The sequence below is a fragment of the Erinaceus europaeus genome, chromosome 15 (genome assembly GCF_950295315.1).
Source record: "Erinaceus europaeus chromosome 15, mEriEur2.1, whole genome shotgun sequence".
In the NCBI taxonomy this organism is placed as follows: Eukaryota; Metazoa; Chordata; class Mammalia; order Eulipotyphla; family Erinaceidae; genus Erinaceus; species Erinaceus europaeus.
In genome coordinates, this window is record NC_080176.1 from 89,699,730 (window position 1) to 89,988,087 (window position 288,358).

The window sequence follows — 288,358 nt, forward strand, 5'->3', positions numbered from 1 at the left end:
CAAGTGGTTTTGAATGAACGAATGGCACATTGGATTCACAAAACTGTCTTTCTTTCCCTAAGTCATTCCTCAACTTGACTTTCCCATGCCTATGCTTTCTGTCATTTTCTGAGAAGATTCCATAGGGAGTTGCCAAATGGGACTACAGCTGCATTCTGCTGTGTAGCCACAAGGCGGCAGAAAACCCTGTAGTTCTGTGTAAGCATTTTGTGAAATGAGGGGATCTCAGGCATTGGCACTATGGATGTCAAAGATGGCAAGGTTTGAATTGCACATAAGATTGCTAAAACATTTTTTTCTTCCCTCTCGGGTGTGGTGGTCTCCCATTTTGCTTTACAAGTGGATGAGGTTTCTCTATTATTCTAGGAAGACTCCACTGGGAAAATCTGAATTCCTGTGCTCAGCTGCATTTTGTTGCAGCCCTTAGTAATGGATAAAGTAATACTAAGCAGGAAAATTCTTTTTGTTATTAGTGATGTAATATTGATCTACAAAACTATTTTAGGAGTATAATGAAATACCTTTTCCAACTACAGAGTTCTGGTTCTCCATTTCCTTTATTGGAAAATGCAGTAGTTCTCTATGTCTATATATATACAGATATATATATATTATATACATATATATATTTGCCCATTTATTCCTATTTCTCTAACTTCTCTTCCTTTCTAAGTCACACCTACTACTTCTGAGACTCCCTCTTTTTTTACTTTTTAAAAATATTTATTTATATATTTCCTTTTGTTGCCCTTGTTTTATTGTAGTTATTATTGCCATTGGTGTCATTTTTGTTAGATAGGACAGAGCGAAATGGAGAGAAGAGGGGAAGACAGAGAGGGGGAGAGGAAGATAGACACCTGCGGACATGCTTCACCTGTGAAGCGACTCCCCTGCAGGTGGGGAGCCGGGGGCTTGAAATGGGATCATTGAGCCCATCACTGTGCTTTGCACCATCTGCACTTAACCCGCTGCACTACTGATTGATTCCCCACCTCCCTCTTTTTTTTTTCCAGATGTAGTTAAATCTTGGTCCAGGCATGTGGCCAAGAGCTTATGAAATTGGAATCAGGTAAATATGTGATAATTGTGACTTAAGATCAAATATACTGGTCAACATTTATTAAATTGCAGTCTAATTTTATAAAAACTCAGTGATGGTCAACTTGACTCTTCTCTGTGAACTTTCAGGTTTTATTCCCAGCACTTCTGGACCTGACTGCTACTCTGAGTGTTCTTTATCTCCTTTGATAAATAGATGTATATATACACCTTAATTATAATTTCTTCTTTTAAGAATTAATTTATTTATTCATAATAAAATAGGAAGAGAGAACGAACCAGACATCACTCTGGGACATGTCCTGCTGGGGATTTAACTGGGACCTCATGGTTGAGCCGGTCAGAGTGGACAGAGCAGACAAAAAGAAGGTCGGGGGGGACAGAGAAGGTACAAAAATGTCAAAGCAGACTCAGGGCAGATCAGAGGGTGCAACAGAGCAGGTGCGAGAAAGTCCAGAGAGATAAGAGAGCAGATGCATAGAAGGTCACAGTTACAAAAACAGAGCCTAGAGAGCCCCAAAGAGCAGCACTCCTTGTTTTCCACAAAGCAAGTTTCTTGAAGCATTTGCAGAACTGAGACGTCAGCAACTTCTGAGAGGACTGAGGCCTCAGCTAGGAGGCAGGAAATTGCATTTTCGGGACTTGCACAGAGAGAATCCGAGGAGTGAGCAGGCAGAAATCAAAGAGGTCAGAGAGAGTCAGAGCAGGCACACAGGATAGTTTTTCAGAGCAGGTTCATGGGAGGTCAGAACCTGTCAGATCTGGTGAAAAGAATGTCAGAATGAGTGAGACCAGGGAAAAAGTTTGTCAGAGGTGACAGACTAAGAACAAAGAGGTCAAAGGGGGACAGGGCAAGCATGCAGAATATCGTAGCAGGTGCACAGAAGGTCAAAGCATGTCAGAGCAGGAGCATAGATGGTCAGACGATGTCAGAGCAGGTGCACACCTAAGAGGGGAACAAATCAGGCTCAAGGAAGGCTAGAGGAACAGAGAGCAGGAGCATCAAAGTTCATTTTTACAGAAATCAAGAGCAGAATGACAACTAGATCAGTCCTGTTTCCTCAGAGGCTGTCTCCATCCCACTTCACAAGATGGCAGAAATTCCACATTCTGCTCACCTTCCACAAAGCAAGTTTCCTCAAGCCACAGCAGAAATAAGAGAGACAGGGGTAGAGAAAGACACCTGCAGAACTGCTTCACTACCTGTGAAGGGATGCACCTGCAGGTGGGGAGCTGGGAACTCGAACTGGGATCCTTATGCTGGTCCTAGCTTCGCACCATGTGCGTGTAACCCACTGCACTACCGCCTACTCCACATAGACTATACTTTCAGAGAACATTTATACTGCTCAACTAAATATCACTGTAATCAAAGACATATGTACCATATATACTTTGAAACCCACTGTTTTTATGCAAGAATGAAGGTCTTATGAATATCCTAACTTAGTGTTTTAGTTTTGAGCAGAATATAATTATAATATAATTAATATATTATTAATTAATTAATTAATTATATTAATTATATTAAATAATTATAATTAATTATATAATATATAATATGATTATAATATAATACAATTTGGTCTCCTTCCAGTTAGCAAACAGATTCAGAGCAGAGCACAGGGATAACTCCCAGATGTCAGAGCTCAGCCCAGGTGCATGGTACACAAAGGGTCAGAGTGCATTAGAGAAGGCATACAGAAGGTTACAGAAGGCCAGAGATGTTCAGAGCAGGTGCACAGAAGGTTAACAGGTGCACATGAGGTCAGAGCAGGAGTAAAGAAAATCAGAAGATGCACATAAGGTTAGAGAGGGTCAGAGCAGGCTCAGAGAAAGTAGGATGGAGCACAGAATGTAAGAGAGGGTCAGAGAAGGCACACAGAAGGTCAGAGAGAGTCAGAGTAGGTGCATAGAAACTCAGAGAAGGTCGCAAAAGATGCTCAACACAGAGGGTGACAGCAGGTACACAGAGGTCAGAGAGGTCAGAGAGGGTCAGAGCAGGCTTTCAGAAGGTCAGAGTGAGTAAAAATAGGCAAAAAGATCTTTGGGGGGGAGGATCAGGCAAAAAGAAAGTCTGAGAGCAACAAAGCAGGCACACAGAAGGTCAGAGAGAGTCAGGAGGTGTATATAAAGACAGAGAGGATCCGAGCAGGCACATAGAAGTTCAGAGTGTGTCACAGCAGGCAAACATAGGTCAGAGGAGGAAAGAGCTGGCAGCCAGAAGGTGAGATGGGGACAGAGCAGGCACACATAAAGAGCTGGTCAGAGCAGGTGGAAAGAAGGTGAGAGGGCAACAGAAGAGGCACAATAAGTCAGAGGGGGAAAGAGCAGACACAGAGACGATCAGAGCAGGCACACAGGTCAGAGAAGATGCATAGAAAAATCAGAGAGGTTCAGATCAGGAGGGACAGAGCAGAAAAAAGAAGATAGGAGTGGGACAGAGAAGGAGCATATATGTTCAGAGGGCAATAGATGAGACACAGATCAGTGTAGGACACAGAAAGGACACACAAGGTCAGGAGTACAGAACAAGTGCACGGAGGTTTAGATGAAAAGAAAGCAGGGCCACAGGAGATAAAAGTGGGTCAGAGCAGGTGTGGAGAATGTCAGAGTGACTCCTAACAGGCCAACAGTAGGTCACAGAGGGTGAAAGCAGGCACACAGTAGGTCAGAGCAGGCACAGGAAAGGTCAAAGGGAGACATGACAGGTGCACATAATGTCAGACGGAGGGAGTCAAAGTAGGTGCAAAAATGTATTAGGGGCACATAGCAGTCCCAGGAAATGTTAGAGGAAATCTGAGAATGCCCTGGAAAGGTCATCAGGTATGAGAATAGGCACTATGTAGGAAGGGGTTTAGAGGCAGTCAGTGCATGGAAGGTGAATGGAGATCAGTGAAGGAGCACAGTTCAGAGTGGACAGAGCAGACAAAAATGTCAGAGGGGGAAGCAAGTGCAAAATGGTCAAGTCAAACTGAGGAAAGATCAGAGGGGACTGAACAGGTGCAAGGAAGTTCAGAGGGATAGAGAGCAGAAGCACAAAAGGAAGAAAGTTACAGAAGGAAGAGCAGAGAGACCACCAGAGCAGCCCTACTGACTATGCACAGTGCTAGTTTCCTGAAGTCATAGCAGAACTATCACAATAGCCACTTCTGAGAGAACTGAAACCCCATGTTTGGGACTTGCACAGGGATAATCGGAGGAGTGAGAAGGCAGAAATCAAAGAGGCCAGAGAGGGTCAGAACACGTACACAGATCAAGTGCATCAGAGCAAGCACAGAGAAGGACAGAGTGAGTCAGAACAGGTGAAAAGTTTGTCAGAGAGGATAGAGCAGGTGTACAGAAGGTTGTAGCAGGTGCACAAAAGGTCAGAACATGTGCAGAGGTCAAAGATGATCAGAGCTGGTACACAGAATGTCAGAGACAGAGCAGGTGCACAGAATGTCAAAGATGCTTAGAGCATGCACATAGATGGTCAGAGGATATCACAGCAGGTGTGTACGTCAGAGGGGAACAGATCAGGCTCAAGGAAAGTTAGAGGCGGAGAGAGCAGGAGCACTGAAGATCACTGTAACAGAAACAAGAGTAGACAGGCCACTAGATAAGCCCTGTTTCCTCAGAGGACGCCGCCATCTCACTTGACAAGATGGCAGGACTTCCATTCTGCTCACCACCCACAGAGCAAGTTTCTTCAAGCCACAGCAGAAAGGAGACACCAGCCAATTCTGAACAGATTGAAGTCTCAACTCATAGGCAGGGAAGCACATAGGTGGGACTTAAGCAGAGAGAATTAGAGTAGTGTACAGACAGAAATCACAGAAGGTCAGAGAGTGTCACAGCAGGAGTACAAAAGGTCAGAGGGTGTCAGACCTGGCACACAGAAGGTCAGAGAGGGACAAAGCAGGAAGGTGGAAGGTCAAAGTGAGACACTGCCATCATTCAGTATGTCAGATGAAACAAAGCAGGCACAGCAAAGGTCAGACAGTGATATAACAGGCACACAGAATGCCAGAAGGAGTCAAAGTAGCTGCACAAATGTCTTAGGGTTACAAAGCAGGCCCTGGAAAAGTATTAGATGGAATCAGAGCAAGCCCAAGAAATGTCAGAGGGTGCCAGAGCAGGTACAGTGTTGGTCAGAGAAGTAGAGCCAGCCTGTGCACAGAGGTGAATTGGGATCAGTGCAGATGCTCAGGTAACAGTGGCACATTGCATGCACAAAGAAGGTCAGACAGCTACAGAACAGGTTAAAGAAAGGTCAAAAGGGGTAAGAGCAGACTTTGGGAAGGTCAGAGGGGCACAGAGAAGGCAAAGGAAGATTACAGGGAGACAGTGCAGGAGCATAGAAGGTCATTGTGATAGAAACCAGAGCAGAGAGTCCCCCAAAGCAGACCTGTTTCCTCAGAAGCTGCCTCCATCCTACTTGACAAGATGGCAGAAATTCCACATTCTGCCCAACTTCCACAGAGCAAGTTTCCTCTGCTGAAGCAGAACTGAAACACCAACCACTCATGAGAGAACTGAAGCCTTAACTAGGACCCAGGAAATCACACGGGTGGTACTTGCACAGAAAGAATCAGAAGAGTATGCAGGCAGAAATCACACAGGTCAGAGCACATAGCACAGGTGCACAGAGAGTCTGAGAAGGTGCACAGGTCAGAAACCACCAAATCAGGTCAGAGCCCAGCAGATCACCCACAAAGAAAGTCAGAACAGGTGCACAGAATCTCAGAGAGGGTCAAAGCAGGCAGGTCAGACAGGGTGTTAAAAAATAAACGAGAGGCCAGGTTTGGCATCTAGCTGAAGACTGATCTTACTATGTGCAAGTACCTGTGTTCAACTCCCGGGTGCCCACCTGTGGTGCTGAATGAGGGGTGAGTTTCAGAACCATAAATCAGTGATGCAAGTGAAACAGCTTTTATGGACCCTTTCCAATCAGCTTCTCTCGGTCTCTATCCAACAAATAAGATATATAACACATAAATAAGTAAATATTTATTTTAAAGTAGTGCAAATAGATATATTCATAACATCCTGTGATTCAGACAGACAACCATCATTGAGCAGAGCTTGTCTGCTAACACTGATTTAAACCATCACTCATTCTATCATTGGGCACATACACAAAGGGGTTAAAAATATACATATAGTCAACAAATGCTAAAAAAGATGTGTTGTCCTATATACTTTCCAATGACTTCCCACACGCACTGAAGAATAGACCTCACCCAAGGAGAAAAAAATTTCTCAACCTGGAGAAAAGAGCCTGTCCCTGGAAAAGATGGTTGAGTTAAAGTTAATTGTGTATAAAAGGACATTCCAGAGTACCATGACAGCATCCCTAGAATCTACCTGGATTGTGTGTTCACCAGTACTTGATTACATTTTTAACAAGAACATTATGGCAGAGGAGAACCTAGTAGGGGTTGAACTGTTATGTGGAAAAGTGGGGAATGTTATGCATATACAAACTAGTGTGTTTTGCTATCAAATGTAAACCATTAATCCCCCAATAAAAAAATAAAAAGAAATTTAACTGGGGCTATGTGTAACCCAGACTGCAAAGTCTGTGGTCACAAATGCATCTTGTAGGATTATTACTGTGGCCACCTGCAATCACACATGAGCCATATTAGAACAGATTAACACCTGGGCTGGCCTGTGACGTGATTTACAGACACGTATCATGGAAAGCTGAATAATTTGGCCCATGTGCTAACAACTGAATCATAAGCCACTAGCCTCCTAATAGAAAATATATATAAAGTTAAAGAAAGACTCAGAAAAATATTCTTAGAAGCACAAAATTTAAAGCTCTGTATTTTACATTGGTTTTGAAAGTTATCAAACAAACTTGCATGTGGTTGTATACGGAACATCAAAAAAATAAAGATTTAAAGAACAAAAAAAATACCTCAGTAAATTAATTTTTAAATCACTTTAGATCCATTCCTGTGACAGAACAATGCCCTGTTAACTGCGAAATGTATCTCTTTGACTTATGACCTTTACATATTAGGAATAACATTCTGCTAATAATCCTAGTACAGGATATTCACTACAATTATTACAGATAAATGACTCACATTTGGGGGCTGGGCAGTAGCACAGTGAGTTAAGTGCACATGGTGCAAAGCATAAGGACTAGTGTAAGGATTCTAGTTTGAGGCCCCTTCTTCCCACCTGCAGAAAGGTCCTTTCACAAGCCAGGAAGCAGGTTTGCAGGTGTCTTATCTTTTTCTCCCCATCTTCCCTTCCTCTCTCTCTCAATTTCTCTCTATCCTATCTACCAATGATAGCAAATGACAACAACAATGATAAACAACTAGGGCAATAAAAGGAGAAAAATAGCCTCCAGGAGCAGTGAAGGTACCAAGCCCCAGCAATAACCCTGGAGCCAAAAAGAAAGGATAAATAATACAAATTTATGCTAGGCTTTAATGCACAATCCTTAGCCTGAGAAACTGTAACATCTCTTAATCCCTAGTTAATAATTTAACACTTAGCCAGTAACATGAAAGCCAAGTAGAATTCATTAATACCACAAAGAATATTAGAGTACAGAAAACATAAGATGAAATACTCTTTTTTAAATGTTTTATTACTTTTAATGAGAGAGATACAGAGATAAATAAACAGAAACACCAGAGCATGGTTTAGCTCTGGTTTAAGAAGTTCAATGCTCTTTATAGTCATTATTGTTTCAGAATGAAGTGGTTGGGTTGATTAAACAGTGTATAACACTTTGAAATCTAAAACACAAGGTCCAGCATCCTAAGATTCAGGGTGTCGGTCTGGGCCTCTGCTCATCTCTATCTTAATGAATAATTTTAGAGCTCTGTTATAGCAAAATAGCTATGCAAAAAGACTTCTATGTCTGAAGGTTCAATTCACAGCACCAACAACAACTAGAAATGAGCACTGCTGGCCTAATCTGTTTCTTCTTCTGTATTTATTGCTAAATAAAATTAATTAATTAAATAAATTAAATATTTAAAATTTTACAAATAAAATTTGTAAAATAATAAAATTTAAAATAAATAAATAAAATATTGAAATGCATGAATAAATAAAATATTTAATAGTAAAATCAATAAATATTTGAAAATTAAAATAAATAAATAAAATATTTAAAAAGTAACAAATATTTTAAACTTTATAAAATATCAACATAGTGGTCTGGGAGTAGGCACAGTGGATATTTATTGCAAATACCACAAACACATATTTATCACTGATATTATAAGTTAAACTCAAATATCATATTATCTTCATTAATATTTACTTCACATATTGAGAAAGTTTTATTAGCATATATACTATGAGATCTAAACAGAACTCTCTTCATAGAGCATGACACCTGCTATCACTTCATACTTTCCTAAAACCTGATCCAGAGAAGTGAGGAAATATAACACACACACTGAGAGATAGAGAGAGAAAATATAGCAGTACCTATTCACAGACCATGTCACGCCATTTACATATCCTGCTAAAAATTCAAAGTGATCTGAAGTAGACTAGAGAATTTGTGTAAACATTTAAAATAAAGACAACATTGATTTTAAAACATGTATGTATTATCAAGAATCAAAATTTGTATTTCAGAAGTGCAAAATAAGGCTGCACAACTAAAGCACTTTCCTGGAATATACATACGACTCACATCCTAAAAATTATGAAATAATACCCAAAGGAACCACATGATCCCTAAATAAATGTGAAGGCAATCATGCTCATACAATGGAAAAAAAATGGCCACAGTACATTATTACCATCTGCTGATTTAAGATAATCCCAATTAAAATTTCCAGTTCCCTGGTTAAAAAAGTTAAAGGAGATGTAAACATTCAGACCAAATATTAAGAGTCTAATTAAGAATAAGTCTATCTTGAAAAGCAAAATCAAACCAAGAGATTCCTACTGACAAAAATACAATATTAGCTAGTGAGATGGTGTAATCCCAGGAGATATAGATATCAACAGAAATTAATTATAAAAATAGGCAGGATCCACCCATAGTCAATGGTTTGGATAAGGAAAACAACACCCCGACAGTGTTTTCATGAAATTGCAACAACAGACAACTGAGAAAGTGCAGAGAAGTAAAATCTGAGACAAAAAATGGCAGATGATTGACTCAAAATGGGTTAAATGTGGGCTGACTGGAGAGTTTCTTGGGACAGTGAACTTCCTTTATCATGGGCACAACCCAAATTCAGTCCCAGTCCCCATCATCCCGAGGGAAGATACAGTGTTGTACTGTGTCTCTCTCTGAAAAAAAAAGTCAGCATTATAACCATTTAAGACTTTGAGCTTTAAAACAGGTTTACATTGGATGTGGAAATTATGAAAAAAGAGAAATTTCTCTTTTATATGGCCAACAAAGTTATTACTGGGGCACAGCAAGTACGGATGAACTAGTCCTGGTGGCCATATTTTCATTTTATTTCTTAATATTTCTTTTTTTAAATTCCCCCCTTGTTTTATCGTCATTGTGTCTTATTGATGTTGTTGTTGGATAGGACAGAGAGATATGGAGAGAGGAGGAGAAAACAGCAGGGGAGAGAAAGATATTCAACCCCTGCAGACTTGCTTTACCGCCTGTGAAGGGACTCCCCTGCAGGTGGGAAGCCGGGGGCTCGAACCCGGATCCTTACCCCAGTCCTTGTGCTTTGCGCCACATGGCTTTACCCGCTGCGCTACCACCGACTCCCATTATTTCTCATTTTAATTAGATAGACTATAAAAAATAGAAGGGTTAGGGAGAGAGGACAAAAAGATATACACCTGTGAACAAGCTTCACTTGAATTTGACTCACTGCAGGTGGGGCACGAGGTTACTTGTGGGAAATTTAGCCGTAAGCACAGCCAGCTGAGACTCATCAGGATGGGGGAGGCTGCACAGTGCTGATGCAATTAAGAATCTCATGTCTGAGGTTTCAAAGTCACAGGCTCTATTCCCTTTGCCACAATGAGCTGGAGTGTACCAGTGTTCTAGTAGAAAAATAAATACAGTAGGGGAAGGAGAGTGCTGCACACATGTTATAATGCACTGGGTTAAAGCCTCAGTACTACCAAGCAGGGGGGAAACTTCACAAAAAGTGAAACAGTGCTACAGGTCTCTATCACCACAACTGATCTGTGTCTTCCAAATAAATAACATAGTTTTAAAAGAATAATGCAAAATGTAGACTAAACAATAAACAATTTAATGAGCAGAGAAGGTGGTAAAGCCAGTGAAACCTGCAACTTAAAACTCAAAAGAGGCAGTGCTGTGGTGTTGCTCCCTCTCTCCCCCTTTCTTATCCCCTGTACTATACTAACACTCTTAGGAACATTGAATGTGGGGTGGGAGACAGCATGAAGGCTGGGCAGAGATGACCAGGCCTGAATCCCTGTAGTGTTGCAGGCAGAGTGCAGACCTTGCATGTGGGAGGCTCTAGATTACATACTGAAATCTCACAAAACTGAGGACACAGCTCTATGGCCTGTCCCTCCCCTGCTCTCTCACAACCACAGGACAGGAGACTGGAAGGGGGCCTAATGGTAAAAGCAAGCCAGAGGTTCCTGCTTGAGGCTTCTAGTCCACAGTCAGCAGTGCCGCCTGGACTGAGAAACCATACACTGTCCTTATCACAGGGCGCACCAGTTGGAGGCTGTGACCCCGCCAAGGGGTGGGGCGGGGGGAGCACAATACACAGCCACCACCCAGCACCGGGATGAATTGCAGCATTTAATCGCCAGCTTCAAGCAGCCAGGCGACTGGGGCTTCACCTAGCCAACGGGGTGGCTAGGGGGAGGAGGTGAGGTCACATAAATCTCCCTAATCCCCCCTCGCCTTCCGGAGGCACCTCACAGCCCTCAGCAGAAGCATGGTGGGGCTGCGGGCGGGGCATTGGAGATGGGGGACCTGAGCGCCCATGCCCTGAGGACAGCCTCCCAAACCAGCCTCGGGCAGGGCGGCGTGTGCCCGCGGGGTGCGCCCCTTCCAGTCGCCCCCCACGAAGAGCTGAGCTCAGGGCCCCCCAAGCTCCTGGGGTGATGTGCGGCATCCCAGCCACCTGCTCCTCCAATAGGGGTGGTGCGCTGGAGGCCCCTCTCTCCTCCTGGGACCGGGCTTGGCATGGCCGGAGAGCAACTCCCGGGAGCAGTAGACCTGGTCCTGACCCGCCAGGCCCTTGAGGTGCCGGGACCGGGCTCCATACCTCCTGGAGGTGTTGGAAGCCCCCGACCTCTCTGTCCCCGCAAAGCACAGCCCCCGGCTCACCCCGCGGGCGACCAGGGCCCGGCGCAGGCTTCATGGGGCCCCAAGTTCGGGCCACCACGCCGCCGAGTCACCCTGAAGCCTGGCTGCTCAGAGGACTGACCGCCTGTCTGGCGCCACCTTCCCTCCCACCCCAGCTCTGCCCCGCCATGGACACTCACCTCCAACTCCAGTCTGGGCTCTGCGCTGCCTTCCAGCTCGGGGTGGCGCAGGAGAGGGTGTGGGAACCCAGGGAGAGGCTGTGCTGAGGCCTGGATGGAGCGACCAAGGAAAGTGGTCAAGCAGCAGCACCCGGTGCAAGCAATGGACCAGGTGCGTGAATAATTGCCCAGGGCATGGAGAAAGTGGGCCCCCGGGGAGCCCCGCCCGCCCCCATGCAGCGCCATTGGCCCAGGTGCAGGCTGCATGGGAGGGGCCAGGGCCTGGCCTTGATGATTCACCTTGAATAAGGCCGCTGAGCTGCTCCCAGCCCCGCCTACAGCCCGCAGCTGGCCCATAGGGGTCCAGCCACCTGTCTGCAAGCCTTGTCTCTAGTCCCAGGCTGAGACAGGCCCAGATACCCCCCATCCACCAGCTAGCTGAGGTGCGTGCAGCATGGCGCCCTCCGAAACTGGGGCTAGAGAAAGGAGATGCGTGGGGTGGGAAGGTGATCAGACCCCAGTCCCATTCCAACCCTCATTCCTTCCCTCCATTGCAGTGGAGGCTGCCAGGGGAGGAGCAGGAAAAGCAAATTCTGCTTTGTGTTTTCCTTTCTGGAGTGTGTGTGTGTGTGTGTGTATTCATCATCACTTGGGTTTCATTATTTTAGGCTGAATTTTTCCAGTATATTATACCAATGAGAGACCAGGTGGTGGCACATCTGCTTAAGTATACACACTGAAGTGCACAAGGTGTCAGGCTCAACATCTACAGGGGAAAATCTTCACGTGTTGGAGTAGGGCTGCAGGTGTCTCTGTCTTCCCATCTTCTCCCATTCTGCTCTGTTTCTTTTAAATTATATATAAATAAAGACATTATATTACACCCGTAGACACACATATGCCACGGAAGAAAAGTGAGTGAGCGAGTGAGAGAGAGAAAGAAAGCTAAGTGGACAGAGAACTGAACTCTCAATTATGAGGTTGAGTTTGAATACCAGCATGACATGAACCAGCCTCAGATTGAGGTGCTATACTCAGGACCTCTCCCTGCCTCTTCCCCCATCATCTTTCCCTCTCTACCTCAGAATTTGTCTCTGAAGAACAAATGAAAGAAAAAGATCATCTCCACTATATTTGAGTACTAAACAGGAAAAAAAAATACATATAAAACTGATAAGATTGACCTTTGTTCACCAACTGATGTTTAGTTTTGCACCTAGAGGTCCTCAGAAAATTGAGGGGGGAGGCTGACAATCTATTGCTATAGCTGTCCAAAAGGGATCACTGTATTGGAAATTTGAGCATGAGATCCGAAGCCTGATTCCTGGCATGGCATATGTCAGGTGATGGTGATGCAGGTGAGGCTGATGATCCAGGCTCAAGGACAGGCCATGCCAGCTCTCCTAGCTGCCCACAAACTGGGCCTCACTCATGTGTTGACCTAACAGGAGGGGTTGCACAATATAACCCACTGGCTTGTGCCACGTGGCCCAGGGAGATTAGCCAGGTAAGGGCCCTGCCTGCACCAGGAAGTTTGTCACTGCCCTAAGCCACTCCTGGCTGCTGCTGGCCTCTTAGGCTGGAATCTAGTTCATGGCAGCCAGCCACAGCTCCCACCCCTTCAGACAACAGCCATGCTGGTCCCCCATAGGCAGGACCAAGGTAGAACCCACCAGGCCAGGCTGTGGGTAGGGGACTTGGGCTCCAGCCATGAATGATGATCCAGGTGTGTCCCATCTCTGGGTCAGTCCCTCTGCTGCCATACCCACTGGGAAGAGGCTACTGGGAACCCATTCAGGACCAGGAGCAGATAGAGGATTCCTGTCTATCACTGAGTCCCCCTAGCAGCAAATCCAGTGGATGCTGGAGCAGCTAGGGGGAGAGGACAAGGGCACAGGAAATCTCCCTAATCCTTGAGCAGGTATAAACTCACCCTCCAGCCCTCAGGAGGCACCTCACAGCTCTCAGAAGAAGCATGGCATGAGTTTCTGTTTCTATAAATCTTTCCCCTATCAGGTTTAGATCAAAGCTTGAACCTGGGTCCTTGTGCACTGTGACATGTGAACTTATCCATGTACCATTTCCTGGCATTATTATATATTTGTTTATTGTTTGTTTACTTATTTATATTTCTTTTTTTTAAAGAATTTATTTATTTATTAATGAGAAAGATAGGAAGAGAGAGAGAGAGAAAGAACCAGATATCCCTCTGGTACATGTGCTGCCAGGGATTGAACTCGGGACCTCATGCTCGAGAATCCAATGCTTTATCCACTGCGCCACCTCCTGGACCACTACTTATTTATATTTCAACCAGGATTAAGTTACCTCTGAGGCTTGCTGCCAAAGACTCCCTGAGTTTGAGCCCCAGTATCACACAGTCCAGAAAGAAGCTCTGTTATGCTCCTCCTCTCACTTATAATGTTCTTGCAAATATATATATATATATATATATATATATATATATATATATATATATATATATATATATATATATATATAGCTCAGAAGTATACCTCAGTGTGTTAGGGACTAGGCTTCATCCTTGGTTGTGCCCATGACAATACAAGTTCACTCTGTGATGTGTGTATTTCAATATGTGTGCCACTGCTTGGCCTAGCAAATTCCCTCAGCACAAGTGCTTTTGCATGAATGAATGGCACATTGGACTCACAAAACTGTCTCTTTCCCGAAGTCATTTCTCAACATGGCTCTTCCCATGCCTATGCTTCCTGTCATTTTATAGATGCTATTGGGGAGTCGGGCGGTTAAGCACTGCAGTTAAGCGCAAGCAGTGCAAAGCACAACGGCTGCCTCAAGGATACCCGTTCGAGCCCCCAGCTCCCCACCTGCAAGGGAGTCACTTCACAGGCGGTGAAGCAGGTCTGCAGGTGTCTATCTTTCTCTCCCCTGCTGTCGTCCCCTCCTTTATCCATTTCTCTCTGTCCTATGTAACAATGACAACATCAATAACAACAATAACTACAACAACAATAAAAATACAACAAGGACAACAAAAGGGAAAATGAAGATTAAATATAGATTCCATTGGGAGTTGCCAAATGGGAGCACAGCTACATTCTGCTGTGTGACCACAAGGTGGCAGCAACCCATGTACTTCTGTGTATATGTTTTGTAAAATGAGAGTAGATCAGGTATTGTCGACTATAGATGTCAACGTTTGAATTGCACACACGATTCCCAAAAATCGTTCTTCTAGGGTGTATTGATCCCCCGTTTTGCTTTCTAGGTGGATGGGGTTTCTTTACTGGTCTAGGGAGACTCCATTGGGAGCTTCTGAATTCCTGTGCTCTGCTGAATTCTGTTGTATGTCCACAAGAGGGCAGCACAAAAGCAGAAGAGAGATTCCTTGAAGGTTCCCTAGAGGCACTTGTCAAGGAGATTACTGACAGGGCTTCTGAGCATGGCTGAAGAGCATTGCTTATCAAAGTGCAGGCATCATCTGTAAGGCGGGTCTCAGAAAATAGCCCTCCAATGAGAACCCAGATAGGGGCTATGGGGTGCATGTTTAGAAGAACAAGCCAGTAAGAGTCCAGCAAAGGGGCCTTATAGACCTGATCAGGGAGCGTGAGGGGTGGGCTGGGTAGGCTGTCTTTCAGTCTTCTGATCTATCAAAAACCAAGAGTACTGACCTTCCTAGGGGGTCCCTAAGAACGATCCAATCAGCAAAGGTAGTGGGCCAAGGGTTGGGCTCAGAACAGCTGGCATAAGAGAGCCCAGGTTCCTACACTTGGGGGCATGTATCTGAAAACCAGCCAATCAGAGTCAAGCAGAAGTGCTTCAATGGGTCCTCACAGAGGTATTAACAAGGAACTTCTGGGGGGCACAATGTAGGTGGTTCTGGACATTAAATGCCAATCACTCAGGAAGAGTACTGACCCTTCCAGTCCCTGGGTGGAGCCAGGCATCTCTGGCTAATGAAAGTACAGTAAAGTCAAGCTGGCATGCAGTACCTGAACATTCTGAGGGCTGCCAGGGGTTTAAGAGCTGGCCTTGGGGAATCCAGCCATCTCCTGATAAATGTCGGCAGGCACTATGTTTCTGTTAAGAATTTCAAGGACTGACAGTGCCTGGATCCTGCTAGCAAAGGAAATTTGAAACACCTCTTACAGCTTTGGCCCTGAGGAGATACATAGGAATCCTTCCTGGAGCCTTCAGGATATTGGCCCAGAGATGTGCTCCTAGTTTAGTGGCCTTCTAGCCATAGGTGAGAATATTGCCTAGACAGAAGAAGGAACTTCAAGTTTCAAAACAATTTGACCTCATGAGGCACTTGGAAAAGACATTTCACATCAGAAGACAGGTCAATCAAAGCACCCTCTTTCTAAACCCTGGAAGCTTCAGATTTTGTGTGAAAATCTTGTCACTTGTGTGGTCATCAGTGCCACATATCCTTCAAATTCGACCCACATATGGGGAAAATGTAATGTGCCAGTGGCATGTAGTTTCACATCTCTTGACCTGGCCTCTCATGGGATAAGGAGAAGGACGCTGTGCAGGAGGCAGAGGAGGGCTGGATTTGCAAAGAGCAAATTGTGCAGTGTAAACTACCTTTGACATAGCACAAAATGGTTAATAATACCCTAAGGCAGGAATAAAGAAACAACAGTGATAACCAACACTCTACCACACACACACACACACACACACACACACACACACACACACACACACAATCAATTTTTCCTGAGATAACTTGGATTGGAGTTGCTGTATTGTCGCCGAGTAAAATGTCAAAGTTTCATGGGTGGAGAGGGAAGTGTTAAGTTTCTGGAATATGAAGGAAGAGAAGTGCCTAGAGCCGTTAGATAGTTACATGGTTAATGAAGGGAGCCTGGGTGGAGGGACACCTGGTTAAGTTCACAGAAAACAATGTGTCAGGAACCCATTTTGAGCCCCTTGTCACCACTTACCTGGCTGAGGAAAAGCTGGGCTAGTGGAAAATCAGAGCTGCAGCTGTCTCTCTGTCTCTCTTCCTCTCTTCCTGATTGGTTCCCTGCCCTATCAATTTCTGACCATCTCCTAGTAAATAAGAACATTTAAAATAATGTACATAAATACAGGAAAAGTGAGAAATATTATCCCTGTGCCCACTGTTATATTTAACTGCTGAATGTAAACCATTCACCCCCAGTAAAGAACAGTGAATTATTGAGGTTACAAACATTTTAAGTAAAATAGTGACAATTCTTTAAGCCATGCAATTCAAATCCATTGTGCATTGGATGTCACTAACATGAACTAAGATAATGTATAGAATTTGTGACAGGAATTGTATTGTGCATCAAAAGATCCCTAAAATTACAAAATAAAATATACCAAGCAGAAGAAAATACTCGCCATGAGATACCTGGCTAAATAAATAAATATGCAGATAAATGGGGACGATCTAGGAAAAAATTTGGAAAACACTTAAAAATGAAAAGCTCAAGAAGAACAGATTATGGCAGTATTGTCCAGACAGACTGCTGAGAAACTGATGACTGCTGCAGAAGTTCCCTGACACTTCAGTGTTCAGGGAATTTAAGATTTATGGAGAATGAAAACAAACACATATGTATTGAACCTTAGACTAGAAAATAAAGAGGCGATTTCTGTGCTATGATCATTACAATAAGGATACTGCTAGAAATGCTATTAGAAATGTTATTGGAAAGTTCAATTATTTATAATTGTAGTGAATCCTGCTCTAAGTATGTAGCCACTTATTTATGAAAAATGAGTCTCGTACAAACGTGGTATTTCCACATTGAGATCAAATACATGGGTCATCAATTCTAAAAAATATATATATATATATATATATATATATATATATAGACACATAGATAAATATTCACAAACTCAGTGATAGCATATACCTGTATTGTGAATTTTCAGGTATAATTGCCACCCTCTCTAGTCCTGGCTGCTTCTCTGGGTGATATATATATATATATATATCTTTATTATAAATTCTGAAAATACAGGCATGGATATGAGGAGACAAAATATGGCTTGTGCCAGAGAGACTTCCAAGGCTGAGGCTCCAGTAGCCAAGTTGTAGTCACCAACACAGCAAGCCAGAACTCAGCAGTGCTCTGGTAACTCTCTTTGTATATCTGGGCCTGTCAGTAAAATAAGGATATAAGTAAAATATTAATGAGTGGAGACAGAATGAGTGAGAACATTTGAGAGGTAGAGACAGAAATGTTGGAGAAGAACTAGACCCTGAAAGAAACCATAGCACCAAAACCTCCTGCTCTGCTTTCATTCTTGACAGGTTCAAACCTGGGTTGTAGAGATGGTAAAGCAGCAACTCTCATGCCCACAGACCCCCAGACCTACACTAGGCTTTCCATATAATTTTCTATCAGGCATGGACAAGTGTGAATATGTGTGTGTGCATGTGTGTATGCATGTGTGCCTGTGTGTGTGTGTGTGTGTGTGTGTGTGTGTGCTCAGAGTTCATCTATACTAGTCTCACTGCATGGCTGCTAGGTAGCCACCCTCACCTGCAACCTAACTACAGACACCCCACCTGGTCAGGGACAGGCCAGGTAACCCAGATTCTGCCTAAGTAGGAATGCATATGTAAAGGGACAGTCATGTCTGACTCTCCATAGTTCTCACTTTAATCACCTGCCTCACTATCATCCAGAAACTTTCACCCACAGGGAAAGCTGGGGCACCCCTCAGCATTCAAGGGCATGAGCCTGGCCAGTCCTGTTTGGCTGCCTTCTCAGCCTCCAGACTCTCAGTCCACTTCTCAGGGCATCAGACTACAAGCCAGCAAGCACCCAGGCAGAGCTGTATTTTCAACATGGATGGGAACTCTGCTTGAGCAAACAACAGTGGACGAACCCGGCCCCTTACACCTACCCTTCAGGCTCTGCTAAGGAAATTGCTCCTGTAGCCTCTCACAGCCCTGACAAATGTTGTCCAGGTATCCACACATCACCCTCAGAGAGATTCCCAAAAGAGGGCTTGCATGAGTCTCCCATGCAATGTTGCTCTGTGGGCAAAAACCAGAAGTTGCCCTGGCCAGTACTTTGCTACAGAAAGACAAAAGACAAAAGGAAGATGTGTGCCTCTATTGGCTGAGTCAGGAGCTTCCAGTGGAAATCACAGATGCACCCTCCTGAGTTCTTGGCTGCTTCTAACAAATTCACTTGGAAACACCTGTTAAAGCTTGGTCCCTAAGAAGATACTCAGGAATCCTTCCAGGAGCCTGTGGACTGGCTGACCTCTTGACCCCGGCTCATTGGCCCAGAGTTGTGCTCCGAGTTTGGTGGGCCTTCTGGCCATAGATGAGAATATTGCCTAGACACAAGAAGAAATTTCACAGTTCAAAATGATTGGACCTCATGAGGCACTTGGAATAGACATTTCACATCAGAAGTCAGGTCAATCAAAGCACACTCTTTCTAAACACTTGAAGTTAATTCACCTTTGGCATGGAAATCTGGACACTGGTGTGGTCGTCAGTGCCACATATCCTTCAAATTCGACCCACATATAGGGAAAGCACACTGGGACAGTGGCATATAGTTTCACTTCTCTTGACCTGTGCTATCATGGGATAAGAACAAGAATGCTGTGCAGGAAGGAGAGGAGGACAGGATTTAGGATGAGTGTCAGTCACCAGACCTTGAAGAAGGGGAGTCAAGCACAGAGGGTCTGGGCAACTGCAGCTGGGGAAGGAAAAAGGCCTAGAAACTGCAGCAGGAAAGCTGCCTCCTCAGTTAACCTCAGAACACCCCGATAAAGCATGAGACTGAATAATCATTCATGACAGGTTCAAACCTGCATTGTAGAGATTGTAAGGCAGCATCTATCATGCCCACAGACCCAAGACATCCCAACCTTCACCATATGCTGTACTACCAAACTGACAGTAGTCTATGTGTGTGTGTGTGTGTGTGTGTGTGTGTGTGTGTGTGTGTGTGTGTGTGTGCTCAGAGCTCACCTATAATAGTCTCAGAGCATATGTGGCTAGGTAGCCAACCTCACCTGCAATCTACCTACAATGAACCCAGCTGTCAGGGCAATCAGGTAGCCCAGAATCTGTCTAAGCAAGAATGCATACGCAAAGGGACTCTCATGTCTTGCTTTCCTGAGTTCCCCATTCAATCCCATGCCTCACTGTCATCCAAAAACTGTCACCGGGGGAAGCTGGGGCACCCCCCACAGAATTCAGGGGCATGAGTCTGGCCAGTTGTGTTTGGATGCCTGGTAAGCCTCCAGACTCAGTCCACTGCTCCAGGCAGCAGACTACAAGCCCAGCAAGCACCCAGGCAGAGCTGTGTTTTCAACATGGATGGGAACTCTGTTCAACCCAACAATAGTGGATGAACCCAGCCTCTTACACCTACCCTTTGGGTCCTGCTAAGGGAATTTCTCCTGTGGCCTCTCACAGACCCAAACGCTGGTGTTCAGTTGTCCACACATCACACTCAGATTTCAAGAAGAGGGCATGCATGAGTGTCCAATGCAAAGTCACTCTGCATGCAGGAACAAGAAGCTCCCCAGTGCCCTTGAGACGGAGAAAGAAAAGGAAGATGGGTGCCTCCATTGGCTGAGTCAGGAGCTTCCAGGAGAGATTGCAGCCCCACCACTCACCTGAGTGCATGAATCCTAGTAGCAAAGGCAACTGGAAACACTTGTTACCACTCAGGAATCCCTCTAGGAGCCAGAAGGCAGGCTGACCTCCTGGACCTGGGTTACTGGCCCAGAGCTGTGCTCCTAGATGGGCAGGCTTTCTGGCCATAGGTGAGAATATTGCCTAGACACAAGAAAGAACTTCAGGTTTCAAAATCATTTTAAACCCCATGAGGCATTTGTAAAAGACATTTCACAGCCATCAAAACACCCTCTTTCTGAACCCTGGAAGCTTCAGCTTTGCATCGAATATCTGGACACTGGTGTGTCCATCAGTACCACAGATCCTTTACATTTGGCCCAATAGAGGGAAAGCACAATGTGTGTGCCAGGGGGATAGAGTTTCACTACTCTTGACCTGGGCTCTCATGGAATAAGGACAAGGACGCTGTGCAGGAAGGAGAGGAGGGCTGCATTTAGGCTGAGTGTCAGCCTCAGGGCCCTGGAGAATGGGAGTCAAGCACAGAGGGCCTGGACAGATGCAGCTGGGGATGGACATATGCCTGGAACCTGCAGCAGGAATGCTGTCTCCTCAGTTCCCCTCTGAACTACCCCATATGCATGAGACTAAATAATCCAAAGGGCAAAGAAAGAAAAATTTCAACAGCAGGAAAACTGAGTTCACGATGCATGCACTGACTTCCAGTAAAGGCCCAGTGAAGAAGGCATGTAGACACAGTTCTTCTTCTTCTAGCATTCGCCCTTCTTCCGTAGCCAGTCAACAGCATCAGGTTGAGCCTGATGTAAAGTTTCAAGACCTCCTTTGAATCTGGAGAGGTGGCAGTCGTTGACTATGTGGGTCATAGTCTGTCTGGAGCCGCAGGGGCAGAACAGAGCCCTGGGGGAGGCCACTTGAGACAAGTCTCCATCTGCTAGACTTGTCACCCAGATGTACCCGGAATCTTCTGTTTTGGAGAAGAAATGATATAGTGTTGGCCACCCATGGAGGCAGGCCATGGAGGCAGAATTTCTCTGTAAGATGAGAAATATGTGACACAGTGAGAGAGACAGAATGACAGAGACAGAAAAGGACAAAAATTCTGGCCCTGTGTTGATCAGTGCTGGATCACTGAAGACATACTCTCCATGTCCAATGCATACTTCTTATGAGTGGTATTGTTATTTTGTTTCTGACAAAGGGTAACACTTCAAACATCTAGGTCTCAGCCACTCTGAAAAGCAACACTTGGCATGCAGCCCATTCTCCTAAACTGCCATTGCCTCTCCAAATTAGAAGTAGTATTAGTGATGCTCCAGCCAAGAGATGCAGGCTGGCTGATTGAATCCCCCTGGTCCAGACTCAGCCTGTCCTGTGTGCAGGTAACTATACTCTATTTCTTCTTTTATTTACATTTTCTTGTAGGACTTGGTGCACAAAAAGAGGAAGAGGTGAGTAGATGATTTGTCAAAGGTATCTTGTGTTAAGAGAGTTTTGAAGAGTGATAAGAAGAATACGAAGTGCTCTGTGAGATGAATCTCAAGACTGTGGCTGGGAAGGGCCAGGTCACTCCCTATAACCACTATAATCCAGAGCTGAGCAGTGCTCTAACTAAAAGATACTGTTCAAATATCTGTATGTTATGTATATATATATATATATATATACATATATATACATATATATTACATTACACTGATGTAACCATTTTGTACAGTGCATTCGATATGACATTAAAACAATTGATTGTTAAAACCTGGAGAGAAACTTAACATAAAGAAAAGAATTGTCAAATGGAGTAATATATCCAAATCATTAGGTATATGCAGCTCCTATAGGACCGAGCAAAAAAAAGCTCGAGAAGGAACTCATCCAGGAAAGTCTCTACATGGACATCCACCACAACAAGCTTCCTAGTCTGGGAACACACACAGGGCAGCTGCTAGTTCCCAGTGTAGGTCTCAGGGCAGAAACCTCTCCCTATTCAGTGTATTTACACCTGAAAATAAGTAAAGTGACCAAGGGCCAAGGAGAGCAAGAATGGTGACAATATTCATCTGTAATCCATAATGTGCCAAATGTTATGTACGAAATCACCTGTGTCACAGTGATTCTGTGGTTCTCTCTCTCTTTCCCTCACACACACACACACACACACACACACATGCCCGCATCCACACAGGGATGCCCAATGGACAGCTTTTACAAGGCTGGGCACTGAGGGCACTGAGGGCCCTGAGGGCCATAGGCTGAACTCCACTTCACACTTCCTGGAAGCTCGCCCAGCCTTTTAATGCCAGCTCTGGACTCCCATTGGCGGGCTTCCTTCAGAAGGCCCGCCCATAGGGAGAAACCAGGTTCAGATAGGCCAGAGGCCTAGGAAACGCCCAAAACCACTGCCAACAATCTCATTGGCCAGTGTTCTTGGCCACGCCCAGGAGGCTCAGGGCCCCTAGTCAGTGATTGGCCAGCGGCCTTGAGCACCGCCCACATGGCCCTGCAGTATGCTCATTGGACCGCCACTGGAGGGCCTGTCCACCAGCCACTTTCACTCGACTCTGATTGGCCTGGTGTCCCGGGACACGCCCCCAGCTACCTTCTCTTGGCTCCCATTGGTGGGCTGCTCTCTGAGGGGGTGGCCTCTGATAGGCCAGGCCCTAGGGCATGCCCAGAAAGGTCACTGCCCCTGGCCCGTGATTTTCCAGCCTCCTGGGCTCCACCAACAAGGCCCACCCTAGGTGCACATTGGACAGCCTCCCGAGGGCCTAGCCCCCAGGCACTTCTGCTGGACACTGATTGGCCAACATCCAGAGGCACGCCACCCAGAGCAGGCACCCGGGCTCTCATTGCTGGGATGCTCTCCTAGGCCCACCCTCGCAACTCCTCCTCAATTCTCATTGGCCAGCTCTAGGTTCACGTCCCTGAAGATCATGCTTCTCTTCTATGATTGGTCAGCTGTCTCTATGAATACACACACGGCCTTCCCCTCATGCTCATTGAGCATGGGCTTTAAGGGCCGGCCCTGAGGACTTTCAGCCATCCTCTGAAGGCCCTGTTTCTGGACACACAACCCCCCACAGCTCCTTTCTGGGCCTTTTCTTAGGACACTGTCTGCACTAGGCTGGCCATGATCTTGGGGCACACCCAGAAAGTCTTTTGCCACTCTCCTTGGCCACTGCCTCCAGGGAACTTGCCCCAAGGAGCCTCAGTACTTCACTGGTGCTGCCCTCTTGTGGACACTCAGCAGAATGCAGCTAGCTGAGCACAGGGATTCACAAGCTCCCAGTAGAGTCAATCCAGAGTGAAACCCCATTCACTTGCAAAGACAAATAGGGGGTTCCCCCTACCCCACAGGAGAGAATAGATGTCTAGGGCAGTCTATGTGAATTTCAAACCTTGCTCTGCATGGGACACAAATCCCGGAGTTCTCCTCATTCCACAAAATCATTACACTCAACTACCGGCTTTGATGCCACCTTGTGGACACACAGCAGAAGGCAGCTGAGCTCCCCATGCCACTCCCAATTGAGTCTTCACAGAAAATTATACACAGCATGGGAATAGAAAAGGGAAGAACCAAGGTGAAGATCACCTGGGAGAATGAACAACAGTATCCTGAATCCAATGTGCCATTCATACTTGCAGAAGCACTTGTGCAGTGGAAATTTTCTTTGTCAGAGCACAACCCAGTTCCAAAGACCCCCCCACATGGATCAAGGTTTTGATTCCCTCACAGGTTCCTCCAAAAGTATTGGTGGCAGAGGCTAAGTGGCTGAGTTCCAAGAAGCCAATGGTGCTCTCAGACTCCATCCCTTGTTCCGATCTCATTGATCTAGGGCCAGAACTTCCCCCACCTTATTCCGCAGGTACCAGAGAACAGAACAACCACCCTCCCTGTCAACAGCCAACAGTTCCTCTGCCTCCAGATGAGGGAGATCAGCATGCCTCAGGACCTGCATTTGGCCTCCAGCCCCAGCAGGGGCAGAGGGAGCCCACATTGTCAGAACCCACTTGAGTCCCTAAGGCACTCCCGCTGTAAGCAGTAGGTTCCCCAGATGAGGAAGGGAACCAGACACTCTATTATTGGCCATTCTCTACCTCTGGCGTGTATAATTGGAAAACTCAGAACCCCCCTTCTCTCAAGAACCTAAGACATTGATTAACTTGTTAGATTCTGTTATCTTTACAAATCCAACTACCTGGAATGACTTGCAGCAGCTCTTAGAGGTCTTGTTTACCATGGACGAGAGAGAAAAGATCCAGAATGAGGCGCGGAAAGCCATCCCTGGGCCCAATGGGAAGCCCACCCAAAATCCAGACCTAATTGCAGTGGCTTTCCCATTGACTCGACCCTCCTGGGATTTCAATTCAGCAGAAGGTAGGGAGCGTCTACGTGTCTACCGCCAGACTCTAATGGCCCCGAGCAGCGGCTAGGAAGCCGACCAACCTAGCCAAACTGGGGGACATGAGGCAGGGACTGCAAGAAATTCCTGCAGCATTTCTAGAAAGAATCACAGAGGCTTTTAGGCAGTTCACACCCATGGACCCTGAAGCAGAGGAAAGCAAGGCAGCTGTGATAATGGCATTTGTCAATCAGTCGGCTTTAGACATCGGAAAAAAATTGCAGAAGGTAGATCGACTAGGGGAAAAATCCTTGAGGGACTTGGTAGAGGTGGCAAAGAAAGTTTATAACAACAGAGAAAACCCTGAGGAGAGGGAGGAGCAGCTGAGAGCTGAAGAAGGAAGTACTGGGCTGCTGAAGGGAAGAAGCAGAGTAGGGAATTGACAAAAATCCTGTATGCCGTCACTCAAGGAGACAGACATGTAAGAGAAAGAGATAGGGGGTCAGGACAGAAAAAAAGAAAGAAGAAAAAAGGGGGGAGAGAGAAAAAGGTTAGAGAAAGACCAGTGTGCTTACTGCAAAGAGAAGAGACATTGGGCAAAAGAGTGCCAAAAGAAGACCATGACAAACAAACTTAAGCAGGTCCTGCTGGCAGAGGAAGATAGTGACTAGGGATGTCTCGGTTCAGAGTCCCTCCCTGAGCCGCAGATAACACTAGAAGTGGAGGGCAGCCTGTGAGCTTCCTGGTGGACACTGGGGCCCAACACAGTCCTCACCCAGCCGCTAGGACAATTAGACAATAAACAGAGCTGGGCACAGGGAGCCACAGGGAAGAAGATCTATAACTGGACTACTAAAAGAAGGGTTAACCTAAGCGTAGGCCAGGTCACACATTCTTCTATGGTCATTCCGGAATGTCCAGCACCACTACTAGGATGAGACCTCCTGAACAAGGTCGGGGCTAGGATACATTTTGAAAGGAAAAATTAGAGTAACTGACTGCCAAACTCAGCCCCTATAAGTCTTGACCATGTCATTGGTAGATGAATACCGCCTCTCCCTACTATACGATCCCAAACAGCCAGGCTCTTTTCACAGTGCTAGATGGAATAAAGACTCGTCACCCGACCTGTGCTGGATTAGCACAGTCAACGGCCAAGCCTTTCCCGCTACGAGACAAGTTCTCAAGATCTTCCCACACAGTTATCACCGCCCAGCTATCATCCACATTGGTCTCCAGCTCCCACTGATTCTGTGCTGGGAGAAACTAAGATGGAACTTTCAGAAAGCAAACTGGCGTCTGTTCAGTGATCTTACCAACAAATCTATTCCTGCAATTCCAATTAACTCTATCCCCTCTGCAGACTCCTACAGGTGCTTCAAAGAAGTGGCTCGCTTCATTCCTGTCCCACATCTTGGAATCTGAGTCATGCCTCACTATCATCCAAACACTGTCACCAGGGGAAGCTGGGCACCCCAAAGAATTCAGGGGCATGAGCCTGGCCAGTCACATTTGGCTGCCTGCTCAGCCTCCAGACTCTCAGTCCACTGCTAAGACCAGCAGATTAGAAGCCCAACAAGCACCCAGGCAGAGATGTGTTTTCAACATGGATGGGAACTCTGTTTGATCAAACAATAGTGGATAAACCCAGCCCCTTACACCTACCATTATGGTCCTGCTAAGGGAATTGCTCCAGTAGCCTCTCACAGACCCATCCATTGGTGTTCAGGTGTCCACACATCGCACTCAGATTTCCTGAAGAGAGCATGCATGAGTGTCCCAGGCAAGTCACTCTGCATGCAGGAACCAGAAGCTCCCTGGGCCCTTGCTATGGAGAGACAAAAGGAAGATGGGTGCCTCCATTGGCTGAGTCAGGAGCTTGCAGTGGAGATCACAGCCCCACCCCTCACCTGAGTGCCTGGATCCTGCTAACAAAGGCAACTGGAAACACCTGTTACCACTTGGGTCCTGAGGAATCCCTCCAGGAGCCAGCAGGATGGCTGACTTCCTGATGCCGGGTTATTGGCCCAGAGCTGTGATCCGAGTTGGGCGGGCCTTCTGGCCATAGGTGAGAATATTTCCTAGACACAAGAGAGAACTTCACGTTTCAACATGATTTGAAACCCCATGAGGCACTTGGAAAAGACATTTCACAGCCATCTAAACACCCTCTTTCTGAACCCTGGAAGCTTCAGCTTTGCGTGGTGGAAATCTTCACACTGGTGTGGTCATCAGTGCCACAGATCCTTTACATTCAACCCAATATAGGGAAAGCACAATATGTGTGCCAGTGGCATAGAGTTTCACTTCTCTTGACCTGGGCTCTCCTGGGATAAGGACAAGGATGCTGTGCAGGAAGGAGAGGAGGGCTGCATTTAGGCTGAGATGGCCTCGGGGCCTAGGAGATGGGGAGTCCAGCACAGAGGGCCTGGACAGCAGCAGCTGGGGATGGACATATGCCTGGAACTTGCAGCAGGTAGGCTGTCTCCTCAATTCCCCTCTGAACTACTTGATATGCATGAGACTGAATAATCCAAAAGGCAAAGAAAGGTAAACGTCAATACCAGGAAGACTGACCTCATGATGCAGACACTGACTTCCAGTAAGGGACCAGTAAAGAAGGCAAGTAGAAACAGTGAGAGAGAAACCAAGACAGAGACAGAAGTAGACAAAATTTCTGGCCCTGTGTTGATCAGTGCTGGAGCACTGAAGACATACTCTCCATGTCCATTCATACTTCTTACGAGTGGTATTGTTATTTTATGTTTCTGACGAAGGGGAACACTTCAAACATCTAGGTCTCAGCCACTCTGAAAAGCAACACTTGGCATGCAGCCCATTCTCCTAAACTTCCCTTGCCACTCCAAATTGGAAGTAGTCTTTGTGATACTCCAGCCAAGAGATGCAGGCTGGCTGATTGCATCTCCATGGTCCAGCCTAGCCTGCCCTGTGTGCAGGTAACTATACTATGTCTATTTCTTTTTTTTATTTACATTTTCCGGATAGGACTAGATGAATAAAAAGAGCAAGAGGTAAGCAGATGATTTCTCAGGGGTAGCTTGAGCTAAGGGAGATTTGAAATATGATTAGAGGAATACGGATGGCTCTGTGAGATGCCTCTCATAACTGTGGCTGGCAAATGCAAGAAGAACAAGTGTGGCTGGCAAAAGCCAGGTCAAGCCCTATTTCCAACATAAACCAGAGCTTTGCAGTTCTCTACCTAAAAAATTGTTCAGACATCTGTGTGTTGCATATATATATATATATGTATGTATGAATGTGTATATATATACATATATATGTATATATATAACAGTAATGTAATCACTTTCTACAATGGATTCGAGGTGACATTCAGCTGATTGCTAAAACCTGGGAGAAAATTGTGCAAGAAAATAATTGTCAAATGTAGTAAAATCTCCAAATCATTAGCTATATGCAGCTCCTACAGGACTGAGCAAAAATGGTTCGAGAAGGAACTCATCCAGGAAATTCTCTACATGGACAGGCACCGCAACAAATGTCTTCGTCTGGCAACACACACAGGGCAGCTGCTAATTCCCTGTGCAATCCTCAGGGCAAAATCCTCTCCCTCTCATTGTTTTTACATCTAGAAAGAAGAAAAATGACAGAGGGCCAAGGAGAGCTACAATGGTAAAATATTCAGCTGTAATCCATAATGTGCCAAGTGTTTTGCACAAAATCACCTGTGCCACAGTGATTCTATGGTTCTTTCTCTCTCTCTCTCTCTCTCACACACACAAACACACACACAGACACACACACACGCATCCACACAGGCACAGGCACAAACTGATTTATGCACATGCCCAGTGGACAGCTTCTGCAAGGCCTGGCCAGAGAGTCCTGAGGGCATTGAGGGCCCTGAGGGCCCTGGGCTGAAGACTGAGTCTCTTCAACAAATGGTGTTGGAAACAATGGGTTGAAACATGCAGAAGAATGAAACTGATCCACTGTATTTCAACAAATACAAAAGTAAATTCCAAATGGATCAAGGACTTGGATGTTAGACCACAATCTATCAGATACTTAGAAGAAAATATTGGCATAACTCTTCCGCATAAACTTTAAAGACATCTTCAATGAAACGAATCCAATTACAAAGACTAAGGCAAGTATAAACCTATGGGACTACATCAAATTAAAAAGCTTCTTCACAGCAAAAGAAACCACTACCCAAATCAAGAGACCCCTCACAGAATGTGAGAAGATCTTTACATGCCATACATCAGACAAGAGTTTAATAACCAACATATATAAAGAGCTCGCCAAACTCAACAACAAGACAACAAATAACCCCATCCAAAAATGGGGGGAGGACTTGGACAGAATATTCACCACAGAAGAGATCCAAAAGGATGATAAACACATGAAAAAATGCTCTAAGTCTCTGATAGAGAAATGAAAATAAAGACAACAATGAGATACCACTTCACTCCTATGAGAATATCATACATAAGAAAAGGTAACAACAGCAAATGCTGGAGAGGGTGTGGGGTCAAAGAAACCCTCTTACACTGCTGTTGGGAATTTAAATTGGTCCAACCTCTGTGGAGAACAGTCTGGAGAACTCTCCAAAGGCTAGAAATGGACCTACCCTATGACCCTGCAATTCCTCTCCTGGGGATATATCCTAAAGAACCCAACATATCCATCCAAAAAGATCTGTGTACACATATGTTCTTGGCAGCACAATTTATAATAGCCAAAACCTGGAAGCAACCCAGGTGTCCAACCACAGATGAGTGGCTGAGCAAGTTGTGGTCTATATACACAATGAAATACTACTCAGCTATAAAAAATGATGACTTCACCATTTTCAGCTGATCTTGGATGGACCTTGAAAAAATCATGTTGAGTGAAATAAGTCAGAAACAGAAGGATCATATGGGATGATCTCACTCTCAGGTCGAAGTTGAAAAACAAGATCAGAAAGAAAACACAAGTAGAACCTGAACTGGAATTGGCGTATCGCACCAAAGTAAAAGACTATGAGGTGGATGGGTGGGGAGAATACAGGTCCAAGAAGGATTCAGAGGACCTAGTGGGGGTTGTATTGTTATATGGTAAACTGGGGAATATTATACATGTACAAACTATTGTACTTACTGTTGAATGTAAAACATTAATTCCCCAATTAAAAAAATAATGCTTTGGCAGTGCCTGGTGGGAATGGAGAGTCAGAAGCAACCCCTCTCCCTTACACAGGGGCATATTTGAAAGTTACATTATGAAAGTGGGGAAGGTGGGTGAACATAGACAGACAAAACAAGTCATGTTATGACCTGCCCCTCAAAGGAAGAATGCAGAGATTGAGGCCTCCCTGGTACAAGTTGACATATTGAAACAAAGAAAGATTAATAGTTATACTGTACCAGACCTAGATGAGCAGTGGTCCACTACTAGGCAAAGATCTGTATGCCCCCCATAGAAGATTAATGATAGAAATATCCCTCAGCAAAAGTCAAAAACAATTCTGGCTATTATCTCCCCTGAGAACAGGGTGATACTAAGCATTGTACCATTCTTTACAGTTATAGGGGAGTAACATGTAGCCTGCCAGAGCCATAAGACTAAGCTGGTTGTTTAGGCAACCTGAATGTAATCTGAAAAAAAGTATAAAAACTACTGCAGTTTCAGTATTAAAATGAGTCCAGATTCACCCTCCAATAGAGTGTGGTGTCTATCTTTTCTCCCTCGCGCAGACTCCTGACCCACATGGAAGGTTGCCTTCGAGACCCTTGACCCTCCTTCTGCTCATCCACTGTGGTGGTCCACGGGAAATATGCAAAGAAATGGGGATGATCTAGGAAGTATTTGAAAAAAATAAAAATAAAAACAAAAGACACAAGAAGACCTGATTACAGCAGAAACATAGAAACCATCTGCTGAGAAACAGAGGGATGCTTCAAAAAAGGAAGCTGTTATAAATATGGTTATTCTGAATTAAGATCAAATACATAGGTCAACAATTCTAAAAATGACAGCTATATTTATGTATATGTATATATATATTTATATGTATATCTTTATTATAAACCCTGAGAGATACTGGCATGGATATGAGGAGACAGAATATGGCTTGTGTCAGACAGACTTACAAAGCTGAGGCTCAGTAGCCTAGGTAAAATCGCCAACACAACAAGCCAGAGCTCAGCAGTGCTCTGGGAACTCTCTTTGTATATCTGGGCCTGTCAGTAAAATAAGTATATAAGTAAAATATTAATGAGTGCAGACAGAGTGAGTGAGAGCATGTGAGAGTCAGAGACAGAGAAGGCAAGAAGAGAAATAGAAGAGTTGGAAAGAGACCAGAAGTCAAAAACCCCCAGGCTGTGTTCATTCATGACAGGTTCAAACCTGGCTTGTAGAGATTATAAGGCAGCAGCTCTCATGCCCAAAGACCACATACAGCCCAAGTCTTCACCATATGCTCTACTAACAGACATGACAGTAGTTTGTGTGTGTGTGTGTCTATCTGTGTGTGTGTGTCTGTGTGTGCTCAGAGCTCACCTATAGTAGTCTCAGAGCATGGGTGGAAAGGTAGCTATCCTCACCTACAAACTATGTACAGAGAACCTAGCTGGTCAGGGCAAGCTAGGTAGCCCATATTCTGGCAAATGAAGAAACAACAGTGGTAATCATAACTGAAACACACTTACACAAACACACAAACACACACACTCACAGACACACACAGTTTTCCCTGAAATTACCTGGATTGGAGTTGCTGTTTGCATCCAAGTAAAAGGTTAAAGTTTCATGGGTGGAGGGGAGAATTGTTAAATTTCTGGCATATGAAGGTGAGAAATGCCTAGAGCAGATCGATAGTGACATAGACAACGAAGGGAGCATGGGTTGGAGGGACAGCTGGTGGAGCTGCCAGGGAACTACGTGGAAGGCCAGGACCCCATTTTGAGCCCATTGTCACCACTTACCCAGCTAGGGAAAAGCTGGGCTAGTGGCAAATCAGAGCTACAGCTGTCTCTCTGTCTGTCTTCCTGCTTGGGCCCTGCTGTCTCAATTTATGACTGTTCCCTTCTCCTAAATAAGACAGTTTCAAATGATATACAGAAATACAGGGAAAGTGGGAAAAATTACCCCTGTGCCCACTATTACATGTAACTGCTGACTGTAAACCATTCATGCCCCAATAAAGAACAGAATAAATGTTTGCAAGGTTAAAAACATTGTAGGTAAAATAGTGAACATTCTTAAGAACCATGTAATACTAATCCATTGTGCATTGGACATCACTGTCAAAAACAGTGTAGTAGTAGTAGTGTGTAGTATTTGCGACAGGAAAAGTATTGTGCATCAAAAGTTCCCTTCAGTTATAAGAGAAAATCTATCAAGCAGAAGAAATGACCCCTCATGTAATATCTGACTAAATAAATACATAAATAAATATGCAAATACATGGGGATGATCTAGGAAGGATTTGAAAAAATGAAAAATAAAAGCAAAAAAAAGAAGAACTGATTACAGCAGAAACATAGAAACCATCTGCTGAGAAACAGAGGGCTGCTTCAAAAATTCCCTGACACTTCAGGGTACAGGCAAATTAAGATTTCCAGAGAATGAACACAAAGGCATGTGTATTGAAGCTTACACTAGAAAAAGGATGCAAGTACTGTGCTATGATAATTACAATAAGGATGCTGATAGAAATGCTCTTAGAAATGCTACTGGAAGGTTATATTATTTATAATTGTAGTGAATCCTGCTCCAACTATGTGGTCAATTATTTATGAAAAAGGAGGCTGTTATAACTGTTATAATTCTGCATTAAGATAAAATACATTGGTCAACAATCCTAAAAATGACATGTATATATATACATATATATATATATTTGATAAACTCTGAGAGATACTGGCATGGATATGAGGAGACAGAATATGGCTTGTGCCAGAGAGACTTACAAAGCTGAGGCTCAGTAGCCTAGGTGAAATCGCCAACACAACAAGCCAGAGCTCAGCAGTGCTCTGGTAACTCTCTTTGTATATCTGGGCCTGGCAGTAAAATAAGTATCTATGTAAAATATTAATGTGTGGAGACAGAGTGAATGAGAGCATGTGAGAGTTAGAGACAGAGAAGGCAAGAAGAGAAATAGAAGAGTTGGAAAGAGACCAGAAGTCAGAAACCTCCTACGCTGTGTTCATTCATGACAGATTCAAACTTGGGTTGTAGAGATTGGAAGGCAGCAGCTCTCATGCCCACAGACCCCAGACAACCCCAGCCTTCAGCATATATGTGTAGTATTTGTGACAGGAAATGTATTGTGCGTCAAAAGTTCCCTTCAATTATAAGAGAAAATCTATCAAGCAGAAGAAATGACCCCCTCATGTAATATCTGAATAAATAAATAAGTAAATAAATATGCAAATAAATGGGGATGATCTAGGAAGATTTGAAAAAAAATAAAGAGAAAAACAACAAGAAGACCTGATTACAGTAGAAACATAGAAAACATCTGCTGAGAAACAGAGGGCTGCTTTAAAAATTCCCTGACAGTTCAGGTCCAGGGAAATTAAGATTTCCAGATAATGAAAACAAAAGCATACGTATTGCAGCTTACACTAGAATAAGGAGGCAAGTTCTGTGCTATGATAATTACAATAAGGATACTGATAGAAACACTATTAAAAATGCTACTGGAATGTTCTATTACTTAAAATGTAGTGAATCCTGCTCCAACTATGTGTCCAATTATTTATGAAAAAGGAGGCTGTTATAAAGGTGGTAATTTTGAATTAAGATCAAATACATAGGTCGACAATTCTAAAAATGACACATATATATTTATTTATGAAAAAGGAGGCTGTTGGTGGTTCCCAGAAGATGGCAGACTGAGAAGATTCTAGTGGCTTGATCTCTGTCCACATCTCCTGGAAATGGTAGGATTTTCTGCCTTTAGTAGGCCAGTCAATAAGGGGTCCTAGGGGTGATACCAAGGAGCTGACTATAACTTAATTTGGGTTAAGAAATTGAGTATGAAAAAAGGGAAATTTTTTTCCTTTTAATTATTAAGCATACCTCCTCCCCCTTCCCCCCATAACCAGTCCCTGGGGACAAGCTCCTAGGAGGCTCCCCTGCCAAGCTTCTTTCTTTACCAAATTCCTGTCCCACCAGGGAGTATCATTCATTCTAAGTCTATACCCTTCTGAAACATCTGGCCTTTTTTATTTCTAAGTAGCCAACCCCCCACCTCACCCCGCATAGCTTATTAAATAATTAAAATAAATAAATTTTAAAAAAAACCTTTCCTTTCACCACTGTTTTATGACTGTTCTTTTTCTTATCTTTTTCTTTTTTCTCTCTTTCTTTTTTACTTTTTCTCATTATTGTCATCCTTTCTACCTTAATCCTACAGCTTCCAAAGCCACAGCCCCCAGCACCCACACCACCAGTGTCCTTTTTTAATTCACAGATACACATTTGGGAATTATTCTGGGGAAGAATTCTGACTCAGAGTGGACTCTCACTGCGAGTGTCTCTGTTCAACTTCCCTTCCTCCTTTAGTCACCCCTAGAATATGCAGTGGATAGTAGATGTGCATAACTGTCTATTTCAGCTATTCTTGTCTAGTCCTGAGGTTTTTTTTGTTTTGTTTTTTCTCATTCTTAAAAATATAGCTGAATCTAATCACAAGGTTTGAGGTAATCTAGGATAGGGTTTTTTTACACTGCTCTATTTTATTATTAATAGTATGTAAAGGCATATATCTCCCCCCCTTTAGGTTGATCAGAATGAACTCTTAGGGTATCTTTCATTGCTAGGGTAGTGGGCATCTTATCTATTGTGGGAGGAACTTGTATCCTTAATCCTACCTCCTCTACAGACTCTCCCCTCCCTCCCCCTCCTAGCCAATCAAAAAAATTAAATTAAATTAAAAATAAAGTAATAAAAAACCTTTCCTTTCACTGCTCTTTAATTACAGCTCTTTTTCTTATCTTTTCCCATTTCTCTCTCTTTTTTCTTTTTTTCTTTTTATCTTGTCATACACTTCTTCCTTCCTTCTTCTTTGCCTTTCTGAATTTGTGAATTACTTTGGGGAAAAATCTGACTCAGAGTGGACTCTCTATGTGTGTATCTCTGCTCTAGTTCCCTTTCCCATCTTCTTACCCCTAGAATATACAGTGGATAGTAGATTTGCATAACTGTCTATTCTTGCTATCCCTTCTTTCTTTTTTCTTTCTTCTTCACTGGGATTTGGTTACTATTTTTTCACGGACTGGAAAAATTGTTTGGCTAACTGGTAGTGATTAAACTGCTTTGATACTTGCTTCAGTTGCTACTGTAATTCCTGAGATTGGTGAGTGCAATTGTCATAAAGGTATTTAGTACAGTGTTGCTTGTACTCAAGACACAACTGAGGAACAACAGAGCATAAAAAATAAACACATAAATCAAAAAAGGGTACATAAAAAACAAATAAAACTGCTACCCCAATGAATGAAGACAAGAGCCCAGAAGAAATTACAAATCAGCCAGAAGTAACCATAGATAAGAAAAGTATGCAAGCAATAATAAACTTATTAATCACAAAAATGAAAACAACATTGGAGGAAAGGAATGGCAGTATTAGGGAAACAACAGTTGAGACCCCAAAGGAAAATACTGATTATATTGAGGCAATTAGAGAACTGAAAGCTGAAATAGCTATAATGAAGAAAGAAGCTGAGGCAAGGGAAAGCAGACTCACAGAAGCAAAAAACAGAATTAGTCAGACAGAGGATGAGTTAGAGAAAACTAAGAAAGAGGTGAAAGAGCTTAAAAAGAGATTGAGAGACACTGAAAACAACAACAGAGACATATGGGATGATCTCAAAAGAAGTCACATTCATATAATTGGCCTGCCAGAGAAAGAAAGAGAAGAAGGGGAAGCAAGCACTCTAGAAGAAATAATAGAAGAAAACTTCCAAGGCCTGAAAAACAGAAAGGACATCAAGATTCAAGAGGCCTAGACAGTACCAAACAGAATCAACCCAGACCTGAAGACACCAAGACACATCATAGTCACAATGAGAAGAAGTAAGGATAGAGAAAGGATCCTAAAGGCTGCAAGAGAGAAACAAAAAGTCACATACAAGGGAAAACCCATAAGATTATCTGCAGACTTCTCCACTCAAACTCTAAAAGCCAGAAGAAAATGGCAAGATATCTATCGAGCCCTGAATGAAAAAGGGTTTCAACCAAGGATAATATATCCTGCTAGACTTTCATTCAAACAAGATGGAGTGATCAAAACCTTCTTAGACAAACAACAGTTAAAGGAGGTAACCATAACCAAACTGGCCCTGAAAGAGGATCTAAAAGACCTCTTATAAACAAGAACATCACTATAATACTTGCAATATATCAGAGCAAACAAAAATTTTTTGAACAATGGCACTACAATACATTAAATCCATAATATCAATAAACATCAATGGCTTAAACTCACCAATCAAAAGGCACAGGGTGCAGGGATGGAGCCAGAGCTCAGCAGTGCTCTGGTGACTCGCCTTGTATATCTGGGCCTGTCAGTCAAATAATATATAAGTAAAATATTAATGAGTGCAGACAGAGTGAGTGAGAGCCTGTGAGAGTCAGAGACAGAGAAGGCAAGAAGAGAAATAGAAGAGTTGGAAAGAGACCAGAAGTCCAAAAGCTCCCACTCTGTGTTCATACATGACAGGTTCAAACCTGGGTTGTAGAGATTGTAAGGCAGCAGTCTCCTGTCCACAGACCCCAGACAACCCCAGCCTTCACCATATGTGTGTAGTATTTACGACAGGATATGTATTGTGAGTGTAAACTTCCCTTCAATTATAAGAGAAAAATCTATCAAGCAGAAGAATGGACCCCTCATGTAATATAGAACCAAATAAATAAATAAATAAATAAATAAATATGCAAATAAATGGGGGTTATCTAGGAGGATTTGAAACAAATGAAAAATAAAAACAAAAAGCACAAGAAGACCTGATGGCAGCAGATACATAGAAACCATCTGCTGAGAATCAAGGGCTGCTTCAAAAGTTCCGAGACCCTTCAGAGTCCAGGGAAATTAAGATTTCGGGAGAATGAAAAGAAACTCATATGTATTGAAGCTTACACTAGAGAAAGGAGGCAAGTTCTGTACTATGATAATTAAAATAAGGATGCTGATAGAAATGCTATTAGAAATGCTACTGGAAGGTTCTATTATTTATAATTGTATTGAATCCTGCTACAACTATGTGGCCAATTAGTAGGGAAAAAGGAACCTGTTGTAAATGTGTTAATTCTGATTAAGATCAATTACATAGGTTGACAATTCTAAAATTGACAGATATATATATATATATATATATGTATATTTATATATGGATATGGATGTATATCTTTATTATAAAGTCTGAGAGATACTGCCATGGATATGAGGAGACAGAATATGGCTTAAGTCAGAGAGACTTACAAATCTGAGGCTCCAGTAGCCTAGGTGAAATCACAAACAAAACCAGCCAGAGCTCAGCAGTGCTCTGGCCACTCTCTTTGTATATCTGGGCCTGTCAATAAAATAAGGATATAAGTAAAATATTCCTGAGTTCAGACAGAGTGAGAGAGAGCCTGTGAGAGTCAGAGACAGAGATGGCGAGAAGAGAAATAGAAGAGTTGGAAATAGACCAGAAGTCAAAAACCCCCTAGGCTGTGTTCATTCATGAAAGGTTCAAACCTGGGTTGTAGAGATTGTCACGCAGAAGCTCTAATGCCCACAGACCCCAGACAACCCAAGCCTTCACCATATGTGTGTAGTATTTGCCCCAGGAAATGTATTGTGCATCAAAAGTTCCCTTCAGTTATAAGAGAAAATCTCTCAAGCAGAAGAAATGATGCCACACGTGATACCTGACTAAATAAATAAATATGCAAATAAATAGGGATGATCTAGGAGGACTTGAAACAATAAAAATAAATAAAAACAAAAACCACAAGAAGACCTGATGACAGCAGAAACATAGAAACCATCTGCTGAGAAACAGAGGGCTGCTTCAAAAATTCCCTAACACTTCAGGGTCCAGGGACATTAAGATTTCCGGAGAAAGAGAACAAACACATACGTATTGAAGCTTACACTAGAAAAAGGAGGGAAGATCAGGGCCATGATAATTACAATAAGGATGCTAATAGAAACACGATTAGAAATGCTACTGGAAAGTTCTATTATTTATAATTGTATTGAATCCTGCTCCAACTATATGGCCTATTACTTCAGAAAAACTAGGCTGTTATAAATTCATTAATTCTGAAAGAAGGTCAAATACATAGGTCGAACATTCTAAAAATGACAGATATATAAATATATATGTATATATATATATGTATGTATATCTTTATTATAAACTCTGAGTGATACTGGCATGGAAATGAGGAGACAGAATATGGCTTGTGTCAGAAAGACTTACAAACTGAGGCTCCAGTAGCCTAGGTGAAATCGCCAACACAACAAGCCAGAGCTCAGCAGTGCTCTGGTAACTCTCTTTGTCTATCTGGGCCTGTCAGTAAAATAAGAATCTAAGTAAAATATTAATGAGTGAAGACAGAGTGTGTGAGAGCATGTGAGAGTTAGAGATAGAGAAGGCGAGAAGAGAAATAGATGAGTTGGAAAGAGACCAGAATTCAAAAACCTCCTACACTGTGTTCATTGATGACAGGTTCAAACCTGGCTTGTAGAGATTGTAAGGCAGCAGCTCTCATGCCCACAGACCCCAGACAGCCCCAGCCTTCACCATATGCTCTACTACCAGACCTGACAGTAATGTGTGTGTGTGTGTGTGTCTGTCTGTCTGTCTGTTTGTGTGTGTCTGTGTGTGCTCAGAGATCACCTGTAGTAGTCTCAGAGCATGGGTGGCAAGGGATCCAGCCTCTCCTGCAACTTATGTACAGAGAACCTATCTGGTCAGGGCAAGCCAGCTAGCCCAGATTGTGGCTAAGCAAGAATGCATATGCAAAGGGACTCTCATGTCTCACTCTCCGGAGTTCCGATTCAATGCCATGCCTCACTATGATCCAAACACTGCCAATGGAGGAAGCTGGGGCACCCCTCAGAATTCAGGGGCATGAGCCTGTCCAGTCACCTTTGGCTGCCTACTCAGCCTCCAGGCTCTCAGTCCACTGCTCAGGGCAGCAGATTACAAGCCCAGAAAGTACCCAGAAAGGGCTGTGTTTCCACATAGATGGGAAGTGTGTTGAACCAAACAATAGTGGATGAACCCGGCCCCTTACACCTACCCTTTGGGTCCGGCTAAGGCAATTGCTCCTGAGGCCTCACATCCCTGATCATGGTGTCCCGGTGTCCACACATCACACTCAGAGAGATTCCCAGAAGTAGGCTTGCATGAGTGTCCCATACAATGTCGCTCTGCTTGCAGGAAGCACAAACTCCCCGGGCCCTTGCTATGGACAGACAAAAAAAGATGGATGCCTCCATTGGCCAAATTAGGGGCTTCCAGTCAAGATCACAGCCCCGCCCCTCACCTGAGGGCCTGGCTGCTGCTAATCAAGGCAATTGGAAACACCTTTTACACTTGGGCCCTGAGGACATACTCAGGAATCCCTCCAGGAGCTAGCAGGCTGGAAGACCTCCTGACCCTGGGATAGCTGTGCTCCTAGTTGGGCGGCCCTTCTGGCCAGTGGTGAAAATATTCCCTAGATACAAGAAAGAACTTCAGGTTTCAAAGGGATTTGAAACACCATGAGGCACTTGGAAAAGACATTTCACAGCCATCAAAACACCCTCTTTCTGAACACTGGAAGCTTCCGTTTTGCATGGAAAATCTGGACACTGGTGTGGCCCCATCAGTACCACAGATCCTTTACATTCGGCTTAATAGAGGGAAAGCACAGTGTGTGTGCCAGGGGGATCGAGTTTCACTTCCCTTGTCCTGGGCTCTCATGGAATAAGGACAAGGACGCTGTGCAGGAAGGTGAGGAGGGCTGCATTGAGGCTGAGTGTCAGCCTCAGGGCCCTGGAGAATGGCAGTCAAGCTCAGAGGGCCTGGACAGGTGCAGCTGGAGATGGACATATGCCTGGAACCTGCAACAGCAACGCTGTCTCCGCAGTTCCCCTCTGTACTACACCATGTGCAGGAGACTAAATAATCCAAAGGGCAAAGAAAGGAAAATTTCAACACCAGGAAGGCTGAGTTCACGATGCATGCACTGACTTCCAGTAAGGGCCCAGTGAAGAAGGCACGTAGAGACAGTCAGAGAGACAGAATGACAGAGACAGACAAGGACTGAAATTCTGGCCCTGTGTTGATCAGTGCCAGAGCACTGAAGACAAACCCTCCATGCCCATGCATACTTCTTACAAGTGGCATTGCTATTTTATGTTTGTGAGGAAAGGTAACACTTAGAACATCTAGGTCTTAGCCACTCTGAGAAGCAACCCTTGGCCGGCAGCCCACTCTCCAAAACTGCCCTCGCCTCTCCAAATTCGAAGTAGTCATAGTGATGCTCCAGCCAAGATGCAGGCTGGTGTATTGCATCTCCCTGGTCCAGCCTCAGCCTGTCCTGTGTGCAGGGAACTGCACTATGTCTATTCCTTCTTTGATTTACAGTTTTGGGATAAGACTCGGTGGACAAAAAGAGCAAGAGGGAAGTAGATGATTTGGCAGTGGTAGTTTGTGCCGAGAGAGATTTGTGGAGTGATATACGATATGGCTCTGTGAGATGTCTCTCATGACTGTGGCTCAGAAGGGCCAGGTGTATCCACATTGCTACCCTAATCCAGAGCTGTGCAGGTCTCTAACTAAAAAATATTTTCAGACCTCTACATGTTACATATATATATATATATATATATATAGAGAGAGAGAGAGAGAGAGAGAGAAAGAGAGAGAGAGACACTGATGTAGTCATTTTCTACAATGGATTCGATGTGACATTCACACAATTGATTGCTAAAACCTGGAGAGAAACTTTGCATCAGGAAAAGAATTGTCCAAAGGAATAAAATCTCCAAATCATTAGCTATATTCAGCTCCAACGGGACCGAGCGAAAAAGGTTCGAGAAGGAACTCATCCAGGAGACTCTCCACATGGACAGGCACCACAGGTTTCCTAGTCTGGCAACACAAACAGGGCAGCTGCTAGTTCCCAGTGCAAGCCTCAGGGCAAAAACCTCTCTCTCTTCAGTGTCTTTACATCTGAAAAGAAAAAAAATGACCAAGGGCCAAGGAGAGCTGCCCTGGTGTCAATATTGAGCTGTAAATCAGAATGTGCCAAGTGTTTTGCACAAAATCACCTGTGCCACAGTGATTCTGTTGTTCTCTCTCTCTCTCCCTCCCTCAGACACACACACACACACACACACACACACAAATCCACAGAGGCACAGGCACAAACGGAGTTATACACATGCGCACTGGACAGCTTCTGCAAGGCAGGGCCCTGGGCTGAACCCTGCTTCGCATTTCCTGGAAGCACGCCCAGCCTTTTAAGGCCAGCTCTGAGCTCCCATTGGCGGGATTCCTTCAGAAGGCCCGCCCACAGGGCGCCAGCCAGGCTCTGATAGGCCAGAGGCCTAGGCCACGCCCAGAACCCCACCAGCAATCTCATTGGCCAGTGTGCTTGGACACGCCCAGTAGGGTCCGGGCCTCTAGTCAGTGATTGGCCAGCGGCCTTGAGCACCGCCCACACGGCCCTGCAGCACGCTGATTGGGCAGCCTCCGGAAGGCCCGCCCACCAGCCACTTCCGCTCGACTCTGATTGGCCTGGTGTCCCAGTGACACGCCCCCAGCCAGCCTTCTCTTGGCTCCCATTGGCGGGCTGCTGTCTGAGGGGCGCCCTCTGATAGGCCAGTTCCTAAGGTACGCCCAGGAAGGTCACCGCCCTTGCCCCATGATTGGCCAGCCTCCTGGGCTCCGCCCATGAGGCCCGCCCCAGGCGCTCATTGGACAGCCTCCCGAGGGCCCGCCCCCCAGGCACTTCCGCTGGACCCTGATTGGCTGACCTCCAGGGGTACGCCCACCCAGAGCCAGCACCCAGGCTCTCATTGGTGGGCTGCTCTCTGAGGCCCGCCCACGCAACTCCTTCTCTGTTCTCATTGGCCAGCTCTTGCTTCACGCCCCTGAGGGTGACGTTCCTCCTCTCTGATTGGCCAGCTGTCTCTATGAATACCCACTGGGCCCTCCCCTCAGGCTCATTGGGCACGGGCTCTGAGGCCCGCCCCCGGGGACTTTCTGCCATCCTCTGAAGGCCCTGTTTCTGCAAACACGACCCCCACAGCTCCTGTCTGGGCCCATCCTTAGGACACTGCCTGCCTGCGCTAGGCTGGCCATGCTCTTGGGGCACACCCAGAAACACTGTCGCTACTCTCCTAGCCCAGTGCCTCAGGGCACTTGCCCCATGGAGCCTTAGTCCCGCCCTGGTGCTGCCCTCTTGTGGACACCCAGCAGAATGCAGCTGAGCACAGGGATTCACAAGCTCCCAGTAGAGTCATCCCAGACAAAGAGAGAAACCCCTTCCACTTGCAAAGCCAAATGGGGGATCCCCCCACCCCACAGGAAAGAACAGATGTCTAGGGCACTCTACGTCAATTTCAACCCTGCTGTCCACGGGCCACAATTCCTAGAGTTCTCCTCATCCACAGAATCACTACACTCAACTATGGTCTTTGCTGCCACCTTGTGGACATACAGCAGAATGCAGCTGAGCTCCCCATGCCACTCCTCTTTGAGTCTACCCAGAAAATTACACACAGCATGGGAATAGCAAAGGAAAGAACCCATCTGAGGACCACCTGGGAGAATGCACAACAGAGTCCACAATCCAATGTGCCAATTCATACTTGAAAAACCACTTATGCAATGGAAACTTCCTTTGTCATAACACAACCCAGTTCCTAAGTCCCTGTGTCAGGAATAAAGAAACAACAGCGGTAATCATAACTGAAACACACTTATGCACACTTACACACACACACACACACACACACACACACACACACACACACACACACACCTTCCCACAGAGACGTACACACTTGTCCCGAAAATAACTTGGATTGGAGTTGCTGTTTTGCACCCTAGCAAAAGGTCAAATTTCATGGGTGGAAGGGAGAAGTGTTAAGTTTCTGGCATATGAAGGTGAGAAATGCCTAGAGCAGATCGATAGTTACATGGACAACGAAGGGAGCATGGGTTGGAGGGACAGCTGGTGGAGCTGCCAGGGAACTATGTGGAATCCCAGGACCCTGTGTTGAGCCCCTGGTCACACTTACCCAGCTAGGGAAAAGCTGGGCTAGTGACAAATCAGAGCTGCAGATGTCTCTCTGTCTCTCTTCCTGCTTGGGCCCTGCTCTCTCAATTTATGACTGTTTGCTTCTCCTCAATAAGAAAGTTACAAAGGATGTACAGAAATACAGGGGTAGTGGGAAAAATTACCCCCCCGTGCCCACTATTACATGGAACTGTTGACTGTAAACCATTCATCCCCCAAGAAAGAACAGAATAAATATTTGTGAGGTTAAAAACATTGTAGGTTAAATAGTGAACATTCTCTAGAGCCATGCAATACTAATCCATTGTGCATTGGATGTCACTGTCAAAAACAGTGCAGTAGCAGTTGTAGTAGTGTGTAGTATCTGCAAAAGGAAATGTATTGTGTGTCAAAAGTTCCCTTCAATTATAAGAGAAAATCTATCAGGCAGAAGAAATGACCCCTCATGTGATATCGGACGAAATAAATAAATAAATAAATATGCAAATAAATGGGAATGATCTAAGAGGATTTGAAAAAAATAAAAAATAAAAACAAACACCACAGGAAGACATGATGACAGCAGAAATATAGAAAACATCTGCTGAGAAACAGAGGGCTGCTTCAAAAATTCCCTGACACACAGGGTCCAGTCAAATTACGAATTCCGAGAATGAAAAGAAACGCATACGATTTGAAGCTTACACTAGAAAATGGAGGCAAGTTCTGTGCTATGATAATTACAATAAGGATACTGATAGAAAGGCTATTGGAAATGCTCCTGGAAAGTTTATAATTTATAATTGTAGTGAATCCTGCTCCAACTATGTGACCAATTATTTATGAATAAGGAGGCTATTATAAATGCGGTAATTCTGAATTCAGATTAAATAAAATGGTCAACAATTCTAAAAATGTCTGATAAATATATATATATATATATGTACGTATATGTACATATATGTATGTGTATCTTTATTATCAACTATGAGGGATACTGGCATGGCTATGAGGAGACAGAGTATGGCTTGTGCCAGAGAGACTTACAAAGCTGAGGCTCCAGAAACCTAGGTGAAATCGCCAACAAAACAATCCAGAGCTCAGCCGGGCCCTGGTGACTCGCTTTGTATATCTGGGCCTGTCAGTCAAATAATATATAAGTAAAATATTAATGAGTGCAGACAGAGTGAGTGAGAGCCTGTGAGAGTCAGAGACAGAGAAGGCAAGAAGAGAAATAGAAGAGTTGGAAAGAGACCAGAAGTCCAAAAGCTCCCACTCTGTGTTCATACATGACAGGTTCAAACCTGGGTTGTAGAGATTGTAAGGCAGCAGTCTCCTGTCCACAGACCCCAGACAACCCCAGCCTTCACCATATGTGTGTAGTATTTACGACAGGATATGTATTGTGAGTGTAAACTTCCCTTCAATTATAAGAGAAAAATCTATCAAGCAGAAGAATGGACCCCTCATGTAATATAGAACCAAATAAATAAATAAATAAATAAATATGCAAATAAATGGGGGTTATCTAGGAGGATTTGAAACAAATGAAAAATAAAAACAAAAAGCACAAGAAGACCTGATGGCAGCAGATACATAGAAACCATCTGCTGAGAATCAAGGGCTGCTTCAAAAGTTCCGAGACCCTTCAGAGTCCAGGGAAATTAAGATTTCGGGAGAATGAAAAGAAACTCATATGTATTGAAGCTTACACTAGAGAAAGGAGGCAAGTTCTGTACTATGATAATTAAAATAAGGATGCTGATAGAAATGCTATTAGAAATGCTACTGGAAGGTTCTATTATTTATAATTGTATTGAATCCTGCTACAACTATGTGGCCAATTAGTAGGGAAAAAGGAACCTGTTGTAAATGTGTTAATTCTGATTAAGATCAATTACATAGGTTGACAATTCTAAAATTGACAGATATATATATATATATGTATATTTATATATGGATATGGATGTATATCTTTATTATAAAGTCTGAGAGATACTGCCATGGATATGAGGAGACAGAATATGGCTTAAGTCAGAGAGACTTACAAATCTGAGGCTCCAGTAGCCTAGGTGAAATCACAAACAAAACCAGCCAGAGCTCAGCAGTGCTCTGGCCACTCTCTTTGTATATCTGGGCCTGTCAATAAAATAAGGATATAAGTAAAATATTCCTGAGTTCAGACAGAGTGAGAGAGAGCCTGTGAGAGTCAGAGACAGAGATGGCGAGAAGAGAAATAGAAGAGTTGGAAATAGACCAGAAGTCAAAAACCCCCTAGGCTGTGTTCATTCATGACAGGTTCAAACCTGGGTTGTAGAGATTGTCACGCAGCAGCTCTAATGACCACAGACCCCAGACAACCCAAGCCTTCACCATATGTGTGTAGTATTTGCCCCAGGAAATGTATTGTGCATCAAAAGTTCCCTTCAGTTATAAGAGAAAATCTCTCAAGCAGAAGAAATGATGCCACATGTGATACCTGACTAAATAAATAAATATGCAAATAAATGGGGATGATCTAGGAGGACTTGAAACAATAAAAATAAATAAAAACAAAAACCACAAGAAGACCTGATGACAGCAGAAACATAGAAACCATCTGCTGAGAAACAGAGGGCTGCTTCAAAAATTCCCTAACACTTCAGGGTCCAGGGACATTAAGATTTCCGGAGAAAGAGAAGAAACACATACGTATTGAAGCTTACACTAGAAAAAGGAGGGAAGATCTGGGCCATGATAATTGCAATAAGGATGCTAATAGAAACACGATTAGAAATGCTACTGGAAGGTCTATTATTTATAATTGTATTGAATCCTGCTCCAACTATATGGCCAATTATTTCAGAAAAACTAGGCTGTTATAAATGTGGTAATTCTGAAAGAAGGTCAAATACATAGGTCGAACATTCTAAAAATGACAGATATATAAATATATATGTATATATATATACATGTATGTATATCTTTATTATAAACTCTGAGTGATACTGGCATGGAAATGAGGAGACAGAATATGGCTTGTGTCAGAAAGACTTACAAACTGAGGCTCCAGTAGCCTAGGTGAAATCGCCAACACAACAAGCCAGAGCTCAGCAGTGCTCTGGTAACTCTCTTTGTCTATCTGGGCCTGTCAGTAAAATAAGAATCTAAGTAAAATATTAATGAGTGAAGACAGAGTGTGTGAGAGCATGTGAGAGTTAGAGATAGAGAAGGCGAGAAGAGAAATAGATGAGTTGGAAAGAGACCAGAATTCAAAAACCTCCTACACTGTGTTCATTGATGACAGGTTCAAACCTGGCTTGTAGAGATTGTAAGGCAGCAGCTCTCATGCCCACAGACCCCAGACAGCCCCAGCCTTCACCATATGCTCTACTACCAGACCTGACAGTAATGTGTGTGTGTGTGTGTGTCTGTCTGTCTGTCTGTTTGTGTGTGTCTGTGTGTGCTCAGAGATCACCTGTAGTAGTCTCAGAGCATGGGTGGCAAGGGAGCCAGCCTCTCCTGCAACTTATGTACAGAGAACCTATCTGGTCAGGGCAAGCCAGCTAGCCCAGATTGTGGCTAAGCAAGAATGCATATGCAAAGGGACTCTCATGTCTCACTCTCCGGAGTTCCGATTCAATGCCATGCCTCACTATGATCCAAACACTGCCAATGGGGGAAGCTGGGGCACCCCTCAGAATTCAGGGGCATGAGCCTGTCCAGTCACCTTTGGCTGCCTACTCAGCCTCCAGGCTCTCAGTCCACTGCTCAGGACAGCAGATTACAAGCCCAGAAAGTACCCAGAAAGGGCTGTGTTTCCACATAGATGGGAAGTGTGTTGAACCAAACAATAGTGGATGAACCCGGCCCCTTACACCTACCCTTTGGGTCCGGCTAGGCAATTGCTCCTGAGGCCTCACATCCCTGATCATGGTGTCCTGGTGTCCACACATCACACTCAGAGAGATTCCCAGAAGTAGGCTTGCATGAGTGTCCCATACAATGTCGCTCTGCTTGCAGGAAGCACAAACTCCCCGGGCCCTTGCTATGGACAGACAAAAAAAGATGGATGCCTCCATTGGCCAAATTAGGGGCTTCCAGTCAAGATCACAGCCCCGCCCCTCACCTGAGGGCCTGGCTGCTGCTAATCAAGGCAATTGGAAACACCTTTTACACTTGGGCCCTGAGGACATACTCAGGAATCCCTCCAGGAGCTAGCAGGCTGGAAGACCTCCTGACCCCTGGATAGCTGTGCTCCTAGTTGGGCGGCCCTTCTGGCCAGTGGTGAAAATATTCCCTAGATACAAGAAAGAACTTCAGGTTTCAAAGGGATTTGAAACACCATGAGGCACTTGGAAAAGACATTTCACAGCCATCAAAACACCCTCTTTCTGAACACTGGAAGCTTCCGTTTTGCATGGAAAATCTGGACACTGGTGTGGCCCCATCAGTACCACAGATCCTTTACATTCGGCTTAATAGAGGGAAAGCACAGTGTGTGTGCCAGGGGGATCGAGTTTCACTTCCCTTGACCTGGGCTCTCATGGAATAAGGACAAGGACGCTGTGCAGGAAGGTGAGGAGGGCTGCATTGAGGCTGAGTGTCAGCCTCAGGGCCCTGGAGAATGGCAGTCAAGCACAGAGGGCCTGGACAGGTGCAGCTGGAGATGGACATATGCCTGGATCCTGCAACAGCAACGCTGTCTCCGTAGTTCCCCTCTGTACTACACCATGTGCAGGAGACTAAATAATCCAAAGGGCAAAGAAAGGAAAATTTCAACACCAGGAAGGCTGAGTTCACGATGCATGCACTGACTTCCAGTAAGGGCCCAGTGAAGAAGGCACGTAGAGACAGTCAGAGAGACAGAATGACAGAGACAGACAAGGACTGAAATTCTGGCCCTGTGTTGTTCAGTGCCAGAGCACTGAAGACAAACCCTCCATGCCCATGCATACTTCTTACAAGTGGCATTGCTATTTTATGTTTGTGAGGAAAGGTAACACTTAGAACATCTAGGTCTTAGCCACTCTGAGAAGCAACACTTGGCCGGCAGCCCACTCTCCAAAACTGCCCTCGCCTCTTCAAATTCAAAGTAGTCATAGTGATGCTCCAGCCAAGATGCAGGCTGGCGTATTGCATCTCCCTGGTCCAGCCTCAGCCTGAGTCATAACACAACCCAGTTCCTAAGTCCCTGCGTCAGGAATAAAGAAACAACAGCGGTAATCATAACTGAAACACACTTATGCACACTTACACACACACACACACACACACACACACACCTTCCCACAGAGACGTACACAGTTGTCCCTAAAATAACTTGGATTGGAGTTGCTGTTTTGCACCCTAGCAAAAGGTCAAAGTTTCATGGGTGGAAGGGAGAAGTGTTAAGTTTCTGGCATATGAAGGTGAGAAATGCCTAGAGCAGATCGATAGTTACATGGACAACGAAGGGAGCATGGGTTGGAGGGACAGCTGGTGGAGCTGCCAGGGAACTATGTGGAATCCCAGGACCCTGTTTTGAGCCCCTGGTCACACTTACCCAGCTAGGGAAAAGCTGGGCTAGTGACAAATCAGAGCTGCAGCTGTCTCTCTGTCTCTCTTCCTGCTTGGGCCCTGCTCTCTCAATTTATGACTGTTTGCTTCTCCTCAATAAGAAAGTTGCAAAGGATGTACAGAAATACAGGGGTAGTGGGAAAAATTACCCCCCCGTGCCCACTATTACATGGAACTGTTGACTGTAAACCATTCATCCCCCAAGAAAGAACAGAATAAATATTTGTGAGGTTAAAAACATTGTAGGTTAAATAGTGAACATTCTCTAGAGCCATGCAATACTAATCCATTGTGCATTGGATGTCACTGTCAAAAACAGTGCAGTAGCAGTTGTAGTAGTGTGTAGTATCTGCAAAAGGAAATGTATTGTGTGTCAAAAGTTCCCTTCAATTGTAAGAGAAAATCTATCAGGCAGAAGAAATGACCCCTCATGTGATATCGGACGAAATAAACAAATAAATAAATATGCAAATAAATGGGAATGATCTAGGAGGATTTGAAAAAAATAAAAAAATAAAAACAAAGACCACAGGAAGACCTGATGACAGCAGAAATATAGAAAACGTCTGCTGAGAAACAGAGGGCTGCTTCAAAAATTCCCTGACACACAGGGTCCAGGCAAATTACGAATTCCGAGAATGAAAAGAAACGCATACGATTTGAAGCTTACACTAGAAAATGGAGGCAAGTTCTGTGCTATGATAATTACAATAAGGATACTGATAGAAAGGCTATTGGAAATGCTCCTGGAAAGTTTATAATTTATAATTGTAGTGAATCCTGCTCCAACTATGTGACCAATTATTTATGAATAAGGAGGCTATTATAAATGCGGTAATTCTGAATTCAGATCAAATAAAAAGGTCAACAATTCTAAAAATGTCTGATATATATATATATATATATATATATATATATATGTTTGTATATGTACATATATGTATGTGTATCTTTATTATCAACTATGAGGGATACTGGCATGGCTATGAGGAGACAGAGTATGGCTTGTGCCAGAGAGACTTACAAAGCTGAGGCTCCAGAAACCTAGGTGAAATCGCCAACAAAACAATCCAGAGCTCAGCCGGGCCCTGGTGACTCGCTTTGTATATCTGGGCCTGTCAGTCAAATAATATATAAGTAAAATATTAATGAGTGCAGACAGAGTGAGTGAGAGCCTGTGAGAGTCAGAGACAGAGAAGGCAAGAAGAGAAATAGAAGAGTTGGAAAGAGACCAGAAGTCCAAAAGCTCCCACTCTGTGTTCATACATGACAGGTTCAAACCTGGGTTGTCGAGATTGTAGGGCAGCAGTCTCCTGTCCACAGACCCCAGACAACCCCAGCCTTCACCATATGTGTGTAGTATTTACGACAGGATATGTATTGTGAGTGTAAACTTCCCTTCAATTATAAGAGAAAAATCTATCAAGCAGAAGAATGGACCCCTCATGTAATATAGAACCAAATAAATAAATAAATAAATATGCAAATAAATGGGGGTTATCTAGGAGGATTTGAAACAAATGAAAAATAAAAACAAAAAGCACAAGAAGACCTGATGGCAGCAGAAACATAGAAACCATCTGCTGAGAATCAAGGGCTGCTTCAAAAGTTCCGAGACCCTTCAGAGTCCAGGGAAATTAAGATTTCGGGAGAATGAAAAGAAACTCATATGTATTGAAGCTTACACTAGAGAAAGGAGGCAAGTTCTGTACTATGATAATTAAAATAAGGATGCTGATAGAAATGCTATTAGAAATGCTACTGGAAGGTTCTATTATTTATAATTGTATTGAATCCTGCTACAACTATGTGGCCAATTAGTAGGGAAAAAGGAACCTGTTGTAAATGTGTTAATTCTGATTAAGATCAATTACATAGGTTGACAATTCTAAAATTGACAGATATATATATATATATATATATATATGTATATTTATATATGGATATGGATGTATATCTTTATTATAAAGTCTGAGAGATACTGCCATGGATATGAGGAGACAGAATATGGCTTAAGTCAGAGAGACTTACCAATCTGAGGCTCCAGTCGCCTAGGTGAAATCACAAACAAAACCAGCCAGAGCTCAGCAGTGCTCTGGCCACTCTCTTTGTATATCTGGGCCTGTCAATAAAATAAGGATATAAGTAAAATATTCCTGAGTTCAGACAGAGTGAGAGAGAGCCTGTGAGAGTCAGAGACAGAGATGGCGAGAAGAGAAATAGAAGAGTTGGAAATAGACCAGAAGTCAAAAACTCCCTAGGCTGTGTTCATTCATGACAGGTTCAAACCTGGGTTGTAGAGATTGTCACGCAGCAGCTCTAATGCCCACAGACCCCAGACAACCCAAGCCTTCACCATATGTGTGTAGTATTTGCCCCAGGAAATGTATTGTGCATCAAAAGTTCCCTTCAGTTATAAGAGAAAATCTCTCAAGCAGAAGAAATGATGCCACATGTGATACCTGACTAAATAAATAAATATGCAAATAAATGGGGATGATCTAGGAGGACTTGAAACAATAAAAATAAATAAAAACAAAAACCACAAGAAGACCTGATGACAGCAGAAACATAGAAACCATCTGCTGAGAAACAGAGGGCTGCTTCAAAAATTCCCTAACACTTCAGGGTCCAGGGACATTAAGATTTCCGGAGAAAGAGAAGAAACACATACGTATTGAAGCTTACACTAGAAAAAGGAGGGAAGATCTGGGCCATGATAATTGCAATAAGGATGCTAATAGAAACACGATTAGAAATGCTACTGGAAGGTCTATTATTTATAATTGTATTGAATCCTGCTCCAACTATATGGCCAATTATTTCAGAAAAACTAGGCTGTTATAAATGTGGTAATTCTGAAAGAAGGTCAAATACATAGGTCGAACATTCTAAAAATGACAGATATATAAATATATATGTATATATATATACATGTATGTATATCTTTATTATAAACTCTGAGTGATACAGGCATGGAAATGAGGAGACAGAATATGGCTTGTGTCAGAAAGACTTACAAACTGAGGCTCCAGTAGCCTAGGTGAAATCGCCAACACAACAAGCCAGAGCTCAGCAGTGCTCTGGTAACTCTCTTTGTCTATCTGGGCCTTCAGTAAAATAAGAATCTAAGTAAAATATTAATGAGTGAAGACAGAGTGTGTGAGAGCATGTGAGAGTTAGAGATAGAGAAGGCGAGAAGAGAAATAGATGAGTTGGAAAGAGACCAGAATTCAAAAACCTCCTACACTGTGTTCATTGATGACAGGTTCAAACCTGGCTTGTAGAGATTGTAAGGCAGCAGATCTCATGCCCACAGACCCCAGACAGCCCCAGCCTTCACCATAGGCTCTACTACCAACCTGACAGTAATGTGTGTGTGTGTCTGTCTGTCTGTTTGTGTGTGTCTGTGTGTGCTCAGAGATCACCTGTAGTAGTCTCAGAGCATGGGTGGCAAGGGAGCCAGCCTCTCCTGCAACTTATGTACAGAGAACCTATCTGGTCAGGGCAAGCCAGCTAGCCCAGATTGTGGCTAAGCAAGAATGCATATGCAAAGGGACTCTCATGTCTCACTCTCCTGAGTTCCGAATCAATGCCATGCCTCACTATGATCCAAACACTGCCAATGGGGGAATCTGGGGCACCCCTCAGAATTCAGGGGCTTGAGCCTGTCCAGTCACGTTTGGCTGCCTACTCAGCCTCCAGGCTCTCAGTCCACTGCTCAGGGCAGCAGATTACAAGACCAGAAAGTACCCAGAAAGGGCTGTGTTTCCACATAGATGGGAAGTGTGTTGAACCAAACAATAGTGGATGAACCCGGCCCCTTACACCTACCCTTTGGGTCCGGCTAAGGCAATTGCTCCTGTGGCCTCACATCCCTGATCATGGTGTCCTGGTGTCCACACATCACACTCAGAGAGATTCCCAGAAGTAGGCCTGCATGAGTGTCCCATACAATGTCGCTCTGCTTGCAGGAAGCACAAACTCCCCGGGCCCTTGCTATGGACAGACAAAAAAAGATGGATGCCTCCATTGGCCAAATTAGGGGCTTCCAGTCAAGATCACAGCCCCGCCCCTCACCTGAGGGCCTGGCTGCTGCTAATCAAGGCAATTGGAAACACCTTTTACACTTGGGCCCTGAGGACATACTCAGGAATCCCTCCAGGAGCTAGCAGGCTGGAAGACCTCCTGACCCCTGGATAGCTGTGCTCCTAGTTGGGCGGCCCTTCTGGCCAGTGGTGAAAATATTCCCTAGATACAAGAAAGAACTTCAGGTTTCAAAGGGATTTGAAACACCATGAGGCACTTGGAAAAGACATTTCACAGCCATCAAAACACCCTCTTTCTGAACACTGGAAGCTTCCGTTTTGCATGGAAAATCTGGACACTGGTGTGGCCATCAGTACCACAGATCCTTTCCATTTGGCTTAATAGAGGGAAAGCACAGTGTGTGTGCCAGGGGTTCGAGTTTCACTTCCCTTGACCGGGGCTCTCATGGAATAAGGACAAGGACGCTGTGCAGGAAGGTGAGGAGGGCTGCATTGAGGCTGAGTGTCAGCCTCAGGGCCCTGGAGAATGGCAGTCAAGCACAGAGGGCCTGGACAGCTGCAGCTGGAGATGGACATATGCCTGGAACCTGCAGCAGCAACGCTGTCTCTGCAGTTCCCCTCTGTACTACACCATGTGCAGGAGACTAAATAATCCAAAGGGCAAAGAAAGGAAAATTTCAACACCAGGAAGGCTGAGTTCACGATGCATGCACTGACTTCCAGTAAGGGCCCAGTGAAGAAGGCACGTAGAGACAGTCAGAGAGACAGAATGACAGAGACAGACAAGGACTGAAATTCTGGCCCTGTGTTGATCAGTGCCAGAGCACTGAAGACAAACCCTCCATGCCCATGCATACTTCTTACAAGTGGCATTGCTATTTTATGTTTGTGAGGAAAGGTAACACGTAGAACATCTAGGTCTTAGCCACTCTGAGAAGCAACCCTTGGCCGGCAGCCCACTCTCCAAAACTGCCCTCGCCTCTCCAAATTCGAAGTAGTCATAGTGATGCTCCAGCCAAGATGCAGGCTGGTGTATTGCATCTCCCTGGTCCAGCCTCAGCCTGTCCTGTGTGCAGGGAACTGCACTATGTCTATTCCTTCTTTGATTTACAGTTTTGGGATAAGACTCGGTGGACAAAAAGAGCAAGAGGGAAGTAGATGATTTGGCAGTGGTAGTTTGTGCCGAGAGAGATTTGTGGAGTGATATACGATATGGCTCTGTGAGATGTCTCTCATGACTGTGGCTCAGAAGGGCCAGGTGTATCCACATTGCTACCCTAATCCAGAGCTGTGCAGGTCTCTAACTAAAAAATATTTTCAGACCTCTACATGTTACATACATATATATATATATATATATATATATATATAGAGAGAGAGAGAGAGAGAGAGAGAGAGAAAGAGAGAGAGAGACACTGATGTAGTCATTTTCTACAATGGATTCGATGTGACATTCACACAATTGATTGCTAAAACCTGGAGAGAAACTTTGCATCAGGAAAAGAATTGTCCAAAGGAATAAAATCTCCAAATCATTAGCTATATGCAGCTCCAACGGGACCGAGCGAAAAAGGCTCGAGAAGGAACTCATCCAGGAGACTCTCCACATGGACAGGCACCACAGGTTTCCTAGTCTGGCAACACAAACAGGGCAGCTGCTAGTTCCCAGTGCAAGCCTCAGGGCAAAAACCTCTCCCTCTTCAGTGTCTTTACATCTGAAAAGAAAAAAAGTGACCAAGGGCCAAGGAGAGCTGCCCTGGTGTCAATATTGAGCTGTAAATCAGAATGTGCCAAGTGTTTTGCACAAAATCACCTGTGCCACAGTGATTCTGTTGTTCTCTCTCTCTCTCCCTCCCTCAGACACACACACACACACACACACACACACAAATCCACAGAGGCACAGGCACAAACGGAGTTATACACATGCGCACTGGACAGCTTCTGCAAGGCAGGGCCCTGGGCTGAACCCTGCTTCGCATTTCCTGGAAGCACGCCCAGCCTTTTAAGGCCAGCTCTGAGCTCCCATTGGCGGGATTCCTTCAGAAGGCCCGCCCACAGGGCGCCAGCCAGGCTCTGATAGGCCAGAGGCCTAGGCCACGCCCAGAACCCCACCAGCAATCTCATTGGCCAGTGTGCTTGGACACGCCCAGGAGGGTCTGGGCCTCTAGTCAGTGATTGGCCAGCGGCCTTGAGCACCGCCCACACGGCCCTGCAGCACGCTGATTGGGCAGCCTGCCGAAGGCCCGCCCACCAGCCACTTCCGCTTGACTCTGATTGGCCTGGTGTCCCAGTGACACGCCCCCAGCCAGCCTTCTCTTGGCTCCCATTGGCGGGCTGCTGTCTGAGGGGCGCCCTCTGATAGGCCAGTTCCTAAGGTACGCCCAGGAAGGTCACCGCCCTTGCCCCATGATTGGCCAGCCTCCTGGGCTCCGCCCATGAGGCCCGCCCCAGGCGCTCATTGGACAGCCTCCCGAGGGCCCGCCCCCCAGGCACTTCCGCTGGACCCTGATTGGCTGACCTCCAGGGGTACGCCCACCCAGAGCCAGCACCCAGGCTCTCATTGGTGGGCTGCTCTCTGAGGCCCGCCCACGCAACTCCTTCTCTGTTCTCATTGGCCAGCTCTTGCTTCACGCCCCTGAGGGTGACGTTCCTCCTCTCTGATTGGCCAGCTGTCTCTATGAATACCCACTGGGCCCTCCCCTCAGGCTCATTGGGCACGGGCTCTGAGGCCCGCCCCCGGGGACTTTCTGCCATCCTCTGAAGGCCCTGTTTCTGCAAACACGACCCCCACAGCTCCTGTCTGGGCCCATCCTTAGGACACTGCCTGCCTGCGCTAGGCTGGCCATGCTCTTGGGGCACACCCAGAAACACTGTCGCTACTCTCCTAGCCCAGTGCCTCAGGGCACTTGCCCCATGGAGCCTTAGTCCCGCCCTGGTGCTGCCCTCTTGTGGACACCCAGCAGAATGCAGCTGAGCACAGGGATTCACAAGCTCCCAGTAGAGTCATCCCAGACAAAGAGAGAAACCCCTTCCACTTGCAAAGCCAAATGGGGGATCCCCCCACCCCACAGGAAAGAACAGATGTCTAGGGCACTCTACGTCAATTTCAACCCTGCTGTCCACGGGCCACAATTCCTAGAGTTCTCCTCATCCACAGAATCACTACACTCAACTATGGTCTTTGCTGCCACCTTGTGGACATACAGCAGAATGCAGCTGAGCTCCCCATGCCACTCCTCTTTGAGTCTACCCAGAAAATTACACACAGCATGGGAATAGCAAAGGAAAGAACCCATCTGAGGACCACCTGGGAGAATGCACAACAGAGTCCACAATCCAATGTGCCAATTCATACTTGAAAAACCACTTATGCAATGGAAACTTCCTTTGTCATAACACAACCCAGTTCCTAAGTCCCTGTGTCAGGAATAAAGAAACAACAGCGGTAATCATAACTGAAACACACTTATGCACACTTACACACACACACACACACACACACACACACACCTTCCCACAGAGACGTACACACTTGTCCCGAAAATAACTTGGATTGGAGTTGCTGTTTTGCACCCTAGCAAAAGGTCAAATTTCATGGGTGGAAGGGAGAAGTGTTAAGTTTCTGGCATATGAAGGTGAGAAATGCCTAGAGCAGATCGATAGTTACATGGACAACGAAGGGAGCATGGGTTGGAGGGACAGCTGGTGGAGCTGCCAGGGAACTATGTGGAATCCCAGGACCCTGTGTTGAGCCCCTGGTCACACTTACCCAGCTAGGGAAAAGCTGGGCTAGTGACAAATCAGAGCTGCAGATGTCTCTCTGTCTCTCTTCCTGCTTGGGCCCTGCTCTCTCAATTTATGACTGTTTGCTTCTCCTCAATAAGAAAGTTACAAAGGATGTACAGAAATACAGGGGTAGTGGGAAAAATGACCCCCCCGTGCCCACTATTACATGGAACTGTTGACTGTAAACCATTCATCCCCCAAGAAAGAACAGAATAAATATTTGTGAGGTTAAAAACATTGTAGGTTAAATAGTGAACATTCTCTAAAGCCATGCAATACTAATCAATTGTGCATTGGATGTCACTGTCAAAAACAGTGCAGTAGCAGTTGTAGTAGTGTGTAGTATCTGCAAAAGGAAATGTATTGTGTGTCAAAAGTTCCCTTCAATTATAAGAGAAAATCTATCAGGCAGAAGAAATGACCCCTCATGTGATATCGGACGAAATAAATAAATAAATAAATATGCAAATAAATGGGAATGATCTAAGAGGATTTGAAAAAAATAAAAAATAAAAACAAACACCACAGGAAGACCTGATGACAGCAGAAATATAGAAAACATCTGCTGAGAAACAGAGGGCTGCTTCAAAAATTCCCTGACACACAGGGTCCAGTCAAATTACGAATTCCGAGAATGAAAAGAAACGCATACGATTTGAAGCTTACACTAGAAAATGGAGGCAAGTTCTGTGCTATGATAATTACAATAAGGATACTGATAGAAAGGCTATTGGAAATGCTCCTGGAAAGTTTATAATTTATAATTGTAGTGAATCCTGCTCCAACTATGTGACCAATTATTTATGAATAAGGAGGCTATTATAAATGCGGTAATTCTGAATTCAGATTAAATAAAATGGTCAACAATTCTAAAAATGTCTGATAAATATATATATATATATGTACGTATATGTACATATATGTATGTGTATCTTTATTATCAACTATGAGGGATACTGGCATGGCTATGAGGAGACAGAGTATGGCTTGTGCCAGAGAGACTTACAAAGCTGAGGCTCCAGAAACCTAGGTGAAATCGCCAACAAAACAATCCAGAGCTCAGCCGGGCCCTGGTGACTCGCTTTGTATATCTGGGCCTGTCAGTCAAATAATATATAAGTAAAATATTAATGAGTGCAGACAGAGTGAGTGAGAGCCTGTGAGAGTCAGAGACAGAGAAGGCAAGAAGAGAAATAGAAGAGTTGGAAAGAGACCAGAAGTCCAAAAGCTCCCACTCTGTGTTCATACATGACAGGTTCAAACCTGGGTTGTCGAGATTGTAGGGCAGCAGTCTCCTGTCCACAGACCCCAGACAACCCCAGCCTTCACCATATGTGTGTAGTATTTACGACAGGATATGTATTGTGAGTGTAAACTTCCCTTCAATTATAAGAGAAAAATCTATCAAGCAGAAGAATGGACCCCTCATGTAATATAGAACCAAATAAATAAATAAATAAATAAATATGCAAATAAATGGGGGTTATCTAGGAGGATTTGAAACAAATGAAAAATAAAAACAAAAAGCACAAGAAGACCTGATGGCAGCAGATACATAAACCATCTGCTGAGAATCAAGGGCTGCTTCAAAAGTTCCGAGACCCTTCAGAGTCCAGGGAAATTAAGATTTCGGGAGAATGAAAAGAAACTCATATGTATTGAAGCTTACACTAGAGAAAGGAGGCAAGTTCTGTACTATGATAATTAAAATAAGGATGCTGATAGAAATGCTATTAGAAATGCTACTGGAAGGTTCTATTATTTATAATTGTATTGAATCCTGCTACAACTATGTGGCCAATTAGTAGGGAAAAAGGAACCTGTTGTAAATGTGTTAATTCTGATTAAGATCAATTACATAGGTTGACAATTCTAAAATTGACAGATATATATATATATATGTATATTTATATATGGATATGGATGTATATCTTTATTATAAAGTCTGAGAGATACTGCCATGGATATGAGGAGACAGAATATGGCTTAAGTCAGAGAGACTTACAAATCTGAGGCTCCAGTAGCCTAGGTGAAATCACAAACAAAACCAGCCAGAGCTCAGCAGTGCTCTGGCCACTCTCTTTGTATATCTGGGCCTGTCAATAAAATAAGGATATAAGTAAAATATTCCTGAGTTCAGACAGAGTGAGAGAGAGCCTGTGAGAGTCAGAGACAGAGATGGCGAGAAGAGAAATAGAAGAGTTGGAAATAGACCAGAAGTCAAAAACCCCCTAGGCTGTGTTCATTCATGACAGGTTCAAACCTGGGTTGTAGAGATTGTCACGCAGCAGCTCTAATGACCACAGACCCCAGACAACCCAAGCCTTCACCATATGTGTGTAGTATTTGCCCCAGGAAATGTATTGTGCATCAAAAGTTCCCTTCAGTTATAAGAGAAAATCTCTCAAGCAGAAGAAATGATGCCACATGTGATACCTGACTAAATAAATAAATATGCAAATAAATGGGGATGATCTAGGAGGACTTGAAACAATAAAAATAAATAAAAACAAAAACCACAAGAAGACCTGATGACAGCAGAAACATAGAAACCATCTGCTGAGAAACAGAGGGCTGCTTCAAAAATTCCCTAACACTTCAGGGTCCAGGGACATTAAGATTTCCGGAGAAAGAGAAGAAACACATACGTATTGAAGCTTACACTAGAAAAAGGAGGGAAGATCTGGGCCATGATAATTGCAATAAGGATGCTAATAGAAACACGATTAGAAATGCTACTGGAAGGTCTATTATTTATAATTGTATTGAATCCTGCTCCAACTATATGGCCAATTATTTCAGAAAAACTAGGCTGTTATAAATGTGGTAATTCTGAAAGAAGGTCAAATACATAGGTCGAACATTCTAAAAATGACAGATATATAAATATATATGTATATATATATACATGTATGTATATCTTTATTATAAACTCTGAGTGATACTGGCATGGAAATGAGGAGACAGAATATGGCTTGTGTCAGAAAGACTTACAAACTGAGGCTCCAGTAGCCTAGGTGAAATCGCCAACACAACAAGCCAGAGCTCAGCAGTGCTCTGGTAACTCTCTTTGTCTATCTGGGCCTGTCAGTAAAATAAGAATCTAAGTAAAATATTAATGAGTGAAGACAGAGTGTGTGAGAGCATGTGAGAGTTAGAGATAGAGAAGGCGAGAAGAGAAATAGATGAGTTGGAAAGAGACCAGAATTCAAAAACCTCCTACACTGTGTTCATTGATGACAGGTTCAAACCTGGCTTGTAGAGATTGTAAGGCAGCAGCTCTCATGCCCACAGACCCCAGACAGCCCCAGCCTTCACCATATGCTCTACTACCAGACCTGACAGTAATGTGTGTGTGTGTGTCTGTCTGTCTGTTTGTGTGTGTCTGTGTGTGCTCAGAGATCACCTGTAGTAGTCTCAGAGCATGGGTGGCAAGGGAGCCAGCCTCTCCTTCAACTTATGTACAGAGAACCTATCTGGTCAGGGCAAGCCAGCTAGCCCAGATTGTGGCTAAGGAAGAATGCATATGCAAAGGGACTCTCATGTCTCACTCTCCTGAGTTCCGAATCAATGCCATGCCTCACTATGATCCAAACACTGCCAATGGGGAAAGCTGGGGAACCCCTCAGAATTCAGGGGCTTGAGCCTGTCCAGTCACGTTTGGCTCCCTACTCAGCCTCCAGGCTCTCAGTCCACTGCTCAGGGCAGCAGATTACAAGACCAGAAAGTACCCAGAAAGGGCTGTGTTTCCACATAGATGGGAAGTGTGTTGAACCAAACAATAGTGGATGAACCCGGCCCCTTACACCTACCCTTTGGGTCCGGCTAAGGCAATTGCTCCTGTGGCCTCACATCCCTGATCATGGTGTCCTGGTGTCCACACATCACACTCAGAGAGATTCCCAGAAGTAGGCCTGCATGAGTGTCCCATACAATGTCGCTCTGCTTGCAGGAAGAACAAACTCCCCGGGCCCTTGCTATGGACAGACAAAAAAAGATGGATGCCTCCATTGGCCAAATTAGGGGCTTCCAGTCAAGATCACAGCCCCGCCCCTCACCTGAGGGCCTGGCTGCTGCTAATCAAGGCAATTGGAAACACCTTTTACACTTGGGCCCTGAGGACATACTCAGGAATCCCTCCAGGAGCTAGCAGGCTGGAAGACCTCCTGACCCCTGGATAGCTGTGCTCCTAGTTGGGCGGCCCTTCTGGCCAGTGGTGAAAATATTCCCTAGATACAAGAAAGAACTTCAGGTTTCAAAGGGATTTGAAACACCATGAGGCACTTGGAAAAGACATTTCACAGCCATCAAAACACCCTCTTTCTGAACACTGGAAGCTTCCGTTTTGCATGGAAAATCTGGACACTGGTGTGGCCATCAGTACCACAGATCCTTTCCATTTGGCTTAATAGAGGGAAAGCACAGTGTGTGTGCCAGGGGATCGAGTTTCACTTCCCTTGACCGGGGCTCTCATGGAATAAGTACAAGGACGCTGTGCAGGAAGGTGAGGAGGGCTGCATTGAGGCTGAGTGTCAGCCTCAGGGCCCTGGAGAATGGCAGTCAAGCACAGAGGGCCTGGACAGCTGCAGCTGGAGATGGACATATGCCTGGAACCTGCAGCAGCAATGCTGTCTCTGCAGTTCCCCTCTGTACTACACCATGTGCAGGAGACTAAATAATCCAAAGGGCAAAGAAAGGAAAATTTCAACACCAGGAAGGCTGAGTTCACGATGCATGCACTGACTTCCAGTAAGGGCCCAGTGAAGAAGGCACGTAGAGACAGTCAGAGAGACAGAATGACAGAGACAGACAAGGACTGAAATTCTGGCCCTGTGTTGATCAGTGCCAGAGCACTGAAGACAAACCCTCCATGCCCATGCATACTTCTTACAAGTGGCATTGCTATTTTATGTTTGTGAGGAAAGGTAACACGTAGAACATCTAGGTCTTAGCCACTCTGAGAAGCAACCCTTGGCCGGCAGCCCACTCTCCAAAACTGCCCTCGCCTCTCCAAATTCGAAGTAGTCATAGTGATGCTCCAGCCAAGATGCAGGCTGGCGTATTGCATCTCCCTGGTCCAGCCTCAGCCTGTCCTGTGTGCAGGGAACTGCACTATGTCTATTCCTTCTTTGATTTACAGTTTTGGGATAAGACTCGGTGGACAAAAAGAGCAAGAGGGAAGTAGATGATTTGGCAGTGGTAGTTTGTGCCGAGAGAGATTTGTGGAGTGATATACGATATGGCTCTGTGAGATGTCTCTCATGACTGTGGCTCAGAAGGGCCAGGTGTATCCACATTGCTACCCTAATCCAGAGCTGTGCAGGTCTCTAGCTAAAAAATATTTTCAGACCTCTACATGTTACATACATATATATATATATATATAGAGAGAGAGAGAGAGAGAGAAAGAGAGAGAGAGACACTGATGTAGTCATTTTCTACAATGGATTCGATGTGACATTCACACAATTGATTGCTAAAACCTGGAGAGAAACTTTGCATCAGGAAAAGAATTGTCCAAAGGAATAAAATCTCCAAATCATTAGCTATATGCAGCTCCAACGGGACCGAGCGAAAAAGGCTCGAGAAGGAACTCATCCAGGAGACTCTCCACATGGACAGGCACCACAGGTTTCCTAGTCTGGCAACACAAACAGGGCAGCTGCTAGTTCCCAGTGCAAGCCTCAGGGCAAAAACCTCTCCCTCTTCAGTTTCTTTACATCTGAAAAGAAAAAAAGTGACCAAGGGCCAAGGAGAGCTGCCCTGGTGTCAATATTGAGCTGTAAATCAGAATGTGCCAAGTGTTTTGCACAAAATCACCTGTGCCACAGTGATTCTGTTGTTCTCTCTCTCTCTCCCTCCCTCAGACACACACACACACACACACACACAAATCCACAGAGGCACAGGCACAAACGGAGTTATACACATGCGCACTGGACAGCTTCTGCAAGGCAGGGCCCTGGGCTGAACCCTGCTTCGCATTTCCGGGAAGCACGCCCAGCCTTTTAAGGCCAGCTCTGAGCTCCCATTGGCGGGATTCCTTCAGAAGGCCCGCCCACAGGGCGCCAGCCAGGCTCTGATAGGCCAGAGGCCTAGGCCACGCCCAGAACCCCACCAGCAATCTCATTGGCCAGTGTGCTTGGACACGCCCAGGAGGGTCCGGGCCTCTAGTCAGTGATTGGCCAGCGGCCTTGAGCACCGCCCACACGGCCCTGCAGCACGCTGATTGGGCAGCCTCCGGAAGGCCCGCCCACCAGCCACTTCCGCTCGACTCTGATTGGCCTGGTGTCCCAGGGACACGCCCCCAGCCAGCCTTCTCTTGGCTCCCATTGGCGGGCTGCTGTCTGAGGGGCGCCCTCTGATAGGCCAGTTCCTAAGGTACGCCCAGGAAGGTCACCGCCCTTGCCCCATGATTGGCCAGCCTCCTGGGCTCCGCCCACGAGGCCCGCCCCAGGCGCTCATTGGACAGCCTCCCGAGGGCCCGCCCCCCAGGCACTTCCGCTGGACCCTGATTGGCTGACCTCCAGGGGTACGCCCACCCAGAGCCAGCACCCAGGCTCTCATTGGTGGGCTGCTCTCTGAGGCCCGCCCACGCAACTCCTCCTCTGTTCTCATTGGCCAGCTCTTGCTTCACACCCCTGAGGGTGACGTTCCTCCTCTCTGATTGGCCAGCTGTCTCTATGAATACCCACTGGGCCCTCCCCTCGGGCTCATTGGGCACGGGCTCTGAGGCCCACCCCCGGGGACTTTCTGCCATCCTCTGAAGGCCCTGTTTCTGCAAACACGACCCCCACAGCTCCTGTCTGGGCCCGTCCTTAGGACACTGCCTGCCTGCGCTAGGCTGGCCATGCTCTTGGGGCACACCCAGAAACACTGTCGCCACTCTCCTAGCCCAGTGCCTCAGGGCACTTGCCCCATGGAGCCTTAGTCCCGCCCTGGTGCTGCCCTCTTGTGGACACCCAGCAGAATGCAGCTGAGCACAGGGTTTCACAAGCTCCCAGTAGAGTCATCCCAGGCAAAGAGAGAAACCCCTTCCACTTGCAAAGCCAAATGGGGGATCCCCCCACCCCACAGGAAAGAACAGATGTCTAGGGCACTCTACGTCAATTTCAACCCTGCTGTCCACGGGCCACAATTCCTAGAGTTCTCCTCATTCCACAGAATCACTACACTCAACTATGGTCTTTGCCGCCACCTTGTGGACATACAGCAGAATGCAGCTGAGCTCCCCATGCCACTCCTCTTTGAGTCTACCCAGAAAATTACACACAGCATGGGAATAGCAAAGGAAAGAACCCATCTGAGGACCACCTGGGAGAATGCACAACAGAGTCCACAATCCAATGTGCCAATTCATACTTGAAAAACCACTTGTGCAGTGGAAACTTCCTTTGTCATAACACAACCCAGTTCCTAAGTCCCTGTGACAGGAATAAAGAAACAACAGCGGTAATCTTAACTGAAACACAATTATGCACACTTACACACACACACACACACACACACACACACAGAACCTTCCCACAGAGACGTACACACTTGTCCCGAAAATAACTTGGATTGGAGTTGCTGTTTTGCACCCTAGCAAAAGGTCAAAGTTTCATGGGTGGAAGGGAGAAGTGTTAAGTTTCTGGCATATGAAGGTGAGAAATGCCTAGAGCAGATCGATAGTTACATGGACAACGAAGGGAGCATGGGTTGGAGGAACAGCTGGTGGAGCTGCCAGGGAACTATGTGGAATCCCAGGACCCTGTTTTGAGCCCCTGGTCACACTTACCCAGCTAGGGAAAAGCTGGGCTAGTGACAAATCAGAGCTGCAGATGTCTCTCTGTCTCTCTTCCTGCTTGGGCCCTGCTCTCTCAATTTATGACTGTTTGCTTCTCCTCAATAAGAAAGTTACAAAGGATGTACAGAAATACAGGGGTAGTGGGAAAAATGACCCCCCCGTGCCCACTATTACATGGAACTGTTGACTGAAAACCATTCATCCCCCAAGAAAGAACAGAATAAATATTTGTGAGGTTAAACATTGTAGGTTAAATAGTGAACATTCTCTAGAGCCATGCAATACTAATCCATTGTGCATTGGATGTCACTGTCAAAAACAGTGCAGTAGCAGTTGTAGTAGTGTGTAGTATCTGCAAAATGAAATGTATTGTGTGTCAAAAGTCCCCTTCAATTATAAGAGAAAATCTATCAGGCAGAAGAAATGACCCCTCATGTGATATCGGACGAAATAAATAAATATGCAAATACATGGGAATGATCTAAGAGGATTTGAAAAAAATAAAAAATAAAAACAAACACCACAGGAAGACCTGATGACAGCAGAAATATAGAAAACGTCTGCTGAGAAATAGAGGGCTGCTTCAAAAATTCCCTGACACACTGGGTCCAGGCAAATTACGAATTCCGAGAATGAAAAGAAACGCATACGATTTGAAGCTTACACTAGAAAATGGAGGCAAGTTCTGTGCTTTGATAATTACAATAAGGATACTGATAGAAAGGCTATTGGAAATGCTCCTGGAAAGTTTATAATTTATAACTGTAGTGAATCCTGCTCCAACTATGTGACCAATTATTTATGAATAAGGAGGCTATTATAAATGCGGTAATTCTGCATTCAGATCAAATAAAAAGGTCAACAATTCTAAAAATGTCTGATATATATATATATATATATATATGTATGTATATGTACATATATGTATGTGTATCTTTATTATCAACTATGAGGGATACTGGCATGGCTATGAGGAGACAGAGTATGGCTTGTGCCAGAGAGACTTACAAAGCTGAGGCTCCAGAAACCTAGGTGAAATCGCCAACAAAACAATCCAGAGCTCAGCTGGGCCCTGGTGACTCGCTTTGTATATCTGGGCCTGTCAGTCAAATAATATATAAGTAAAATATTAATGAGTGCAGACAGAGTGAGTGAGAGCCTGTGAGAGTCAGAGACAGAGAAGGCAAGAAGAGAAATAGAAGAGTTGGAAAGAGACCAGAAGTCCAAAAGCTCCCACTCTGTGTTCATACATGACAGGTTCAAACCTGGGTTGTCGAGATTGTAGGGCAGCAGTCTCCTGTCCACAGACCCCAGACAACCCCAGCCTTCACCATATGTGTGTAGTATTTACGACAGGATATGTATTGTGAGTGTAAACTTCCCTTCAATTATAAGAGAAAAATCTATCAAGCAGAAGAATGGACCCCTCATGTAATATAGAACCAAATAAATAAATAAATAAATAAATAAATAAATAAGCAAGTAAATGGGGGTTATCTAGGAGGATTTGAAACAAATGAAAAATAAAAACAAAAAGCACAAGAAGACCTGATGACAGCAGAAACATAGAAACCATCTGCTGAGAATCAAGGGCTGCTTCAAAAGTTCCGAGACCCTTCAGAGTCCAGGGAAATTAAGATTTCGGGAGAATGAAAAGAAACTCATATGTATTGAAGCTTACACTAGAGAAAGGAGGCAAGTTCTGTACTATGATAATTAAAATAAGGATGCTGATAGAAATGCTATTAGAAATGCTACTGGAAGGTTCTATTATTTATAATTGTATTGAATCCTGCTCCAACTATGTGGCCAATTAGTAGGGAAAAAGGAACCTGTTGTAAATGTGTGAATTCTGATTAAGATCAATTACATAGGTTGACAATTCTAAAAATGACAGAGATATATATGTATATTTATATATGTATATGGATGTATATCTTTATTATAAAGTCTGAGAGATACTGCCATGGATATGAGGAGACAGAATATGGCTTAAGTCAGAGAGACTTACCAATCTGCGGCTCCAGTCGCCTAGGTGAAATCACAAACAAAACCAGCCAGAGCTCAGCAGTGCTCTGGCCACTCTCTTTGTATATCTGGGCCTGTCAATAAAATAAGGATATAAGTAAAATATTCCTGAGTTCAGACAGAGTGAGAGAGAGCCTGTGAGAGTCAGAGACAGAGATGGCGAGAAGAGAAATAGAAGAGTTGGAAATAGACCAGAAGTCAAAAACCCCCTAGGCTGTGTTCATTCATGACAGGTTCAAACCTGGGTTGTAGAGATTGTCACGCAGCAGCTCTAATGCCCACAGACCCCAGACAACCCAAGCCTTCACCATATGTGTGTAGTATTTGCCCCAGGAAATGTATTGTGCATCAAAAGTTCCCTTCAGTTATAAGAGAAAATCTCTCAAGCAGAAGAAATGATGCCACATGTGATACCTGACTAAATAAATAAATATGCAAATAAATGGGGATGATCTAGGAGGACTTGAAACAATAAAAATAAATAAAGACAAAAACCACAGGAAGACCTGATGACAGCAGAAACATAGAAACCATCTGCTGAGAAACAGAGGGCTGCTTCAAAAATTCCCTAACACTTCAGGGTCCAGGGACATTAAGATTTCGGGAGAAAGAAAACAAACACATACGTATTGAAGCTTACACTAGAAAAAGGAGGGAAGATCTGGGCCATGATAATTACAATAAGGATGCTAATAGAAACACGATTAGAAATGCTACTGGAAGGTTCTATTATTTATAATTGTATTGAATCCTGCTCCAACTATATGGCCAATTATTTCAGAAAAACTAGGCTGTTATAAATGTGGTAATTCTGAAAGAAGGTCAAATACATAGGTCGAACATTCTAAAAATGACAGATATATAAATCTATATGTATATATATACATGTATGTGTATCTTTATGATAAACTCTGAGTGATACTGGCATGGAAATGAGGAGACAGAATATGGCTTGTGTCAGAAAGACTTACAAACTGAGGCTCCAGTAGCCTAGGTGAAATCGCCAACACAACAAGCCAGAGCTCAACAGTGCTCTGGTAACTCTCTTTGTCTATCTGGGCCTGTCAGTAAAATCAGAATCTAAGTAAAATATTAATGAGTGAAGACAGAGTGTGTGAGAGCATGTGAGAGTTAGAGATAGAGAAGGCGAGAAGAGAAATAGATGAGTTGGAAAGAGACCAGAATTCAAAAACCTCCTACACTGTGTTCATTGATGACAGGTTCAAACCTGGCTTGTAGAGATTGTAAGGCAGCAGCTCTCATGCCCACAGACCCCAGACAGCCCCAGCCTTCACCATAGGCTCTACTACCAACCTGACAGTAATGTGTGTGTGTGTGTGTGTGTCTGTCTGTTTGTGTGTGTCTGTGTGTGCTCAGAGATCACCTGTAGTAGTCTCAGAGCATGGGTGGCAAGGGAGCCAGCCTCTCCTGCAACTTATGTACAGAGAACCTATCTGGTCAGGGCAAGCCAGCTAGCCCAGATTGTGGCTAAGCAAGAATGCATATGCAAAGGGACTCTCATGTCTCACTCTCCTGAGTTCCGAATCAATGCCATGCCTCACTATGATCCAAACACTGCCAATGGGGGAATCTGGGGCACCCCTCAGAATTCAGGGGCTTGAGCCTGTCCAGTCACGTTTGGCTGCCTACTCAGCCTCCAGGCTCTCAGTCCACTGCTCAGGGCAGCAGATTACAAGCCCAGAAAGTACCCAGAAAGGGCTGTGTTTCCACATAGATGGGAAGTGTGTTGAACCAAACAATAGTGGATGAACCCGGCCCCTTACACCTACCCTTTGGGTCCGGCTAAGGCAATTGCTCCTGTGGCCTCACATCCCTGATCATGGTGTCCTGGTGTCCACACATCACACTCAGAGAGATTCCCAGAAGTAGGCCTGCATGAGTGTCCCATACAATGTCGCTCTGCTTGCAGGAAGCACAAACTCCCCAGGCCCTTGCTATGGACAGACAAAAAAAGATGGATGCCTCCATTGGCCAAATTAGGGGCTTCCAGTCAAGATCACAGCCCCGCCCCTCACCTGAGGGCCTGGCTGCTGCTAATCAAGGCAATTGGAAACACCTTTTACACTTGGGCCCTGAGGACATACTCAGGAATCCCTCCAGGAGCTAGCAGGCTGGAAGACCTCCTGACCCCTGGATAGCTGTGCTCCTAGTTGGGCGGCCCTTCTGGCCAGTGTTGAAAATATTCCCTAGATACAAGAAAGAACTTCAGGTTTCAAAGGGATTTGAAACACCATGAGGCACTTGGAAAAGACATTTCACAGCCATCAAAACTCCCTCTTTCTGAACACTGGAAGCTTCCGTTTTGCATGGAAAAATCTGGACACTGGTGTGGCCATCAGTACCACAGATCCTTTCCATTTGGCTTAATAGAGGGAAAGCACAGTGTGTGTGCCAGGGGGATCGAGTTTCACTTCCCTTGACCGGGGCTCTCATGGAATAAGGACAAGGACGCTGTGCAGGAAGGTGAGGAGGGCTGCATTGAGGCTGAGTGTCAGCCTCAGGGCCCTGGAGAATGGCAGTCAAGCACAGAGGGCCTGGACAGCTGCAGCTGGAGATGGACATATGCCTGGAACCTGCAGCAGCAACGCTGTCTCCGCAGTTCCCCTCTGTACTACACCATGTGCAGGAGACTAAATAATCCAAGGGGCAAAGAAAGGAAAATTTCAACACCAGGAAGGCTGAGTTCACGATGCATGCACTGACTTCCAGTAAGGGCCCAGTGAAGAAGGCACGTAGAGACAGTCAGAGAGACAGAATGACAGAGACAGACAAGGACTGAAATTCTGGCCCTGTGTTGATCAGTGCCAGAGCACTGAAGACAAACCCTCCATGCCCATGCATACTTCTTACAAGTGGCATTGCTATTTTATGTTTGTCAGGAAAGGTAACACTTAGAACATCTAGGTCTTAGCCACTCTGAGAAGCAACCCTTGGCCGGCAGCCCACTCTCCAAAACTGCCCTCGCCTCTCCAAATTCGAAGTAGTCATAGTGATGCTCCAGCCAAGATGCAGGCTGGCGTATTGCATCTCCCTGGTCCAGCCTCAGCCTGTCCTGTGTGCAGGGAACTGCACTATGTCTATTTCTTCTTTGATTTACAGTTTTGGGATAAGACTCGGTGGACAAAAAGAGCAAGAGGGAAGTAGATGATTTGGCAGTGGTAGTTTGTGCTGAGAGAGATTTGTAGAGTGATATACGATATGGCTCTGTGAGATGTCTCTCATGACTGTGGCTCAGAAGGGCCAGGTGTATCCACATTGCTACCCTAATCCAGAGCTGTGCAGGTCTCTAGCTAAAAAATATTTTCAGACCTCTACATGTTACATACATATATATATATATAGAGAGAGAGAGAGATAGAGAGAGAGAGAGAAAGAGAGAGAGAGACACTGATGTAGTCATTTTCTACAATGGATTCGATGTGACATTCACACAATTGATTGCTAAAACCTGGAGAGAAACTTTGCATCAGGAAAAGAATTGTCCAAAGGAATAAAATCTCCAAATCATTAGCTATATGCAGCTCCAACGGGACCGAGCGAAAAAGGCTCGAGAAGGAACTCATCCAGGAGACTCTCCACATGGACAGGCACCACAGGTTTCCTAGTCTGGCAACACAAACAGGGCAGCTGCTAGTTCCCAGTGCAAGCCTCAGGGCAAAAACCTCTCCCTCTTCAGTGTCTTTACATCTGAAAAGAAGAAAAGTGACCAAGGGCCAAGGAGAGCTGCCCTGGTGTCAATATTGAGCTGTAAATCAGAATGTGCCAAGTGTTTTGCACAAAATCACCTGTGCCACAGTGATTCTGTTGTTCTCTCTCTCTCTCCCTCCCTCAGACACACACACACACACACACACACACACACACAAATCCACAGAGGCACAGGCACAAACGGAGTTATACACATGCGCACTGGACAGCTTCTGCAAGGCAGGGCCCTGGGCTGAACCCTGCTTCGCATTTCGTGGAAGCACGCCCAGCCTTTTAAGGCCAGCTCTGAGCTCCCTTTGGCGGGATTCCTTCAGAAGGCCCGCCCACAGGGCGCCAGCCAGGCTCTGATAGGCCAGAGGCCTAGGCCACGCCCAGAACCCCACCAGCAATCTCATTGGCCAGTGTGCTTGGACACGCCCAGGAGGGTCCGGGCCCCTAGTCAGTGATTGGCCAGCGGCCTTGAGCACCGCCCACACGGCCCTGCAGCACGCTGATTGGGCAGCCTCCGGAAGGCCCGCCCACCAGCCACTTCCGCTCGACTCTGATTGGCGTGGTGTCCCAGGGACACGCCCCCAGCCAGCCTTCTCTTGGCTCCCATTGGCGGGCTGCTGTCTGAGGGGCGCCCTCTGATAGGCCAGTTCCTAAGGCACGCCCAGGAAGGTCACCGCCCTTGCCCCATGATTGGCCAGCCTCCTGGGCTCCGCCCACGAGGCCCGCCCCAGGCGCTCATTGGACAGCCTCCCGAGGGCCCGCCCCCCAGGCACTTCCGCTGGACCCTGATTGGCTGACCTCCAGGGGTACGCCCACCCAGAGCCAGCACCCAGGCTCTCATTGGTGGGCTGCTCTCTGAGGCCCGCCCACGCAACTCCTCCTCTGTTCTCATTGGCCAGCTCTTGCTTCACACCCCTGAGGGTGACGTTCCTCCTCTCTGATTGGCCAGCTGTCTCTATGAATACCCACTGGGCCCTCCCCTCAGGCTCATTGGGCACGGGCTCTGAGGCCCACCCCCGGGGACTTTCTGCCATCCTCTGAAGGCCCTGTTTCTGCAAACACGACCCCCACAGCTCCTGTCTGGGCCCGTCCTTAGGACACTGCCTGCCTGCGCTAGGCTGGCCATGCTCTTGGGGCACACCCAGAAACACTGTCGCCACTCTCCTAGCCCAGTGCCTCAGGGCACTTGCCCCATGGAGCCTTAGTCCCGCCCTGGTGCTGCCCTCTTGTGGACACCCAGCAGAATGCAGCTGAGCACAGGGTTTCACAAGCTCCCAGTAGAGTCATCCCAGGCAAAGAGAGAAACCCCTTCCACTTGCAAAGCCAAATGGGGGATCCCCCCACCCCACAGGAAAGAACAGATGTCTAGGGCACTCTACGTCAATTTCAACCCTGCTGTCCACGGGCCACAATTCCTAGAGTTCTCATTCCACAGAATCACTACACTCAACTATGGTCTTTGCCGCCACCTTGTGGACATACAGCAGAATGCATCTGAGCTCCCCATGCCACTCCTCTTTGAGTCTACCCAGAAAATTACACACAGCATGGGAATAGCAAAGGAAAGAACCCATCTGAGGACCACCTGGGAGAATGCACAACAGAGTCCACAATCCAATGTGCCAATTCATACTTGAAAAACCACTTGTGCAGTGGAAACTTCCTTTGTCATAACACAACCCAGTTCCTAAGTCCCTGTGTCAGGAATAAAGAAACAACAGCGGTAATCTTAACTGAAACACAATTATGCACACTTACACACACACACACACACACACACACACACAGACACCTTCCCACAGAGACGTACACACTTGTCCCGAAAATAACTTGGATTGGAGTTGCTGTTTTGCACCCTAGCAAAAGGTCAAAGTTTCATGGGTGGAAGGGAGAAGTGTTAAGTTTCTGGCATATGAAGGTGAGAAATGCCTAGAGCAGATCGATAGTTACATGGACAACGAAGGGAGCATGGGTTGGAGGAACAGCTGGTGGAGCTGCCAGGGAACTATGTGGAATCCCAGGACCCTGTTTTGAGCCCCTGGTCACACTTACCCAGCTAGGGAAAAGCTGGGCTAGTGACAAATCAGAGCTGCAGATGTCTCTCTGTCTCTCTTCCTGCTTGGGCCCTGCTCTCTCAATTTATGACTGTTTGCTTCTCCTCAATAAGAAAGTTACAAAGGATGTACAGAAATACAGGGGTAGTGGGAAAAATGACCCCCCCGTGCCCACTATTACATGGAACTGTTGACTGAAAACCATTCATCCCCCAAGAAAGAATAGAATAAATATTTGTGAGGTTAAACATTGTAGGTTAAATAGTGAACATTCTCTAGAGCCATGCAATACTAATCCATTGTGCATTGGATGTCACTGTCAAAAACAGTGCAGTAGCAGTTGTAGTAGTGTGTAGTATCTGCAAAAGGAAATGTATTGTGTGTCAAAAGTCCCCTTCAATTATAAGAGAAAATCTATCAGGCAGAAGAAATGACCCCTCATGTGATATCGGACGAAATAAATAAATATGCAAATAAATGGGAATGATCTAAGAGGATTTGAAAAAAATAAAAAATAAAAACAAACACCACAGGAAGACCTGATGACAGCAGAAATATAGAAAACGTCTGCTGAGAAATAGAGGGCTGCTTCAAAAATTCCCTGACACACTGGGTCCAGGCAAATTACGAATTCCGAGAATGAAAAGAAACGCATACGATTTGAAGCTTACACTAGAAAATGGAGGCAAGTTCTGTGCTTTGATAATTACAATAAGGATACTGATAGAAAGGCTATTGGAAATGCTCCTGGAAAGTTTATAATTTATAACTGTAGTGAATCCTGCTCCAACTATGTGACCAATTATTTATGAATAAGGAGGCTATTATAAATGCGGTAATTCTGCATTCAGATCAAATAAAAAGGTCAACAATTCTAAAAATGTCTGATATATATATATATATATATATATGTATGTATATGTACATATATGTATGTGTATCTTTATTATCAACTATGAGGGATACTGGCATGGCTATGAGGAGACAGAGTATGGCTTGTGCCAGAGAGACTTACAAAGCTGAGGCTCCAGAAACCTAGGTGAAATCGCCAACAAAACAATCCAGAGCTCAGCTGGGCCCTGGTGACTCGCTTTGTATATCTGGGCCTGTCAGTCAAATAATATATAAGTAAAATATTAATGAGTGCAGACAGAGTGAGTGAGAGCCTGTGAGAGTCAGAGACAGAGAAGGCAAGAAGAGAAATAGAAGAGTTGGAAAGAGACCAGAAGTCCAAAAGCTCCCACTCTGTGTTCATACATGACAGGTTCAAACCTGGGTTGTCGAGATTGTAGGGCAGCAGTCTCCTGTCCACAGACCCCAGACAACCCCAGCCTTCACCATATGTGTGTAGTATTTACGACAGGATATGTATTGTGAGTGTAAACTTCCCTTCAATTATAAGAGAAAAATCTATCAAGCAGAAGAATGGACCCCTCATGTAATATAGAACCAAATAAATAAATAAATAAATAAATAAATAAATAAGCAAGTAAATGGGGGTTATCTAGGAGGATTTGAAACAAATGAAAAATAAAAACAAAAAGCACAAGAAGACCTGATGACAGCAGAAACATAGAAACCATCTGCTGAGAATCAAGGGCTGCTTCAAAAGTTCCGAGACCCTTCAGAGTCCAGGGAAATTAAGATTTCGGGAGAATGAAAAGAAACTCATATGTATTGAAGCTTACACTAGAGAAAGGAGGCAAGTTCTGTACTATGATAATTAAAATAAGGATGCTGATAGAAATGCTATTAGAAATGCTACTGGAAGGTTCTATTATTTATAATTGTATTGAATCCTGCTCCAACTATGTGGCCAATTAGTAGGGAAAAAGGAACCTGTTGTAAATGTGTGAATTCTGATTAAGATCAATTACATAGGTTGACAATTCTAAAAATGACAGAGATATATATGTATATTTATATATGTATATGGATGTATATCTTTATTATAAAGTCTGAGAGATACTGCCATGGATATGAGGAGACAGAATATGGCTTAAGTCAGAGAGACTTACCAATCTGAGGCTCCAGTCGCCTAGGTGAAATCACAAACAAAACCAGCCAGAGCTCAGCAGTGCTCTGGCCACTCTCTTTGTATATCTGGGCCTGTCAATAAAATAAGGATATAAGTAAAATATTCCTGAGTTCAGACAGAGTGAGAGAGAGCCTGTGAGAGTCAGAGACAGAGATGGCGAGAAGAGAAATAGAAGAGTTGGAAATAGACCAGAAGTCAAAAACCCCCTAGGCTGTGTTCATTCATGACAGGTTCAAACCTGGGTTGTAGAGATTGTCACGCAGCAGCTCTAATGCCCACAGACCCCAGACAACCCAAGCCTTCACCATATGTGTGTAGTATTTGCCCCAGGAAATGTATTGTGCATCAAAAGTTCCCTTCAGTTATAAGAGAAAATCTCTCAAGCAGAAGAAATGATGCCACATGTGATACCTGACTAAATAAATAAATATGCAAATAAATGGGGATGATCTAGGAGGACTTGAAACAATAAAAATAAATAAAGACAAAAACCACAAGAAGACCTGATGACAGCAGAAACATAGAAACCATCTGCTGAGAAACAGAGGGCTGCTTCAAAAATTCCCTAACACTTCAGGGTCCAGGGACATTAAGATTTCGGGAGAAAGAAAACAAACACATACGTATTGAAGCTTACACTAGAAAAAGGAGGGAAGATCTGGGCCATGATAATTACAATAAGGATGCTAATAGAAACACGATTAGAAATGCTACTGGAAGGTTCTATTATTTATAATTGTATTGAATCCTGCTCCAACTATATGGCCAATTATTTCAGAAAAACTAGGCTGTTATAAATGTGGTAATTCTGAAAGAAGGTCAAATACATAGGTCGAACATTCTAAAAATGACAGATATATAAATCTATATGTATATATATACATGTATGTGTATCTTTATGATAAACTCTGAGTGATACTGGCATGGAAATGAGGAGACAGAATATGGCTTGTGTCAGAAAGACTTACAAACTGAGGCTCCAGTAGCCTAGGTGAAATCGCCAACACAACAAGCCAGAGCTCAACAGTGCTCTGGTAACTCTCTTTGTCTATCTGGGCCTGTCAGTAAAATCAGAATCTAAGTAAAATATTAATGAGTGAAGACAGAGTGTGTGAGAGCATGTGAGAGTTAGAGATAGAGAAGGCGAGAAGAGAAATAGATGAGTTGGAAAGAGACCAGAATTCAAAAACCTCCTACACTGTGTTCATTGATGACAGGTTCAAACCTGGCTTGTAGAGATTGTAAGGCAGCAGCTCTCATGCCCACAGACCCCAGACAGCCCCAGCCTTCACCATAGGCTCTACTACCAACCTGACAGTAATGTGTGTGTGTGTGTGTGTGTCTGTCTGTTTGTGTGTGTCTGGGTGTGCTCAGAGATCACCTGTAGTAGTCTCAGAGCATGGGTGGCAAGGGAGCCAGCCTCTCCTGCAACTTATGTACAGAGAACCTATCTGGTCAGGGCAAGCCAGCTAGCCCAGATTGTGGCTAAGCAAGAATGCATATGCAAAGGGACTCTCATGTCTCACTCTCCTGAGTTCCGAATCAATGCCATGCCTCACTATGATCCAAACACTGCCAATGGGGGAATCTGGGGCACCCCTCAGAATTCAGGGGCTTGAGCCTGTCCAGTCACGTTTGGCTGCCTACTCAGCCTCCAGGCTCTCAGTCCACTGCTCAGGGCAGCAGATTACAAGCCCAGAAAGTACCCAGAAAGGGCTGTGTTTCCACATAGATGGGAAGTGTGTTGAACCAAACAATAGTGGATGAACCCGGCCCCTTACACCTACCCTTTGGGTCCGGCTAAGGCAATTGCTCCTGTGGCCTCACATCCCTGATCATGGTGTCCTGGTGTCCACACATCACACTCAGAGAGATTCCCAGAAGTAGGCCTGCATGAGTGTCCCATACAATGTCGCTCTGCTTGCAGGAAGCACAAACTCCCCAGGCCCTTGCTATGGACAGACAAAAAAAGATGGATGCCTCCATTGGCCAAATTAGGGGCTTCCAGTCAAGATCACAGCCCCGCCCCTCACCTGAGGGCCTGGCTGCTGCTAATCAAGGCAATTGGAAACACCTTTTACACTTGGGCCCTGAGGACATACTCAGGAATCCCTCCAGGAGCTAGCAGGCTGGAAGACCTCCTGACCCCTGGATAGCTGTGCTCCTAGTTGGGCGGCCCTTCTGGCCAGTGTTGAAAATATTCCCTAGATACAAGAAAGAACTTCAGGTTTCAAAGGGATTTGAAACACCATGAGGCACTTGGAAAAGACATTTCACAGCCATCAAAACTCCCTCTTTCTGAACACTGGAAGCTTCCGTTTTGCATGGAAAAATCTGGACACTGGTGTGGCCATCAGTACCACAGATCCTTTCCATTTGGCTTAATAGAGGGAAAGCACAGTGTGTGTGCCAGGGGGATCGAGTTTCACTTCCCTTGACCGGGGCTCTCATGGAATAAGGACAAGGACGCTGTGCAGGAAGGTGAGGAGGGCTGCATTGAGGCTGAGTGTCAGCCTCAGGGCCCTGGAGAATGGCAGTCAAGCACAGAGGGCCTGGACAGCTGCAGCTGGAGATGGACATATGCCTGGAACCTGCAGCAGCAACGCTGTCTCCGCAGTTCCCCTCTGTACTACACCATGTGCAGGAGACTAAATAATCCAAGGGGCAAAGAAAGGAAAATTTCAACACCAGGAAGGCTGAGTTCACGATGCATGCACTGACTTCCAGTAAGGGCCCAGTGAAGAAGGCACGTAGAGACAGTCAGAGAGACAGAATGACAGAGACAGACAAGGACTGAAATTCTGGCCCTGTGTTGATCAGTGCCAGAGCACTGAAGACAAACCCTCCATGCCCATGCATACTTCTTACAAGTGGCATTGCTATTTTATGTTTGTCAGGAAAGGTAACACTTAGAACATCTAGGTCTTAGCCACTCTGAGAAGCAACCCTTGGCCGGCAGCCCACTCTCCAAAACTGCCCTCGCCTCTCCAAATTCGAAGTAGTCATAGTGATGCTCCAGCCAAGATGCAGGCTGGCGTATTGCATCTCCCTGGTCCAGCCTCAGCCTGTCCTGTGTGCAGGGAACTGCACTATGTCTATTTCTTCTTTGATTTACAGTTTTGGGATAAGACTCGGTGGACAAAAAGAGCAAGAGGGAAGTAGATGATTTGGCAGTGGTAGTTTGTGCTGAGAGAGATTTGTAGAGTGATATACGATATGGCTCTGTGAGATGTCTCTCATGACTGTGGCTCAGAAGGGCCAGGTGTATCCACATTGCTACCCTAATCCAGAGCTGTGCAGGTCTCTAGCTAAAAAATATTTTCAGACCTCTACATGTTACATACATATATATATATATATAGAGAGAGAGAGATAGAGAGAGAGAGAGAAAGAGAGAGAGAGACACTGATGTAGTCATTTTCTACAATGGATTCGATGTGACATTCACACAATTGATTGCTAAAACCTGGAGAGAAACTTTGCATCAGGAAAAGAATTGTCCAAAGGAATAAAATCTCCAAATCATTAGCTATATGCAGCTCCAACGGGACCGAGCGAAAAAGGCTCGAGAAGGAACTCATCCAGGAGACTCTCCACATGGACAGGCACCACAGGTTTCCTAGTCTGGCAACACAAACAGGGCAGCTGCTAGTTCCCAGTGCAAGCCTCAGGGCAAAAACCTCTCCCTCTTCAGTGTCTTTACATCTGAAAAGAAGAAAAGTGACCAAGGGCCAAGGAGAGCTGCCCTGGTGTCAATATTGAGCTGTAAATCAGAATGTGCCAAGTGTTTTGCACAAAATCACCTGTGCCACAGTGATTCTGTTGTTCTCTCTCTCTCTCCCTCCCTCAGACACACACACACACACACACACACACACACACAAATCCACAGAGGCACAGGCACAAACGGAGTTATACACATGCACACTGGACAGCTTCTGCAAGGCAGGGCCCTGGGCTGAACCCTGCTTCGCATTTCGTGGAAGCACGCCCAGCCTTTTAAGGCCAGCTCTGAGCTCCCTTTGGCGGGATTCCTTCAGAAGGCCCGCCCACAGGGCGCCAGCCAGGCTCTGATAGGCCAGAGGCCTAGGCCACGCCCAGAACCCCACCAGCAATCTCATTGGCCAGTGTGCTTGGACACGCCCAGGAGGGTCCGGGCCCCTAGTCAGTGATTGGCCAGCGGCCTTGAGCACCGCCCACACGGCCCTGCAGCACGCTGATTGGGCAGCCTCCGGAAGGCCCGCCCACCAGCCACTTCCGCTCGACTCTGATTGGCGTGGTGTCCCAGGGACACGCCCCCAGCCAGCCTTCTCTTGGCTCCCATTGGCGGGCTGCTGTCTGAGGGGCGCCCTCTGATAGGCCAGTTCCTAAGGCACGCCCAGGAAGGTCACCGCCCTTGCCCCATGATTGGCCAGCCTCCTGGGCTCCGCCCACGAGGCCCGCCCCAGGCGCTCATTGGACAGCCTCCCGAGGGCCCGCCCCCCAGGCACTTCCGCTGGACCCTGATTGGCTGACCTCCAGGGGTACGCCCACCCAGAGCCAGCACCCAGGCTCTCATTGGTGGGCTGCTCTCTGAGGCCCGCCCACGCAACTCCTCCTCTGTTCTCATTGGCCAGCTCTTGCTTCACACCCCTGAGGGTGACGTTCCTCCTCTCTGATTGGCCAGCTGTCTCTATGAATACCCACTGGGCCCTCCCCTCAGGCTCATTGGGCACGGGCTCTGAGGCCCACCCCCGGGGACTTTCTGCCATCCTCTGAAGGCCCTGTTTCTGCAAACACGACCCCCACAGCTCCTGTCTGGGCCCGTCCTTAGGACACTGCCTGCCTGCGCTAGGCTGGCCATGCTCTTGGGGCACACCCAGAAACACTGTCGCCACTCTCCTAGCCCAGTGCCTCAGGGCACTTGCCCCATGGAGCCTTAGTCCCGCCCTGGTGCTGCCCTCTTGTGGACACCCAGCAGAATGCAGCTGAGCACAGGGTTTCACAAGCTCCCAGTAGAGTCATCCCAGGCAAAGAGAGAAACCCCTTCCACTTGCAAAGCCAAATGGGGGATCCCCCCACCCCACAGGAAAGAACAGATGTCTAGGGCACTCTACGTCAATTTCAACCCTGCTGTCCACGGGCCACAATTCCTAGAGTTCTCCTCATTCCACAGAATCACTACACTCAACTATGGTCTTTGCCGCCACCTTGTGGACATACAGCAGAATGCAGCTGAGCTCCCCATGCCACTCCTCTTTAAGTCTACCCAGAAAATTACACACAGCATGGGAATAGCAAAGGAAAGAACCCATCTGAGGACCACCTGGGAGAATGCACAACAGAGTCCACAATCCAATGTGCCAATTCATACTTGAAAAACCACTTGTGCAGTGGAAACTTCCTTTGTCATAACACAACCCAGTTCCTAAGTCCCTGTGTCAGGAATAAAGAAACAACAGCGGTAATCTTAACTGAAACACAATTATGCACACTTACACACACACACACACACACACACACACACAGACACCTTCCCACAGAGACGTACACACTTGTCCCGAAAATAACTTGGATTGGAGTTGCTGTTTTGCACCCTAGCAAAAGGTCAAAGTTTCATGGGTGGAAGGGAGAAGTGTTAAGTTTCTGGCATATGAAGGTGAGAAATGCCTAGAGCAGATCGATAGTTACATGGACAACGAAGGGAGCATGGGTTGGAGGAACAGCTGGTGGAGCTGCCAGGGAACTATGTGGAATCCCAGGACCCTGTTTTGAGCCCCTGGTCACACTTACCCAGCTAGGGAAAAGCTGGGCTAGTGACAAATCAGAGCTGCAGATGTCTCTCTGTCTCTCTTCCTGCTTGGGCCCTGCTCTCTCAATTTATGACTGTTTGCTTCTCCTCAATAAGAAAGTTACAAAGGATGTACAGAAATACAGGGGTAGTGGGAAAAATGACCCCCCCGTGCCCACTATTACATGGAACTGTTGACTGAAAACCATTCATCCCCCAAGAAAGAATAGAATAAATATTTGTGAGGTTAAACATTGTAGGTTAAATAGTGAACATTCTCTAGAGCCATGCAATACTAATCCATTGTGCATTGGATGTCACTGTCAAAAACAGTGCAGTAGCAGTTGTAGTAGTGTGTAGTATCTGCAAAAGGAAATGTATTGTGTGTCAAAAGTCCCCTTCAATTATAAGAGAAAATCTATCAGGCAGAAGAAATGACCCCTCATGTGATATCGGACGAAATAAATAAATATGCAAATAAATGGGAATGATCTAAGAGGATTTGAAAAAAATAAAAAATAAAAACAAACACCACAGGAAGACCTGATGACAGCAGAAATATAGAAAACGTCTGCTGAGAAATAGAGGGCTGCTTCAAAAATTCCCTGACACACTGGGTCCAGGCAAATTACGAATTCCGAGAATGAAAAGAAACGCATACGATTTGAAGCTTACACTAGAAAATGGAGGCAAGTTCTGTGCTTTGATAATTACAATAAGGATACTGATAGAAAGGCTATTGGAAATGCTCCTGGAAAGTTTATAATTTATAACTGTAGTGAATCCTGCTCCAACTATGTGACCAATTATTTATGAATAAGGAGGCTATTATAAATGCGGTAATTCTGCATTCAGATCAAATAAAAAGGTCAACAATTCTAAAAATGTCTGATATATATATATATATATATATGTATGTATATGTACATATATGTATGTGTATCTTTATTATCAACTATGAGGGATACTGGCATGGCTATGAGGAGACAGAGTATGGCTTGTGCCAGAGAGACTTACAAAGCTGAGGCTCCAGAAACCTAGGTGAAATCGCCAACAAAACAATCCAGAGCTCAGCTGGGCCCTGGTGACTCGCTTTGTATATCTGGGCCTGTCAGTCAAATAATATATAAGTAAAATATTAATGAGTGCAGACAGAGTGAGTGAGAGCCTGTGAGAGTCAGAGACAGAGAAGGCAAGAAGAGAAATAGAAGAGTTGGAAAGAGACCAGAAGTCCAAAAGCTCCCACTCTGTGTTCATACATGACAGGTTCAAACCTGGGTTGTCGAGATTGTAGGGCAGCAGTCTCCTGTCCACAGACCCCAGACAACCCCAGCCTTCACCATATGTGTGTAGTATTTACGACAGGATATGTATTGTGAGTGTAAACTTCCCTTCAATTATAAGAGAAAAATCTATCAAGCAGAAGAATGGACCCCTCATGTAATATAGAACCAAATAAATAAATAAATAAATAAATAAATAAATAAATAAGCAAGTAAATGGGGGTTATCTAGGAGGATTTGAAACAAATGAAAAATAAAAACAAAAAGCACAAGAAGACCTGATGACAGCAGAAACATAGAAACCATCTGCTGAGAATCAAGGGCTGCTTCAAAAGTTCCGAGACCCTTCAGAGTCCAGGGAAATTAAGATTTCGGGAGAATGAAAAGAAACTCATATGTATTGAAGCTTACACTAGAGAAAGGAGGCAAGTTCTGTACTATGATAATTAAAATAAGGATGCTGATAGAAATGCTATTAGAAATGCTACTGGAAGGTTCTATTATTTATAATTGTATTGAATCCTGCTCCAAGTATGTGGCCAATTAGTAGGGAAAAAGGAACCTGTTGTAAATGTGTGAATTCTGATTAAGATCAATTACATAGGTTGACAATTCTAAAAATGACAGAGATATATATGTATATTTATATATGTATATGGATGTATATCTTTATTATAAAGTCTGAGAGATACTGCCATGGATATGAGGAGACAGAATATGGCTTAAGTCAGAGAGACTTACCAATCTGAGGCTCCAGTCGCCTAGGTGAAATCACAAACAAAACCAGCCAGAGCTCAGCAGTGCTCTGGCCACTCTCTTTGTATATCTGGGCCTGTCAATAAAATAAGGATATAAGTAAAATATTCCTGAGTTCAGACAGAGTGAGAGAGAGCCTGTGAGAGTCAGAGACAGAGATGGCGAGAAGAGAAATAGAAGAGTTGGAAATAGACCAGAAGTCAAAAACCCCCTAGGCTGTGTTCATTCATGAAAGGTTCAAACCTGGGTTGTAGAGATTGTCACGCAGCAGCTCTAATGCCCACAGACCCCAGACAACCCAAGCCTTCACCATATGTGTGTAGTATTTGCCCCAGGAAATGTATTGTGCATCAAAAGTTCCCTTCAGTTATAAGAGAAAATCTCTCAAGCAGAAGAAATGATGCCACATGTGATACCTGACTAAATAAATAAATATGCAAATAAATGGGGATGATCTAGGAGGACTTGAAACAATAAAAATAAATAAAGACAAAAACCACAAGAAGACCTGATGACAGCAGAAACATAGAAACCATCTGCTGAGAAACAGAGGGCTGCTTCAAAAATTCCCTAACACTTCAGGGTCCAGGGACATTAAGATTTCGGGAGAAAGAAAACAAACACATACGTATTGAAGCTTACACTAGAAAAAGGAGGGAAGATCTGGGCCATGATAATTACAATAAGGATGCTAATAGAAACACGATTAGAAATGCTACTGGAAGGTTCTATTATTTATAATTGTATTGAATCCTGCTCCAACTATATGGCCAATTATTTCAGAAAAACTAGGCTGTTATAAATGTGGTAATTCTGAAAGAAGGTCAAATACATAGGTCGAACATTCTAAAAATGACAGATATATAAATCTATATGTATATATATACATGTATGTGTATCTTTATGATAAACTCTGAGTGATACTGGCATGGAAATGAGGAGACAGAATATGGCTTGTGTCAGAAAGACTTACAAACTGAGGCTCCAGTAGCCTAGGTGAAATCGCCAACACAACAAGCCAGAGCTCAGCAGTGCTCTGGTAACTCTCTTTGTCTATCTGGGCCTGTCAGTAAAATCAGAATCTAAGTAAAATATTAATGAGTGAAGACAGAGTGTGTGAGAGCATGTGAGAGTTAGAGATAGAGAAGGCGAGAAGAGAAATAGATGAGTTGGAAAGAGACCAGAATTCAAAAACCTCCTACACTGTGTTCATTGATGACAGGTTCAAACCTGGCTTGTAGAGATTGTAAGGCAGCAGCTCTCATGCCCACAGACCCCAGACAGCCCCAGCCTTCACCATAGGCTCTACTACCAACCTGACAGTAATGTGTGTGTGTGTGTGTGTCTGTCTGTTTGTGTGTGTCTGTGTGTGCTCAGAGATCACCTGTAGTAGTCTCAGAGCATGGGTGGCAAGGGAGCCAGCCTCTCCTGCAACTTATGTACAGAGAACCTATCTGGTCAGGGCAAGCCAGCTAGCCCAGATTGTGGCTAAGCAAGAATGCATATGCAAAGGGACTCTCATGTCTCACTCTCCTGAGTTCCGAATCAATGCCATGCCTCACTATGATCCAAACACTGCCAATGGGGGAATCTGGGGCACCCCTCAGAATTCAGGGGCTTGAGCCTGTCCAGTCACGTTTGGCTGCCTACTCAGCCTCCAGGCTCTCAGTCCACTGCTCAGGGCAGCAGATTACAAGCCCAGAAAGTACCCAGAAAGGGCTGTGTTTCCACATAGATGGGAAGTGTGTTGAACCAAACAATAGTGGATGAACCCGGCCCCTTACACCTACCCTTTGGGTCCGGCTAAGGCAATTGCTCCTGTGGCCTCACATCCCTGATCATGGTGTCCTGGTGTCCACACATCACACTCAGAGAGATTCCCAGAAGTAGGCTTGCATGAGTGTCCCATACAATGTCGCTCTGCTTGCAGGAAGCACAGACTCCCCAGGCCCTTGCTATGGACAGACAAAAAAAGATGGATGCCTCCATTGGCCAAATTAGGGGCTTCCAGTCAAGATCACAGCCCCGCCCCTCACCTGAGGGCCTGGCTGCTGCTAATCAAGGCAATTGGAAACACCTTTTACACTTGGGCCCTGAGGACATACTCAGGAATCCCTCCAGGAGCTAGCAGGCTGGAAGACCTCCTGACCCCTGGATAGCTGTGCTCCTAGTTGGGCGGCCCTTCTGGCCAGTGTTGAAAATATTCCCTAGATACAAGAAAGAACTTCAGGTTTCAAAGGGATTTGAAACACCATGAGGCACTTGGAAAAGACATTTCACAGCCATCAAAACTCCCTCTTTCTGAACACTGGAAGCTTCCGTTTTGCATGGAAAAATCTGGACACTGGTGTGGCCATCAGTACCACAGATCCTTTCCATTTGGCTTAATAGAGGGAAAGCACAGTGTGTGTGCCAGGGGGATCGAGTTTCACTTCCCTTGACCGGGGCTCTCATGGAATAAGGACAAGGACGCTGTGCAGGAAGGTGAGGAGGGCTGCATTGAGGCTGAGTGTCAGCCTCAGGGCCCTGGAGAATGGCAGTCAAGCACAGAGGGCCTGGACAGCTGCAGCTGGAGATGGACATATGCCTGGAACCTGCAGCAGCAACGCTGTCTCCGCAGTTCCCCTCTGTACTACACCATGTGCAGGAGACTAAATAATCCAAGGGGCAAAGAAAGGAAAATTTCAACACCAGGAAGGCTGAGTTCACGATGCATGCACTGACTTCCAGTAAGGGCCCAGTGAAGAAGGCACGTAGAGACAGTCAGAGAGACAGAATGACAGAGACAGACAAGGACTGAAATTCTGGCCCTGTGTTGATCAGTGCCAGAGCACTGAAGACAAACCCTCCATGCCCATGCATACTTCTTACAAGTGGCATTGCTATTTTATGTTTGTGAGGAAAGGTAACACTTAGAACATCTAGGTCTTAGCCACTCTGAGAAGCAACCCTTGGCCGGCAGCCCACTCTCCAAAACTGCCCTCGCCTCTCCAAATTCGAAGTAGTCATAGTGATGCTCCAGCCAAGATGCAGGCTGGCGTATTGCATCTCCCTGGTCCAGCCTCAGCCTGTCCTGTGTGCAGGGAACTGCACTATGTCTATTTCTTCTTTGATTTACAGTTTTGGGATAAGACTCGGTGGACAAAAAGAGCAAGAGGGAAGTAGATGATTTGGCAGTGGTAGTTTGTGCTGAGAGAGATTTGTAGAGTGATATACGATATGGCTCTGTGAGATGTCTCTCATGACTGTGGCTCAGAAGGGCCAGGTGTATCCACATTGCTACCCTAATCCAGAGCTGTGCAGGTCTCTAGCTAAAAAATATTTTCAGACCTCTACATGTTACATACATATATATATAGAGAGAGAGAGAGATAGAGAGAGAGAGAGAAAGAGAGAGAGAGACACTGATGTAGTCATTTTCTACAATGGATTCGATGTGACATTCACACAATTGATTGCTAAAACCTGGAGAGAAACTTTGCATCAGGAAAAGAATTGTCCAAAGGAATAAAATCTCCAAATCATTAGCTATATGCAGCTCCAACGGGACCGAGCGAAAAAGGCTCGAGAAGGAACTCATCCAGGAGACTCTCCACATGGACAGGCACCACAGGTTTCCTAGTCTGGCAACACAAACAGGGCAGCTGCTAGTTCCCAGTGCAAGCCTCAGGGCAAAAACCTCTCCCTCTTCAGTGTCTTTACATCTGAAAAGAAGAAAAGTGACCAAGGGCCAAGGAGAGCTGCCCTGGTGTCAATATTGAGCTGTAAATCAGAATGTGCCAAGTGTTTTGCACAAAATCACCTGTGACACAGTGATTCTGTTGTTCTCTCTCTCTCTCCCTCCCTCAGACACACACACACACACACACACACACACACAAATCCACAGAGGCACAGTCACAAACGGAGTTATACACATGCACACTGGACAGCTTCTGCAAGGCAGGGCCCTGGGCTGAACCCTGCTTCGCATTTCCTGGAAGCACGCCCAGCCTTTTAAGGCCAGCTCTGAGCTCCCATTGGCGGGATTCCTTCAGAAGGCCCGCCCACAGGGCGCCAACCAGGCTCTGATAGGCCAGAGGCCTAGGCCACGCCCAGAACCCCACCAGCAATCTCATTGGCCAGTGTGCTTGGACACGCCCAGGAGGGTCCGGGCCCCTAGTCAGTGATTGGCCAGCGGCCTTGAGCACCGCCCACACGGCCCTGCAGCACGCTGATTGGGCAGCCTCCGGAAGGCCCGCCCACCAGCCACTTCCGCTCGACTCTGATTGGCCTGGTGCCCCAGGGACACGCCCCCAGCCAGCCTTCTCTTGGCTCCCATTGGCGGGCTGCTGTCTGAGGGGCGCCCTCTAATAGGCCAGTTCCTAAGGCACGCCCAGGAAGGTCACCGCCCTTGCCCCATGATTGGCCAGCCTCCTGGGCTCCGCCCACGAGGCCCGCCCCAGGCGCTCATTGGACAGCCTCCCGAGGGCCCGCCCCCCAGGCACTTCCGCTGGACCCTGATTGGCTGACCTCCAGGGGTACGCCCACCCAGAGCCAGCACCCAGGCTCTCATTGGTGGGCTGCTCTCTGAGGCCCGCCCACGCAACTCCTCCTCTGTTCTCATTGGCCAGCTCTTGCTTCACACCCCTGAGGGTGACGTTCCTCCTCTCTGATTGGCCAGCTGTCTCTATGAATACCCACTGGGCCCTCCCCTCAGGCTCATTGGGCACGGGCTCTGAGGCCCACCCCCGGGGACTTTCTGCCATCCTCTGAAGGCCCTGTTTCTGCAAACACGACCCCCACAGCTCCTGTCTGGGCCCGTCCTTAGGACACTGCCTGCCTGCGCTAGGCTGGCCATGCTCTTGGGGCACACCCAGAAACACTGTCGCCACTCTCCTAGCCCAGTGCCTCAGGGCACTTGCCCCATGGAGCCTTAGTCCCGCCCTGGTGCTGCCCTCTTGTGGACACCCAGCAGAATGCAGCTGAGCACAGGGTTTCACAAGCTCCCAGTAGAGTCATCCCAGGCAAAGAGAGAAACCCCTTCCACTTGCAAAGCCAAATGGGGGATCCCCCCACCCCACAGGAAAGAACAGATGTCTAGGGCACTCTACGTCAATTTCAACCCTGCTGTCCACGGGCCACAATTCCTAGAGTTCTCCTCATTCCACAGAACTACACTCAACTATGGTCTTTGCCGCCACCTTGTGGACATACAGCAGAATGCAGCTGAGCTCCCCATGCCACTCCTCTTTGAGTCTACCCAGAAAATTACACACAGCATGGGAATAGCAAAGGAAAGAACCCATCTGAGGACCACCTGGGAGAATGCACAACAGAGTCCACAATCCAATGTGCCAATTCATACTTGAAAAACCACTTGTGCATTGGAAACTTCCTTTGTCATAACACAACCCAGTTCCTAAGTCCCTGTGTCAGGAATAAAGAAACAACAGCGGTAATCTTAACTGAAACACAATTATGCACACTTACACACACACACACACACAGACACCTTCCCACAGAGACGTACACACTTGTCCCGAAAATAACTTGGATTGGAGTTGCTGTTTTGCACCCTAGCAAAAGGTCAAAGTTTCATGGGTGGAAGGGAGAAGTGTTAAGTTTCTGGCATATGAAGGTGAGAAATGCCTAGAGCAGATCGATAGTTACATGGACAACGAAGGGAGCATGGGTTGGAGGAACAGCTGGTGGAGCTGCCAGGGAACTATGTGGAATCCCAGGACCCTGTTTTGAGCCCCTGGTCACACTTACCCAGCTAGGGAAAAGCTGGGCTAGTGACAAATCAGAGCTGCAGATGTCTCTCTGTCTCTCTTCCTGCTTGGGCCCTGCTCTCTCAATTTATGACTGTTTGCTTCTCCTCAATAAGAAAGTTACAAAGGATGTACAGAAATACAGGGGTAGTGGGAAAAATGACCCCCCCGTGCCCACTATTACATGGAACTGTTGACTGAAAACCATTCATCCCCCAAGAAAGAATAGAATAAATATTTGTGAGGTTAAACATTGTAGGTTAAATAGTGAACATTCTCTAGAGCCATGCAATACTAATCCATTGTGCATTGGATGTCACTGTCAAAAACAGTGCAGTAGCAGTTGTAGTAGTGTGTAGTATCTGCAAAAGGAAATGTATTGTGTGTCAAAAGTCCCCTTCAATTATAAGAGAAAATCTATCAGGCAGAAGAAATGACCCCTCATGTGATATCGGACGAAATAAATAAATATGCAAATAAATGGGAATGATCTAAGAGGATTTGAAAAAAATAAAAAATAAAAACAAACACCACAGGAAGACCTGATGACAGCAGAAATATAGAAAACGTCTGCTGAGAAATAGAGGGCTGTTTCAAAAATTCCCTGACACACAGGGTCCAGGCAAATTACGAATTCCGAGAATGAAAAGAAACGCATACGATTTGAAGCTTACACTAGAAAATGGAGGCAAGTTCTGTGCTTTGATAATTACAATAAGGATACTGATAGAAAGGCTATTGGAAATGCTCCTGGAAAGTTTATAATTTATAACTGTAGTGAATCCTGCTCCAACTATGTGACCAATTATTTATGAATAAGGAGGCTATTATAAATGCGGTAATTCTGCATTCAGATCAAATAAAAAGGTCAACAATTCTAAAAATGTCTGATATATATATATATATGTATGTATATGTACATATATGTATGTGTATCTTTATTATCAACTATGAGGGATACTGGCATGGCTATGAGGAGACAGAGTATGGCTTGTGCCAGAGAGACTTACAAAGCTGAGGCTCCAGAAACCTAGGTGAAATCGCCAACAAAACAATCCAGAGCTCAGCTGGGCCCTGGTGACTCGCTTTGTATATCTGGGCCTGTCAGTCAAATAATATATAAGTAAAATATTAATGAGTGCAGACAGAGTGAGTGAGAGCCTGTGAGAGTCAGAGACAGAGAAGGCAAGAAGAGAAATAGAAGAGTTGGAAAGAGACCAGAAGTCCAAAAGCTCCCACTCTGTGTTCATACATGACAGGTTCAAACCTGGGTTGTCGAGATTGTAGGGCAGCAGTCTCCTGTCCACAGATCCCAGACAACCCCAGCCTTCACCATATGTGTGTAGTATTTACGACAGGATATGTATTGTGAGTGTAAACTTCCCTTCAATTATAAGAGAAAAATCTATCAAGCAGAAGAATGGACCCCTCATGTAATATAGAACCAAATAAATAAATAAATAAATAAATAAATAAATATGCAAATAAATGGGGGTTATCTAGGAGGATTTGAAACAAATGAAAAATAAAAACAAAAAGCACAAGAAGACCTGATGACAGCAGAAACATAGAAACCATCTGCTGAGAATCAAGGGCTGCTTCAAAAGTTCCGAGACCCTTCAGAGTCCAGGGAAATTAAGATTTCGGGAGAATGAAAAGAAACTCATATGTATTGAAGCTTACACTAGAGAAAGGAGGCAAGTTCTGTACTATGATAATTAAAATAAGGATGCTGATAGAAATGCTATTAGAAATGCTACTGGAAGGTTCTATTATTTATAATTGTATTGAATCCTGCTCCAAGTATGTGGCCAATTAGTAGGGAAAAAGGAACCTGTTGTAAATGTGTGAATTCTGATTAAGATCAATTACATAGGTTGACAATTCTAAAAATGACAGAGATATATATGTATATTTTATATGTGTATGGATGTATATCTTTATTATAAAGTCTGAGAGATACTGCCATGGATATGAGGAGACAGAATATGGCTTAAGTCAGAGAGACTTACCAATCAGAGGCTCCAGTAGCCTAGGTGAAATCACAAACAAAACCAGCCAGAGCTCAGCAGTGCTCTGGCCACTCTCTTTGTATATCTGGGCCTGTCAATAAAATAAGGATATAAGTAAAATATTCCTGAGTTCAGACAGAGTGAGAGAGAGCCTGTGAGAGTCAGAGACAGAGATGGCGAGAAGAGAAATAGAAGAGTTGGAAATAGACCAGAAGTCAAAAACCCCCTAGGCTGTGTTCATTCATGAAAGGTTCAAACCTGGGTTGTAGAGATTGTCACGCAGCAGCTCTAATGCCCACAGACCCCAGACAACCCAAGCCTTCACCATATGTGTGTAGTATTTGCCCCAGGAAATGTATTGTGCATCAAAAGTTCCCTTCAGTTATAAGAGAAAATCTCTCAAGCAGAAGAAATGATGCCACATGTGATACCTGACTAAATAAATAAATATGCAAATAAATGGGGATGATCTAGGAGGACTTGAAACAATAAAAATAAATAAAGACAAAAACCACAAGAAGACCTGATGACAGCAGAAACATAGAAACCATCTGCTGAGAAACAGAGGGCTGCTTCAAAAATTCCCTAACACTTCAGGGTCCAGGGACATTAAGATTTCGGGAGAAAGAAAACAAACACATACGTATTGAAGCTTACACTAGAAAAAGGAGGGAAGATCTGGGCCATGATAATTACAATAAGGATGCTAATAGAAACACGATTAGAAATGCTACTGGAAGGTTCTATTATTTATAATTGTATTGAATCCTGCTCCAACTATATGGCCAATTATTTCAGAAAAACTAGGCTGTTATAAATGTGGTAATTCTGAAAGAAGGTCAAATACATAGGTCGAACATTCTAAAAATGACAGATATATAAATCTATATGTATATATATACATGTATGTGTATCTTTATGATAAACTCTGAGTGATACTGGCATGGAAATGAGGAGACAGAATATGGCTTGTGTCAGAAAGACTTACAAACTGAGGCTCCAGTAGCCTAGGTGAAATCGCCAACACAACAAGCCAGAGCTCAGCAGTGCTCTGGTAACTCTCTTTGTCTATCTGGGCCTGTCAGTAAAATCAGAATCTAAGTAAAATATTAATGAGTGAAGACAGAGTGTGTGAGAGCATGTGAGAGTTAGAGATAGAGAAGGCGAGAAGAGAAATAGATGAGTTGGAAAGAGACCAGAATTCAAAAACCTCCTACACTGTGTTCATTGATGACAGGTTCAAACCTGGCTTGTAGAGATTGTAAGGCAGCAGCTCTCATGCCCACAGACCCCAGACAGCCCCAGCCTTCACCATAGGCTCTACTACCAACCTGACAGTAATGTGTGTGTGTGTGTGTGTCTGTCTGTTTGTGTGTGTCTGTGTGTGCTCAGAGATCACCTGTAGTAGTCTCAGAGCATGGGTGGCAAGGGAGCCAGCCTCTCCTGCAACTTATGTACAGAGAACCTATCTGGTCAGGGCAAGCCAGCTAGCCCAGATTGTGGCTAAGCAAGAATGCATATGCAAAGGGACTCTCATGTCTCACTCTCCTGAGTTCCGAATCAATGCCATGCCTCACTATGATCCAAACACTGCCAATGGGGGAATCTGGGGCACCCCTCAGAATTCAGGGGCTTGAGCCTGTCCAGTCACGTTTGGCTGCCTACTCAGCCTCCAGGCTCTCAGTCCACTGCTCAGGGCAGCAGATTACAAGCCCAGAAAGTACCCAGAAAGGGCTGTGTTTCCACATAGATGGGAAGTGTGTTGAACCAAACAATAGTGGATGAACCCGGCCCCTTACACCTACCCTTTGGGTCCGGCTAAGGCAATTGCTCCTGTGGCCTCACATCCCTGATCATGGTGTCCTGGTGTCCACACATCACACTCAGAGAGATTCCCAGAAGTAGGCTTGCATGAGTGTCCCATACAATGTCGCTCTGCTTGCAGGAAGCACAGACTCCCCAGGCCCTTGCTATGGACAGACAAAAAAAGATGGATGCCTCCATTGGCCAAATTAGGGGCTTCCAGTCAAGATCACAGCCCCGCCCCTCACCTGAGGGCCTGGCTGCTGCTAATCAAGGCAATTGGAAACACCTTTTACACTTGGGCCCTGAGGACATACTCAGGAATCCCTCCAGGAGCTAGCAGGCTGGAAGACCTCCTGACCCCTGGATAGCTGTGCTCCTAGTTGGGCGGCCCTTCTGGCCAGTGTTGAAAATATTCCCTAGATACAAGAAAGAACTTCAGGTTTCAAAGGGATTTGAAACACCATGAGGCACTTGGAAAAGACATTTCACAGCCATCAAAACTCCCTCTTTCTGAACACTGGAAGCTTCCGTTTTGCATGGAAAAATCTGGACACTGGTGTGGCCATCAGTACCACAGATCCTTTCCATTTGGCTTAATAGAGGGAAAGCACAGTGTGTGTGCCAGGGGGATCGAGTTTCACTTCCCTTGACCGGGGCTCTCATGGAATAAGGACAAGGACGCTGTGCAGGAAGGTGAGGAGGGCTGCATTGAGGCTGAGTGTCAGCCTCAGGGCCCTGGAGAATGGCAGTCAAGCACAGAGGGCCTGGACAGCTGCAGCTGGAGATGGACATATGCCTGGAACCTGCAGCAGCAACGCTGTCTCCGCAGTTCCCCTCTGTACTACACCATGTGCAGGAGACTAAATAATCCAAGGGGCAAAGAAAGGAAAATTTCAACACCAGGAAGGCTGAGTTCACGATGCATGCACTGACTTCCAGTAAGGGCCCAGTGAAGAAGGCACGTAGAGACAGTCAGAGAGACAGAATGACAGAGACAGACAAGGACTGAAATTCTGGCCCTGTGTTGATCAGTGCCAGAGCACTGAAGACAAACCCTCCATGCCCATGCATACTTCTTACAAGTGGCATTGCTATTTTATGTTTGTGAGGAAAGGTAACACTTAGAACATCTAGGTCTTAGCCACTCTGAGAAGCAACCCTTGGCCGGCAGCCCACTCTCCAAAACTGCCCTCGCCTCTCCAAATTCGAAGTAGTCATAGTGATGCTCCAGCCAAGATGCAGGCTGGCGTATTGCATCTCCCTGGTCCAGCCTCAGCCTGTCCTGTGTGCAGGGAACTGCACTATGTCTATTTCTTCTTTGATTTACAGTTTTGGGATAAGACTCGGTGGACAAAAAGAGCAAGAGGGAAGTAGATGATTTGGCAGTGGTAGTTTGTGCTGAGAGAGATTTGTAGAGTGATATACGATATGGCTCTGTGAGATGTCTCTCATGACTGTGGCTCAGAAGGGCCAGGTGTATCCACATTGCTACCCTAATCCAGAGCTGTGCAGGTCTCTAGCTAAAAAATATTTTCAGACCTCTACATGTTACATACATATATATATATAGAGAGAGAGAGATAGAGAGAGAGAGAGAAAGAGAGAGAGAGACACTGATGTAGTCATTTTCTACAATGGATTCGATGTGACATTCACACAATTGATTGCTAAAACCTGGAGAGAAACTTTGCATCAGGAAAAGAATTGTCCAAAGGAATAAAATCTCCAAATCATTAGCTATATGCAGCTCCAACAGGACCGAGCGAAAAAGGCTCGAGAAGGAACTCATCCAGGAGACTCTCCACATGGACAGGCACCACAGGTTTCCTAGTCTGGCAACACAAACAGGGCAGCTGCTAGTTCCCAGTGCAAGCCTCAGGGCAAAAACCTCTCCCTCTTCAGTGTCTTTACATCTGAAAAGAAGAAAAGTGACCAAGGGCCAAGGAGAGCTGCCCTGGTGTCAATATTGAGCTGTAAATCAGAATGTGCCAAGTGTTTTGCACAAAATCACCTGTGACACAGTGATTCTGTTGTTCTCTCTCTCTCTCCCTCCCTCAGACACACACACACACACACACACACACACACAAATCCACAGAGGCACAGTCACAAACGGAGTTATACACATGCACACTGGACAGCTTCTGCAAGGCAGGGCCCTGGGCTGAACCCTGCTTCGCATTTCCTGGAAGCACGCCCAGCCTTTTAAGGCCAGCTCTGAGCTCCCATTGGCGGGATTCCTTCAGAAGGCCCGCCCACAGGGCGCCAACCAGGCTCTGATAGGCCAGAGGCCTAGGCCACGCCCAGAACCCCACCAGCAATCTCATTGGCCAGTGTGCTTGGACACGCCCAGGAGGGTCCGGGCCCCTAGTCAGTGATTGGCCAGCGGCCTTGAGCACCGCCCACACGGCCCTGCAGCACGCTGATTGGGCAGCCTCCGGAAGGCCCGCCCACCAGCCACTTCCGCTCGACTCTGATTGGCCTGGTGCCCCAGGGACACGCCCCCAGCCAGCCTTCTCTTGGCTCCCATTGGCGGGCTGCTGTCTGAGGGGCGCCCTCTAATAGGCCAGTTCCTAAGGCACGCCCAGGAAGGTCACCGCCCTTGCCCCATGATTGGCCAGCCTCCTGGGCTCCGCCCACGAGGCCCGCCCCAGGCGCTCATTGGACAGCCTCCCGAGGGCCCGCCCCCCAGGCACTTCCGCTGGACCCTGATTGGCTGACCTCCAGGGGTACGCCCACCCAGAGCCAGCACCCAGGCTCTCATTGGTGGGCTGCTCTCTGAGGCCCGCCCACGCAACTCCTCCTCTGTTCTCATTGGCCAGCTCTTGCTTCACACCCCTGAGGGTGACGTTCCTCCTCTCTGATTGGCCAGCTGTCTCTATGAATACCCACTGGGCCCTCCCCTCAGGCTCATTGGGCACGGGCTCTGAGGCCCACCCCCGGGGACTTTCTGCCATCCTCTGAAGGCCCTGTTTCTGCAAACACGACCCCCACAGCTCCTGTCTGGGCCCGTCCTTAGGACACTGCCTGCCTGCGCTAGGCTGGCCATGCTCTTGGGGCACACCCAGAAACACTGTCGCCACTCTCCTAGCCCAGTGCCTCAGGGCACTTGCCCCATGGAGCCTTAGTCCCGCCCTGGTGCTGCCCTCTTGTGGACACCCAGCAGAATGCAGCTGAGCACAGGGTTTCACAAGCTCCCAGTAGAGTCATCCCAGGCAAAGAGAGAAACCCCTTCCACTTGCAAAGCCAAATGGGGGATCCCCCCACCCCACAGGAAAGAACAGATGTCTAGGGCACTCTACGTCAATTTCAACCCTGCTGTCCACGGGCCACAATTCCTAGAGTTCTCCTCATTCCACAGAATCACTACACTCAACTATGGTCTTTGCCGCCACCTTGTGGACATACAGCAGAATGCAGCTGAGCTCCCCATGCCACTCCTCTTTGAGTCTACCCAGAAAATTACACACAGCATGGGAATAGCAAAGGAAAGAACCCATCTGAGGACCACCTGGGAGAATGCACAACAGAGTCCACAATCCAATGTGCCAATTCATACTTGAAAAACCACTTGTGCATTGGAAACTTCCTTTGTCATAACACAACCCAGTTCCTAAGTCCCTGTGTCAGGAATAAAGAAACAACAGCGGTAATCTTAACTGAAACACAATTATGCACACTTACACACACACACACACACAGACACCTTCCCACAGAGACGTACACACTTGTGCCGAAAATAACTTGGATTGGAGTTGCTGTTTTGCACCCTAGCAAAAGGTCAAAGTTTCATGGGTGGAAGGGAGAAGTGTTAAGTTTCTGGCATATGAAGGTGAGAAATGCCTAGAGCAGATCGATAGTTACATGGACAACGAAGGGAGCATGGGTTGGAGGAACAGCTGGTGGAGCTGCCAGGGAACTATGTGGAATCCCAGGACCCTGTTTTGAGCCCCTGGTCACACTTACCCAGCTAGGGAAAAGCTGGGCTAGTGACAAATCAGAGCTGCAGATGTCTCTCTGTCTCTCTTCCTGCTTGGGCCCTGCTCTCTCAATTTATGACTGTTTGCTTCTCCTCAATAAGAAAGTTACAAAGGATGTACAGAAATACAGGGGTAGTGGGAAAAATGACCCCCCCGTGCCCACTATTACATGGAACTGTTGACTGAAAACCATTCATCCCCCAAGAAAGAATAGAATAAATATTTGTGAGGTTAAACATTGTAGGTTAAATAGTGAACATTCTCTAGAGCCATGCAATACTAATCCATTGTGCATTGGATGTCACTGTCAAAAACAGTGCAGTAGCAGTTGTAGTAGTGTGTAGTATCTGCAAAAGGAAATGTATTGTGTGTCAAAAGTCCCCTTCAATTATAAGAGAAAATCTATCAGGCAGAAGAAATGACCCCTCATGTGATATCGGACGAAATAAATAAATATGCAAATAAATGGGAATGATCTAAGAGGATTTGAAAAAAATAAAAAATAAAAACAAACACCACAGGAAGACCTGATGACAGCAGAAATATAGAAAACGTCTGCTGAGAAATAGAGGGCTGTTTCAAAAATTCCCTGACACACAGGGTCCAGGCAAATTACGAATTCCGAGAATGAAAAGAAACGCATACGATTTGAAGCTTACACTAGAAAATGGAGGCAAGTTCTGTGCTTTGATAATTACAATAAGGATACTGATAGAAAGGCTATTGGAAATGCTCCTGGAAAGTTTATAATTTATAACTGTAGTGAATCCTGCTCCAACTATGTGACCAATTATTTATGAATAAGGAGGCTATTATAAATGCGGTAATTCTGCATTCAGATCAAATAAAAAGGTCAACAATTCTAAAAATGTCTGATATATATATATATATGTATGTATATGTACATATATGTATGTGTATCTTTATTATCAACTATGAGGGATACTGGCATGGCTATGAGGAGACAGAGTATGGCTTGTGCCAGAGAGACTTACAAAGCTGAGGCTCCAGAAACCTAGGTGAAATCGCCAACAAAACAATCCAGAGCTCAGCTGGGCCCTGGTGACTCGCTTTGTATATCTGGGCCTGTCAGTCAAATAATATATAAGTAAAATATTAATGAGTGCAGACAGAGTGAGTGAGAGCCTGTGAGAGTCAGAGACAGAGAAGGCAATAAGAGAAATAGAAGAGTTGGAAAGAGACCAGAAGTCCAAAAGCTCCCACTCTGTGTTCATACATGACAGGTTCAAACCTGGGTTGTCGAGATTGTAGGGCAGCAGTCTCCTGTCCACAGATCCCAGACAACCCCAGCCTTCACCATATGTGTGTAGTATTTACGACAGGATATGTATTGTGAGTGTAAACTTCCCTTCAATTATAAGAGAAAAATCTATCAAGCAGAAGAATGGACCCCTCATGTAATATAGAACCAAATAAATAAATAAATAAATAAATAAATAAATATGCAAATAAATGGGGGTTATCTAGGAGGATTTGAAACAAATGAAAAATAAAAACAAAAAGCACAAGAAGACCTGATGACAGCAGAAACATAGAAACCATCTGCTGAGAATCAAGGGCTGCTTCAAAAGTTCCGAGACCCTTCAGAGTCCAGGGAAATTAAGATTTCGGGAGAATGAAAAGAAACTCATATGTATTGAAGCTTACACTAGAGAAAGGAGGCAAGTTCTGTACTATGATAATTAAAATAAGGATGCTGATAGAAATGCTATTAGAAATGCTACTGGAAGGTTCTATTATTTATAATTGTATTGAATCCTGCTCCAAGTATGTGGCCAATTAGTAGGGAAAAAGGAACCTGTTGTAAATGTGTGAATTCTGATTAAGATCAATTACATAGGTTGACAATTCTAAAAATGACAGAGATATATATGTATATTTTATATGTGTATGGATGTATATCTTTATTATAAAGTCTGAGAGATACTGCCATGGATATGAGGAGACAGAATATGGCTTAAGTCAGAGAGACTTACCAATCAGAGGCTCCAGTAGCCTAGGTGAAATCACAAACAAAACCAGCCAGAGCTCAGCAGTGCTCTGGCCACTCTCTTTGTATATCTGGGCCTGTCAATAAAATAAGGATATAAGTAAAATATTCCTGAGTTCAGACAGAGTGAGAGAGAGCCTGTGAGAGTCAGAGACAGAGATGGCGAGAAGAGAAATAGAAGAGTTGGAAATAGACCAGAAGTCAAAAACCCCCTAGGCTGTGTTCATTCATGAAAGGTTCAAACCTGGGTTGTAGAGATTGTCACGCAGCAGCTCTAATGCCCACAGACCCCAGACAACCCAAGCCTTCACCATATGTGTGTAGTATTTGCCCCAGGAAATGTATTGTGCATCAAAAGTTCCCTTCAGTTATAAGAGAAAATCTCTCAAGCAGAAGAAATGATGCCACATGTGATACCTGACTAAATAAATAAATATGCAAATAAATGGGGATGATCTAGGAGGACTTGAAACAATAAAAATAAATAAAGACAAAAACCACAAGAAGACCTGATGACAGCAGAAACATAGAAACCATCTGCTGAGAAACAGAGGGCTGCTTCAAAAATTCCCTAACACTTCAGGGTCCAGGGACATTAAGATTTCGGGAGAAAGAAAACAAACACATACGTATTGAAGCTTACACTAGAAAAAGGAGGGAAGATCTGGGCCATGATAATTACAATAAGGATGCTAATAGAAACACGATTAGAAATGCTACTGGAAGGTTCTATTATTTATAATTGTATTGAATCCTGCTCCAACTATATGGCCAATTATTTCAGAAAAACTAGGCTGTTATAAATGTGGTAATTCTGAAAGAAGGTCAAATACATAGGTCGAACATTCTAAAAATGACAGATATATAAATCTATATGTATATATATACATGTATGTGTATCTTTATGATAAACTCTGAGTGATACTGGCATGGAAATGAGGAGACAGAATATGGCTTGTGTCAGAAAGACTTACAAACTGAGGCTCCAGTAGCCTAGGTGAAATCGCCAACACAACAAGCCAGAGCTCAGCAGTGCTCTGGTAACTCTCTTTGTCTATCTGGGCCTGTCAGTAAAATCAGAATCTAAGTAAAATATTAATGAGTGAAGACAGAGTGTGTGAGAGCATGTGAGAGTTAGAGATAGAGAAGGCGAGAAGAGAAATAGATGAGTTGGAAAGAGACCAGAATTCAAAAACCTCCTACACTGTGTTCATTGATGACAGGTTCAAACCTGGCTTGTAGAGATTGTAAGGCAGCAGCTCTCATGCCCACAGACCCCAGACAGCCCCAGCCTTCACCATAGGCTCTACTACCAACCTGACAGTAATGTGTGTGTGTGTGTGTGTCTGTCTGTTTGTGTGTGTCTGTGTGTGCTCAGAGATCACCTGTAGTAGTCTCAGAGCATGGGTGGCAAGGGAGCCAGCCTCTCCTGCAACTTATGTACAGAGAACCTATCTGGTCAGGGCAAGCCAGCTAGCCCAGATTGTGGCTAAGCAAGAATGCATATGCAAAGGGACTCTCATGTCTCACTCTCCTGAGTTCCGAATCAATGCCATGCCTCACTATGATCCAAACACTGCCAATGGGGGAATCTGGGGCACCCCTCAGAATTCAGGGGCTTGAGCCTGTCCAGTCACGTTTGGCTGCCTACTCAGCCTCCAGGCTCTCAGTCCACTGCTCAGGGCAGCAGATTACAAGCCCAGAAAGTACCCAGAAAGGGCTGTGTTTCCACATAGATGGGAAGTGTGTTGAACCAAACAATAGTGGATGAACCCGGCCCCTTACACCTACCCTTTGGGTCCGGCTAAGGCAATTGCTCCTGTGGCCTCACATCCCTGATCATGGTGTCCTGGTGTCCACACATCACACTCAGAGAGATTCCCAGAAGTAGGCTTGCATGAGTGTCCCATACAATGTCGCTCTGCTTGCAGGAAGCACAAACTCCCCAGGCCCTTGCTATGGACAGACAAAAAAAGATGGATGCCTCCATTGGCCAAATTAGGGGCTTCCAGTCAAGATCACAGCCCCGCCCCTCACCTGAGGGCCTGGCTGCTGCTAATCAAGGCAATTGGAAACACCTTTTACACTTGGGCCCTGAGGACATACTCAGGAATCCCTCCAGGAGCTAGCAGGCTGGAAGACCTCCTGACCCCTGGATAGCTGTGCTCCTAGTTGGGCGGCCCTTCTGGCCAGTGTTGAAAATATTCCCTAGATACAAGAAAGAACTTCAGGTTTCAAAGGGATTTGAAACACCATGAGGCACTTGGAAAAGACATTTCACAGCCATCAAAACTCCCTCTTTCTGAACACTGGAAGCTTCCGTTTTGCATGGAAAAATCTGGACACTGGTGTGGCCATCAGTACCACAGATCCTTTCCATTTGGCTTAATAGAGGGAAAGCACAGTGTGTGTGCCAGGGGGATCGAGTTTCACTTCCCTTGACCGGGGCTCTCATGGAATAAGGACAAGGATGCTGTGCAGGAAGGTGAGGAGGGCTGCATTGAGGCTGAGTGTCAGCCTCAGGGCCCTGGAGAATGGCAGTCAAGCACAGAGGGCCTGGACAGCTGCAGCTGGAGATGGACATATGCCTGGAACCTGCAGCAGCAACGCTGTCTCCGCAGTTCCCCTCTGTACTACACCATGTGCAGGAGACTAAATAATCCAAGGGGCAAAGAAAGGAAAATTTCAACACCAGGAAGGCTGAGTTCACGATGCATGCACTGACTTCCAGTAAGGGCCCAGTGAAGAAGGCACGTAGAGACAGTCAGAGAGACAGAATGACAGAGACAGACAAGGACTGAAATTCTGGCCCTGTGTTGATCAGTGCCAGAGCACTGAAGACAAACCCTCCATGCCCATGCATACTTCTTACAAGTGGCATTGCTATTTTATGTTTGTCAGGAAAGGTAACACTTAGAACATCTAGGTCTTAGCCACTCTGAGAAGCAACCCTTGGCCGGCAGCCCACTCTCCAAAACTGCCCTCGCCTCTCCAAATTCGAAGTAGTCATAGTGATGCTCCAGCCAAGATGCAGGCTGGCGTATTGCATCTCCCTGGTCCAGCCTCAGCCTGTCCTGTGTGCAGGGAACTGCACTATGTCTATTTCTTCTTTGATTTACAGTTTTGGGATAAGACTCGGTGGACAAAAAGAGCAAGAGGGAAGTAGATGATTTGGCCGTGGTAGTTTGTGCTGAGAGAGATTTGTAGAGTGATATACGATATGGCTCTGTGAGATGTCTCTCATGACTGTGGCTCAGAAGGGCCAGGTGTATCCACATTGCTACCCTAATCCAGAGCTGTGCAGGTCTCTAGCTAAAAAATATTTTCAGACCTCTACATGTTACATACATATATATATATAGAGAGAGAGAGATAGAGAGAGAGAGAGAAAGAGAGAGAGAGACACTGATGTAGTCATTTTCTACAATGGATTCGATGTGACATTCACACAATTGATTGCTAACACCTGGAGAGAAACTTTGCATCAGGAAAAGAATTGTCCAAAGGAATAAAATCTCCAAATCATTAGCTATATGCAGCTCCAACGGGACCGAGCGAAAAAGGCTCGAGAAGGAACTCATCCAGGAGACTCTCCACATGGACAGGCACCACAGGTTTCCTAGTCTGGCAACACAAACAGGGCAGCTGCTAGTTCCCAGTGCAAGCCTCAGGGCAAAAACCTCTCCCTCTTCAGTGTCTTTACATCTGAAAAGAAGAAAAGTGACCAAGGGCCAAGGAGAGCTGCCCTGGTGTCAATATTGAGCTGTAAATCAGAATGTGCCAAGTGTTTTGCACAAAATCACCTGTGCCACAGTGATTCTGTTGTTCTCTCTCTCTCTCCCTCGCTCAGACACACACACACACACACACACACACACACAAATCCACAGAGGCACAGGCACAAACGGAGTTATACACATGCGCACTGGACAGCTTCTGCAAGGCAGGGCCCTGGGCTGAACCCTGCTTCGCATTTCGTGGAAGCACGCCCAGCCTTTTAAGGCCAGCTCTGAGCTCCCTTTGGCGGGATTCCTTCAGAAGGCCCGCCCACAGGGCGCCAGCCAGGCTCTGATAGGCCAGAGGCCTAGGCCACGCCCAGAACCCCACCAGCAATCTCATTGGCCAGTGTGCTTGGACACGCCCAGGAGGGTCCGGGCCCCTAGTCAGTGATTGGCCCGCGGCCTTGAGCACCGCCCACACGGCCCTGCAGCACGCTGATTGGGCAGCCTCCGGAAGGCCCGCCCACCAGCCACTTCCGCTCGACTCTGATTGGCCTGGTGTCCCAGGGACACGCCCCCAGCCAGCCTTCTCTTGGCTCCCATTGGCGGGCTGCTGTCTGAGGGGCGCCCTCTGATAGGCCAGTTCCTAAGGCACGCCCAGGAAGGTCACCGCCCTTGCCCCATGATTGGCCAGCCTCCTGGGCTCCGCCCACGAGGCCCGCCCCAGGCGCTCATTGGACAGCCTCCCGAGGGCCCGCCCCCCAGGCACTTCCGCTGGACCCTGATTGGCTGACCTCCAGGGGTACGCCCACCCAGAGCCAGCACCCAGGCTCTCATTGGTGGGCTGCTCTCTGAGGCCCGCCCACGCAACTCCTCCTCTGTTCTCATTGGCCAGCTCTTGCTTCACGCCCCTGAGGGTGACGTTCCTCCTCTCTGATTGGCCAGCTGTCTCTATGAATACCAACTGGGCCCTCCCCTCAGGCTCATTGGGCACGGGCTCTGAGGCCCACCCCCGGGGACTTTCTGCCATCCTCTGAAGGCCCTGTTTCTGCAAACACGACCCCCACAGCTCCTGTCTGGGCCCGTCCTTAGGACACTGCCTGCCTGCGCTAGGCTGGCCATGCTCTTGGGGCACACCCAGAAACACTGTCGCCACTCTCCTAGCCCAGTGCCTCAGGGCACTTGCCCCATGGAGCCTTAGTCCCGCCCTGGTGCTGCCCTCTTGTGGACACCCAGCAGAATGCAGCTGAGCACAGGGTTTCACAAGCTCCCAGTAGAGTCATCCCAGGCAAAGAGAGAAACCCCTTCCACTTGCAAAGCCAAATGGGGGATCCCCCCACCCCACAGGAAAGAACAGATGTCTAGGGCACTCTACGTCAATTTCAACCCTGCTGTCCACGGGCCACAATTCCTAGAGTTCTCCTCATTCCACAGAATCACTACACTCAACTATGGTCTTTGCCGCCACCTTGTGGACATACAGCAGAATGCAGCTGAGCTCCCCATGCCACTCCTCTTTGAGTCTACCCAGAAAATTACACATAGCATGGGAATAGCAAAGGAAAGAACCCATCTGAGGACCACCTGGGAGAATGCACAACAGAGTCCACAATCCAATGTGCCAATTCATACTTGAAAAACCACTTGTGCAGTGGAAACTTCCTTTGTCATAACACAACCCAGTTCCTAAGTCCCTGTGTCAGGAATAAAGAAACAACAGCAGTAATCTTAACTGAAACACAATTATGCACACTTACACACACACACACACACACACACACACACAGACACCTTCCCATAGAGACGTACACACTTGTCCCGAAAATAACTTGGATTGGAGTTGCTGTTTTGCACCCTAGCAAAAGGTCAAAGTTTCATGGGTGGAAGGGAGAAGTGTTAAGTTTCTGGCATATGAAGGTGAGAAATGCCTAGAGCAGATCGATAGTTACATGGACAACGAAGGGAGCATGGGTTGGAGGAACAGCTGGTGGAGCTGCCAGGGAACTATGTGGAATCCCAGGACCCTGTTTTGAGCCCCTGGTCACACTTACCCAGCTAGGGAAAAGCTGGGCTAGTGACAAATCAGAGCTGCAGATGTCTCTCTGTCTCTCTTCCTGCTTGGGCCCTGCTCTCTCAATTTATGACTGTTTGCTTCTCCTCAATAAGAAAGTTACAAAGGATGTACAGAAATACAGGGGTAGTGGGAAAAATGACCCCCCCGTGCCCACTATTACATGGAACTGTTGACTGAAAACCATTCATCCCCCAAGAAAGAATAGAATAAATATTTGTGAGGTTAAACATTGTAGGTTAAATAGTGAACATTCTCTAGAGCCATGCAATACTAATCCATTGTGCATTGGATGTCACTGTCAAAAACAGTGCAGTAGCAGTTGTAGTAGTGTGTAGTATCTGCAAAAGGAAATGTATTGTGTGTCAAAAGTCCCCTTCAATTATAAGAGAAAATCTATCAGGCAGAAGAAATGACCCCTCATGTGATATCGGACGAAATAAATAAATATGCAAATAAATGGGAATGATCTAAGAGGATTTGAAAAAAATAAAAAATAAAAACAAACACCACAGGAAGACCTGATGACAGCAGAAATATAGAAAACGTCTGCTGAGAAATAGAGGGCTGTTTCAAAAATTCCCTGACACACAGGGTCCAGGCAAATTACGAATTCCGAGAATGAAAAGAAACGCATACGATTTGAAGCTTACACTAGAAAATGGAGGCAAGTTCTGTGCTTTGATAATTACAATAAGGATACTGATAGAAAGGCTATTGGAAATGCTCCTGGAAAGTTTATAATTTATAACTGTAGTGAATCCTGCTCCAACTATGTGACCAATTATTTATGAATAAGGAGGCTATTATAAATGCGGTAATTCTGCATTCAGATCAAATAAAAAGGTCAACAATTCTAAAAATGTCTGATATATATATATATATATGTATGTATATGTACATATATGTATGTGTATCTTTATTATCAACTATGAGGGATACTGGCATGGCTATGAGGAGACAGAGTATGGCTTGTGCCAGAGAGACTTACAAAGCTGAGGCTCCAGAAACCTAGGTGAAATCGCCAACAAAACAATCCAGAGCTCAGCTGGGCCCTGGTGACTCGCTTTGTATATCTGGGCCTGTCAGTCAAATAATATATAAGTAAAATATTAATGAGTGCAGACAGAGTGAGTGAGAGCCTGTGAGAGTCAGAGACAGAGAAGGCAAGAAGAGAAATAGAAGAGTTGGAAAGAGACCAGAAGTCCAAAAGCTCCCACTCTGTGTTCATACATGACAGGTTCAAACCTGGGTTGTCGAGATTGTAGGGCAGCAGTCTCCTGTCCACAGATCCCAGACAACCCCAGCCTTCACCATATGTGTGTAGTATTTACGACAGGATATGTATTGTGAGTGTAAACTTCCCTTCAATTATAAGAGAAAAATCTATCAAGCAGAAGAATGGACCCCTCATGTAATATAGAACCAAATAAATAAATAAATAAATAAATAAATAAATATGCAAATAAATGGGGGTTATCTAGGAGGATTTGAAACAAATGAAAAATAAAAACAAAAAGCACAAGAAGACCTGATGACAGCAGAAACATAGAAACCATCTGCTGAGAATCAAGGGCTGCTTCAAAAGTTCCGAGACCCTTCAGAGTCCAGGGAAATTAAGATTTCGGGAGAATGAAAAGAAACTCATATGTATTGAAGCTTACACTAGAGAAAGGAGGCAAGTTCTGTACTATGATAATTAAAATAAGGATGCTGATAGAAATGCTATTAGAAATGCTACTGGAAGGTTCTATTATTTATAATTGTATTGAATCCTGCTCCAAGTATGTGGCCAATTAGTAGGGAAAAAGGAACCTGTTGTAAATGTGTGAATTCTGATTAAGATCAATTACATAGGTTGACAATTCTAAAAATGACAGAGATATATATGTATATTTTATATGTGTATGGATGTATATCTTTATTATAAAGTCTGAGAGATACTGCCATGGATATGAGGAGACAGAATATGGCTTAAGTCAGAGAGACTTACCAATCAGAGGCTCCAGTAGCCTAGGTGAAATCACAAACAAAACCAGCCAGAGCTCAGCAGTGCTCTGGCCACTCTCTTTGTATATCTGGGCCTGTCAATAAAATAAGGATATAAGTAAAATATTCCTGAGTTCAGACAGAGTGAGAGAGAGCCTGTGAGAGTCAGAGACAGAGATGGCGAGAAGAGAAATAGAAGAGTTGGAAATAGACCAGAAGTCAAAAACCCCCTAGGCTGTGTTCATTCATGAAAGGTTCAAACCTGGGTTGTAGAGATTGTCACGCAGCAGCTCTAATGCCCACAGACCCCAGACAACCCAAGCCTTCACCATATGTGTGTAGTATTTGCCCCAGGAAATGTATTGTGCATCAAAAGTTCCCTTCAGTTATAAGAGAAAATCTCTCAAGCAGAAGAAATGATGCCACATGTGATACCTGACTAAATAAATAAATATGCAAATAAATGGGGATGATCTAGGAGGACTTGAAACAATAAAAATAAATAAAGACAAAAACCACAAGAAGACCTGATGACAGCAGAAACATAGAAACCATCTGCTGAGAAACAGAGGGCTGCTTCAAAAATTCCCTAACACTTCAGGGTCCAGGGACATTAAGATTTCGGGAGAAAGAAAACAAACACATACGTATTGAAGCTTACACTAGAAAAAGGAGGGAAGATCTGGGCCATGATAATTACAATAAGGATGCTAATAGAAACACGATTAGAAATGCTACTGGAAGGTTCTATTATTTATAATTGTATTGAATCCTGCTCCAACTATATGGCCAATTATTTCAGAAAAACTAGGCTGTTATAAATGTGGTAATTCTGAAAGAAGGTCAAATACATAGGTCGAACATTCTAAAAATGACAGATATATAAATCTATATGTATATATATACATGTATGTGTATCTTTATGATAAACTCTGAGTGATACTGGCATGGAAATGAGGAGACAGAATATGGCTTGTGTCAGAAAGACTTACAAACTGAGGCTCCAGTAGCCTAGGTGAAATCGCCAACACAACAAGCCAGAGCTCAGCAGTGCTCTGGTAACTCTCTTTGTCTATCTGGGCCTGTCAGTAAAATCAGAATCTAAGTAAAATATTAATGAGTGAAGACAGAGTGTGTGAGAGCATGTGAGAGTTAGAGATAGAGAAGGCGAGAAGAGAAATAGATGAGTTGGAAAGAGACCAGAATTCAAAAACCTCCTACACTGTGTTCATTGATGACAGGTTCAAACCTGGCTTGTAGAGATTGTAAGGCAGCAGCTCTCATGCCCACAGACCCCAGACAGCCCCAGCCTTCACCATAGGCTCTACTACCAACCTGACAGTAATGTGTGTGTGTGTGTGTGTCTGTCTGTTTGTGTGTGTCTGTGTGTGCTCAGAGATCACCTGTAGTAGTCTCAGAGCATGGGTGGCAAGGGAGCCAGCCTCTCCTGCAACTTATGTACAGAGAACCTATCTGGTCAGGGCAAGCCAGCTAGCCCAGATTGTGGCTAAGCAAGAATGCATATGCAAAGGGACTCTCATGTCTCACTCTCCTGAGTTCCGAATCAATGCCATGCCTCACTATGATCCAAACACTGCCAATGGGGGAATCTGGGGCACCCCTCAGAATTCAGGGGCTTGAGCCTGTCCAGTCACGTTTGGCTGCCTACTCAGCCTCCAGGCTCTCAGTCCACTGCTCAGGGCAGCAGATTACAAGCCCAGAAAGTACCCAGAAAGGGCTGTGTTTCCACATAGATGGGAAGTGTGTTGAACCAAACAATAGTGGATGAACCCGGCCCCTTACACCTACCCTTTGGGTCCGGCTAAGGCAATTGCTCCTGTGGCCTCACATCCCTGATCATGGTGTCCTGGTGTCCACACATCACACTCAGAGAGATTCCCAGAAGTAGGCTTGCATGAGTGTCCCATACAATGTCGCTCTGCTTGCAGGAAGCACAAACTCCCCAGGCCCTTGCTATGGACAGACAAAAAAAGATGGATGCCTCCATTGGCCAAATTAGGGGCTTCCAGTCAAGATCACAGCCCCGCCCCTCACCTGAGGGCCTGGCTGCTGCTAATCAAGGCAATTGGAAACACCTTTTACACTTGGGCCCTGAGGACATACTCAGGAATCCCTCCAGGAGCTAGCAGGCTGGAAGACCTCCTGACCCCTGGATAGCTGTGCTCCTAGTTGGGCGGCCCTTCTGGCCAGTGTTGAAAATATTCCCTAGATACAAGAAAGAACTTCAGGTTTCAAAGGGATTTGAAACACCATGAGGCACTTGGAAAAGACATTTCACAGCCATCAAAACTCCCTCTTTCTGAACACTGGAAGCTTCCGTTTTGCATGGAAAAATCTGGACACTGGTGTGGCCATCAGTACCACAGATCCTTTCCATTTGGCTTAATAGAGGGAAAGCACAGTGTGTGTGCCAGGGGGATCGAGTTTCACTTCCCTTGACCGGGGCTCTCATGGAATAAGGACAAGGATGCTGTGCAGGAAGGTGAGGAGGGCTGCATTGAGGCTGAGTGTCAGCCTCAGGGCCCTGGAGAATGGCAGTCAAGCACAGAGGGCCTGGACAGCTGCAGCTGGAGATGGACATATGCCTGGAACCTGCAGCAGCAACGCTGTCTCCGCAGTTCCCCTCTGTACTACACCATGTGCAGGAGACTAAATAATCCAAGGGGCAAAGAAAGGAAAATTTCAACACCAGGAAGGCTGAGTTCACGATGCATGCACTGACTTCCAGTAAGGGCCCAGTGAAGAAGGCACGTAGAGACAGTCAGAGAGACAGAATGACAGAGACAGACAAGGACTGAAATTCTGGCCCTGTGTTGATCAGTGCCAGAGCACTGAAGACAAACCCTCCATGCCCATGCATACTTCTTACAAGTGGCATTGCTATTTTATGTTTGTCAGGAAAGGTAACACTTAGAACATCTAGGTCTTAGCCACTCTGAGAAGCAACCCTTGGCCGGCAGCCCACTCTCCAAAACTGCCCTCGCCTCTCCAAATTCGAAGTAGTCATAGTGATGCTCCAGCCAAGATGCAGGCTGGCGTATTGCATCTCCCTGGTCCAGCCTCAGCCTGTCCTGTGTGCAGGGAACTGCACTATGTCTATTTCTTCTTTGATTTACAGTTTTGGGATAAGACTCGGTGGACAAAAAGAGCAAGAGGGAAGTAGATGATTTGGCCGTGGTAGTTTGTGCTGAGAGAGATTTGTAGAGTGATATACGATATGGCTCTGTGAGATGTCTCTCATGACTGTGGCTCAGAAGGGCCAGGTGTATCCACATTGCTACCCTAATCCAGAGCTGTGCAGGTCTCTAGCTAAAAAATATTTTCAGACCTCTACATGTTACATACATATATATATATAGAGAGAGAGAGATAGAGAGAGAGAGAGAAAGAGAGAGAGAGACACTGATGTAGTCATTTTCTACAATGGATTCGATGTGACATTCACACAATTGATTGCTAACACCTGGAGAGAAACTTTGCATCAGGAAAAGAATTGTCCAAAGGAATAAAATCTCCAAATCATTAGCTATATGCAGCTCCAACGGGACCGAGCGAAAAAGGCTCGAGAAGGAACTCATCCAGGAGACTCTCCACATGGACAGGCACCACAGGTTTCCTAGTCTGGCAACACAAACAGGGCAGCTGCTAGTTCCCAGTGCAAGCCTCAGGGCAAAAACCTCTCCCTCTTCAGTGTCTTTACATCTGAAAAGAAGAAAAGTGACCAAGGGCCAAGGAGAGCTGCCCTGGTGTCAATATTGAGCTGTAAATCAGAATGTGCCAAGTGTTTTGCACAAAATCACCTGTGCCACAGTGATTCTGTTGTTCTCTCTCTCTCTCCCTCGCTCAGACACACACACACACACACACACACACACACACAAATCCACAGAGGCACAGGCACAAACGGAGTTATACACATGCGCACTGGACAGCTTCTGCAAGGCAGGGCCCTGGGCTGAACCCTGCTTCGCATTTCGTGGAAGCACGCCCAGCCTTTTAAGGCCAGCTCTGAGCTCCCTTTGGCGGGATTCCTTCAGAAGGCCCGCCCACAGGGCGCCAGCCAGGCTCTGATAGGCCAGAGGCCTAGGCCACGCCCAGAACCCCACCAGCAATCTCATTGGCCAGTGTGCTTGGACACGCCCAGGAGGGTCCGGGCCCCTAGTCAGTGATTGGCCCGCGGCCTTGAGCACCGCCCACACGGCCCTGCAGCACGCTGATTGGGCAGCCTCCGGAAGGCCCGCCCACCAGCCACTTCCGCTCGACTCTGATTGGCCTGGTGTCCCAGGGACACGCCCCCAGCCAGCCTTCTCTTGGCTCCCATTGGCGGGCTGCTGTCTGAGGGGCGCCCTCTGATAGGCCAGTTCCTAAGGCACGCCCAGGAAGGTCACCGCCCTTGCCCCATGATTGGCCAGCCTCCTGGGCTCCGCCCACGAGGCCCGCCCCAGGCGCTCATTGGACAGCCTCCCGAGGGCCCGCCCCCCAGGCACTTCCGCTGGACCCTGATTGGCTGACCTCCAGGGGTACGCCCACCCAGAGCCAGCACCCAGGCTCTCATTGGTGGGCTGCTCTCTGAGGCCCGCCCACGCAACTCCTCCTCTGTTCTCATTGGCCAGCTCTTGCTTCACGCCCCTGAGGGTGACGTTCCTCCTCTCTGATTGGCCAGCTGTCTCTATGAATACCCACTGGGCCCTCCCCTCAGGCTCATTGGGCACGGGCTCTGAGGCCCACCCCCGGGGACTTTCTGCCATCCTCTGAAGGCCCTGTTTCTGCAAACACGACCCCCACAGCTCCTGTCTGGGCCCGTCCTTAGGACACTGCCTGCCTGCGCTAGGCTGGCCATGCTCTTGGGGCACACCCAGAAACACTGTCGCCACTCTCCTAGCCCAGTGCCTCAGGGCACTTGCCCCATGGAGCCTTAGTCCCGCCCTGGTGCTGCCCTCTTGTGGACACCCAGCAGAATGCAGCTGAGCACAGGGTTTCACAAGCTCCCAGTAGAGTCATCCCAGGCAAAGAGAGAAACCCCTTCCACTTGCAAAGCCAAATGGGGGATCCCCCCACCCCACAGGAAAGAACAGATGTCTAGGGCACTCTACGTCAATTTCAACCCTGCTGTCCACGGGCCACAATTCCTAGAGTTCTCCTCATTCCACAGAATCACTACACTCAACTATGGTCTTTGCCGCCACCTTGTGGACATACAGCAGAATGCAGCTGAGCTCCCCATGCCACTCCTCTTTGAGTCTACCCAGAAAATTACACACAGCATGGGAATAGCAAAGGAAAGAACCCATCTGAGGACCACCTGGGAGAATGCACAACAGAGTCCACAATCCAATGTGCCAATTCATACTTGAAAAACCACTTGTGCAGTGGAAACTTCCTTTGTCATAACACAACCCAGTTCCTAAGTCCCTGTGTCAGGAATAAAGAAACAACAGCGGTAATCTTAACTGAAACACAATTATGCACACTTACACACACACACACACACACACACACACACACAGACACCTTCCCATAGAGACGTACACACTTGTCCCGAAAATAACTTGGATTGGAGTTGCTGTTTTGCACCCTAGCAAAAGGTCAAAGTTTCATGGGTGGAAGGGAGAAGTGTTAAGTTTCTGGCATATGAAGGTGAGAAATGCCTAGAGCAGATCGATAGTTACATGGACAACGAAGGGAGCATGGGTTGGAGGAACAGCTGGTGGAGCTGCCAGGGAACTATGTGGAATCCCAGGACCCTGTTTTGAGCCCCTGGTCACACTTACCCAGCTAGGGAAAAGCTGGGCTAGTGACAAATCAGAGCTGCAGATGTCTCTCTGTCTCTCTTCCTGCTTGGGCCCTGCTCTCTCAATTTATGACTGTTTGCTTCTCCTCAATAAGAAAGTTACAAAGGATGTACAGAAATACAGGGGTAGTGGGAAAAATGACCCCCCTGTGCCCACTATTACATGGAACTGTTGACTGAAAACCATTCATCCCCCAAGAAAGAACAGAATAAATATTTGTGAGGTTAAACATTGTAGGTTAAATAGTGAACATTCTCTAGAGCCATGCAATACTAATCCATTGTGCATTGGATGTCACTGTCAAAAACAGTGCAGTAGCAGTTGTAGTAGTGTGTAGTATCTGCAAAAGGAAATGTATTGTGTGTCAAAAGTCCCCTTCAATTATAAGAGAAAATCTATCAGGCAGAAGAAATGACCCCTCATGTGATATCGGACGAAATAAATAAATATGCAAATAAATGGGAATGATCTAAGAGGATTTGAAAAAAATAAAAAATAAAAACAAACACCACAGGAAGACCTGATGACAGCAGAAATATAGAAAACGTCTGCTGAGAAATAGAGGGCTGCTTCAAAAATTCCCTGACACACAGGGTCCAGGCAAATTACGAATTCCGAGAATGAAAAGAAACGCATACGATTTGAAGCTTACACTAGAAAATGGAGGCAAGTTCTGTGCTTTGATAATTACAATAAGGATACTGATAGAAAGGCTATTGGAAATGCTCCTGGAAAGTTTATAATTTATAACTGTAGTGAATCCTGCTCCAACTATGTGACCAATTATTTATGAATAAGGAGGCTATTATAAATGCGGTAATTCTGCATTCAGATCAAATAAAAAGGTCAACAATTCTAAAAATGTCTGATATATATATATATATATGTATGTATATGTACATATATGTATGTGTATCTTTATTATCAACTATGAGGGATACTGGCATGGCTATGAGGAGACAGAGTATGGCTTGTGCCAGAGAGACTTACAAAGCTGAGGCTCCAGAAACCTAGGTGAAATCGCCAACAAAACAATCCAGAGCTCAGCTGGGCCCTGGTGACTCGCTTTGTATATCTGGGCCTGTCAGTCAAATAATATATAAGTAAAATATTAATGAGTGCAGACAGAGTGAGTGAGAGCCTGTGAGAGTCAGAGACAGAGAAGGCAATAAGAGAAATAGAAGAGTTGGAAAGAGACCAGAAGTCCAAAAGCTCCCACTCTGTGTTCATACATGACAGGTTCAAACCTGGGTTGTCGAGATTGTAGGGCAGCAGTCTCCTGTCCACAGATCCCAGACAACCCCAGCCTTCACCATATGTGTGTAGTATTTACGACAGGATATGTATTGTGAGTGTAAACTTCCCTTCAATTATAAGAGAAAAATCTATCAAGCAGAAGAATGGACCCCTCATGTAATATAGAACCAAATAAATAAATAAATAAATAAATAAATAAGCAAGTAAATGGGGGTTATCTAGGAGGATTTGAAACAAATGAAAAATAAAAACAAAAAGCACAAGAAGACCTGATGACAGCAGAAACATAGAAACCATCTGCTGTGAATCAAGGGCTGCTTCAAAAGTTCCGAGACCCTTCAGAGTCCAGGGAAATTAAGATTTCGGGAGAATGAAAAGAAACTCATATTTATTGAAGCTTACAGTAGAGAAAGGAGGCAAGTATTGTACTATGATAATTAAAATAAGGATGCTGATAGAAATGCTATTAGAAATGCTACTGGAAGGTTCTATTATTTATAATTGTATTGAATCCTGCTCCAAGTATGTGGCCAATTAGTAGGGAAAAAGGAACCTGTTGTAAATGTGTGAATTCTGATTAAGATCAATTACATAGGTTGACAATTCTAAAAATGACAGAGATATATATGTATATTTTATATGTGTATGGATGTATATCTTTATTATAAAGTCTGAGAGATACTGCCATGGATATGAGGAGACAGAATATGGCTTAAGTCAGAGAGACTTACCAATCAGAGGCTCCAGTAGCCTAGGTGAAATCACAAACAAAACCAGCCAGAGCTCAGCAGTGCTCTGGCCACTCTCTTTGTATATCTGGGCCTGTCAATAAAATAAGGATATAAGTAAAATATTCCTGAGTTCAGACAGAGTGAGAGAGAGCCTGTGAGAGTCAGAGACAGAGATGGCGAGAAGAGAAATAGAAGAGTTGGAAATAGACCAGAAGTCAAAAACCCCCTAGGCTGTGTTCATTCATGACAGGTTCAAACCTGGGTTGTAGAGATTGTCACGCAGCAGCTCTAATGCCCACAGACCCCAGACAACCCAAGCCTTCACCATATGTGTGTAGTATTTGCCCCAGGAAATGTATTGTGCATCAAAAGTTCCCTTCAGTTATAAGAGAAAATCTCTCAAGCAGAAGAAATGATGCCACATGTGATACCTGACTAAATAAATAAATATGCAAATAAATGGGGATGATCTAGGAGGACTTGAAACAATAAAAATAAATAAAGACAAAAACCACAAGAAGACCTGATGACAGCAGAAACATAGAAACCATCTGCTGAGAAACAGAGGGTGCTTCAAAAATTCCCTAACACTTCAGGGTCCAGGGACATTAAGATTTCGGGAGAAAGAAAACAAACACATACGTATTGAAGCTTACACTAGAAAAAGGAGGGAAGATCTGGGCCATGATAATTACAATAAGGATGCTAATAGAAACACGATTAGAAATGCTACTGGAAGGTTCTATTATTTATAATTGTATTGAATCCTGCTCCAACTATATGGCCAATTATTTCAGAAAAACTAGGCTGTTATAAATGTGGTAATTCTGAAAGAAGGTCAAATACATAGGTCGAACATTCTAAAAATGACAGATATATAAATCTATATGTATATATATACATGTATGTATATCTTTATGATAAACTCTGAGTGATACTGGCATGGAAATGAGGAGACAGAATATGGCTTGTGTCAGAAAGACTTACAAACTGAGGCTCCAGTAGCCTAGGTGAAATCGCCAACACAACAAGCCAGAGCTCAGCAGTGCTCTGGTAACTCTCTTTGTCTATCTGGGCCTGTCAGTAAAATCAGAATCTAAGTAAAATATTAATGAGTGAAGACAGAGAGTGTGAGAGCATGTGAGAGTTAGAGATAGAGAAGGCGAGAAGAGAAATAGATGAGTTGGAAAGAGACCAGAATTCAAAAACCTCCTACACTGTGTTCATTGATGACAGGTTCAAACCTGGCTTGTAGAGATTGTAAGGCAGCAGCTCTCATGCCCACAGACCCCAGACAGCCCCAGCCTTCACCATAGGCTCTACTACCAACCTGACAGTAATGTGTGTGTGTGTGTGTGTCTGTCTGTTTGTGTGTGTCTGTGTGTGCTCAGAGATCACCTGTAGTAGTCTCAGAGCATGGGTGGCAAGGGAGCCAGCCTCTCCTGCAACTTATGTACAGAGAACCTATCTGGTCAGGGCAAGCCAGCTAGCCCAGATTGTGGCTAAGCAAGAATGCATATGCAAAGGGACTCTCATGTCTCACTCTCCTGAGTTCCGAATCAATGCCATGCCTCACTATGATCCAAACACTGCCAATGGGGGAATCTGGGGCACCCCTCAGAATTCAGGGGCTTGAGCCTGTCCAGTCACGTTTGGCTGCCTACTCAGCCTCCAGGCTCTCAGTCCACTGCTCAGGGCAGCAGATTACAAGCCCAGAAAGTACCCAGAAAGGGCTGTGTTTCCACATAGATGGGAAGTGTGTTGAACCAAACAATAGTGGATGAACCCGGCCCCTTACACCTACCCTTTGGGTCCGGCTAAGGCAATTGCTCCTGTGGCCTCACATCCCTGATCATGGTGTCCTGGTGTCCACACATCACACTCAGAGAGATTCCCAGAAGTAGGCTTGCATGAGTGTCCCATACAATGTCGCTCTGCTTGCAGGAAGCACAGACTCCCCAGGCCCTTGCTATGGACAGACAAAAAAAGATGGATGCCTCCATTGGCCAAATTAGGGGCTTCCAGTCAAGATCACAGCCCCGCCCCTCACCTGAGGGCCTGGCTGCTGCTAATCAAGGCAATTGGAAACACCTTTTACACTTGGGCCCTGAGGACATACTCAGGAATCCCTCCAGGAGCTAGCAGGCTGGAAGACCTCCTGACCCCTGGATAGCTGTGCTCCTAGTTGGGCGGCCCTTCTGGCCAGTGTTGAAAATATTCCCTAGATACAAGAAAGAACTTCAGGTTTCAAAGGGATTTGAAACACCATGAGGCACTTGGAAAAGACATTTCACAGCCATCAAAACTCCCTCTTTCTGAACACTGGAAGCTTCCGTTTTGCATGGAAAAATCTGGACACTGGTGTGGCCATCAGTACCACAGATCCTTTCCATTTGGCTTAATAGAGGGAAAGCACAGTGTGTGTGCCAGGGGGATCGAGTTTCACTTCCCTTGACCGGGGCTCTCATGGAATAAGGACAAGGACGCTGTGCAGGAAGGTGAGGAGGGCTGCATTGAGGCTGAGTGTCAGCCTCAGGGCCCTGGAGAATGGCAGTCAAGCACAGAGGGCCTGGACAGCTGCAGCTGGAGATGGACATATGCCTGGAACCTGCAGCAGCAACGCTGTCTCCGCAGTTCCCCTCTGTACTACACCATGTGCAGGAGACTAAATAATCCAAGGGGCAAAGAAAGGAAAATTTCAACACCAGGAAGGCTGAGTTCACGATGCATGCACTGACTTCCAGTAAGGGCCCAGTGAAGAAGGCACGTAGAGACAGTCAGAGAGACAGAATGACAGAGACAGACAAGGACTGAAATTCTGGCCCTGTGTTGATCAGTGCCAGAGCACTGAAGACAAACCCTCCATGCCCATGCATACTTCTTACAAGTGGCATTGCTATTTTATGTTTGTCAGGAAAGGTAACACTTAGAACATCTAGGTCTTAGCCACTCTGAGAAGCAACCCTTGGCCGGCAGCCCACTCTCCAAAACTGTCCTCGCCTCTCCAAATTCGAAGTAGTCATAGTGATGCTCCAGCCAAGATGCAGGCTGGCGTATTGCATCTCCCTGGTCCAGCCTCAGCCTGTCCTGTGTGCAGGGAACTGCACTATGTCTATTTCTTCTTTGATTTACAGTTTTGGGATAAGACTCGGTGGACAAAAAGAGCAAGAGGGAAGTAGATGATTTGGCCGTGGTAGTTTGTGCTGAGAGAGATTTGTAGAGTGATATACGATATGGCTCTGTGAGATGTCTCTCATGACTGTGGCTCAGAAGGGCCAGGTGTATCCACATTGCTACCCTAATCCAGAGCTGTGCAGGTCTCTAGCTAAAAAATATTTTCAGACCTCTACATGTTACATACATATATATATATATATAGAGAGAGAGAGAGAGAGAGAGAGAGAGAAAGAGAGAGAGAGACACTGATGTAGTCATTTTCTACAATGGATTCGATGTGACATTCACACAATTGATTGCTAAAACCTGGAGAGAAACTTTGCATCAGGAAAAGAATTGTCCAAAGGAATAAAATCTCCAAATCATTAGCTATATGCAGCTCCAACGGGACCGAGCGAAAAAGGCTCGAGAAGGAACTCATCCAGGAGACTCTCCACATGGACAGGCACCACAGGTTTCCTAGTCTGGCAACACAAACAGGGCAGCTGCTAGTTCCCAGTGCAAGCCTCAGGGCAAAAACCTCTCCCTCTTCAGTGTCTTTACATCTGAAAAGAAGAAAAGTGACCAAGGGCCAAGGAGAGCTGCCCTGGTGTCAATATTGAGCTGTAAATCAGAATGTGCCAAGTGTTTTGCACAAAATCACCTGTGACACAGTGATTCTGTTGTTCTCTCTCTCTCTCCCTCCCTCAGACACACACACACACACACACACACACACACAAATCCACAGAGGCACAGTCACAAACGGAGTTATACACATGCACACTGGACAGCTTCTGCAAGGCAGGGCCCTGGGCTGAACCCTGCTTCGCATTTCCTGGAAGCACGCCCAGCCTTTTAAGGCCAGCTCTGAGCTCCCATTGGCGGGATTCCTTCAGAAGGCCCGCCCACAGGGCGCCAACCAGGCTCTGATAGGCCAGAGGCCTAGGCCACGCCCAGAACCCCACCAGCAATCTCATTGGCCAGTGTGCTTGGACACGCCCAGGAGGGTCCGGGCCCCTAGTCAGTGATTGGCCAGCGGCCTTGAGCACCGCCCACACGGCCCTGCAGCACGCTGATTGGGCAGCCTCCGGAAGGCCCGCCCACCAGCCACTTCCGCTCGACTCTGATTGGCCTGGTGCCCCAGGGACACGCCCCCAGCCAGCCTTCTCTTGGCTCCCATTGGCAGGCTGCTGTCTGAGGGGCGCCCTCTAATAGGCCAGTTCCTAAGGCACGCCCAGGAAGGTCACCGCCCTTGCCCCATGATTGGCCAGCCTCCTGGGCTCCGCCCACGAGGCCCGCCCCAGGCGCTCATTGGACAGCCTCCCGAGGGCCCGCCCCCCAGGCACTTCCGCTGGACCCTGATTGGCTGACCTCCAGGGGTACGCCCACCCAGAGCCAGCACCCAGGCTCTCATTGGTGGGCTGCTCTCTGAGGCCCGCCCACGCAACTCCTCCTCTGTTCTCATTGGCCAGCTCTTGCTTCACACCCCTGAGGGTGACGTTCCTCCTCTCTGATTGGCCAGCTGTCTCTATGAATACCCACTGGGCCCTCCCCTCAGGCTCATTGGGCACGGGCTCTGAGGCCCACCCCCGGGGACTTTCTGCCATCCTCTGAAGGCCCTGTTTCTGCAAACACGACCCCCACAGCTCCTGTCTGGGCCCGTCCTTAGGACACTGCCTGCCTGCGCTAGGCTGGCCATGCTCTTGGGGCACACCCAGAAACACTGTCGCCACTCTCCTAGCCCAGTGCCTCAGGGCACTTGCCCCATGGAGCCTTAGTCCCGCCCTGGTGCTGCCCTCTTGTGGACACCCAGCAGAATGCAGCTGAGCACAGGGTTTCACAAGCTCCCAGTAGAGTCATCCCAGGCAAAGAGAGAAACCCCTTCCACTTGCAAAGCCAAATGGGGGATCCCCCCACCCCACAGGAAAGAACAGATGTCTAGGGCACTCTACGTCAATTTCAACCCTGCTGTCCACGGGCCACAATTCCTAGAGTTCTCCTCATTCCACAGAATCACTACACTCAACTATGGTCTTTGCCGCCACCTTGTGGACATACAGCAGAATGCAGCTGAGCTCCCCATGCCACTCCTCTTTGAGTCTACCCAGAAAATTACACACAGCATGGGAATAGCAAAGGAAAGAACCCATCTGAGGACCACCTGGGAGAATGCACAACAGAGTCCACAATCCAATGTGCCAATTCATACTTGAAAAACCACTTGTGCATTGGAAACTTCCTTTGTCATAACACAACCCAGTTCCTAAGTCCCTGTGTCAGGAATAAAGAAACAACAGCGGTAATCTTAACTGAAACACAATTATGCACACTTACACACACACACACACACACACACAGACACCTTCCCACAGAGACGTACACACTTGTCCCGAAAATAACTTGGATTGGAGTTGCTGTTTTGCACCCTAGCAAAAGGTCAAAGTTTCATGGGTGGAAGGGAGAAGTGTTAAGTTTCTGGCATATGAAGGTGAGAAATGCCTAGAGCAGATCGATAGTTACATGGACAACGAAGGGAGCATGGGTTGGAGGAACAGCTGGTGGAGCTGCCAGGGAACTATGTGGAATCCCAGGACCCTGTTTTGAGCCCCTGGTCACACTTACCCAGCTAGGGAAAAGCTGGGCTAGTGACAAATCAGAGCTGCAGATGTCTCTCTGTCTCTCTTCCTGCTTGGGCCCTGCTCTCTCAATTTATGACTGTTTGCTTCTCCTCAATAAGAAAGTTACAAAGGATGTACAGAAATACAGGGGTAGTGGGAAAAATGACCCCCCCGTGCCCACTATTACATGGAACTGTTGACTGAAAACCATTCATCCCCCAAGAAAGAATAGAATAAATATTTGTGAGGTTAAACATTGTAGGTTAAATAGTGAACATTCTCTAGAGCCATGCAATACTAATCCATTGTGCATTGGATGTCACTGTCAAAAACAGTGCAGTAGCAGTTGTAGTAGTGTGTAGTATCTGCAAAAGGAAATGTATTGTGTGTCAAAAGTCCCCTTCAATTATAAGAGAAAATCTATCAGGCAGAAGAAATGACCCCTCATGTGATATCGGACGAAATAAATAAATATGCAAATAAATGGGAATGATCTAAGAGGATTTGAAAAAAATAAAAAATAAAAACAAACACCACAGGAAGACCTGATGACAGCAGAAATATAGAAAACGTCTGCTGAGAAATAGAGGGCTGTTTCAAAAATTCCCTGACACACAGGGTCCAGGCAAATTACGAATTCCGAGAATGAAAAGAAACGCATACGATTTGAAGCTTACACTAGAAAATGGAGGCAAGTTCTGTGCTTTGATAATTACAATAAGGATACTGATAGAAAGGCTATTGGAAATGCTCCTGGAAAGTTTATAATTTATAACTGTAGTGAATCCTGCTCCAACTATGTGACCAATTATTTATGAATAAGGAGGCTATTATAAATGCGGTAATTCTGCATTCAGATCAAATAAAAAGGTCAACAATTCTAAAAATGTCTGATATATATATATATATATGTATGTATATGTACATATATGTATGTGTATCTTTATTATCAACTATGAGGGATACTGGCATGGCTATGAGGAGACAGAGTATGGCTTGTGCCAGAGAGACTTACAAAGCTGAGGCTCCAGAAACCTAGGTGAAATCGCCAACAAAACAATCCAGAGCTCAGCTGGGCCCTGGTGACTCGCTTTGTATATCTGGGCCTGTCAGTCAAATAATATATAAGTAAAATATTAATGAGTGCAGACAGAGTGAGTGAGAGCCTGTGAGAGTCAGAGACAGAGAAGGCAAGAAGAGAAATAGAAGAGTTGGAAAGAGACCAGAAGTCCAAAAGCTCCCACTCTGTGTTCATACATGACAGGTTCAAACCTGGGTTGTCGAGATTGTAGGGCAGCAGTCTCCTGTCCACAGATCCCAGACAACCCCAGCCTTCACCATATGTGTGTAGTATTTACGACAGGATATGTATTGTGAGTGTAAACTTCCCTTCAATTATAAGAGAAAAATCTATCAAGCAGAAGAATGGACCCCTCATGTAATATAGAACCAAATAAATAAATAAATAAATAAATAAATAAATAAATATGCAAATAAATGGGGGTTATCTAGGAGGATTTGAAACAAATGAAAAATAAAAACAAAAAGCACAAGAAGACCTGATGACAGCAGAAACATAGAAACCATCTGCTGAGAATCAAGGGCTGCTTCAAAAGTTCCGAGACCCTTCAGAGTCCAGGGAAATTAAGATTTCGGGAGAATGAAAAGAAACTCATATGTATTGAAGCTTACACTAGAGAAAGGAGGCAAGTTCTGTACTATGATAATTAAAATAAGGATGCTGATAGAAATGCTATTAGAAATGCTACTGGAAGGTTCTATTATTTATAATTGTATTGAATCCTGCTCCAACGATGTGGCCAATTAGTAGGGAAAAAGGAACCTGTTGTAAATGTGTGAATTCTGATTAAGATCAATTACATAGGTTGAGAATTCTAAAAATGACAGAGATATATATGTATATTTTATATGTGTATGGATGTATATCTTTATTATAAAGTCTGAGAGATACTGCCATGGATATGAGGAGACAGAATATGGCTTAAGTCAGAGAGACTTACCAATCAGAGGCTCCAGTAGCCTAGGTGAAATCACAAACAAAACCAGCCAGAGCTCAGCAGTGCTCTGGCCACTCTCTTTGTATATCTGGGCCTGTCAATAAAATAAGGATATAAGTAAAATATTCCTGAGTTCAGACAGAGTGAGAGAGAGCCTGTGAGAGTCAGAGACAGAGATGGCGAGAAGAGAAATAGAAGAGTTGGAAATAGACCAGAAGTCAAAAACCCCCTAGGCTGTGTTCATTCATGAAAGGTTCAAACCTGGGTTGTAGAGATTGTCACGCAGCAGCTCTAATGCCCACAGACCCCAGACAACCCAAGCCTTCACCATATGTGTGTAGTATTTGCCCCAGGAAATGTATTGTGCATCAAAAGTTCCCTTCAGTTATAAGAGAAAATCTCTCAAGCAGAAGAAATGATGCCACATGTGATACCTGACTAAATAAATAAATATGCAAATAAATGGGGATGATCTAGGAGGACTTGAAACAATAAAAATAAATAAAGACAAAAACCACAAGAAGACCTGATGACAGCAGAAACATAGAAACCATCTGCTGAGAAACAGAGGGTGCTTCAAAAATTCCCTAACACTTCAGGGTCCAGGGACATTAAGATTTCGGGAGAAAGAAAACAAACACATACGTATTGAAGCTTACACTAGAAAAAGGAGGGAAGATCTGGGCCATGATAATTACAATAAGGATGCTAATAGAAACACGATTAGAAATGCTACTGGAAGGTTCTATTATTTATAATTGTATTGAATCCTGCTCCAACTATATGGCCAATTATTTCAGAAAAACTAGGCTGTTATAAATGTGGTAATTCTGAAAGAAGGTCAAATACATAGGTCGAACATTCTAAAAATGACAGATATATAAATCTATATGTATATATATACATGTATGTATATCTTTATGATAAACTCTGAGTGATACTGGCATGGAAATGAGGAGACAGAATATGGCTTGTGTCAGAAAGACTTACAAACTGAGGCTCCAGTAGCCTAGGTGAAATCGCCAACACAACAAGCCAGAGCTCAGCAGTGCTCTGGTAACTCTCTTTGTCTATCTGGGCCTGTCAGTAAAATCAGAATCTAAGTAAAATATTAATGAGTGAAGACAGAGTGTGTGAGAGCATGTGAGAGTTAGAGATAGAGAAGGCGAGAAGAGAAATAGATGAGTTGGAAAGAGACCAGAATTCAAAAACCTCCTACACTGTGTTCATTGATGACAGGTTCAAACCTGGCTTGTAGAGATTGTAAGGCAGCAGCTCTCATGCCCACAGACCCCAGACAGCCCCAGCCTTCACCATAGGCTCTACTACCAACCTGACAGTAATGTGTGTGTGTGTGTGTGTCTGTCTGTTTGTGTGTGTCTGTGTGTGCTCAGAGATCACCTGTAGTAGTCTCAGAGCATGGGTGGCAAGGGAGCCAGCCTCTCCTGCAACTTATGTACAGAGAACCTATCTGGTCAGGGCAAGCCAGCTAGCCCAGATTGTGGCTAAGCAAGAATGCATATGCAAAGGGACTCTCATGTCTCACTCTCCTGAGTTCCGAATCAATGCCATGCCTCACTATGATCCAAACACTGCCAATGGGGGAATCTGGGGCACCCCTCAGAATTCAGGGGCTTGAGCCTGTCCAGTCACGTTTGGCTGCCTACTCAGCCTCCAGGCTCTCAGTCCACTGCTCAGGGCAGCAGATTACAAGCCCAGAAAGTACCCAGAAAGGGCTGTGTTTCCACATAGATGGGAAGTGTGTTGAACCAAACAATAGTGGATGAACCCGGCCCCTTACACCTACCCTTTGGGTCCGGCTAAGGCAATTGCTCCTGTGGCCTCACATCCCTGATCATGGTGTCCTGGTGTCCACACATCACACTCAGAGAGATTCCCAGAAGTAGGCTTGCATGAGTGTCCCATACAATGTCGCTCTGCTTGCAGGAAGCACAGACTCCCCAGGCCCTTGCTATGGACAGACAAAAAAAGATGGATGCCTCCATTGGCCAAATTAGGGGCTTCCAGTCAAGATCACAGCCCCGCCCCTCACCTGAGGGCCTGGCTGCTGCTAATCAAGGCAATTGGAAACACCTTTTACACTTGGGCCCTGAGGACATACTCAGGAATCCCTCCAGGAGCTAGCAGGCTGGAAGACCTCCTGACCCCTGGATAGCTGTGCTCCTAGTTGGGCGGCCCTTCTGGCCAGTGTTGAAAATATTCCCTAGATACAAGAAAGAACTTCAGGTTTCAAAGGGATTTGAAACACCATGAGGCACTTGGAAAAGACATTTCACAGCCATCAAAACTCCCTCTTTCTGAACACTGGAAGCTTCCGTTTTGCATGGAAAAATCTGGACACTGGTGTGGCCATCAGTACCACAGATCCTTTCCATTTGGCTTAATAGAGGGAAAGCACAGTGTGTGTGCCAGGGGGATCGAGTTTCACTTCCCTTGACCGGGGCTCTCATGGAATAAGGACAAGGATGCTGTGCAGGAAGGTGAGGAGGGCTGCATTGAGGCTGAGTGTCAGCCTCAGGGCCCTGGAGAATGGCAGTCAAGCACAGAGGGCCTGGACAGCTGCAGCTGGAGATGGACATATGCCTGGAACCTGCAGCAGCAACGCTGTCTCCGCAGTTCCCCTCTGTACTACACCATGTGCAGGAGACTAAATAATCCAAGGGGCAAAGAAAGGAAAATTTCAACACCAGGAAGGCTGAGTTCACGATGCATGCACTGACTTCCAGTAAGGGCCCAGTGAAGAAGGCACGTAGAGACAGTCAGAGAGACAGAATGACAGAGACAGACAAGGACTGAAATTCTGGCCCTGTGTTGATCAGTGCCAGAGCACTGAAGACAAACCCTCCATGCCCATGCATACTTCTTACAAGTGGCATTGCTATTTTATGTTTGTCAGGAAAGGTAACACTTAGAACATCTAGGTCTTAGCCACTCTGAGAAGCAACCCTTGGCCGGCAGCCCACTCTCCAAAACTGCCCTCGCCTCTCCAAATTCGAAGTAGTCATAGTGATGCTCCAGCCAAGATGCAGGCTGGCGTATTGCATCTCCCTGGTCCAGCCTCAGCCTGTCCTGTGTGCAGGGAACTGCACTATGTCTATTTCTTCTTTGATTTACAGTTTTGGGATAAGACTCGGTGGACAAAAAGAGCAAGAGGGAAGTAGATGATTTGGCAGTGGTAGTTTGTGCTGAGAGAGATTTGTAGAGTGATATACGATATGGCTCTGTGAGATGTCTCTCATGATTGTGGCTCAGAAGGGCCAGGTGTATCCACATTGCTACCCTAATCCAGAGCTGTGCAGGTCTCTAGCTAAAAAATATTTTCAGACCTCTACATGTTACATACATATATATATATAGAGAGAGAGAGATAGAGAGAGAGAGAGAAAGAGAGAGAGAGACACTGATGTAGTCATTTTCTACAATGGATTCGATGTGACATTCACACAATTGATTGCTAACACCTGGAGAGAAACTTTGCATCAGGAAAAGAATTGTCCAAAGGAATAAAATCTCCAAATCATTAGCTATATGCAGCTCCAACGGGACCGAGCGAAAAAGGCTCGAGAAGGAACTCATCCAGGAGACTCTCCACATGGACAGGCACCACAGGTTTCCTAGTCTGGCAACACAAACAGGGCAGCTGCTAGTTCCCAGTGCAAGCCTCAGGGCAAAAACCTCTCCCTCTTCAGTGTCTTTACATCTGAAAAGAAGAAAAGTGACCAAGGGCCAAGGAGAGCTGCCCTGGTGTCAATATTGAGCTGTAAATCAGAATGTGCCAAGTGTTTTGCACAAAATCACCTGTGCCACAGTGATTCTGTTGTTCTCTCTCTCTCTCCCTCGCTCAGACACACACACACACACACACACACACACACAAATCCACAGAGGCACAGGCACAAACGGAGTTATACACATGCGCACTGGACAGCTTCTGCAAGGCAGGGCCCTGGGCTGAACCCTGCTTCGCATTTCGTGGAAGCACGCCCAGCCTTTTAAGGCCAGCTCTGAGCTCCCTTTGGCGGGATTCCTTCAGAAGGCCCGCCCACAGGGCGCCAGCCAGGCTCTGATAGGCCAGAGGCCTAGGCCACGCCCAGAACCCCACCAGCAATCTCATTGGCCAGTGTGCTTGGACACGCCCAGGAGGGTCCGGGCCCCTAGTCAGTGATTGGCCCGCGGCCTTGAGCACTGCCCACACGGCCCTGCAGCACGCTGATTGGGCAGCCTCCGGAAGGCCCGCCCACCAGCCACTTCCGCTCGACTCTGATTGGCCTGGTGTCCCAGGGACACGCCCCCAGCCAGCCTTCTCTTGGCTCCCATTGGCGGGCTGCTGTCTGAGGGGCGCCCTCTGATAGGCCAGTTCCTAAGGCACGCCCAGGAAGGTCACCGCCCTTGCCCCATGATTGGCCAGCCTCCTGGGCTCCGCCCACGAGGCCCGCCCCAGGCGCTCATTGGACAGCCTCCCGAGGGCCCGCCCCCCAGGCACTTCCGCTGGACCCTGATTGGCTGACCTCCAGGGGTACGCCCACCCAGAGCCAGCACCCAGGCTCTCATTGGTGGGCTGCTCTCTGAGGCCCGCCCACGCAACTCCTCCTCTGTTCTCATTGGCCAGCTCTTGCTTCACACCCCTGAGGGTGACGTTCCTCCTCTCTGATTGGCCAGCTGTCTCTATGAATACCCACTGGGCCCTCCCCTCAGGCTCATTGGGCACGGGCTCTGAGGCCCACCCCCGGGGACTTTCTGCCATCCTCTGAAGGCCCTGTTTCTGCAAACACGACCCCCACAGCTCCTGTCTGGGCCCGTCCTTAGGACACTGCCTGCCTGCGCTAGGCTGGCCATGCTCTTGGGGCACACCCAGAAACACTGTCGCCACTCTCCTAGCCCAGTGCCTCAGGGCACTTGCCCCATGGAGCCTTAGTCCCGCCCTGGTGCTGCCCTCTTGTGGACACCCAGCAGAATGCAGCTGAGCACAGGGTTTCACAAGCTCCCAGTAGAGTCATCCCAGGCAAAGAGAGAAACCCCTTCCACTTGCAAAGCCAAATGGGGGATCCCCCCACCCCACAGGAAAGAACAGATGTCTAGGGCACTCTACGTCAATTTCAACCCTGCTGTCCACGGGCCACAATTCCTAGAGTTCTCCTCATTCCACAGAATCACTACACTCAACTATGGTCTTTGCCGCCACCTTGTGGACATACAGCAGAATGCAGCTGAGCTCCCCATGCCACTCCTCTTTGAGTCTACCCAGAAAATTACACACAGCATGGGAATAGCAAAGGAAAGAACCCATCTGAGGACCACCTGGGAGAATGCACAACAGAGTCCACAATCCAATGTGCCAATTCATACTTGAAAAACCACTTGTGCAGTGGAAACTTCCTTTGTCATAACACAACCCAGTTCCTAAGTCCCTGTGTCAGGAATAAAGAAACAACAGCGGTAATCTTAACTGAAACACAATTATGCACACTTACACACACACACACACACACACACACACACACACAGACACCTTCCCATAGAGACGTACACACTTGTCCCGAAAATAACTTGGATTGGAGTTGCTGTTTTGCACCCTAGCAAAAGGTCAAAGTTTCATGGGTGGAAGGGAGAAGTGTTAAGTTTCTGGCATATGAAGGTGAGAAATGCCTAGAGCAGATCGATAGTTACATGGACAACGAAGGGAGCATGGGTTGGAGGAACAGCTGGTGGAGCTGCCAGGGAACTATGTGGAATCCCAGGACCCTGTTTTGAGCCCCTGGTCACACTTACCCAGCTAGGGAAAAGCTGGGCTAGTGACAAATCAGAGCTGCAGATGTCTCTCTGTCTCTCTTCCTGCTTGGGCCCTGCTCTCTCAATTTATGACTGTTTGCTTCTCCTCAATAAGAAAGTTACAAAGGATGTACAGAAATACAGGGGTAGTGGGAAAAATGACCCCCCCGTGCCCACTATTACATGGAACTGTTGACTGAAAACCATTCATCCCCCAAGAAAGAACAGAATAAATATTTGTGAGGTTAAACATTGTAGGTTAAATAGTGAACATTCTCTAGAGCCATGCAATACTAATCCATTGTGCATTGGATGTCACTGTCAAAAACAGTGCAGTAGCAGTTGTAGTAGTGTGTAGTATCTGCAAAAGGAAATGTATTGTGTGTCAAAAGTCCCCTTCAATTATAAGAGAAAATCTATCAGGCAGAAGAAATGACCCCTCATGTGATATCGGACGAAATAAATAAATATGCAAATAAATGGGAATGATCTAAGAGGATTTGAAAAAAATAAAAAATAAAAACAAACACCACAGGAAGACCTGATGACAGCAGAAATATAGAAAACGTCTGCTGAGAAATAGAGGGCTGCTTCAAAAATTCCCTGACACACAGGGTCCAGGCAAATTACGAATTCCGAGAATGAAAAGAAACGCATACGATTTGAAGCTTACACTAGAAAATGGAGGCAAGTTCTGTGCTTTGATAATTACAATAAGGATACTGATAGAAAGGCTATTGGAAATGCTCCTGGAAAGTTTATAATTTATAACTGTAGTGAATCCTGCTCCAACTATGTGACCAATTATTTATGAATAAGGAGGCTATTATAAATGCGGTAATTCTGCATTCAGATCAAATAAAAAGGTCAACAATTCTAAAAATGTCTGATATATATATATATATATATATGTATGTATATGTACATATATGTATGTGTATCTTTATTATCAACTATGAGGGATACTGGCATGGCTATGAGGAGACAGAGTATGGCTTGTGCCAGAGAGACTTACAAAGCTGAGGCTCCAGAAACCTAGGTGAAATCGCCAACAAAACAATCCAGAGCTCAGCTGGGCCCTGGTGACTCGCTTTGTATATCTGGGCCTGTCAGTCAAATAATATATAAGTAAAATATTAATGAGTGCAGACAGAGTGAGTGAGAGCCTGTGAGAGTCAGAGACAGAGAAGGCAAGAAGAGAAATAGAAGAGTTGGAAAGAGACCAGAAGTCCAAAAGCTCCCACTCTGTGTTCATACATGACAGGTTCAAACCTGGGTTGTCGAGATTGTAGGGCAGCAGTCTCCTGTCCACAGATCCCAGACAACCCCAGCCTTCACCATATGTGTGTAGTATTTACGACAGGATATGTATTGTGAGTGTAAACTTCCCTTCAATTATAAGAGAAAAATCTATCAAGCAGAAGAATGGACCCCTCATGTAATATAGAACCAAATAAATAAATAAATAAATAAATAAATAAACATGCAAATAAATGGGGGTTATCTAGGAGGATTTGAAACAAATGAAAAATAAAAACAAAAAGCACAAGAAGACCTGATGACAGCAGAAACATAGAAACCATCTGCTGAGAATCAAGGGCTGCTTCAAAAGTTCCGAGACCCTTCAGAGTCCAGGGAAATTAAGATTTCGGGAGAATGAAAAGAAACTCATATGTATTGAAGCTTACACTAGAGAAAGGAGGCAAGTTCTGTACTATGATAATTAAAATAAGGATGCTGATAGAAATGCTATTAGAAATGCTACTGGAAGGTTCTATTATTTATAATTGTATTGAATCCTGCTCCAAGTATGTGGCCAATTAGTAGGGAAAAAGGAACCTGTTGTAAATGTGTGAATTCTGATTAAGATCAATTACATAGGTTGAGAATTCTAAAAATGACAGAGATATATATGTATATTTATATATGTATATGGATGTATATCTTTATTATAAAGTCTGAGAGATACTGCCATGGATATGAGGAGACAGAATATGGCTTAAGTCAGAGAGACTTACCAATCTGAGGCTCCAGTCGCCTAGGTGAAATCACAAACAAAACCAGCCAGAGCTCAGCAGTGCTCTGGCCACTCTCTTTGTATATCTGGGCCTGTCAATAAAATAAGGATATAAGTAAAATATTCCTGAGTTCAGACAGAGTGAGAGAGAGCCTGTGAGAGTCAGAGACAGAGATGGCAAGAAGAGAAATAGAAGAGTTGGAAATAGACCAGAAGTCAAAAACCCCCTAGGCTGTGTTCATTCATGACAGGTTCAAACCTGGGTTGTAGAGATTGTCACGCAGCAGCTCTAATGCCCACAGACCCCAGACAACCCAAGCCTTCACCATATGTGTGTAGTATTTGCCCCAGGAAATGTATTGTGCATCAAAAGTTCCCTTCAGTTATAAGAGAAAATCTCTCAAGCAGAAGAAATGATGCCACATGTGATACCTGACTAAATAAATAAATATGCAAATAAATGGGGATGATCTAGGAGGACTTGAAACAATAAAAATAAATAAAGACAAAAACCACAAGAAGACCTGATGACAGCAGAAACATAGAAACCATCTGCTGAGAAACAGAGGGCTGCTTCAAAAATTCCCTAACACTTCAGGGTCCAGGGACATTAAGATTTCGGGAGAAAGAAAACAAACACATACGTATTGAAGCTTACACTAGAAAAAGGAGGGAAGATCTGGGCCATGATAATTACAATAAGGATGCTAATAGAAACACGATTAGAAATGCTACTGGAAGGTTCTATTATTTATAATTGTATTGAATCCTGCTCCAACTATATGGCCAATTATTTCAGAAAAACTAGGCTGTTATAAATGTGGTAATTCTGAAAGAAGGTCAAATACATAGGTCGAACATTCTAAAAATGACAGATATATAAATCTATATGTATATATATACATGTATGTGTATCTTTATGATAAACTCTGAGTGATACTGGCATGGAAATGAGGAGACAGAATATGGCTTGTGTCAGAAAGACTTACAAACTGAGGCTCCAGTAGCCTAGGTGAAATCGCCAACACAACAAGCCAGAGCTCAGCAGTGCTCTGGTAACTCTCTTTGTCTATCTGGGCCTGTCAGTAAAATCAGAATCTAAGTAAAATATTAATGAGTGAAGACAGAGTGTGTGAGAGCATGTGAGAGTTAGAGATAGAGAAGGCGAGAAGAGAAATAGATGAGTTGGAAAGAGACCAGAATTCAAAAACCTCCTACACTGTGTTCATTGATGACAGGTTCAAACCTGGCTTGTAGAGATTGTAAGGCAGCAGCTCTCATGCCCACAGACCCCAGACAGCCCCAGCCTTCACCATAGGCTCTACTACCAACCTGACAGTAATGTGTGTGTGTGTGTGTGTGTGTGTCTGTCTGTTTGTGTGTGTCTGTGTGTGCTCAGAGATCACCTGTAGTAGTCTCAGAGCATGGGTGGCAAGGGAGCCAGCCTCTCCTGCAACTTATGTACAGAGAACCTATCTGGTCAGGGCAAGCCAGCTAGCCCAGATTGTGGCTAAGCAAGAATGCATATGCAAAGGGACTCTCATGTCTCACTCTCCTGAGTTCCGAATCAATGCCATGCCTCACTATGATCCAAACACTGCCAATGGGGGAATCTGGGGCACCCCTCAGAATTCAGGGGCTTGAGCCTGTCCAGTCACGTTTGGCTGCCTACTCAGCCTCCAGGCTCTCAGTCCACTGCTCAGGGCAGCAGATTACAAGCCCAGAAAGTACCCAGAAAGGGCTGTGTTTCCACATAGATGGGAAGTGTGTTGAACCAAACAATAGTGGATGAACCCGGCCCCTTACACCTACCCTTTGGGTCCGGCTAAGGCAATTGCTCCTGTGGCCTCACATCCCTGATCATGGTGTCCTGGTGTCCACACATCACACTCAGAGAGATTCCCAGAAGTAGGCTTGCATGAGTGTCCCATACAATGTCGCTCTGCTTGCAGGAAGCACAAACTCCCCAGACCCTTGCTATGGACAGACAAAAAAAGATGGATGCCTCCATTGGCCAAATTAGGGGCTTCCAGTCAAGATCACAGCCCCGCCCCTCACCTGAGGGCCTGGCTGCTCCTAATCAAGGCAATTGGAAACACCTTTTACACTTGGGCCCTGAGGACATACTCAGGAATCCCTCCAGGAGCTAGCAGGCTGGAAGACCTCCTGACCCCTGGATAGCTGTGCTCCTAGTTGGGCGGCCCTTCTGGCCAGTGTTGAAAATATTCCCTAGATACAAGAAAGAACTTCAGGTTTCAAAGGGATTTGAAACACCATGAGGCACTTGGAAAAGACATTTCACAGCCATCAAAACTCCCTCTTTCTGAACACTGGAAGCTTCCATTTTGCATGGAAAAATCTGGACACTGGTGTGGCCATCAGTACCACAGATCCTTTCCATTTGGCTTAATAGAGGGAAAGCACAGTGTGTGTGCCAGGGGGATCGAGTTTCACTTCCCTTGACCGGGGCTCTCATGGAATAAGGACAAGGATGCTGTGCAGGAAGGTGAGGAGGGCTGCATTGAGGCTGAGTGTCAGCCTCAGGGCCCTGGAGAATGGCAGTCAAGCACAGAGGGCCTGGACAGCTGCAGCTGGAGATGGACATATGCCTGGAACCTGCAGCAGCAACGCTGTCTCCGCAGTTCCCCTCTGTACTACACCATGTGCAGGAGACTAAATAATCCAAGGGGCAAAGAAAGGAAAATTTCAACACCAGGAAGGCTGAGTTCACGATGCATGCACTGACTTCCAGTAAGGGCCCAGTGAAGAAGGCACGTAGAGACAGTCAGAGAGACAGAATGACAGAGACAGACAAGGACTGAAATTCTGGCCCTGTGTTGATCAGTGCCAGAGCACTGAAGACAAACCCTCCATGCCCATGCATACTTCTTACAAGTGGCATTGCTATTTTATGTTTGTCAGGAAAGGTAACACTTAGAACATCTAGGTCTTAGCCACTCTGAGAAGCAACCCTTGGCCGGCAGCCCACTCTCCAAAACTGCCCTCGCCTCTCCAAATTCGAAGTAGTCATAGTGATGCTCCAGCCAAGATGCAGGCTGGCGTATTGCATCTCCCTGGTCCAGCCTCAGCCTGTCCTGTGTGCAGGGAACTGCACTATGTCTATTTCTTCTTTGATTTACAGTTTTGGGATAAGACTCGGTGGACAAAAAGAGCAAGAGGGAAGTAGATGATTTGGCCGTGGTAGTTTGTGCTGAGAGAGATTTGTAGAGTGATATACGATATGGCTCTGTGAGATGTCTCTCATGACTGTGGCTCAGAAGGGCCAGGTGTATCCACATTGCTACCCTAATCCAGAGCTGTGCAGGTCTCTAGCTAAAAAATATTTTCAGACCTCTACATGTTACATACATATATATATATATAGAGAGAGAGATAGAGAGAGAGAGAGAAAGAGAGAGAGAGACACTGATGTAGTCATTTTCTACAATGGATTCGATGTGACATTCACACAATTGATTGCTAACACCTGGAGAGAAACTTTGCATCAGGAAAAGAATTGTCCAAAGGAATAAAATCTCCAAATCATTAGCTATATGCAGCTCCAACGGGACCGAGCGAAAAAGGCTCGAGAAGGAACTCATCCAGGAGACTCTCCACATGGACAGGCACCACAGGTTTCCTAGTCTGGCAACACAAACAGGGCAGCTGCTAGTTCCCAGTGCAAGCCTCAGGGCAAAAACCTCTCCCTCTTCAGTGTCTTTACATCTGAAAAGAAGAAAAGTGACCAAGGGCCAAGGAGAGCTGCCCTGGTGTCAATATTGAGCTGTAAATCAGAATGTGCCAAGTGTTTTGCACAAAATCACCTGTGCCACAGTGATTCTGTTGTTCTCTCTCTCTCTCCCTCGCTCAGACACACACACACACACACACACACACACACAAATCCACAGAGGCACAGGCACAAACGGAGTTATACACATGCACACTGGACAGCTTCTGCAAGGCAGGGCCCTGGGCTGAACCCTGCTTCGCATTTCCTGGAAGCACGCCCAGCCTTTTAAGGCCAGCTCTGAGCTCCCATTGGCGGGATTCCTTCAGAAGGCCCGCCCACAGGGCGCCAGCCAGGCTCTGATAGGCCAGAGGCCTAGGCCACGCCCAGAACCCCACCAGCAATCTCATTGGCCAGTGTGCTTGGACACGCCCAGGAGGGTCCGGGCCCCTAGTCAGTGATTGGCCCGCGGCCTTGAGCACCGCCCACACGGCCCTGCAGCACGCTGATTGGGCAGCCTCCGGAAGGCCCGCCCACCAGCCACTTCCGCTCGACTCTGATTGGCCTGGTGTCCCAGGGACACGCCCCCAGCCAGCCTTCTCTTGGCTCCCATTGGCGGGCTGCTGTCTGAGGGGCGCCCTCTGATAGGCCAGTTCCTAAGGCACGCCCAGGAAGGTCACCGCCCTTGCCCCATGATTGGCCAGCCTCCTGGGCTCCGCCCACGAGGCCCGCCCCAGGCGCTCATTGGACAGACTCCCGAGGGCCCGCCCCCCAGGCACTTCCGCTGGACCCTGATTGGCTGACCTCCAGGGGTACGCCCACCCAGAGCCAGCACCCAGGCTCTCATTGGTGGGCTGCTCTCTGAGGCCCGCCCACGCAACTCCTCCTCTGTTCTCATTGGCCAGCTCTTGCTTCACGCCCCTGAGGGTGACGTTCCTCCTCTCTGATTGGCCAGCTGTCTCTATGAATACCCACTGGGCCCTCCCCTCAGGCTCATTGGGCACGGGCTCTGAGGCCCGCCCCCGGGGAATTTCTGCCATCCTCTGAAGGCCCTGTTTCTGCAAACACGACCCCCACAGCTCCTGTCTGGGCCCGTCCTTAGGACACTGCCTGCCTGCGCTAGACTGGCCATGCTCTTGGGGCACACCCAGAAACACTGTCGCCACTCTCCTAGCCCAGTGCCTCAGGGCACTTGCCCCATGGAGCCTTAGTCCCGCCCTGGTGCTGCCCTCTTGTGGACACCCAGCAGAATGCAGCTGAGCACAGGGTTTCACAAGCTCCCAGTAGAGTCATCCCAGGCAAAGAGAGAAACCCCTTCCACTTGCAAAGCCAAATGGGGGATCCCCCCACCCCACAGGAAAGAACAGATGTCTAGGGCACTCTACGTCAATTTCAACCCTGCTGTCCACGGGCCACAATTCCTAGAGTTCTCCTCATTCCACAGAATCACTACACTCAACTATGGTCTTTGCCGCCACCTTGTGGACATACAGCAGAATGCAGCTGAGCTCCCCATGCCACTCCTCTTTGAGTCTACCCAGAAAATTACACACAGCATGGGAATAGCAAAGGAAAGAACCCATCTGAGGACCACCTGGGAGAATGCACAACAGAGTCCACAATCCAATGTGCCAATTCATACTTGAAAAACCACTTGTGCAGTGGAAACTTCCTTTGTCATAACACAACCCAGTTCCTAAGTCCCTGTGTCAGGAATAAAGAAACAACAGCGGTAATCTTAACTGAAACACAATTATGCACACTTACACACACACACACACACACACACACACAGACACCTTCCCACAGAGACGTACACACTTGTCCCGAAAATAACTTGGATTGGAGTTGCTGTTTTGCACCCTAGCAAAAGGTCAAAGTTTCATGGGTGGAAGGGAGAAGTGTTAAGTTTCTGGCATATGAAGGTGAGAAATGCCTAGAGCAGATCGATAGTTACATGGACAACGAAGGGAGCATGGGTTGGAGGAACAGCTGGTGGAGCTGCCAGGGAACTATGTGGAATCCCAGGACCCTGTTTTGAGCCCCTGGTCACACTTACCCAGCTAGGGAAAAGCTGGGCTAGTGACAAATCAGAGCTGCAGATGTCTCTCTGTCTCTCTTCCTGCTTGGGCCCTGCTCTCTCAATTTATGACTGTTTGCTTCTCCTCAATAAGAAAGTTACAAAGGATGTACAGAAATACAGGGGTAGTGGGAAAAATGACCCCCCCGTGCCCACTATTACATGGAACTGTTGACTGAAAACCATTCATCCCCCAAGAAAGAACAGAATAAATATTTGTGAGGTTAAACATTGTAGGTTAAATAGTGAACATTCTCTAGAGCCATGCAATACTAATCCATTGTGCATTGGATGTCACTGTCAAAAACAGTGCAGTAGCAGTTGTAGTAGTGTGTAGTATCTGCAAAAGGAAATGTATTGTGTGTCAAAAGTCCCCTTCAATTATAAGAGAAAATCTATCAGGCAGAAGAAATGACCCCTCATGTGATATCGGACGAAATAAATAAATATGCAAATAAATGGGAATGATCTAAGAGGATTTGAAAAAAATAAAAAATAAAAACAAACACCACAGGAAGACCTGATGACAGCAGAAATATAGAAAACGTCTGCTGAGAAATAGAGGGCTGTTTCAAAAATTCCCTGACACACAGGGTCCAGGCAAATTACGAATTCCGAGAATGAAAAGAAACGCATACGATTTGAAGCTTACACTAGAAAATGGAGGCAAGTTCTGTGCTTTGATAATTACAATAAGGATACTGATAGAAAGGCTATTGGAAATGCTCCTGGAAAGTTTATAATTTATAACTGTAGTGAATCCTGCTCCAACTATGTGACCAATTATTTATGAATAAGGAGGCTATTATAAATGCGGTAATTCTGCATTCAGATCAAATAAAAAGGTCAACAATTCTAAAAATGTCTGATATATATATATATGTATGTATATGTACATATATGTATGTGTATCTTTATTATCAACTATGAGGGATACTGGCATGGCTATGAGGAGACAGAGTATGGCTTGTGCCAGAGAGACTTACAAAGCTGAGGCTCCAGAAACCTAGGTGAAATCGCCAACAAAACAATCCAGAGCTCAGCTGGGCCCTGGTGACTCGCTTTGTATATCTGGGCCTGTCAGTCAAATAATATATAAGTAAAATATTAATGAGTGCAGACAGAGTGAGTGAGAGCCTGTGAGAGTCAGAGACAGAGAAGGCAAGAAGAGAAATAGAAGAGTTGGAAAGAGACCAGAAGTCCAAAAGCTCCCACTCTGTGTTCATACATGACAGGTTCAAACCTGGGTTGTCGAGATTGTAGGGCAGCAGTCTCCTGTCCACAGATCCCAGACAACCCCAGCCTTCACCATATGTGTGTAGTATTTACGACAGGATATGTATTGTGAGTGTAAACTTCCCTTCAATTATAAGAGAAAAATCTATCAAGCAGAAGAATGGACCCCTCATGTAATATAGAACCAAATAAATAAATAAATAAATAAATAAATAAATATGCAAATAAATGGGGGTTATCTAGGAGGATTTGAAACAAATGAAAAATAAAAACAAAAAGCACAAGAAGACCTGATGACAGCAGAAACATAGAAACCATCTGCTGAGAATCAAGGGCTGCTTCAAAAGTTCCGAGACCCTTCAGAGTCCAGGGAAATTAAGATTTCGGGAGAATGAAAAGAAACTCATATGTATTGAAGCTTACACTAGAGAAAGGAGGCAAGTTCTGTACTATGATAATTAAAATAAGGATGCTGATAGAAATGCTATTAGAAATGCTACTGGAAGGTTCTATTATTTATAATTGTATTGAATCCTGCTCCAAGTATGTGGCCAATTAGTAGGGAAAAAGGAACCTGTTGTAAATGTGTGAATTCTGATTAAGATCAATTACATAGGTTGACAATTCTAAAAATGACAGAGATATATATGTATATTTATATATGTATATGGATGTATATCTTTATTATAAAGTCTGAGAGATACTGCCATGGATATGAGGAGACAGAATATGGCTTAAGTCAGAGAGACTTACCAATCTGAGGCTCCAGTCGCCTAGGTGAAATCACAAACAAAACCAGCCAGAGCTCAGCAGTGCTCTGGCCACTCTCTTTGTATATCTGGGCCTGTCAATAAAATAAGGATATAAGTAAAATATTCCTGAGTTCAGACAGAGTGAGAGAGAGCCTGTGAGAGTCAGAGACAGAGATGGCGAGAAGAGAAATAGAAGAGTTGGAAATAGACCAGAAGTCAAAAACCCCCTAGGCTGTGTTCATTCATGACAGGTTCAAACCTGGGTTGTAGAGATTGTCACGCAGCAGCTCTAATGCCCACAGACCCCAGACAACCCAAGCCTTCACCATATGTGTGTAGTATTTGCCCCAGGAAATGTATTGTGCATCAAAAGTTCCCTTCAGTTATAAGAGAAAATCTCTCAAGCAGAAGAAATGATGCCACATGTGATACCTGACTAAATAAATAAATATGCAAATAAATGGGGATGATCTAGGAGGACTTGAAACAATAAAAATAAATAAAGACAAAAACCACAAGAAGACCTGATGACAGCAGAAACATAGAAACCATCTGCTGAGAAACAGAGGGCTGCTTCAAAAATTCCCTAACACTTCAGGGTCCAGGGACATTAAGATTTCGGGAGAAAGAAAACAAACACATACGTATTGAAGCTTACACTAGAAAAAGGAGGGAAGATCTGGGCCATGATAATTACAATAAGGATGCTAATAGAAACACGATTAGAAATGCTACTGGAAGGTTCTATTATTTATAATTGTATTGAATCCTGCTCCAACTATATGGCCAATTATTTCAGAAAAACTAGGCTGTTATAAATGTGGTAATTCTGAAAGAAGGTCAAATACATAGGTCGAACATTCTAAAAATGACAGATATATAAATCTATATGTATATATATACATGTATGTGTATCTTTATGATAAACTCTGAGTGATACTGGCATGGAAATGAGGAGACAGAATATGGCTTGTGTCAGAAAGACTTACAAACTGAGGCTCCAGTAGCCTAGGTGAAATCGCCAACACAACAAGCCAGAGCTCAGCAGTGCTCTGGTAACTCTCTTTGTCTATCTGGGCCTGTCAGTAAAATCAGAATCTAAGTAAAATATTAATGAGTGAAGACAGAGTGTGTGAGAGCATGTGAGAGTTAGAGATAGAGAAGGCGAGAAGAGAAATAGATGAGTTGGAAAGAGACCAGAATTCAAAAACCTCCTACACTGTGTTCATTGATGACAGGTTCAAACCTGGCTTGTAGAGATTGTAAGGCAGCAGCTCTCATGCCCACAGACCCCAGACAGCCCCAGCCTTCACCATAGGCTCTACTACCAACCTGACAGTAATGTGTGTGTGTGTGTGTGTGTGTGTGTGTGTCTGTCTGTTTGTGTGTGTCTGTGTGTGCTCAGAGATCACCTGTAGTAGTCTCAGAGCATGGGTGGCAAGGGAGCCAGCCTCTCCTGCAACTTATGTACAGAGAACCTATCTGGTCAGGGCAAGCCAGCTAGCCCAGATTGTGGCTAAGCAAGAATGCATATGCAAAGGGACTCTCATGTCTCACTCTCCTGAGTTCCGAATCAATGCCATGCCTCACTATGATCCAAACACTGCCAATGGGGGAATCTGGGGCACCCCTCAGAATTCAGGGGCTTGAGCCTGTCCAGTCACGTTTGGCTGCCTACTCAGCCTCCAGGCTCTCAGTCCACTGCTCAGGGCAGCAGATTACAAGCCCAGAAAGTACCCAGAAAGGGCTGTGTTTCCACATAGATGGGAAGTGTGTTGAACCAAACAATAGTGGATGAACCCGGCCCCTTACACCTACCCTTTGGGTCCGGCTAAGGCAATTGCTCCTGTGGCCTCACATCCCTGATCATGGTGTCCTGGTGTCCACACATCACACTCAGAGAGATTCCCAGAAGTAGGCCTGCATGAGTGTCCCATACAATGTCGCTCTGCTTGCAGGAAGCACAAACTCCCCAGGCCCTTGCTATGGACAGACAAAAAAAGATGGATGCCTCCATTGGCCAAATTAGGGGCTTCCAGTCAAGATCACAGCCCCGCCCCTCACCTGAGGGCCTGGCTGCTGCTAATCAAGGCAATTGGAAACACCTTTTACACTTGGGCCCTGAGGACATACTCAGGAATCCCTCCAGGAGCTAGCAGGCTGGAAGACCTCCTGACCCCTGGATAGCTGTGCTCCTAGTTGGGCGGCCCTTCTGGCCAGTGTTGAAAATATTCCCTAGATACAAGAAAGAACTTCAGGTTTCAAAGGGATTTGAAACACCATGAGGCACTTGGAAAAGACATTTCACAGCCATCAAAACTCCCTCTTTCTGAACACTGGAAGCTTCCGTTTTGCATGGAAAAATCTGGACACTGGTGTGGCCATCAGTACCACAGATCCTTTCCATTTGGCTTAATAGAGGGAAAGCACAGTGTGTGTGCCAGGGGGATCGAGTTTCACTTCCCTTGACCGGGGCTCTCATGGAATAAGGACAAGGATGCTGTGCAGGAAGGTGAGGAGGGCTGCATTGAGGCTGAGTGTCAGCCTCAGGGCCCTGGAGAATGGCAGTCAAGCACAGAGGGCCTGGACAGCTGCAGCTGGAGATGGACATATGCCTGGAACCTGCAGCAGCAACGCTGTCTCCGCAGTTCCCCTCTGTACTACACCATGTGCAGGAGACTAAATAATCCAAGGGGCAAAGAAAGGAAAATTTCAACACCAGGAAGGCTGAGTTCACGATGCATGCACTGACTTCCAGTAAGGGCCCAGTGAAGAAGGCACGTAGAGACAGTCAGAGAGACAGAATGACAGAGACAGACAAGGACTGAAATTCTGGCCCTGTGTTGATCAGTGCCAGAGCACTGAAGACAAACCCTCCATGCCCATGCATACTTCTTACAAGTGGCATTGCTATTTTATGTTTGTCAGGAAAGGTAACACTTAGAACATCTAGGTCTTAGCCACTCTGAGAAGCAACCCTTGGCCGGCAGCCCACTCTCCAAAACTGCCCTCGCCTCTCCAAATTCGAAGTAGTCATAGTGATGCTCCAGCCAAGATGCAGGCTGGCGTATTGCATCTCCCTGGTCCAGCCTCAGCCTGTCCTGTGTGCAGGGAACTGCACTATGTCTATTTCTTCTTTGATTTACAGTTTTGGGATAAGACTCGGTGGACAAAAAGAGCAAGAGGGAAGTAGATGATTTGGCAGTGGTAGTTTGTGCTGAGAGAGATTTGTAGAGTGATATACGATATGGCTCTGTGAGATGTCTCTCATGACTGTGGCTCAGAAGGGCCAGGTGTATCCACATTGCTACCCTAATCCAGAGCTGTGCAGGTCTCTAGCTAAAAAATATTTTCAGACCTCTACATGTTACATACATATATATATATATATAGAGAGAGAGAGAGAGAGAGAGAGAAAGAGAGAGAGAGACACTGATGTAGTCATTTTCTACAATGGATTCGATGTGACATTCACACAATTGATTGCTAACACCTGGAGAGAAACTTTGCATCAGGAAAAGAATTGTCCAAAGGAATAAAATCTCCAAATCATTAGCTATATGCAGCTCCAACGGGACCGAGCGAAAAAGGCTCGAGAAGGAACTCATCCAGGAGACTCTCCACATGGACAGGCACCACAGGTTTCCTAGTCTGGCAACACAAACAGGGCAGCTGCTAGTTCCCAGTGCAAGCCTCAGGGCAAAAACCTCTCCCTCTTCAGTGTCTTTACATCTGAAAAGAAGAAAAGTGACCAAGGGCCAAGGAGAGCTGCCCTGGTGTCAATATTGAGCTGTAAATCAGAATGTGCCAAGTGTTTTGCACAAAATCACCTGTGCCACAGTGATTCTGTTGTTCTCTCTCTCTCTCCCTCCCTCAGACACACACACACACACACACACACACACACACACACACAAATCCACAGAGGCACAGGCACAAACGGAGTTATACACATGCGCACTGGACAGCTTCTGCAAGGCAGGGCCCTGGGCTGAACCCTGCTTCGCATTTCGTGGAAGCACGCCCAGCCTTTTAAGGCCAGCTCTGAGCTCCCTTTGGCGGGATTCCTTCAGAAGGCCCGCCCACAGGGCGCCAGCCAGGCTCTGATAGGCCAGAGGCCTAGGCCACGCCCAGAACCCCACCAGCAATCTCATTGGCCAGTGTGCTTGGACACGCCCAGGAGGGTCCGGGCCCCTAGTCAGTGATTGGCCCGCGGCCTTGAGCACCGCCCACACGGCCCTGCAGCACGCTGATTGGGCAGCCTCCGGAAGGCCCGCCCACCAGCCACTTCCGCTCGACTCTGATTGGCCTGGTGTCCCAGGGACACGCCCCCAGCCAGCCTTCTCTTGGCTCCCATTGGCGGGCTGCTGTCTGAGGGGCGCCCTCTGATAGGCCAGTTCCTAAGGCACGCCCAGGAAGGTCACCGCCCTTGCCCCATGATTGGCCAGCCTCCTGGGCTCCGCCCACGAGGCCCGCCCCAGGCGCTCATTGGACAGCCTCCCGAGGGCCCGCCCCCCAGGCACTTCCGCTGGACCCTGATTGGCTGACCTCCAGGGGTACGCCCACCCAGAGCCAGCACCCAGGCTCTCATTGGTGGGCTGCTCTCTGAGGCCCGCCCACGCAACTCCTCCTCTGTTCTCATTGGCCAGCTCTTGCTTCACACCCCTGAGGGTGACGTTCCTCCTCTCTGATTGGCCAGCTGTCTCTATGAATACCCACTGGGCCCTCCCCTCAGGCTCATTGGGCACGGGCTCTGAGGCCCACCCCCGGGGACTTTCTGCCATCCTCTGAAGGCCCTGTTTCTGCAAACACGACCCCCACAGCTCCTGTCTGGGCCCGTCCTTAGGACACTGCCTGCCTGCGCTAGGCTGGCCATGCTCTTGGGGCACACCCAGAAACACTGTCGCCACTCTCCTAGCCCAGTGCCTCAGGGCACTTGCCCCATGGAGCCTTAGTCCCGCCCTGGTGCTGCCCTCTTGTGGACACCCAGCAGAATGCAGCTGAGCACAGGGTTTCACAAGCTCCCAGTAGAGTCATCCCAGGCAAAGAGAGAAACCCCTTCCACTTGCAAAGCCAAATGGGGGATCCCCCCACCCCACAGGAAAGAACAGATGTCTAGGGCACTCTACGTCAATTTCAACCCTGCTGTCCACGGGCCACAATTCCTAGAGTTCTCCTCATTCCACAGAATCACTACACTCAACTATGGTCTTTGCCGCCACCTTGTGGACATACAGCAGAATGCAGCTGAGCTCCCCATGCCACTCCTCTTTGAGTCTACCCAGAAAATTACACACAGCATGGGAATAGCAAAGGAAAGAACCCATCTGAGGACCACCTGGGAGAATGCACAACAGAGTCCACAATCCAATGTGCCAATTCATACTTGAAAAACCACTTGTGCAGTGGAAACTTCCGTTGTCATAACACAACCCAGTTCCTAAGTCCCTGTGTCAGGAATAAAGAAACAACAGCGGTAATCTTAACTGAAACACAATTATGCACACTTACACACACACACACACACACACACACACAGACACCTTCCCATAGAGACGTACACACTTGTCCCGAAAATAACTTGGATTGGAGTTGCTGTTTTGCACCCTAGCAAAAGGTCAAAGTTTCATGGGTGGAAGGGAGAAGTGTTAAGTTTCTGGCATATGAAGGTGAGAAATGCCTAGAGCAGATCGATAGTTACATGGACAACGAAGGGAGCATGGGTTGGAGGAACAGCTGGTGGAGCTGCCAGGGAACTATGTGGAATCCCAGGACCCTGTTTTGAGCCCCTGGTCACACTTACCCAGCTAGGGAAAAGCTGGGCTAGTGACAAATCAGAGCTGCAGATGTCTCTCTGTCTCTCTTCCTGCTTGGGCCCTGCTCTCTCAATTTATGACTGTTTGCTTCTCCTCAATAAGAAAGTTACAAAGGATGTACAGAAATACAGGGGTAGTGGGAAAAATGACCCCCCCGTGCCCACTATTACATGGAACTGTTGACTGAAAACCATTCATCCCCCAAGAAAGAACAGAATAAATATTTGTGAGGTTAAACATTGTAGGTTAAATAGTGAACATTCTCTAGAGCCATGCAATACTAATCCATTGTGCATTGGATGTCACTGTCAAAAACAGTGCAGTAGCAGTTGTAGTAGTGTGTAGTATCTGCAAAAGGAAATGTATTGTGTGTCAAAAGTCCCCTTCAATTATAAGAGAAAATCTATCAGGCAGAAGAAATGACCCCTCATGTGATATCGGACGAAATAAATAAATATGCAAATAAATGGGAATGATCTAAGAGGATTTGAAAAAAATAAAAAATAAAAACAAACACCACAGGAAGACCTGATGACAGCAGAAATATAGAAAACGTCTGCTGAGAAATAGAGGGCTGTTTCAAAAATTCCCTGACACACAGGGTCCAGGCAAATTACGAATTCCGAGAATGAAAAGAAACGCATACGATTTGAAGCTTACACTAGAAAATGGAGGCAAGTTCTGTGCTTTGATAATTACAATAAGGATACTGATAGAAAGGCTATTGGAAATGCTCCTGGAAAGTTTATAATTTATAACTGTAGTGAATCCTGCTCCAACTATGTGACCAATTATTTATGAATAAGGAGGCTATTATAAATGCGGTAATTCTGCATTCAGATCAAATAAAAAGGTCAACAATTCTAAAAATGTCTGATATATATATATATATGTATGTATACGTACATATATGTATGTGTATCTTTATTATCAACTATGAGGGATACTGGCATGGCTATGAGGAGACAGAGTATGGCTTGTGCCAGAGAGACTTACAAAGCTGAGGCTCCAGAAACCTAGGTGAAATCGCCAACAAAACAATCCAGAGCTCAGCTGGGCCCTGGTGACTCGCTTTGTATATCTGGGCCTGTCAGTCAAATAATATATAAGTAAAATATTAATGAGTGCAGACAGAGTGAGTGAGAGCCTGTGAGAGTCAGAGACAGAGAAGGCAAGAAGAGAAATAGAAGAGTTGGAAAGAGACCAGAAGTCCAAAAGCTCCCACTCTGTGTTCATACATGACAGGTTCAAACCTGGGTTGTCGAGATTGTAGGGCAGCAGTCTCCTGTCCACAGATCCCAGACAACCCCAGCCTTCACCATATGTGTGTAGTATTTACGACAGGATATGTATTGTGAGTGTAAACTTCCCTTCAATTATAAGAGAAAAATCTATCAAGCAGAAGAATGGACCCCTCATGTAATATAGAACCAAATAAATAAATAAATAAATAAATAAATAAGCAAGTAAATGGGGGTTATCTAGGAGGATTTGAAACAAATGAAAAGTAAAAACAAAAAGCACAAGAAGACCTGATGACAGCAGAAACATAGAAACCATCTGCTGTGAATCAAGGGCTGCTTCAAAAGTTCCGAGACCCTTCAGAGTCCAGGGAAATTAAGATTTCGGGAGAATGAAAAGAAACTCATATTTATTGAAGCTTACAGTAGAGAAAGGAGGCAAGTATTGTACTATGATAATTAAAATAAGGATGCTGATAGAAATGCTATTAGAAATGCTACTGGAAGGTTCTATTATTTATAATTGTATTGAATCCTGCTCCAAGTATGTGGCCAATTAGTAGGGAAAAAGGAACCTGTTGTAAATGTGTGAATTCTGATTAAGATCAATTACATAGGTTGACAATTCTAAAAATGACAGAGATATATATGTATATTTTATATGTGTATGGATGTATATCTTTATTATAAAGTCTGAGAGATACTGCCATGGATATGAGGAGACAGAATATGGCTTAAGTCAGAGAGACTTACCAATCAGAGGCTCCAGTAGCCTAGGTGAAATCACAAACAAAACCAGCCAGAGCTCAGCAGTGCTCTGGCCACTCTCTTTGTATATCTGGGCCTGTCAATAAAATAAGGATATAAGTAAAATATTCCTGAGTTCAGACAGAGTGAGAGAGAGCCTGTGAGAGTCAGAGACAGAGATGGCGAGAAGAGAAATAGAAGAGTTGGAAATAGACCAGAAGTCAAAAACCCCCTAGGCTGTGTTCATTCATGACAGGTTCAAACCTGGGTTGTAGAGATTGTCACGCAGCAGCTCTAATGCCCACAGACCCCAGACAACCCAAGCCTTCACCATATGTGTGTAGTATTTGCCCCAGGAAATGTATTGTGCATCAAAAGTTCCCTTCAGTTATAAGAGAAAATCTCTCAAGCAGAAGAAATGATGCCACATGTGATACCTGACTAAATAAATAGATATGCAAATAAATGGGGATGATCTAGGAGGACTTGAAACAATAAAAATAAATAAAGACAAAAACCACAAGAAGACCTGATGACAGCAGAAACATAGAAACCATCTGCTGAGAAACAGAGGGCTGCTTCAAAAATTCCCTAACACTTCAGGGTCCAGGGACATTAAGATTTCGGGAGAAAGAAAACAAACACATACGTATTGAAGCTTACACTAGAAAAAGGAGGGAAGATCTGGGCCATGATAATTACAATAAGGATGCTAATAGAAACACGATTAGAAATGCTACTGGAAGGTTCTATTATTTATAATTGTATTGAATCCTGCTCCAACTATATGGCCAATTATTTCAGAAAAACTAGGCTGTTATAAATGTGGTAATTCTGAAAGAAGGTCAAATACATAGGTCGAACATTCTAAAAATGACAGATATATAAATCTATATGTATATATATACATGTATGTGTATCTTTATGATAAACTCTGAGTGATACTGGCATGGAAATGAGGAGACAGAATATGGCTTGTGTCAGAAAGATTTACAAACTGAGGCTCCAGTAGCCTAGGTGAAATCGCCAACACAACAAGCCAGAGCTCAGCAGTGCTCTGGTAACTCTCTTTGTCTATCTGGGCCTGTCAGTAAAATCAGAATCTAAGTAAAATATTAATGAGTGAAGACAGAGTGTGTGAGAGCATGTGAGAGTTAGAGATAGAGAAGGCGAGAAGAGAAATAGATGAGTTGGAAAGAGACCAGAATTCAAAAACCTCCTACACTGTGTTCATTGATGACAGGTTCAAACCTGGCTTGTAGAGATTGTAAGGCAGCAGCTCTCATGCCCACAGACCCCAGACAGCCCCAGCCTTCACCATAGGCTCTACTACCAACCTGACAGTAATGTGTGTGTGTGTGTGTGTCTGTCTGTTTGTGTGTGTCTGTGTGTGCTCAGAGATCACCTGTAGTAGTCTCAGAGCATGGGTGGCAAGGGAGCCAGCCTCTCCTGCAACTTATGTACAGAGAACCTATCTGGTCAGGGCAAGCCAGCTAGCCCAGATTGTGGCTAAGCAAGAATGCATATGCAAAGGGACTCTCATGTCTCACTCTCCTGAGTTCCGAATCAATGCCATGCCTCACTATGATCCAAACACTGCCAATGGGGGAATCTGGGGCACCCCTCAGAATTCAGGGGCTTGAGCCTGTCCAGTCACGTTTGGCTGCCTACTGCCTCCAGGCTCTCAGTCCACTGCTCAGGGCAGCAGATTACAAGCCCAGAAAGTACCCAGAAAGGGCTGTGTTTCCACATAGATGGGAAGTGTGTTGAACCAAACAATAGTGGATGAACCCGGCCCCTTACACCTACCCTTTGGGTCCGGCTAAGGCAATTGCTCCTGTGGCCTCACATCCCTGATCATGGTGTCCTGGTGTCCACACATCACACTCAGAGAGATTCCCAGAAGTAGGCTTGCATGAGTGTCCCATACAATGTCGCTCTGCTTGCAGGAAGCACAAACTCCCCAGACCCTTGCTATGGACAGACAAAAAAAGATGGATGCCTCCATTGGCCAAATTAGGGGCTTCCAGTCAAGATCACAGCCCCGCCCCTCACCTGAGGGCCTGGCTGCTCCTAATCAAGGCAATTGGAAACACCTTTTACACTTGGGCCCTGAGGACATACTCAGGAATCCCTCCAGGAGCTAGCAGGCTGGAAGACCTCCTGACCCCTGGATAGCTGTGCTCCTAGTTGGGCGGCCCTTCTGGCCAGTGTTGAAAATATTCCCTAGATACAAGAAAGAACTTCAGGTTTCAAAGGGATTTGAAACACCATGAGGCACTTGGAAAAGACATTTCACAGCCATCAAAACTCCCTCTTTCTGAACACTGGAAGCTTCCATTTTGCATGGAAAAATCTGGACACTGGTGTGGCCATCAGTACCACAGATCCTTTCCATTTGGCTTAATAGAGGGAAAGCACAGTGTGTGTGCCAGGGGGATCGAGTTTCACTTCCCTTGACCGGGGCTCTCATGGAATAAGGACAAGGATGCTGTGCAGGAAGGTGAGGAGGGCTGCATTGAGGCTGAGTGTCAGCCTCAGGGCCCTGGAGAATGGCAGTCAAGCACAGAGGGCCTGGACAGCTGCAGCTGGAGATGGACATATGCCTGGAACCTGCAGCAGCAACGCTGTCTCCGCAGTTCCCCTCTGTACTACACCATGTGCAGGAGACTAAATAATCCAAGGGGCAAAGAAAGGAAAATTTCAACACCAGGAAGGCTGAGTTCACGATGCATGCACTGACTTCCAGTAAGGGCCCAGTGAAGAAGGCACGTAGAGACAGTCAGAGAGACAGAATGACAGAGACAGACAAGGACTGAAATTCTGGCCCTGTGTTGATCAGTGCCAGAGCACTGAAGACAAACCCTCCATGCCCATGCATACTTCTTACAAGTGGCATTGCTATTTTATGTTTGTCAGGAAAGGTAACACTTAGAACATCTAGGTCTTAGCCACTCTGAGAAGCAACCCTTGGCCGGCAGCCCACTCTCCAAAACTGCCCTCGCCTCTCCAAATTCGAAGTAGTCATAGTGATGCTCCAGCCAAGATGCAGGCTGGCGTATTGCATCTCCCTGGTCCAGCCTCAGCCTGTCCTGTGTGCAGGGAACTGCACTATGTCTATTTCTTCTTTGATTTACAGTTTTGGGATAAGACTCGGTGGACAAAAAGAGCAAGAGGGAAGTAGATGATTTGGCCGTGGTAGTTTGTGCTGAGAGAGATTTGTAGAGTGATATACGATATGGCTCTGTGAGATGTCTCTCATGACTGTGGCTCAGAAGGGCCAGGTGTATCCACATTGCTACCCTAATCCAGAGCTGTGCAGGTCTCTAGCTAAAAAATATTTTCAGACCTCTACATGTTACATACATATATATATAGAGAGAGAGAGAGATAGAGAGAGAGAGAGAAAGAGAGAGAGAGACACTGATGTAGTCATTTTCTACAATGGATTCGATGTGACATTCACACAATTGATTGCTAACACCTGGAGAGAAACTTTGCATCAGGAAAAGAATTGTCCAAAGGAATAAAATCTCCAAATCATTAGCTATATGCAGCTCCAACGGGACCGAGCGAAAAAGGCTCGAGAAGGAACTCATCCAGGAGACTCTCCACATGGACAGGCACCACAGGTTTCCTAGTCTGGCAACACAAACAGGGCAGCTGCTAGTTCCCAGTGCAAGCCTCAGGGCAAAAACCTCTCCCTCTTCAGTGTCTTTACATCTGAAAAGAAGAAAAGTGACCAAGGGCCAAGGAGAGCTGCCCTGGTGTCAATATTGAGCTGTAAATCAGAATGTGCCAAGTGTTTTGCACAAAATCACCTGTGCCACAGTGATTCTGTTGTTCTCTCTCTCTCTCCCTCCCTCAGACACACACACACACACACACACACACACACACACAAATCCACAGAGGCACAGGCACAAACGGAGTTATACACATGCGCACTGGACAGCTTCTGCAAGGCAGGGCCCTGGGCTGAACCCTGCTTCGCATTTCGTGGAAGCACGCCCAGCCTTTTAAGGCCAGCTCTGAGCTCCCTTTGGCGGGATTCCTTCAGAAGGCCCGCCCACAGGGCGCCAGCCAGGCTCTGATAGGCCAGAGGCCTAGGCCACGCCCAGAACCCCACCAGCAATCTCATTGGCCAGTGTGCTTGGACACGCCCAGGAGGGTCCGGGCCCCTAGTCAGTGATTGGCCCGCGGCCTTGAGCACCGCCCACACGGTCCTGCAGCACGCTGATTGGGCAGCCTCCGGAAGGCCCGCCCACCAGCCACTTCCGCTCGACTCTGATTGGCCTGGTGTCCCAGGGACACGCCCCCAGCCAGCCTTCTCTTGGCTCCCATTGGCGGGCTGCTGTCTGAGGGGCGCCCTCTGATAGGCCAGTTCCTAAGGCACGCCCAGGAAGGTCACCGCCCTTGCCCCATGATTGGCCAGCCTCCTGGGCTCCGCCCACGAGGCCCGCCCCAGGCGCTCATTGGACAGCCTCCCGAGGGCCCGCCCCCCAGGCACTTCCGCTGGACCCTGATTGGCTGACCTCCAGGGGTACGCCCACCCAGAGCCAGCACCCAGGCTCTCATTGGTGGGCTGCTCTCTGAGGCCCGCCCACGCAACTCCTCCTCTGTTCTCATTGGCCAGCTCTTGCTTCACACCCCTGAGGGTGACGTTCCTCCTCTCTGATTGGCCAGCTGTCTCTATGAATACCCACTGGGCCCTCCCCTCAGGCTCATTGGGCACGGGCTCTGAGGCCCACCCCCGGGGACTTTCTGCCATCCTCTGAAGGCCCTGTTTCTGCAAACACGACCCCCACAGCTCCTGTCTGGGCCCGTCCTTAGGACACTGCCTGCCTGCGCTAGGCTGGCCATGCTCTTGGGGCACACCCAGAAACACTGTCGCCACTCTCCTAGCCCAGTGCCTCAGGGCACTTGCCCCATGGAGCCTTAGTCCCGCCCTGGTGCTGCCCTCTTGTGGACACCCAGCAGAATGCAGCTGAGCACAGGGTTTCACAAGCTCCCAGTAGAGTCATCCCAGGCAAAGAGAGAAACCCCTTCCACTTGCAAAGCCAAATGGGGGATCCCCCCACCCCACAGGAAAGAACAGATGTCTAGGGCACTCTACGTCAATTTCAACCCTGCTGTCCACGGGCCACAATTCCTAGAGTTCTCCTCATTCCACAGAATCACTACACTCAACTATGGTCTTTGCCGCCACCTTGTGGACATACAGCAGAATGCAGCTGAGCTCCCCATGCCACTCCTCTTTGAGTCTACCCAGAAAATTACACACAGCATGGGAATAGCAAAGGAAAGAACCCATCTGAGGACCACCTGGGAGAATGCACAACAGAGTCCACAATCCAATGTGCCAATTCATACTTGAAAAACCACTTGTGCAGTGGAAACTTCCTTTGTCATAACACAACCCAGTTCCTAAGTCCCTGTGTCAGGAATAAAGAAACAACAGCGGTAATCTTAACTGAAACACAATTATGCACACTTACACACACACACACACACACACACACACACAGACACCTTCCCATAGAGACGTACACACTTGTCCCGAAAATAACTTGGATTGGAGTTGCTGTTTTGCACCCTAGCAAAAGGTCAAAGTTTCATGGGTGGAAGGGAGAAGTGTTAAGTTTCTGGCATATGAAGGTGAGAAATGCCTAGAGCAGATCGATAGTTACATGGACAACGAAGGGAGCATGGGTTGGAGGAACAGCTGGTGGAGCTGCCAGGGAACTATGTGGAATCCCAGGACCCTGTTTTGAGCCCCTGGTCACACTTACCCAGCTAGGGAAAAGCTGGGCTAGTGACAAATCAGAGCTGCAGATGTCTCTCTGTCTCTCTTCCTGCTTGGGCCCTGCTCTCTCAATTTATGACTGTTTGCTTCTCCTCAATAAGAAAGTTACAAAGGATGTACAGAAATACAGGGGTAGTGGGAAAAATGACCCCCCCGTGCCCACTATTACATGGAACTGTTGACTGAAAACCATTCATCCCCCAAGAAAGAACAGAATAAATATTTGTGAGGTTAAACATTATAGGTTAAATAGTGAACATTCTCTAGAGCCATGCAATACTAATCCATTGTGCATTGGATGTCACTGTCAAAAACAGTGCAGTAGCAGTTGTAGTAGTGTGTAGTATCTGCAAAAGGAAATGTATTGTGTGTCAAAAGTCCCCTTCAATTATAAGAGAAAATCTATCAGGCAGAAGAAATGACCCCTCATGTGATATCGGACGAAATAAATAAATATGCAAATAAATGGGAATGATCTAAGAGGATTTGAAAAAAATAAAAAATAAAAACAAACACCACAGGAAGACCTGATGACAGCAGAAATATAGAAAACGTCTGCTGAGAAATAGAGGGCTGTTTCAAAAATTCCCTGACACACAGGGTCCAGGCAAATTACGAATTCCGAGAATGAAAAGAAACGCATACGATTTGAAGCTTACACTAGAAAATGGAGGCAAGTTCTGTGCTTTGATAATTACAATAAGGATACTGATAGAAAGGCTATTGGAAATGCTCCTGGAAAGTTTATAATTTATAACTGTAGTGAATCCTGCTCCAACTATGTGACCAATTATTTATGAATAAGGAGGCTATTATAAATGCGGTAATTCTGCATTCAGATCAAATAAAAAGGTCAACAATTCTAAAAATGTCTGATATATATATATATATGTATGTATACGTACATATATGTATGTGTATCTTTATTATCAACTATGAGGGATACTGGCATGGCTATGAGGAGACAGAGTATGGCTTGTGCCAGAGAGACTTACAAAGCTGAGGCTCCAGAAACCTAGGTGAAATCGCCAACAAAACAATCCAGAGCTCAGCTGGGCCCTGGTGACTCGCTTTGTATATCTGGGCCTGTCAGTCAAATAATATATAAGTAAAATATTAATGAGTGCAGACAGAGTGAGTGAGAGCCTGTGAGAGTCAGAGACAGAGAAGGCAAGAAGAGAAATAGAAGAGTTGGAAAGAGACCAGAAGTCCAAAAGCTCCCACTCTGTGTTCATACATGACAGGTTCAAACCTGGGTTGTCGAGATTGTAGGGCAGCAGTCTCCTGTCCACAGATCCCAGACAACCCCAGCCTTCACCATATGTGTGTAGTATTTACGACAGGATATGTATTGTGAGTGTAAACTTCCCTTCAATTATAAGAGAAAAATCTATCAAGCAGAAGAATGGACCCCTCATGTAATATAGAACCAAATAAATAAATAAATAAATAAATAAATAAATATGCAAATAAATGGGGGTTATCTAGGAGGATTTGAAACAAATGAAAAATAAAAACAAAAAGCACAAGAAGACCTGATGACAGCAGAAACATAGAAACCATCTGCTGAGAATCAAGGGCTGCTTCAAAAGTTCCGAGACCCTTCAGAGTCCAGGGAAATTAAGATTTCGGGAGAATGAAAAGAAACTCATATGTATTGAAGCTTACACTAGAGAAAGGAGGCAAGTTCTGTACTATGATAATTAAAATAAGGATGCTGATAGAAATGCTATTAGAAATGCTACTGGAAGGTTCTATTATTTATAATTGTATTGAATCCTGCTCCAAGTATGTGGCCAATTAGTAGGGAAAAAGGAACCTGTTGTAAATGTGTGAATTCTGATTAAGATCAATTACATAGGTTGACAATTCTAAAAATGACAGAGATATATATGTATATTTATATATGTATATGGATGTATATCTTTATTATAAAGTCTGAGAGATACTGCCATGGATATGAGGAGACAGAATATGGCTTAAGTCAGAGAGACTTACCAATCTGAGGCTCCAGTCGCCTAGGTGAAATCACAAACAAAACCAGCCAGAGCTCAGCAGTGCTCTGGCCACTCTCTTTGTATATCTGGGCCTGTCAATAAAATAAGGATATAAGTAAAATATTCCTGAGTTCAGACAGAGTGAGAGAGAGCCTGTGAGAGTCAGAGACAGAGATGGCAAGAAGAGAAATAGAAGAGTTGGAAATAGACCAGAAGTCAAAAACCCCCTAGGCTGTGTTCATTCATGACAGGTTCAAACCTGGGTTGTAGAGATTGTCACGCAGCAGCTCTAATGCCCACAGACCCCAGACAACCCAAGCCTTCACCATATGTGTGTAGTATTTGCCTCAGGAAATGTATTGTGCATCAAAAGTTCCCTTCAGTTATAAGAGAAAATCTCTCAAGCAGAAGAAATGATGCCACATGTGATACCTGACTAAATAAATAAATATGCAAATAAATGGGGATGATCTAGGAGGACTTGAAACAATAAAAATAAATAAAGACAAAAACCACAAGAAGACCTGATGACAGCAGAAACATAGAAACCATCTGCTGAGAAACAGAGGGCTGCTTCAAAAATTCCCTAACACTTCAGGGTCCAGGGACATTAAGATTTCCGGAGAAAGAAAACAAACACATACGTATTGAAGCTTACACTAGAAAAAGGAGGGAAGATCTGGGCCATGATAATTACAATAAGGATGCTAATAGAAACACGATTAGAAATGCTACTGGAAGGTTCTATTATTTATAATTGTATTGAATCCTGCTCCAACTATATGGCCAATTATTTCAGAAAAACTAGGCTGTTATAAATGTGGTAATTCTGAAAGAAGGTCAAATACATAGGTCGAACATTCTAAAAATGACAGATATATAAATCTATATGTATATATATACATGTATGTGTATCTTTATGATAAACTCTGAGTGATACTGGCATGGAAATGAGGAGACAGAATATGGCTTGTGTCAGAAAGACTTACAAACTGAGGCTCCAGTAGCCTAGGTGAAATCGCCAACACAACAAGCCAGAGCTCAGCAGTGCTCTGGTAACTCTCTTTGTCTATCTGGGCCTGTCAGTAAAATCAGAATCTAAGTAAAATATTAATGAGTGAAGACAGAGTGTGTGAGAGCATGTGAGAGTTAGAGATAGAGAAGGCGAGAAGAGAAATAGATGAGTTGGAAAGAGACCAGAATTCAAAAACCTCCTACACTGTGTTCATTGATGACAGGTTCAAACCTGGCTTGTAGAGATTGTAAGGCAGCAGCTCTCATGCCCACAGACCCCAGACAGCCCCAGCCTTCACCATAGGCTCTACTACCAACCTGACAGTAATGTGTGTGTGTGTGTGTGTGTCTGTCTGTTTGTGTGTGTCTGTGTGTGCTCAGAGATCACCTGTAGTAGTCTCAGAGCATGGGTGGCAAGGGAGCCAGCCTCTCCTGCAACTTATGTACAGAGAACCTATCTGGTCAGGGCAAGCCAGCTAGCCCAGATTGTGGCTAAGCAAGAATGCATATGCAAAGGGACTCTCATGTCTCACTCTCCTGAGTTCCGAATCAATGCCATGCCTCACTATGATCCAAACACTGCCAATGGGGGAATCTGGGGCACCCCTCAGAATTCAGGGGCTTGAGCCTGTCCAGTCACGTTTGGCTGCCTACTGCCTCCAGGCTCTCAGTCCACTGCTCAGGGCAGCAGATTACAAGCCCAGAAAGTACCCAGAAAGGGCTGTGTTTCCACATAGATGGGAAGTGTGTTGAACCAAACAATAGTGGATGAACCCGGCCCCTTACACCTACCCTTTGGGTCCGGCTAAGGCAATTGCTCCTGTGGCCTCACATCCCTGATCATGGTGTCCTGGTGTCCACACATCACACTCAGAGAGATTCCCAGAAGTAGGCTTGCATGAGTGTCCCATACAATGTCGCTCTGCTTGCAGGAAGCACAAACTCCCCAGACCCTTGCTATGGACAGACAAAAAAAGATGGATGCCTCCATTGGCCAAATTAGGGGCTTCCAGTCAAGATCACAGCCCCGCCCCTCACCTGAGGGCCTGGCTGCTCCTAATCAAGGCAATTGGAAACACCTTTTACACTTGGGCCCTGAGGACATACTCAGGAATCCCTCCAGGAGCTAGCAGGCTGGAAGACCTCCTGACCCCTGGATAGCTGTGCTCCTAGTTGGGCGGCCCTTCTGGCCAGTGTTGAAAATATTCCCTAGATACAAGAAAGAACTTCAGGTTTCAAAGGGATTTGAAACACCATGAGGCACTTGGAAAAGACATTTCACAGCCATCAAAACTCCCTCTTTCTGAACACTGGAAGCTTCCATTTTGCATGGAAAAATCTGGACACTGGTGTGGCCATCAGTACCACAGATCCTTTCCATTTGGCTTAATAGAGGGAAAGCACAGTGTGTGTGCCAGGGGGATCGAGTTTCACTTCCCTTGACCGGGGCTCTCATGGAATAAGGACAAGGATGCTGTGCAGGAAGGTGAGGAGGGCTGCATTGAGGCTGAGTGTCAGCCTCAGGGCCCTGGAGAATGGCAGTCAAGCACAGAGGGCCTGGACAGCTGCAGCTGGAGATGGACATATGCCTGGAACCTGCAGCAGCAACGCTGTCTCCGCAGTTCCCCTCTGTACTACACCATGTGCAGGAGACTAAATAATCCAAGGGGCAAAGAAAGGAAAATTTCAACACCAGGAAGGCTGAGTTCACGATGCATGCACTGACTTCCAGTAAGGGCCCAGTGAAGAAGGCACGTAGAGACAGTCAGAGAGACAGAATGACAGAGACAGACAAGGACTGAAATTCTGGCCCTGTGTTGATCAGTGCCAGAGCACTGAAGACAAACCCTCCATGCCCATGCATACTTCTTACAAGTGGCATTGCTATTTTATGTTTGTCAGGAAAGGTAACACTTAGAACATCTAGGTCTTAGCCACTCTGAGAAGCAACCCTTGGCCGGCAGCCCACTCTCCAAAACTGCCCTCGCCTCTCCAAATTCGAAGTAGTCATAGTGATGCTCCAGCCAAGATGCAGGCTGGCGTATTGCATCTCCCTGGTCCAGCCTCAGCCTGTCCTGTGTGCAGGGAACTGCACTATGTCTATTTCTTCTTTGATTTACAGTTTTGGGATAAGACTCGGTGGACAAAAAGAGCAAGAGGGAAGTAGATGATTTGGCCGTGGTAGTTTGTGCTGAGAGAGATTTGTAGAGTGATATACGATATGGCTCTGTGAGATGTCTCTCATGACTGTGGCTCAGAAGGGCCAGGTGTATCCACATTGCTACCCTAATCCAGAGCTGTGCAGGTCTCTAGCTAAAAAATATTTTCAGACCTCTACATGTTACATACATATATATATAGAGAGAGAGAGAGATAGAGAGAGAGAGAGAAAGAGAGAGAGAGACACTGATGTAGTCATTTTCTACAATGGATTCGATGTGACATTCACACAATTGATTGCTAACACCTGGAGAGAAACTTTGCATCAGGAAAAGAATTGTCCAAAGGAATAAAATCTCCAAATCATTAGCTATATGCAGCTCCAACGGGACCGAGCGAAAAAGGCTCGAGAAGGAACTCATCCAGGAGACTCTCCACATGGACAGGCACCACAGGTTTCCTAGTCTGGCAACACAAACAGGGCAGCTGCTAGTTCCCAGTGCAAGCCTCAGGGCAAAAACCTCTCCCTCTTCAGTGTCTTTACATCTGAAAAGAAGAAAAGTGACCAAGGGCCAAGGAGAGCTGCCCTGGTGTCAATATTGAGCTGTAAATCAGAATGTGCCAAGTGTTTTGCACAAAATCACCTGTGCCACAGTGATTCTGTTGTTCTCTCTCTCTCTCCCTCCCTCAGACACACACACACACACACACACACACACACACACACAAATCCACAGAGGCACAGGCACAAACGGAGTTATACACATGCGCACTGGACAGCTTCTGCAAGGCAGGGCCCTGGGCTGAACCCTGCTTCGCATTTCGTGGAAGCACGCCCAGCCTTTTAAGGCCAGCTCTGAGCTCCCTTTGGCGGGATTCCTTCAGAAGGCCCGCCCACAGGGCGCCAGCCAGGCTCTGATAGGCCAGAGGCCTAGGCCACGCCCAGAACCCCACCAGCAATCTCATTGGCCAGTGTGCTTGGACACGCCCAGGAGGGTCCGGGCCCCTAGTCAGTGATTGGCCCGCGGCCTTGAGCACCGCCCACACGGTCCTGCAGCACGCTGATTGGGCAGCCTCCGGAAGGCCCGCCCACCAGCCACTTCCGCTCGACTCTGATTGGCCTGGTGTCCCAGGGACACGCCCCCAGCCAGCCTTCTCTTGGCTCCCATTGGCGGGCTGCTGTCTGAGGGGCGCCCTCTGATAGGCCAGTTCCTAAGGCACGCCCAGGAAGGTCACCGCCCTTGCCCCATGATTGGCCAGCCTCCTGGGCTCCGCCCACGAGGCCCGCCCCAGGCGCTCATTGGACAGCCTCCCGAGGGCCCGCCCCCCAGGCACTTCCGCTGGACCCTGATTGGCTGACCTCCAGGGGTACGCCCACCCAGAGCCAGCACCCAGGCTCTCATTGGTGGGCTGCTCTCTGAGGCCCGCCCACGCAACTCCTCCTCTGTTCTCATTGGCCAGCTCTTGCTTCACACCCCTGAGGGTGACGTTCCTCCTCTCTGATTGGCCAGCTGTCTCTATGAATACCCACTGGGCCCTCCCCTCAGGCTCATTGGGCACGGGCTCTGAGGCCCACCCCCGGGGACTTTCTGCCATCCTCTGAAGGCCCTGTTTCTGCAAACACGACCCCCACAGCTCCTGTCTGGGCCCGTCCTTAGGACACTGCCTGCCTGCGCTAGGCTGGCCATGCTCTTGGGGCACACCCAGAAACACTGTCGCCACTCTCCTAGCCCAGTGCCTCAGGGCACTTGCCCCATGGAGCCTTAGTCCCGCCCTGGTGCTGCCCTCTTGTGGACACCCAGCAGAATGCAGCTGAGCACAGGGTTTCACAAGCTCCCAGTAGAGTCATCCCAGGCAAAGAGAGAAACCCCTTCCACTTGCAAAGCCAAATGGGGGATCCCCCCACCCCACAGGAAAGAACAGATGTCTAGGGCACTCTACGTCAATTTCAACCCTGCTGTCCACGGGCCACAATTCCTAGAGTTCTCCTCATTCCACAGAATCACTACACTCAACTATGGTCTTTGCCGCCACCTTGTGGACATACAGCAGAATGCAGCTGAGCTCCCCATGCCACTCCTCTTTGAGTCTACCCAGAAAATTACACACAGCATGGGAATAGCAAAGGAAAGAACCCATCTGAGGACCACCTGGGAGAATGCACAACAGAGTCCACAATCCAATGTGCCAATTCATACTTGAAAAACCACTTGTGCAGTGGAAACTTCCTTTGTCATAACACAACCCAGTTCCTAAGTCCCTGTGTCAGGAATAAAGAAACAACAGCGGTAATCTTAACTGAAACACAATTATGCACACTTACACACACACACACACACACACACACACACAGACACCTTCCCATAGAGACGTACACACTTGTCCCGAAAATAACTTGGATTGGAGTTGCTGTTTTGCACCCTAGCAAAAGGTCAAAGTTTCATGGGTGGAAGGGAGAAGTGTTAAGTTTCTGGCATATGAAGGTGAGAAATGCCTAGAGCAGATCGATAGTTACATGGACAACGAAGGGAGCATGGGTTGGAGGAACAGCTGGTGGAGCTGCCAGGGAACTATGTGGAATCCCAGGACCCTGTTTTGAGCCCCTGGTCACACTTACCCAGCTAGGGAAAAGCTGGGCTAGTGACAAATCAGAGCTGCAGATGTCTCTCTGTCTCTCTTCCTGCTTGGGCCCTGCTCTCTCAATTTATGACTGTTTGCTTCTCCTCAATAAGAAAGTTACAAAGGATGTACAGAAATACAGGGGTAGTGGGAAAAATGACCCCCCCGTGCCCACTATTACATGGAACTGTTGACTGAAAACCATTCATCCCCCAAGAAAGAACAGAATAAATATTTGTGAGGTTAAACATTGTAGGTTAAATAGTGAACATTCTCTAGAGCCATGCAATACTAATCCATTGTGCATTGGATGTCACTGTCAAAAACAGTGCAGTAGCAGTTGTAGTAGTGTGTAGTATCTGCAAAAGGAAATGTATTGTGTGTCAAAAGTCCCCTTCAATTATAAGAGAAAATCTATCAGGCAGAAGAAATGACCCCTCATGTGATATCGGACGAAATAAATAAATATGCAAATAAATGGGAATGATCTAAGAGGATTTGAAAAAAATAAAAAATAAAAACAAACACCACAGGAAGACCTGATGACAGCAGAAATATAGAAAACGTCTGCTGAGAAATAGAGGGCTGTTTCAAAAATTCCCTGACACACAGGGTCCAGGCAAATTACGAATTCCGAGAATGAAAAGAAACGCATACGATTTGAAGCTTACACTAGAAAATGGAGGCAAGTTCTGTGCTTTGATAATTACAATAAGGATACTGATAGAAAGGCTATTGGAAATGCTCCTGGAAAGTTTATAATTTATAACTGTAGTGAATCCTGCTCCAACTATGTGACCAATTATTTATGAATAAGGAGGCTATTATAAATGCGGTAATTCTGCATTCAGATCAAATAAAAAGGTCAACAATTCTAAAAATGTCTGATATATATATATATGTATGTATATGTACATATATGTATGTGTATCTTTATTATCAACTATGAGGGATACTGGCATGGCTATGAGGAGACAGAGTATGGCTTGTGCCAGAGAGACTTACAAAGCTGAGGCTCCAGAAACCTAGGTGAAATCGCCAACAAAACAATCCAGAGCTCAGCTGGGCCCTGGTGACTCGCTTTGTATATCTGGGCCTGTCAGTCAAATAATATATAAGTAAAATATTAATGAGTGCAGACAGAGTGAGTGAGAGCCTGTGAGAGTCAGAGACAGAGAAGGCAAGAAGAGAAATAGAAGAGTTGGAAAGAGACCAGAAGTCCAAAAGCTCCCACTCTGTGTTCATACATGACAGGTTCAAACCTGGGTTGTCGAGATTGTAGGGCAGCAGTCTCCTGTCCACAGATCCCAGACAACCCCAGCCTTCACCATATGTGTGTAGTATTTACGACAGGATATGTATTGTGAGTGTAAACTTCCCTTCAATTATAAGAGAAAAATCTATCAAGCAGAAGAATGGACCCCTCATGTAATATAGAACCAAATAAATAAATAAATAAATAAATAAATAAATATGCAAATAAATGGGGGTTATCTAGGAGGATTTGAAACAAATGAAAAATAAAAACAAAAAGCACAAGAAGACCTGATGACAGCAGAAACATAGAAACCATCTGCTGAGAATCAAGGGCTGCTTCAAAAGTTCCGAGACCCTTCAGAGTCCAGGGAAATTAAGATTTCGGGAGAATGAAAAGAAACTCATATGTATTGAAGCTTACACTAGAGAAAGGAGGCAAGTTCTGTACTATGATAATTAAAATAAGGATGCTGATAGAAATGCTATTAGAAATGCTACTGGAAGGTTCTATTATTTATAATTGTATTGAATCCTGCTCCAAGTATGTGGCCAATTAGTAGGGAAAAAGGAACCTGTTGTAAATGTGTGAATTCTGATTAAGATCAATTACATAGGTTGACAATTCTAAAAATGACAGAGATATATATGTATATTTATATATGTATATGGATGTATATCTTTATTATAAAGTCTGAGAGATACTGCCATGGATATGAGGAGACAGAATATGGCTTAAGTCAGAGAGACTTACCAATCTGAGGCTCCAGTCGCCTAGGTGAAATCACAAACAAAACCAGCCAGAGCTCAGCAGTGCTCTGGCCACTCTCTTTGTATATCTGGGCCTGTCAATAAAATAAGGATATAAGTAAAATATTCCTGAGTTCAGACAGAGTGAGAGAGAGCCTGTGAGAGTCAGAGACAGAGATGGCAAGAAGAGAAATAGAAGAGTTGGAAATAGACCAGAAGTCAAAAACCCCCTAGGCTGTGTTCATTCATGACAGGTTCAAACCTGGGTTGTAGAGATTGTCACGCAGCAGCTCTAATGCCCACAGACCCCAGACAACCCAAGCCTTCACCATATGTGTGTAGTATTTGCCCCAGGAAATGTATTGTGCATCAAAAGTTCCCTTCAGTTATAAGAGAAAATCTCTCAAGCAGAAGAAATGATGCCACATGTGATACCTGACTAAATAAATAAATATGCAAATAAATGGGGATGATCTAGGAGGACTTGAAACAATAAAAATAAATAAAGACAAAAACCACAAGAAGACCTGATGACAGCAGAAACATAGAAACCATCTGCTGAGAAACAGAGGGCTGCTTCAAAAATTCCCTAACACTTCAGGGTCCAGGGACATTAAGATTTCGGGAGAAAGAAAACAAACACATACGTATTGAAGCTTACACTAGAAAAAGGAGGGAAGATCTGGGCCATGATAATTACAATAAGGATGCTAATAGAAACACGATTAGAAATGCTACTGGAAGGTTCTATTATTTATAATTGTATTGAATCCTGCTCCAACTATATGGCCAATTATTTCAGAAAAACTAGGCTGTTATAAATGTGGTAATTCTGAAAGAAGGTCAAATACATAGGTCGAACATTCTAAAAATGACAGATATATAAATCTATATGTATATATATACATGTATGTGTATCTTTATGATAAACTCTGAGTGATACTGGCATGGAAATGAGGAGACAGAATATGGCTTGTGTCAGAAAGACTTACAAACTGAGGCTCCAGTAGCCTAGGTGAAATCGCCAACACAACAAGCCAGAGCTCAGCAGTGCTCTGGTAACTCTCTTTGTCTATCTGGGCCTGTCAGTAAAATCAGAATCTAAGTAAAATATTAATGAGTGAAGACAGAGTGTGTGAGAGCATGTGAGAGTTAGAGATAGAGAAGGCGAGAAGAGAAATAGATGAGTTGGAAAGAGACCAGAATTCAAAAACCTCCTACACTGTGTTCATTGATGACAGGTTCAAACCTGGCTTGTAGAGATTGTAAGGCAGCAGCTCTCATGCCCACAGACCCCAGACAGCCCCAGCCTTCACCATAGGCTCTACTACCAACCTGACAGTAATGTGTGTGTGTGTGTGTGTGTGTCTGTCTGTTTGTGTGTGTCTGTGTGTGCTCAGAGATCACCTGTAGTAGTCTCAGAGCATGGGTGGCAAGGGAGCCAGCCTCTCCTGCAACTTATGTACAGAGAACCTATCTGGTCAGGGCAAGCCAGCTAGCCCAGATTGTGGCTAAGCAAGAATGCATATGCAAAGGGACTCTCATGTCTCACTCTCCTGAGTTCCGAATCAATGCCATGCCTCACTATGATCCAAACACTGCCAATGGGGGAATCTGGGGCACCCCTCAGAATTCAGGGGCTTGAGCCTGTCCAGTCACGTTTGGCTGCCTACTCAGCCTCCAGGCTCTCAGTCCACTGCTCAGGGCAGCAGATTACAAGCCCAGAAAGTACCCAGAAAGGGCTGTGTTTCCACATAGATGGGAAGTGTGTTGAACCAAACAATAGTGGATGAACCCGGCCCCTTACACCTACCCTTTGGGTCCGGCTAAGGCAATTGCTCCTGTGGCCTCACATCCCTGATCATGGTGTCCTGGTGTCCACACATCACACTCAGAGAGATTCCCAGAAGTAGGCTTGCATGAGTGTCCCATACAATGTCGCTCTGCTTGCAGGAAGCACAAACTCCCCAGACCCTTGCTATGGACAGACAAAAAAAGATGGATGCCTCCATTGGCCAAATTAGGGGCTTCCAGTCAAGATCACAGCCCCGCCCCTCACCTGAGGGCCTGGCTGCTGCTAATCAAGGCAATTGGAAACACCTTTTACACTTGGGCCCTGAGGACATACTCAGGAATCCCTCCAGGAGCTAGCAGGCTGGAAGACCTCCTGACCCCTGGATAGCTGTGCTCCTAGTTGGGCGGCCCTTCTGGCCAGTGTTGAAAATATTCCCTAGATACAAGAAAGAACTTCAGGTTTCAAAGGGATTTGAAACACCATGAGGCACTTGGAAAAGACATTTCACAGCCATCAAAACTCCCTCTTTCTGAACACTGGAAGCTTCCGTTTTGCATGGAAAAATCTGGACACTGGTGTGGCCATCAGTACCACAGATCCTTTCCATTTGGCTTAATAGAGGGAAAGCACAGTGTGTGTGCCAGGGGGATCGAGTTTCACTTCCCTTGACCGGGGCTCTCATGGAATAAGGACAAGGATGCTGTGCAGGAAGGTGAGGAGGGCTGCATTGAGGCTGAGTGTCAGCCTCAGGGCCCTGGAGAATGGCAGTCAAGCACAGAGGGCCTGGACAGCTGCAGCTGGAGATGGACATATGCCTGGAACCTGCAGCAGCAACGCTGTCTCCGCAGTTCCCCTCTGTACTACACCATGTGCAGGAGACTAAATAATCCAAGGGGCAAAGAAAGGAAAATTTCAACACCAGGAAGGCTGAGTTCACGATGCATGCACTGACTTCCAGTAAGGGCCCAGTGAAGAAGGCACGTAGAGACAGTCAGAGAGACAGAATGACAGAGACAGACAAGGACTGAAATTCTGGCCCTGTGTTGATCAGTGCCAGAGCACTGAAGACAAACCCTCCATGCCCATGCATACTTCTTACAAGTGGCATTGCTATTTTATGTTTGTCAGGAAAGGTAACACTTAGAACATCTAGGTCTTAGCCACTCTGAGAAGCAACCCTTGGCCGGCAGCCCACTCTCCAAAACTGCCCTCGCCTCTCCAAATTCGAAGTAGTCATAGTGATGCTCCAGCCAAGATGCAGGCTGGCGTATTGCATCTCCCTGGTCCAGCCTCAGCCTGTCCTGTGTGCAGGGAACTGCACTATGTCTATTTCTTCTTTGATTTACAGTTTTGGGATAAGACTCGGTGGACAAAAAGAGCAAGAGGGAAGTAGATGATTTGGCCGTGGTAGTTTGTGCTGAGAGAGATTTGTAGAGTGATATACGATATGGCTCTGTGAGATGTCTCTCATGACTGTGGCTCAGAAGGGCCAGGTGTATCCACATTGCTACCCTAATCCAGAGCTGTGCAGGTCTCTAGCTAAAAAATATTTTCAGACCTCTACATGTTACATACATATATATATATATAGAGAGAGAGATAGAGAGAGAGAGATAGAGAGAGAGAGAGAAAGAGAGAGAGAGACACTGATGTAGTCATTTTCTACAATGGATTCGATGTGACATTCACACAATTGATTGCTAACACCTGGAGAGAAACTTTGCATCAGGAAAAGAATTGTCCAAAGGAATAAAATCTCCAAATCATTAGCTATATGCAGCTCCAACGGGACCGAGCGAAAAAGGCTCGAGAAGGAACTCATCCAGGAGACTCTCCACATGGACAGGCACCACAGGTTTCCTAGTCTGGCAACACAAACAGGGCAGCTGCTAGTTCCCAGTGCAAGCCTCAGGGCAAAAACCTCTCCCTCTTCAGTGTCTTTACATCTGAAAAGAAGAAAAGTGACCAAGGGCCAAGGAGAGCTGCCCTGGTGTCAATATTGAGCTGTAAATCAGAATGTGCCAAGTGTTTTGCACAAAATCACCTGTGCCACAGTGATTCTGTTGTTATCTCTCTCTCTCCCTCCCTCAGACACACACACACACACACACACACACACACACACACAAATCCACAGAGGCACAGGCACAAACGGAGTTATACACATGCGCACTGGACAGCTTCTGCAAGGCAGGGCCCTGGGCTGAACCCTGCTTCGCATTTCGTGGAAGCACGCCCAGCCTTTTAAGGCCAGCTCTGAGCTCCCTTTGGCGGGATTCCTTCAGAAGGCCCGCCCACAGGGCGCCAGCCAGGCTCTGATAGGCCAGAGGCCTAGGCCACGCCCAGAACCCCACCAGCAATCTCATTGGCCAGTGTGCTTGGACACGCCCAGGAGGGTCCGGGCCCCTAGTCAGTGATTGGCCCGCGGCCTTGAGCACCGCCCACACGGCCCTGCAGCACGCTGATTGGGCAGCCTCCGGAAGGCCCGCCCACCAGCCACTTCCGCTCGACTCTGATTGGCCTGGTGTCCCAGGGACACGCCCCCAGCCAGCCTTCTCTTGGCTCCCATTGGCGGGCTGCTGTCTGAGGGGCGCCCTCTGATAGGCCAGTTCCTAAGGCACGCCCAGGAAGGTCACCGCCCTTGCCCCATGATTGGCCAGCCTCCTGGGCTCCGCCCACGAGGCCCGCCCCAGGCGCTCATTGGACAGCCTCCCGAGGGCCCGCCCCCCAGGCACTTCCGCTGGACCCTGATTGGCTGACCTCCAGGGGTACGCCCACCCAGAGCCAGCACCCAGGCTCTCATTGGTGGGCTGCTCTCTGAGGCCCGCCCACGCAACTCCTCCTCTGTTCTCATTGGCCAGCTCTTGCTTCCCACCCCTGAGGGTGACGTTCCTCCTCTCTGATTGGCCAGCTGTCTCTATGAATACCCACTGGGCCCTCCCCTCAGGCTCATTGGGCACGGGCTCTGAGGCCCACCCCCGGGGACTTTCTGCCATCCTCTGAAGGCCCTGTTTCTGCAAACACGACCCCCACAGCTCCTGTCTGGGCCCGTCCTTAGGACACTGCCTGCCTGCGCTAGGCTGGCCATGCTCTTGGGGCACACCCAGAAACACTGTCGCCACTCTCCTAGCCCAGTGCCTCAGGGCACTTGCCCCATGGAGCCTTAGTCCCGCCCTGGTGCTGCCCTCTTGTGGACACCCAGCAGAATGCAGCTGAGCACAGGGTTTCACAAGCTCCCAGTAGAGTCATCGCAGGCAAAGAGAGAAACCCCTTCCACTTGCAAAGCCAAATGGGGGATCCCCCCACCCCACAGGAAAGAACAGATGTCTAGGGCACTCTACGTCAATTTCAACCCTGCTGTCCACGGGCCACAATTCCTAGAGTTCTCCTCATTCCACAGAATCACTACACTCAACTATGGTCTTTGCCGCCACCTTGTGGACATACAGCAGAATGCAGCTGAGCTCCCCATGCCACTCCTCTTTGAGTCTACCCAGAAAATTACACACAGCATGGGAATAGCAAAGGAAAGAACCCATCTGAGGACCACCTGGGAGAATGCACAACAGAGTCCACAATCCAATGTGCCAATTCATACTTGAAAAACCACTTGTGCAGTGGAAACTTCCTTTGTCATAACACAACCCAGTTCCTAAGTCCCTGTGTCAGGAATAAAGAAACAACAGCGGTAATCTTAACTGAAACACAATTATGCACACTTACACACACACACACACACACACACACACACAGACACCTTCCCATAGAGACGTACACACTTGTCCCGAAAATAACTTGGATTGGAGTTGCTGTTTTGCACCCTAGCAAAAGGTCAAAGTTTCATGGGTGGAAGGGAGAAGTGTTAAGTTTCTGGCATATGAAGGTGAGAAATGCCTAGAGCAGATCGATAGTTACATGGACAACGAAGGGAGCATGGGTTGGAGGAACAGCTGGTGGAGCTGCCAGGGAACTATGTGGAATCCCAGGACCCTGTTTTGAGCCCCTGGTCACACTTACCCAGCTAGGGAAAAGCTGGGCTAGTGACAAATCAGAGCTGCAGATGTCTCTCTGTCTCTCTTCCTGCTTGGGCCCTGCTCTCTCAATTTATGACTGTTTGCTTCTCCTCAATAAGAAAGTTACAAAGGATGTACAGAAATACAGGGGTAGTGGGAAAAATGACCCCCCCGTGCCCACTATTACATGGAACTGTTGACTGAAAACCATTCATCCCCCAAGAAAGAACAGAATAAATATTTGTGAGGTTAAACATTGTAGGTTAAATAGTGAACATTCTCTAGAGCCATGCAATACTAATCCATTGTGCATTGGATGTCACTGTCAAAAACAGTGCAGTAGCAGTTGTAGTAGTGTGTAGTATCTGCAAAAGGAAATGTATTGTGTGTCAAAAGTCCCCTTCAATTATAAGAGAAAATCTATCAGGCAGAAGAAATGACCCCTCATGTGATATCGGACGAAATATATAAATATGCAAATAAATGGGAATGATCTAAGAGGATTTGAAAAAAATAAAAAATAAAAACAAACACCACAGGAAGACCTGATGACAGCAGAAATATAGAAAACGTCTGCTGAGAAATAGAGGGCTGTTTCAAAAATTCCCTGACACACAGGGTCCAGGCAAATTACGAATTCCGAGAATGAAAAGAAACGCATACGATTTGAAGCTTACACTAGAAAATGGAGGCAAGTTCTGTGCTTTGATAATTACAATAAGGATACTGATAGAAAGGCTATTGGAAATGCTCCTGGAAAGTTTATAATTTATAACTGTAGTGAATCCTGCTCCAACTATGTGACCAATTATTTATGAATAAGGAGGCTATTATAAATGCGGTAATTCTGCATTCAGATCAAATAAAAAGGTCAACAATTCTAAAAATGTCTGATATATATATATATATGTATGTATACGTACATATATGTATGTGTATCTTTATTATCAACTATGAGGGATACTGGCATGGCTATGAGGAGACAGAGTATGGCTTGTGCCAGAGAGACTTACAAAGCTGAGGCTCCAGAAACCTAGGTGAAATCGCCAACAAAACAATCCAGAGCTCAGCTGGGCCCTGGTGACTCGCTTTGTATATCTGGGCCTGTCAGTCAAATAATATATAAGTAAAATATTAATGAGTGCAGACAGAGTGAGTGAGAGCCTGTGAGAGTCAGAGACAGAGAAGGCAAGAAGAGAAATAGAAGAGTTGGAAAGAGACCAGAAGTCCAAAAGCTCCCACTCTGTGTTCATACATGACAGGTTCAAACCTGGGTTGTCGAGATTGTAGGGCAGCAGTCTCCTGTCCACAGACCCCAGACAACCCCAGCCTTCACCATATGTGTGTAGTATTTACGACAGGATATGTATTGTGAGTGTAAACTTCCCTTCAATTATAAGAGAAAAATCTATCAAGCAGAAGAATGGACCCCTCATGTAATATAGAACCAAATAAATAAATAAATAAATAAATAAATAAATATGCAAATAAATGGGGGTTATCTAGGAGGATTTGAAACAAATGAAAAATAAAAACAAAAAGCACAAGAAGACCTGATGACAGCAGAAACATAGAAACCATCTGCTGAGAATCAAGGGCTGCTTCAAAAGTTCCGAGACCCTTCAGAGTCCAGGGAAATTAAGATTTCGGGAGAATGAAAAGAAACTCATATGTATTGAAGCTTACACTAGAGAAAGGAGGCAAGTTCTGTACTATGATAATTAAAATAAGGATGCTGATAGAAATGCTATTAGAAATGCTACTGGAAGGTTCTATTATTTATAATTGTATTGAATCCTGCTCCAAGTATGTGGCCAATTAGTAGGGAAAAAGGAACCTGTTGTAAATGTGTGAATTCTGATTAAGATCAATTACATAGGTTGACAATTCTAAAAATGACAGAGATATATATGTATATTTATATATGTATATGGATGTATATCTTTATTATAAAGTCTGAGAGATACTGCCATGGATATGAGGAGACAGAATATGGCTTAAGTCAGAGAGACTTACCAATCTGAGGCTCCAGTCGCCTAGGTGAAATCACAAACAAAACCAGCCAGAGCTCAGCAGTGCTCTGGCCACTCTCTTTGTATATCTGGGCCTGTCAATAAAATAAGGATATAAGTAAAATATTCCTGAGTTCAGACAGAGTGAGAGAGAGCCTGTGAGAGTCAGAGACAGAGATGGCAAGAAGAGAAATAGAAGAGTTGGAAATAGACCAGAAGTCAAAAACCCCCTAGGCTGTGTTCATTCATGACAGGTTCAAACCTGGGTTGTAGAGATTGTCACGCAGCAGCTCTAATGCCCACAGACCCCAGACAACCCAAGCCTTCACCATATGTGTGTAGTATTTGCCCCAGGAAATGTATTGTGCATCAAAAGTTCCCTTCAGTTATAAGAGAAAATCTCTCAAGCAGAAGAAATGATGCCACATGTGATACCTGACTAAATAAATAAATATGCAAATAAATGGGGATGATCTAGGAGGACTTGAAACAATAAAAATAAATAAAGACAAAAACCACAAGAAGACCTGATGACAGCAGAAACATAGAAACCATCTGCTGAGAAACAGAGGGCTGCTTCAAAAATTCCCTAACACTTCAGGGTCCAGGGACATTAAGATTTCCGGAGAAAGAAAACAAACACATATGTATTGAAGCTTACACTAGAAAAAGGAGGGAAGATCTGGGCCATGATAATTACAATAAGGATGCTAATAGAAACACGATTAGAAATGCTACTGGAAGGTTCTATTATTTATAATTGTATTGAATCCTGCTCCAACTATATGGCCAATTATTTCAGAAAAACTAGGCTGTTATAAATGTGGTAATTCTGAAAGAAGGTCAAATACATAGGTCGAACATTCTAAAAATGACAGATATATAAATCTATATGTATATATATACATGTATGTGTATCTTTATGATAAACTCTGAGTGATACTGGCATGGAAATGAGGAGACAGAATATGGCTTGTGTCAGAAAGACTTACAAACTGAGGCTCCAGTAGCCTAGGTGAAATCGCCAACACAACAAGCCAGAGCTCAGCAGTGCTCTGGTAACTCTCTTTGTCTATCTGGGCCTGTCAGTAAAATCAGAATCTAAGTAAAATATTAATGAGTGAAGACAGAGTGTGTGAGAGCATGTGAGAGTTAGAGATAGAGAAGGCGAGAAGAGAAATAGATGAGTTGGAAAGAGACCAGAATTCAAAAACCTCCTACACTGTGTTCATTGATGACAGGTTCAAACCTGGCTTGTAGAGATTGTAAGGCAGCAGCTCTCATGCCCACAGACCCCAGACAGCCCCAGCCTTCACCATAGGCTCTACTACCAACCTGACAGTAATGTGTGTGTGTGTGTGTGTCTGTCTGTTTGTGTGTGTCTGTGTGTGCTCAGAGATCACCTGTAGTAGTCTCAGAGCATGGGTGGCAAGGGAGCCAGCCTCTCCTGCAACTTATGTACAGAGAACCTATCTGGTCAGGGCAAGCCAGCTAGCCCAGATTGTGGCTAAGCAAGAATGCATATGCAAAGGGACTCTCATGTCTCACTCTCCTGAGTTCCGAATCAATGCCATGCCTCACTATGATCCAAACACTGCCAATGGGGGAATCTGGGGCACCCCTCAGAATTCAGGGGCTTGAGCCTGTCCAGTCACGTTTGGCTGCCTACTCAGCCTCCACGCTCTCAGTCCACTGCTCAGGGCAGCAGATTACAAGCCCAGAAAGTACCCAGAAAGGGCTGTGTTTCCACATAGATGGGAAGTGTGTTGAACCAAACAATAGTGGATGAACCCGGCCCCTTACACCTACCCTTTGGGTCCGGCTAAGGCAATTGCTCCTGTGGCCTCACATCCCTGATCATGGTGTCCTGGTGTCCACACATCACACTCAGAGAGATTCCCAGAAGTAGGCTTGCATGAGTGTCCCATACAATGTCGCTCTGCTTGCAGGAAGCACAAACTCCCCAGACCCTTGCTATGGACAGACAAAAAAAGATGGATGCCTCCATTGGCCAAATTAGGGGCTTCCAGTCAAGATCACAGCCCCGCCCCTCACCTGAGGGCCTGGCTGCTCCTAATCAAGGCAATTGGAAACACCTTTTACACTTGGGCCCTGAGGACATACTCAGGAATCCCTCCAGGAGCTAGCAGGCTGGAAGACCTCCTGACCCCTGGATAGCTGTGCTCCTAGTTGGGCGGCCCTTCTGGCCAGTGTTGAAAATATTCCCTAGATACAAGAAAGAACTTCAGGTTTCAAAGGGATTTGAAACACCATGAGGCACTTGGAAAAGACATTTCACAGCCATCAAAACTCCCTCTTTCTGAACACTGGAAGCTTCCATTTTGAATGGAAAAATCTGGACACTGGTGTGGCCATCAGTACCACAGATCCTTTCCATTTGGCTTAATAGAGGGAAAGCACAGTGTGTGTGCCAGGGGGATCGAGTTTCACTTCCCTTGACCGGGGCTCTCATGGAATAAGGACAAGGATGCTGTGCAGGAAGGTGAGGAGGGCTGCATTGAGGCTGAGTGTCAGCCTCAGGGCCCTGGAGAATGGCAGTCAAGCACAGAGGGCCTGGACAGCTGCAGCTGGAGATGGACATATGCCTGGAACCTGCAGCAGCAACGCTGTCTCCGCAGTTCCCCTCTGTACTACACCATGTGCAGGAGACTAAATAATCCAAGGGGCAAAGAAAGGAAAATTTCAACACCAGGAAGGCTGAGTTCACGATGCATGCACTGACTTCCAGTAAGGGCCCAGTGAAGAAGGCACGTAGAGACAGTCAGAGAGACAGAATGACAGAGACAGACAAGGACTGAAATTCTGGCCCTGTGTTGATCAGTGCCAGAGCACTGAAGACAAACCCTCCATGCCCATGCATACTTCTTACAAGTGGCATTGCTATTTTATGTTTGTCAGGAAAGGTAACACTTAGAACATCTAGGTCTTAGCCACTCTGAGAAGCAACCCTTGGCCGGCAGCCCACTCTCCAAAACTGCCCTCGCCTCTCCAAATTCGAAGTAGTCATAGTGATGCTCCAGCCAAGATGCAGGCTGGCGTATTGCATCTCCCTGGTCCAGCCTCAGCCTGTCCTGTGTGCAGGGAACTGCACTATGTCTATTTCTTCTTTGATTTACAGTTTTGGGATAAGACTCGGTGGACAAAAAGAGCAAGAGGGAAGTAGATGATTTGGCCGTGGTAGTTTGTGCTGAGAGAGATTTGTAGAGTGATATACGATATGGCTCTGTGAGATGTCTCTCATGACTGTGGCTCAGAAGGGCCAGGTGTATCCACATTGCTACCCTAATCCAGAGCTGTGCAGGTCTCTAGCTAAAAAATATTTTCAGACCTCTACATGTTACATACATATATATATATAGAGAGAGAGAGATAGAGAGAGAGAGAGAAAGAGAGAGAGAGACACTGATGTAGTCATTTTCTACAATGGATTCGATGTGACATTCACACAATTGATTGCTAACACCTGGAGAGAAACTTTGCATCAGGAAAAGAATTGTCCAAAGGAATAAAATCTCCAAATCATTAGCTATATGCAGCTCCAACGGGACCGAGCGAAAAAGGCTCGAGAAGGAACTCATCCAGGAGACTCTCCACATGGACAGGCACCACAGGTTTCCTAGTCTGGCAACACAAACAGGGCAGCTGCTAGTTCCCAGTGCAAGCCTCAGGGCAAAAACCTCTCCCTCTTCAGTGTCTTTACATCTGAAAAGAAGAAAAGTGACCAAGGGCCAAGGAGAGCTGCCCTGGTGTCAATATTGAGCTGTAAATCAGAATGTGCCAAGTGTTTTGCACAAAATCACCTGTGCCACAGTGATTCTGTTGTTCTCTCTCTCTCTCCCTCCCTCAGACACACACACACACACACACACACACACAAATCCACAGAGGCACAGGCACAAACGGAGTTATACACATGCGCACTGGACAGCTTCTGCAAGGCAGGGCCCTGGGCTGAACCCTGCTTCGCATTTCGTGGAAGCACGCCCAGCCTTTTAAGGCCAGCTCTGAGCTCCCATTGGCGGGATTCCTTCAGAAGGCCCGCCCACAGGGCGCCAGCCAGGCTCTGATAGGCCAGAGGCCTAGGCCACGCCCAGAACCCCACCAGCAATCTCATTGGCCAGTGTGCTTGGACACGCCCAGGAGGGTCCGGGCCCCTAGTCAGTGATTGGCCCGCGGCCTTGAGCACCGCCCACACGGCCCTGCAGCACGCTGATTGGGCAGCCTCCGGAAGGCCCGCCCACCAGCCACTTCCGCTCGACTCTGATTGGCCTGGTGTCCCAGGGACACGCCCCCAGCCAGCCTTCTCTTGGCTCCCATTGGCGGGCTGCTGTCTGAGGGGCGCCCTCTGATAGGCCAGTTCCTAAGGCACGCCCAGGAAGGTCACCGCCCTTGCCCCATGATTGGCCAGCCTCCTGGGCTCCGCCCACGAGGCCCGCCCCAGGCGCTCATTGGACAGCCTCCCGAGGGCCCGCCCCCCAGGCACTTCCGCTGGACCCTGATTGGCTGACCTCCAGGGGTACGCCCACCCAGAGCCAGCACCCAGGCTCTCATTGGTGGGCTGCTCTCTGAGGCCCGCCCACGCAACTCCTCCTCTGTTCTCATTGGCCAGCTCTTGCTTCACACCCCTGAGGGTGACGTTCCTCCTCTCTGATTGGCCAGCTGTCTCTATGAATACCCACTGGGCCCTCCCCTCAGGCTCATTGGGCACGGGCTCTGAGGCCCACCCCCGGGGACTTTCTGCCATCCTCTGAAGGCCCTGTTTCTGCAAACACGACCCCCACAGCTCCTGTCTGGGCCCGTCCTTAGGACACTGCCTGCCTGCGCTAGGCTGGCCATGCTCTTGGGGCACACCCAGAAACACTGTCGCCACTCTCCTAGCCCAGTGCCTCAGGGCACTTGCCCCATGGAGCCTTAGTCCCGCCCTGGTGCTGCCCTCTTGTGGACACCCAGCAGAATGCAGCTGAGCACAGGGTTTCACAAGCTCCCAGTAGAGTCATCCCAGGCAAAGAGAGAAACCCCTTCCACTTGCAAAGCCAAATGGGGGATCCCCCCACCCCACAGGAAAGAACAGATGTCTAGGGCACTCTACGTCAATTTCAACCCTGCTGTCCACGGGCCACAATTCCTAGAGTTCTCCTCATTCCACAGAATCACTACACTCAACTATGGTCTTTGCCGCCACCTTGTGGACATACAGCAGAATGCAGCTGAGCTCCCCATGCCACTCCTCTTTGAGTCTACCCAGAAAATTACACACAGCATGGGAATAGCAAAGGAAAGAACCCATCTGAGGACCACCTGGGAGAATGCACAACAGAGTCCACAATCCAATGTGCCAATTCATACTTGAAAAACCACTTGTGCAGTGGAAACTTCCTTTGTCATAACACAACCCAGTTCCTAAGTCCCTGTGTCAGGAATAAAGAAACAACAGCGGTAATCTTAACTGAAACACAATTATGCACACTTACACACACACACACACACACACACACACACAGACACCTTCCCACAGAGACGTACACACTTGTCCCGAAAATAACTTGGATTGGAGTTGCTGTTTTGCACCCTAGCAAAAGGTCAAAGTTTCATGGGTGGAAGGGAGAAGTGTTAAGTTTCTGGCATATGAAGGTGAGAAATGCCTAGAGCAGATCGATAGTTACATGGACAACGAAGGGAGCATGGGTTGGAGGAACAGCTGGTGGAGCTGCCAGGGAACTATGTGGAATCCCAGGACCCTGTTTTGAGCCCCTGGTCACACTTACCCAGCTAGGGAAAAGCTGGGCTAGTGACAAATCAGAGCTGCAGATGTCTCTCTGTCTCTCTTCCTGCTTGGGCCCTGCTCTCTCAATTTATGACTGTTTGCTTCTCCTCAATAAGAAAGTTACAAAGGATGTACAGAAATACAGGGGTAGTGGGAAAAATGACCCCCCGTGCCCACTATTACATGGAACTGTTGACTGAAAACCATTCATCCCCCAAGAAAGAACAGAATAAATATTTGTGAGGTTAAACATTGTAGGTTAAATAGTGAACATTCTCTAGAGCCATGCAATACTAATCCATTGTGCATTGGATGTCACTGTCAAAAACAGTGCAGTAGCAGTTGTAGTAGTGTGTAGTATCTGCAAAAGGAAATGTATTGTGTGTCAAAAGTCCCCTTCAATTATAAGAGAAAATCTATCAGGCAGAAGAAATGACCCCTCATGTGATATCGGACGAAATAAATAAATATGCAAATAAATGGGAATGATCTAAGAGGATTTGAAAAAAATAAAAAATAAAAACAAACACCACAGGAAGACCTGATGACAGCAGAAATATAGAAAACGTCTGCTGAGAAATAGAGGGCTGTTTCAAAAATTCCCTGACACACAGGGTCCAGGCAAATTACGAATTCCGAGAATGAAAAGAAACGCATACGATTTGAAGCTTACACTAGAAAATGGAGGCAAGTTCTGTGCTTTGATAATTACAATAAGGATACTGATAGAAAGGCTATTGGAAATGCTCCTGGAAAGTTTATAATTTATAACTGTAGTGAATCCTGCTCCAACTATGTGACCAATTATTTATGAATAAGGAGGCTATTATAAATGCGGTAATTCTGCATTCAGATCAAATAAAAAGGTCAACAATTCTAAAAATGTCTGATATATATATATATATGTATGTATATGTACATATATGTATGTGTATCTTTATTATCAACTATGAGGGATACTGGCATGGCTATGAGGAGACAGAGTATGGCTTGTGCCAGAGAGACTTACAAAGCTGAGGCTCCAGAAACCTAGGTGAAATCGCCAACAAAACAATCCAGAGCTCAGCTGGGCCCTGGTGACTCGCTTTGTATATCTGGGCCTGTCAGTCAAATAATATATAAGTAAAATATTAATGAGTGCAGACAGAGTGAGTGAGAGCCTGTGAGAGTCAGAGACAGAGAAGGCAAGAAGAGAAATAGAAGAGTTGGAAAGAGACCAGAAGTCCAAAAGCTCCCACTCTGTGTTCATACATGACAGGTTCAAACCTGGGTTGTCGAGATTGTAGGGCAGCAGTCTCCTGTCCACAGATCCCAGACAACCCCAGCCTTCACCATATGTGTGTAGTATTTACGACAGGATATGTATTGTGAGTGTAAACTTCCCTTCAATTATAAGAGAAAAATCTATCAAGCAGAAGAATGGACCCCTCATGTAATATAGAACCAAATAAATAAATAAATAAATAAATAAATAAATATGCAAATAAATGGGGGTTATCTAGGAGGATTTGAAACAAATGAAAAATAAAAACAAAAAGCACAAGAAGACCTGATGACAGCAGAAACATAGAAACCATCTGCTGAGAATCAAGGGCTGCTTCAAAAGTTCCGAGACCCTTCAGAGTCCAGGGAAATTAAGATTTCGGGAGAATGAAAAGAAACTCATATGTATTGAAGCTTACACTAGAGAAAGGAGGCAAGTTCTGTACTATGATAATTAAAATAAGGATGCTGATAGAAATGCTATTAGAAATGCTACTGGAAGGTTCTATTATTTATAATTGTATTGAATCCTGCTCCAAGTATGTGGCCAATTAGTAGGGAAAAAGGAACCTGTTGTAAATGTGTGAATTCTGATTAAGATCAATTACATAGGTTGACAATTCTAAAAATGACAGAGATATATATGTATATTTATATATGTATATGGATGTATATCTTTATTATAAAGTCTGAGAGATACTGCCATGGATATGAGGAGACAGAATATGGCTTAAGTCAGAGAGACTTACCAATCTGAGGCTCCAGTCGCCTAGGTGAAATCACAAACAAAACCAGCCAGAGCTCAGCAGTGCTCTGGCCACTCTCTTTGTATATCTGGGCCTGTCAATAAAATAAGGATATAAGTAAAATATTCCTGAGTTCAGACAGAGTGAGAGAGAGCCTGTGAGAGTCAGAGACAGAGATGGCAAGAAGAGAAATAGAAGAGTTGGAAATAGACCAGAAGTCAAAAACCCCCTAGGCTGTGTTCATTCATGACAGGTTCAAACCTGGGTTGTAGAGATTGTCACGCAGCAGCTCTAATGCCCACAGACCCCAGACAACCCAAGCCTTCACCATATGTGTGTAGTATTTGCCCCAGGAAATGTATTGTGCATCAAAAGTTCCCTTCAGTTATAAGAGAAAATCTCTCAAGCAGAAGAAATGATGCCACATGTGATACCTGACTAAATAAATAAATATGCAAATAAATGGGGATGATCTAGGAGGACTTGAAACAATAAAAATAAATAAAGACAAAAACCACAAGAAGACCTGATGACAGCAGAAACATAGAAACCATCTGCTGAGAAACAGAGGGCTGCTTCAAAAATTCCCTAACACTTCAGGGTCCAGGGACATTAAGATTTCGGGAGAAAGAAAACAAACACATATGTATTGAAGCTTGCACTAGAAAAAGGAGGGAAGATCTGGGCCATGATAATTACAATAAGGATGCTAATAGAAACACGATTAGAAATGCTACTGGAAGGTTCTATTATTTATAATTGTATTGAATCCTGCTCCAACTATATGGCCAATTATTTCAGAAAAACTAGGCTGTTATAAATGTGGTAATTCTGAAAGAAGGTCAAATACATAGGTCGAACATTCTAAAAATGACAGATATATAAATCTATATGTATATATATACATGTATGTGTATCTTTATGATAAACTCTGAGTGATACTGGCATGGAAATGAGGAGACAGAATATGGCTTGTGTCAGAAAGACTTACAAACTGAGGCTCCAGTAGCCTAGGTGAAATCGCCAACACAACAAGCCAGAGCTCAGCAGTGCTCTGGTAACTCTCTTTGTCTATCTGGGCCTGTCAGTAAAATCAGAATCTAAGTAAAATATTAATGAGTGAAGACAGAGTGTGTGAGAGCATGTGAGAGTTAGAGATAGAGAAGGCGAGAAGAGAAATAGATGAGTTGGAAAGAGACCAGAATTCAAAAACCTCCTACACTGTGTTCATTGATGACAGGTTCAAACCTGGCTTGTAGAGATTGTAAGGCAGCAGCTCTCATGCCCACAGACCCCAGACAGCCCCAGCCTTCACCATAGGCTCTACTACCAACCTGACAGTAATGTGTGTGTGTGTGTGTGTCTGTCTGTTTGTGTGTGTCTGTGTGTGCTCAGAGATCACCTGTAGTAGTCTCAGAGCATGGGTGGCAAGGGAGCCAGCCTCTCCTGCAACTTATGTACAGAGAACCTATCTGGTCAGGGCAAGCCAGCTAGCCCAGATTGTGGCTAAGCAAGAATGCATATGCAAAGGGACTCTCATGTCTCACTCTCCTGAGTTCCGAATCAATGCCATGCCTCACTATGATCCAAACACTGCCAATGGGGGAATCTGGGGCACCCCTCAGAATTCAGGGGCTTGAGCCTGTCCAGTCACGTTTGGCTGCCTACTCAGCCTCCACGCTCTCAGTCCACTGCTCAGGGCAGCAGATTACAAGCCCAGAAAGTACCCAGAAAGGGCTGTGTTTCCACATAGATGGGAAGTGTGTTGAACCAAACAATAGTGGATGAACCCGGCCCCTTACACCTACCCTTTGGGTCCGGCTAAGGCAATTGCTCCTGTGGCCTCACATCCCTGATCATGGTGTCCTGGTGTCCACACATCACACTCAGAGAGATTCCCAGAAGTAGGCTTGCATGAGTGTCCCATACAATGTCGCTCTGCTTGCAGGAAGCACAAACTCCCCAGACCCTTGCTATGGACAGACAAAAAAAGATGGATGCCTCCATTGGCCAAATTAGGGGCTTCCAGTCAAGATCACAGCCCCGCCCCTCACCTGAGGGCCTGGCTGCTCCTAATCAAGGCAATTGGAAACACCTTTTACACTTGGGCCCTGAGGACATACTCAGGAATCCCTCCAGGAGCTAGCAGGCTGGAAGACCTCCTGACCCCTGGATAGCTGTGCTCCTAGTTGGGCGGCCCTTCTGGCCAGTGTTGAAAATATTCCCTAGATACAAGAAAGAACTTCAGGTTTCAAAGGGATTTGAAATACCATGAGGCACTTGGAAAAGACATTTCACAGCCATCAAAACTCCCTCTTTCTGAACACTGGAAGCTTCCATTTTGAATGGAAAAATCTGGACACTGGTGTGGCCATCAGTACCACAGATCCTTTCCATTTGGCTTAATAGAGGGAAAGCACAGTGTGTGTGCCAGGGGGATCGAGTTTCACTTCCCTTGACCGGGGCTCTCATGGAATAAGGACAAGGATGCTGTGCAGGAAGGTGAGGAGGGCTGCATTGAGGCTGAGTGTCAGCCTCAGGGCCCTGGAGAATGGCAGTCAAGCACAGAGGGCCTGGACAGCTGCAGCTGGAGATGGACATATGCCTGGAACCTGCAGCAGCAACGCTGTCTCCGCAGTTCCCCTCTGTACTACACCATGTGCAGGAGACTAAATAATCCAAGGGGCAAAGAAAGGAAAATTTCAACACCAGGAAGGCTGAGTTCACGATGCATGCACTGACTTCCAGTAAGGGCCCAGTGAAGAAGGCACGTAGAGACAGTCAGAGAGACAGAATGACAGAGACAGACAAGGACTGAAATTCTGGCCCTGTGTTGATCAGTGCCAGAGCACTGAAGACAAACCCTCCATGCCCATGCATACTTCTTACAAGTGGCATTGCTATTTTATGTTTGTCAGGAAAGGTAACACTTAGAACATCTAGGTCTTAGCCACTCTGAGAAGCAACCCTTGGCCGGCAGCCCACTCTCCAAAACTGCCCTCGCCTCTCCAAATTCGAAGTAGTCATAGTGATGCTCCAGCCAAGATGCAGGCTGGCGTATTGCATCTCCCTGGTCCAGCCTCAGCCTGTCCTGTGTGCAGGGAACTGCACTATGTCTATTTCTTCTTTGATTTACAGTTTTGGGATAAGACTCGGTGGACAAAAAGAGCAAGAGGGAAGTAGATGATTTGGCCGTGGTAGTTTGTGCTGAGAGAGATTTGTAGAGTGATATACGATATGGCTCTGTGAGATGTCTCTCATGACTGTGGCTCAGAAGGGCCAGGTGTATCCACATTGCTACCCTAATCCAGAGCTGTGCAGGTCTCTAGCTAAAAAATATTTTCAGACCTCTACATGTTACATACATATATATATATAGAGAGAGAGAGATAGAGAGAGAGAGAGAAAGAGAGAGAGAGACACTGATGTAGTCATTTTCTACAATGGATTCGATGTGACATTCACACAATTGATTGCTAACACCTGGAGAGAAACTTTGCATCAGGAAAAGAATTGTCCAAAGGAATAAAATCTCCAAATCATTAGCTATATGCAGCTCCAACGGGACCGAGCGAAAAAGGCTCGAGAAGGAACTCATCCAGGAGACTCTCCACATGGACAGGCACCACAGGTTTCCTAGTCTGGCAACACAAACAGGGCAGCTGCTAGTTCCCAGTGCAAGCCTCAGGGCAAAAACCTCTCCCTCTTCAGTGTCTTTACATCTGAAAAGAAGAAAAGTGACCAAGGGCCAAGGAGAGCTGCCCTGGTGTCAATATTGAGCTGTAAATCAGAATGTGCCAAGTGTTTTGCACAAAATCACCTGTGCCACAGTGATTCTGTTGTTCTCTCTCTCTCTCCCTCCCTCAGACACACACACACACACACACACACACACAAATCCACAGAGGCACAGGCACAAACGGAGTTATACACATGCGCACTGGACAGCTTCTGCAAGGCAGGGCCCTGGGCTGAACCCTGCTTCGCATTTCGTGGAAGCACGCCCAGCCTTTTAAGGCCAGCTCTGAGCTCCCATTGGCGGGATTCCTTCAGAAGGCCCGCCCACAGGGCGCCAGCCAGGCTCTGATAGGCCAGAGGCCTAGGCCACGCCCAGAACCCCACCAGCAATCTCATTGGCCAGTGTGCTTGGACACGCCCAGGAGGGTCCGGGCCCCTAGTCAGTGATTGGCCCGCGGCCTTGAGCACCGCCCACACGGCCCTGCAGCACGCTGATTGGGCAGCCTCCGGAAGGCCCGCCCACCAGCCACTTCCACTCGACTCTGATTGGCCTGGTGTCCCAGGGACACGCCCCCAGCCAGCCTTCTCTTGGCTCCCATTGGCGGGCTGCTGTCTGAGGGGCGCCCTCTGATAGGCCAGTTCCTAAGGCACGCCCAGGAAGGTCACCGCCCTTGCCCCATGATTGGCCAGCCTCCTGGGCTCCGCCCACGAGGCCCGCCCCAGGCGCTCATTGGACAGCCTCCCGAGGGCCCGCCCCCCAGGCACTTCCGCTGGACCCTGATTGGCTGACCTCCAGGGGTACGCCCACCCAGAGCCAGCACCCAGGCTCTCATTGGTGGGCTGCTCTCTGAGGCCCGCCCACGCAACTCCTCCTCTGTTCTCATTGGCCAGCTCTTGCTTCACACCCCTGAGGGTGACGTTCCTCCTCTCTGATTGGCCAGCTGTCTCTATGAATACCCACTGGGCCCTCCCCTCAGGCTCATTGGGCACGGGCTCTGAGGCCCACCCCCGGGGACTTTCTGCCATCCTCTGAAGGCCCTGTTTCTGCAAACACGACCCCCACAGCTCCTGTCTGGGCCCGTCCTTAGGACACTGCCTGCCTGCGCTAGGCTGGCCATGCTCTTGGGGCACACCCAGAAACACTGTCGCCACTCTCCTAGCCCAGTGCCTCAGGGCACTTGCCCCATGGAGCCTTAGTCCCGCCCTGGTGCTGCCCTCTTGTGGACACCCAGCAGAATGCAGCTGAGCACAGGGTTTCACAAGCTCCCAGTAGAGTCATCCCAGGCAAAGAGAGAAACCCCTTCCACTTGCAAAGCCAAATGGGGGATCCCCCCACCCCACAGGAAAGAACAGATGTCTAGGGCACTCTACGTCAATTTCAACCCTGCTGTCCACGGGCCACAATTCCTAGAGTTCTCCTCATTCCACAGAATCACTACACTCAACTATGGTCTTTGCCGCCACCTTGTGGACATACAGCAGAATGCAGCTGAGCTCCCCATGCCACTCCTCTTTGAGTCTACCCAGAAAATTACACACAGCATGGGAATAGCAAAGGAAAGAACCCATCTGAGGACCACCTGGGAGAATGCACAACAGAGTCCACAATCCAATGTGCCAATTCATACTTGAAAAACCACTTGTGCAGTGGAAACTTCCTTTGTCATAACACAACCCAGTTCCTAAGTCCCTGTGTCAGGAATAAAGAAACAACAGCGGTAATCTTAACTGAAACACAATTATGCACACTTACACACACACACACACACACACACACACACACAGACACCTTCCCATAGAGACGTACACACTTGTCCCGAAAATAACTTGGATTGGAGTTGCTGTTTTGCACCCTAGCAAAAGGTCAAAGTTTCATGGGTGGAAGGGAGAAGTGTTAAGTTTCTGGCATATGAAGGTGAGAAATGCCTAGAGCAGATCGATAGTTACATGGACAACGAAGGGAGCATGGGTTGGAGGAACAGCTGGTGGAGCTGCCAGGGAACTATGTGGAATCCCAGGACCCTGTTTTGAGCCCCTGGTCACACTTACCCAGCTAGGGAAAAGCTGGGCTAGTGACAAATCAGAGCTGCAGATGTCTCTCTGTCTCTCTTCCTGCTTGGGCCCTGCTCTCTCAATTTATGACTGTTTGCTTCTCCTCAATAAGAAAGTTACAAAGGATGTACAGAAATACAGGGGTAGTGGGAAAAATGACCCCCCCGTGCCCACTATTACATGGAACTGTTGACTGAAAACCATTCATCCCCCAAGAAAGAATAGAATAAATATTTGTGAGGTTAAACATTGTAGGTTAAATAGTGAACATTCTCTAGAGCCATGCAATACTAATCCATTGTGCATTGGATGTCACTGTCAAAAACAGTGCAGTAGCAGTTGTAGTAGTGTGTAGTATCTGCAAAAGGAAATGTATTGTGTGTCAAAAGTCCCCTTCAATTATAAGAGAAAATCTATCAGGCAGAAGAAATGACCCCTCATGTGATATCGGACGAAATAAATAAATATGCAAATAAATGGGAATGATCTAAGAGGATTTGAAAAAAATAAAAAATAAAAACAAACACCACAGGAAGACCTGATGACAGCAGAAATATAGAAAACGTCTGCTGAGAAATAGAGGGCTGTTTCAAAAATTCCCTGACACACAGGGTCCAGGCAAATTACGAATTCCGAGAATGAAAAGAAACGCATACGATTTGAAGCTTACACCAGAAAATGGAGGCAAGTTCTGTGCTTTGATAATTACAATAAGGATACTGATAGAAAGGCTATTGGAAATGCTCCTGGAAAGTTTATAATTTATAACTGTAGTGAATCCTGCTCCAACTATGTGACCAATTATTTATGAATAAGGAGGCTATTATAAATGCGGTAATTCTGCATTCAGATCAAATAAAAAGGTCAACAATTCTAAAAATGTCTGATATATATATATATGTATGTATATGTACATATATGTATGTGTATCTTTATTATCAACTATGAGGGATACTGGCATGGCTATGAGGAGACAGAGTATGGCTTGTGCCAGAGAGACTTACAAAGCTGAGGCTCCAGAAACCTAGGTGAAATCGCCAACAAAACAATCCAGAGCTCATCCGGGCCCTGGTGACTCGCTTTGTATATCTGGGCCTGTCAGTCAAATAATATATAAGTAAAATATTAATGAGTGCAGACAGAGTGAGTGAGAGCCTGTGAGAGTCAGAGACAGAGAAGGCAAGAAGAGAAATAGAAGAGTTGGAAAGAGACCAGAAGTCCAAAAGCTCCCACTCTGTGTTCATACATGACAGGTTCAAACCTGGGTTGTCGAGATTGTAGGGCAGCAGTCTCCTGTCCACAGATCCCAGACAACCCCAGCCTTCACCATATGTGTGTAGTATTTACGACAGGATATGTATTGTGAGTGTAAACTTCCCTTCAATTATAAGAGAAAAATCTATCAAGCAGAAGAATGGACCCCTCATGTAATATAGAACCAAATAAATAAATAAATAAATAAATAAATAAATATGCAAATAAATGGGGGTTATCTAGGAGGATTTGAAACAAATGAAAAATAAAAACAAAAAGCACAAGAAGACCTGATGACAGCAGAAACATAGAAACCATCTGCTGAGAATCAAGGGCTGCTTCAAAAGTTCCGAGACCCTTCAGAGTCCAGGGAAATTAAGATTTCGGGAGAATGAAAAGAAACTCATATGTATTGAAGCTTACACTAGAGAAAGGAGGCAAGTTCTGTACTATGATAATTAAAATAAGGATGCTGATAGAAATGCTATTAGAAATGCTACTGGAAGGTTCTATTATTTATAATTGTATTGAATCCTGCTCCAAGTATGTGGCCAATTAGTAGGGAAAAAGGAACCTGTTGTAAATGTGTGAATTCTGATTAAGATCAATTACATAGGTTGACAATTCTAAAAATGACAGAGATATATATGTATATTTATATATGTATATGGATGTATATCTTTATTATAAAGTCTGAGAGATACTGCCATGGATATGAGGAGACAGAATATGGCTTAAGTCAGAGAGACTTACCAATCTGAGGCTCCAGTCGCCTAGGTGAAATCACAAACAAAACCAGCCAGAGCTCAGCAGTGCTCTGGCCACTCTCTTTGTATATCTGGGCCTGTCAATAAAATAAGGATATAAGTAAAATATTCCTGAGTTCAGACAGAGTGAGAGAGAGCCTGTGAGAGTCAGAGACAGAGATGGCAAGAAGAGAAATAGAAGAGTTGGAAATAGACCAGAAGTCAAAAACCCCCTAGGCTGTGTTCATTCATGACAGGTTCAAACCTGGGTTGTAGAGATTGTCACGCAGCAGCTCTAATGCCCACAGACCCCAGACAACCCAAGCCTTCACCATATGTGTGTAGTATTTGCCTCAGGAAATGTATTGTGCATCAAAAGTTCCCTTCAGTTATAAGAGAAAATCTCTCAAGCAGAAGAAATGATGCCACATGTGATACCTGACTAAATAAATAAATATGCAAATAAATGGGGATGATCTAGGAGGACTTGAAACAATAAAAATAAATAAAGACAAAAACCACAAGAAGACCTGATGACAGCAGAAACATAGAAACCATCTGCTGAGAAACAGAGGGCTGCTTCAAAAATTCCCTAACACTTCAGGGTCCAGGGACATTAAGATTTCCGGAGAAAGAAAACAAACACATATGTATTGAAGCTTACACTAGAAAAAGGAGGGAAGATCTGGGCCATGATAATTACAATAAGGATGCTAATAGAAACACGATTAGAAATGCTACTGGAAGGTTCTATTATTTATAATTGTATTGAATCCTGCTCCAACTATATGGCCAATTATTTCAGAAAAACTAGGCTGTTATAAATGTGGTAATTCTGAAAGAAGGTCAAATACATAGGTCGAACATTCTAAAAATGACAGATATATAAATCTATATGTATATATATACATGTATGTGTATCTTTATGATAAACTCTGAGTGATACTGGCATGGAAATGAGGAGACAGAATATGGCTTGTGTCAGAAAGACTTACAAACTGAGGCTCCAGTAGCCTAGGTGAAATCGCCAACACAACAAGCCAGAGCTCAGCAGTGCTCTGGTAACTCTCTTTGTCTATCTGGGCCTGTCAGTAAAATCAGAATCTAAGTAAAATATTAATGAGTGAAGACAGAGTGTGTGAGAGCATGTGAGAGTTAGAGATAGAGAAGGCGAGAAGAGAAATAGATGAGTTGGAAAGAGACCAGAATTCAAAAACCTCCTACACTGTGTTCATTGATGACAGGTTCAAACCTGGCTTGTAGAGATTGTAAGGCAGCAGCTCTCATGCCCACAGACCCCAGACAGCCCCAGCCTTCACCATAGGCTCTACTACCAACCTGACAGTAATGTGTGTGTGTGTGTGTGTCTGTCTGTTTGTGTGTGTCTGTGTGTGCTCAGAGATCACCTGTAGTAGTCTCAGAGCATGGGTGGCAAGGGAGCCAGCCTCTCCTGCAACTTATGTACAGAGAACCTATCTGGTCAGGGCAAGCCAGCTAGCCCAGATTGTGGCTAAGCAAGAATGCATATGCAAAGGGACTCTCATGTCTCACTCTCCTGAGTTCCGAATCAATGCCATGCCTCACTATGATCCAAACACTGCCAATGGGGGAATCTGGGGCACCCCTCAGAATTCAGGGGCTTGAGCCTGTCCAGTCACGTTTGGCTGCCTACTCAGCCTCCACGCTCTCAGTCCACTGCTCAGGGCAGCAGATTACAAGCCCAGAAAGTACCCAGAAAGGGCTGTGTTTCCACATAGATGGGAAGTGTGTTGAACCAAACAATAGTGGATGAACCCGGCCCCTTACACCTACCCTTTGGGTCCGGCTAAGGCAATTGCTCCTGTGGCCTCACATCCCTGATCATGGTGTCCTGGTGTCCACACATCACACTCAGAGAGATTCCCAGAAGTAGGCTTGCATGAGTGTCCCATACAATGTCGCTCTGCTTGCAGGAAGCACAAACTCCCCAGACCCTTGCTATGGACAGACAAAAAAAGATGGATGCCTCCATTGGCCAAATTAGGGGCTTCCAGTCAAGATCACAGCCCCGCCCCTCACCTGAGGGCCTGGCTGCTCCTAATCAAGGCAATTGGAAACACCTTTTACACTTGGGCCCTGAGGACATACTCAGGAATCCCTCCAGGAGCTAGCAGGCTGGAAGACCTCCTGACCCCTGGATAGCTGTGCTCCTAGTTGGGCGGCCCTTCTGGCCAGTGTTGAAAATATTCCCTAGATACAAGAAAGAACTTCAGGTTTCAAAGGGATTTGAAACACCATGAGGCACTTGGAAAAGACATTTCACAGCCATCAAAACTCCCTCTTTCTGAACACTGGAAGCTTCCATTTTGCATGGAAAAATCTGGACACTGGTGTGGCCATCAGTACCACAGATCCTTTCCATTTGGCTTAATAGAGGGAAAGCACAGTGTGTGTGCCAGGGGGATCGAGTTTCACTTCCCTTGACCGGGGCTCTCATGGAATAAGGACAAGGATGCTGTGCAGGAAGGTGAGGAGGGCTGCATTGAGGCTGAGTGTCAGCCTCAGGGCCCTGGAGAATGGCAGTCAAGCACAGAGGGCCTGGACAGCTGCAGCTGGAGATGGACATATGCCTGGAACCTGCAGCAGCAACGCTGTCTCCGCAGTTCCCCTCTGTACTACACCATGTGCAGGAGACTAAATAATCCAAGGGGCAAAGAAAGGAAAATTTCAACACCAGGAAGGCTGAGTTCACGATGCATGCACTGACTTCCAGTAAGGGCCCAGTGAAGAAGGCACGTAGAGACAGTCAGAGAGACAGAATGACAGAGACAGACAAGGACTGAAATTCTGGCCCTGTGTTGATCAGTGCCAGAGCACTGAAGACAAACCCTCCATGCCCATGCATACTTCTTACAAGTGGCATTGCTATTTTATGTTTGTCAGGAAAGGTAACACTTAGAACATCTAGGTCTTAGCCACTCTGAGAAGCAACCCTTGGCCGGCAGCCCACTCTCCAAAACTGCCCTCGCCTCTCCAAATTCGAAGTAGTCATAGTGATGCTCCAGCCAAGATGCAGGCTGGCGTATTGCATCTCCCTGGTCCAGCCTCAGCCTGTCCTGTGTGCAGGGAACTGCACTATGTCTATTTCTTCTTTGATTTACAGTTTTGGGATAAGACTCGGTGGACAAAAAGAGCAAGAGGGAAGTAGATGATTTGGCCGTGGTAGTTTGTGCTGAGAGAGATTTGTAGAGTGATATACGATATGGCTCTGTGAGATGTCTCTCATGACTGTGGCTCAGAAGGGCCAGGTGTATCCACATTGCTACCCTAATCCAGAGCTGTGCAGGTCTCTAGCTAAAAAATATTTTCAGACCTCTACATGTTACATACATATATATATATAGAGAGAGAGAGATAGAGAGAGAGAGAGAAAGAGAGAGAGAGACACTGATGTAGTCATTTTCTACAATGGATTCGATGTGACATTCACACAATTGATTGCTAACACCTGGAGAGAAACTTTGCATCAGGAAAAGAATTGTCCAAAGGAATAAAATCTCCAAATCATTAGCTATATGCAGCTCCAACGGGACCGAGCGAAAAAGGCTCGAGAAGGAACTCATCCAGGAGACTCTCCACATGGACAGGCACCACAGGTTTCCTAGTCTGGCAACACAAACAGGGCAGCTGCTAGTTCCCAGTGCAAGCCTCAGGGCAAAAACCTCTCCCTCTTCAGTGTCTTTACATCTGAAAAGAAGAAAAGTGACCAAGGGCCAAGGAGAGCTGCCCTGGTGTCAATATTGAGCTGTAAATCAGAATGTGCCAAGTGTTTTGCACAAAATCACCTGTGCCACAGTGATTCTGTTGTTCTCTCTCTCTCTCCCTCCCTCAGACACACACACACACACACACACACACACACACAAATCCACAGAGGCACAGGCACAAACGGAGTTATACACATGCGCACTGGACAGCTTCTGCAAGGCAGGGCCCTGGGCTGAACCCTGCTTCGCATTTCGTGGAAGCACGCCCAGCCTTTTAAGGCCAGCTCTGAGCTCCCTTTGGCGGGATTCCTTCAGAAGGCCCGCCCACAGGGCGCCAGCCAGGCTCTGATAGGCCAGAGGCCTAGGCCACGCCCAGAACCCCACCAGCAATCTCATTGGCCAGTGTGCTTGGACACGCCCAGGAGGGTCCGGGCCCCTAGTCAGTGATTGGCCCGCGGCCTTGAGCACCGCCCACACGGCCCTGCAGCACGCTGATTGGGCAGCCTCCGGAAGGCCCGCCCACCAGCCACTTCCACTCGACTCTGATTGGCCTGGTGTCCCAGGGACACGCCCCCAGCCAGCCTTCTCTTGGCTCCCATTGGCGGGCTGCTGTCTGAGGGGCGCCCTCTGATAGGCCAGTTCCTAAGGCACGCCCAGGAAGGTCACCGCCCTTGCCCCATGATTGGCCAGCCTCCTGGGCTCCGCCCACGAGGCCCGCCCCAGGCGCTCATTGGACAGCCTCCCGAGGGCCCGCCCCCCAGGCACTTCCGCTGGACCCTGATTGGCTGACCTCCAGGGGTACGCCCACCCAGAGCCAGCACCCAGGCTCTCATTGGTGGGCTGCTCTCTGAGGCCCGCCCACGCAACTCCTCCTCTGTTCTCATTGGCCAGCTCTTGCTTCACACCCCTGAGGGTGACGTTCCTCCTCTCTGATTGGCCAGCTGTCTCTATGAATACCCACTGGGCCCTCCCCTCAGGCTCATTGGGCACGGGCTCTGAGGCCCACCCCCGGGGACTTTCTGCCATCCTCTGAAGGCCCTGTTTCTGCAAACACGACCCCCACAGCTCCTGTCTGGGCCCGTCCTTAGGACACTGCCTGCCTGCGCTAGGCTGGCCATGCTCTTGGGGCACACCCAGAAACACTGTCGCCACTCTCCTAGCCCAGTGCCTCAGGGCACTTGCCCCATGGAGCCTTAGTCCCGCCCTGGTGCTGCCCTCTTGTGGACACCCAGCAGAATGCAGCTGAGCACAGGGTTTCACAAGCTCCCAGTAGAGTCATCCCAGGCAAAGAGAGAAACCCCTTCCACTTGCAAAGCCAAATGGGGGATCCCCCCACCCCACAGGAAAGAACAGATGTCTAGGGCACTCTACGTCAATTTCAACCCTGCTGTCCACGGGCCACAATTCCTAGAGTTCTCCTCATTCCACAGAATCACTACACTCAACTATGGTCTTTGCCGCCACCTTGTGGACATACAGCAGAATGCAGCTGAGCTCCCCATGCCACTCCTCTTTGAGTCTACCCAGAAAATTACACACAGCATGGGAATAGCAAAGGAAAGAACCCATCTGAGGACCACCTGGGAGAATGCACAACAGAGTCCACAATCCAATGTGCCAATTCATACTTGAAAAACCACTTGTGCAGTGGAAACTTCCTTTGTCATAACACAACCCAGTTCCTAAGTCCCTGTGTCAGGAATAAAGAAACAACAGCGGTAATCTTAACTGAAACACAATTATGCACACTTACACACACACACACACACACACACACACACACACACACACACACACAGACACCTTCCCACAGAGACGTACACACTTGTCCCGAAAATAACTTGGATTGGAGTTGCTGTTTTGCACCCTAGCAAAAGGTCAAAGTTTCATGGGTGGAAGGGAGAAGTGTTAAGTTTCTGGCATATGAAGGTGAGAAATGCCTAGAGCAGATCGATAGTTACATGGACAACGAAGGGAGCATGGGTTGGAGGAACAGCTGGTGGAGCTGCCAGGGAACTATGTGGAATCCCAGGACCCTGTTTTGAGCCCCTGGTCACACTTACCCAGCTAGGGAAAAGCTGGGCTAGTGACAAATCAGAGCTGCAGATGTCTCTCTGTCTCTCTTCCTGCTTGGGCCCTGCTCTCTCAATTTATGACTGTTTGCTTCTCCTCAATAAGAAAGTTACAAAGGATGTACAGAAATACAGGGGTAGTGGGAAAAATGACCCCCCGTGCCCACTATTACATGGAACTGTTGACTGAAAACCATTCATCCCCCAAGAAAGAATAGAATAAATATTTGTGAGGTTAAACATTGTAGGTTAAATAGTGAACATTCTCTAGAGCCATGCAATACTAATCCATTGTGCATTGGATGTCACTGTCAAAAACAGTGCAGTAGCAGTTGTAGTAGTGTGTAGTATCTGCAAAAGGAAATGTATTGTGTGTCAAAAGTCCCCTTCAATTATAAGAGAAAATCTATCAGGCAGAAGAAATGACCCCTCATGTGATATCGGACGAAATAAATAAATATGCAAATAAATGGGAATGATCTAAGAGGATTTGAAAAAAATAAAAAATAAAAACAAACACCACAGGAAGACCTGATGACAGCAGAAATATAGAAAACGTCTGCTGAGAAATAGAGGGCTGTTTCAAAAATTCCCTGACACACAGGGTCCAGGCAAATTACGAATTCCGAGAATGAAAAGAAACGCATACGATTTGAAGCTTACACTAGAAAATGGAGGCAAGTTCTGTGCTTTGATAATTACAATAAGGATACTGATAGAAAGGCTATTGGAAATGCTCCTGGAAAGTTTATAATTTATAACTGTAGTGAATCCTGCTCCAACTATGTGACCAATTATTTATGAATAAGGAGGCTATTATAAATGCGGTAATTCTGCATTCAGATCAAATAAAAAGGTCAACAATTCTAAAAATGTCTGATATATATATATATATATATGTATGTATATGTACATATATGTATGTGTATCTTTATTATCAACTATGAGGGATACTGGCATGGCTATGAGGAGACAGAGTATGGCTTGTGCCAGAGAGACTTACAAAGCTGAGGCTCCAGAAACCTAGGTGAAATCGCCAACAAAACAATCCAGAGCTCAGCTGGGCCCTGGTGACTCGCTTTGTATATCTGGGCCTGTCAGTCAAATAATATATAAGTAAAATATTAATGAGTGCAGACAGAGTGAGTGAGAGCCTGTGAGAGTCAGAGACAGAGAAGGCAAGAAGAGAAATAGAAGAGTTGGAAAGAGACCAGAAGTCCAAAAGCTCCCACTCTGTGTTCATACATGACAGGTTCAAACCTGGGTTGTCGAGATTGTAGGGCAGCAGTCTCCTGTCCACAGATCCCAGACAACCCCAGCCTTCACCATATGTGTGTAGTATTTACGACAGGATATGTATTGTGAGTGTAAACTTCCCTTCAATTATAAGAGAAAAATCTATCAAGCAGAAGAATGGACCCCTCATGTAATATAGAACCAAATAAATAAATAAATAAATAAATAAATAAATATGCAAATAAATGGGGGTTATCTAGGAGGATTTGAAACAAATGAAAAATAAAAACAAAAAGCACAAGAAGACCTGATGACAGCAGAAACATAGAAACCATCTGCTGAGAATCAAGGGCTGCTTCAAAAGTTCCGAGACCCTTCAGAGTCCAGGGAAATTAAGATTTCGGGAGAATGAAAAGAAACTCATATGTATTGAAGCTTACACTAGAGAAAGGAGGCAAGTTCTGTACTATGATAATTAAAATAAGGATGCTGATAGAAATGCTATTAGAAATGCTACTGGAAGGTTCTATTATTTATAATTGTATTGAATCCTGCTCCAAGTATGTGGCCAATTAGTAGGGAAAAAGGAACCTGTTGTAAATGTGTGAATTCTGATTAAGATCAATTACATAGGTTGAGAATTCTAAAAATGACAGAGATATATATGTATATTTATATATGTATATGGATGTATATCTTTATTATAAAGTCTGAGAGATACTGCCATGGATATGAGGAGACAGAATATGGCTTAAGTCAGAGAGACTTACCAATCTGAGGCTCCAGTCGCCTAGGTGAAATCACAAACAAAACCAGCCAGAGCTCAGCAGTGCTCTGGCCACTCTCTTTGTATATCTGGGCCTGTCAATAAAATAAGGATATAAGTAAAATATTCCTGAGTTCAGACAGAGTGAGAGAGAGCCTGTGAGAGTCAGAGACAGAGATGGCAAGAAGAGAAATAGAAGAGTTGGAAATAGACCAGAAGTCAAAAACCCCCTAGGCTGTGTTCATTCATGACAGGTTCAAACCTGGGTTGTAGAGATTGTCACGCAGCAGCTCTAATGCCCACAGACCCCAGACAACCCAAGCCTTCACCATATGTGTGTAGTATTTGCCCCAGGAAATGTATTGTGCATCAAAAGTTCCCTTCAGTTATAAGAGAAAATCTCTCAAGCAGAAGAAATGATGCCACATGTGATACCTGACTAAATAAATAAATATGCAAATAAATGGGGATGATCTAGGAGGACTTGAAACAATAAAAATAAATAAAGACAAAAACCACAAGAAGACCTGATGACAGCAGAAACATAGAAACCATCTGCTGAGAAACAGAGGGCTGCTTCAAAAATTCCCTAACACTTCAGGGTCCAGGGACATTAAGATTTCGGGAGAAAGAAAACAAACACATATGTATTGAAGCTTGCACTAGAAAAAGGAGGGAAGATCTGGGCCATGATAATTACAATAAGGATGCTAATAGAAACACGATTAGAAATGCTACTGGAAGGTTCTATTATTTATAATTGTATTGAATCCTGCTCCAACTATATGGCCAATTATTTCAGAAAAACTAGGCTGTTATAAATGTGGTAATTCTGAAAGAAGGTCAAATACATAGGTCGAACATTCTAAAAATGACAGATATATAAATCTATATGTATATATATACATGTATGTGTATCTTTATGATAAACTCTGAGTGATACTGGCATGGAAATGAGGAGACAGAATATGGCTTGTGTCAGAAAGACTTACAAACTGAGGCTCCAGTAGCCTAGGTGAAATCGCCAACACAACAAGCCAGAGCTCAGCAGTGCTCTGGTAACTCTCTTTGTCTATCTGGGCCTGTCAGTAAAATCAGAATCTAAGTAAAATATTAATGAGTGAAGACAGAGTGTGTGAGAGCATGTGAGAGTTAGAGATAGAGAAGGCGAGAAGAGAAATAGATGAGTTGGAAAGAGACCAGAATTCAAAAACCTCCTACACTGTGTTCATTGATGACAGGTTCAAACCTGGCTTGTAGAGATTGTAAGGCAGCAGCTCTCATGCCCACAGACCCCAGACAGCCCCAGCCTTCACCATAGGCTCTACTACCAACCTGACAGTAATGTGTGTGTGTGTGTGTGTCTGTCTGTTTGTGTGTGTCTGTGTGTGCTCAGAGATCACCTGTAGTAGTCTCAGAGCATGGGTGGCAAGGGAGCCAGCCTCTCCTGCAACTTATGTACAGAGAACCTATCTGGTCAGGGCAAGCCAGCTAGCCCAGATTGTGGCTAAGCAAGAATGCATATGCAAAGGGACTCTCATGTCTCACTCTCCTGAGTTCCGAATCAATGCCATGCCTCACTATGATCCAAACACTGCCAATGGGGGAATCTGGGGCACCCCTCAGAATTCAGGGGCTTGAGCCTGTCCAGTCACGTTTGGCTGCCTACTCAGCCTCCACGCTCTCAGTCCACTGCTCAGGGCAGCAGATTACAAGCCCAGAAAGTACCCAGAAAGGGCTGTGTTTCCACATAGATGGGAAGTGTGTTGAACCAAACAATAGTGGATGAACCCGGCCCCTTACACCTACCCTTTGGGTCCGGCTAAGGCAATTGCTCCTGTGGCCTCACATCCCTGATCATGGTGTCCTGGTGTCCACACATCACACTCAGAGAGATTCCCAGAAGTAGGCTTGCATGAGTGTCCCATACAATGTCGCTCTGCTTGCAGGAAGCACAAACTCCCCAGACCCTTGCTATGGACAGACAAAAAAAGATGGATGCCTCCATTGGCCAAATTAGGGGCTTCCAGTCAAGATCACAGCCCCGCCCCTCACCTGAGGGCCTGGCTGCTCCTAATCAAGGCAATTGGAAACACCTTTTACACTTGGGCCCTGAGGACATACTCAGGAATCCCTCCAGGAGCTAGCAGGCTGGAAGACCTCCTGACCCCTGGATAGCTGTGCTCCTAGTTGGGCGGCCCTTCTGGCCAGTGTTGAAAATATTCCCTAGATACAAGAAAGAACTTCAGGTTTCAAAGGGATTTGAAACACCATGAGGCACTTGGAAAAGACATTTCACAGCCATCAAAACTCCCTCTTTCTGAACACTGGAAGCTTCCATTTTGAATGGAAAAATCTGGACACTGGTGTGGCCATCAGTACCACAGATCCTTTCCATTTGGCTTAATAGAGGGAAAGCACAGTGTGTGTGCCAGGGGGATCGAGTTTCACTTCCCTTGACCGGGGCTCTCATGGAATAAGGACAAGGATGCTGTGCAGGAAGGTGAGGAGGGCTGCATTGAGGCTGAGTGTCAGCCTCAGGGCCCTGGAGAATGGCAGTCAAGCACAGAGGGCCTGGACAGCTGCAGCTGGAGATGGACATATGCCTGGAACCTGCAGCAGCAACGCTGTCTCCGCAGTTCCCCTCTGTACTACACCATGTGCAGGAGACTAAATAATCCAAGGGGCAAAGAAAGGAAAATTTCAACACCAGGAAGGCTGAGTTCACGATGCATGCACTGACTTCCAGTAAGGGCCCAGTGAAGAAGGCACGTAGAGACAGTCAGAGAGACAGAATGACAGAGACAGACAAGGACTGAAATTCTGGCCCTGTGTTGATCAGTGCCAGAGCACTGAAGACAAACCCTCCATGCCCATGCATACTTCTTACAAGTGGCATTGCTATTTTATGTTTGTCAGGAAAGGTAACACTTAGAACATCTAGGTCTTAGCCACTCTGAGAAGCAACCCTTGGCCGGCAGCCCACTCTCCAAAACTGCCCTCGCCTCTCCAAATTCGAAGTAGTCATAGTGATGCTCCAGCCAAGATGCAGGCTGGCGTATTGCATCTCCCTGGTCCAGCCTCAGCCTGTCCTGTGTGCAGGGAACTGCACTATGTCTATTTCTTCTTTGATTTACAGTTTTGGGATAAGACTCGGTGGACAAAAAGAGCAAGAGGGAAGTAGATGATTTGGCCGTGGTAGTTTGTGCTGAGAGAGATTTGTAGAGTGATATACGATATGGCTCTGTGAGATGTCTCTCATGACTGTGGCTCAGAAGGGCCAGGTGTATCCACATTGCTACCCTAATCCAGAGCTGTGCAGGTCTCTAGCTAAAAAATATTTTCAGACCTCTACATGTTACATACATATATATATATAGAGAGAGAGAGATAGAGAGAGAGAGAGAAAGAGAGAGAGAGACACTGATGTAGTCATTTTCTACAATGGATTCGATGTGACATTCACACAATTGATTGCTAACACCTGGAGAGAAACTTTGCATCAGGAAAAGAATTGTCCAAAGGAATAAAATCTCCAAATCATTAGCTATATGCAGCTCCAACGGGACCGAGCGAAAAAGGCTCGAGAAGGAACTCATCCAGGAGACTCTCCACATGGACAGGCACCACAGGTTTCCTAGTCTGGCAACACAAACAGGGCAGCTGCTAGTTCCCAGTGCAAGCCTCAGGGCAAAAACCTCTCCCTCTTCAGTGTCTTTACATCTGAAAAGAAGAAAAGTGACCAAGGGCCAAGGAGAGCTGCCCTGGTGTCAATATTGAGCTGTAAATCAGAATGTGCCAAGTGTTTTGCACAAAATCACCTGTGCCACAGTGATTCTGTTGTTCTCTCTCTCTCTCCCTCCCTCAGACACACACACACACACACACACACACACACACACAAATCCACAGAGGCACAGGCACAAACGGAGTTATACACATGCGCACTGGACAGCTTCTGCAAGGCAGGGCCCTGGGCTGAACCCTGCTTCGCATTTCGTGGAAGCACGCCCAGCCTTTTAAGGCCAGCTCTGAGCTCCCTTTGGCGGGATTCCTTCAGAAGGCCCGCCCACAGGGCGCCAGCCAGGCTCTGATAGGCCAGAGGCCTAGGCCACGCCCAGAACCCCACCAGCAATCTCATTGGCCAGTGTGCTTGGACACGCCCAGGAGGGTCCGGGCCCCTAGTCAGTGATTGGCCCGCGGCCTTGAGCACCGCCCACACGGCCCTGCAGCACGCTGATTGGGCAGCCTCCGGAAGGCCCGCCCACCAGCCACTTCCACTCGACTCTGATTGGCCTGGTGTCCCAGGGACACGCCCCCAGCCAGCCTTCTCTTGGCTCCCATTGGCGGGCTGCTGTCTGAGGGGCGCCCTCTGATAGGCCAGTTCCTAAGGCACGCCCAGGAAGGTCACCGCCCTTGCCCCATGATTGGCCAGCCTCCTGGGCTCCGCCCACGAGGCCCGCCCCAGGCGCTCATTGGACAGCCTCCCGAGGGCCCGCCCCCCAGGCACTTCCGCTGGACCCTGATTGGCTGACCTCCAGGGGTACGCCCACCCAGAGCCAGCACCCAGGCTCTCATTGGTGGGCTGCTCTCTGAGGCCCGCCCACGCAACTCCTCCTCTGTTCTCATTGGCCAGCTCTTGCTTCACACCCCTGAGGGTGACGTTCCTCCTCTCTGATTGGCCAGCTGTCTCTATGAATACCCACTGGGCCCTCCCCTCAGGCTCATTGGGCACGGGCTCTGAGGCCCACCCCCGGGGACTTTCTGCCATCCTCTGAAGGCCCTGTTTCTGCAAACACGACCCCCACAGCTCCTGTCTGGGCCCGTCCTTAGGACACTGCCTGCCTGCGCTAGGCTGGCCATGCTCTTGGGGCACACCCAGAAACACTGTCGCCACTCTCCTAGCCCAGTGCCTCAGGGCACTTGCCCCATGGAGCCTTAGTCCCGCCCTGGTGCTGCCCTCTTGTGGACACCCAGCAGAATGCAGCTGAGCACAGGGTTTCACAAGCTCCCAGTAGAGTCATCCCAGGCAAAGAGAGAAACCCCTTCCACTTGCAAAGCCAAATGGGGGATCCCCCCACCCCACAGGAAAGAACAGATGTCTAGGGCACTCTACGTCAATTTCAACCCTGCTGTCCACGGGCCACAATTCCTAGAGTTCTCATTCCACAGAATCACTACACTCAACTATGGTCTTTGCCGCCACCTTGTGGACATACAGCAGAATGCATCTGAGCTCCCCATGCCACTCCTCTTTGAGTCTACCCAGAAAATTACACACAGCATGGGAATAGCAAAGGAAAGAACCCATCTGAGGACCACCTGGGAGAATGCACAACAGAGTCCACAATCCAATGTGCCAATTCATACTTGAAAAACCACTTGTGCAGTGGAAACTTCCTTTGTCATAACACAACCCAGTTCCTAAGTCCCTGTGTCAGGAATAAAGAAACAACAGCGGTAATCTTAACTGAAACACAATTATGCACACTTACACACACACACACACACACACACACACAGACACCTTCCCACAGAGACGTACACACTTGTCCCGAAAATAACTTGGATTGGAGTTGCTGTTTTGCACCCTAGCAAAAGGTCAAAGTTTCATGGGTGGAAGGGAGAAGTGTTAAGTTTCTGGCATATGAAGGTGAGAAATGCCTAGAGCAGATCGATAGTTACATGGACAACGAAGGGAGCATGGGTTGGAGGAACAGCTGGTGGAGCTGCCAGGGAACTATGTGGAATCCCAGGACCCTGTTTTGAGCCCCTGGTCACACTTACCCAGCTAGGGAAAAGCTGGGCTAGTGACAAATCAGAGCTGCAGATGTCTCTCTGTCTCTCTTCCTGCTTGGGCCCTGCTCTCTCAATTTATGACTGTTTGCTTCTCCTCAATAAGAAAGTTACAAAGGATGTACAGAAATACAGGGGTAGTGGGAAAAATGACCCCCCGTGCCCACTATTACATGGAACTGTTGACTGAAAACCATTCATCCCCCAAGAAAGAATAGAATAAATATTTGTGAGGTTAAACATTGTAGGTTAAATAGTGAACATTCTCTAGAGCCATGCAATACTAATCCATTGTGCATTGGATGTCACTGTCAAAAACAGTGCAGTAGCAGTTGTAGTAGTGTGTAGTATCTGCAAAAGGAAATGTATTGTGTGTCAAAAGTCCCCTTCAATTATAAGAGAAAATCTATCAGGCAGAAGAAATGACCCCTCATGTGATATCGGACGAAATAAATAAATATGCAAATAAATGGGAATGATCTAAGAGGATTTGAAAAAAATAAAAAATAAAAACAAACACCACAGGAAGACCTGATGACAGCAGAAATATAGAAAACGTCTGCTGAGAAATAGAGGGCTGTTTCAAAAATTCCCTGACACACAGGGTCCAGGCAAATTACGAATTCCGAGAATGAAAAGAAACGCATACGATTTGAAGCTTACACTAGAAAATGGAGGCAAGTTCTGTGCTTTGATAATTACAATAAGGATACTGATAGAAAGGCTATTGGAAATGCTCCTGGAAAGTTTATAATTTATAACTGTAGTGAATCCTGCTCCAACTATGTGACCAATTATTTATGAATAAGGAGGCTATTATAAATGCGGTAATTCTGCATTCAGATCAAATAAAAAGGTCAACAATTCTAAAAATGTCTGATATATATATATATATATATGTATGTATATGTACATATATGTATGTGTATCTTTATTATCAACTATGAGGGATACTGGCATGGCTATGAGGAGACAGAGTATGGCTTGTGCCAGAGAGACTTACAAAGCTGAGGCTCCAGAAACCTAGGTGAAATCGCCAACAAAACAATCCAGAGCTCAGCTGGGCCCTGGTGACTCGCTTTGTATATCTGGGCCTGTCAGTCAAATAATATATAAGTAAAATATTAATGAGTGCAGACAGAGTGAGTGAGAGCCTGTGAGAGTCAGAGACAGAGAAGGCAAGAAGAGAAATAGAAGAGTTGGAAAGAGACCAGAAGTCCAAAAGCTCCCACTCTGTGTTCATACATGACAGGTTCAAACCTGGGTTGTCGAGATTGTAGGGCAGCAGTCTCCTGTCCACAGATCCCAGACAACCCCAGCCTTCACCATATGTGTGTAGTATTTACGACAGGATATGTATTGTGAGTGTAAACTTCCCTTCAATTATAAGAGAAAAATCTATCAAGCAGAAGAATGGACCCCTCATGTAATATAGAACCAAATAAATAAATAAATAAATAAATAAATAAATATGCAAATAAATGGGGGTTATCTAGGAGGATTTGAAACAAATGAAAAATAAAAACAAAAAGCACAAGAAGACCTGATGACAGCAGAAACATAGAAACCATCTGCTGAGAATCAAGGGCTGCTTCAAAAGTTCCGAGACCCTTCAGAGTCCAGGGAAATTAAGATTTCGGGAGAATGAAAAGAAACTCATATGTATTGAAGCTTACACTAGAGAAAGGAGGCAAGTTCTGTACTATGATAATTAAAATAAGGATGCTGATAGAAATGCTATTAGAAATGCTACTGGAAGGTTCTATTATTTATAATTGTATTGAATCCTGCTCCAAGTATGTGGCCAATTAGTAGGGAAAAAGGAACCTGTTGTAAATGTGTGAATTCTGATTAAGATCAATTACATAGGTTGAGAATTCTAAAAATGACAGAGATATATATGTATATTTATATATGTATATGGATGTATATCTTTATTATAAAGTCTGAGAGATACTGCCATGGATATGAGGAGACAGAATATGGCTTAAGTCAGAGAGACTTACCAATCTGAGGCTCCAGTCGCCTAGGTGAAATCACAAACAAAACCAGCCAGAGCTCAGCAGTGCTCTGGCCACTCTCTTTGTATATCTGGGCCTGTCAATAAAATAAGGATATAAGTAAAATATTCCTGAGTTCAGACAGAGTGAGAGAGAGCCTGTGAGAGTCAGAGACAGAGATGGCAAGAAGAGAAATAGAAGAGTTGGAAATAGACCAGAAGTCAAAAACCCCCTAGGCTGTGTTCATTCATGACAGGTTCAAACCTGGGTTGTAGAGATTGTCACGCAGCAGCTCTAATGCCCACAGACCCCAGACAACCCAAGCCTTCACCATATGTGTGTAGTATTTGCCCCAGGAAATGTATTGTGCATCAAAAGTTCCCTTCAGTTATAAGAGAAAATCTCTCAAGCAGAAGAAATGATGCCACATGTGATACCTGACTAAATAAATAAATATGCAAATAAATGGGGATGATCTAGGAGGACTTGAAACAATAAAAATAAATAAAGACAAAAACCACAAGAAGACCTGATGACAGCAGAAACATAGAAACCATCTGCTGAGAAACAGAGGGCTGCTTCAAAAATTCCCTAACACTTCAGGGTCCAGGGACATTAAGATTTCGGGAGAAAGAAAACAAACACATATGTATTGAAGCTTGCACTAGAAAAAGGAGGGAAGATCTGGGCCATGATAATTACAATAAGGATGCTAATAGAAACACGATTAGAAATGCTACTGGAAGGTTCTATTATTTATAATTGTATTGAATCCTGCTCCAACTATATGGCCAATTATTTCAGAAAAACTAGGCTGTTATAAATGTGGTAATTCTGAAAGAAGGTCAAATACATAGGTCGAACATTCTAAAAATGACAGATATATAAATCTATATGTATATATATACATGTATGTGTATCTTTATGATAAACTCTGAGTGATACTGGCATGGAAATGAGGAGACAGAATATGGCTTGTGTCAGAAAGACTTACAAACTGAGGCTCCAGTAGCCTAGGTGAAATCGCCAACACAACAAGCCAGAGCTCAGCAGTGCTCTGGTAACTCTCTTTGTCTATCTGGGCCTGTCAGTAAAATCAGAATCTAAGTAAAATATTAATGAGTGAAGACAGAGTGTGTGAGAGCATGTGAGAGTTAGAGATAGAGAAGGCGAGAAGAGAAATAGATGAGTTGGAAAGAGACCAGAATTCAAAAACCTCCTACACTGTGTTCATTGATGACAGGTTCAAACCTGGCTTGTAGAGATTGTAAGGCAGCAGCTCTCATGCCCACAGACCCCAGACAGCCCCAGCCTTCACCATAGGCTCTACTACCAACCTGACAGTAATGTGTGTGTGTGTGTGTGTCTGTCTGTTTGTGTGTGTCTGTGTGTGCTCAGAGATCACCTGTAGTAGTCTCAGAGCATGGGTGGCAAGGGAGCCAGCCTCTCCTGCAACTTATGTACAGAGAACCTATCTGGTCAGGGCAAGCCAGCTAGCCCAGATTGTGGCTAAGCAAGAATGCATATGCAAAGGGACTCTCATGTCTCACTCTCCTGAGTTCCGAATCAATGCCATGCCTCACTATGATCCAAACACTGCCAATGGGGGAATCTGGGGCACCCCTCAGAATTCAGGGGCTTGAGCCTGTCCAGTCACGTTTGGCTGCCTACTCAGCCTCCACGCTCTCAGTCCACTGCTCAGGGCAGCAGATTACAAGCCCAGAAAGTACCCAGAAAGGGCTGTGTTTCCACATAGATGGGAAGTGTGTTGAACCAAACAATAGTGGATGAACCCGGCCCCTTACACCTACCCTTTGGGTCCGGCTAAGGCAATTGCTCCTGTGGCCTCACATCCCTGATCATGGTGTCCTGGTGTCCACACATCACACTCAGAGAGATTCCCAGAAGTAGGCTTGCATGAGTGTCCCATACAATGTCGCTCTGCTTGCAGGAAGCACAAACTCCCCAGACCCTTGCTATGGACAGACAAAAAAAGATGGATGCCTCCATTGGCCAAATTAGGGGCTTCCAGTCAAGATCACAGCCCCGCCCCTCACCTGAGGGCCTGGCTGCTCCTAATCAAGGCAATTGGAAACACCTTTTACACTTGGGCCCTGAGGACATACTCAGGAATCCCTCCAGGAGCTAGCAGGCTGGAAGACCTCCTGACCCCTGGATAGCTGTGCTCCTAGTTGGGCGGCCCTTCTGGCCAGTGTTGAAAATATTCCCTAGATACAAGAAAGAACTTCAGGTTTCAAAGGGATTTGAAACACCATGAGGCACTTGGAAAAGACATTTCACAGCCATCAAAACTCCCTCTTTCTGAACACTGGAAGCTTCCATTTTGAATGGAAAAATCTGGACACTGGTGTGGCCATCAGTACCACAGATCCTTTCCATTTGGCTTAATAGAGGGAAAGCACAGTGTGTGTGCCAGGGGGATCGAGTTTCACTTCCCTTGACCGGGGCTCTCATGGAATAAGGACAAGGATGCTGTGCAGGAAGGTGAGGAGGGCTGCATTGAGGCTGAGTGTCAGCCTCAGGGCCCTGGAGAATGGCAGTCAAGCACAGAGGGCCTGGACAGCTGCAGCTGGAGATGGACATATGCCTGGAACCTGCAGCAGCAACGCTGTCTCCGCAGTTCCCCTCTGTACTACACCATGTGCAGGAGACTAAATAATCCAAGGGGCAAAGAAAGGAAAATTTCAACACCAGGAAGGCTGAGTTCACGATGCATGCACTGACTTCCAGTAAGGGCCCAGTGAAGAAGGCACGTAGAGACAGTCAGAGAGACAGAATGACAGAGACAGACAAGGACTGAAATTCTGGCCCTGTGTTGATCAGTGCCAGAGCACTGAAGACAAACCCTCCATGCCCATGCATACTTCTTACAAGTGGCATTGCTATTTTATGTTTGTCAGGAAAGGTAACACTTAGAACATCTAGGTCTTAGCCACTCTGAGAAGCAACCCTTGGCCGGCAGCCCACTCTCCAAAACTGCCCTCGCCTCTCCAAATTCGAAGTAGTCATAGTGATGCTCCAGCCAAGATGCAGGCTGGCGTATTGCATCTCCCTGGTCCAGCCTCAGCCTGTCCTGTGTGCAGGGAACTGCACTATGTCTATTTCTTCTTTGATTTACAGTTTTGGGATAAGACTCGGTGGACAAAAAGAGCAAGAGGGAAGTAGATGATTTGGCCGTGGTAGTTTGTGCTGAGAGAGATTTGTAGAGTGATATACGATATGGCTCTGTGAGATGTCTCTCATGACTGTGGCTCAGAAGGGCCAGGTGTATCCACATTGCTACCCTAATCCAGAGCTGTGCAGGTCTCTAGCTAAAAAATATTTTCAGACCTCTACATGTTACATACATATATATATATAGAGAGAGAGAGATAGAGAGAGAGAGAGAAAGAGAGAGAGAGACACTGATGTAGTCATTTTCTACAATGGATTCGATGTGACATTCACACAATTGATTGCTAACACCTGGAGAGAAACTTTGCATCAGGAAAAGAATTGTCCAAAGGAATAAAATCTCCAAATCATTAGCTATATGCAGCTCCAACGGGACCGAGCGAAAAAGGCTCGAGAAGGAACTCATCCAGGAGACTCTCCACATGGACAGGCACCACAGGTTTCCTAGTCTGGCAACACAAACAGGGCAGCTGCTAGTTCCCAGTGCAAGCCTCAGGGCAAAAACCTCTCCCTCTTCAGTGTCTTTACATCTGAAAAGAAGAAAAGTGACCAAGGGCCAAGGAGAGCTGCCCTGGTGTCAATATTGAGCTGTAAATCAGAATGTGCCAAGTGTTTTGCACAAAATCACCTGTGCCACAGTGATTCTGTTGTTCTCTCTCTCTCTCCCTCCCTCAGACACACACACACACACACACACACACACACACACAAATCCACAGAGGCACAGGCACAAACGGAGTTATACACATGCGCACTGGACAGCTTCTGCAAGGCAGGGCCCTGGGCTGAACCCTGCTTCGCATTTCGTGGAAGCACGCCCAGCCTTTTAAGGCCAGCTCTGAGCTCCCTTTGGCGGGATTCCTTCAGAAGGCCCGCCCACAGGGCGCCAGCCAGGCTCTGATAGGCCAGAGGCCTAGGCCACGCCCAGAACCCCACCAGCAATCTCATTGGCCAGTGTGCTTGGACACGCCCAGGAGGGTCCGGGCCCCTAGTCAGTGATTGGCCCGCGGCCTTGAGCACCGCCCACACGGCCCTGCAGCACGCTGATTGGGCAGCCTCCGGAAGGCCCGCCCACCAGCCACTTCCACTCGACTCTGATTGGCCTGGTGTCCCAGGGACACGCCCCCAGCCAGCCTTCTCTTGGCTCCCATTGGCGGGCTGCTGTCTGAGGGGCGCCCTCTGATAGGCCAGTTCCTAAGGCACGCCCAGGAAGGTCACCGCCCTTGCCCCATGATTGGCCAGCCTCCTGGGCTCCGCCCACGAGGCCCGCCCCAGGCGCTCATTGGACAGCCTCCCGAGGGCCCGCCCCCCAGGCACTTCCGCTGGACCCTGATTGGCTGACCTCCAGGGGTACGCCCACCCAGAGCCAGCACCCAGGCTCTCATTGGTGGGCTGCTCTCTGAGGCCCGCCCACGCAACTCCTCCTCTGTTCTCATTGGCCAGCTCTTGCTTCACACCCCTGAGGGTGACGTTCCTCCTCTCTGATTGGCCAGCTGTCTCTATGAATACCCACTGGGCCCTCCCCTCAGGCTCATTGGGCACGGGCTCTGAGGCCCACCCCCGGGGACTTTCTGCCATCCTCTGAAGGCCCTGTTTCTGCAAACACGACCCCCACAGCTCCTGTCTGGGCCCGTCCTTAGGACACTGCCTGCCTGCGCTAGGCTGGCCATGCTCTTGGGGCACACCCAGAAACACTGTCGCCACTCTCCTAGCCCAGTGCCTCAGGGCACTTGCCCCATGGAGCCTTAGTCCCGCCCTGGTGCTGCCCTCTTGTGGACACCCAGCAGAATGCAGCTGAGCACAGGGTTTCACAAGCTCCCAGTAGAGTCATCCCAGGCAAAGAGAGAAACCCCTTCCACTTGCAAAGCCAAATGGGGGATCCCCCCACCCCACAGGAAAGAACAGATGTCTAGGGCACTCTACGTCAATTTCAACCCTGCTGTCCACGGGCCACAATTCCTAGAGTTCTCATTCCACAGAATCACTACACTCAACTATGGTCTTTGCCGCCACCTTGTGGACATACAGCAGAATGCATCTGAGCTCCCCATGCCACTCCTCTTTGAGTCTACCCAGAAAATTACACACAGCATGGGAATAGCAAAGGAAAGAACCCATCTGAGGACCACCTGGGAGAATGCACAACAGAGTCCACAATCCAATGTGCCAATTCATACTTGAAAAACCACTTGTGCAGTGGAAACTTCCTTTGTCATAACACAACCCAGTTCCTAAGTCCCTGTGTCAGGAATAAAGAAACAACAGCGGTAATCTTAACTGAAACACAATTATGCACACTTACACACACACACACACACACACACACACACAGACACCTTCCCACAGAGACGTACACACTTGTCCCGAAAATAACTTGGATTGGAGTTGCTGTTTTGCACCCTAGCAAAAGGTCAAAGTTTCATGGGTGGAAGGGAGAAGTGTTAAGTTTCTGGCATATGAAGGTGAGAAATGCCTAGAGCAGATCGATAGTTACATGGACAACGAAGGGAGCATGGGTTGGAGGAACAGCTGGTGGAGCTGCCAGGGAACTATGTGGAATCCCAGGACCCTGTTTTGAGCCCCTGGTCACACTTACCCAGCTAGGGAAAAGCTGGGCTAGTGACAAATCAGAGCTGCAGATGTCTCTCTGTCTCTCTTCCTGCTTGGGCCCTGCTCTCTCAATTTATGACTGTTTGCTTCTCCTCAATAAGAAAGTTACAAAGGATGTACAGAAATACAGGGGTAGTGGGAAAAATGACCCCCCGTGCCCACTATTACATGGAACTGTTGACTGAAAACCATTCATCCCCCAAGAAAGAATAGAATAAATATTTGTGAGGTTAAACATTGTAGGTTAAATAGTGAACATTCTCTAGAGCCATGCAATACTAATCCATTGTGCATTGGATGTCACTGTCAAAAACAGTGCAGTAGCAGTTGTAGTAGTGTGTAGTATCTGCAAAAGGAAATGTATTGTGTGTCAAAAGTCCCCTTCAATTATAAGAGAAAATCTATCAGGCAGAAGAAATGACCCCTCATGTGATATCGGACGAAATAAATAAATATGCAAATAAATGGGAATGATCTAAGAGGATTTGAAAAAAATAAAAAATAAAAACAAACACCACAGGAAGACCTGATGACAGCAGAAATATAGAAAACGTCTGCTGAGAAATAGAGGGCTGTTTCAAAAATTCCCTGACACACAGGGTCCAGGCAAATTACGAATTCCGAGAATGAAAAGAAACGCATACGATTTGAAGCTTACACTAGAAAATGGAGGCAAGTTCTGTGCTTTGATAATTACAATAAGGATACTGATAGAAAGGCTATTGGAAATGCTCCTGGAAAGTTTATAATTTATAACTGTAGTGAATCCTGCTCCAACTATGTGACCAATTATTTATGAATAAGGAGGCTATTATAAATGCGGTAATTCTGCATTCAGATCAAATAAAAAGGTCAACAATTCTAAAAATGTCTGATATATATATATATATATGTATGTATATGTACATATATGTATGTGTATCTTTATTATCAACTATGAGGGATACTGGCATGGCTATGAGGAGACAGAGTATGGCTTGTGCCAGAGAGACTTACAAAGCTGAGGCTCCAGAAACCTAGGTGAAATCGCCAACAAAACAATCCAGAGCTCAGCTGGGCCCTGGTGACTCGCTTTGTATATCTGGGCCTGTCAGTCAAATAATATATAAGTAAAATATTAATGAGTGCAGACAGAGTGAGTGAGAGCCTGTGAGAGTCAGAGACAGAGAAGGCAAGAAGAGAAATAGAAGAGTTGGAAAGAGACCAGAAGTCCAAAAGCTCCCACTCTGTGTTCATACATGACAGGTTCAAACCTGGGTTGTCGAGATTGTAGGGCAGCAGTCTCCTGTCCACAGATCCCAGACAACCCCAGCCTTCACCATATGTGTGTAGTATTTACGACAGGATATGTATTGTGAGTGTAAACTTCCCTTCAATTATAAGAGAAAAATCTATCAAGCAGAAGAATGGACCCCTCATGTAATATAGAACCAAATAAATAAATAAATAAATAAATAAATAAATATGCAAATAAATGGGGGTTATCTAGGAGGATTTGAAACAAATGAAAAATAAAAACAAAAAGCACAAGAAGACCTGATGACAGCAGAAACATAGAAACCATCTGCTGAGAATCAAGGGCTGCTTCAAAAGTTCCGAGACCCTTCAGAGTCCAGGGAAATTAAGATTTCGGGAGAATGAAAAGAAACTCATATGTATTGAAGCTTACACTAGAGAAAGGAGGCAAGTTCTGTACTATGATAATTAAAATAAGGATGCTGATAGAAATGCTATTAGAAATGCTACTGGAAGGTTCTATTATTTATAATTGTATTGAATCCTGCTCCAAGTATGTGGCCAATTAGTAGGGAAAAAGGAACCTGTTGTAAATGTGTGAATTCTGATTAAGATCAATTACATAGGTTGAGAATTCTAAAAATGACAGAGATATATATGTATATTTATATATGTATATGGATGTATATCTTTATTATAAAGTCTGAGAGATACTGCCATGGATATGAGGAGACAGAATATGGCTTAAGTCAGAGAGACTTACCAATCTGAGGCTCCAGTCGCCTAGGTGAAATCACAAACAAAACCAGCCAGAGCTCAGCAGTGCTCTGGCCACTCTCTTTGTATATCTGGGCCTGTCAATAAAATAAGGATATAAGTAAAATATTCCTGAGTTCAGACAGAGTGAGAGAGAGCCTGTGAGAGTCAGAGACAGAGATGGCAAGAAGAGAAATAGAAGAGTTGGAAATAGACCAGAAGTCAAAAACCCCCTAGGCTGTGTTCATTCATGACAGGTTCAAACCTGGGTTGTAGAGATTGTCACGCAGCAGCTCTAATGCCCACAGACCCCAGACAACCCAAGCCTTCACCATATGTGTGTAGTATTTGCCCCAGGAAATGTATTGTGCATCAAAAGTTCCCTTCAGTTATAAGAGAAAATCTCTCAAGCAGAAGAAATGATGCCACATGTGATACCTGACTAAATAAATAAATATGCAAATAAATGGGGATGATCTAGGAGGACTTGAAACAATAAAAATAAATAAAGACAAAAACCACAAGAAGACCTGATGACAGCAGAAACATAGAAACCATCTGCTGAGAAACAGAGGGCTGCTTCAAAAATTCCCTAACACTTCAGGGTCCAGGGACATTAAGATTTCGGGAGAAAGAAAACAAACACATATGTATTGAAGCTTGCACTAGAAAAAGGAGGGAAGATCTGGGCCATGATAATTACAATAAGGATGCTAATAGAAACACGATTAGAAATGCTACTGGAAGGTTCTATTATTTATAATTGTATTGAATCCTGCTCCAACTATATGGCCAATTATTTCAGAAAAACTAGGCTGTTATAAATGTGGTAATTCTGAAAGAAGGTCAAATACATAGGTCGAACATTCTAAAAATGACAGATATATAAATCTATATGTATATATATACATGTATGTGTATCTTTATGATAAACTCTGAGTGATACTGGCATGGAAATGAGGAGACAGAATATGGCTTGTGTCAGAAAGACTTACAAACTGAGGCTCCAGTAGCCTAGGTGAAATCGCCAACACAACAAGCCAGAGCTCAGCAGTGCTCTGGTAACTCTCTTTGTCTATCTGGGCCTGTCAGTAAAATCAGAATCTAAGTAAAATATTAATGAGTGAAGACAGAGTGTGTGAGAGCATGTGAGAGTTAGAGATAGAGAAGGCGAGAAGAGAAATAGATGAGTTGGAAAGAGACCAGAATTCAAAAACCTCCTACACTGTGTTCATTGATGACAGGTTCAAACCTGGCTTGTAGAGATTGTAAGGCAGCAGCTCTCATGCCCACAGACCCCAGACAGCCCCAGCCTTCACCATAGGCTCTACTACCAACCTGACAGTAATGTGTGTGTGTGTGTGTGTCTGTCTGTTTGTGTGTGTCTGTGTGTGCTCAGAGATCACCTGTAGTAGTCTCAGAGCATGGGTGGCAAGGGAGCCAGCCTCTCCTGCAACTTATGTACAGAGAACCTATCTGGTCAGGGCAAGCCAGCTAGCCCAGATTGTGGCTAAGCAAGAATGCATATGCAAAGGGACTCTCATGTCTCACTCTCCTGAGTTCCGAATCAATGCCATGCCTCACTATGATCCAAACACTGCCAATGGGGGAATCTGGGGCACCCCTCAGAATTCAGGGGCTTGAGCCTGTCCAGTCACGTTTGGCTGCCTACTCAGCCTCCACGCTCTCAGTCCACTGCTCAGGGCAGCAGATTACAAGCCCAGAAAGTACCCAGAAAGGGCTGTGTTTCCACATAGATGGGAAGTGTGTTGAACCAAACAATAGTGGATGAACCCGGCCCCTTACACCTACCCTTTGGGTCCGGCTAAGGCAATTGCTCCTGTGGCCTCACATCCCTGATCATGGTGTCCTGGTGTCCACACATCACACTCAGAGAGATTCCCAGAAGTAGGCTTGCATGAGTGTCCCATACAATGTCGCTCTGCTTGCAGGAAGCACAAACTCCCCAGACCCTTGCTATGGACAGACAAAAAAAGATGGATGCCTCCATTGGCCAAATTAGGGGCTTCCAGTCAAGATCACAGCCCCGCCCCTCACCTGAGGGCCTGGCTGCTCCTAATCAAGGCAATTGGAAACACCTTTTACACTTGGGCCCTGAGGACATACTCAGGAATCCCTCCAGGAGCTAGCAGGCTGGAAGACCTCCTGACCCCTGGATAGCTGTGCTCCTAGTTGGGCGGCCCTTCTGGCCAGTGTTGAAAATATTCCCTAGATACAAGAAAGAACTTCAGGTTTCAAAGGGATTTGAAATACCATGAGGCACTTGGAAAAGACATTTCACAGCCATCAAAACTCCCTCTTTCTGAACACTGGAAGCTTCCATTTTGAATGGAAAAATCTGGACACTGGTGTGGCCATCAGTACCACAGATCCTTTCCATTTGGCTTAATAGAGGGAAAGCACAGTGTGTGTGCCAGGGGGATCGAGTTTCACTTCCCTTGACCGGGGCTCTCATGGAATAAGGACAAGGATGCTGTGCAGGAAGGTGAGGAGGGCTGCATTGAGGCTGAGTGTCAGCCTCAGGGCCCTGGAGAATGGCAGTCAAGCACAGAGGGCCTGGACAGCTGCAGCTGGAGATGGACATATGCCTGGAACCTGCAGCAGCAACGCTGTCTCCGCAGTTCCCCTCTGTACTACACCATGTGCAGGAGACTAAATAATCCAAGGGGCAAAGAAAGGAAAATTTCAACACCAGGAAGGCTGAGTTCACGATGCATGCACTGACTTCCAGTAAGGGCCCAGTGAAGAAGGCACGTAGAGACAGTCAGAGAGACAGAATGACAGAGACAGACAAGGACTGAAATTCTGGCCCTGTGTTGATCAGTGCCAGAGCACTGAAGACAAACCCTCCATGCCCATGCATACTTCTTACAAGTGGCATTGCTATTTTATGTTTGTCAGGAAAGGTAACACTTAGAACATCTAGGTCTTAGCCACTCTGAGAAGCAACCCTTGGCCGGCAGCCCACTCTCCAAAACTGCCCTCGCCTCTCCAAATTCGAAGTAGTCATAGTGATGCTCCAGCCAAGATGCAGGCTGGCGTATTGCATCTCCCTGGTCCAGCCTCAGCCTGTCCTGTGTGCAGGGAACTGCACTATGTCTATTTCTTCTTTGATTTACAGTTTTGGGATAAGACTCGGTGGACAAAAAGAGCAAGAGGGAAGTAGATGATTTGGCCGTGGTAGTTTGTGCTGAGAGAGATTTGTAGAGTGATATACGATATGGCTCTGTGAGATGTCTCTCATGACTGTGGCTCAGAAGGGCCAGGTGTATCCACATTGCTACCCTAATCCAGAGCTGTGCAGGTCTCTAGCTAAAAAATATTTTCAGACCTCTACATGTTACATACATATATATATATATAGAGAGAGAGATAGAGAGAGAGAGAGAAAGAGAGAGAGAGACACTGATGTAGTCATTTTCTACAATGGATTCGATGTGACATTCACACAATTGATTGCTAACACCTGGAGAGAAACTTTGCATCAGGAAAAGAATTGTCCAAAGGAATAAAATCTCCAAATCATTAGCTATATGCAGCTCCAACGGGACCGAGCGAAAAAGGCTCGAGAAGGAACTCATCCAGGAGACTCTCCACATGGACAGGCACCACAGGTTTCCTAGTCTGGCAACACAAACAGGGCAGCTGCTAGTTCCCAGTGCAAGCCTCAGGGCAAAAACCTCTCCCTCTTCAGTGTCTTTACATCTGAAAAGAAGAAAAGTGACCAAGGGCCAAGGAGAGCTGCCCTGGTGTCAATATTGAGCTGTAAATCAGAATGTGCCAAGTGTTTTGCACAAAATCACCTGTGCCACAGTGATTCTGTTGTTCTCTCTCTCTCTCCCTCCCTCAGACACACACACACACACACACACACACACACACAAATCCACAGAGGCACAGTCACAAATGGAGTTATACACATGCACACTGGACAGCTTCTGCAAGGCAGGGCCCTGGGCTGAACCCTGCTTCGCATTTCCTGGAAGCACGCCCAGCCTTTTAAGGCCAGCTCTGAGCTCCCATTGGCGGGATTCCTTCAGAAGGCCCGCCCACAGGGCGCCAGCCAGGCTCTGATAGGCCAGAGGCCTAGGCCACGCCCAGAACCCCACCAGCAATCTCATTGGCCAGTGTGCTTGGACACGCCCAGGAGGGTCCGGGCCCCTAGTCAGTGATTGGCCCGCGGCCTTGAGCACCGCCCACACGGCCCTGCAGCACGCTGATTGGGCAGCCTCCGGAAGGCCCGCCCACCAGCCACTTCCGCTCGACTCTGATTGGCCTGGTGTCCCAGGGACACGCCCCCAGCCAGCCTTCTCTTGGCTCCCATTGGCGGGCTGCTGTCTGAGGGGCGCCCTCTGATAGGCCAGTTCCTAAGGCACGCCCAGGAAGGTCACCGCCCTTGCCCCATGATTGGCCAGCCTCCTGGGCTCCGCCCACGAGGCCCGCCCCAGGCGCTCATTGGACAGCCTCCCGAGGGCCCGCCCCCCAGGCACTTCCGCTGGACCCTGATTGGCTGACCTCCAGGGGTACGCCCACCCAGAGCCAGCACCCAGGCTCTCATTGGTGGGCTGCTCTCTGAGGCCCGCCCACGCAACTCCTCCTCTGTTCTCATTGGCCAGCTCTTGCTTCACGCCCCTGAGGGTGACGTTCCTCCTCTCTGATTGGCCAGCTGTCTCTATGAATACCCACTGGGCCCTCCCCTCAGGCTCATTGGGCACGGGCTCTGAGGTCCGCCCCCGGGGACTTTCTGCCATCCTCTGAAGGCCCTGTTTCTGCAAACACGACCCCCACAGCTCCTGTCTGGGCCCGTCCTTAGGACACTGCCTGCCTGCGCTAGACTGGCCATGCTCTTGGGGCACACCCAGAAACACTGTCGCCACTCTCCTAGCCCAGTGCCTCAGGGCACTTGCCCCATGGAGCCTTAGTCCCGCCCTGGTGCTGCCCTCTTGTGGACACCCAGCAGAATGCAGCTGAGCACAGGGTTTCACAAGCTCCCAGTAGAGTCATCCCAGGCAAAGAGAGAAACCCCTTCCACTTGCAAAGCCAAATGGGGGATCCCCCCACCCCACAGGAAAGAACAGATGTCTAGGGCACTCTACGTCAATTTCAACCCTGCTGTCCACGGGCCACAATTCCTAGAGTTCTCCTCATTCCACAGAATCACTACACTCAACTATGGTCTTTGCCGCCACCTTGTGGACATACAGCAGAATGCAGCTGAGCTCCCCATGCCACTCCTCTTTGAGTCTACCCAGAAAATTACACACAGCATGGGAATAGCAAAGGAAAGAACCCATCTGAGGACCACCTGGGAGAATGCACAACAGAGTCCACAATCCAATGTGCCAATTCATACTTGAAAAACCACTTGTGCAGTGGAAACTTCCTTTGTCATAACACAACCCAGTTCCTAAGTCCCTGTGTCAGGAATAAAGAAACAACAGCGGTAATCTTAACTGAAACACAATTATGCACACTTACACACACACACACACACACACACACAGACACCTTCCCACAGAGACGTACACACTTGTCCCGAAAATAACTTGGATTGGAGTTGCTGTTTTGCACCCTAGCAAAAGGTCAAAGTTTCATGGGTGGAAGGGAGAAGTGTTAAGTTTCTGGCATATGAAGGTGAGAAATGCCTAGAGCAGATCGATAGTTACATGGACAACGAAGGGAGCATGGGTTGGAGGAACAGCTGGTGGAGCTGCCAGGGAACTATGTGGAATCCCAGGACCCTGTTTTGAGCCCCTGGTCACACTTACCCAGCTAGGGAAAAGCTGGGCTAGTGACAAATCAGAGCTGCAGATGTCTCTCTGTCTCTCTTCCTGCTTGGGCCCTGCTCTCTCAATTTATGACTGTTTGCTTCTCCTCAATAAGAAAGTTACAAAGGATGTACAGAAATACAGGGGTAGTGGGAAAAATGACCCCCCCGTGCCCACTATTACATGGAACTGTTGACTGAAAACCATTCATCCCCCAAGAAAGAACAGAATAAATATTTGTGAGGTTAAACATTGTAGGTTAAATAGTGAACATTCTCTAGAGCCATGCAATACTAATCCATTGTGCATTGGATGTCACTGTCAAAAACAGTGCAGTAGCAGTTGTAGTAGTGTGTAGTATCTGCAAAAGGAAATGTATTGTGTGTCAAAAGTCCCCTTCAATTATAAGAGAAAATCTATCAGGCAGAAGAAATGACCCCTCATGTGATATCGGACGAAATAAATAAATATGCAAATAAATGGGAATGATCTAAGAGGATTTGAAAAAAATAAAAAATAAAAACAAACACCACAGGAAGACCTGATGACAGCAGAAATATAGAAAACGTCTGCTGAGAAATAGAGGGCTGTTTCAAAAATTCCCTGACACACAGGGTCCAGGCAAATTACGAATTCCGAGAATGAAAAGAAACGCATACGATTTGAAGCTTACACTAGAAAATGGAGGCAAGTTCTGTGCTTTGATAATTACAATAAGGATACTGATAGAAAGGCTATTGGAAATGCTCCTGGAAAGTTTATAATTTATAACTGTAGTGAATCCTGCTCCAACTATGTGACCAATTATTTATGAATAAGGAGGCTATTATAAATGCGGTAATTCTGCATTCAGATCAAATAAAAAGGTCAACAATTCTAAAAATGTCTGATATATATATATATATATATATATATATATATATGTATGTATATGTACATATATGTATGTGTATCTTTATTATCAACTATGAGGGATACTGGCATGGCTATGAGGAGACAGAGTATGGCTTGTGCCAGAGAGACTTACAAAGCTGAGGCTCCAGAAACCTAGGTGAAATCGCCAACAAAACAATCCAGAGCTCAGCTGGGCCCTGGTGACTCGCTTTGTATATCTGGGCCTGTCAGTCAAATAATATATAAGTAAAATATTAATGAGTGCAGACAGAGTGAGTGAGAGCCTGTGAGAGTCAGAGACAGAGAAGGCAAGAAGAGAAATAGAAGAGTTGGAAAGAGACCAGAAGTCCAAAAGCTCCCACTCTGTGTTCACACATGACAGGTTCAAACCTGGGTTGTCGAGATTGTAGGGCAGCAGTCTCCTGTCCACAGATCCCAGACAACCCCAGCCTTCACCATATGTGTGTAGTATTTACGACAGGATATGTATTGTGAGTGTAAACTTCCCTTCAATTATAAGAGAAAAATCTATCAAGCAGAAGAATGGACCCCTCATGTAATATAGAACCAAATAAATAAATAAATAAATAAATAAATAAATAAGCAAGTAAATGGGGGTTATCTAGGAGGATTTGAAACAAATGAAAAATAAAAACAAAAAGCACAAGAAGACCTGATGACAGCAGAAACATAGAAACCATCTGCTGTGAATCAAGGGCTGCTTCAAAAGTTCCGAGACCCCTCAGAGTCCAGGGAAATTAAGATTTCGGGAGAATGAAAAGAAACTCATATTTATTGAAGCTTACAGTAGAGAAAGGAGGCAAGTATTGTACTATGATAATTAAAATAAGGATGCTGATAGAAATGCTATTAGAAATGCTACTGGAAGGTTCTATTATTTATAATTGTATTGAATCCTGCTCCAAGTATGTGGCCAATTAGTAGGGAAAAAGGAACCTGTTGTAAATGTGTGAATTCTGATTAAGATCAATTACATAGGTTGAGAATTCTAAAAATGACAGAGATATATATGTATATTTATATATGTATATGGATGTATATCTTTATTATAAAGTCTGAGAGATACTGCCATGGATATGAGGAGACAGAATATGGCTTAAGTCAGAGAGACTTACCAATCTGAGGCTCCAGTCGCCTAGGTGAAATCACAAACAAAACCAGCCAGAGCTCAGCAGTGCTCTGGCCACTCTCTTTGTATATCTGGGCCTGTCAATAAAATAAGGATATAAGTAAAATATTCCTGAGTTCAGACAGAGTGAGAGAGAGCCTGTGAGAGTCAGAGACAGAGATGGCGAGAAGAGAAATAGAAGAGTTGGAAATAGACCAGAAGTCAAAAACCCCCTAGGCTGTGTTCATTCATGACAGGTTCAAACCTGGGTTGTAGAGATTGTCACGCAGCAGCTCTAATGCCCACAGACCCCAGACAACCCAAGCCTTCACCATATGTGTGTAGTATTTGCCCCAGGAAATGTATTGTGCATCAAAAGTTCCCTTCAGTTATAAGAGAAAATCTCTCAAGCAGAAGAAATGATGCCACATGTGATACCTGACTAAATAAATAAATATGCAAATAAATGGGGATGATCTAGGAGGACTTGAAACAATAAAAATAAATAAAGACAAAAACCACAAGAAGACCTGATGACAGCAGAAACATAGAAACCATCTGCTGAGAAACAGAGGGCTGCTTCAAAAATTCCCTAACACTTCAGGGTCCAGGGACATTAAGATTTCGGGAGAAAGAAAACAAACACATATGTATTGAAGCTTGCACTAGAAAAAGGAGGGAAGATCTGGGCCATGATAATTACAATAAGGATGCTAATAGAAACACGATTAGAAATGCTACTGGAAGGTTCTATTATTTATAATTGTATTGAATCCTGCTCCAACTATATGGCCAATTATTTCAGAAAAACTAGGCTGTTATAAATGTGGTAATTCTGAAAGAAGGTCAAATACATAGGTCGAACATTCTAAAAATGACAGATATATAAATCTATATGTATATATATACATGTATGTGTATCTTTATGATAAACTCTGAGTGATACTGGCATGGAAATGAGGAGACAGAATATGGCTTGTGTCAGAAAGACTTACAAACTGAGGCTCCAGTAGCCTAGGTGAAATCGCCAACACAACAAGCCAGAGCTCAGCAGTGCTCTGGTAACTCTCTTTGTCTATCTGGGCCTGTCAGTAAAATCAGAATCTAAGTAAAATATTAATGAGTGAAGACAGAGTGTGTGAGAGCATGTGAGAGTTAGAGATAGAGAAGGCGAGAAGAGAAATAGATGAGTTGGAAAGAGACCAGAATTCAAAAACCTCCTACACTGTGTTCATTGATGACAGGTTCAAACCTGGCTTGTAGAGATTGTAAGGCAGCAGCTCTCATGCCCACAGACCCCAGACAGCCCCAGCCTTCACCATAGGCTCTACTACCAACCTGACAGTAATGTGTGTGTGTGTGTGTGTCTGTCTGTTTGTGTGTGTCTGTGTGTGCTCAGAGATCACCTGTAGTAGTCTCAGAGCATGGGTGGCAAGGGAGCCAGCCTCTCCTGCAACTTATGTACAGAGAACCTATCTGGTCAGGGCAAGCCAGCTAGCCCAGATTGTGGCTAAGCAAGAATGCATATGCAAAGGGACTCTCATGTCTCACTCTCCTGAGTTCCGAATCAATGCCATGCCTCACTATGATCCAAACACTGCCAATGGGGGAATCTGGGGCACCCCTCAGAATTCAGGGGCTTGAGCCTGTCCAGTCACGTTTGGCTGCCTACTCAGCCTCCAGGCTCTCAGTCCACTGCTCAGGGCAGCAGATTACAAGCCCAGAAAGTACCCAGAAAGGGCTGTGTTTCCACATAGATGGGAAGTGTGTTGAACCAAACAATAGTGGATGAACCCGGCCCCTTACACCTACCCTTTGGGTCCGGCTAAGGCAATTGCTCCTGTGGCCTCACATCCCTGATCATGGTGTCCTGGTGTCCACACATCACACTCAGAGAGATTCCCAGAAGTAGGCTTGCATGAGTGTCCCATACAATGTCGCTCTGCTTGCAGGAAGCACAAACTCCCCAGACCCTTGCTATGGACAGACAAAAAAAGATGGATGCCTCCATTGGCCAAATTAGGGGCTTCCAGTCAAGATCACAGCCCCGCCCCTCACCTGAGGGCCTGGCTGCTCCTAATCAAGGCAATTGGAAACACCTTTTACACTTGGGCCCTGAGGACATACTCAGGAATCCCTCCAGGAGCTAGCAGGCTGGAAGACCTCCTGACCCCTGGATAGCTGTGCTCCTAGTTGGGCGGCCCTTCTGGCCAGTGTTGAAAATATTCCCTAGATACAAGAAAGAACTTCAGGTTTCAAAGGGATTTGAAACACCATGAGGCACTTGGAAAAGACATTTCACAGCCATCAAAACTCCCTCTTTCTGAACACTGGAAGCTTCCATTTTGCATGGAAAAATCTGGACACTGGTGTGGCCATCAGTACCACAGATCCTTTCCATTTGGCTTAATAGAGGGAAAGCACAGTGTGTGTGCCAGGGGGATCGAGTTTCACTTCCCTTGACCGGGGCTCTCATGGAATAAGGACAAGGATGCTGTGCAGGAAGGTGAGGAGGGCTGCATTGAGGCTGAGTGTCAGCCTCAGGGCCCTGGAGAATGGCAGTCAAGCACAGAGGGCCTGGACAGCTGCAGCTGGAGATGGACATATGCCTGGAACCTGCAGCAGCAACGCTGTCTCCGCAGTTCCCCTCTGTACTACACCATGTGCAGGAGACTAAATAATCCAAGGGGCAAAGAAAGGAAAATTTCAACACCAGGAAGGCTGAGTTCACGATGCATGCACTGACTTCCAGTAAGGGCCCAGTGAAGAAGGCACGTAGAGACAGTCAGAGAGACAGAATGACAGAGACAGACAAGGACTGAAATTCTGGCCCTGTGTTGATCAGTGCCAGAGCACTGAAGACAAACCCTCCATGCCCATGCATACTTCTTACAAGTGGCATTGCTATTTTATGTTTGTCAGGAAAGGTAACACTTAGAACATCTAGGTCTTAGCCACTCTGAGAAGCAACCCTTGGCCGGCAGCCCACTCTCCAAAACTGCCCTCGCCTCTCCAAATTCGAAGTAGTCATAGTGATGCTCCAGCCAAGATGCAGGCTGGCGTATTGCATCTCCCTGGTCCAGCCTCAGCCTGTCCTGTGTGCAGGGAACTGCACTATGTCTATTTCTTCTTTGATTTACAGTTTTGGGATAAGACTCGGTGGACAAAAAGAGCAAGAGGGAAGTAGATGATTTGGCCGTGGTAGTTTGTGCTGAGAGAGATTTGTAGAGTGATATACGATATGGCTCTGTGAGATGTCTCTCATGACTGTGGCTCAGAAGGGCCAGGTGTATCCACATTGCTACCCTAATCCAGAGCTGTGCAGGTCTCTAGCTAAAAAATATTTTCAGACCTCTACATGTTACATACATATATATATATAGAGAGAGAGAGATAGAGAGAGAGAGAGAAAGAGAGAGAGAGACACTGATGTAGTCATTTTCTACAATGGATTCGATGTGACATTCACACAATTGATTGCTAACACCTGGAGAGAAACTTTGCATCAGGAAAAGAATTGTCCAAAGGAATAAAATCTCCAAATCATTAGCTATATGCAGCTCCAACGGGACCGAGCGAAAAAGGCTCGAGAAGGAACTCATCCAGGAGACTCTCCACATGGACAGGCACCACAGGTTTCCTAGTCTGGCAACACAAACAGGGCAGCTGCTAGTTCCCAGTGCAAGCCTCAGGGCAAAAACCTCTCCCTCTTCAGTGTCTTTACATCTGAAAAGAAGAAAAGTGACCAAGGGCCAAGGAGAGCTGCCCTGGTGTCAATATTGAGCTGTAAATCAGAATGTGCCAAGTGTTTTGCACAAAATCACCTGTGCCACAGTGATTCTGTTGTTCTCTCTCTCTCTCCCTCCCTCAGACACATACACACACACACACACACACACACACACACACACAAATCCACAGAGGCACAGTCACAAATGGAGTTATACACATGCACACTGGACAGCTTCTGCAAGGCAGGGCCCTGGGCTGAACCCTGCTTCGCATTTCCTGGAAGCACGCCCAGCCTTTTAAGGCCAGCTCTGAGCTCCCATTGGCGGGATTCCTTCAGAAGGCCCGCCCACAGGGCGCCAGCCAGGCTCTGATAGGCCAGAGGCCTAGGCCACGCCCAGAACCCCACCAGCAATCTCATTGGCCAGTGTGCTTGGACACGCCCAGGAGGGTCCGGGCCCCTAGTCAGTGATTGGCCCGCGGCCTTGAGCACCGCCCACACGGCCCTGCAGCACGCTGATTGGGCAGCCTCCGGAAGGCCCGCCCACCAGCCACTTCCGCTCGACTCTGATTGGCCTGGTGTCCCAGGGACACGCCCCCAGCCAGCCTTCTCTTGGCTCCCATTGGCGGGCTGCTGTCTGAGGGGCGCCCTCTGATAGGCCAGTTCCTAAGGCACGCCCAGGAAGGTCACCGCCCTTGCCCCATGATTGGCCAGCCTCCTGGGCTCCGCCCACGAGGCCCGCCCCAGGCGCTCATTGGACAGCCTCCCGAGGGCCCGCCCCCCAGGCACTTCCGCTGGACCCTGATTGGCTGACCTCCAGGGGTACGCCCACCCAGAGCCAGCACCCAGGCTCTCATTGGTGGGCTGCTCTCTGAGGCCCGCCCACGCAACTCCTCCTCTGTTCTCATTGGCCAGCTCTTGCTTCACGCCCCTGAGGGTGACGTTCCTCCTCTCTGATTGGCCAGCTGTCTCTATGAATACCCACTGGGCCCTCCCCTCAGGCTCATTGGGCACGGGCTCTGAGGTCCGCCCCCGGGGACTTTCTGCCATCCTCTGAAGGCCCTGTTTCTGCAAACACGACCCCCACAGCTCCTGTCTGGGCCCGTCCTTAGGACACTGCCTGCCTGCGCTAGACTGGCCATGCTCTTGGGGCACACCCAGAAACACTGTCGCCACTCTCCTAGCCCAGTGCCTCAGGGCACTTGCCCCATGGAGCCTTAGTCCCGCCCTGGTGCTGCCCTCTTGTGGACACCCAGCAGAATGCAGCTGAGCACAGGGTTTCACAAGCTCCCAGTAGAGTCATCCCAGGCAAAGAGAGAAACCCCTTCCACTTGCAAAGCCAAATGGGGGATCCCCCCACCCCACAGGAAAGAACAGATGTCTAGGGCACTCTACGTCAATTTCAACCCTGCTGTCCACGGGCCACAATTCCTAGAGTTCTCCTCATTCCACAGAATCACTACACTCAACTATGGTCTTTGCCGCCACCTTGTGGACATACAGCAGAATGCAGCTGAGCTCCCCATGCCACTCCTCTTTGAGTCTACCCAGAAAATTACACACAGCATGGGAATAGCAAAGGAAAGAACCCATCTGAGGACCACCTGGGAGAATGCACAACAGAGTCCACAATCCAATGTGCCAATTCATACTTGAAAAACCACTTGTGCAGTGGAAACTTCCTTTGTCATAACACAACCCAGTTCCTAAGTCCCTGTGTCAGGAATAAAGAAACAACAGCGGTAATCTTAACTGAAACACAATTATGCACACTTACACACACACACACACACACACACACAGACACCTTCCCACAGAGACGTACACACTTGTCCCGAAAATAACTTGGATTGGAGTTGCTGTTTTGCACCCTAGCAAAAGGTCAAAGTTTCATGGGTGGAAGGGAGAAGTGTTAAGTTTCTGGCATATGAAGGTGAGAAATGCCTAGAGCAGATCGATAGTTACATGGACAACGAAGGGAGCATGGGTTGGAGGAACAGCTGGTGGAGCTGCCAGGGAACTATGTGGAATCCCAGGACCCTGTTTTGAGCCCCTGGTCACACTTACCCAGCTAGGGAAAAGCTGGGCTAGTGACAAATCAGAGCTGCAGATGTCTCTCTGTCTCTCTTCCTGCTTGGGCCCTGCTCTCTCAATTTATGACTGTTTGCTTCTCCTCAATAAGAAAGTTACAAAGGATGTACAGAAATACAGGGGTAGTGGGAAAAATGACCCCCCCGTGCCCACTATTACATGGAACTGTTGACTGAAAACCATTCATCCCCCAAGAAAGAACAGAATAAATATTTGTGAGGTTAAACATTGTAGGTTAAATAGTGAACATTCTCTAGAGCCATGCAATACTAATCCATTGTGCATTGGATGTCACTGTCAAAAACAGTGCAGTAGCAGTTGTAGTAGTGTGTAGTATCTGCAAAAGGAAATGTATTGTGTGTCAAAAGTCCCCTTCAATTATAAGAGAAAATCTATCAGGCAGAAGAAATGACCCCTCATGTGATATCGGACGAAATAAATAAATATGCAAATAAATGGGAATGATCTAAGAGGATTTGAAAAAAATAAAAAATAAAAACAAACACCACAGGAAGACCTGATGACAGCAGAAATATAGAAAACGTCTGCTGAGAAATAGAGGGCTGTTTCAAAAATTCCCTGACACACAGGGTCCAGGCAAATTACGAATTCCGAGAATGAAAAGAAACGCATACGATTTGAAGCTTACACTAGAAAATGGAGGCAAGTTCTGTGCTTTGATAATTACAATAAGGATACTGATAGAAAGGCTATTGGAAATGCTCCTGGAAAGTTTATAATTTATAACTGTAGTGAATCCTGCTCCAACTATGTGACCAATTATTTATGAATAAGGAGGCTATTATAAATGCGGTAATTCTGCATTCAGATCAAATAAAAAGGTCAACAATTCTAAAAATGTCTGATATATATATATATATATATATATATATATATGTATGTATATGTACATATATGTATGTGTATCTTTATTATCAACTATGAGGGATACTGGCATGGCTATGAGGAGACAGAGTATGGCTTGTGCCAGAGAGACTTACAAAGCTGAGGCTCCAGAAACCTAGGTGAAATCGCCAACAAAACAATCCAGAGCTCAGCTGGGCCCTGGTGACTCGCTTTGTATATCTGGGCCTGTCAGTCAAATAATATATAAGTAAAATATTAATGAGTGCAGACAGAGTGAGTGAGAGCCTGTGAGAGTCAGAGACAGAGAAGGCAAGAAGAGAAATAGAAGAGTTGGAAAGAGACCAGAAGTCCAAAAGCTCCCACTCTGTGTTCACACATGACAGGTTCAAACCTGGGTTGTCGAGATTGTAGGGCAGCAGTCTCCTGTCCACAGATCCCAGACAACCCCAGCCTTCACCATATGTGTGTAGTATTTACGACAGGATATGTATTGTGAGTGTAAACTTCCCTTCAATTATAAGAGAAAAATCTATCAAGCAGAAGAATGGACCCCTCATGTAATATAGAACCAAATAAATAAATAAATAAATAAATAAATAAATAAGCAAGTAAATGGGGGTTATCTAGGAGGATTTGAAACAAATGAAAAATAAAAACAAAAAGCACAAGAAGACCTGATGACAGCAGAAACATAGAAACCATCTGCTGTGAATCAAGGGCTGCTTCAAAAGTTCCGAGACCCCTCAGAGTCCAGGGAAATTAAGATTTCGGGAGAATGAAAAGAAACTCATATTTATTGAAGCTTACAGTAGAGAAAGGAGGCAAGTATTGTACTATGATAATTAAAATAAGGATGCTGATAGAAATGCTATTAGAAATGCTACTGGAAGGTTCTATTATTTATAATTGTATTGAATCCTGCTCCAACTATGTGGCCAATTAGTAGGGAAAAAGGAACCTGTTGTAAATGTGTGAATTCTGATTAAGATCAATTACATAGGTTGACAATTCTAAAAATGACAGAGATATATATGTATATTTTATATGTGTATGGATGTATATCTTTATTATAAAGTCTGAGAGATACTGCCATGGATATGAGGAGACAGAATATGGCTTAAGTCAGAGAGACTTACCAATCAGAGGCTCCAGTAGCCTAGGTGAAATCACAAACAAAACCAGCCAGAGCTCAGCAGTGCTCTGGCCACTCTCTTTGTATATCTGGGCCTGTCAATAAAATAAGGATATAAGTAAAATATTCCTGAGTTCAGACAGAGTGAGAGAGAGCCTGTGAGAGTCAGAGACAGAGATGGCGAGAAGAGAAATAGAAGAGTTGGAAATAGACCAGAAGTCAAAAACCCCCTAGGCTGTGTTCATTCATGACAGGTTCAAACCTTGGTTGTAGAGATTGTCACGCAGCAGCTCTAATGCCCACAGACCCCAGACAACCCAAGCCTTCACCATATGTGTGTAGTATTTGCCCCAGGAAATGTATTGTGCATCAAAAGTTCCCTTCAGTTATAAGAGAAAATCTCTCAAGCAGAAGAAATGATGCCACATGTGATACCTGACTAAATAAATAAATATGCAAATAAATGGGGATGATCTAGGAGGACTTGAAACAATAAAAATAAATAAAGACAAAAACCACAAGAAGACCTGATGACAGCAGAAACATAGAAACCATCTGCTGAGAAACAGAGGGCTGCTTCAAAAATTCCCTAACACTTCAGGGTCCAGGGACATTAAGATTTCGGGAGAAAGAAAACAAACACATATGTATTGAAGCTTACACTAGAAAAAGGAGGGAAGATCTGGGCCATGATAATTACAATAAGGATGCTAATAGAAACACGATTAGAAATGCTACTGGAAGGTTCTATTATTTATAATTGTATTGAATCCTGCTCCAACTATATGGCCAATTATTTCAGAAAAACTAGGCTGTTATAAATGTGGTAATTCTGAAAGAAGGTCAAATACATAGGTCGAACATTCTAAAAATGACAGATATATAAATCTATATGTATATATATACATGTATGTGTATCTTTATGATAAACTCTGAGTGATACTGGCATGGAAATGAGGAGACAGAATATGGCTTGTGTCAGAAAGACTTACAAACTGAGGCTCCAGTAGCCTAGGTGAAATCGCCAACACAACAAGCCAGAGCTCAGCAGTGCTCTGGTAACTCTCTTTGTCTATCTGGGCCTGTCAGTAAAATCAGAATCTAAGTAAAATATTAATGAGTGAAGACAGAGTGTGTGAGAGCATGTGAGAGTTAGAGATAGAGAAGGCGAGAAGAGAAATAGATGAGTTGGAAAGAGACCAGAATTCAAAAACCTCCTACACTGTGTTCATTGATGACAGGTTCAAACCTGGCTTGTAGAGATTGTAAGGCAGCAGCTCTCATGCCCACAGACCCCAGACAGCCCCAGCCTTCACCATAGGCTCTACTACCAACCTGACAGTAATGTGTGTGTGTGTGTGTCTGTCTGTTTGTGTGTGTCTGTGTGTGCTCAGAGATCACCTGTAGTAGTCTCAGAGCATGGGTGGCAAGGGAGCCAGCCTCTCCTGCAACTTATGTACAGAGAACCTATCTGGTCAGGGCAAGCCAGCTAGCCCAGATTGTGGCTAAGCAAGAATGCATATGCAAAGGGACTCTCATGTCTCACTCTCCTGAGTTCCGAATCAATGCCATGCCTCACTATGATCCAAACACTGCCAATGGGGGAATCTGGGGCACCCCTCAGAATTCAGGGGCTTGAGCCTGTCCAGTCACGTTTGGCTGCCTACTCAGCCTCCAGGCTCTCAGTCCACTGCTCAGGGCAGCAGATTACAAGCCCAGAAAGTACCCAGAAAGGGCTGTGTTTCCACATAGATGGGAAGTGTGTTGAACCAAACAATAGTGGATGAACCCGGCCCCTTACACCTACCCTTTGGGTCCGGCTAAGGCAATTGCTCCTGTGGCCTCACATCCCTGATCATGGTGTCCTGGTGTCCACACATCACACTCAGAGAGATTCCCAGAAGTAGGCTTGCATGAGTGTCCCATACAATGTCGCTCTGCTTGCAGGAAGCACAAACTCCCCAGACCCTTGCTATGGACAGACAAAAAAAGATGGATGCCTCCATTGGCCAAATTAGGGGCTTCCAGTCAAGATCACAGCCCCGCCCCTCACCTGAGGGCCTGGCTGCTCCTAATCAAGGCAATTGGAAACACCTTTTACACTTGGGCCCTGAGGACATACTCAGGAATCCCTCCAGGAGCTAGCAGGCTGGAAGACCTCCTGACCCCTGGATAGCTGTGCTCCTAGTTGGGCGGCCCTTCTGGCCAGTGTTGAAAATATTCCCTAGATACAAGAAAGAACTTCAGGTTTCAAAGGGATTTGAAACACCATGAGGCACTTGGAAAAGACATTTCACAGCCATCAAAACTCCCTCTTTCTGAACACTGGAAGCTTCCATTTTGCATGGAAAAATCTGGACACTGGTGTGGCCATCAGTACCACAGATCCTTTCCATTTGGCTTAATAGAGGGAAAGCACAGTGTGTGTGCCAGGGGGATCGAGTTTCACTTCCCTTGACCGGGGCTCTCATGGAATAAGGACAAGGATGCTGTGCAGGAAGGTGAGGAGGGCTGCATTGAGGCTGAGTGTCAGCCTCAGGGCCCTGGAGAATGGCAGTCAAGCACAGAGGGCCTGGACAGCTGCAGCTGGAGATGGACATATGCCTGGAACCTGCAGCAGCAACGCTGTCTCCGCAGTTCCCCTCTGTACTACACCATGTGCAGGAGACTAAATAATCCAAGGGGCAAAGAAAGGAAAATTTCAACACCAGGAAGGCTGAGTTCACGATGCATGCACTGACTTCCAGTAAGGGCCCAGTGAAGAAGGCACGTAGAGACAGTCAGAGAGACAGAATGACAGAGACAGACAAGGACTGAAATTCTGGCCCTGTGTTGATCAGTGCCAGAGCACTGAAGACAAACCCTCCATGCCCATGCATACTTCTTACAAGTGGCATTGCTATTTTATGTTTGTCAGGAAAGGTAACACTTAGAACATCTAGGTCTTAGCCACTCTGAGAAGCAACCCTTGGCCGGCAGCCCACTCTCCAAAACTGCCCTCGCCTCTCCAAATTCGAAGTAGTCATAGTGATGCTCCAGCCAAGATGCAGGCTGGCGTATTGCATCTCCCTGGTCCAGCCTCAGCCTGTCCTGTGTGCAGGGAACTGCACTATGTCTATTTCTTCTTTGATTTACAGTTTTGGGATAAGACTCGGTGGACAAAAAGAGCAAGAGGGAAGTAGATGATTTGGCCGTGGTAGTTTGTGCTGAGAGAGATTTGTAGAGTGATATACGATATGGCTCTGTGAGATGTCTCTCATGACTGTGGCTCAGAAGGGCCAGGTGTATCCACATTGCTACCCTAATCCAGAGCTGTGCAGGTCTCTAGCTAAAAAATATTTTCAGACCTCTACATGTTACATACATATATATATATAGAGAGAGAGAGATAGAGAGAGAGAGAGAAAGAGAGAGAGAGACACTGATGTAGTCATTTTCTACAATGGATTCGATGTGACATTCACACAATTGATTGCTAACACCTGGAGAGAAACTTTGCATCAGGAAAAGAATTGTCCAAAGGAATAAAATCTCCAAATCATTAGCTATATGCAGCTCCAACGGGACCGAGCGAAAAAGGCTCGAGAAGGAACTCATCCAGGAGACTCTCCACATGGACAGGCACCACAGGTTTCCTAGTCTGGCAACACAAACAGGGCAGCTGCTAGTTCCCAGTGCAAGCCTCAGGGCAAAAACCTCTCCCTCTTCAGTGTCTTTACATCTGAAAAGAAGAAAAGTGACCAAGGGCCAAGGAGAGCTGCCCTGGTGTCAATATTGAGCTGTAAATCAGAATGTGCCAAGTGTTTTGCACAAAATCACCTGTGCCACAGTGATTCTGTTGTTCTCTCTCTCTCTCCCTCCCTCAGACACATACACACACACACACACACACACACACACACACACACAAATCCACAGAGGCACAGTCACAAATGGAGTTATACACATGCACACTGGACAGCTTCTGCAAGGCAGGGCCCTGGGCTGAACCCTGCTTCGCATTTCCTGGAAGCACGCCCAGCCTTTTAAGGCCAGCTCTGAGCTCCCATTGGCGGGATTCCTTCAGAAGGCCCGCCCACAGGGCGCCAGCCAGGCTCTGATAGGCCAGAGGCCTAGGCCACGCCCAGAACCCCACCAGCAATCTCATTGGCCAGTGTGCTTGGACACGCCCAGGAGGGTCCGGGCCCCTAGTCAGTGATTGGCCCGCGGCCTTGAGCACCGCCCACACGGCCCTGCAGCACGCTGATTGGGCAGCCTCCGGAAGGCCCGCCCACCAGCCACTTCCGCTCGACTCTGATTGGCCTGGTGTCCCAGGGACACGCCCCCAGCCAGCCTTCTCTTGGCTCCCATTGGCGGGCTGCTGTCTGAGGGGCGCCCTCTGATAGGCCAGTTCCTAAGGCACGCCCAGGAAGGTCACCGCCCTTGCCCCATGATTGGCCAGCCTCCTGGGCTCCGCCCACGAGGCCCGCCCCAGGCGCTCATTGGACAGCCTCCCGAGGGCCCGCCCCCCAGGCACTTCCGCTGGACCCTGATTGGCTGACCTCCAGGGGTACGCCCACCCAGAGCCAGCACCCAGGCTCTCATTGGTGGGCTGCTCTCTGAGGCCCGCCCACGCAACTCCTCCTCTGTTCTCATTGGCCAGCTCTTGCTTCACACCCCTGAGGGTGACGTTCCTCCTCTCTGATTGGCCAGCTGTCTCTATGAATACCCACTGGGCCCTCCCCTCAGGCTCATTGGGCACGGGCTCTGAGGTCCGCCCCCGGGGACTTTCTGCCATCCTCTGAAGGCCCTGTTTCTGCAAACACGACCCCCACAGCTCCTGTCTGGGCCCGTCCTTAGGACACTGCCTGCCTGCGCTAGACTGGCCATGCTCTTGGGGCACACCCAGAAACACTGTCACCACTCTCCTAGCCCAGTGCCTCAGGGCACTTGCCCCATGGAGCCTTAGTCCCGCCCTGGTGCTGCCCTCTTGTGGACACCCAGCAGAATGCAGCTGAGCACAGGGTTTCACAAGCTCCCAGTAGAGTCATCCCAGGCAAAGAGAGAAACCCCTTCCACTTGCAAAGCCAAATGGGGGATCCCCCCACCCCACAGGAAAGAACAGATGTCTAGGGCACTCTACGTCAATTTCAACCCTGCTGTCCACGGGCCACAATTCCTAGAGTTCTCCTCATTCCACAGAATCACTACACTCAACTATGGTCTTTGCCGCCACCTTGTGGACATACAGCAGAATGCAGCTGAGCTCCCCATGCCACTCCTCTTTGAGTCTACCCAGAAAATTACACACAGCATGGGAATAGCAAAGGAAAGAACCCATCTGAGGACCACCTGGGAGAATGCACAACAGAGTCCACAATCCAATGTGCCAATTCATACTTGAAAAACCACTTGTGCATTGGAAACTTCCTTTGTCATAACACAACCCAGTTCCTAAGTCCCTGTGTCAGGAATAAAGAAACAACAGCGGTAATCTTAACTGAAACACAATTATGCACACTTACACACACACACACACACAGACACCTTCCCACAGAGACGTACACACTTGTCCCGAAAATAACTTGGATTGGAGTTGCTGTTTTGCACCCTAGCAAAAGGTCAAAGTTTCATGGGTGGAAGGGAGAAGTGTTAAGTTTCTGGCATATGAAGGTGAGAAATGCCTAGAGCAGATCGATAGTTACATGGACAACGAAGGGAGCATGGGTTGGAGGAACAGCTGGTGGAGCTGCCAGGGAACTATGTGGAATCCCAGGACCCTGTTTTGAGCCCCTGGTCACACTTACCCAGCTAGGGAAAAGCTGGGCTAGTGACAAATCAGAGCTGCAGATGTCTCTCTGTCTCTCTTCCTGCTTGGGCCCTGCTCTCTCAATTTATGACTGTTTGCTTCTCCTCAATAAGAAAGTTACAAAGGATGTACAGAAATACAGGGGTAGTGGGAAAAATGACCCCCCCGTGCCCACTATTACATGGAACTGTTGACTGAAAACCATTCATCCCCCAAGAAAGAACAGAATAAATATTTGTGAGGTTAAACATTGTAGGTTAAATAGTGAACATTCTCTAGAGCCATGCAATACTAATCCATTGTGCATTGGATGTCACTGTCAAAAACAGTGCAGTAGCAGTTGTAGTAGTGTGTAGTATCTGCAAAAGGAAATGTATTGTGTGTCAAAAGTCCCCTTCAATTATAAGAGAAAATCTATCAGGCAGAAGAAATGACCCCTCATGTGATATCGGACGAAATAAATAAATATGCAAATAAATGGGAATGATCTAAGAGGATTTGAAAAAAATAAAAAATAAAAACAAACACCACAGGAAGACCTGATGACAGCAGAAATATAGAAAACGTCTGCTGAGAAATAGAGGGCTGTTTCAAAAATTCCCTGACACACAGGGTCCAGGCAAATTACGAATTCCGAGAATGAAAAGAAACGCATACGATTTGAAGCTTACACTAGAAAATGGAGGCAAGTTCTGTGCTTTGATAATTACAATAAGGATACTGATAGAAAGGCTATTGGAAATGCTCCTGGAAAGTTTATAATTTATAACTGTAGTGAATCCTGCTCCAACTATGTGACCAATTATTTATGAATAAGGAGGCTATTATAAATGCGGTAATTCTGCATTCAGATCAAATAAAAAGGTCAACAATTCTAAAAATGTCTGATATATATATATATATATATATATATATATATATGTATGTATATGTACATATATGTATGTGTATCTTTATTATCAACTATGAGGGATACTGGCATGGCTATGAGGAGACAGAGTATGGCTTGTGCCAGAGAGACTTACAAAGCTGAGGCTCCAGAAACCTAGGTGAAATCGCCAACAAAACAATCCAGAGCTCAGCTGGGCCCTGGTGACTCGCTTTGTATATCTGGGCCTGTCAGTCAAATAATATATAAGTAAAATATTAATGAGTGCAGACAGAGTGAGTGAGAGCCTGTGAGAGTCAGAGACAGAGAAGGCAAGAAGAGAAATAGAAGAGTTGGAAAGAGACCAGAAGTCCAAAAGCTCCCACTCTGTGTTCATACATGACAGGTTCAAACCTGGGTTGTCGAGATTGTAGGGCAGCAGTCTCCTGTCCACAGATCCCAGACAACCCCAGCCTTCACCATATGTGTGTAGTATTTACGACAGGATATGTATTGTGAGTGTAAACTTCCCTTCAATTATAAGAGAAAAATCTATCAAGCAGAAGAATGGACCCCTCATGTAATATAGAACCAAATAAATAAATAAATAAATAAATAAATAAATAAGCAAGTAAATGGGGGTTATCTAGGAGGATTTGAAACAAATGAAAAATAAAAACAAAAAGCACAATAAGACCTGATGACAGCAGAAACATAGAAACCATCTGCTGTGAATCAAGGGCTGCTTCAAAAGTTCCGAGACCCCTCAGAGTCCAGGGAAATTAAGATTTCGGGAGAATGAAAAGAAACTCATATTTATTGAAGCTTACAGTAGAGAAAGGAGGCAAGTATTGTACTATGATAATTAAAATAAGGATGCTGATAGAAATGCTATTAGAAATGCTACTGGAAGGTTCTATTATTTATAATTGTATTGAATCCTGCTCCAACTATGTGGCCAATTAGTAGGGAAAAAGGAACCTGTTGTAAATGTGTGAATTCTGATTAAGATCAATTACATAGGTTGACAATTCTAAAAATGACAGAGATATATATGTATATTTTATATGTGTATGGATGTATATCTTTATTATAAAGTCTGAGAGATACTGCCATGGATATGAGGAGACAGAATATGGCTTAAGTCAGAGAGACTTACCAATCAGAGGCTCCAGTAGCCTAGGTGAAATCACAAACAAAACCAGCCAGAGCTCAGCAGTGCTCTGGCCACTCTCTTTGTATATCTGGGCCTGTCAATAAAATAAGGATATAAGTAAAATATTCCTGAGTTCAGACAGAGTGAGAGAGAGCCTGTGAGAGTCAGAGACAGAGATGGCGAGAAGAGAAATAGAAGAGTTGGAAATAGACCAGAAGTCAAAAACCCCCTAGGCTGTGTTCATTCATGACAGGTTCAAACCTTGGTTGTAGAGATTGTCACGCAGCAGCTCTAATGCCCACAGACCCCAGACAACCCAAGCCTTCACCATATGTGTGTAGTATTTGCCCCAGGAAATGTATTGTGCATCAAAAGTTCCCTTCAGTTATAAGAGAAAATCTCTCAAGCAGAAGAAATGATGCCACATGTGATACCTGACTAAATAAATAAATATGCAAATAAATGGGGATGATCTAGGAGGACTTGAAACAATAAAAATAAATAAAGACAAAAACCACAAGAAGACCTGATGACAGCAGAAACATAGAAACCATCTGCTGAGAAACAGAGGGCTGCTTCAAAAATTCCCTAACACTTCAGGGTCCAGGGACATTAAGATTTCGGGAGAAAGAAAACAAACACATACGTATTGAAGCTTACACTAGAAAAAGGAGGGAAGATCTGGGCCATGATAATTACAATAAGGATGCTAATAGAAACACGATTAGAAATGCTACTGGAAGGTTCTATTATTTATAATTGTATTGAATCCTGCTCCAACTATATGGCCAATTATTTCAGAAAAACTAGGCTGTTATAAATGTGGTAATTCTGAAAGAAGGTCAAATACATAGGTCGAACATTCTAAAAATGACAGATATATAAATCTATATGTATATATATACATGTATGTATATCTTTATGATAAACTCTGAGTGATACTGGCATGGAAATGAGGAGACAGAATATGGCTTGTGTCAGAAAGACTTACAAACTGAGGCTCCAGTAGCCTAGGTGAAATCGCCAACACAACAAGCCAGAGCTCAGCAGTGCTCTGGTAACTCTCTTTGTCTATCTGGGCCTGTCAGTAAAATCAGAATCTAAGTAAAATATTAATGAGTGAAGACAGAGTGTGTGAGAGCATGTGAGAGTTAGAGATAGAGAAGGCGAGAAGAGAAATAGATGAGTTGGAAAGAGACCAGAATTCAAAAACCTCCTACACTGTGTTCATTGATGACAGGTTCAAACCTGGCTTGTAGAGATTGTAAGGCAGCAGCTCTCATGCCCACAGACCCCAGACAGCCCCAGCCTTCACCATAGGCTCTACTACCAACCTGACAGTAATGTGTGTGTGTGTGTGTGTCTGTCTGTTTGTGTGTGTCTGTGTGTGCTCAGAGATCACCTGTAGTAGTCTCAGAGCATGGGTGGCAAGGGAGCCAGCCTCTCCTGCAACTTATGTACAGAGAACCTATCTGGTCAGGGCAAGCCAGCTAGCCCAGATTGTGGCTAAGCAAGAATGCATATGCAAAGGGACTCTCATGTCTCACTCTCCTGAGTTCCGAATCAATGCCATGCCTCACTATGATCCAAACACTGCCAATGGGGGAATCTGGGGCACCCCTCAGAATTCAGGGGCTTGAGCCTGTCCAGTCACGTTTGGCTGCCTACTCAGCCTCCAGGCTCTCAGTCCACTGCTCAGGGCAGCAGATTACAAGCCCAGAAAGTACCCAGAAAGGGCTGTGTTTCCACATAGATGGGAAGTGTGTTGAACCAAACAATAGTGGATGAACCCGGCCCCTTACACCTACCCTTTGGGTCCGGCTAAGGCAATTGCTCCTGTGGCCTCACATCCCTGATCATGGTGTCCTGGTGTCCACACATCACACTCAGAGAGATTCCCAGAAGTAGGCTTGCATGAGTGTCCCATACAATGTCGCTCTGCTTGCAGGAAGCACAAACTCCCCAGGCCCTTGCTATGGAAAGACAAAAAAAGATGGATGCCTCCATTGGCCAAATTAGGGGCTTCCAGTCAAGATCACAGCCCCGCCCCTCACCTGAGGGCCTGGCTGCTGCTAATCAAGGCAATTGGAAACACCTTTTACACTTGGGCCCTGAGGACATACTCAGGAATCCCTCCAGGAGCTAGCAGGCTGGAAGACCTCCTGACCCCTGGATAGCTGTGCTCCTAGTTGGGCGGCCCTTCTGGCCAGTGTTGAAAATATTCCCTAGATACAAGAAAGAACTTCAGGTTTCAAAGGGATTTGAAACACCATGAGGCACTTGGAAAAGACATTTCACAGCCATCAAAACTCCCTCTTTCTGAACACTGGAAGCTTCCGTTTTGCATGGAAAAATCTGGACACTGGTGTGGCCATCAGTACCACAGATCCTTTCCATTTGGCTTAATAGAGGGAAAGCACAGTGTGTGTGCCAGGGGGATCGAGTTTCACTTCCCTTGACCGGGGCTCTCATGGAATAAGGACAAGGACGCTGTGCAGGAAGGTGAGGAGGGCTGCATTGAGGCTGAGTGTCAGCCTCAGGGCCCTGGAGAATGGCAGTCAAGCACAGAGGGCCTGGACAGCTGCAGCTGGAGATGGACATATGCCTGGAACCTGCAGCAGCAACGCTGTCTCCGCAGTTCCCCTCTGTACTACACCATGTGCAGGAGACTAAATAATCCAAGGGGCAAAGAAAGGAAAATTTCAACACCAGGAAGGCTGAGTTCACGATGCATGCACTGACTTCCAGTAAGGGCCCAGTGAAGAAGGCACGTAGAGACAGTCAGAGAGACAGAATGACAGAGACAGACAAGGACTGAAATTCTGGCCCTGTGTTGATCAGTGCCAGAGCACTGAAGACAAACCCTCCATGCCCATGCATACTTCTTACAAGTGGCATTGCTATTTTATGTTTGTGAGGAAAGGTAACACTTAGAACATCTAGGTCTTAGCCACTCTGAGAAGCAACCCTTGGCCGGCAGCCCACTCTCCAAAACTGCCCTCGCCTCTCCAAATTCGAAGTAGTCATAGTGATGCTCCAGCCAAGATGCAGGCTGGCGTATTGCATCTCCCTGGTCCAGCCTCAGCCTGTCCTGTGTGCAGGGAACTGCACTATGTCTATTTCTTCTTTGATTTACAGTTTTGGGATAAGACTCGGTGGACAAAAAGAGCAAGAGGGAAGTAGATGATTTGGCAGTGGTAGTTTGTGCTGAGAGAGATTTGTAGAGTGATATACGATATGGCTCTGTGAGATGTCTCTCATGACTGTGGCTCAGAAGGGCCAGGTGTATCCACATTGCTACCCTAATCCAGAGCTGTGCAGGTCTCTAGCTAAAAATATTTTCAGACCTCTACATGTTACATACATATATATATATAGAGAGAGAGATAGAGAGAGAAAGAGAGAGAGAGACACTGATGTAGTCATTTTCTACAATGGATTCGATGTGACATTCACACAATTGATTGCTAAAACCTGGAGAGAAACTTTGCATCAGGAAAAGAATTGTCCAAAGGAATAAAATCTCCAAATCATTAGCTATATGCAGCTCCAACGGGACCGAGCGAAAAAGGCTCGAGAAGGAACTCATCCAGGAGACTCTCCACATGGACAGGCACCACAGGTTTCCTAGTCTGGCAACACAAACAGGGCAGCTGCTAGTTCCCAGTGCAAGCCTCAGGGCAAAAACCTCTCCCTCTTCAGTGTCTTTACATCTGAAAAGAAGAAAAGTGACCAAGGGCCAAGGAGAGCTGCCCTGGTGTCAATATTGAGCTGTAAATCAGAATGTGCCAAGTGTTTTGCACAAAATCACCTGTGCCACAGTGATTCTGTTGTTCTCTCTCTCTCTCCCTCCCTCAGACACACACACACACACACACACACACACATACAAATCCACAGAGGCACAGTCACAAACGGAGTTATACACATGCACACTGGACAGCTTCTGCAAGGCAGGGCCCTGGGCTGAACCCTGCTTCGCATTTCCTGGAAGCACGCCCAGCCTTTTAAGGCCAGCTCTGAGCTCCCATTGGCGGGATTCCTTCAGAAGGCCCGCCCACAGGGCGCCAGCCAGGCTCTGATAGGCCAGAGGCCTAGGCCACGCCCAGAACCCCACCAGCAATCTCATTGGCCAGTGTGCTTGGACACGCCCAGGAGGGTCCGGGCCCCTAGTCAGTGATTGGCCCGCGGCCTTGAGCACCGCCCACACGGCCCTGCAGCACGCTGATAGGGCAGCCTCCGGAAGGCCCGCCCACCAGCCACTTCCGCTCGACTCTGATTGGCCTGGTGTCCCAGGGACACGCCCCCAGCCAGCCTTCTCTTGGCTCCCATTGGCGGGCTGCTGTCTGAGGGGCGCCCTCTGATAGGCCAGTTCCTAAGGCACGCCCAGGAAGTTCACCGCCCTTGCCCCATGATTGGCCAGCCTCCTGGGCTCCGCCCACGAGGCCCGCCCCAGGCGCTCATTGGACAGCCTCCCGAGGGCCCGCCCCCCAGGCACTTCCGCTGGACCCTGATTGGCTGACCTCCAGGGGTACGCCCACCCAGAGCCAGCACCCAGGCTCTCATTGGTGGGCTGCTCTCTGAGGCCCGCCCACGCAACTCCTCCTCTGTTCTCATTGGCCAGCTCTTGCTTCCCACCCCTGAGGGTGACGTTCCTCCTCTCTGATTGGCCAGCTGTCTCTATGAGTACCCACTGGGCCCTCCCCTCAGGCTCATTGGGCACGGGCTCTGAGGCCCACCCCCGGGGACTTTCTGCCATCCTCTGAAGGCCCTGTTTCTGCAAACACGACCCCCACAGCTCCTGTCTGGGCCCGTCCTTAGGACACTGCCTGCCTGCGCTAGGCTGGCCATGCTCTTGGGGCACACCCAGAAACACTGTCGCCACTCTCCTAGCCCAGTGCCTCAGGGCACTTGCCCCATGGAGCCTTAGTCCCGCCCTGGTGCTGCCCTCTTGTGGACACCCAGCAGAATGCAGCTGAGCACAGGGTTTCACAAGCTCCCAGTAGAGTCATCCCAGGCAAAGAGAGAAACCCCTTCCACTTGCAAAGCCAAATGGGGGATCCCCCCACCCCACAGGAAAGAACAGATGTCTAGGGCACTCTACGTCAATTTCAACCCTGCTGTCCACGGGCCACAATTCCTAGAGTTCTCCTCATTCCACAGAATCACTACACTCAACTATGGTCTTTGCCGCCACCTTGTGGACATACAGCAGAATGCAGCTGAGCTCCCCATGCCACTCCTCTTTGAGTCTACCCAGAAAATTACACACAGCATGGGAATAGCAAAGGAAAGAACCCATCTGAGGACCACCTGGGAGAATGCACAACAGAGTCCACAATCCAATGTGCCAATTCATACTTGAAAAACCACTTGTGCAGTGGAAACTTCCTTTGTCATAACACAACCCAGTTCCTAAGTCCCTGTGTCAGGAATAAAGAAACAACAGCGGTAATCTTAACTGAAACACAATTATGCACACTTACACACACACACACACACACACACACAGACACCTTCCCACAGAGACGTACACACTTGTCCCGAAAATAACTTGGATTGGAGTTGCTGTTTTGCACCCTAGCAAAAGGTCAAAGTTTCATGGGTGGAAGGGAGAAGTGTTAAGTTTCTGGCATATGAAGGTGAGAAATGCCTAGAGCAGATCGATAGTTACATGGACAACGAAGGGAGCATGGGTTGGAGGAACAGCTGGTGGAGCTGCCAGGGAACTATGTGGAATCCCAGGACCCTGTTTTGAGCCCCTGGTCACACTTACCCAGCTAGGGAAAAGCTGGGCTAGTGACAAATCAGAGCTGCAGATGTCTCTCTGTCTCTCTTCCTGCTTGGGCCCTGCTCTCTCAATTTATGACTGTTTGCTTCTCCTCAATAAGAAAGTTACAAAGGATGTACAGAAATACAGGGGTAGTGGGAAAAATGACCCCCCCGTGCCCACTATTACATGGAACTGTTGACTGAAAACCATTCATCCCCCAAGAAAGAACAGAATAAATATTTGTGAGGTTAAAAACATTGTAGGTTAAATAGTGAACATTCTCTAGAGCCATGCAATACTAATCCATTGTGCATTGGATGTCACTGTCAAAAACAGTGCAGTAGCAGTTGTAGTAGTGTGTAGTATCTGCAAAAGGAAATGTATTGTGTGTCAAAAGTCCCCTTCAATTATAAGAGAAAATCTATCAGGCAGAAGAAATGACCCCTCATGTGATATCGGACGAAATAAATAAATATGCAAATAAATGGGAATGATCTAAGAGGATTTGAAAAAAATAAAAAATAAAAACAAACACCACAGGAAGACCTGATGACAGCAGAAATATAGAAAACGTCTGCTGAGAAATAGAGGGCTGCTTCAAAAATTCCCTGACACACAGGGTCCAGGCAAATTACGAATTCCGAGAATGAAAAGAAACGCATACGATTTGAAGCTTACACTAGAAAATGGAGGCAAGTTCTGTGCTTTGATAATTACAATAAGGATACTGATAGAAAGGCTATTGGAAATGCTCCTGGAAAGTTTATAATTTATAACTGTAGTGAATCCTGCTCCAACTATGTGACCAATTATTTATGAATAAGGAGGCTATTATAAATGCGGTAATTCTGCATTCAGATCAAATAAAAAGGTCAACAATTCTAAAAATGTCTGATATATATATATATATATGTATGTATATGTACATATATGTATGTGTATCTTTATTATCAACTATGAGGGATACTGGCATGGCTATGAGGAGACAGAGTATGGCTTGTGCCAGAGAGACTTACAAAGCTGAGGCTCCAGAAACCTAGGTGAAATCGCCAACAAAACAATCCAGAGCTCAGCTGGGCCCTGGTGACTCGCTTTGTATATCTGGGCCTGTCAGTCAAATAATATATAAGTAAAATATTAATGAGTGCAGACAGAGTGAGTGAGAGCCTGTGAGAGTCAGAGACAGAGAAGGCAAGAAGAGAAATAGAAGAGTTGGAAAGAGACCAGAAGTCCAAAAGCTCCCACTCTGTGTTCATACATGACAGGTTCAAACCTGGGTTGTCGAGATTGTAGGGCAGCAGTCTCCTGTCCACAGATCCCAGACAACCCCAGCCTTCACCATATGTGTGTAGTATTTACGACAGGATATGTATTGTGAGTGTAAACTTCCCTTCAATTATAAGAGAAAAATCTATCAAGCAGAAGAATGGACCCCTCATGTAATATAGAACCAAATAAATAAATAAATAAATAAATATGCAAATAAATGGGGGTTATCTAGGAGGATTTGAAACAAATGAAAAATAAAAACAAAAAGCACAAGAAGACCTGATGACAGCAGAAACATAGAAACCATCTGCTGAGAATCAAGGGCTGCTTCAAAAGTTCCGAGACCCTTCAGAGTCCAGGGAAATTAAGATTTCGGGAGAATGAAAAGAAACTCATATGTATTGAAGCTTACACTAGAGAAAGGAGGCAAGTTCTGTACTATGATAATTAAAATAAGGATGCTGATAGAAATGCTATTAGAAATGCTACTGGAAGGTTCTATTATTTATAATTGTATTGAATCCTGCTCCAAGTATGTGGCCAATTAGTAGGGAAAAAGGAACCTGTTGTAAATGTGTGAATTCTGATTAAGATCAATTACATAGGTTGACAATTCTAAAAATGACAGAGATATATATGTATATTTATATATGTATATGGATGTATATCTTTATTATAAAGTCTGAGAGATACTGCCATGGATATGAGGAGACAGAATATGGCTTAAGTCAGAGAGACTTACCAATCTGAGGCTCCAGTCGCCTTGGTGAAATCACAAACAAAACCAGCCAGAGCTCAGCAGTGCTCTGGCCACTCTCTTTGTATATCTGGGCCTGTCAATAAAATAAGGATATAAGTAAAATATTCCTGAGTTCAGACAGAGTGAGAGAGAGCCTGTGAGAGTCAGAGACAGAGATGGCAAGAAGAGAAATAGAAGAGTTGGAAATAGACCAGAAGTCAAAAACCCCCTAGGCTGTGTTCATTCATGACAGGTTCAAACCTGGGTTGTAGAGATTGTCACGCAGCAGCTCTAATGCCCACAGACCCCAGACAACCCAAGCCTTCACCATATGTGTGTAGTATTTGCCCCAGGAAATGTATTGTGCATCAAAAGTTCCCTTCAGTTATAAGAGAAAATCTCTCAAGCAGAAGAAATGATGCCACATGTGATACCTGACTAAATAAATAAATATGCAAATAAATGGGGATGATCTAGGAGGACTTGAAACAATAAAAATAAATAAAGACAAAAACCACAAGAAGACCTGATGACAGCAGAAACATAGAAACCATCTGCTGAGAAACAGAGGGCTGCTTCAAAAATTCCCTAACACTTCAGGGTCCAGGGACATTAAGATTTCGGGAGAAAGAAAACAAACACATACGTATTGAAGCTTACACTAGAAAAAGGAGGGAAGATCTGGGCCATGATAATTACAATAAGGATGCTAATAGAAACACGATTAGAAATGCTACTGGAAGGTTCTATTATTTATAATTGTATTGAATCCTGCTCCAACTATATGGCCAATTATTTCAGAAAAACTAGGCTGTTATAAATGTGGTAATTCTGAAAGAAGGTCAAATACATAGGTCGAACATTCTAAAAATGACAGATATATAAATCTATATGTATATATATACATGTATGTGTATCTTTATGATAAACTCTGAGTGATACTGGCATGGAAATGAGGAGACAGAATATGGCTTGTGTCAGAAAGACTTACAAACTGAGGCTCCAGTAGCCTAGGTGAAATCGCCAACACAACAAGCCAGAGCTCAGCAGTGCTCTGGTAACTCTCTTTGTCTATCTGGGCCTGTCAGTAAAATCAGAATCTAAGTAAAATATTAATGAGTGAAGACAGAGTGTGTGAGAGCATGTGAGAGTTAGAGATAGAGAAGGCGAGAAGAGAAATAGATGAGTTGGAAAGAGACCAGAATTCAAAAACCTCCTACACTGTGTTCATTGATGACAGGTTCAAACCTGGCTTGTAGAGATTGTAAGGCAGCAGCTCTCATGCCCACAGACCCCAGACAGCCCCAGCCTTCACCATAGGCTCTACTACCAACCTGACAGTAATGTGTGTGTGTGTGTGTGTGTGTGTCTGTCTGTTTGTGTGTGTCTGTGTGTGCTCAGAGATCACCTGTAGTAGTCTCAGAGCATGGGTGGCAAGGGAGCCAGCCTCTCCTGCAACTTATGTACAGAGAACCTATCTGGTCAGGGCAAGCCAGCTAGCCCAGATTGTGGCTAAGCAAGAATGCATATGCAAAGGGACTCTCATGTCTCACTCTCCTGAGTTCCGAATCAATGCCATGCCTCACTATGATCCAAACACTGCCAATGGGGGAATCTGGGGCACCCCTCAGAATTCAGGGGCTTGAGCCTGTCCAGTCACGTTTGGCTGCCTACTCAGCCTCCAGGCTCTCAGTCCACTGCTCAGGGCAGAAGATTACAAGCCCAGAAAGTACCCAGAAAGGGCTGTGTTTCCACATAGATGGGAAGTGTGTTGAACCAAACAATAGTGGATGAACCCGGCCCCTTACACCTACCCTTTGGGTCCGGCTAAGGCAATTGCTCCTGTGGCCTCACATCCCTGATCATGGTGTCCTGGTGTCCACACATCACACTCAGAGAGATTCCCAGAAGTAGGCTTGCATGAGTGTCCCATACAATGTCGCTCTGCTTGCAGGAAGCACAAACTCCCCAGACCCTTGCTATGGACAGACAAAAAAAGATGGATGCCTCCATTGGCCAAATTAGGGGCTTCCAGTCAAGATCACAGCCCCGCCCCTCACCTGAGGGCCTGGCTGCTCCTAATCAAGGCAATTGGAAACACCTTTTACACTTGGGCCCTGAGGACATACTCAGGAATCCCTCCAGGAGCTAGCAGGCTGGAAGACCTCCTGACCCCTGGATAGCTGTGCTCCTAGTTGGGCGGCCCTTCTGGCCAGTGTTGAAAATATTCCCTAGATACAAGAAAGAACTTCAGGTTTCAAAGGGATTTGAAACACCATGAGGCACTTGGAAAAGACATTTCACAGCCATCAAAACTCCCTCTTTCTGAACACTGGAAGCTTCCATTTTGCATGGAAAAATCTGGACACTGGTGTGGCCATCAGTACCACAGATCCTTTCCATTTGGCTTAATAGAGGGAAAGCACAGTGTGTGTGCCAGGGGGATCGAGTTTCACTTCCCTTGACCGGGGCTCTCATGGAATAAGGACAAGGATGCTGTGCAGGAAGGTGAGGAGGGCTGCATTGAGGCTGAGTGTCAGCCTCAGGGCCCTGGAGAATGGCAGTCAAGCACAGAGGGCCTGGACAGCTGCAGCTGGAGATGGACATATGCCTGGAACCTGCAGCAGCAACGCTGTCTCCGCAGTTCCCCTCTGTAATACACCATGTGCAGGAGACTAAATAATCCAAGGGGCAAAGAAAGGAAAATTTCAACACCAGGAAGGCTGAGTTCACGATGCATGCACTGACTTCCAGTAAGGGCCCAGTGAAGAAGGCACGTAGAGACAGTCAGAGAGACAGAATGACAGAGACAGACAAGGACTGAAATTCTGGCCCTGTGTTGATCAGTGCCAGAGCACTGAAGACAAACCCTCTATGCCCATGCATACTTCTTACAAGTGGCATTGCTATTTTATGTTTGTCAGGAAAGGTAACACTTAGAACATCTAGGTCTTAGCCACTCTGAGAAGCAACCCTTGGCCGGCAGCCCACTCTCCAAAACTGCCCTCGCCTCTCCAAATTCGAAGTAGTCATAGTGATGCTCCAGCCAAGATGCAGGCTGGCGTATTGCATCTCCCTGGTCCAGCCTCAGCCTGTCCTGTGTGCAGGGAACTGCACTATGTCTATTTCTTCTTTGATTTACAGTTTTGGGATAAGACTCGGTGGACAAAAAGAGCAAGAGGGAAGTAGATGATTTGGCCGTGGTAGTTTGTGCTGAGAGAGATTTGTAGAGTGATATACGATATGGCTCTGTGAGATGTCTCTCATGACTGTGGCTCAGAAGGGCCAGGTGTATCCACATTGCTACCCTAATCCAGAGCTGTGCAGGTCTCTAGCTAAAAAATATTTTCAGACCTCTACATGTTACATACATATATATATATATAGAGAGAGAGATAGAGAGAGAGAGAGAAAGAGAGAGAGAGACACTGATGTAGTCATTTTCTACAATGGATTCGATGTGACATTCACACAATTGATTGCTAACACCTGGAGAGAAACTTTGCATCAGGAAAAGAATTGTCCAAAGGAATAAAATCTCCAAATCATTAGCTATATGCAGCTCCAACGGGACCGAGCGAAAAAGGCTCGAGAAGGAACTCATCCAGGAGACTCTCCACATGGACAGGCACCACAGGTTTCCTAGTCTGGCAACACAAACAGGGCAGCTGCTAGTTCCCAGTGCAAGCCTCAGGGCAAAAACCTCTCCCTCTTCAGTGTCTTTACATCTGAAAAGAAGAAAAGTGACCAAGGGCCAAGGAGAGCTGCCCTGGTGTCAATATTGAGCTGTAAATCAGAATGTGCCAAGTGTTTTGCACAAAATCACCTGTGCCACAGTGATTCTGTTGTTCTCTCTCTCTCTCCCTCCCTCAGACACATACACACACACACACACACACACACACACACACACAAATCCACAGAGGCACAGTCACAAACGGAGTTATACACATGCACACTGGACAGCTTCTGCAAGGCAGGGCCCTGGGCTGAACCCTGCTTCGCATTTCCTGGAAGCACGCCCAGCCTTTTAAGGCCAGCTCTGAGCTCCCATTGGCGGGATTCCTTCAGAAGGCCCGCCCACAGGGCGCCAGCCAGGCTCTGATAGGCCAGAGGCCTAGGCCACGCCCAGAACCCCACCAGCAATCTCATTGGCCAGTGTGCTTGGACACGCCCAGGAGGGTCCGGGCCCCTAGTCAGTGATTGGCCCGCGGCCTTGAGCACCGCCCACACGGCCCTGCAGCACGCTGATTGGGCAGCCTCCGGAAGGCCCGCCCACCAGCCACTTCCGCTCGACTCTGATTGGCCTGGTGTCCCAGGGACACGCCCCCAGCCAGCCTTCTCTTGGCTCCCATTGGCGGGCTGCTGTCTGAGGGGCGCCCTCTGATAGGCCAGTTCCTAAGGCACGCCCAGGAAGGTCACCGCCCTTGCCCCATGATTGGCCAGCCTCCTGGGCTCCGCCCACGAGGCCCGCCCCAGGCGCTCATTGGACAGCCTCCCGAGGGCCCGCCCCCCAGGCACTTCCGCTGGACCCTGATTGGCTGACCTCCAGGGGTACGCCCACCCAGAGCCAGCACCCAGGCTCTCATTGGTGGGCTGCTATCTGAGGCCCGCCCACGCAACTCCTCCTCTGTTCTCATTGGCCAGCTCTTGCTTCACGCCCCTGAGGGTGACGTTCCTCCTCTCTGATTGGCCAGCTGTCTCTATGAATACCCACTGGGCCCTCCCCTCAGGCTCATTGGGCACGGGCTCTGAGGCCCGCCCCCGGGGACTTTCTGCCATCCTCTGAAGGCCCTGTTTCTGCAAACACGACCCCCACAGCTCCTGTCTGGGCCCGTCCTTAGGACACTGCCTGCCTGCGCTAGGCTGGCTATGCTCTTGGGGCACACCCAGAAACACTGTCGCCACTCTCCTAGCCCAGTGCCTCAGGGCACTTGCCCCATGGAGCCTTAGTCCCGCCCTGGTGCTGCCCTCTTGTGGACACCCAGCAGAATGCAGCTGAGCACAGGGATTCACAAGCTCCCAGTAGAGTCATCCCAGGCAAAGAGAGAAACCCCTTCCACTTGCAAAGCCAAATGGGGGATCCCCCCACCCCACAGGAAAGAACAGATGTCTAGGGCACTCTACGTCAATTTCAACCCTGCTGTCCACGGGCCACAATTCCTAGAGTTCTCCTCATTCCACAGAATCACTACACTCAACTATGGTCTTTGCCGCCACCTTGTGGACATACAGCAGAATGCAGCTGAGCTCCCCATGCCACTCCTCTTTGAGTCTACCCAGAAAATTACACACAGCATGGGAATAGCAAAGGAAAGAACCCATCTGAGGACCACCTGGGAGAATGCACAACAGAGTCCACAATCCAATGTGCCAATTCATACTTGAAAAACCACTTGTGCAGTGGAAACTTCCTTTGTCATAACACAACCCAGTTCCTAAGTCCCTGTGTCAGGAATAAAGAAACAACAGCGGTAATCTTAACTGAAACACAATTATGCACACTTACACACACACACACACACACACACACAGACACCTTCCCACAGAGACGTACACACTTGTCCCGAAAATAACTTGGATTGGAGTTGCTGTTTTGCACCCTAGCAAAAGGTCAAAGTTTCATGGGTGGAAGGGAGAAGTGTTAAGTTTCTGGCATATGAAGGTGAGAAATGCCTAGAGCAGATCGATAGTTACATGGACAACGAAGGGAGCATGGGTTGGAGGAACAGCTGGTGGAGCTGCCAGGGAACTATGTGGAATCCCAGGACCCTGTTTTGAGCCCCTGGTCACACTTACCCAGCTAGGGAAAAGCTGGGCTAGTGACAAATCAGAGCTGCAGATGTCTCTCTGTCTCTCTTCCTGCTTGGGCCCTGCTCTCTCAATTTATGACTGTTTGCTTCTCCTCAATAAGAAAGTTACAAAGGATGTACAGAAATACAGGGGTAGTGGGAAAAATGACCCCCCCGGGCCCACTATTACATGGAACTGTTGACTGAAAACCATTCATCCCCCAAGAAAGAACAGAATAAATATTTGTGAGGTTAAACATTGTAGGTTAAATAGTGAACATTCTCTAGAGCCATGCAATACTAATCCATTGTGCATTGGATGTCACTGTCAAAAACAGTGCAGTAGCAGTTGTAGTAGTGTGTAGTATCTGCAAAAGGAAATGTATTGTGTGTCAAAAGTCCCCTTCAATTATAAGAGAAAATCTATCAGGCAGAAGAAATGACCCCTCATGTGATATCGGACGAAATAAATAAATATGCAAATAAATGGGAATGATCTAAGAGGATTTGAAAAAAATAAAAAATAAAAACAAACACCACAGGAAGACCTGATGACAGCAGAAATATAGAAAACGTCTGCTGAGAAATAGAGGGCTGCTTCAAAAATTCCCTGACACACAGGGTCCAGGCAAATTACGAATTCCGAGAATGAAAAGAAACGCATACGATTTGAAGCTTACACTAGAAAATGGAGGCAAGTTCTGTGCTTTGATAATTACAATAAGGATACTGATAGAAAGGCTATTGGAAATGCTCCTGGAAAGTTTATAATTTATAACTGTAGTGAATCCTGCTCCAACTATGTGACCAATTATTTATGAATAAGGAGGCTATTATAAATGCGGTAATTCTGCATTCAGATCAAATAAAAAGGTCAACAATTCTAAAAATGTCTGATATATATATATATATATGTATGTATATGTACATATATGTATGTGTATCTTTATTATCAACTATGAGGGATACTGGCATGGCTATGAGGAGACAGAGTATGGCTTGTGCCAGAGAGACTTACAAAGCTGAGGCTCCAGAAACCTAGGTGAAATCGCCAACAAAACAATCCAGAGCTCAGCTGGGCCCTGGTGACTCGCTTTGTATATCTGGGCCTGTCAGTCAAATAATATATAAGTAAAATATTAATGAGTGCAGACAGAGTGAGTGAGAGCCTGTGAGAGTCAGAGACAGAGAAGGCAAGAAGAGAAATAGAAGAGTTGGAAAGAGACCAGAAGTCCAAAAGCTCCCACTCTGTGTTCATACATGACAGGTTCAAACCTGGGTTGTCGAGATTGTAGGGCAGCAGTCTCCTGTCCACAGATCCCAGACAACCCCAGCCTTCACCATATGTGTGTAGTATTTACGACAGGATATGTATTGTGAGTGTAAACTTCCCTTCAATTATAAGAGAAAAATCTATCAAGCAGAAGAATGGACCCCTCATGTAATATAGAACCAAATAAATAAATAAATAAATAAATAAATAAGCAAGTAAATGGGGGTTATCTAGGAGGATTTGAAACAAATGAAAAATAAAAACAAAAAGCACAAGAAGACCTGATGACAGCAGAAACATAGAAACCATCTGCTGTGAATCAAGGGCTGCTTCAAAAGTTCCGAGACCCTTCAGAGTCCAGGGAAATTAAGATTTCGGGAGAATGAAAAGAAACTCATATTTATTGAAGCTTACAGTAGAGAAAGGAGGCAAGTATTGTACTATGATAATTAAAATAAGGATGCTGATAGAAATGCTATTAGAAATGCTACTGGAAGGTTCTATTATTTATAATTGTATTGAATCCTGCTCCAACTATGTGGCCAATTAGTAGGGAAAAAGGAACCTGTTGTAAATGTGTGAATTCTGATTAAGATCAATTACATAGGTTGACAATTCTAAAAATGACAGAGATATATATGTATATTTTATATGTGTATGGATGTATATCTTTATTATAAAGTCTGAGAGATACTGCCATGGATATGAGGAGACAGAATATGGCTTAAGTCAGAGAGACTTACCAATCAGAGGCTCCAGTAGCCTAGGTGAAATCACAAACAAAACCAGCCAGAGCTCAGCAGTGCTCTGGCCACTCTCTTTGTATATCTGGGCCTGTCAATAAAATAAGGATATAAGTAAAATATTCCTGAGTTCAGACAGAGTGAGAGAGAGCCTGTGAGAGTCAGAGACAGAGATGGCGAGAAGAGAAATAGAAGAGTTGGAAATAGACCAGAAGTCAAAAACCCCCTAGGCTGTGTTCATTCATGACAGGTTCAAACCTGGGTTGTAGAGATTGTCACGCAGCAGCTCTAATGCCCACAGACCCCAGACAACCCAAGCCTTCACCATATGTGTGTAGTATTTGCCCCAGGAAATGTATTGTGCATCAAAAGTTCCCTTCAGTTATAAGAGAAAATCTCTCAAGCAGAAGAAATGATGCCACATGTGATACCTGACTAAATAAATAAATATGCAAATAAATGGGGATGATCTAGGAGGACTTGAAACAATAAAAATAAATAAAGACAAAAACCACAAGAAGACCTGATGACAGCAGAAACATAGAAACCATCTGCTGAGAAACAGAGGGCTGCTTCAAAAATTCCCTAACACTTCAGGGTCCAGGGACATTAAGATTTCGGGAGAAAGAAAACAAACACATACGTATTGAAGCTTACACTAGAAAAAGGAGGGAAGATCTGGGCCATGATAATTACAATAAGGATGCTAATAGAAACACGATTAGAAATGCTACTGGAAGGTTCTATTATTTATAATTGTATTGAATCCTGCTCCAACTATATGGCCAATTATTTCAGAAAAACTAGGCTGTTATAAATGTGGTAATTCTGAAAGAAGGTCAAATACATAGGTCGAACATTCTAAAAATGACAGATATATAAATCTATATGTATATATATACATGTATGTATATCTTTATGATAAACTCTGAGTGATACTGGCATGGAAATGAGGAGACAGAATATGGCTTGTGTCAGAAAGACTTACAAACTGAGGCTCCAGTAGCCTAGGTGAAATCGCCAACACAACAAGCCAGAGCTCAGCAGTGCTCTGGTAACTCTCTTTGTCTATCTGGGCCTGTCAGTAAAATCAGAATCTAAGTAAAATATTAATGAGTGAAGACAGAGTGTGTGAGAGCATGTGAGAGTTAGAGATAGAGAAGGCGAGAAGAGAAATAGATGAGTTGGAAAGAGACCAGAATTCAAAAACCTCCTACACTGTGTTCATTGATGACAGGTTCAAACCTGGCTTGTAGAGATTGTAAGGCAGCAGCTCTCATGCCCACAGACCCCAGACAGCCCCAGCCTTCACCATAGGCTCTACTACCAACCTGACAGTAATGTGTGTGTGTGTGTGTGTGTCTGTCTGTTTGTGTGTGTCTGTGTGTGCTCAGAGATCACCTGTACTAGTCTCAGAGCATGGGTGGCAAGGGAGCCAGCCTCTCCTGCAACTTATGTACAGAGAACCTATCTGGTCAGGGCAAGCCAGCTAGCCCAGATTGTGGCTAAGCAAGAATGCATATGCAAAGGGACTCTCATGTCTCACTCTCCTGAGTTCCGAATCAATGCCATGCCTCACTATGATCCAAACACTGCCAATGGGGGAATCTGGGGCACCCCTCAGAATTCAGGGGCTTGAGCCTGTCCAGTCACGTTTGGCTGCCTACTCAGCCTCCAGGCTCTCAGTCCACTGCTCAGGGCAGCAGATTACAAGCCCAGAAAGTACCCAGAAAGGGCTGTGTTTCCACATAGATGGGAAGTGTGTTGAACCAAACAATAGTGGATGAACCCGGCCCCTTACACCTACCCTTTGGGTCCGGCTAAGGCAATTGCTCCTGTGGCCTCACATCCCTGATCATGGTGTCCTGGTGTCCACACATCACACTCAGAGAGATTCCCAGAAGTAGGCTTGCATGAGTGTCCCATACAATGTCGCTCTGCTTGCAGGAAGCACAAACTCCCCAGGCCCTTGCTATGGACAGACAAAAAAGATGGATGCCTCCATTGGCCAAATTAGGGGCTTCAGTCAAGATCACAGCCCCGCCCCTCACCTGAGGGCCTGGCTGCTGCTAATCAAGGCAATTGGAAACACCTTTTACACTTGGGCCCTGAGGACATACTCAGGAATCCCTCCAGGAGCTAGCAGGCTGGAAGACCTCCTGACCCCTGGATAGCTGTGCTCCTAGTTGGGCGGCCCTTCTGGCCAGTGTTGAAAATATTCCCTAGATACAAGAAAGAACTTCAGGTTTCAAAGGGATTTGAAACACCATGAGGCACTTGGAAAAGACATTTCACAGCCATCAAAACTCCCTCTTTCTGAACACTGGAAGCTTCCGTTTTGCATGGAAAAATCTGGACACTGGTGTGGCCATCAGTACCACAGATCCTTTCCATTTGGCTTAATAGAGGGAAAGCACAGTGTGTGTGCCAGGGGGATCGAGTTTCACTTCCCTTGACCGGGGCTCTCATGGAATAAGGACAAGGACGCTGTGCAGGAAGGTGAGGAGGGCTGCATTGAGGCTGAGTGTCAGCCTCAGGGCCCTGGAGAATGGCAGTCAAGCACAGAGGGCCTGGACAGCTGCAGCTGGAGATGGACATATGCCTGGAACCTGCAGCAGCAACGCTGTCTCCGCAGTTCCCCTCTGTACTACACCATGTGCAGGAGACTAAATAATCCAAGGGGCAAAGAAAGGAAAATTTCAACACCAGGAAGGCTGAGTTCACGATGCATGCACTGACTTCCAGTAAGGGCCCAGTGAAGAAGGCACGTAGAGACAGTCAGAGAGACAGAATGACAGAGACAGACAAGGACTGAAATTCTGGCCCTGTGTTGATCAGTGCCAGAGCACTGAAGACAAACCCTCCATGCCCATGCATACTTCTTACAAGTGGCATTGCTATTTTATGTTTGTCAGGAAAGGTAACACTTAGAACATCTAGGTCTTAGCCACTCTGAGAAGCAACCCTTGGCCGGCAGCCCACTCTCCAAAACTGCCCTCGCCTCTCCAAATTCGAAGTAGTCATAGTGATGCTCCAGCCAAGATGCAGGCTGGCGTATTGCATCTCCCTGGTCCAGCCTCAGCCTGTCCTGTGTGCAGGGAACTGCACTATGTCTATTTCTTCTTTGATTTACAGTTTTGGGATAAGACTCGGTGGACAAAAAGAGCAAGAGGGAAGTAGATGATTTGGCAGTGGTAGTTTGTGCTGAGAGAGATTTGTAGAGTGATATACGATATGGCTCTGTGAGATGTCTCTCATGACTGTGGCTCAGAAGGGCCAGGTGTATCCACATTGCTACCCTAATCCAGAGCTGTGCAGGTCTCTAGCTAAAAAATATTTTCAGACCTCTACATGTTACATACATATATATATATAGAGAGAGAGAGATAGAGAGAGAGAGAGAAAGAGAGAGAGAGACACTGATGTAGTCATTTTCTACAATGGATTCGATGTGACATTCACACAATTGATTGCTAACACCTGGAGAGAAACTTTGCATCAGGAAAAGAATTGTCCAAAGGAATAAAATCTCCAAATCATTAGCTATATGCAGCTCCAACGGGACCGAGCGAAAAAGGCTCGAGAAGGAACTCATCCAGGAGACTCTCCACATGGACAGGCACCACAGGTTTCCTAGTCTGGCAACACAAACAGGGCAGCTGCTAGTTCCCAGTGCAAGCCTCAGGGCAAAAACCTCTCCCTCTTCAGTGTCTTTACATCTGAAAAGAAGAAAAGTGACCAAGGGCCAAGGAGAGCTGCCCTGGTGTCAATATTGAGCTGTAAATCAGAATGTGCCAAGTGTTTTGCACAAAATCACCTGTGCCACAGTGATTCTGTTGTTCTCTCTCTCTCTCCCTCCCTCAGACACATACACACACACACACACACACACACACACACACACACACAAATCCACAGAGGCACAGTCACAAACGGAGTTATACACATGCACACTGGACAGCTTCTGCAAGGCAGGGCCCTGGGCTGAACCCTGCTTCGCATTTCCTGGAAGCACGCCCAGCCTTTTAAGGCCAGCTCTGAGCTCCCTTTGGCGGGATTCCTTCAGAAGGCCCGCCCACAGGGCGCCAGCCAGGCTCTGATAGGCCAGAGGCCTAGGCCACGCCCAGAACCCCACCAGCAATCTCATTGGCCAGTGTGCTTGGACACGCCCAGGCGGGTCCAGGCCCCTAGTCAGTGATTGGCCCGCGGCCTTGAGCACCGCCCACACGGCCCTGCAGCACGCTGATTGGGCAGCCTCCAGAAGGCCCGCCCACCAGCCACTTCCGCTCGACTCTGATTGGCCTGGTGTCCCAGGGACACGCCCCCAGCCAGCCTTCTCTTGGCTCCCATTGGCGGGCTGCTGTCTGAGGGGCGCCCTCTAATAGGCCAGTTCCTAAGGCACGCCCAGGAAGGTCACCACCCTTGCCCCATGATAGGCCAGCCTCCTGGGCTCCGCCCACGAGGCCCGCCCCAGGCGCTCATTGGACAGCCTCCCGAGGGCCCGCCCCCCAGGCACTTCCGCTGGACCCTGATTGGCTGACCTCCAGGGGTACGCCCACCCAGAGCCAGCACCCAGGCTCTCATTGGTGGGCTGCTCTCTGAGGCCCGCCCACGCAACTCCTCCTCTGTTCTCATTGGCCAGCTCTTGCTTCACACCCCTGAGGGTGACGTTCCTCCTCTCTGATTGGCCAGCTGTCTCTATGAATACCCACTGGGCCCTCCCCTCAGGCTCATTGGGCACGGGCTCTGAGGCCCACCCCCGGGGACTTTCTGCCATCCTCTGAAGGCCCTGTTTCTGCAAACACGACCCCCACAGCTCCTGTCTGGGCCCGTCCTTAGGACACTGCCTGCCTGCGCTAGGCTGGCCATGCTCTTGGGGCACACCCAGAAACACTGTCGCCACTCTCCTAGCCCAGTGCCTCAGGGCACTTGCCCCATGGAGCCTTAGTCCCGCCCTGGTGCTGCCCTCTTGTGGACACCCAGCAGAATGCAGCTGAGCACAGGGTTTCACAAGCTCCCAGTAGAGTCATCCCAGGCAAAGAGAGAAACCCCTTCCACTTGCAAAGCCAAATGGGGGATCCCCCCACCCCACAGGAAAGAACAGATGTCTAGGGCACTCTACGTCAATTTCAACCCTGCTGTCCACGGGCCACAATTCCTAGAGTTCTCCTCATTCCACAGAATCACTACACTCAACTATGGTCTTTGCTGCCACCTTGTGGACATACAGCAGAATGCAGCTGAGCTCCCCATGCCACTCCTCTTTGAGTCTACCCAGAAAATTACACACAGCATGGGAATAGCAAAGGAAAGAACCCATCTGAGGATCACCTGGGAGAATGCACAACAGAGTCCACAATCCAATGTGCCAATTCATACTTGAAAAACCACTTGTGCAGTGCAAACTTCCTTTGTCATAACACAACCCAGTTCCTAAGTCCCTGCGTCAGGAATCAAGAAACAACAGCGGTAATCATAACTGAAACACACTTATGCACACTTACACACACACACTCACACACACACACACACAGACACCTTCCCACAGAGACGTACACACTTGTCCCGAAAATAACTTGGATTGGAGTTGCTGTTTTGCACCCTAGCAAAAGGTCAAAGTTTCATGGGTGGAAGGGAGAAGTGTTAAGTTTCTGGCATATGAAGGTGAGAAATGCCTAGAGCAGATCGATAGTTACATGGACAACGAAGGGAGCATGGGTTGGAGGAACAGCTGGTGGAGCTGCCAGGGAACTATGTGGAATCCCAGGACCCTGTTTTGAGCCCCTGGTCACACTTACCCAGCTAGGGAAAAGCTGGGCTAGTGACAAATCAGAGCTGCAGATGTCTCTCTGTCTCTCTTCCTGCTTGGGCCCTGCTCTCTCAATTTATGACTGTTTGCTTCTCCTCAATAAGAAAGTTACAAAGGATGTACAGAAATACAGGGGTAGTGGGAAAAATGACCCCCCCGTGCCCACTATTACATGGAACTGTTGACTGAAAACCATTCATCCCCCAAGAAAGAATAGAATAAATATTTGTGAGGTTAAACATTGTAGGTTAAATAGTGAACATTCTCTAGAGCCATGCAATACTAATCCATTGTGCATTGGATGTCACTGTCAAAAACAGTGCAGTAGCAGTTGTAGTAGTGTGTAGTATCTGCAAAAGGAAATGTATTGTGTGTCAAAAGTCCCCTTCAATTATAAGAGAAAATCTATCAGGCAGAAGAAATGACCCCTCATGTGATATCGGACGAAATAAATAAATATGCAAATAAATGGGAATGATCTAAGAGGATTTGAAAAAAATAAAAAATAAAAACAAACACCACAGGAAGACCTGATGACAGCAGAAATATAGAAAACGTCTGCTGAGAAATAGAGGGCTGTTTCAAAAATTCCCTGACACACAGGGTCCAGGCAAATTACGAATTCCGAGAATGAAAAGAAACGCATACGATTTGAAGCTTACACTAGAAAATGGAGGCAAGTTCTGTGCTTTGATAATTACAATAAGGATACTGATAGAAAGGCTATTGGAAATGCTCCTGGAAAGTTTATAATTTATAACTGTAGTGAATCCTGCTCCAACTATGTGACCAATTATTTATGAATAAGGAGGCTATTATAAATGCGGTAATTCTGCATTCAGATCAAATAAAAAGGTCAACAATTCTAAAAATGTCTGATATATATATATATATATATATATATATATATATATATGTATGTATATGTACATATATGTATGTGTATCTTTATTATCAACTATGAGGGATACTGGCATGGCTATGAGGAGACAGAGTATGGCTTGTGCCAGAGAGACTTACAAAGCTGAGGCTCCAGAAACCTAGGTGAAATCGCCAACAAAACAATCCAGAGCTCAGCTGGGCCCTGGTGACTCGCTTTGTATATCTGGGCCTGTCAGTCAAATAATATATAAGTAAAATATTAATGAGTGCAGACAGAGTGAGTGAGAGCCTGTGAGAGTCAGAGACAGAGAAGGCAAGAAGAGAAATAGAAGAGTTGGAAAGAGACCAGAAGTCCAAAAGCTCCCACTCTGTGTTCATACATGACAGGTTCAAACCTGGGTTGTCGAGATTGTAGGGCAGCAGTCTCCTGTCCACAGATCCCAGACAACCCCAGCCTTCACATATAGAGCATGGGTGGCAAGGGAGCCAGCCTCTCCTGCAACTTATGTACAGAGAACCTATCTGGTCAGGGCAAGCCAGCTAGCCCAGATTGTGGCTAAGCAAGAATGCATATGCAAAGGGACTCTCATGTCTCACTCTCCTGAGTTCCGAATCAATGCCATGCCTCACTATGATCCAAACACTGCCAATGGGGGAATCTGGGGCACCCCTCAGAATTCAGGGGCTTGAGCCTGTCCAGTCACGTTTGGCTGCCTACTCAGCCTCCAGGCTCTCAGTCCACTGCTCAGGGCAGCAGATTACAAGCCCAGAAAGTACCCAGAAAGGGCTGTGTTTCCACATAGATGGGAAGTGTGTTGAACCAAACAATAGTGGATGAACCCGGCCCCTTACACCTACCCTTTGGGTCCGGCTAAGGCAATTGCTCCTGTGGCCTCACATCCCTGATCATGGTGTCCTGGTGTCCACACATCACACTCAGAGAGATTCCCAGAAGTAGGCTTGCATGAGTGTCCCATACAATGTCGCTCTGCTTGCAGGAAGCACAAACTCCCCAGACCCTTGCTATGGACAGACAAAAAAAGATGGATGCCTCCATTGGCCAAATTAGGGGCTTCCAGTCAAGATCACAGCCCCGCCCCTCACCTGAGGGCCTGGCTGCTCCTAATCAAGGCAATTGGAAACACCTTTTACACTTGGGCCCTGAGGACATACTCAGGAATCCCTCCAGGAGCTAGCAGGCTGGAAGACCTCCTGACCCCTGGATAGCTGTGCTCCTAGTTGGGCGGCCCTTCTGGCCAGTGTTGAAAATATTCCCTAGATACAAGAAAGAACTTCAGGTTTCAAAGGGATTTGAAACACCATGAGGCACTTGGAAAAGACATTTCACAGCCATCAAAACTCCCTCTTTCTGAACACTGGAAGCTTCCGTTTTGCATGGAAAAATCTGGACACTGGTGTGGCCATCAGTACCACAGATCCTTTCCATTTGGCTTAATAGAGGGAAAGCACAGTGTGTGTGCCAGGGGGATCGAGTTTCACTTCCCTTGACCGGGGCTCTCATGGAATAAGGACAAGGACGCTGTGCAGGAAGGTGAGGAGGGCTGCATTGAGGCTGAGTGTCAGCCTCAGGGCCCTGGAGAATGGCAGTCAAGCACAGAGGGCCTGGACAGCTGCAGCTGGAGATGGACATATGCCTGGAACCTGCAGCAGCAACGCTGTCTCCGCAGTTCCCCTCTGTACTACACCATGTGCAGGAGACTAAATAATCCAAGGGGCAAAGAAAGGAAAATTTCAACACCAGGAAGGCTGAGTTCACGATGCATGCACTGACTTCCAGTAAGGGCCCAGTGAAGAAGGCACGTAGAGACAGACAGAGAGACAGAATGACAGAGACAGACAAGGACTGAAATTCTGGCCCTGTGTTGATCAGTGCCAGAGCACTGAAGACAAACCCTCCATGCCCATGCATACTTCTTACAAGTGGCATTGCTATTTTATGTTTGTCAGGAAAGGTAACACTTAGAACATCTAGGTCTTAGCCACTCTGAGAAGCAACCCTTGGCCGGCAGCCCACTCTCCAAAACTGCCCTCGCCTCTCCAAATTCGAAGTAGTCATAGTGATGCTCCAGCCAAGATGCAGGCTGGCGTATTGCATCTCCCTGGTCCAGCCTCAGCCTGTCCTGTGTGCAGGGAACTGCACTATGTCTATTTCTTCTTTGATTTACAGTTTTGGGATAAGACTCGGTGGACAAAAAGAGCAAGAGGGAAGTAGATGATTTGGCCGTGGTAGTTTGTGCTGAGAGAGATTTGTAGAGTGATATACGATATGGCTCTGTGAGATGTCTCTCATGACTGTGGCTCAGAAGGGCCAGGTGTATCCACATTGCTACCCTAATCCAGAGCTGTGCAGGTCTCTAGCTAAAAAATATTTTCAGACCTCTACATGTTACATACATATATATATATATAGAGAGAGAGATAGAGAGAGAGAGAGAAAGAGAGAGAGAGACACTGATGTAGTCATTTTCTACAATGGATTCGATGTGACATTCACACAATTGATTGCTAAAACCTGGAGAGAAACTTTGCATCAGGAAAAGAATTGTCCAAAGGAATAAAATCTCCAAATCATTAGCTATATGCAGCTCCAACGGGACCGAGCGAAAAAGGCTCGAGAAGGAACTCATCCAGGAGACTCTCCACATGGACAGGCACCACAGGTTTCCTAGTCTGGCAACACAAACAGGGCAGCTGCTAGTTCCCAGTGCAAGCCTCAGGGCAAAAACCTCTCCCTCTTCAGTGTCTTTACATCTGAAAAGAAGAAAAGTGACCAAGGGCCAAGGAGAGCTGCCCTGGTGTCAATATTGAGCTGTAAATCAGAATGTGCCAAGTGTTTTGCACAAAATCACCTGTGCCACAGTGATTCTGTTGTTCTCTCTCTCTCTCCCTCCCTCAGACACATACACACACACACACACACACACACACACACACACACACAAATCCACAGAGGCACAGTCACAAACGGAGTTATACACATGCACACTGGACAGCTTCTGCAAGGCAGGGCCCTGGGCTGAACCCTGCTTCGCATTTCCTGGAAGCACGCCCAGCCTTTTAAGGCCAGCTCTGAGCTCCCTTTGGCGGGATTCCTTCAGAAGGCCCGCCCACAGGGCGCCAGCCAGGCTCTGATAGGCCAGAGGCCTAGGCCACGCCCAGAACCCCACCAGCAATCTCATTGGCCAGTGTGCTTGGACACGCCCAGGCGGGTCCAGGCCCCTAGTCAGTGATTGGCCCGCGGCCTTGAGCACCGCCCACACGGCCCTGCAGCACGCTGATTGGGCAGCCTCCAGAAGGCCCGCCCACCAGCCACTTCCGCTCGACTCTGATTGGCCTGGTGTCCCAGGGACACGCCCCCAGCCAGCCTTCTCTTGGCTCCCATTGGCGGGCTGCTGTCTGAGGGGCGCCCTCTAATAGGCCAGTTCCTAAGGCACGCCCAGGAAGGTCACCACCCTTGCCCCATGATAGGCCAGCCTCCTGGGCTCCGCCCACGAGGCCCGCCCCAGGCGCTCATTGGACAGCCTCCCGAGGGCCCGCCCCCCAGGCACTTCCGCTGGACCCTGATTGGCTGACCTCCAGGGGTACGCCCACCCAGAGCCAGCACCCAGGCTCTCATTGGTGGGCTGCTCTCTGAGGCCCGCCCACGCAACTCCTCCTCTGTTCTCATTGGCCAGCTCTTGCTTCACACCCCTGAGGGTGACGTTCCTCCTCTCTGATTGGCCAGCTGTCTCTATGAATACCCACTGGGCCCTCCCCTCAGGCTCATTGGGCACGGGCTCTGAGGCCCACCCCCGGGGACTTTCTGCCATCCTCTGAAGGCCCTGTTTCTGCAAACACGACCCCCACAGCTCCTGTCTGGGCCCGTCCTTAGGACACTGCCTGCCTGCGCTAGGCTGGCCATGCTCTTGGGGCACACCCAGAAACACTGTCGCCACTCTCCTAGCCCAGTGCCTCAGGGCACTTGCCCCATGGAGCCTTAGTCCCGCCCTGGTGCTGCCCTCTTGTGGACACCCAGCAGAATGCAGCTGAGCACAGGGTTTCACAAGCTCCCAGTAGAGTCATCCCAGGCAAAGAGAGAAACCCCTTCCACTTGCAAAGCCAAATGGGGGATCCCCCCACCCCACAGGAAAGAACAGATGTCTAGGGCACTCTACGTCAATTTCAACCCTGCTGTCCACGGGCCACAATTCCTAGAGTTCTCCTCATTCCACAGAATCACTACACTCAACTATGGTCTTTGCTGCCACCTTGTGGACATACAGCAGAATGCAGCTGAGCTCCCCATGCCACTCCTCTTTGAGTCTACCCAGAAAATTACACACAGCATGGGAATAGCAAAGGAAAGAACCCATCTGAGGATCACCTGGGAGAATGCACAACAGAGTCCACAATCCAATGTGCCAATTCATACTTGAAAAACCACTTGTGCAGTGCAAACTTCCTTTGTCATAACACAACCCAGTTCCTAAGTCCCTGCGTCAGGAATCAAGAAACAACAGCGGTAATCATAACTGAAACACACTTATGCACACTTACACACACACACTCACACACACACACACACAGACACCTTCCCACAGAGACGTACACACTTGTCCCGAAAATAACTTGGATTGGAGTTGCTGTTTTGCACCCTAGCAAAAGGTCAAAGTTTCATGGGTGGAAGGGAGAAGTGTTAAGTTTCTGGCATATGAAGGTGAGAAATGCCTAGAGCAGATCGATAGTTACATGGACAACGAAGGGAGCATGGGTTGGAGGAACAGCTGGTGGAGCTGCCAGGGAACTATGTGGAATCCCAGGACCCTGTTTTGAGCCCCTGGTCACACTTACCCAGCTAGGGAAAAGCTGGGCTAGTGACAAATCAGAGCTGCAGATGTCTCTCTGTCTCTCTTCCTGCTTGGGCCCTGCTCTCTCAATTTATGACTGTTTGCTTCTCCTCAATAAGAAAGTTACAAAGGATGTACAGAAATACAGGGGTAGTGGGAAAAATGACCCCCCCGTGCCCACTATTACATGGAACTGTTGACTGAAAACCATTCATCCCCCAAGAAAGAATAGAATAAATATTTGTGAGGTTAAACATTGTAGGTTAAATAGTGAACATTCTCTAGAGCCATGCAATACTAATCCATTGTGCATTGGATGTCACTGTCAAAAACAGTGCAGTAGCAGTTGTAGTAGTGTGTAGTATCTGCAAAAGGAAATGTATTGTGTGTCAAAAGTCCCCTTCAATTATAAGAGAAAATCTATCAGGCAGAAGAAATGACCCCTCATGTGATATCGGACGAAATAAATAAATATGCAAATAAATGGGAATGATCTAAGAGGATTTGAAAAAAATAAAAAATAAAAACAAACACCACAGGAAGACCTGATGACAGCAGAAATATAGAAAACGTCTGCTGAGAAATAGAGGGCTGTTTCAAAAATTCCCTGACACACAGGGTCCAGGCAAATTACGAATTCCGAGAATGAAAAGAAACGCATACGATTTGAAGCTTACACTAGAAAATGGAGGCAAGTTCTGTGCTTTGATAATTACAATAAGGATACTGATAGAAAGGCTATTGGAAATGCTCCTGGAAAGTTTATAATTTATAACTGTAGTGAATCCTGCTCCAACTATGTGACCAATTATTTATGAATAAGGAGGCTATTATAAATGCGGTAATTCTGCATTCAGATCAAATAAAAAGGTCAACAATTCTAAAAATGTCTGATATATATATATATATATATATATATATATATATATATGTATGTATATGTACATATATGTATGTGTATCTTTATTATCAACTATGAGGGATACTGGCATGGCTATGAGGAGACAGAGTATGGCTTGTGCCAGAGAGACTTACAAAGCTGAGGCTCCAGAAACCTAGGTGAAATCGCCAACAAAACAATCCAGAGCTCAGCTGGGCCCTGGTGACTCGCTTTGTATATCTGGGCCTGTCAGTCAAATAATATATAAGTAAAATATTAATGAGTGCAGACAGAGTGAGTGAGAGCCTGTGAGAGTCAGAGACAGAGAAGGCAAGAAGAGAAATAGAAGAGTTGGAAAGAGACCAGAAGTCCAAAAGCTCCCACTCTGTGTTCATACATGACAGGTTCAAACCTGGGTTGTCGAGATTGTAGGGCAGCAGTCTCCTGTCCACAGATCCCAGACAACCCCAGCCTTCACATATAGAGCATGGGTGGCAAGGGAGCCAGCCTCTCCTGCAACTTATGTACAGAGAACCTATCTGGTCAGGGCAAGCCAGCTAGCCCAGATTGTGGCTAAGCAAGAATGCATATGCAAAGGGACTCTCATGTCTCACTCTCCTGAGTTCCGAATCAATGCCATGCCTCACTATGATCCAAACACTGCCAATGGGGGAATCTGGGGCACCCCTCAGAATTCAGGGGCTTGAGCCTGTCCAGTCACGTTTGGCTGCCTACTCAGCCTCCAGGCTCTCAGTCCACTGCTCAGGGCAGCAGATTACAAGCCCAGAAAGTACCCAGAAAGGGCTGTGTTTCCACATAGATGGGAAGTGTGTTGAACCAAACAATAGTGGATGAACCCGGCCCCTTACACCTACCCTTTGGGTCCGGCTAAGGCAATTGCTCCTGTGGCCTCACATCCCTGATCATGGTGTCCTGGTGTCCACACATCACACTCAGAGAGATTCCCAGAAGTAGGCTTGCATGAGTGTCCCATACAATGTCGCTCTGCTTGCAGGAAGCACAAACTCCCCAGACCCTTGCTATGGACAGACAAAAAAAGATGGATGCCTCCATTGGCCAAATTAGGGGCTTCCAGTCAAGATCACAGCCCCGCCCCTCACCTGAGGGCCTGGCTGCTCCTAATCAAGGCAATTGGAAACACCTTTTACACTTGGGCCCTGAGGACATACTCAGGAATCCCTCCAGGAGCTAGCAGGCTGGAAGACCTCCTGACCCCTGGATAGCTGTGCTCCTAGTTGGGCGGCCCTTCTGGCCAGTGTTGAAAATATTCCCTAGATACAAGAAAGAACTTCAGGTTTCAAAGGGATTTGAAACACCATGAGGCACTTGGAAAAGACATTTCACAGCCATCAAAACTCCCTCTTTCTGAACACTGGAAGCTTCCGTTTTGCATGGAAAAATCTGGACACTGGTGTGGCCATCAGTACCACAGATCCTTTCCATTTGGCTTAATAGAGGGAAAGCACAGTGTGTGTGCCAGGGGGATCGAGTTTCACTTCCCTTGACCGGGGCTCTCATGGAATAAGGACAAGGACGCTGTGCAGGAAGGTGAGGAGGGCTGCATTGAGGCTGAGTGTCAGCCTCAGGGCCCTGGAGAATGGCAGTCAAGCACAGAGGGCCTGGACAGCTGCAGCTGGAGATGGACATATGCCTGGAACCTGCAGCAGCAACGCTGTCTCCGCAGTTCCCCTCTGTACTACACCATGTGCAGGAGACTAAATAATCCAAGGGGCAAAGAAAGGAAAATTTCAACACCAGGAAGGCTGAGTTCACGATGCATGCACTGACTTCCAGTAAGGGCCCAGTGAAGAAGGCACGTAGAGACAGACAGAGAGACAGAATGACAGAGACAGACAAGGACTGAAATTCTGGCCCTGTGTTGATCAGTGCCAGAGCACTGAAGACAAACCCTCCATGCCCATGCATACTTCTTACAAGTGGCATTGCTATTTTATGTTTGTCAGGAAAGGTAACACTTAGAACATCTAGGTCTTAGCCACTCTGAGAAGCAACCCTTGGCCGGCAGCCCACTCTCCAAAACTGCCCTCGCCTCTCCAAATTCGAAGTAGTCATAGTGATGCTCCAGCCAAGATGCAGGCTGGCGTATTGCATCTCCCTGGTCCAGCCTCAGCCTGTCCTGTGTGCAGGGAACTGCACTATGTCTATTTCTTCTTTGATTTACAGTTTTGGGATAAGACTCGGTGGACAAAAAGAGCAAGAGGGAAGTAGATGATTTGGCCGTGGTAGTTTGTGCTGAGAGAGATTTGTAGAGTGATATACGATATGGCTCTGTGAGATGTCTCTCATGACTGTGGCTCAGAAGGGCCAGGTGTATCCACATTGCTACCCTAATCCAGAGCTGTGCAGGTCTCTAGCTAAAAAATATTTTCAGACCTCTACATGTTACATACATATATATATATATAGAGAGAGAGATAGAGAGAGAGAGAGAAAGAGAGAGAGAGACACTGATGTAGTCATTTTCTACAATGGATTCGATGTGACATTCACACAATTGATTGCTAAAACCTGGAGAGAAACTTTGCATCAGGAAAAGAATTGTCCAAAGGAATAAAATCTCCAAATCATTAGCTATATGCAGCTCCAACGGGACCGAGCGAAAAAGGCTCGAGAAGGAACTCATCCAAGAGACTCTCCACATGGACAGGCACCAAAGGTTTCCTAGTCTGGCAACACAAACAGGGCAGCTGCTAGTTCCCAGTGCAAGCCTCAGGGCAAAAACCTCTCCCTCTTCAGTGTCTTTACATCTGAAAAGAAGAAAAGTGACCAAGGGCCAAGGAGAGCTGCCCTGGTGTCAATATTGAGCTGTAAATCAGAATGTGCCAAGTGTTTTGCACAAAATCACCTGTGCCACAGTGATTCTGTTGTTCTCTCTCTCTCTCCCTCCCTCAGACACATACACACACACACACACACACACACACACACACAAATCCACAGAGGCACAGTCACAAACGGAGTTATACACATGCACACTGGACAGCTTCTGCAAGGCAGGGCCCTGGGCTGAACCCTGCTTCGCATTTCCTGGAAGCACGCCCAGCCTTTTAAGGCCAGCTCTGAGCTCCCATTGGCGGGATTCCTTCAGAAGGCCCGCCCACAGGGCGCCAGCCAGGCTCTGATAGGCCAGAGGCCTAGGCCACGCCCAGACCCCACCAGCAATCTCATTGGCCAGTGTGCTTGGACACGCCCAGGAGGGTCCGGGCCCCTAGTCAGTGATTGGCCCGCGGCCTTGAGCACCGCCCACACGGCCCTGCAGCACGCTGATTGGGCAGCCTCCGGAAGGCCCGCCCACCAGCCACTTCCGCTCGACTCTGATTGGCCTGGTGTTCCAGGGACACGCCCCCAGCCAGCCTTCTCTTGGCTCCCATTGGCGGGCTGCTGTCTGAGGGGCGCCCTCTGATAGGCCAGTTCCTAAGGCACGCCCAGGAAGGTCACCGCCCTTGCCCCATGATTGGCCAGCCTCCTGGGCTCCGCCCACGAGGCCCGCCCCAGGCGCTCATTGGACAGCCTCCCGAGGGCCCGCCCCCCAGGCACTTCCGCTGGACCCTGATTGGCTGACCTCCAGGGGTACGCCCACCCAGAGCCAGCACCCAGGCTCTCATTGGTGGGCTGCTCTCTGAGGCCCGCCCACGCAACTCCTCCTCTGTTCTCATTGGCCAGCTCTTGCTTCACACCCCTGAGGGTGACGTTCCTCCTCTCTGATTGGCCAGCTGTCTCTATGAATACCCACTGGGCCCTCCCCTCAGGCTCATTGGGCACGGGCTCTGAGGCCCGCCCCCGGGGACTTTCTGCCATCCTCTGAAGGCCCTGTTTCTGCAAACACGACCCCCACAGCTCCTGTCTGGGCCCGTCCTTAGGACACTGCCTGCCTGCGCTAGACTGGCCATGCTCTTGGGGCACACCCAGAAACACTGTCGCCACTCTCCTAGCCCAGTGCCTCAGGGCACTTGCCCCATGGAGCCTTAGTCCCGCCCTGGTGCTGCCCTCTTGTGGACACCCAGCAGAATGCAGCTGAGCACAGGGTTTCACAAGCTCCCAGTAGAGTCATCCCAGGCAAAGAGAGAAACCCCTTCCACTTGCAAAGCCAAATGGGGGATCCCCCCACCCCACAGGAAAGAACAGATGTCTAGGGCACTCTACGTCAATTTCAACCCTGCTGTCCACGGGCCACAATTCCTAGAGTTCTCCTCATTCCACAGAATCACTACACTCAACTATGGTCTTTGCCGCCACCTTGTGGACATACAGCAGAATGCAGCTGAGCTCCCCATGCCACTCCTCTTTGAGTCTACCCAGAAAATTACACACAGCATGGGAATAGCAAAGGAAAGAACCCATCTGAGGACCACCTGGGAGAATGCACAACAGAGTCCACAATCCAATGTGCCAATTCATACTTGAAAAACCACTTGTGCAGTGGAAACTTCCTTTGTCATAACACAACCCAGTTCCTAAGTCCCTGTGTCAGGAATAAAGAAACAACAGCGGTAATCTTAACTGAAACACAATTATGCACACTTACACACACACACACACACACACACAGACACCTTCCCACAGAGACGTACACACTTGTCCCGAAAATAACTTGGATTGGAGTTGCTGTTTTGCACCCTAGCAAAAGGTCAAAGTTTCATGGGTGGAAGGGAGAAGTGTTAAGTTTCTGGCATATGAAGGTGAGAAATGCCTAGAGCAGATCGATAGTTACATGGACAACGAAGGGAGCATGGGTTGGAGGAACAGCTGGTGGAGCTGCCAGGGAACTATGTGGAATCCCAGGACCCTGTTTTGAGCCCCTGGTCACACTTACCCAGCTAGGGAAAAGCTGGGCTAGTGACAAATCAGAGCTGCAGATGTCTCTCTGTCTCTCTTCCTGCTTGGGCCCTGCTCTCTCAATTTATGACTGTTTGCTTCTCCTCAATAAGAAAGTTACAAAGGATGTACAGAAATACAGGGGTAGTGGGAAAAATGACCCCCCGTGCCCACTATTACATGGAACTGTTGACTGAAAACCATTCATCCCCCAAGAAAGAACAGAATAAATATTTGTGAGGTTAAACATTGTAGGTTAAATAGTGAACATTCTCTAGAGCCATGCAATACTAATCCATTGTGCATTGGATGTCACTGTCAAAAACAGTGCAGTAGCAGTTGTAGTAGTGTGTAGTATCTGCAAAAGGAAATGTATTGTGTGTCAAAAGTCCCCTTCAATTATAAGAGAAAATCTATCAGGCAGAAGAAATGACCCCTCATGTGATATCGGACGAAATAAATAAATATGCAAATAAATGGGAATGATCTAAGAGGATTTGAAAAAAATAAAAAATAAAAACAAACACCACAGGAAGACCTGATGACAGCAGAAATATAGAAAACGTCTGCTGAGAAATAGAGGGCTGCTTCAAAAATTCCCTGACACACAGGGTCCAGGCAAATTACGAATTCCGAGAATGAAAAGAAACGCATACGATTTGAAGCTTACACTAGAAAATGGAGGCAAGTTCTGTGCTTTGATAATTACAATAAGGATACTGATAGAAAGGCTATTGGAAATGCTCCTGGAAAGTTTATAATTTATAACTGTAGTGAATCCTGCTCCAACTATGTGACCAATTATTTATGAATAAGGAGGCTATTATAAATGCGGTAATTCTGCATTCAGATCAAATAAAAAGGTCAACAATTCTAAAAATGTCTGATATATATATATATATATATATATATATGTATGTATATGTACATATATGTATGTGTATCTTTATTATCAACTATGAGGGATACTGGCATGGCTATGAGGAGACAGAGTATGGCTTGTGCCAGAGAGACTTACAAAGCTGAGGCTCCAGAAACCTAGGTGAAATCGCCAACAAAACAATCCAGAGCTCAGCTGGGCCCTGGTGACTCGCTTTGTATATCTGGGCCTGTCAGTCAAATAATATATAAGTAAAATATTAATGAGTGCAGACAGAGTGAGTGAGAGCCTGTGAGAGTCAGAGACAGAGAAGGCAAGAAGAGAAATAGAAGAGTTGGAAAGAGACCAGAAGTCCAAAAGCTCCCACTCTGTGTTCACACATGACAGGTTCAAACCTGGGTTGTCGAGATTGTAGGGCAGCAGTCTCCTGTCCACAGACCCCAGACAACCCCAGCCTTCACCATATGTGTGTAGTATTTACGACAGGATATGTATTGTGAGTGTAAACTTCCCTTCAATTATAAGAGAAAAATCTATCAAGCAGAAGAATGGACCCCTCATGTAATATTGAACCAAATAAATAAATAAATAAATAAATAAATAAATATGCAAATAAATGGGGGTTATCTAGGAGGATTTGAAACAAATGAAAAATAAAAACAAAAAGCACAAGAAGACCTGATGACAGCAGAAACATAGAAACCATCTGCTGAGAATCAAGGGCTGCTTCAAAAGTTCCGAGACCCTTCAGAGTCCAGGGAAATTAAGATTTCGGGAGAATGAAAAGAAATTCATATGTATTGAAGCTTACACTAGAGAAAGGAGGCAAGTTCTGTACTATGATAATTAAAATAAGGATGCTGATAGAAATGCTATTAGAAATGCTACTGGAAGGTTCTATTATTTATAATTGTATTGAATCCTGCTCCAACTATGTGGCCAATTAGTAGGGGAAAAGGAACCTGTTGTAAATGTGTGAATTCTGATTAAGATCAATTACATAGGTTGACAATTCTAAAAATGACAGAGATATATATGTATATTTATATATGTATATGGATGTATATCTTTATTATAAAGTCTGAGAGATACTGCCATGGATATGAGGAGACAGAATATGGCTTAAGTCAGAGAGACTTACCAATCTGAGGCTCCAGTCGCCTAGGTGAAATCACAAACAAAACCAGCCAGAGCTCAGCAGTGCTCTGGCCACTCTCTTTGTATATCTGGGCCTGTCAATAAAATAAGGATATAAGTAAAATATTCCTGAGTTCAGACAGAGTGAGAGAGAGCCTGTGAGAGTCAGAGACAGAGATGGCGAGAAGAGAAATAGAAGAGTTGGAAATAGACCAGAAGTCAAAAACCCCCTAGGCTGTGTTCATTCATGACAGGTTCAAACCTGGGTTGTAGAGATTGTCACGCAGCAGCTCTAATGCCCACAGACCCCAGACAACCCAAGCCTTCACCATATGTGTGTAGTATTTGCCCCAGGAAATGTATTGTGCATCAAAAGTTCCCTTCAGTTATAAGAGAAAATCTCTCAAGCAGAAGAAATGATGCCACATGTGATACCTGACTAAATAAATAAATATGCAAATAAATGGGGATGATCTAGGAGGACTTGAAACAATAAAAATAAATAAAGACAAAAACCACAAGAAGACCTGATGACAGCAGAAACATAGAAACCATCTGCTGAGAAACAGAGGGCTGCTTCAAAAATTCCCTAACACTTCAGGGTCCAGGGACATTAAGATTTCGGGAGAAAGAAAACAAACACATACGTATTGAAGCTTACACTAGAAAAAGGAGGGAAGATCTGGGCCATGATAATTACAATAAGGATGCTAATAGAAACACGATTAGAAATGCTACTGGAAGGTTCTATTATTTATAATTGTATTGAATCCTGCTCCAACTATATGGCCAATTATTTCAGAAAAACTAGGCTGTTATAAATGTGGTAATTCTGAAAGAAGGTCAAATACATAGGTCGAACATTCTAAAAATGACAGATATATAAATCTATATGTATATATATACATGTATGTGTATCTTTATGATAAACTCTGAGTGATACTGGCATGGAAATGAGGAGACAGAATATGGCTTGTGTCAGAAAGACTTACAAACTGAGGCTCCAGTAGCCTAGGTGAAATCGCCAACACAACAAGCCAGAGCTCAGCAGTGCTCTGGTAACTCTCTTTGTCTATCTGGGCCTGTCAGTAAAATCAGAATCTAAGTAAAATATTAATGAGTGAAGACAGAGTGTGTGAGAGCATGTGAGAGTTAGAGATAGAGAAGGCGAGAAGAGAAATAGATGAGTTGGAAAGAGACCAGAATTCAAAAACCTCCTACACTGTGTTCATTGATGACAGGTTCAAACCTGGCTTGTAGAGATTGTAAGGCAGCAGCTCTCATGCCCACAGACCCCAGACAGCCCCAGCCTTCACCATAGGCTCTACTACCAACCTGACAGTAATGTGTGTGTGTGTGTGTGTCTGTCTGTTTGTGTGTGTCTGTGTGTGCTCAGAGATCACCTGTAGTAGTCTCAGAGCATGGGTGGCAAGGGAGCCAGCCTCTCCTGCAACTTATGTACAGAGAACCTATCTGGTCAGGGCAAGCCAGCTAGCCCAGATTGTGGCTAAGCAAGAATGCATATGCAAAGGGACTCTCATGTCTCACTCTCCTGAGTTCCGAATCAATGCCATGCCTCACTATGATCCAAACACTGCCAATGGGGGAATCTGGGGCACCCCTCAGAATTCAGGGGCTTGAGCCTGTCCAGTCACGTTTGGCTGCCTACTCAGCCTCCAGGCTCTCAGTCCACTGCTCAGGGCAGCAGATTACAAGCCCAGAAAGTACCCAGAAAGGGCTGTGTTTCCACATAGATGGGAAGTGTGTTGAACCAAACAATAGTGGATGAACCCGGCCCCTTACACCTACCCTTTGGGTCCGGCTAAGGCAATTGCTCCTGTGGCCTCACATCCCTGATCATGGTGTCCTGGTGTCCACACATCACACTCAGAGAGATTCCCAGAAGTAGGCTTGCATGAGTGTCCCATACAATGTCGCTCTGCTTGCAGGAAGCACAGACTCCCCAGGCCCTTGCTATGGACAGACAAAAAAAGATGGATGCCTCCATTGGCCAAATTAGGGGCTTCCAGTCAAGATCACAGCCCCGCCCCTCACCTGAGGGCCTGGCTGCTGCTAATCAAGGCAATTGGAAACACCTTTTACACTTGGGCCCTGAGGACATACTCAGGAATCCCTCCAGGAGCTAGCAGGCTGGAAGACCTCCTGACCCCTGGATAGCTGTGCTCCTAGTTGGGCGGCCCTTCTGGCCAGTGTTGAAAATATTCCCTAGATACAAGAAAGAACTTCAGGTTTCAAAGGGATTTGAAACACCATGAGGCACTTGGAAAAGACATTTCACAGCCATCAAAACTCCCTCTTTCTGAACACTGGAAGCTTCCGTTTTGCATGGAAAAATCTGGACACTGGTGTGGCCATCAGTACCACAGATCCTTTCCATTTGGCTTAATAGAGGGAAAGCACAGTGTGTGTGCCAGGGGGATCGAGTTTCACTTCCCTTGACCGGGGCTCTCATGGAATAAGGACAAGGACGCTGTGCAGGAAGGTGAGGAGGGCTGCATTGAGGCTGAGTGTCAGCCTCAGGGCCCTGGAGATGGCAGTCAAGCACAGAGGGCCTGGACAGCTGCAGCTGGAGATGGACATATGCCTGGAACCTGCAGCAGCAACGCTGTCTCCGCAGTTCCCCTCTGTACTACACCATGTGCAGGAGACTAAATAATCCAAGGGGCAAAGAAAGGAAAATTTCAACACCAGGAAGGCTGAGTTCACGATGCATGCACTGACTTCCAGTAAGGGCCCAGTGAAGAAGGCACGTAGAGACAGTCAGAGAGACAGAATGACAGAGACAGACAAGGACTGAAATTCTGGCCCTGTGTTGATCAGTGCCAGAGCACTGAAGACAAACCCTCCATGCCCATGCATACTTCTTACAAGTGGCATTGCTATTTTATGTTTGTCAGGAAAGGTAACACTTAGAACATCTAGGTCTTAGCCACTCTGAGAAGCAACCCTTGGCCGGCAGCCCACTCTCCAAAACTGCCCTCGCCTCTCCAAATTCGAAGTAGTCATAGTGATGCTCCAGCCAAGATGCAGGCTGGCGTATTGCATCTCCCTGGTCCAGCCTCAGCCTGTCCTGTGTGCAGGGAACTGCACTATGTCTATTTCTTCTTTGATTTACAGTTTTGGGATAAGACTCGGTGGACAAAAAGAGCAAGAGGGAAGTAGATGATTTGGCAGTGGTAGTTTGTGCTGAGAGAGATTTGTAGAGTGATATACGATATGGCTCTGTGAGATGTCTCTCATGACTGTGGCTCAGAAGGGCCAGGTGTATCCACATTGCTACCCTAATCCAGAGCTGTGCAGGTCTCTAGCTAAAAAATATTTTCAGACCTCTACATGTTACATACATATATATATATATATATAGAGAGAGAGAGAGAGAGAGAGAGAAAGAGAGAGAGAGACACTGATGTAGTCATTTTCTACAATGGATTCGATGTGACATTCACACAATTGATTGCTAAAACCTGGAGAGAAACTTTGCATCAGGAAAAGAATTGTCCAAAGGAATAAAATCTCCAAATCATTAGCTATATGCAGCTCCAACGGGACCGAGCGAAAAAGGCTCGAGAAGGAACTCATCCAGGAGACTCTCCACATGGACAGGCACCACAGGTTTCCTAGTCTGGCAACACAAACAGGGCAGCTGCTAGTTCCCAGTGCAAGCCTCAGGGCAAAAACCTCTCCCTCTTCAGTGTCTTTACATCTGAAAAGAAGAAAAGTGACCAAGGGCCAAGGAGAGCTGCCCTGGTGTCAATATTGAGCTGTAAATCAGAATGTGCCAAGTGTTTTGCACAAAATCACCTGTGCCACAGTGATTCTGTTGTTCTCTCTCTCTCTCCCTCCCTCAGACACACACACACACACACACACACACACACACACACACACAAATCCACAGAGGCACAGGCACAAACGGAGTTATACACATGCGCACTGGACAGCTTCTGCAAGGCAGGGCCCTGGGCTGAACCCTGCTTCGCATTTCGTGGAAGCACGCCCAGCCTTTTAAGGCCAGCTCTGAGCTCCCTTTGGCGGGATTCCTTCAGAAGGCCCGCCCACAGGGCGCCAGCCAGGCTCTGATAGGCCAGAGGCCTAGGCCACGCCCAGAACCCCACCAGCAATCTCATTGGCCAGTGTGCTTGGACACGCCCAGGATGGTCCGGGCCCCTAGTCAGTGATTGGCCCGCGGCCTTGAGCACCGCCCACACGGCCCTGCAGCACGCTGATTGGGCAGCCTCCGGAAGGCCCGCCCACCAGCCACTTCCGCTCGACTCTGATTGGCCTGGTGTCCCAGGGACACGCCCCCAGCCAGCCTTCTCTTGGCTCCCATTGGCGGGCTGCTGTCTGAGGGGCGCCCTCTGATAGGCCAGTTCCTAAGGCACGCCCAGGAAGGTCACCGCCCTTGCCCCATGATTGGCCAGCCTCCTGGGCTCCGCCCACGAGGCCCGCCCCAGGCGCTCATTGGACAGCCTCCCGAGGGCCCGCCCCCCAGGCACTTCCGCTGGACCCTGATTGGCTGACCTCCAGGGGTACGCCCACCCAGAGCCAGCACCCAGGCTCTCATTGGTGGGCTGCTCTCTGAGGCCCGCCCACGCAACTCCTCCTCTGTTCTCATTGGCCAGCTCTTGCTTCACACCCCTGAGGGTGACGTTCCTCCTCTCTGATTGGCCAGCTGTCTCTATGAATACCCACTGGGCCCTCCCCTCAGGCTCATTGGGCACGGGCTCTGAGGCCCGCCCCCGGGGACTTTCTGCGATCCTCTGAAGGCCCTGTTTCTGCAAACACGACCCCCACAGCTCCTGTCTGGGCCCGTCCTTAGGACACTGCCTGCCTGCGCTAGACTGGCCATGCTCTTGGGGCACACCCAGAAACACTGTCGCCACTCTCCTAGCCCAGTGCCTCAGGGCACTTGCCCCATGGAGCCTTAGTCCCGCCCTGGTGCTGCCCTCTTGTGGACACCCAGCAGAATGCAGCTGAGCACAGGGTTTCACAAGCTCCCAGTAGAGTCATCCCAGGCAAAGAGAGAAACCCCTTCCACTTGCAAAGCCAAATGGGGGATCCCCCCACCCCACAGGAAAGAACAGATGTCTAGGGCACTCTACGTCAATTTCAACCCTGCTGTCCACGGGCCACAATTCCTAGAGTTCTCCTCATTCCACAGAATCACTACACTCAACTATGGTCTTTGCCGCCACCTTGTGGACATACAGCAGAATGCAGCTGAGCTACCCATGCCACTCCTCTTTGAGTCTACCCAGAAAATTACACACAGCATGGGAATAGCAAAGGAAAGAACCCATCTGAGGACCACCTGGGAGAATGCACAACAGAGTCCACAATCCAATGTGCCAATTCATACTTGAAAAACCACTTGTGCAGTGGAAACTTCCTTTGTCATAACACAACCCAGTTCCTAAGTCCCTGTGTCAGGAATAAAGAAACAACAGCGGTAATCTTAACTGAAACACAATTATGCACACTTACACACACACACACACACACACACAGACACCTTCCCACAGAGACGTACACACTTGTCCCGAAAATAACTTGGATTGGAGTTGCTGTTTTGCACCCTAGCAAAAGGTCAAAGTTTCATGGGTGGAAGGGAGAAGTGTTAAGTTTCTGGCATATGAAGGTGAGAAATGCCTAGAGCAGATCGATAGTTACATGGACAACGAAGGGAGCATGGGTTGGAGGAACAGCTGGTGGAGCTGCCAGGGAACTATGTGGAATCCCAGGACCCTGTTTTGAGCCCCTGGTCACACTTACCCAGCTAGGGAAAAGCTGGGCTAGTGACAAATCAGAGCTGCAGATGTCTCTCTGTCTCTCTTCCTGCTTGGGCCCTGCTCTCTCAATTTATGACTGTTTGCTTCTCCTCAATAAGAAAGTTACAAAGGATGTACAGAAATACAGGGGTAGTGGGAAAAATGACCCCCCGTGCCCACTATTACATGGAACTGTTGACTGAAAACCATTCATCCCCCAAGAAAGAACAGAATAAATATTTGTGAGGTTAAACATTGTAGGTTAAATAGTGAACATTCTCTAGAGCCATGCAATACTAATCCATTGTGCATTGGATGTCACTGTCAAAAACAGTGCAGTAGCAGTTGTAGTAGTGTGTAGTATCTGCAAAAGGAAATGTATTGTGTGTCAAAAGTCCCCTTCAATTATAAGAGAAAATCTATCAGGCAGAAGAAATGACCCCTCATGTGATATCGGACGAAATAAATAAATATGCAAATAAATGGGAATGATCTAAGAGGATTTGAAAAAAATAAAAAATAAAAACAAACACCACAGGAAGACCTGATGACAGCAGAAATATAGAAAACGTCTGCTGAGAAATAGAGGGCTGCTTCAAAAATTCCCTGACACACAGGGTCCAGGCAAATTACGAATTCCGAGAATGAAAAGAAACGCATACGATTTGAAGCTTACACTAGAAAATGGAGGCAAGTTCTGTGCTTTGATAATTACAATAAGGATACTGATAGAAAGGCTATTGGAAATGCTCCTGGAAAGTTTATAATTTATAACTGTAGTGAATCCTGCTCCAACTATGTGACCAATTATTTATGAATAAGGAGGCTATTATAAATGCGGTAATTCTGCATTCAGATCAAATAAAAAGGTCAACAATTCTAAAAATGTCTGATATATATATATATATATATATATATATATATATATGTATGTATATGTACATATATGTATGTGTATCTTTATTATCAACTATGAGGGATACTGGCATGGCTATGAGGAGACAGAGTATGGCTTGTGCCAGAGAGACTTACAAAGCTGAGGCTCCAGAAACCTAGGTGAAATCGCCAACAAAACAATCCAGAGCTCAGCTGGGCCCTGGTGACTCGCTTTGTATATCTGGGCCTGTCAGTCAAATAATATATAAGTAAAATATTAATGAGTGCAGACAGAGTGAGTGAGAGCCTGTGAGAGTCAGAGACAGAGAAGGCAAGAAGAGAAATAGAAGAGTTGGAAAGAGACCAGAAGTCCAAAAGCTCCCACTCTGTGTTCATACATGACAGGTTCAAACCTGGGTTGTCGAGATTGTAGGGCAGCAGTCTCCTGTCCACAGACCCCAGACAACCCCAGCCTTCACCATATGTGTGTAGTATTTACGACAGGATATGTATTGTGAGTGTAAACTTCCCTTCAATTATAAGAGAAAAATCTATCAAGCAGAAGAATGGACCCCTCATGTAATATTGAACCAAATAAATAAATAAATAAATAAATAAATAAATATGCAAATAAATGGGGGTTATCTAGGAGGATTTGAAACAAATGAAAAATAAAAACAAAAAGCACAAGAAGACCTGATGACAGCAGAAACATAGAAACCATCTGCTGAGAATCAAGGGCTGCTTCAAAAGTTCCGAGACCCTTCAGAGTCCAGGGAAATTAAGATTTCGGGAGAATGAAAAGAAACTCATATGTATTGAAGCTTACACTAGAGAAAGGAGGCAAGTTCTGTACTATGATAATTAAAATAAGGATGCTGATAGAAATGCTATTAGAAATGCTACTGGAAGGTTCTATTATTTATAATTGTATTGAATCCTGCTCCAACTATGTGGCCAATTAGTAGGGGAAAAGGAACCTGTTGTAAATGTGTGAATTCTGATTAAGATCAATTACATAGGTTGACAATTCTAAAAATGACAGAGATATATATGTATATTTATATATGTATATGGATGTATATCTTTATTATAAAGTCTGAGAGATACTGCCATGGATATGAGGAGACAGAATATGGCTTAAGTCAGAGAGACTTACCAATCTGAGGCTCCAGTCGCCTAGGTGAAATCACAAACAAAACCAGCCAGAGCTCAGCAGTGCTCTGGCCACTCTCTTTGTATATCTGGGCCTGTCAATAAAATAAGGATATAAGTAAAATATTCCTGAGTTCAGACAGAGTGAGAGAGAGCCTGTGAGAGTCAGAGACAGAGATGGCGAGAAGAGAAATAGAAGAGTTGGAAATAGACCAGAAGTCAAAAACCCCCTAGGCTGTGTTCATTCATGACAGGTTCAAACCTGGGTTGTAGAGATTGTCACGCAGCAGCTCTAATGCCCACAGACCCCAGACAACCCAAGCCTTCACCATATGTGTGTAGTATTTGCCCCAGGAAATGTATTGTGCATCAAAAGTTCCCTTCAGTTATAAGAGAAAATCTCTCAAGCAGAAGAAATGATGCCACATGTGATACCTGACTAAATAAATAAATATGCAAATAAATGGGGATGATCTAGGAGGACTTGAAACAATAAAAATAAATAAAGACAAAAACCACAAGAAGACCTGATGACAGCAGAAACATAGAAACCATCTGCTGAGAAACAGAGGGCTGCTTCAAAAATTCCCTAACACTTCAGGGTCCAGGGACATTAAGATTTCGGGAGAAAGAAAACAAACACATACGTATTGAAGCTTACACTAGAAAAAGGAGGGAAGATCTGGGCCATGATAATTACAATAAGGATGCTAATAGAAACACGATTAGAAATGCTACTGGAAGGTTCTATTATTTATAATTGTATTGAATCCTGCTCCAACTATATGGCCAATTATTTCAGAAAAACTAGGCTGTTATAAATGTGGTAATTCTGAAAGAAGGCCAAATACATAGGTCGAACATTCTAAAAATGACAGATATATAAATCTATATGTATATATATACATGTATGTGTATCTTTATGATAAACTCTGAGTGATACTGGCATGGAAATGAGGAGACAGAATATGGCTTGTGTCAGAAAGACTTACAAACTGAGGCTCCAGTAGCCTAGGTGAAATCGCCAACACAACAAGCCAGAGCTCAGCAGTGCTCTGGTAACTCTCTTTGTCTATCTGGGCCTGTCAGTAAAATAAGAATCTAAGTAAAATATTAATGAGTGAAGACAGAGTGTGTGAGAGCATGTGAGAGTTAGAGATAGAGAAGGCGAGAAGAGAAATAGATGAGTTGGAAAGAGACCAGAATTCAAAAACCTCCTACACTGTGTTCATTGATGACAGGTTCAAACCTGGCTTGTAGAGATTGTAAGGCAGCAGCTCTCATGCCCACAGACCCCAGACAGCCCCAGCCTTCACCATAGGCTCTACTACCAACCTGACAGTAATGTGTGTGTGTGTGTGTGTGTCTGTCTGTTTGTGTGTGTCTGTGTGTGCTCAGAGATCACCTGTACTAGTCTCAGAGCATGGGTGGCAAGGGAGCCAGCCTCTCCTGCAACTTATGTACAGAGAACCTATCTGGTCAGGGCAAGCCAGCTAGCCCAGATTGTGGCTAAGCAAGAATGCATATGCAAAGGGACTCTCATGTCTCACTCTCCTGAGTTCCGAATCAATGCCATGCCTCACTATGATCCAAACACTGCCAATGGGGGAATCTGGGGCACCCCTCAGAATTCAGGGGCTTGAGCCTGTCCAGTCACGTTTGGCTGCCTACTCAGCCTCCAGGCTCTCAGTCCACTGCTCAGGGCAGCAGATTACAAGCCCAGAAAGTACCCAGAAAGGGCTGTGTTTCCACATAGATGGGAAGTGTGTTGAACCAAACAATAGTGGATGAACCCGGCCCCTTACACCTACCCTTTGGGTCCGGCTAAGGCAATTGCTCCTGTGGCCTCACATCCCTGATCATGGTGTCCTGGTGTCCACACATCACACTCAGAGAGATTCCCAGAAGTAGGCTTGCATGAGTGTCCCATACAATGTCGCTCTGCTTGCAGGAAGCACAAACTCCCCAGGCCCTTGCTATGGACAGACAAAAAAGATGGATGCCTCCATTGGCCAAATTAGGGGCTTCAGTCAAGATCACAGCCCCGCCCCTCACCTGAGGGCCTGGCTGCTGCTAATCAAGGCAATTGGAAACACCTTTTACACTTGGGCCCTGAGGACATACTCAGGAATCCCTCCAGGAGCTAGCAGGCTGGAAGACCTCCTGACCCCTGGATAGCTGTGCTCCTAGTTGGGCGGCCCTTCTGGCCAGTGTTGAAAATATTCCCTAGATACAAGAAAGAACTTCAGGTTTCAAAGGGATTTGAAACACCATGAGGCACTTGGAAAAGACATTTCACAGCCATCAAAACTCCCTCTTTCTGAACACTGGAAGCTTCCGTTTTGCATGGAAAAATCTGGACACTGGTGTGGCCATCAGTACCACAGATCCTTTCCATTTGGCTTAATAGAGGGAAAGCACAGTGTGTGTGCCAGGGGGATCGAGTTTCACTTCCCTTGACCGGGGCTCTCATGGAATAAGGACAAGGACGCTGTGCAGGAAGGTGAGGAGGGCTGCATTGAGGCTGAGTGTCAGCCTCAGGGCCCTGGAGAATGGCAGTCAAGCACAGAGGGCCTGGACAGCTGCAGCTGGAGATGGACATATGCCTGGAACCTGCAGCAGCAACGCTGTCTCCGCAGTTCCCCTCTGTACTACACCATGTGCAGGAGACTAAATAATCCAAGGGGCAAAGAAAGGAAAATTTCAACACCAGGAAGGCTGAGTTCACGATGCATGCACTGACTTCCAGTAAGGGCCCAGTGAAGAAGGCACGTAGAGACAGTCAGAGAGACAGAATGACAGAGACAGACAAGGACTGAAATTCTGGCCCTGTGTTGATCAGTGCCAGAGCACTGAAGACAAACCCTCCATGCCCATGCATACTTCTTACAAGTGGCATTGCTATTTTATGTTTGTCAGGAAAGGTAACACTTAGAACATCTAGGTCTTAGCCACTCTGAGAAGCAACCCTTGGCCGGCAGCCCACTCTCCAAAACTGCCCTCGCCTCTCCAAATTCGAAGTAGTCATAGTGATGCTCCAGCCAAGATGCAGGCTGGCGTATTGCATCTCCCTGGTCCAGCCTCAGCCTGTCCTGTGTGCAGGGAACTGCACTATGTCTATTTCTTCTTTGATTTACAGTTTTGGGATAAGACTCGGTGGACAAAAAGAGCAAGAGGGAAGTAGATGATTTGGCAGTGGTAGTTTGTGCTGAGAGAGATTTGTAGAGTGATATACGATATGGCTCTGTGAGATGTCTCTCATGACTGTGGCTCAGAAGGGCCAGGTGTATCCACATTGCTACCCTAATCCAGAGCTGTGCAGGTCTCTAGCTAAAAAATATTTTCAGACCTCTACATGTTACATACATATATATATATATATATATAGAGAGAGAGAGAGAGAGAGAGAGAAAGAGAGAGAGAGACACTGATGTAGTCATTTTCTACAATGGATTCGATGTGACATTCACACAATTGATTGCTAAAACCTGGAGAGAAACTTTGCATCAGGAAAAGAATTGTCCAAAGGAATAAAATCTCCAAATCATTAGCTATATGCAGCTCCAACGGGACCGAGCGAAAAAGGCTCGAGAAGGAACTCATCCAGGAGACTCTCCACATGGACAGGCACCACAGGTTTCCTAGTCTGGCAACACAAACAGGGCAGCTGCTAGTTCCCAGTGCAAGCCTCAGGGCAAAAACCTCTCCCTCTTCAGTGTCTTTACATCTGAAAAGAAGAAAAGTGACCAAGGGCCAAGGAGAGCTGCCCTGGTGTCAATATTGAGCTGTAAATCAGAATGTGCCAAGTGTTTTGCACAAAATCACCTGTGCCACAGTGATTCTGTTGTTCTCTCTCTCTCTCCCTCCCTCAGACACACACACACACACACACACACACACACACACACACACACAAATCCACAGAGGCACAGGCACAAACGGAGTTATACACATGCGCACTGGACAGCTTCTGCAAGGCAGGGCCCTGGGCTGAACCCTGCTTCGCATTTCGTGGAAGCACGCCCAGCCTTTTAAGGCCAGCTCTGAGCTCCCTTTGGCGGGATTCCTTCAGAAGGCCCGCCCACAGGGCGCCAGCCAGGCTCTGATAGGCCAGAGGCCTAGGCCACGCCCAGAACCCCACCAGCAATCTCATTGGCCAGTGTGCTTGGACACGCCCAGGATGGTCCGGGCCCCTAGTCAGTGATTGGCCCGCGGCCTTGAGCACCGCCCACACGGCCCTGCAGCACGCTGATTGGGCAGCCTCCGGAAGGCCCGCCCACCAGCCACTTCCGCTCGACTCTGATTGGCCTGGTGTCCCAGGGACACGCCCCCAGCCAGCCTTCTCTTGGCTCCCATTGGCGGGCTGCTGTCTGAGGGGCGCCCTCTGATAGGCCAGTTCCTAAGGCACGCCCAGGAAGGTCACCGCCCTTGCCCCATGATTGGCCAGCCTCCTGGGCTCCGCCCACGAGGCCCGCCCCAGGCGCTCATTGGACAGCCTCCCGAGGGCCCGCCCCCCAGGCACTTCCGCTGGACCCTGATTGGCTGACCTCCAGGGGTACGCCCACCCAGAGCCAGCACCCAGGCTCTCATTGGTGGGCTGCTCTCTGAGGCCCGCCCACGCAACTCCTCCTCTGTTCTCATTGGCCAGCTCTTGCTTCACACCCCTGAGGGTGACGTTCCTCCTCTCTGATTGGCCAGCTGTCTCTATGAATACCCACTGGGCCCTCCCCTCAGGCTCATTGGGCACGGGCTCTGAGGCCCGCCCCCGGGGACTTTCTGCCATCCTCTGAAGGCCCTGTTTCTGCAAACACGACCCCCACAGCTCCTGTCTGGGCCCGTCCTTAGGACACTGCCTGCCTGCGCTAGACTGGCCATGCTCTTGGGGCACACCCAGAAACACTGTCGCCACTCTCCTAGCCCAGTGCCTCAGGGCACTTGCCCCATGGAGCCTTAGTCCCGCCCTGGTGCTGCCCTCTTGTGGACACCCAGCAGAATGCAGCTGAGCACAGGGTTTCACAAGCTCCCAGTAGAGTCATCCCAGGCAAAGAGAGAAACCCCTTCCACTTGCAAAGCCAAATGGGGGATCCCCCCACCCCACAGGAAAGAACAGATGTCTAGGGCACTCTACGTCAATTTCAACCCTGCTGTCCACGGGCCACAATTCCTAGAGTTCTCCTCATTCCACAGAATCACTACACTCAACTATGGTCTTTGCCGCCACCTTGTGGACATACAGCAGAATGCAGCTGAGCTCCCCATGCCACTCCTCTTTGAGTCTACCCAGAAAATTACACACAGCATGGGAATAGCAAAGGAAAGAACCCATCTGAGGACCACCTGGGAGAATGCACAACAGAGTCCACAATCCAATGTGCCAATTCATACTTGAAAAACCACTTGTGCAGTGGAAACTTCCTTTGTCATAACACAACCCAGTTCCTAAGTCCCTGTGTCAGGAATAAAGAAACAACAGCGGTAATCTTAACTGAAACACAATTATGCACACTTACACACACACACACACACACACACAGACACCTTCCCACAGAGACGTACACACTTGTCCCGAAAATAACTTGGATTGGAGTTGCTGTTTTGCACCCTAGCAAAAGGTCAAAGTTTCATGGGTGGAAGGGAGAAGTGTTAAGTTTCTGGCATATGAAGGTGAGAAATGCCTAGAGCAGATCGATAGTTACATGGACAACGAAGGGAGCATGGGTTGGAGGAACAGCTGGTGGAGCTGCCAGGGAACTATGTGGAATCCCAGGACCCTGTTTTGAGCCCCTGGTCACACTTACCCAGCTAGGGAAAAGCTGGGCTAGTGACAAATCAGAGCTGCAGATGTCTCTCTGTCTCTCTTCCTGCTTGGGCCCTGCTCTCTCAATTTATGACTGTTTGCTTCTCCTCAATAAGAAAGTTACAAAGGATGTACAGAAATACAGGGGTAGTGGGAAAAATGACCCCCCGTGCCCACTATTACATGGAACTGTTGACTGAAAACCATTCATCCCCCAAGAAAGAACAGAATAAATATTTGTGAGGTTAAACATTGTAGGTTAAATAGTGAACATTCTCTAGAGCCATGCAATACTAATCCATTGTGCATTGGATGTCACTGTCAAAAACAGTGCAGTAGCAGTTGTAGTAGTGTGTAGTATCTGCAAAAGGAAATGTATTGTGTGTCAAAAGTCCCCTTCAATTATAAGAGAAAATCTATCAGGCAGAAGAAATGACCCCTCATGTGATATCGGACGAAATAAATAAATATGCAAATAAATGGGAATGATCTAAGAGGATTTGAAAAAAATAAAAAATAAAAACAAACACCACAGGAAGACCTGATGACAGCAGAAATATAGAAAACGTCTGCTGAGAAATAGAGGGCTGCTTCAAAAATTCCCTGACACACAGGGTCCAGGCAAATTACGAATTCCGAGAATGAAAAGAAACGCATACGATTTGAAGCTTACACTAGAAAATGGAGGCAAGTTCTGTGCTTTGATAATTACAATAAGGATACTGATAGAAAGGCTATTGGAAATGCTCCTGGAAAGTTTATAATTTATAACTGTAGTGAATCCTGCTCCAACTATGTGACCAATTATTTATGAATAAGGAGGCTATTATAAATGCGGTAATTCTGCATTCAGATCAAATAAAAAGGTCAACAATTCTAAAAATGTCTGATATATATATATATATATATATATATATATATATATGTATGTATATGTACATATATGTATGTGTATCTTTATTATCAACTATGAGGGATACTGGCATGGCTATGAGGAGACAGAGTATGGCTTGTGCCAGAGAGACTTACAAAGCTGAGGCTCCAGAAACCTAGGTGAAATCGCCAACAAAACAATCCAGAGCTCAGCTGGGCCCTGGTGACTCGCTTTGTATATCTGGGCCTGTCAGTCAAATAATATATAAGTAAAATATTAATGAGTGCAGACAGAGTGAGTGAGAGCCTGTGAGAGTCAGAGACAGAGAAGGCAAGAAGAGAAATAGAAGAGTTGGAAAGAGACCAGAAGTCCAAAAGCTCCCACTCTGTGTTCATACATGACAGGTTCAAACCTGGGTTGTCGAGATTGTAGGGCAGCAGTCTCCTGTCCACAGACCCCAGACAACCCCAGCCTTCACCATATGTGTGTAGTATTTACGACAGGATATGTATTGTGAGTGTAAACTTCCCTTCAATTATAAGAGAAAAATCTATCAAGCAGAAGAATGGACCCCTCATGTAATATTGAACCAAATAAATAAATAAATAAATAAATAAATAAATATGCAAATAAATGGGGGTTATCTAGGAGGATTTGAAACAAATGAAAAATAAAAACAAAAAGCACAAGAAGACCTGATGACAGCAGAAACATAGAAACCATCTGCTGAGAATCAAGGGCTGCTTCAAAAGTTCCGAGACCCTTCAGAGTCCAGGGAAATTAAGATTTCGGGAGAATGAAAAGAAACTCATATGTATTGAAGCTTACACTAGAGAAAGGAGGCAAGTTCTGTACTATGATAATTAAAATAAGGATGCTGATAGAAATGCTATTAGAAATGCTACTGGAAGGTTCTATTATTTATAATTGTATTGAATCCTGCTCCAACTATGTGGCCAATTAGTAGGGGAAAAGGAACCTGTTGTAAATGTGTGAATTCTGATTAAGATCAATTACATAGGTTGACAATTCTAAAAATGACAGAGATATATATGTATATTTATATATGTATATGGATGTATATCTTTATTATAAAGTCTGAGAGATACTGCCATGGATATGAGGAGACAGAATATGGCTTAAGTCAGAGAGACTTACCAATCTGAGGCTCCAGTCGCCTAGGTGAAATCACAAACAAAACCAGCCAGAGCTCAGCAGTGCTCTGGCCACTCTCTTTGTATATCTGGGCCTGTCAATAAAATAAGGATATAAGTAAAATATTCCTGAGTTCAGACAGAGTGAGAGAGAGCCTGTGAGAGTCAGAGACAGAGATGGCGAGAAGAGAAATAGAAGAGTTGGAAATAGACCAGAAGTCAAAAACCCCCTAGGCTGTGTTCATTCATGACAGGTTCAAACCTGGGTTGTAGAGATTGTCACGCAGCAGCTCTAATGCCCACAGACCCCAGACAACCCAAGCCTTCACCATATGTGTGTAGTATTTGCCCCAGGAAATGTATTGTGCATCAAAAGTTCCCTTCAGTTATAAGAGAAAATCTCTCAAGCAGAAGAAATGATGCCACATGTGATACCTGACTAAATAAATAAATATGCAAATAAATGGGGATGATCTAGGAGGACTTGAAACAATAAAAATAAATAAAGACAAAAACCACAAGAAGACCTGATGACAGCAGAAACATAGAAACCATCTGCTGAGAAACAGAGGGCTGCTTCAAAAATTCCCTAACACTTCAGGGTCCAGGGACATTAAGATTTCGGGAGAAAGAAAACAAACACATACGTATTGAAGCTTACACTAGAAAAAGGAGGGAAGATCTGGGCCATGATAATTACAATAAGGATGCTAATAGAAACACGATTAGAAATGCTACTGGAAGGTTCTATTATTTATAATTGTATTGAATCCTGCTCCAACTATATGGCCAATTATTTCAGAAAAACTAGGCTGTTATAAATGTGGTAATTCTGAAAGAAGGTCAAATACATAGGTCGAACATTCTAAAAATGACAGATATATAAATCTATATGTATATATATACATGTATGTGTATCTTTATGATAAACTCTGAGTGATACTGGCATGGAAATGAGGAGACAGAATATGGCTTGTGTCAGAAAGACTTACAAACTGAGGCTCCAGTAGCCTAGGTGAAATCGCCAACACAACAAGCCAGAGCTCAGCAGTGCTCTGGTAACTCTCTTTGTCTATCTGGGCCTGTCAGTAAAATAAGAATCTAAGTAAAATATTAATGAGTGAAGACAGAGTGTGTGAGAGCATGTGAGAGTTAGAGATAGAGAAGGCGAGAAGAGAAATAGATGAGTTGGAAAGAGACCAGAATTCAAAAACCTCCTACACTGTGTTCATTGATGACAGGTTCAAACCTGGCTTGTAGAGATTGTAAGGCAGCAGCTCTCATGCCCACAGACCCCAGACAGCCCCAGCCTTCACCATAGGCTCTACTACCAACCTGACAGTAATGTGTGTGTGTGTGTGTGTGTCTGTCTGTTTGTGTGTGTCTGTGTGTGCTCAGAGATCACCTGTACTAGTCTCAGAGCATGGGTGGCAAGGGAGCCAGCCTCTCCTGCAACTTATGTACAGAGAACCTATCTGGTCAGGGCAAGCCAGCTAGCCCAGATTGTGGCTAAGCAAGAATGCATATGCAAAGGGACTCTCATGTCTCACTCTCCTGAGTTCCGAATCAATGCCATGCCTCACTATGATCCAAACACTGCCAATGGGGGAATCTGGGGCACCCCTCAGAATTCAGGGGCTTGAGCCTGTCCAGTCACGTTTGGCTGCCTACTCAGCCTCCAGGCTCTCAGTCCACTGCTCAGGGCAGCAGATTACAAGCCCAGAAAGTACCCAGAAAGGGCTGTGTTTCCACATAGATGGGAAGTGTGTTGAACCAAACAATAGTGGATGAACCCGGCCCCTTACACCTACCCTTTGGGTCCGGCTAAGGCAATTGCTCCTGTGGCCTCACATCCCTGATCATGGTGTCCTGGTGTCCACACATCACACTCAGAGAGATTCCCAGAAGTAGGCTTGCATGAGTGTCCCATACAATGTCGCTCTGCTTGCAGGAAGCACAAACTCCCCAGGCCCTTGCTATGGACAGACAAAAAAGATGGATGCCTCCATTGGCCAAATTAGGGGCTTCAGTCAAGATCACAGCCCCGCCCCTCACCTGAGGGCCTGGCTGCTGCTAATCAAGGCAATTGGAAACACCTTTTACACTTGGGCCCTGAGGACATACTCAGGAATCCCTCCAGGAGCTAGCAGGCTGGAAGACCTCCTGACCCCTGGATAGCTGTGCTCCTAGTTGGGCGGCCCTTCTGGCCAGTGTTGAAAATATTCCCTAGATACAAGAAAGAACTTCAGGTTTCAAAGGGATTTGAAACACCATGAGGCACTTGGAAAAGACATTTCACAGCCATCAAAACTCCCTCTTTCTGAACACTGGAAGCTTCCGTTTTGCATGGAAAAATCTGGACACTGGTGTGGCCATCAGTACCACAGATCCTTTCCATTTGGCTTAATAGAGGGAAAGCACAGTGTGTGTGCCAGGGGGATCGAGTTTCACTTCCCTTGACCGGGGCTCTCATGGAATAAGGACAAGGACGCTGTGCAGGAAGGTGAGGAGGGCTGCATTGAGGCTGAGTGTCAGCCTCAGGGCCCTGGAGAATGGCAGTCAAGCACAGAGGGCCTGGACAGCTGCAGCTGGAGATGGACATATGCCTGGAACCTGCAGCAGCAACGCTGTCTCCGCAGTTCCCCTCTGTACTACACCATGTGCAGGAGACTAAATAATCCAAGGGGCAAAGAAAGGAAAATTTCAACACCAGGAAGGCTGAGTTCACGATGCATGCACTGACTTCCAGTAAGGGCCCAGTGAAGAAGGCACGTAGAGACAGTCAGAGAGACAGAATGACAGAGACAGACAAGGACTGAAATTCTGGCCCTGTGTTGATCAGTGCCAGAGCACTGAAGACAAACCCTCCATGCCCATGCATACTTCTTACAAGTGGCATTGCTATTTTATGTTTGTCAGGAAAGGTAACACTTAGAACATCTAGGTCTTAGCCACTCTGAGAAGCAACCCTTGGCCGGCAGCCCACTCTCCAAAACTGCCCTCGCCTCTCCAAATTCGAAGTAGTCATAGTGATGCTCCAGCCAAGATGCAGGCTGGCGTATTGCATCTCCCTGGTCCAGCCTCAGCCTGTCCTGTGTGCAGGGAACTGCACTATGTCTATTTCTTCTTTGATTTACAGTTTTGGGATAAGACTCGGTGGACAAAAAGAGCAAGAGGGAAGTAGATGATTTGGCAGTGGTAGTTTGTGCTGAGAGAGATTTGTAGAGTGATATACGATATGGCTCTGTGAGATGTCTCTCATGACTGTGGCTCAGAAGGGCCAGGTGTATCCACATTGCTACCCTAATCCAGAGCTGTGCAGGTCTCTAGCTAAAAAATATTTTCAGACCTCTACATGTTACATACATATATATATATATATATATAGAGAGAGAGAGAGAGAGAGAGAGAAAGAGAGAGAGAGACACTGATGTAGTCATTTTCTACAATGGATTCGATGTGACATTCACACAATTGATTGCTAAAACCTGGAGAGAAACTTTGCATCAGGAAAAGAATTGTCCAAAGGAATAAAATCTCCAAATCATTAGCTATATGCAGCTCCAACGGGACCGAGCGAAAAAGGCTCGAGAAGGAACTCATCCAGGAGACTCTCCACATGGACAGGCACCACAGGTTTCCTAGTCTGGCAACACAAACAGGGCAGCTGCTAGTTCCCAGTGCAAGCCTCAGGGCAAAAACCTCTCCCTCTTCAGTGTCTTTACATCTGAAAAGAAGAAAAGTGACCAAGGGCCAAGGAGAGCTGCCCTGGTGTCAATATTGAGCTGTAAATCAGAATGTGCCAAGTGTTTTGCACAAAATCACCTGTGCCACAGTGATTCTGTTGTTCTCTCTCTCTCTCCCTCCCTCAGACACACACACACACACACACACACACACACACACACACACACAAATCCACAGAGGCACAGGCACAAACGGAGTTATACACATGCGCACTGGACAGCTTCTGCAAGGCAGGGCCCTGGGCTGAACCCTGCTTCGCATTTCGTGGAAGCACGCCCAGCCTTTTAAGGCCAGCTCTGAGCTCCCTTTGGCGGGATTCCTTCAGAAGGCCCGCCCACAGGGCGCCAGCCAGGCTCTGATAGGCCAGAGGCCTAGGCCACGCCCAGAACCCCACCAGCAATCTCATTGGCCAGTGTGCTTGGACACGCCCAGGATGGTCCGGGCCCCTAGTCAGTGATTGGCCCGCGGCCTTGAGCACCGCCCACACGGCCCTGCAGCACGCTGATTGGGCAGCCTCCGGAAGGCCCGCCCACCAGCCACTTCCGCTCGACTCTGATTGGCCTGGTGTCCCAGGGACACGCCCCCAGCCAGCCTTCTCTTGGCTCCCATTGGCGGGCTGCTGTCTGAGGGGCGCCCTCTGATAGGCCAGTTCCTAAGGCACGCCCAGGAAGGTCACCGCCCTTGCCCCATGATTGGCCAGCCTCCTGGGCTCCGCCCACGAGGCCCGCCCCAGGCGCTCATTGGACAGCCTCCCGAGGGCCCGCCCCCCAGGCACTTCCGCTGGACCCTGATTGGCTGACCTCCAGGGGTACGCCCACCCAGAGCCAGCACCCAGGCTCTCATTGGTGGGCTGCTCTCTGAGGCCCGCCCACGCAACTCCTCCTCTGTTCTCATTGGCCAGCTCTTGCTTCACACCCCTGAGGGTGACGTTCCTCCTCTCTGATTGGCCAGCTGTCTCTATGAATACCCACTGGGCCCTCCCCTCAGGCTCATTGGGCACGGGCTCTGAGGCCCGCCCCCGGGGACTTTCTGCCATCCTCTGAAGGCCCTGTTTCTGCAAACACGACCCCCACAGCTCCTGTCTGGGCCCGTCCTTAGGACACTGCCTGCCTGCGCTAGACTGGCCATGCTCTTGGGGCACACCCAGAAACACTGTCGCCACTCTCCTAGCCCAGTGCCTCAGGGCACTTGCCCCATGGAGCCTTAGTCCCGCCCTGGTGCTGCCCTCTTGTGGACACCCAGCAGAATGCAGCTGAGCACAGGGTTTCACAAGCTCCCAGTAGAGTCATCCCAGGCAAAGAGAGAAACCCCTTCCACTTGCAAAGCCAAATGGGGGATCCCCCCACCCCACAGGAAAGAACAGATGTCTAGGGCACTCTACGTCAATTTCAACCCTGCTGTCCACGGGCCACAATTCCTAGAGTTCTCCTCATTCCACAGAATCACTACACTCAACTATGGTCTTTGCCGCCACCTTGTGGACATACAGCAGAATGCAGCTGAGCTCCCCATGCCACTCCTCTTTGAGTCTACCCAGAAAATTACACACAGCATGGGAATAGCAAAGGAAAGAACCCATCTGAGGACCACCTGGGAGAATGCACAACAGAGTCCACAATCCAATGTGCCAATTCATACTTGAAAAACCACTTGTGCAGTGGAAACTTCCTTTGTCATAACACAACCCAGTTCCTAAGTCCCTGTGTCAGGAATAAAGAAACAACAGCGGTAATCTTAACTGAAACACAATTATGCACACTTACACACACACACACACACACACACAGACACCTTCCCACAGAGACGTACACACTTGTCCCGAAAATAACTTGGATTGGAGTTGCTGTTTTGCACCCTAGCAAAAGGTCAAAGTTTCATGGGTGGAAGGGAGAAGTGTTAAGTTTCTGGCATATGAAGGTGAGAAATGCCTAGAGCAGATCGATAGTTACATGGACAACGAAGGGAGCATGGGTTGGAGGAACAGCTGGTGGAGCTGCCAGGGAACTATGTGGAATCCCAGGACCCTGTTTTGAGCCCCTGGTCACACTTACCCAGCTAGGGAAAAGCTGGGCTAGTGACAAATCAGAGCTGCAGATGTCTCTCTGTCTCTCTTCCTGCTTGGGCCCTGCTCTCTCAATTTATGACTGTTTGCTTCTCCTCAATAAGAAAGTTACAAAGGATGTACAGAAATACAGGGGTAGTGGGAAAAATGACCCCCCGTGCCCACTATTACATGGAACTGTTGACTGAAAACCATTCATCCCCCAAGAAAGAACAGAATAAATATTTGTGAGGTTAAACATTGTAGGTTAAATAGTGAACATTCTCTAGAGCCATGCAATACTAATCCATTGTGCATTGGATGTCACTGTCAAAAACAGTGCAGTAGCAGTTGTAGTAGTGTGTAGTATCTGCAAAAGGAAATGTATTGTGTGTCAAAAGTCCCCTTCAATTATAAGAGAAAATCTATCAGGCAGAAGAAATGACCCCTCATGTGATATCGGACGAAATAAATAAATATGCAAATAAATGGGAATGATCTAAGAGGATTTGAAAAAAATAAAAAATAAAAACAAACACCACAGGAAGACCTGATGACAGCAGAAATATAGAAAACGTCTGCTGAGAAATAGAGGGCTGCTTCAAAAATTCCCTGACACACAGGGTCCAGGCAAATTACGAATTCCGAGAATGAAAAGAAACGCATACGATTTGAAGCTTACACTAGAAAATGGAGGCAAGTTCTGTGCTTTGATAATTACAATAAGGATACTGATAGAAAGGCTATTGGAAATGCTCCTGGAAAGTTTATAATTTATAACTGTAGTGAATCCTGCTCCAACTATGTGACCAATTATTTATGAATAAGGAGGCTATTATAAATGCGGTAATTCTGCATTCAGATCAAATAAAAAGGTCAACAATTCTAAAAATGTCTGATATATATATATATATATATATATATATATATGTATGTATATGTACATATATGTATGTGTATCTTTATTATCAACTATGAGGGATACTGGCATGGCTATGAGGAGACAGAGTATGGCTTGTGCCAGAGAGACTTACAAAGCTGAGGCTCCAGAAACCTAGGTGAAATCGCCAACAAAACAATCCAGAGCTCAGCTGGGCCCTGGTGACTCGCTTTGTATATCTGGGCCTGTCAGTCAAATAATATATAAGTAAAATATTAATGAGTGCAGACAGAGTGAGTGAGAGCCTGTGAGAGTCAGAGACAGAGAAGGCAAGAAGAGAAATAGAAGAGTTGGAAAGAGACCAGAAGTCCAAAAGCTCCCACTCTGTGTTCATACATGACAGGTTCAAACCTGGGTTGTCGAGATTGTAGGGCAGCAGTCTCCTGTCCACAGACCCCAGACAACCCCAGCCTTCACCATATGTGTGTAGTATTTACGACAGGATATGTATTGTGAGTGTAAACTTCCCTTCAATTATAAGAGAAAAATCTATCAAGCAGAAGAATGGACCCCTCATGTAATATTGAACCAAATAAATAAATAAATAAATAAATAAATAAATATGCAAATAAATGGGGGTTATCTAGGAGGATTTGAAACAAATGAAAAATAAAAACAAAAAGCACAAGAAGACCTGATGACAGCAGAAACATAGAAACCATCTGCTGAGAATCAAGGGCTGCTTCAAAAGTTCCGAGACCCTTCAGAGTCCAGGGAAATTAAGATTTCGGGAGAATGAAAAGAAATTCATATGTATTGAAGCTTACACTAGAGAAAGGAGGCAAGTTCTGTACTATGATAATTAAAATAAGGATGCTGATAGAAATGCTATTAGAAATGCTACTGGAAGGTTCTATTATTTATAATTGTATTGAATCCTGCTCCAACTATGTGGCCAATTAGTAGGGGAAAAGGAACCTGTTGTAAATGTGTGAATTCTGATTAAGATCAATTACATAGGTTGACAATTCTAAAAATGACAGAGATATATATGTATATTTATATATGTATATGGATGTATATCTTTATTATAAAGTCTGAGAGATACTGCCATGGATATGAGGAGACAGAATATGGCTTAAGTCAGAGAGACTTACCAATCTGAGGCTCCAGTCGCCTAGGTGAAATCACAAACAAAACCAGCCAGAGCTCAGCAGTGCTCTGGCCACTCTCTTTGTATATCTGGGCCTGTCAATAAAATAAGGATATAAGTAAAATATTCCTGAGTTCAGACAGAGTGAGAGAGAGCCTGTGAGAGTCAGAGACAGAGATGGCGAGAAGAGAAATAGAAGAGTTGGAAATAGACCAGAAGTCAAAAACCCCCTAGGCTGTGTTCATTCATGACAGGTTCAAACCTGGGTTGTAGAGATTGTCACGCAGCAGCTCTAATGCCCACAGACCCCAGACAACCCAAGCCTTCACCATATGT